Here is a 282,153-nt window from a genome sequence, read left to right as displayed (position 1 = left end):
ACAATCAAATCCCTCTTCCCAGGGAACTCTGGGAAGCCTCTGAGAAGTAGAGGTTGCATACTCTGGTTGAGGAAGATGCATTGCAGTCTTCTCTGGCTGATCCTTTATGCTTTCCTCACCACTATAATCTCCACAGTCTCTCCGGCCTGTAACCAACTCTCACCAGAATCTCCCCTGTCTCTTCCTCAGTCTCCCCTCAGCGTCTGTACGGAAGCTTCTCCGGCCTAAAAGAACTGTGATGTTACAGTAACAATTCTAAACGAGTCAGTGTGGTACTGTACAGTGGTTAAAGCGTTGGACTAGGACCTGGGAAAGACCAAGGTTCAAATTCCGCACTCTGCCATGAAGCTCACAGGGTGACCTTGGGCCAGAGGGTCACTGGGTCTCAGCCTAAACTACCTCACAAGGTTGTCCTAGGGATTTGATGAAGAAGGCAAGAACCATATGTGCCACCTTGAGCGAAAAGCTGAGATATAAATGGAACAAATGCAATAGATAAATAATAAATGGTGGTGGCAATAGTGTATTTCCAATTTCTGGTGGGTGCCTGCCCTAGTGCAGGGAATAAGGAGGCACTGGCGGTCTGATATGTGTGTGGTTAAGCAAAATAAAAACAGAATATGGGTTCAAAATCTCAGGTACCAGCTCTTTTGGCCCCCAGGTTCCTGCTCTTTCCGCCACCATGTCGAAGAAGCCTCTCATTCAGGGCATGCACCAGGACCTCAGCTGCCCCATCTGCCTCAAGCTCTTCCAGTCTCCCGTGACAGCAGAATGCGGCCACACCTTCTGCCAGGATTGCTTGTCCAAGGTGCCCAAGGAAGAAGATGGCAAGACCACAGGGTGCCCCACCTGCCAGGCCATCACCAAGGTGGAACAGCTGTGCATCAACACACAGATGGAGCACCTGGTGGAGAGCTTCCGGCAGGTGCCCCGAGACCACTGCGAGGAGCACCTTGACCCCCTGAGCGTGTACTGCGAGCAGGACCGGCAGGTCATCTGTGGGGTGTGCGCTTCCCTGGGCAAACACAAAGGACACAACATCATCACTGCAGCTGAGGCCCACCAGAGGATGAAGGTAGGTATCAGTTTTTGAAGGCCTTCCTATCTGGCACCAAACTTACGTGGTCTTGTAAATCGCTCCAGTGGACAAACCTCATATATTTACCTCAGACGACTGCCCAGTTTAAACTGAGCAGTATATCATGCACACCCTCCAACATTTCTCTGATGAAAATAGGGATGTGTCCCATTCCATAATGATAATTTTACTATTTATACCCAACACATCTTACTGGGATGCCCCAGCCACTCTGGGCAGCTTCCAACAAATAAAAAACAGAATAAAACATTAAACGTAAAAAAAAAAAAACCTATACAGGATTGCCTTCAGGCGGCTTAGGGGGTCAGATAACTCCAGACCCTCCAACATTTCTTCAATGAAAATAGGGACATCCTAAGGAAAAGTGGGATATTCCAGGATCAAATCAGAAACTAGGATGGCTTCTCTAAATCAGGGACACACCTGGAAACTAGGGACAATTGGAGAGTCTGTATCATGTGGCAAAACTCTCCTATGCTCTGCAGATGTTGGACTACAACACCCATCATCCTTGTACATTAGTTAAGCTGTCTGAGGATTATGGGAGTTGTAGACCAACACCTGAAGGCCCAGGGCTGAAACCCCCTGATCTAACCAACATGGTGCCCTCCAGATGTTGTCACATCAGACTCAGCCTGCATGTTCAGGGATGATGGGAGTTGTAGTTCAGCACCATCTAGAGCAGGCATCCCCAATCTGTGGCGCTCCAGATGTTTTGGCCTACAACTCCCATGATCCCTAGCTAACAGGACCAGTGGTCGGGGAAGATGGGAATTGTAGTCCAAAACATCTGGAGGGCCGAAGTTTGGGGATGCCTGATCTAGAGAGCACCATATTTGCTACCCAACTGGACAGAAATCTTTCCCAGCCCTATTGGAGATGCCAGGGATTTGAGCTAGATATGCAAAGCATATTTTCTGTACCTGAACTAAGACCTGTATTTTTGTGTTTTGAATGGGAATTTTATCCCAAATGTGGGGTTTGCATCTCATGCTAGTCCTGCTCAGAGCAGACCCAGTGAAATGAATAAATTGCAACCACACCCATTAACATCAAAGGGTCTGAGTCAATCTAGCATTGGCTACAACCTGTGAGGTTTACTCACCTGATCCACCCTGAGTTCTCAGGTTTGTAACCAGGGTGGGAGAAAGAAATCCAGCTAAATAACTATTTGTTTTAAATGATAGATATAGTAGTGGTTTCCTCTCTGGATTAGACCCACATGCCTTATTCCCCTCTTTTCTTTTCTTGGTGTAATTTTAGAAGCAGCTTCCTCAGCAACAAGTCCAGTTGCAAGAGGCCCAAGTCCGCAAGGAGAAGACAATTGCCCTCCTGAATCGGCAAATAGCAGAAGTGGAGGTGAGTGACGTTATCTGCAAGGACACATTTAATCTACAAACATACCGCAGGGGGGTTGTTCTTTACAGGGTTAACTAACATAGCTTCCCCACAAAGAATCTTGAGATTTGTATTTCCGTAGAAGTCCCAATAATTTTCTGTGGCTGGGGCCGGCCGCATCATTGGGCAGAGTGAGGCAAGTGCCTGAGGCAGCAGGTGCTTAGATTGAGATATGTGTACCTCATGGCATGTTCTACAGCCACTAACTCGCCTGCTGCCCTCAGTTGCTCTGGAAGGTGTTCTCCCATTGTTAGGGTTGGCGTAATATTCAGCTGACAGACCAGTTATCGTCTGTATGTGGAAGGGATGGCCACCATATTGTCCTTTGCCGCAGGCAGCAAGATGCCTTGTGCCGGCCTTGTCTGTGGGAGATCCCCATCTCCTCCTCACAGAGAGGGCCAATCAGAGGAGAAGAGCAGGAGCGTCATTTGACCTGAGCTCCAAACTCAAAGGAGGCCTCTAACTTAGACACTTGCCGGGGGGGGGGGGAGGCATTTGATAAGGTTCAGAACTTGCTTTTTTTGCACATCAGACCAAAATGTGACATACACTTTCAGCTAGAAGCTAGAAAAGTGATTGTTACTGTCAGGGGGACTCCCTACAGGGAGCCTCCCCCCGTCATCCTGACCAGCACTTTGCCCAGCAATAGCCCGAGCAGCGAGTCAGGAGGAGGGAATGAGGAATGGAGCGGAATGGAGGGAGGGCTCAGTGAGGCTTCCGAGCCCTGGCTACGCTCTGGGGAACAGAGCGGGCAGGAAGGGCTCAGAGACGCATCAGAGCCTTGGCACCGCTCTGGTAGAGGGACAGCGGATGAGGCGCTGCCCCAGCCAGCAAGAGAGGAGACCTCTCCTTCCGGCACCCGAATTGAGGCGCACGGCCACAAGTAGGGCTAAGGGGCGTCGTTTCGGGGTGCCCAGGCTTTTATGCTGGCCCCGAAGCAGACGGAAGCCATTGCCAGATTGCTGTCAGGGGGTTGTTGCGGCTACTCTTGAGTAAAGACGCTCCAGTCTGTGCTGTCTTTTATTGTGCATACTATTTACAGTGCAGAGATAGCAGAAAACATGAGCACCTAGTGACTTTCAGAATCCGGCAATGGCTTCCATCTGCTTCGGGGCCAGCATAAAAGCTTCCGGGTCATGTGGCCAGCATGACTAAGCTGCATCTGGAGAACCAGAGCAGTGCACAGAAACGCTGTTTACCTTCCCGCTTGGAGCGGTACCTATTCATCTACTTGCACTTTGACGTGCTTTCGAACTGCTAGGTTGGCTAGGTTGTACACAGCCTTAAATATATTTATTAATTAAGACATTTAAGTCTTCACAGCTCATTCTCCTCCTGAGTAAACTACCACCTCAACAGCTAACCTAAACACCAAGGCATTTGCAAGGGAGGCTGGGTGGGGTTTCATTTCATGCCGAAGAGGATGCTGGGAAAGAATGACACAAATGCTGAGGCTGAGCGAGAACCCAAGATAAAACGGAGGTTGCTATCTGGTGGGAAGAGAATGCCAAAGACTAGGGCACAAAGCGCAGAAGTGATCCTAGGAGCCCGCTCTCTCCTTTCCCAGGAGACGGTGTCTCGCTTCAAGCATCAAGTGTCCGAACAGCTGGGGGTGATGCGAGCCTTCCTGGGGGCGCTGGAGACCTCTCTGGGCCGGGAGGCAGAGCGGGTGCAGCAGCAGGCCACAGACGCCTTGCAAAACGAGAGCAAGACCATGAATCGCTACCTGGACCAGCTCAGGCAGATGGAGGTCGTGCTGAGAGAGGTGCAAGAAGAACCACAGACGGAGTTTCTCAGGGTGAGGCTCTTCATGGCTACAAGGTCCTCATCCCTGTCTTTTTTCTAATTTTTGGTCATAGTGCTAATGAGTCACTACATACCGTATTAGCCTGAATATAAGCCTCACTTTTTTTTCCAAATTTCGACCCTGAAAAGTTAAAGTGAAGCTTAAATTCACGACCTTACAAAAATTGGCTTTTACGATATCACTGTAGGATTTTCTTCTACATTTGCGAAATTTTAAGGGAGCAGCTTATATTCGAGTATTGTCTTTCCCCCCCCCCTTTGAGTTTTAAAGGTGTGGCTTATTTGCGGGTGTGGCTTATATTCGGGCCAATACGGTATATGCAGTTCCTACACTGCTTATGCAATTGGCTGTTCTTTTCCTTGTCCACTTTTATTTGATCCAATACTCCGGATCATCAAGACTGCTCTCGAACATCACATTGTGACCCCTTTGTAGCATTTGCAGAATCCTCCCTTACGCTCCCCAGTTTTATATGACCTCCAGTTTAGAGGAACGAAACCGCTCCCCATTTCAACCCAAGACTACAATTAAAAATGTTGGAATAGCAACCAAGCAGCATCTCATTCTGCCACTTCCCACAAGTCATCCAGAGTCTCTATCTGAAATCCTAGCCGGTATCATGTTTAGAACAGGAAACTTGAACCATTGGGGCTTGTGGGAAAGGCATAAAGGTTTTGTGGGTTACATAATTCATAGTTCCAAAACACAGAACTCCCCACCCCCATCCTAGAACCCTCAGTTACCCATTTTATCTTTCCCCCCCCTATGACTTCTCCCTGAAATACACCCATCCTCACATGATTGAGGATTTTAATGTTTTGTTTTACATGGTATATAAAAATTGTATTAAATAAATAAAAAGAAATTAAAACATTGCTGATTTTTCATTGTGCTTTTATTGCTGCTTTCTTTTCTTATATTTTATTTCCTTAATATAATGTAATGTAATGTAATATAATATAATGTAATATAATGTAAGAAATGAAGCAGCAATAGAAAAATACAATTAAAAACCATACAGTGCCTAGCACAGCACATTGTGATTGCTACAGAAGGCAGAAAAAAAATCATTTAATGCTCTGCCAAGACTTTTCAAGCAATTTTCAAGTGGTCCATGGGGGAAAGAAAGTTGAGACCTACTGGTATAGGGCATAGCAGTTGCTTCCTATTATTCTAATCTAAGCTCTTTCTTTTCCCTGCCTATTCTCTGCAGAAATACTGTATGGTGGCCAGCAGGTGAGCAGCTGTCCCTTTCTAAACCCTGAGCTCTGCCTAACCTTGACCTGACCCTGCCCTGCCCTCACCCACCTCCTCATGAGCAGCACAAGACCTCCACCTCACCTATGTAACCTTCTTCTAGACCTCCTTGGACCTCTGTTCCTATGTTAAGATCAAAAGCCATTCAGAAATATTCCATCCCTGAAATGCCAATGACTGCTCTTGTGCAGATAAGTCGCAGTGTTCATTAAGTGGCTTATAAATCTTTGTTAAGAAATGGTAGATAAATAAAGGCAGGGAACAGAGAGAGCGCCAAGCTTTGTATTAAGTCAGTCACCTTTCGCCATGCCGCTCTTTACAACAGCAACAAGAACTCACCCTTTTTCTTCTAGAAAAAGAGGTGCTGGAACTCACCACGAACACTTCCCTTGTTCTCTCAGAATGGCAATGGTGCCCACCTGAGAGGTGCTGCAGGAAAAAAAAAAAGCCCTGCTTTTTCTTGATGTAAGCACATTCAGGCGCTTTCCAATAATTGGAACATCATTCTAGTTCAATTTGATCCTCAATATGACGGGGTTTCTTTTGCATCACACTTGTTTTACTTTCATACTATGTTGGAACCTGCATTATAATGGAATGCAGTGTGGAATGTGCTTGATCAGGATGCCAGCCAACCCCCCAGCTCTGCTATCTTCAAAAATGTTTCATTTCCCTTACCCTCAGTTTAAAACACATGAGAGAGAGAGAGAGAGAGAGAGAGAGAGAGAGAGAGAGAGAGAGAGAGAGAGAGAGACTGCCAGCATTCTGTGCCCAGTGAGAATGCTCAGTCCTCATTTGGTTGTTTTGGGGGGGGGGCCTTTCCTTTCTTGGCTATTTCTTTACTTATATTTATTTGTACTTCTGCAAACCTTTGTCTGTCCTTGTCTGCATGGGTGGGGCTGTTTTGGCTACATAAGGACCAGCCTTTAGGGATGCTCTTTCCACTGCCAAAAATCTTCAGAATTTGGAACTGTGCAGAGCAGAGCAGGATTGCCAAACTGTGATCCATGGACCATCAGTGGTCCACAAGCTTCATTCAGGTGGTCCTCAGTACTGTATGTGTGTGAAGTACACTTACAATTTGAATTCTGTGGAATTCAAATTGCAATACAATACGTGAAATAAAAGAAGCAATTAAGATACAATTAAAAATCATACAGCACTGAGCACAGCACATTACAGTTGCTACAGCAAGCAGACGAATCACTTAGTCATCTGCCAAGACTCTCAGCAAGTTTCAAGTGGTCCATGGCGGGGAGGGATTTGGGAACCACTGGTACAGAGCTTTAAAATAGCAGTGTGAAAGTTTAGAGGAGAAACGATGCCCTTGAATTTCTGGAGGTGGGGGTGGCAGCAATTTGGATTTCTGTCCCCCCCCCCCACTGCACACCTACTTTTCCTTTCTGTAGATTGCAGAGGATTCTTGGAGAGTCCCCTCCAATTGCTCGCATGGACATCCAACTCCCCATCATTTCAGATGAGTTCAAGTTCCAAGTCTGGAGGAAGATGTTCCGTGCACTCATGCCAGGTAGAGATCCAAGGAGGGAGGAGCTATTGGACAAGGCTATGTGTTCTTTTCTGAACAAGGTTTTTTTAAAAATTGCATCCAGGTAACCCATATTCCACGGGACACTGGTGGAGCCTAGGGCTTGCCGATCAGAAGGTCGGCAGTTCGAATCCCCACGACGGGTTGAGCTCCCGTTGCTCGGTCCCTGCTCCTGCTAACCTAGCAGTTCGAAAGCACGTCAAAGTGCAAGTAGATAAATAGGTACCACTCTGGCGGGAAGGTAAACGGCGTTTCTGTGCACTGCTCTGGTTCACCAGAAGCAGCTTAGTCATGCTGGCCACATGACCCGGAAGCTGTACGCCGGCTCCCAGTAAAGCAAGATGAGTGCCGCAACCCCAGAGTCGTCCAGGACTGGACCTAACGGTCAGGGGTCCCTTTACCTGTACCTAACCCATATTCCACACCTGGGGAAGCTGATACCTGCAGCTCTGATAAATTATGCAAATGCAGTAAATCTGCATACATTCATTGGTTTCTACATTAGCCAATCAGTGAAAGGAGAAAGGGACTCAGCAGGACACTATAGCTTTACCCTTGAAGCACCAGAAATCTTAGGAGTGAATCAAGAGTGCCATGACTGGACACCCTTTGACTTTTTAATACTAAAAGCAGCTAAGGGAGGCTGAAGTTCTGCCTACAGCAGTGGTGTCCCATTCCCTGCTGTTCCCTATCCTACATTGCCTCCCCTCCTTGATGCTACTAGGAGGAGGGGGGACAGGTATTTATTGTGCTCATCTCCCCCCCCTCCATCAAAGTGCACTAATAGCAACTTTGAGAGGGGTGACTTTGATCAGGAAAACTATGCAAAGGAAATGATATATCTTGCAGCATCTGTAAGACCAAATTCCCCTCACAACCGAAAAACCAACATCACTGTGTGGTTGCATTGTGCAAATTAGCACATTAAAATGAGCAAAATGATTTCCAACCATCTCCCGGTATTTTTGTTCCAAAAATAAAGAATGGAAATCCTATCCTTGCCTTAAGAAAAGAAAAAAGAAGGGAAGGGTCATGGCTCAGTGGTAGCACATCTGCTTGGCATGTAGAAGGTCCAGGTTCAATCTCTGGTAGCATCTCCCAGAGAGCCGCTGCTAGTCAGCTTTGGATGTCCATAGTCACACCTGTCCTCTGACCTCACCTTCTTCCTCCTCCCCAGCCTTGGAGAACCTCACCTTTGACCCAGACACGGCCCAAGCTAACCTGGTGGTTCACGAGAATGGCAAGCAAGTGGAGTGCGTGGAGCACAAGCAAGCCGTCAGCAGCGACGACCCGCAGCGCTTCGATAAGTCCAACTGCCTGGTGTCGCACCAGAGCTTCTTGGAGGGCGAGCATTACTGGGAGGTGATTGTGAGTGACAAGCCCCGCTGGGCTCTGGGCCTCATCTCGGCCGAGGCAGGGCGCAAGGGCCGGCTCCACGCCACCCCCTCCAATGGCTTTTGGCTGGTGGGCTGCAAGGAAGGCAAGACGTACGAGGCCCATGTGGAACACAAGGAGCCACAGTCGCTGAAGCTGGAGGGGAAGCCCAGCCGCATTGGCGTCTACCTGAGCTTTGATGACGGCATCCTCGCCTTCTACAACGCCAGCGACGAAGACAACCTGGTCCCCATCTTTGCCTTCCACGAGCGCTTCACGGGGACTGTCTACCCCTTCTTTGACGTCTGCTGGCACGATAAGGGCAGGAACAGCCAACCCTTGGTCATCTACACTCCAGAGCCAGAAGGGCCATAGTCAACCATGGGAAGAAGTTATCGGCACCACCAAATCTAGTCAGCTTTATAGACGCACCAAGCCATGGCCTCTCTTTCAATGTCCCCTAAGTGTGTGAGCCACATCCCTAGCCCATTCTAAAAGACACCCACATTGCCTCCGGCTATAAGCTTGCTGGAACGGAAGTGTCATAACTTCAGCATAAACACGGGATCTGGCACCAAGTCTGGAATCCTAGTCGCCTCATTGGTTTCCAAACGCAACTTCTCTGCCCCAAGTAAAACTGGGGGAAATGTGGGCAGCGTCTGCATGCTCAGAAATGAATGAGAGCCTGGGCACACCTCCCAGTGGCTGGGGGATGGGGGTCTGGTGGCCCTAGAGAGCTCTATACCCCAGTCCAGTACCTGCTGTGCCCCTTCCTCTCTCCCAACACCAGCCATCTTAAGTCAAGCTCCATGTCCTCTGTTCCATCCACCCATTTATATCTGCCATCACAATAAAAAAGAGTCCCTTCTTTTCTTTTCTCTTTTTGAAAGCCTGAGTCTTGGAGGAACAATAAATTGGTGTAAAGAAATAAGTAGGCCTGTGCCAATTTACCTTACATGCTGCTGCTTCTTTTTCTACTTCTTCTGAGCGCTCAATGTCATTTTTAATGGTCTCAAGCTCATAGCTGCCAAGTTTTCGCTTTTCTCGCGAGGAAGCCTATTCAGCATAAGGGAAAATCCCTGTAAAAAGGGGATAACTTGGCAGCTATGCTCAAGCTTGTACCTTGATTGATACACTCAAGAACGTAAGAGGAGCTCTGCTGGATCAGGCCAAGGCATTCAGAAACACACAGCCTCCCACAGTAGAGTAATCTAGTAGCCATGAGTTGCTTTCTCTTCTAATCCTCCTCTAAAGCCATCCAACAATATAGCTTGTAGGAGCAAGTTCTGTAATTTCACTACACGCTGTGTTAAGAAACACTTCCCTTGGCCTGTCCTGAATCTTCCAAACATTCTGCTTCATTGGACGTCCACAAGTTCTAGTGTTATGAGAGAGGGAGAAGAGCTTTTCTCTACCCATTTCCTCCATTATTTTATACACTTCTACCAGGTCAGGTCATCTCTTACTTCCGTAACTAAGGTGCTTTGAGAGAAGAATCGCTTTGCATTTCTATAAGCATCCACACAAACACACGTGAGTTAAACACACATTCCTTTTATCCCACTGTCACCTCTGTTCATAAAAGCTTGAAAGATTCCAAAAACACTGTGAAAAACCCAGCTTACCAAACATGAACATGGGTGACAGCCTTCAAGGGTCTTTAAAAACAACTATCTTGTCTTTGGAAGGTGAAGGGGCATTTCTTTTAAAAGAGAGGAACTTCTCACAGAATGAGTAGATAGTGATCTGTCTACTTGTTTCAAAACAACTTTACTATGTTCCTAATATGTACAAACAGGAACTCCAAAATGTTTGCAGGATGAAGTCACCCACAATACCCTTTCTCTCTCTACTCAGCAGATACACATTGCAAAATGATGTTGTTCTGTATACCCCATTAACTGCTATGGCTTCCCACAAAGTTTCCTTTGGAGTCGTAGTTTGAATAATGAGCATGCAGTTAAAAATCCCTAGCAATTACAATTTCAGTGGGAGGGCGAAGTGGTTTCCTCACAGTGGCTGACCAGATATCTATGGGAAGCCCACAAGTGGGACTTGAGCACAAGAGCAACTCTCCCCACTTGTGAGCCCCAGAAACAGGTGTTCAAAGGCACACTGCCTCCAACAGTGGAGGGAGAACATAGCCATCATGCTTCATAGGCACTGACCCAGGGGGACTTATTTCCAAATAGACAGACATAGGATTGCAAGCCACAGTACATGGGATTGCAAATTGCTCAGAATTGGAATCCTGGGCCTCATTAAAACTCACCAGCATTTCTGTGCAAATTTCTCTGAAGATACAGATTTTTGCATAGCATTTCCCACTAATAAACATGTATTTTTTGCGTGTTCTTTTCACTGCTATATGCATTAATATTCACATTTTACCCAGGTTATATGCATTTTTGTACACATTGCGTGACGAGAACTGATCTGCAAACTTCAAAGAAACACAAATTTCAAAAGATGGCTGTGTTTTCATTTATGGCTTTGGAAATTAGGTGATTTCACCTTTAAGTGTGAACTGAATCAATTTTCTCCCACACTCCATCCCTAATTTACATACATGTAAATTTCACATGCTGCATTTCTCTCTCTCACACACACACACACACACCAACTGATACACAGTGACTGGGTAAGGTCCAGTTTGGATAACAAATGACCAGCTTATCTCCCTTGATGGCCCACAGCCAAGCTACTTTGATCCCAACTTTTGCTTGGGAAAATTGCAGGCAAATATCCCCAAATGACTAGGAAACTGCTGGAGAGTCATCTGGAGTGTTCTGAATGAAGAATGATGGTAAGAGTTGTTCAACAGTGGGAGGGACTCCCTCAGAAGGTGGTGGACTCGCCTTCATTGGAGGTTTTTAAACAGAAATTGGCTGGCCACCTATCAGGAATTCTTACCTGTGATTCCCACATTGCAGGGGGTTGGACTAGAAAACCTTTGGGTTCCCTTCCAACTGTCCAATTCTGTGATTCTAAATAAGGCATCAGTTTGTGATCATGACTAGAGGTTGGATGTTGTAAGGTGTGTTTTGAGATGTAACTATCCTATAGTACCTTTGAATTATTTACTTAAGGAGATTGGGTGACCATCTGTCATGGATGCCTTATTTGAGATTCCTGCATTGCAGGCGGTGGGATTAGATGACCCCCGGGGTCCCTTCCAACTCTATGATTCCATGAATTGTAGCTCTGTGAAGGATTAACCTACAGTTCCCAAGATTCTTGGAGAGGAGCTTTAAATGCTGTGTACGCAGCAGCCATAATACCAAATCCATTGCAAGATTCAATATTCTTAAGCTTTTAACTTAATACTGTATAACAATCTTAAACTGCTATAATCCATCCACTGCTGCTGTGGACATCAGCGCAAGATAAGCTGCTGCAAATGAAACGCCTTCTGCAGCTCACCAGAGAGCCAGACTAGCACCAAGAGATCCCGGATACAAAGCTTGCTCAGCATAGGGAGAGGGGAAGTGGGCGAGGTGTAATAACTTATCTTCCTGATCTGCCTCTTGCAACACTCTAGCTCTTCCTCTGTCTTTGAGACCCTCTCCTGCTTGTTGCTTGTTGAGCAAGAAGTTGCAAAACAAAAAGGCAGAGTCTGTTTTTTTAACATTAGGCATCAGGCCACCTCTCAAAATATTTCATCTTGAATCAAAAGTCAGAAGGACCGAATTGGTTGAGCCCATAGCTGCCAAGTTCTCCCTTTTTTAAAGGGATTTTCCCTTATGCTGAATAGGCTTCCTCGCGAGAAAAGGGAAAACTTGGTAGCTATGGTTGAGCCCATGTTATTCACATCCTCACCATACTGTATTGGCCCGAATATAAGCCGCACCTTTAAAATTCAGGGGGGGGGGGGGAAGGAGACAATATCTGAATAAGCCGCTCCCTTAAAATTCTGCAGGGACTCACACCCCTAAATGGCAAATGTAAAAGAAAATCTTATGCGTACTAGAGTAGAGAGGACCCACAAATGGGTTAAACACCTGTTCGTAGCACCGTAAATGCAAATAAAACATAGCTGCCAAGTTTTCCCCTTTCTCGCGAGGAAGCCTATTCAGCATAATGGAAAATCCCTTTAAAAAAGGGATAACTTGGCAGCTATGAAATAAAAAAATCAATACAGCACTGTAAAATACAGGGAAAGTGATGAATGTCATTAGAATTAATTGCACAACAGTCTCAAGCTCGCAAATGTTTTTATGTTCCATTTTACCATATGTCTGCTTCAGCAGCGATATCGTAGAAGCCAATTTTTGTAAGAATGAAATAAAAGGAGCCAGTTGTTCTTGGGCATAGGTGGAGTGCCAGTGGAACCAAGCACCACCTTCACAATATGAAAAGGTCCTTTCAATTAACAAATATCAAACAAATACAATTACTTTACAATTAACAATTTCTTAACAATTAACAATTTCTTAATAATTAACAATTTCTTAACAATTAACAAATAGCTACATCTGCTGATAAAGTTGGTTTACAACAGAAGAGAGGATAGAGCAGACATCCCCAAACTGCAGCCCTCCAGATGCTTTGGCCTACAACTCCCATGAGCCCTAGCTAACAGGACCAGCGGTCAGGGATGATGGGGATTGTAGTACAAAACATCTGGAGGGCCAAAGTTTGGGGGTGCCTGGGATAGAGTGCTAGACAAATCCCGGGGACAGCAAAAAGCACATTTGATTGCAGACTTTGAATCCACCCCTTTTCTTTTGCATAACTGCTATAATTTCCTCATTCTCTTCAAATCCTTCCTCAGGAGCTACCTTTCATCCCCTACTGAAACAAAGCTAAAATAGGTGTCACTGAATTGGATCCCTTTATTCTACACTTCCTCACTTGTCTCTGCTGCACCATAATTTTAACTTCATACTGTCAAATGCCATATACACTGATGTAGTGGTAACAGTGGTAGTAATAGTACGGGAAGAATTTAAAAACATTCCTGTTTGCCCAGGGATTTGGTGACTGAAAGATATTGTTATCAGTTCACAGCTGTGGATTAACAAGGTGTGAGGGTTTGGGCCCCTAGTTACAAATCTGTTGAATGGTCCCATTGTCCAGAGTGAAAGGCATTTGCCGTAAGTCAACATACTGAAGGTCATTCTTGTTTTGGCTCCAGCAGATTTCTCCTTATGCTGACTGCAGGACATTTTGGCCAGAATAAAAATACTTTTCTCTCAGCACACAGGTCTGCCAGGCAGGTGTATCTAATATGTCAGTGAGATGCCTCCTGTTTAACTCCAGTAACTTATATGGATAAAGAATTGCTGCCATAACTATCAAAATCATCTCACAACGTGAATGGACAAATGGAGAATATAATAGAAGAGGAAATGTTTCCTTTTTCTGTGTAACTTGTGTTGATAGAGTACTATATTTGGCCACTTTTGTGGCTGAAACCTCACATCCCACATGCTTTCATCTACCCCTGCTCTTGACACAGCTTCCCCTTCGACTCCTTGTTCCACATCCCTCTGTTTTGCAAAGGACACTGAAGTTTGCTTCATCCGACTGCTTTTTTCATACAGGGTCATAACTTTAACACCCACTTCTGGAGGGTGTGGTGATGCCTGTCTTCCTAATCACCACCCAGCCTCCCCAAGGCTTCTGCACAGCCAACACTTAGCCAAGGATGGACTCTCTGCCACTGCTCATCTATTTCTGTGCCACAGGTAAGTGCCTCCTTATAGTTATTTGGGAAAGTGGAGTCTCTGAGCTAGAACATAAGTACAAGACCAGTTGATATTCTTGTAAATAGAAACCCACTAGGGCAGAGCAAAGCAGAAGTGTATGAGAGAGGGCAAATCACTCACCCTTGAAAAAGAACAGAATGCATTGCGGTGGACACTTTTTTAAAACTACAGAATTGGATCTGCTAGCTTCAGCCAGCAGATTAATCAGCTAAAGCTGGGTTGTTTAATCATTGGGGATATTTGCTACTACGGTTACTGTTGTTACCAGGGCCGTCTTAAGGGTATCCGGCGCCGTGATGCAAAAATCCCTCCAGCGCCCCCCCATGTTTCCCTCTCAGCAGGCAGGCTGGAGGGTGGCTCCTCCGATGGGAAGGAGGCTCCGGGCGCAGCTCGGCATGGCAGAGGGCAGCAAGGGCAGCAAGCTTTTGCCGGGAGGCGCCGTGTCCAGCCTTGCCTCTTCCTTGGTGCTCTCCAGAACTTGGCGCACAGCGCCCCACACCACTAGCCCCTATGGGCAAGACGCCCCTGGTTGTTACTGCTGTAGGAAATAACAAAGGTTGTATAAAAGGGGCTTTCCTTCTACTTCCAGCATTGTGGTAGCTTTTATTTATTAAATTGTAAGTGTTCTCACCTTTCCTCCAGTATCTGAAAAGACCCAATGAAGTTTGGTAACATTCAAGTACTGAAATTCAAGCAGTTCTCTAAAATGCAGATAATTAATCAATTTTTTAAAAGCAATAGCTCAACACCCCTACTTTTCTTGTACAAGACCTTACTAGAGATATATTAACTGGGTTCTCACAAACACATCTGTTACTGTTAATCTGTGAAGAGGAAAACAGGCTGGTCCCATCCACTAGGACATGTATGCAGGTAAACTTCATTTGTGTGGCTGGGAAAGGAACCCTCCAGAATTCAGGGGCTCTTATTATGTGCTGATACCCTAGAAATGCGAGGGGGAATTCTGTTTAGTTCATATTTAAAAAGTGGACTTGCCTAATTCACACTTCCCCAAATAATTTGCAAACTGAAACACAGTTGGGGAAATGACTTGCAAAAATGTGTATATTAGGCAAAAACTGCGTACAAAAATATTTATATTGAGACAAATCCACTTTAAAATGGATTGTAGGGAATATACCTACAATATGTGTATTTTTAGATTCAGAAAAAGCGTTTGACAGGCTAGAGTTTGACAGACTAGAAAGACCCTTTCTGGGTTTTATTCTTTTATAATAGAATACAATAAAACAATAAAACAAAAACAGAAACATCACCAACAATAAACACACCTATACAACACACATACAAAAACTATACCTTTCTCGAATCTTAAACTTTTCTTTACGTTTTAGGGTGACTTCCTCGAGTCCCCCCCATCTGCGGTTCATTTTCAATCATCTTTAGCAATTTCTATATCATATCTTTAACTCACAATGTATATATTCTTAAACATACTTTCTCTAGCTACATCTTCTATATCACTTTACTTTACCTTTCCTTAAATAAATTTTTAAACTATCTTCTAACTCTACAGCTTATAACCACTTCCAAATCAATTCATACTAACAAATTTTACTATATTTCTTTAAATAAACTTTAAACTTCTTCCAATCTTCTTCCACTGTCTCTTCTCTCTGGTCCTGGAGTCTCCTGGTCAGATCAGCCAGTTCCATATAGTCCATCATTTTCATTTGCCATTCTCCCACGGTTGGTACCTCTTGTGTTTTCCATTTCTTAGCTATCAATATTCTTGCTGCTGTTGTGGCATACAAAAAAAAGGTACGGTAACATCTTCTTTGGGAATTTCTTTTCCGACTATGCCCAATAAGAAGGCTTCTAGTTTTTTTTTCATAAATGTGTTTTTCAACACTTTCTTTAACTCATTATAAATCTTTTCCCAGAAGTCTTTTACTATGGGGCAAGTCCACCACATATGGTAAAAGGTTCCTTCCACCGCTTTACATTTCCAGCATTTATTATCATGTGTATGATAATTTTTTGCTATTTTAACTGGTGTTAAATACCACCTATACATCATTTTCATCATATTTTCTTTCAATACATTACATGCTGTAAACTTAATAATCTTTTCCTACAACCTCTCCCAATCCTGCAACATAATATTGTGCCCCACATCCTTCGCCCTATCAATCATCACAGATTTCACTTGTTCATCTTTTGTTTGCCACTCCAACAGTAACTTATACATCTTGGAAAGATTCTTTGTTTTTGACTCTAACAATTCCGTTTCCAACTTGGATTTTTCTGATTGAAAACCAATTTTCCGGTCCATTTTAAACACTTCGTTAATCTGATAATATTGAAACCAATCATCAACCTTATCTTTCAACTGTTCATATGACTTTATCTTTAATTGGTCTCCTTCTTCCAACAAAATATCTCTATATTTCAACCACCTATTTTCCATATTCAATCTTTTATGGGCCTTAGCCTCCAATGGTGAAATCCATTTGGGTGTTTTTCTTTCTAACAAATCCTTATATCCAGGGCTGTCTCTAGGCCTGGGCTGGGTGACGCAATGCGCCAGGGCGCCTGGCCACCAGGGGCGCTGCTGCACCCGCCAGACAGCTGTTGTCTGAGCCCTATGGCTCCGCCTCCGCCTCCTCTCCTTCGGCCCGCGGGAATCCCCTCAGCCGCTGCCCGCTGCTGCCTGCGGGAGTGGTGGTGGCGGAAGCAGCTCCCGAGGGGCCTCCTCCACATCTGGTGCCTGCCACCCCACCATCACCACTCCCAGGGCACAGGTGGCGGCGTGGCAACCGCCTCCTGCTCCTCGGGCCGCTGGGAGTGCAGCAAGAGAGTGCAGGCGGAGGCAGCGGTGGACTGGTCAGCCAGCCGGGGAACAAGCGGTGTACTGTGGGACCCGGAATTCACCGCTCACGCTTCTTTCCTCCGGTACGGATGGCGGCCGCTGGGCCACACGGCCTCCGGGCTGGGGAGGTGGCGGGAGCTGGGGAGCTGCCCGCGCCCTGGCTGGGGCAGAGAGGGATCGGCGGGGTGACCTGGGCTGGCAGCAGGACACCGCATAGCAGGTGAGGGGCAGCGGGTAGCCTGGGCTGGTGGCGCGGGGACCCTGAGCTAGGGCGAGAGAGAGCAGCTTGGGGAAAGGGACCTTTGCTGGAGGGACCTTCGCGCCATGGCGCTGGATTTGCTTAAGACGGCCCTGCTTATATCTACTCCAAACATTAAACAATGATTTCCTAATTATATGAGTCTTAAAGCCTTTGTGGACCTTAATTTTGTCATACCATAGATATGCATGCCATCCAAATACATTATCAAAACCTTCCAAATCTAACACATCTGTGTCCTCCAACACGGACTCTTTCTGAAAGAATGTATGATCAAATATGATTTTGAATCTGAATTATGTAAATGGATATAAATTATAAATTATCTATAATGCTCCAATATCAAAACTAATGAGTCAAAGCTCCTCATTATAACAGATGTGCTGTTTATATGACTTTAGAAATGTTAGCCGGGGATATCAGGCAAAAACAAAAAGGATACATGACAGGGCACACCAAATATAAAATAAGTTTATACACAGTTAGGGTTGCCGTATTTCAAGAAGTAAAAATCCAGACACAAAGGTTTTTTGGGGAAAGTTGTTGTGCTTTTGGATGATATCCAAAAATTCTGGACGCTACTTCAGCATCTTCAGCTTTTTGATGATATCCAAAAATTCTGGATGCTACTTCAGCTACTTCAGGTATGGCAACCCTATACACAGGTAATGTGGTAATATTTCAGACAAATAGAGAAGAATTCTTGCAATGAAATTAAATAACATTTCAGGTATAAAGTTAATTTAGTCAAAAGTGAATTATTCTCCTTAAATGTTGATATTGGGTTGGTCAAAGAAGATAAATGGATCAACAGTTGAAACATCTGTGAAAGTGTGAGATACCTAGGATTAAATCTCGCTTCAAAATGGCAAGATCTTTATGAGATGAATCACCATCCTCTGCAGAAACAAGAACAAAAAGATCTAATGAACTGGGATGAGGCAAGCCATTCCTCATTGGTAAGGATATAATAAAAATGAATATATTTCCAAGAATTCTACTCTAGCTACAAAACAAGAAACCAAGAGTATCTAGGAAAGTTGCTAATGTGAATAAGAACTAAGGTAAGCTGGGAATTCCTGAGATAAGTTTTTATTATGACTCTGCAGGATTGTCACGGTTAATTATATGTATGTATGTATGTATGTATGTATAATTAAATTTCTATGCCACCCTTCATCTGAGTATCACAGAGCAGTTTATAATATATAAAAAAAAACCACAGCATAGTAGCAAACAGAAGCAATATACTCTCTCACACACAGTTTAAAAGGCCTGGGAGAAGAGGACTGTTTATGCCTGGTGTCTAAAGATATGTAAAGAAGGTGACAGGTGAGCTTCCTTGAGGAGAGCATTCCATAAATGAGGTGCGATGGTATAGCTCGCAGGAAAGATGTAACAGGCCAATGGAAGAATAGTCAACAAAATCTAATATCAGAAATATGTTACGGACAAGCTGGAAGGATAGAAAAATAGTGTATGATAGAGGGTGTATTTTACTGTACAGTATATTCAATACTTAGTCAAAGTATGTATGTAGGGCTGGCATATGTCTGGAATTTCTGCTACCCCACAAAGAAGCTCAACAACCTTTGTGTCTGGATTTTCACTTTTTGAAATATGGTAACCCTAAGGTACAGTGCGTTATTATTTGTAATGTGTGTTTTGGATTATGCAAGTAATGGTTGTCAACAACAACAACTGCTGCAGAAATTTGGAGGACTGAATTTGAAAGTGGAAAAGTTAGCAGCTGAGAGAACCAAACTTCGCAGATTGGTCCATCCCTAACAGGAGCTTGGCGCAATAAACTAAAATATTATACAAGTGCATTTGACCTGCTCAGAGCTGGCCTGCCTGAGCCAGGCTGAGGCAGTTGCCTCAAGGCAGCATGGCTTCCCCCAAAGAATCCTGGGAACTGTAGCTTATATACACAGTGGTACCTCTACTTACGAATTTAATGCGTTCCGAACACACATTTGTAAGCTGAAAAAAATTGTAAATCGAATTCCATAGGAATGCATTGAGAGAAAAAATTCGTAAGTAGAAGCAACCCTATCTAAAAATTCGTAAGTAGAAAAAAATCTATCTATCTAAACCACATCCAAGATGGCGGACGGAGCTCCATTCGTAAGTAGAAACATTCGTAAGTAGAGTTATTCGTAAGCAGAGGTACCACTGTGTGTGTGTGTATATATGCATATATATGTATGTATATAGATAGATAGATGATAGATAGATAGATAGATAGATAGATAGATAGATAGATAGATAGATAGATATATCTATATATATATAGATAGATATATATATAGATATCCCTTGGTCATCAGACTCTTCTTCAGCCAGAACCATGCAACTTAGTCATTTAATCCCTCAACTCCCCCAACTTCCTGTCACCAAGGATCTCTCTTCTCTATTTGTTTCACAGGAGGGCCTATGTCCGAGGACATAGTATGAGGAAAACATGTTGCAAGTACTAGCTGCGTGGGTTTGCAGTGTGACCCAGCATAAACAAATTCAAAAGTCACAAAGTCCAGTTAGTCTGGCAGAGATAACCAGATGGCTACTTCCTGAACTACATTCTGAATAATTATGCTTTCAGCATCCTAATTTTTTTTTTTACAACAGCCATTCATTGTTGTCTCATGCCCTCCTTCACATACACCCAATCTGCAAAAATTGTTATGTAAACCTCATGGGCCATCACCCTTTTTTGATTAGAGTCTCTGTGATTCAGACAGTATAATAATGGGCAGAGGTTCAACAGGCCTAGCTTTTCCATTCTCATCACTGTAACTCCATTGTGCTGAGGTAAAGGAACACCTGTTGGATTTACCTGCCATGCAGTGTTAAAGGCATAGTATCTTCCTCAATATCAGGATCCACTATCTGAGGAAAAAGTGGGGATGTTATGCCTGGGATGAGCAAATACATCAATGTTGCTCTCTCTCCATTTCTCATTTTTCCAATCTTACGCTTACCCCCTCTTGCCTGACAACATGCCTTGCCTGCTGCTCTAGGCACTGACCCAAAGACCTAGAGTGAGCAAAAAATTAAATATGAAAGGAAAGTGGGCCACATATAGAGATTTAGTGATGGATGTAGATAATAGAGTGAGCAAGTGGTTTCTCCTTACAACTGCTCCTAACAAAATCCCAATTCAGGGGAGACCTTCAGATGCCATTTGCCATCTAGCAGCAGCAGATCATGGCCAGCCCACTAGAATTCAAGACACCTCCTTACAGGTGTCTCTTGATCACCCTCAACTATGGGGTGCCAGACCCAAAGTTTGATAATCATCTAGGGGGTAGGGGTAGCCAATGTGGTGCCCTCCAGATGTTGAACTACCACTCCCATCACATCTGACTATTGGTTGGGGGGCTGATGAGGTTAGGAGTCCAACAACACCTGGAGAGCAATATGTTGGCTACTCCTGCTCTAAGATTTAGCTGGTTGATTTAGCCCAGCAGTTGCCAAACTATTTTGGCCTTATAAATGCTCAGAATGTGGGCAGAACTTCAATTACAGCACTAGCCTTCAAGCAAACCAGGGGAGAGGCTCAGACTGTGATAGGAGGTATCCTTCTTTGCTAGTTCTTATCACACACCAGAGAACCTATGAAGTGGAGAGGAGATAAAAATGCTCAGGGTGCCACAAGGGCTTTACTTCTCCATTCTATCATATTAAACATAAAAGAATGCACATTGAAGAGAGACTTTACAAATGCTCAGAATGTGACGCTAGGCCTTCGGGTGATTAAAATTTGATGTCCTTTTAAATGGGTTTGTGGGATGTCCTTTTAAACTGGATTCATTCTGCCTTCATTTTTATTGCACATTTTTATTGTTTTTCTTTTGTATTTTAATGTTGTAAACTGCCCTGGGATCTTCAGATGAAGGGCAGTATACCAGTTTAATAAATAAATAAAACAAATAAATTCCCTCTTGCTGCATTAAAAAAAAAAGCTTGAGGAAGTTCTTTGATCATCCCCTGCAGTGCTGACGCCATGCCATGGATTCAGTTTGGATACCGAACAGCCAACCGTCTTCCAGGAAGCAGCACTGGGCTTTGGGCAGACTGTAGCGCAGTTCGGAAGTGGAAGAAATGGAGGGTATGCAACTGCTGGTTCTCTGGGTCCTTGGAGAGCTTTCTGTCTCATCATTCAGTCCCCAGGAGTGGCAGAAGAGACAGCCCTGAATTGTCTCCATGTGTTTTTGCTCCCACAGGCTGTTGGTTGGTGCCCCACTCCAGAAGGGGGAAGTAAATGAAACGGGTAAACTCTACAAATGCCAGCCGGGGCGAAGTAAATCAGGCATTTGCCAGGAGGTCCTTGTGCAAAGTAAGTATGTCACTGGGTGGAGTCTGTGTTCCTGTGGAGTTGCAACAGAAGAAAAGAATTGGGAGCCAAGACTTGTGGCTTAAGTCTGGAGCAAACGCCCAATGCTGCATGCCTCTCTCCTGTGATTCAGCAACCGCACTGCCCATTGAGCAAGAACAAAAATTGGCTCTGAGAATTCTGTTGAATCCATAAGGGCCAAACTTAAACAATGCATTCAGTGTGTGATCACATTTCTGTATCTTTCACAATTTTTGTTAATAAAACAGCAGCCAGAGAGTGCCTGACCTAGATCTTGACCATAGTGCATGGGTGGTCAATCCTTTCCTTCTGTACTTCCCACCCCAGAACAAAAATCTCCAACTGCACCCCCCACAAGCTGCTATTTGTCCCTGATATAAGAGCAAATGATTGATGCCATCAGGGGAGGAATATGGAGCAGAATCCCACTCTGGGGAATAAGCAGGAGGGAGAACCTTGAAACATTGCAAGGCTAGCTTACCATAAGGTTACCAGACGTCCCCGTTTCCTTGGGACAGTCCCCGGTTTTTCAAATCAGTCCCCAAACAAAACCCATTGAAGTTGAAAAGTGTCCCCAGATTCATTGAAAAAAAATCTGGTAAATTTGGAAGTAATTCTGGGGCCTTTCCAACAAGACTACAAAGTCCAGAGTCTAAGGCTGCGTACACTCCACAGGCTGTGAGGCAAGTTAGAGTTTGTGAGGCACTACGGTGCAAGAAACAGACTGATGAAAATTTGGTGTAAAGCTTTGCATTCAGACAATGGCATTGAAAGAGGAGGTTAAAACCTCCCTTTACATTGCAGTCTGTATCTGGTTTGAGGTCCCCCACGGCCGCTATTTTTAAAAGCAATTTTAAAAAAGGAATGGAAATGTTTTCAGGCATTAGTGTATTGTCTAATTTGACCACTGTTTAAAGTCAGGATGTCTGGAGAAGTCAGAATTCCTAAGATGCATACTTTTCAACATCCCCAGTTGTCCAGGAACTTAGGTTTTGTACCTCTCCATAGTGTGTCAGAGAGATGCTGAGGTATGCTTTTAGAGATGCACTAATGTGCAAGTGGGATTGTGAAAGTTCAAGAACACATTCCGGACAGGCAAAACCACTCAGGCAAGGCCCTGAGCAAGACAGATGAGGGGTGCGGCCTGGGAACAGTCCCAAAGCTGAGATAGAGAGACTTATAGGGCTGCATTCATCAGCCTCAGGGCCTGAGGTTCCCCATGCCTGCCTTTGCCCTGTGAGAGTTGGCATATGGAGCTACATTTGATTGACAGGAGCATTCCAAGGCAGTTAAAATCCGTTAAGTGTCAGTTAGAATTTGAATAGGGGCGGGGCGATTAGAGGCTCTGAGGCTAGTTAAGAGTTTGTGAGGGAAGAGAAGCCAGAGCAGAGGAAGAAAGAAAATAAAGATTTAGAAACTCAGGGATTAACAGTTGGCTATAACTACTTCATAGGGATTGCTGGCTAATGAAATAACATCTGTTGGTGCGTTCATTTTCTTAGAAAAAGCTATTGTTAGGTTTCTTAGACAACAATTGTCATGCCTTCTCCATGAATCTGAAATATATTCTACTTAACACTCTTGCATTGTGGCATAAAGATTATTGAAATACGTTTGCCAAGCCCTTTGGAAAGAAAACAAGCCAAGCCTATGCATATTTATTTACAGTACTCAAAGCGGTTTACAGTACTCCCAGGTAGTCAGTCAAACATTTATTTGTTTAAAACTAAAACAATGCAAGGAAAAAATTGCAGAGAGTTTCAGCCTATGGTGTAATATAAATGTTATATTAATAACCAACAAGTGTTCTTGCACTGATAATGGTAATATTCTGTTAGCCTTATCACCTTAGTACACATTTCTCCTTCTTTCAGGACCCACTGATGCTGTGAACATGTCTCTCGGTATGTCTGTCTCTGTCCAAGACTCCCAGTTGCTGGTAAGCAGCAAAGTCCACGTCAGGGATACAGGTTCCCCCAGAAATACCTGTATAAACACAAATTTAGGTATCTGTGCTTCTTTAATTTTCCTTTCAATAGCCTCCTAGTACCGGGATGGTAATCTTAAGCACCAGAGACAGGATGATCTTTTAACAAAACAGGGAACTCCCTGTTCAGGGAAGCTTTTAATGTTTAATAGATTACTGTGTTTTATTTTTCTGTTGGAAGCCGCCCAGAGTGGCTGGGGAAACCCAGCCAGATGGGCGGGGTATAAATAAATAAATTATTATTATTATTATTATTATTATTATTATTATTATTATTAAGTATTATTGGTTTATTAAAGGGATACTATATGCATAAAGTAATAGTAACACATTAGGGACTTAAAGGTGCTTGTCGACATTTCCTGAAGACTCTTTTACCTCGTCAAATTCCAAAAAACACCACAGACAAAGACTTCCACAACCCAGTGCAGCTACTGGGGACAATCTGTACCCCAAAGCTCCTCTGGTTGTACTCCGGGCTGTTTGGACAGTTTAGCCAACTTTTTAAAAACCCACTTTTGTCACCTTCCTCTGATAAGACTTTTATGCAGGGCAGCTTCTTAGGCCAACTCAGTCATCACCTCCCTTCCCCTCATCTCCCCCAGAAAAGTATTGATAATACACTTGGGTGGACACCTCCAGGCCTCAGTATTCCCCTCAGCTTTTCTCTGGTCTGTCTTCCCTTCAACTCCCCAACTGACTAAACTCTCAGATATGCCACTAAGCAATAATAATAATAATAATAATAATAATAATAATAATAATAATAATAATACTGTCAAAAAGCTACTGCGGCTAATAAAAGGCCTGCAACTTCATAACACTACAAGGTGTTAATATTTGCCTCAGAATATGCTCTTTCTTTCTTTCTTTCTTTCTTTCTTTCTTTCTCTTTTTATATCTTTCTTTCTGAAACACTGCTTCTTAATTCTGCACCACCCTACTTGTAGGTATATCATGGACTCATAATATGAATATCAGTTGCTGGATATCACAAGTGGGGAGCACTACTGTTTCATTCATGTGCTTCTTTTAGGCTTCCCACAGGCATCTAGTTGATCACTGTGAGAACAAAATGCTGGACTAGATGGGCCATTGGCCTGATCCAGAAAGGCTCTTCTTTTATTTTTTAAGTGAGCGAAGGAACCCTCTCAGTTATTTCACAGCCCTACACCCAACCTTAAGTTCCCTAAATAATTCTTTAATTTCCTTAGGAAGTTGCAAAAAAACCAAAATCACTTTAGACCTACTGTAGTTATGGCAACCTGATGACCTGTGGAAAGGAAGGTAGCAGCAGGCTGAAAAACCTTTGACTATAGTGACAGTGAAATGCTGCTGTGAGGAACATGCTCAACAGATCACTACATCAGGATAACTGGGTTTGGAATTTTCTTTCAAAGGTCTGCCTTGTCTGCCCCAAGGCAAACATACTTGGTACACTCTGACCATTAAAACATTGCTGATGAAGAATTGTCAAAACAGGGCCTTATCCTGGGATTTTTTCACTGGGATTTATTTTTATTTGCCTATTATACTGGAATTGATTCCTATTTGAATTCATCATTACATAAATAAAACCTTTTGAAGATTTACTTGAAATTCATCTTCCTCCTGGCCCGAGTTCTTGCAATTTACTGTTTCTCTCACTATGCCAGGGCTTGTGTTCAGCTCCCCCCTCAGAACCTCATCTAATGTCAGGGTTTAATTTAAGAAGGGATTGCCTCTGAGCATGTCTAGAATGCCCTTTTATCCTAGCTGAGTTAACCAGTTGCCAGCTTAGTCTCCACACATCTGAGCACAACTGTACAAGATTTTCAAGTCTAGTAGGTGTATAGTATCTGCACAGGTTTGAACTCCATCTCTAGAAACAAACAAACTTATCCTAACCATCTCCTCACCATTACTGACCACTCTCTTGGTTCTGCAGGTGTGTGGTCCCACAGTCCATCAGACTTGTGGGGAAAACATATACCTCAAGGGCTATTGCTTTCACCTGGATGAAAATTTGAGGGAGATACAACACTTTCCTAAGAACCAACCAGGTGAGATTGAGATGCAAGGAAGTAATGAGCAAATATCAAAGTTAGAAACCACAGTGATACCGAGGTTAAACAACTCACTGGCCTGAATGTCTAGAGGTTGGGGGAGGAAACAGAGATGGGGAACAGGATATATGGAGGTCCCAGGTATCAGTTGTAGTAGTTATGTGCGTGGGTGAATGTTGATCACAGGTTTTCTTAGGGTTGCCAGACTCAATAGTGGACAGGACTTCTGTGCCTTTAATTGCCCTGCTCTCTTTGGAGTCTGGAAACCTTAAAGAAAAACCAGCAGACCCTTTGTTTAATTTCCAAGCAAAGAGTCTGCTGGTTTCTCTTTAAGGTTTCCAGACTCCAAAGAGAGCAGGGCAATTAAAGGGCCAGAAGTCCTGTCCACTATTGAGTCTGGCAACCCTAGTTTTTCTGGCAGTGGTTTTCTACTTTTAACATGTAGAAACTCAGCTAGATATGCTTTTCCAAGCATGGGAGTGCAGTGATGGGGGACATTTGCCTGTTAAATTACTGCTTATCACCGCACAGGACCACCTCTTTGGTAAAAAAGGTGGCAACCCTTTGGTCAGACTTTGGATGGTATTCAAATAAACCCTGAACTTAATTAATCTAAGTTAGTCATGCCCATTAACTTCAATTGGTCTACTCTGAGTAGAACTAGCATTAAATGCCACCTTTAAAAAAAGATTGGGTCAGCTGAACAGGTTAACTAGCTTGGAAATATCAGCTTGGAAATATCAGTGAGGTCCCCCCACCTAAAAAACAACAACTGTGATTGTATAGCATGATGACACAAGTGTTATGTGAGTTTCTTGATTATGTGCCCCTCTTTTACATGCCTCAATCTCGCCTCCCTGCCATTTAACTGGTGTTTCTTCTCCTAGAATGTCCAAAACAGCTCTCTGACATAGTTCTTCTGATAGATGGTTCAGGAAGCATCAAGCGCCACGAGTTTCAACAAATGAAGACATTTATATCGGAGGTCATAAAGCGTTTTGAAAATACTGGCACCCAGGTAACATTGGGATGTGGGGTAGTTTTCTTTTCAGTTTCTGGCATGGATTTTGTCTTTTTCACATCTTCTTCACATGGAGTCAACATTTTCATTGAGCTATCTACTACAACCTCAAGGTATCATTCCTGGTCAGTCAGTGCCAGTTCAAACCCCATGAGTGCATATGCAAAATTAAGATGTTTTTACCCAAATAGGCATAACTGTACACTTGTTTACATTGAATTGCTTTTGCCATTTAACTGCCCTTTCACTCACAACTACATTTCCCCTATGTCATTGGTGCCAATGTGCACCATGACCACTGACTCTTCCCTATCTACCAGGCTATCTAGGTAAAGGACAACCCCTCTCTTTTGTGCCAGGCAGGCCATTCACCTTGTTGTGCTATCCCCATCACACACTCAATTATCTATGTTTCTAATAATTTAATCACCCACTACGGGATCCTTCCACCCCCAGAGAAATATCTTAGGATGAGAGGATAGCTGTTTGTCCCTCAAGGAATGGGTCCCTTCTAAGGGAATAGAATAGAATAGAATAGAACAGAACAGAACAGAACAGAACAGAACAGAACAGAACAGAACAGAATAATAATTTATTGGCCAAGTACCAACATACTTGGAATTTTGCTTCGGGTACATTGCAATGTAAACGTACCTTATAGAATGTTAGCCTCTTCCTCAAAATGACTCTCTCCTTTCCCCAAGACCCTCATTCTCCCAGACAGCAGGGGAACTATCATCAAGGGAGTGGAGCACAGCTACTGTATAACTCCCCTGAAGGTTTCATGCCTCTTTTAGCTTTTCCAGGTCTGCTACCTTGGCCTCAACAGAAAAAAAATGTGTTTCTGGAATCATATGTCTGCTTAACTTGCCTTAGTGCTTTGTCAGCTGGAATTGAAACACTTCATCAGCAGGGGCTCCCTTTAGGTCATTTTAAAATATTGTTCATCCATCTGTTCAGTCTCATATTCCAATTTCTATCCTGCCAACATCACACAATCAATCATGGCAACATTCAAAAAAATGCCAATTATGTCAGAGTGGACACTATGAATGATGTATTTTTAAAACTAGTTTAATTCTCAACTCCCCCCCACAACTGAGCAATAATAGGACAGAACTACTGGTTATTCTTAAGGAAATCAGCCCTGAGTGCTCCCTGGAAGGTCAGATTGTGAAGCTGAGGCTCCAATACTTTGGCCACCTCATGAGAAGAGAAGAATCCTTGGAAAAGACCCTGATGTTGGGAAAGATTGAGGGCACTAGGAGAAGGGGACGACAGAGGACAAGATGGTTGGACAGTGTTCTCGAAGCTATGAATATGAGTTTGACCAAACTGCGGGAGGCAGTGGAAGACAGGAGTGCCTGGCGTGCTATGGTCCATGGGGTCACGAAGAGTCGGACACGACTAAACGACTAAACAACAACAACTGGTTATTATTGGATAAGGTTTAATCTAGCTCTGCCCATCACTTGAATGCATATCATTAACACAGAAAATCATGCCATATCAGTGTATGTCAGTTCAAAGGTCCACTGTGAGTTGGGCAAATTATCATATCCAGAGATCCATTACCAGGGTGTATTCCATGATTCAGCAATTCTGCCAAAGAAGCACATACATAGTATACATATCCTGGGAATTTCAGAGTTCTGTTTTCCTTTCTCTCTTCTATTTATTTAAAGCTGGTTTCTATCCATTATGACTGCACTTAAAAATAGGTGGGAAAGTCATGTTGAAATCTGAGAAGTCAAACAGAGTCTTAGGCAATGTTCACATAAGTGGCTGAAAAGGTAAAGGTAAAGGGACCCCTGACCATTAGGTCCAGTCGTGACCGACTGTGGTTGCGGTGCTCATCTTGCGTTATTGGCAGAGGGAGCTGGCGTACAGCATGACAAAGCTGCTTCTGGCGAACCAGAGCAGCACACGGAAACACCGTTTACCTTCCCGCTGTAGCGGTACCTATTTATCTACTTGCACTTTGACGTGCTTTCGAACTGCTAGGTTGGCAGGAGCTGGGACCGAGCAATGGGAGCTCACCCCGTCGCAGGGATTCGAACCGCCAACCTTCTGATCGGCAAGCCCTAGGCTCTGTGGTTTAACCCACAGTGCCACCTGTGGCTGAAAATGTAGCAAAGTCATTTTCCCCAACTGCATTTCAAACCACAGTTTTGCTCATATCAGAGAAGGGGGCAAGTATGTCTTAACCCAACACACATGGCCTTTCTAATTTCTCCACCCTTCCCCCCCACCTCATATTCACAAATCTTTCATCTGTGCGTATGCGCTCCTCTGCGCATCCGTGAAAGGTGTCCCAAATATTCACACTACTGCTTACTCCGCACCCCATTTTCTAGTCAAATTGAAGCTGGTTTGAGGGAAGACATGCATCAAACTGCTGTATTTGACAGGAAACTACAGGATCACCATGGATTGTGGCTAATATATTGTGAATGTGGCTTAGAAAACTTGCAGTGTGAGTGCACTGGATGCAGTGTAAGCAGTAACAGGGCCATATTCTTGTTAGGGTTTCTAGTGGCCCACTGACTGAGCAGATTTTTTTGTGACTTGAACAACTTTTTAAAGCCTTCCCAGGTTTACTAGAAACTCAGTTTAATATTGCAAATGGAGGCAACTTTGCTTAATGTACAGAATTTATACAGGAGATGCAGGCTTCAGATTTTCTTCCCACAACAATTTGGATTCCGCTTCAAATTGGATACTGTGTCAGATGAGAGTTTGGTTGTAGCTCTCTGATCATTCCTCAAAGCAGAGCCAAGTAGATACAGTTCATGTACATGATTTCCCTCAACCATGTATCCAAATCCTTTCCTCAGTTTCCACCCAGCTGCTGTATCTAACATCTTTCACTCCCATTTTAGTTTGCCTTGGCCCAGTATTCAGACAAATATCAAGAACACTTCAACTTTCTTCAGTTCAAGAACACTCAAGATCCCAATACACTTCTTAGACCAGTTAGACAGCTGCACGGGGCTACTCACACAGCTACATTTATACAGAAAGTGGTGTAAGTATCTCCTTTATGTCCATCTGTTTCTGCATGAGATACTGTGGGCTTCCATTCAGTCTGGAATTATCATCTGTCAAGGTTCAGGGAATCCATTCCCTCCCCCGGTGGTGGCAAAAATAAATAAAAAAGGTAACAAGAAGAGAGCTTACCACGTAATTTATTCTTACCACGTATTTTATTCAGGATTTACAGAGAGAGAGAAAGGAATGCACTCCCTAATTAATAAATAGCGTAGCTCTGAGTTATCTCCTCCCCCCTTTTACTCTACGCCATCGGCAGCGTCACCCCTTCTATGGTGGCTGTGTGAGGCCCTTTGTCTGTTTGCTTTCTGCTCCTCTACTTACACAGCCCTCCTGGTTCTAGGAGAAGTGGGGTTGGAAATGCTTTCTAATAATAACGTGTCAGCCAGCTGTTCTGGATCTGCTGCTTCCCCCTCCTCCCCTTCCATTATTTCCCAGCTCTGTCCTGTCTCAGAGTCATGACTTTCTGCAAACCACAGTTGTAAATCTATATGTCCTCCTCTTCTTGGGAAGGTTGGGGGGGGGGGGGCTTCACCATTCCTCTTCAGTCCAGTCCCTTACATCATCTTTCATTCAGTCACTTTTTAAGAAGAATCCGCATCATGTAATTTCTGAAACACTGTATTCCAGGGTTTTGTCCTGTGTAATTCTCCAATCTTTTTTTAAGACCTGATTGGTGTTCATTCTGGGCTGCATCAATAGGAGTATAGCATCTAGATCAAGGGAAGTAATAGTACCACTGTATTCTGCTCTGGTCAGACCTCACCTGGAGTACTGTGTCCAGTTCTGGGCACCACAGTTCAAAAGGGATATTGAAAAGCTGGAACGTGTCCAGAGGAGGGCAACCAAAATGGTCAAAGACCTGGAAACAATGCCTTATGAGGAACAGCTTAGGGAGCTGGGTATGTTTAGCCTGGAGAAGAGAAGGTTAAGGGGTGATATGATAGCCATGTTCAAATACTGTATATAAAAGGATGTCATATAGAGGAGGGAGAAAGGTTGTTTTCTGCTGCTCCAGAGAAGCGGACACGGAACAATGGATTCAAACTACAAGAAAGAAGATTCCACCTAAGCATTAGGATGAACTTCCTGACAGTAAGAGACAGTAAGAGCTGTTCGGCAGTGGAATTTGCTGCCAAGGAGTGTGGTGAAGTCTCCTTCTTTGGAGGTCTTTAAGCGGAGGCTGGATGGCCATATGTCAGGAATGCTTTGATGGTGTTTCCTGCTTGCCAGGGAGTTGGACTGGATGGCCCTTGTGGTCTCTGCCAACTCTATGATTCTATGATTCTATTCTATGATTCACACACACACACACACACACACACACACACACACACACACACACACTTTTAAAATCTTTAAGTTTTAAGCACTTATTTTGTTTGCTACTTATTTGTATTTATTTGATTTGCTACTTATTTATAACATTTCACCTTTTTCTTACCCAGCTTTGATTTGTATGTCATGTTTTTAGAACTCAATGTAGTATTTGAGAAAGAGTTTTGTTTATTGTTTCGCCTTCATACTCCTTCCCCACCACCAGGCGTGAGCTCTTTGTCCCAGCAAAAGGATCCCGCAATGGTGCCTCTAAGATTCTCATTGTGATAACAGATGGAGAGAAAAGCGGAGACAACCTGGAGTATAGTGACGTGATACCAGAGGCTAACCATGCCGGCATCATCCGTTTTGCCATTGGGGTAAGAAAACTAAGAAGCAAATCCACAAGACATTACAAGGAAGTCAGGTTAGAAGATTGGAATAAGTAAAACCAACTCCCTCTCCTTGCCTCTTGTACCTGTTATGCCAGCATGGTGTACAGTTGGTAGAGCATGAGACACTTAATCTCATGGGTTCAAGCCCCATATTGGGCAAGAGATCCCTGCATTGCAGGGTTTGGACTAAATGATCCTTGTGGTCCCTTTCAACTCTACATTTCTATGGATTCCTGTTTTGTCCCAGATGGTGAAATGGGATGGGCCATCCCTGGCTGTGATGCCACCATAATGAAAATAAAAAGCAGTATAGAAAATAAATAAATAAATGGGTTTCTCCCAGCCATCAACAAGAGGCTCAAGGAAAACAGAGGTGGAGGAGGGAGTTGCAGAAGGATAAAGGCAAGAGAGAGACCTCCCTCTCCATAGGGGCCAGCCATATATTTGAGAGTAGAAGCTGAGAGTTCTTCTTAGCTCGGATTGCAATCGACTGTAGAGAAGAACCATGGAAGAAACAGACACAGTTCAAAGTTGAGTTATGTATTGCTATATGCCAGATTTGTATTCTAAGCAAGGCAGTTACAAAGTTTGGTGGCATCACTACATTCAGTTCATTTCATTCTCTACTTTGCCCCCTCACCCTCCTCCCTGGCATGCTGTTAAAGGTTGGAGCAGCTTTTTCTCGAGGCACACCAAGGCAAGAGCTCAACACTATTGCCTCTTACCCGCCCTCGGACCATGTTTTCTCTGTGAACAACTTTGATGCTCTCAAGGACATCCAGAACAAGCTTAAGGATAAAATTTTTGCCATTGAAGGTACCAAATGCAGCAGATGGTTCTAGGGATCTAGAGATAATGCTAAGATCTGTGGCTTTTAACTTGTGGTTGGGAGACTCTAACTCAGTCCAAATCTGGACATGAATCTAGTCCATATTTTATTGACCATTGCCCTGCCTAAATGAAATGGAGACAGCTCACATTCACGTGAAGACAAATAGGCTTGTTATGAGGTATATGTCTAGTTCTTTCTTACAAGAGGTGATAATTAAACTTGGTTGGTAACACAAGATTAGTGTGCTGATCTTTATATTAAATATTAGGAGGTGAGGATATTTACTTGTAGCTTCCAGATCATGTTCAAGATAAGAACTAGTAACAGGGTTAAAATAGGTCCCAATGGGGTTTTCTTTTTACATTAAGCTATGCCAACTCACTGATGCCATGATCTGCAGGAATAAAGCATGATAACAGTTCAGATTAGCATACACTGTTACAGGCTCTGGATCCCAGCACTTCAACTACCTTTTATATCCCACCTTTTTCTCCAAAGGGCTCAAAGTTCCTCCTCAATTAACCCTCACAAGAACCCTGTGAGGTAGCAAAAGGCTGTGACTAACCCAAGGTCATCCAGTGAGCTTCATGGCTGAGTGGAGATTCGAACCTTGGTCTTTAGGTCCTAGTCTGACACTAACCACTACATAAAGCTGGCTATCTAGGGACCACTCTTTGAATACCATTTCACATAGTATCATTGCATTGTCTACTCCAGCCTTCACCAACATGGTGCCTTTCAGATGTTTTGGTGCAACTGGTGGGAATTGTAGACCAAAACGTTTGAAAGACACCAGGCTGGCAATCAGTGATCAAGGTGTATGAGGAGAAGAGGAGACATAAATCTTTCTGCTTGAATCTAATCCGATCTTATTTATGCAGTACCTATCTATTGATTTACATGTCCTGCCATTGCCATAATCTGGATTAATATATAATTATATTGATATTGAAAAATCCAGATCTTCTTACCCAGCCAACTTTTGATAATTGTCTATTAGGAAACTCTAAAGCAGGCATCCCCAAACTGTGGCCCTCCAGATGTTTTGGCCTACAACCCCCATGATCCCTAGCTAACAGGACCGGTGGTTAGGGATGATGGGAATTGTAGTCCAAAACATCTGGAGGGCCAAAGTTTGGGATGCCTGCTCTAAAGGATAACATTAGGAGAAAATTAGGCCCAGCAGGGTCCTAACTTGACCCAAAACAATGCTGTTTTCCCACAAACCACACCCATCTACCTCAATCCCTGATGTCAGGTGGGAGGCAGGAAAAAGTATGACTGCTTTCACTTTTAAGTCAATTGCCAAGCAGTTTGTATCAAAGCAAATGGACTTTGCAGGTGATGTTGTCACCCCACGTAAAGTGACTGGTATGTGCAAACTAGGCTTGCAGGTCTGTGAGAGGATTAGGATTTGGCCTACTGGTTAGTTTCTCACCTGTGTAGTAGAATATCTATGTGAGGGGACAGACATTTTCCTGCTTGGTTTGAGAGGGTTTGACATTCTCTCTGCACCTCCCCTCCCCATTTAGGGTCTTGTTCTGCCACACCAATAGGATGAGGTTTCATCTCTATCTACAAGACTCCATCCTCAGTTAGCTAGATATTACCTCTTAGCTCTCAAGTTCTACCACCCTACACCTCTTTCTTCCCTTCTTTCGTCTACAGGTACACATTCCCAAGGTGGTACATCCCAAAGCTCATTCCAGTATGAGATGTCCCAGGAGGGATTCAGTGCCTTGCTAACCCCGGTGAGTCACTTCAATCCCCTACCTATTCTTCCTTTTTCTCCAAAACAAGCTAAATTTGGGCACATAGAGGGCCAGTCTGATACACTGAAATTTAGATTTAGGTGGTACAGGACTCCAGATTCAAATGCCCACTTGGTTATGAAGATATGGAAATCACTGACAAAATGAACTCCTGCTAACACAAAATGGAATATATACGGTTCCAACTTTTGAGGAGCTAGGTAAAATGGAAGTTTGTGGAGTTAAGTCCTCCTGGAAGCCTGACCTGAGGACCGATTGGGACATGAATTGGTCTGGCCAATCCAGTGTTGGGATGACTCATGGAGACCTGATTTGACCAAGCAAGGTCAAAAGTAAACATATTTTTTAAAAAATAATAATACTAGAGTGTAATAATGAGAGTGCTTGTGTAGTCTACATTTTAGGATTATCCCCTCATGCTGGTTAACACCACCTCTTCTTTGCTGATTTGGTATTATCATCTCTTCCACTCCTTGTGATGAATTAGGTTGGGCCCATTTTGGGAGCAGTAGGAGCTAATGACTGGTCTGGAGGACTTTTCTTATATGGGGACCCTGATAAACCAGCCTTTATTGATGTGCCCAGCTCCACTAAGGATATGAACGGAGCTTATCTTGGTAAGTGTGAAAAACAAATATTAATTCTTTTTTTGTGCTCTAAGGCTCTGCATGAAGTGTTGGATGTGTTTGTCTAGTACCCTGTTTCCCCTTTTTTAATACATAGTCATAAAGTAAGCCATGGCAGGGTTTTTAAGGATTTGAGAAATATAAGACATACCCCGAAAATAAGCCATACTTCCACGCCACGGAAACCAACCCCCACAGGCACCTCCGCTCACAGAGTCACTCCATGCGGCCGGCACTGCAGGAGCGCGATCAGCTGTGAAGCGGCGCTCCAAGAGCGTCCCTACTGCTTCCGTGCTTGCCGCCACCGCTGGGCTCACTGCTTCTTCCTTGCCTGGCCCAGCCAAGGAGCTTGGAGCGCCCTGCAGCAGCGGGCAGAGCGCCTGAGCCAGCGGCCTCCACCTGGCCTGGTCAAGGACGCCTGCCGCCCCGCCACCTGGAACCAGTGGCTGCTGCAGCACCGAGCACTCAAGAGAGCCCAGCGGCGCCCTGAGCCATAAATACCATACCGGCAATAAAAAAATAAGACACCCCACTGAAAGTAAGCCACCCTGTGTTTTTTTGAGGAAAAAAAGTTATAAGACGGTGTCTTAAAAAGGGGGAAACACGGTATTCAGTAGGAAGTTCAGAGAAGTCACCCCTTTATAGTAGAGGTGACTAATCTGTGACCCTACAGATATTGCTGACCATTGGCAATGCTGGCAATCATCCCTGACCATTGGCAATGCTGGCTGGAGCTGATAGGGGTCGGAATCCAACATCATCTGGAGGGCCACAGGTTAGCTATCCCTGTTTATAGAATTGGACTCCTTTGACATTTTAATTTTCTCCTACATACTTTTTAGGTCTGAACTTACACAAGATTTTTCATACTTCAAGCCCTACTTTAGAGTACCACTTTAAGAGGCGTGTGATACACAGTTCTAGTTATAAAGAGGAACATTTGCAATGTTGTGCAGCTGGGAGTGGGGAACCTCTGGCCCTCCACTTGTTCCTGAATAACTACCATCAGCATAGTCAGGGAAGGGAATTGTTGTCCAACATCTGTAGGGCCATAGGTTGCCCACTTCTGCTTTATATGAAAATTAGGAGAAAGTTGCGTGTAATTATTCCAGTCTCAAAAGTTGCAACATGAATTCAGTCCAATATAGCTTCTCCTTTAAGTCAGCCTTCTCCAACCTCATGCCTAATTAATGTTCTAGACAAATGTCATTAAATCCAGTAAGCTGTCAAGGAAAATGAGATGCAGCTCAAAATGTTTTGAGCATACCAATTTAGAGAAGGCTGCTTTAAGATTATTATCTTACCCTTCATGACATTACCACAGGCATATAGTAGTCTCCAGCTGTTTAAGCAAATTAACACTACAGTATAGTAACAAGAATAATGTACATCATTTTATTACAAAATTGTTTATAAAAGTAATACAATGCAAGACAAGGTTTACTACCAATTTTACTATGCTTTTTTTTATAAAAAAAACTGCTCAAAATCAAGTTGTCACTGATTCCAAAGGCCCATTAAATATGCCTGAACTTCTGACAATATCAGCTTTTAAAAAATATATATAACAGTAGTGGCATTTAGTTACTACTTACATAAGAATACAGGTCTCCCTACAATCACATTACCTATACACAATTCTGTACAGTTTTTATACTGAAGCTAACAATGAGCTGCATTCGACTTCATATTCTTAGCAAAATCATTGACTTTTTGAGCACAAAATCTTTACAGCAGCTTTATAACTTCACTCTTCATCTTCTTCCTCCTCACCTTCCTCCTCCTCCTCCTCTTCAGGTTCTACTTCCTTCTTGAAGCCTGCTGGCCTACCTGGACCTTTCTTTCCTGCATCACCCTTCCCCTTGGCTCATCCTTCTCATCCTTCTCCTTTAGTTTTGCTGCCTTCTGCTCCAAGAGCTGTTTGTCTTTTGCTGTGCTCAGACCACATTTCGCCTAGTTTCTTTGCCAATAGACAAACCTGGATGGCCATTGTTTATCTTTGGGTGATGCTCAGAACAAAAGAGGAAGAAAGCAGATGGTGGTCTTTGGGGGGCATTGGTGTCCTCCTCCTCCTCCTCCTCCTCCTCCTCCTCCTCCTCCTCCTCCTCCTCCTCCTCCTCCTCCTCCTCCTCCTCCTCCTCCTCCTTCTTCTTCTTCTTCTTCTTCTTCTTCTTCTTCTTCTTCTTCTTCTTCTTCTTCTTCTCCCCTTTAGAAGGAATATAATTTTTCATCTCCCTATCATACCAAAGTTTGTCATCCTTTGCCATGTCTTCAAACTTGCCTTTATCTTTTGCTGACATTGCCTGCCATCTCTCAGAGCATTTCTTGGAGAAGTCGAAAAAGTTGACCGAAGTGTCCAGGTGCTTCTTCTTATGCTTCTTGTGGCATGTTTGCACGAAATAAGCGTACAAGGACATCTTGCCCTGGAGCTTGTTTGAGTTGCCTTTGCCCATGGCTGGGGCAACGGTCCCTGATCAGTGGGGAAAGATGTCTGTGGTACTTAGCTCCTTGCCTGGCAGAGCTGAGGAAGAGAAACAGTGACCATTAATGATGTCGAGGGGGGGGTCAAGTAAAGTGCACAGATCACCTTCCTTCGCCACAATCGAATCATGTTTTATTGATGTTTTAATGTGCTGTAAACCGCTTTGAGATTTTTCTTAAAAATATAAAGCAGTATAGAAATTAAATAAATGAACAAATAAAGAGGAGATTCTGTCATTGCCAGATGCAGCTATGTTTTCTCCTTGTACCTGTCTCACTGCCTTTGTGTCCCTACCAGGTTATGCAATGCAGATGGTTCAAGTGAATGGCCAGAGCAGCTTTGTGGTAGGAGCCCCTCGCTACCAACATGCCGGAAAAGTGTTTTTATTCAGCCGACGAAATTTGCAGTGGCAGAAGACATCAGAGTTGTCTCCAAAGGAGGTAAGAAGGCTTCGGGATGAACTGTGGGTTGTGTCAGTGCATATCTGAGCATGTTTCTGTTGCCTGTGGCAATTAAAGTTGACCATGCAGCCCACAAAGCAGGATCTCCCATTGAAATGGCTTCCCTTAATTCTGACAAACTGTTTTTAATTCTCACTGTACATTTGAATAACAGAACAGAGCCTCAGTCTTTATATTTTATGGAACCCCAGGCAGGGATCCACACAGGGGCGTACCCAGGATCAAAACTGGGGGGGGGGGCAAGCCATGGTCGTTCAGGTTGTGGCATTTCAGCATGGAAAAGGCAAATGAAACAAAAAATTTAAGAAAATTATATATAATTACCTGTATAGGAGAGGCAACTCTGGCTGACTTTCCTTTTTGGAAAAGAGGTTCAAAGATAAAATAAACCAGCGATCGGAAATAAAGCAACTGGGGAGAATTGGACGTGTACAAGTCAGCGTGTGCGCATGGGCAGCCCAGAAGGAGCGAGGTCTCACCATTGCAGGGAGAGCAGCCTGGATGCCCCCACCATGGTCCAGCTGCCCCGCTGCTCACGTGGTTGGCTGCATCTGCTCCGCGGCGGCTCTTCACACCGTTGTCTCCTCCTGATAGAGGCGAAGCGGGCGTCTCGCACAGCGGGGAAGGAGCACGCCGCCTCGACCATTCGCTCCGTCCCGCTTCTTTCACTCCCTATCCAGCGCTGACATAGATTCCGCTACCAGTCACTAGGTGGCTCTAGATACTTCTCGGTTTTTACACCATTTCAGTGTGGTAAACAACTGATTATTTGCCATCACCCTACCTAATTTTGTTTCATTTCATCATTTTATAACCATTTTTAAAAATGGGTACACCCATGGATCCACATGTGTACCTCCAGACCTCACTATCTGGCCCTCAACTCTCCCCAGGCCTTCCACCCTCATTAGCCTCACCCCTCACCTCATCTGCTTTGGTGCCTCCTTAAGTAATGTTGCATGCCATCCCCAGTCTCTGAGTGGTATGAGATTCCAAGGAGTTCCAGGCACATTTACCCAGGGTTCATATTTCCTTTCAACACTGAGGCACAGTGGAGACTTTGGTGTCTTTATGATATAAGGTTTATTTACACATACAGTGGTACCTCTACTTACGAGCACCTCTGGTTATGTATCCTTCGGGATATGCACACAGCAAACCCGAAAGTATTTTTCTGGGTTTCGTCGCATGCGCAGAACAAGCACCTCCAGTTTTGAAAACCTTGGGATCCGACCAGAGCTCCAGAATGGATCCCGTCCACAACCGGAGGTACCACTGTATACAACCTGACCCTATGATGAAGGGACTTACAGCATCAAAGCCCCATGAGGTTCTTGCTTCTCCCATAGCTGCATCTTTGGATTCAAACACAAGAGCTGTCTGGCACAGAATCCCCTTTCCTTGACATTTTTAAAATGGCCCATCATTTTCCTTTTGTTCTTCTTAGGGACTCTTCTCCCAGACAATTTCCTGAACTTGAGCAGCTGACTGGTTTTATATTTTAATGCTTGCTAAATCTCATGTCTGGCACCCAGGTTAACACCCCAAGCATTGATACCCCAAGCATTGATTAAATTCTAGCACCCTCTGGCCCCATGAATTTTAGGGGAACTCATAAACCCGCAGTATTTTTGCCTGACTTGAATGTGCCATTGAGTTATGATAAAGCTTCTTGCTTTCCTTGATGGAGGCTAGAGAGGAATGTGTGGGTGTGAAGAAACTAGCCTACTGTACAAAAGTAGCAGTCACATTTATTTCTCCACCCACTTTTGCCTCTGGTCCCACCTATTACTGGCAGGTGGCCCCCAGAAAGTTTCTCAGAAAGAAATGTGGCCCTCAGGCTGAAGAAGGTTCCCTGTTCCTGATTTATAAGTTCCACAACAAAAGTAACTTTTGAAGTATCTAGAGACTTGGGCAAGGTGTTCAATCCTGGAAGTGTTGTAGTTGCAAACAATGAACTGGTTGCCATTTCAAACCATTTTAACTATCATTACTCTCATCCAGGGAATTCTGGGTACTGTTAGCATATGAAACCCTTAGCATCATTATAAAACTTTAGTCTCCAGTGTCCTTTGTGGGAAGCCATGACAGCTACATGTCTCAAAACGGTTGAAATGTGCTGCTGCCCCATGTTTGCCTACAGTATAAATCTCCCTCTCTTTTAGTCCCAGGCAATGAATGGATGTATGGGAGAGTCCATTGGATGGGGAAAAGAAGAAAAGAAGGATGTGTAAATGTCTGGGGTCAGGGAGACCAATAAATGGAAAAAGTTTAACAATGGTGATTTTTAGTCCCCCCAGATTGGCTCATACTTTGGTGCTACACTTTGCTCTGTGGACCTTGATAGAGACAAAAACACAGATCTAGTTCTTATTGGTGCCCCCATGTACTATGACGGCATGGCAGGAGGAGTGGTCTACATCTGCGAGAGGCAGGTAGGTGAAGGGGAATGCAGGCTTGCCCTTTGTACTTGGTACTTGTGCTCTGTACAAGAGCAGTTATTTGAGGGCAGGGATGTAAGAAGGCATCCTTTCCCACTCCACCCTGTATTTATCGAATGCAGCACTGATCTGTTCCACTGCAGTTTATCTCCCACCCAAAACAATGCTATTTGTCTCACTGTCCAATGTGGCAAAATTCCACAACTTTCATAGTGTACATACAGTATATAATTAAACACATAAATAGCATAAGTTACATTACCATGAAGTTATTCCAGGCTATGCATTTCATTGCAAAAGAAATGCAATGCAAAGGTGCGGGCGGGGGAGAAGGGAAAATAGTGACGTGTCATTTGTGGACTGAAAGCAACAACCACAGTGAATACTGATTGTATTCACTAGATTTGTTTCCATTCTAGAAATAGGATGAATACATGAACATCAACAATTTCTTCTCCCATTTTTCTTTTCATCAGAAAAGCACAGCTCTTTTTGTAGCAGTGGGACATCAATAGTATTTTCCTTTCCTAGAGCACATTTTGCGTTTTGGTTTCTGTTGCGAAAGCACAAGAGGTTTGAAGGAAGGCTGAGCAGTGCTAATTAAATAGCGGAACAGACCCTTTTATAGGGCATCACATTGTTCTGCATTTCTGTACTCCTGGCAGCTAATGATGTAGAGTGAGGTCAAGGAAGGACACATGGAATGTTGTGATGTCACACAACACAAGTTGCAGCTCTTCCAACTTGCAGGGTGGAGGAAGCAGGGAGATGGTGTTTGAATGACATGTTTTTCAATGACATTCATAGATTTTCTCAGCCCTGATAGCAGGGGAGAGGAGAACTGGGACACCTAGCAATGAACCAGATAGATAGCTGCTTTACTTATAGAAATAAAGAGATGGGAAAAGTAATTGGCGCCCACCAATGGGGACGGCCAGAGCCCAATGTGAGCTGGTCTTTTTTTTCATCAAGGGCTCCAAAGTGTCTTGCCAAATGGAAAAACGGGAAGTGCAGAATGAAAGTCAGAAGGGACTGCTTCTATAAATTACAGGGCATTCACTGTCTTACTAGTTTGATTCCTTTGAGTCTTCCCCCCTTCTGGCGCATGGGGGCGCCACGGAACTAACAGTGCAGGAGATTGAAAATAGAAGGAACAACTTCATCAGAACTGGTTTGGTTTCAACCCCTCAAGTGTCCCCTTTCATCATTTGCCAGGAGGATGGGTTTTTCTGCAGCCAGAAATTGCGGGGGGCAGCCAAACAGCCCTTGGGCCGCTTTGGAGCCAGCATAGCAGAAATAGGCGAAATAACTGGGGACCGATGGACGGATGTGGCCATTGGGGCTCCAATGGAAGATGAGAACCAAGGAGCTGTGTACATATTCCATGGGAGCAGAAGATCCATCAACCCAGCATATAGCCAGGTGAGCCCACAGCCCCTCCACCCCTCCACTCCGTAGCAGGAAGCACAGGCAGCTGTCATTTCACTGCCTGGTGGTCCAAGAAGGCTGAAACTTGAAGCAGTTTATCAATGAAGGAACTCAGACTGGAAGTTTATATAGGAGCTTGAGGTTCCATCCCTTCCTGTCTAATGATCCAGGCAGGTACTTCCATGCATGTTCCCCTCCTCCTGAGTAACCTCATGTGCAGCTAACTGGGCACTTCCAACAACAGCCCTGAAGTTCCTGCCTGGCTCACTGTCACTTTTGCTCCTGTGTCCCTGGGGGAGATTTGAGGTGGTGAGGGTAGTCCAAGAGCCAGCCAGGAACCCAAACATCTGGGATGGGTGACCCCCAGTCTTGGGACAAGGTCATCTAGATCCAAAGACTCTTCTGGGTCACTGGTGGTATGAAGTTCTGCTGGAGGATCTCCTCTAAGGAGACCTCAGGCACCAACCTCTCCTTCTTTCTCCTGCTCCTAGCGCATCCAAGGCTCTCTGCTTCCCAATAGGCTCCATTACTTTGGCCAGGCTATTGGTGCCGGGAGAGATCTGACTGGAGATGGACTCCCAGACATAGCAGTGGGGGCTCAAGGAAGAGTGCTGCTGCTGAGGTGAGGAGCTTCGGGACTCTTGGAGCCAACTTTTTTTTAAAAAAAGTCTGCATGCACACTTCCTTTGTAGTACATTAGAGAGTAATCAGTCTCTCATTAATATTTTTTAAAGGAATTCTAATCAAGTATAATAACACTTTTAAATGGTTGCGCAAGCAGTTGTATCAGTCACAAGCGGGAATGGCAAGAGCTCTCTGGACTGATCCAACGTATTTTGGTGCCTGAGGTGGGAGATGCAAATGGAACTCCTCCCCCAACTAATGGAACATAGCTCACATTGATAACAAAGAAGCCTATGCAGGAGAACTTCAGAGTTGATGGTGCCCTTTGTGTCTTCCATTCTGCTTCCCTTAATGGCAGAGTTGCCATCCATGGTCTAAGCGAGCAGTTGCTGCAAGTAGGGACACCTTTGAAGACCTAATTCAAAGCCACGACTCTTGTACAGCTTAGTCCTGCTCAGTAATCCAGGGTGGTGATGACATTTCCCCTGTCATTTGAATGCTGAGAACATGCAATATCACAGCAACAGAAATATCCCACACAGCACAAGATGATGTGCAGACTGGACATGTGACAATTGTTTGGAATGCACTTCTTTTAAACCCTTTGCAAATATAACCCATGGTTGAAATGTCCGGATGGCACTAGCCCTGTGCTCCCGTCTCCCTCCCACCCAAATTCATACCCATTCTGTCTGCAACAGGGCTCGGCCCGTGGTACGAGTAGTGCCCACTATCACCTTCACCCCGAATGAGATCCCCATCGCTGCCTTTGAATGCCAGGACCAGGAAGTTCTTAACAAGGAAGTCAGTAAGGCAACTGTCTGCCTCACTGTTATGTCGGATCCTCGGTTTACACAAGGTAGGCCCAAAGCACTTTGAGGGAGCAGGCTGGGCTTGGGTGCTAGCGGACAGTGCACATAACATGCTAAGGACAGGAGGACCCCTCACCACAAGAAGTGGGGCAGCAAAGAAGCTGGCTTGCCACACAGTTTGATTACCCATCATTACCATATTCCTGTGGCTTTTCCTCTGGGTCCCTGAGAAACTTATCAGAAGTTCTTCCATGTGGCAATTACTAATGATGGACAGCTTCCCATCAAGATAGCTTGCTTACTGCTACTGACTTACATCTGAAGAGGAATACTGGTACAATTGGACACACTCCGGGTGAACTTTTGCATTGTGTGAGGTAACAGTGAAGTCCCAGAGGCCTACTCCACACCCATGTGCACTGAATGTTTCACCCTGGAGCACAACTCTAATGCCTTGTTTGAAAGCTACTGCCAGATTCTGATGTGAGCCCTTCATTGAGTCCAGTGCCCCTAGAGAGCCCAGAAGAGAGGGTGTTATGAAGGAGGAGGCCCCCAGTTATAAGACCTAATATTGTGAGCTTCCTCTTAACTTGGCAGGCATTTCATTCTTCAATACTGGATGCATAGCTTTAGCTGCGAGCATCAGATGTTCACAAGGATTTTGTGCTAAAGGGCCTTTGCAGAGAATCTGCACAGCACACTGTATCCCTCAGAATCCCATTCTCTGTGTTGTCTTTTCAATTCCTCTCCCTCAGGCAGCAGCCTTTTGAACACCATTACGTACAAGTTGAACTTGGATCCTGGTCGAATGAGGGTTAGGGCCATTTTTAACGGAAATCCAGACTCTTCCTCCATCACCAAGGAGATAAAAATGGGACTGAAGAGACACTGTGAGGAGTATCGCATAAAGTTGCCGGTGAGTTCAGTGATCCAGTGGATGTTTAAAAGCAAAGTCAAATGTTGGCATTCGGGTCCATGCAACAAATGTTGCCACCACTAGGGATAGAAGGATCTGTCAATCTCAGTTTCTTATTTTTTCCAATCTTATATTCATTTAAATTCACTTTGCAGCAATTTCTGCTTTTAAAAAACACATTTTTATATGCATTTCTGACTAACGTACACAATTTTGCAAAAGGTTTTCCCTGATGTAATGTATTTTGTGTGCTATTTTCACCAATGTGATGCACACCTCCCCTAATATATGCATTTTTGTAAACATTGTTTAGTTGGTAAACTGCATAGCAAAATTTGGATAAGTGCAAATTTCGATGGATAGCTGTATTTCTGTTTGCATGTTGTTTTGGAAAGTGCAAATTTGATAGATTCAGCTTCAAATGAGACCTGGATCAAATTTCTTTCCCATCTCTAATAACAAAATAAAGCAGATCCTCACTTATTTTTATTTCTTATCCCTCTCCATTATGCAAGACCTGCGTAGAAGACAGCTTCACACCCATAAACCTCCGGTTGAATTATACTCTCATCGGAGATCCCATTCCTGGTGCTGACAACCTGCAAGCCATCCTAAGCAAAGATAGCTCCCCTATATTTACAGCACCGGTGAGTCCACGCACTCTCTGTTTCCTGTCTGGTTGACTTTCAGTCTGTACATGGAAGTGGCAGAGACGAAGGGCTTAATTTATATAGGGAAATGGTCTCTGATCATTTTCTTTTCTTACCACTTCCCATTTTTCACCGTTTCACCCTGAAATTGTCTTCCCTGAAACTCTCCTTTAGCAGCAAGAAGAACCAATATACAAGGGCTATTGGTTGCACATTCTAGCTAAAAAATATCAGCTGTTCAGTTGACTAAATGTAGGCTTATCCATACTTGCTCTTCTCCCACTGCTTTTCCCTAGAGAAAACTGCTCTTTAGCATTCATTCAGAGCAGGCATCCCCAAACTTGGCCCTCCAGCTGTTTTGGGACTACAACGCCCATCATCCCTCACTAACAGGACCAATGGTCAGGGATTATGGGAATGGTAGTCCCAAAACAGCTGGAGGGCCAAGTTTGGGGATGCCTGATTCAGAGCAAATTCAATCAGAGCAGGGCAAGGGGAAAACTGCTTGAAAAACTTCTAGGTGGAAGTTTGGACGAACCTGAAGTTTCATAGTCTATTATTAAATGCAGCTGGCTGCCACTAGGACTAGGGTGCAGGAAAGACTTGTACTCCTAGGAAGACTTAGGTTCAGATTTCCACTCGGTCATGAAACTCATTGCAACCTGAGGTTTCACAAAATATAAAACTCTTCCCCCCAAATGTGTTTTTATAAGCTGTTCTCTGACCATAATAAATTATTCATTCATTATTCATTGTGACCTTTGGCTGGTCTCTCTCTCAGCCTAACCTACCTTGACAGGGTTGTCACCTAGAGCGCCTTCAAGTGGAGATTCCCAAAGGTTTCCATTGCCCGTTTTCTGCTTCAGAAATTGTTGCTTTAAGAAGTCCCATGCACCTTGAGGCAGCAGCTCCTGTTGCTATCTTCCACCACCCATCTGTTCCCCCATTCTATATGTTAATTGGTGGTGGGGAATTCCTCTTCAGTCCCCTTTTCTCAGTCACCTGAACAGTAGGAGTGGAAACCACAGGGAAGAGAGATAGTACATGAGGTTGTTGGGGTGCTTACGTATGAGAGTGTGTGGGTGGCCCATTTTGGTTTTGGCCCTGCCCACAGCTGGCAGGCAGATTCCAGAAGGTTAGGAAAGCGGGGAATGTGAAAACATTTTCACATTTCAACTCTAGACAACAAAATGTTACTAGCTTCACCCATCCTCAAATGCTGACAATGTTTGTACCCATGGCATAGCCAGGAATTTTGTTGTGAGGGGCAGGACTTTTGTTGGGGGGACAGGACTTTTTTTAGGGGGACAGAACCGATGTGATTGGTCAGTTAAGTTAAGCATTTATATTGTTTTATTTGACCTAGGGGGCAGCTGCCCCCCGCCCTCCCTTGACTATGCCCATGTCTGTACCCCACCCTTCTTCTTTTCACAGCTACACTTTCAAAAGAATTGTGGTGCAGATGGAGTCTGTAAAGACCAGTTAAAAACCTCCTTCAATTTCTCAGGGTAATGTATGTTTTTCTTCTTCATGTCACCCTACTCTGCTGCAATTTACCCAGACTCACTGAACCTGGTGCATTTCAGGTGCTCATGACTTCAGTGTTAGAGCATTGCAGGGTAGAATGCTAGGTCTCATCTCTTAGCCTCCCCCCATAATTTCCTTTCTTCAAGGCTTAATTAGAGCCAAGATGCAGAATACACTTCGATTTCCAAGGCTCATCTCTGAAACACATAATAATAAATGTAGTAACAATAATGTAGCAACAAAGGAGGATGGGCATGTAGAGAATGTTCCCTCCCCACCCCCCTGAGCTTCTGTGGGCTGGGTCAGGGTCTCCACAATGGAGGTAATGACTTCCAGGCAGGATTGAGCCCTAAAACATATTGTCTTAGGATAAGGCTATTAGCAGCTACTACCCTGGAAGGCTATGATCTGCCTCCACTGTCAAAGGTCATATGCTTCTCAATCCCAGTTGCAGAGAATCACAAGTGGGAAGAGTGACAAGTCACTATTGCACTCAGGTCCCGCTTGTGGACTTCCTACAGGTATCTGGTTTGCCACTGTGAAAATTGGATTCTGGTCTGGATGAGCCCTTGGCCTGATATAGCAGGGTCTTCTTACTTTCTTAAGCTTAGAAGAGACTCTCTTCTTTTTTCCCTTCAGCCTGGACACTCTGGTGGTGGGCCTGACCCCTGAGCTCAATGCTACGGTCTCCATCCGGAATGATGGGGAGGATTCCTATGGCACCACTGTGACCTTCTTCTACCCTTCCGCACTGTCCTACCGCAGGCTCTCACTATTGAAGGTATAAGAGGCAAAAGGCGACAGTTTGGCAACAGGGGATTGGGGCTGGCCTAAATGTTTGTTGCTCACTATCTCAACCAATTCCCCAATCTGGTCCCTCCCACTGCAGTCCAACAGGAGAAATGTGGCTATTAAATGTCCTTCTACCCCTTCGGCAGAGGATGACCTCATGAGGAACACCACCTGTAACATCAACCACCCCATCTTCCGGAGTGGGGCTGAGGTAAAGTCCTTCTGTAAGCCAGTGGACCAGGGAACTGTGGTCATCTGGTTAGGATCTCTACTCTAACAGAGTAGACTCCTCCCCTCTCCCCAAATAACACCTGGCTGCCCTCTCACTCATTTATTGTGTCATCATCTGTTGCAGGCTATTTTCATTGCCACCTTTTCCGTCTCCCAGAATGCAGATCTGGGGAGAGAAGTACAGATCAATGCCACAGCTGGCAGGTAAGGTTTGGTGTGCCTGGCTTGCGAGCTGTTCCTATTTGACCAGCTTGAATCAGTTTCACTTCATTTGTCATGATGGCTAGGCCACATTCAAACTGGTTTGTAATGCAATCCCAATAAATTCTAATCAGAAGTAAGTCCCATTGAGTTAAATGAAGCTTACAGTCACATAAGATTTGCAGCATTAAATGTATAATCATGGTGTGTTCTGGCACTCAGAGACTGTTCATTCATAAGTAGTAATAATAATAATAATAAGTAATAATAATTTATTATTTCTACCTCACCCATCTGGCTGGGTTTCTCCAGCCATTCTGGGTGGCTTCCAACAGAAGGTTAAAAATGCATTGAAACATCAGTCATTAAAAACTTCCCTAAACAGGGGGGCTGCCTTCAGATGTCTTCTAAATGTCATATATTTGTTTATTTCTTTGACATCTGATTCTTTTTCATTTCCATGTGATAAAAAACAACAACTATACAGCAACTTGCATTACTTGTACTGTATATGTATAATTTCTGCAAATGCACATATTGTGTGCATTTAGAAATGCATTTTTATATGCCACACTTTTGAGCTAAGAATTGCATTGCAACATTCTGAGAAACATAAAAACTAGAGGATAACTACATTCCAATTTGCATATTAGTCTAGGAAATACAAATCAGGCCATGAGTATCCCTAATACATTCTAACAGGCAGTGGGGAGAAATTTGACCCACATCACATTTGCAAGCAAATCTACCTGATTCACCACCATATTCCCCAAACAGTATGGAAACCAAAACACAGGCACCCTTTAAAATCTGTACTTTTCTGAATTTTGGAATAATAATAATAATAATAATAATAATAATAATAATAATAATAATAATAATAATTTATTATTTATACCCCGCCCATCTGGCTGGGTTTCCCCAGCCATTCTGGGTGGCTTCCAGCAGAAAAATAAAACACAGTAATCTATTAAACATTAAAAGCCTCCCTGAGAAGGGCTGCCTTCAGATGTCTTCTAAAAGTCTGGTAGTTTTTTCCATCTTTGACATCTGTTGCAGTTCTCCAGTCATGGAATGCTGACAAAAATGCATATGCTAAGCTAAAGTGTGCATACAAATAGGTTAGTGAAAATAGCATACAAAAATGTATTAGATTAGGAAAAATATAAATATTAGGCAAAATACACCTTGCAAAAATGTGTATATCATTCAGAATTACATATATAAATGTGAATAATAGGAGTTTGGACCCAGATACTGGTGAATTTTCATGGGGTCTCTTTAAAAAAAACACAGACTGATGTGGAGAGCTGAACTTCAAAATGAAAAAGAGATGAAATGAAAGCAAAATGAACACATTCGCCAAGCCCTAATGTTGTAGAACCACAGTGCATGTAGCAGTGTATGATGGGGCAGTGGCATACATGATAAATGTTCCAGACTTCACTCTGCCTCTCTCTCTCTCTTTTCTAGTGACAACAATGGCCCTGTAACTCCGGACATGATTCACCAAGCGAAGCTGCTTGTCAAATATGCAGTATTTGTCTTTGTTAACGCGTATGTGACTGCAGATATTCTGGGAGCATCCCAGCCCACCACCCAGCTGCCCTTCTCAACTTACTATTGACTGTCAGAAGGCTTGTTTGCACAACCACTGTTTTTCTTAGGGCTGGTGCCTTAGAATAATGATCCTTCTGTACAAACAAGAAATTCCAGCCATATATCCTTTCCTAATTATCATGGGTCTGTGTTTCACAGTGGCTCTATAATTTCAGCCACTAAATGGAACCCACCCCCTTTTTGAATCAGGAGTTGAAAGACCTAGATGAAACAGCATTTGCTGGTTTTCCAGGACTTGACTGGCTTTCAAAAGATTTCAACTTCAGCAGATAACTCATCTCATAAGCCAATAAAGCAGAGATAGGGAACCAATACTATTACTACTACTATTACTCAGTCTGATAGCAGCACTGACCTCATACACGCCTACGCCTTCTGTCTCCCCAAGAAGCTGCACATTTTCTGTACTGGTTTAGATACTTTGGTGAAGGGTAAAATAGTGGTCTTCTTGCAATCCTTTTGTATTAATCCCTAACAAAGTAATTAGGATCCATCTGGTGATATTTCCACATATATTTAGAAATCAATTTCTATTCCAATGCATATTGAATTTTCAGCTTCCTCATTTTCTTCTGTTTAATGAATTATTTCGGATGAATTCAAGTTTAATGAATTTGAATCTTTTGGAATTTGCCACTTCTGATTTATTGGATAACCCCCATTTTGCATATAACTGGCCAATTTTTGTTTGCTGGCTATTGCCTTGCAGTGTGATACTAAGTATGTCTACTTGCAAGTCCCACTGAATTCAACAGGGCTTCCTTTCAGGTAGATGTGCATCATAAAAATAATTTAAATAATTTATTATTTATACCCCACCCATATGGCTGAGTTTCCCCAGCCACTCTGATCAGCTTACAGCATACATTGAAACATGATAAAACATCAAACATTAAAAAACTTCCCGATACAGGGCTGCCTTCAGATGTTTTCTAAAAGTTATGTGGATCTTTATCTCCTTGACATCTGAGCAGAGGGTGTTCCATTACCAAGAAGGCCCTCTGTCTGGTTCCCTGTAACTTCGTTTCTCACAGTGAGGGAACCAGCAGAAGACCCTTGGAGAAGGAACTCAGTGTCCGGGCTGAATGATGGGGGTGGAGTATACTGGGCTGAGACCATTTAGGGCTTTAAAGGTCAGCACCAACATTTTGAATTGTGCTCTGAAACACACTGGGAGACAATGAAAATCATTTAGGACTGGTGTTATATGATCCTGGCAGTCACTCACCAGTCACTAGTCTAGCTGCTGCATTCTGGATTACCAGTTGTAGTTTCCGAGTCACCTTCAAATGTGATATCAGCATAGCTGATATCAATCAATCACTTATTCACTTTTCTTGGTTTAATCAGAATATACTCATTCCAGGGGGACATGCTAAAATGAATGGCATTGGCTGCTAGAAAATATTGACCCCATCTAAATTGCCACAGCAGTGCAATGCTTTTATCTTCCAAAAAGCCATTGGAATGTATTAGTCAAACCCAGACTGATTGCTTTATTACATAGTGATTTTTCTCAGACCCTCACTTCTTTTCTTCCAGTGTTGATGAGTCAACCAAGTATGTCAATTTTTCTGCTGGCCAGGAAGACGGAAATCAGACTGTGGAACATCGCTATGAGGTGAGGGGTTTGTGGAGCATTGTGGAATTAAGAATTTGAAAAAAAGCAAAATTTCTGTGGATCAGGTTTAGGGAATAAATCCAGACCTTCAGCTAAGGGCTTCAGAGCAGCACAACACAATACGTCATACTGGAGCCACTCTGGGGAGTGTGGTTGGCTGCATCCCTCTTGCCGGATATCATCTTGTATTATGTTGCTCTGAAGCTGTTCTGGGAAATGTAGGCAGAAAGAAGAGGCATGGTGGGTGGGTGGGTGCAAGCAGCACAAAACAAGCTCCTTGGTTTAAAAGTTTAAAAAGAGGGAAAGAGCACTCACCCACCTTGTACATCTGCTATCCTGGCCCCAAGGCTGCCACTGCTTGAGCCATATAGTAGGTGAGAAGGGCTTGGCAGTACAGCAATCATTTGTAAGATGGGGATGGGAAAATATGATAGAAAACATTTGGTTTCTATCAGTTTCTCAAAATTCCAGTCTTAAGTTCAGTTCTCTGCATTTCCACATCAATTTGCTTAAAAAATAATAATAAAAGAATTCCTTCCAGCAGCAATAAGTTGGTCTCTAAGGAATTTTTTTATTTTGTTTCGACTACGTCAGACCAACACAGCTACCTATCTGTAATTAAAAAAACATGTTCTCATGAAAATTCACCAGCATTTTAATGCAAATTTCTCCCAATATACATGCCGTATACCATTTTACCTAATTTACACATTTTTGCAAAGCAATCTTCCTGAATAAAATGAATTTTGGTACATTATTCTCTCTCTCTCTCTCTCTCTCTGTGTGTGTGTGTGTGTGTGTGTGCACGCTTTACCCTAGTATTGTACATGCATTTGGCTGAAGAACTGCAACCCAAAATTTGGAGAAGTGTGCATTTCAAAGGATGACTGTGCTTCATTTTGCACATTGTTTCAGAAAGTACAAATGTTTTTTAATGTTTGAGGTTTTACTATGTTTTTATATGTACTGCAAGCTGCCCAGAGTTTCCCCAGCCAGATGGGCAGGGTATAAATAATAAAATTGTTGTTGTTGTTGTTGTTGTTGTTGTTGTTGTTGTTGTTGTTGTTGTTATCTTAGGTAGATTTGACCTTAAATGCATATTGAATTGAATTTCTCTTCCATCCTTATGGGGGAAATATATCTTGGATAGTGACAGCAATGGGCTGATTGCTGGGCTCCTGTCACATTTATACAAGATCTTCTTGTTTAGGTGAAGAACACATATACACGGAAGGTTCCTGTCTCAATCACGTTTCAGTTCCCTGTGCAACTGAATGGGACATGGGTGTGGAATGCATCAGCGGACATCCTTCCTGAGGTATATCCTTCTGAGACCAAATATTATTTATTTTTGGTTAATAGGACTGAATTAAGTACTAGTGTAGCAATAGTATACAACCAGAAATTTTTCAACCTTCAAAATACTAGAACTTGGGTTATCCAATAAAAGTGATTAGCTGGAAATTCAAGGGGGACAAAGAAAATACCCCTACACACACACACACACACACACACACACACACACACACACACACCACATTAACTTATGGCTCTCTTTCGATAGAGGAGTGTATATCCAGAGTGGGCCATCTCCTTATCCCTGTTCTAGAGGCAGGGCTCATTTAGCAAGTTCCTTTTGTATGGATGAAGCCCCTCCCAGTTTCAGTCCTGCCTACTGTATTCAGTTCCTGTGCTAGATTTGAGTGAGATTCAATCTGAGAATCTTTTAAAAGCCATTTTGAGAGCCTCTCCAGGCTATTCTATAAGTAAAGAGAGGCAAATTAGACAAAATTATGGAGGATAGCCCTATCAATGGCTGCTGGTCATGAGTGGAGAATGGATCTTCCAGGTTCAGAGGCAGTGTTGCTGACTAACAGGTGCTGGGACAAACAACAGTGGATGTCTGGTTCCATCAGGGTCTACTTGTGAGTTTCCTAAAAGTACCTGACTGGCCATTGCTGGACCTGTTGTTCCTTTAATCTGATCCATGAGAGCAAGTTTTATGTTCTTCCCTACCTGCTACATGATCCCTACATGATCACAACAAAAGAATTAAAATCTGCCCTCTACCCATAAGCATGAACAGTACCAGACTTCCATTGCTGTTTAGCACCCCTCTTCTCACTGTCATTCTCATTATAGTTGAACCATGCTACCTAACCTGTGTTAAGAGATATTCTGCATGTGCCCTGAGCCTTGAACTAGCATACTTGTTTAGACAAACAATGTGGAAATACATAAATTACAAGTGAAAGGCTCCTGTGATGGCTATACATAGCTCCTTACATATATGAAATTTGCTTTCCCTTTCCCTAGATGAACCACCTAGCTCAGTGTGCCCCTGAAGGAGAGACCCCAGGGTCGAAAGATTTTGTGGCACAACTAAGAAAGAATTCCATTCTGGTGAGTACATCCCCACTGTAAAGTTAGCTTCCTTATTTCAGAAGCAGCTGGACTGGGTGGCTCTGGGGATCCCTTTAGGTCAAGGGGTAGCTATACTCAGCATCAGCACTTTATCTGAGGATATCCTTGCACCTCCTTCTAGGACTGCTCTGTGGCCGCCTGTAAAACAATCCGGTGCAATATTCCATCCCTGGAGCAGAAGCAACCACTGGAGTTCAGCATCAAGGGGAAGATGGGATTCCAATGGGTCTCCCAGGTATGAAGGCCACTGCTGAGGCTTTATTGGTGCAGGGGTGGGAAAGTCATGTAAGATGTTAACTTGCTTCTGTGCGACACACCCAGAACCAGCTGCATCTTTGGGTGCAACCATTCTATGAACCCCAGGAACTCTTCTTCAGTGGCAACCAGACTTCTCAACAGAACCCTCACCGGATGACAGTTCCTAGGATTCTTTGGGAAACCCTATGACAATACGTAGGGACCCAGGTGGCGCTGTGGGTTAAACCACAGAGTCTAAGGCTTGCTGATCAGAAGGTCGGCAGTTCGAATCCCTGCAATGGGGTGAGCTCCCGTTGCTCGGTCCCAGCTCCTGCCCACCTAGCAGTTCGAAAGCACATCAAAGTGCAAGTAGATAAATAGGGACCGCTCCGGTGGGAAGGTAAAAGGAGTTTCTGTGCGCTGCTCTGGTTCGCCAGAAGCAGCTTTGTCATGCTGGCCACATGACCTGGAAGCTGTCTTCGGACAAACGTCAGCTCTCTCGGCCTATAGAGTGAGATGAGCGCCGCAACCCCAGAATCGGACACGACTGGACCTGATGGTCAGGGCCCCCTTTACCTTTACCTTTACCTTTACGACAATACGTTATACAAATAATATAAGTTGCTGTATAGTAGATATGCTCACAGTCAGTTACATCTCTATACCAACAAAGGAACTTTTTTTTTTGTAAAGAGCCAGTTACTCCTTTTGGCTCCCTTATTGGTGAAATCTTTCAGGTGAGTACCTTTCCCACCTCTGAGAGGGTTTGTCTCTGTCTTTCAGACCCAGCAGAAGAAAGTGACCCTGGTGAGCTCAGCAAGGATTTCTTACGATGAGAAAATATATACCCAGAAAGAGGGCCTCCCACAGAGTAAGGTAATAATGGGTCAAAAGGAGACACACTGTCCATAGGCCATAGCTAGGAGCCTGGACATCTCCAGATGTTGTCTAGGATTAGGAGCTGGGAAGGAGTCAGCATTCCAGGCTACCAGTGCATGACGTCACTGGGTTCTCCCTCTCAGTTTTCCCCCTCTTACCCTGTAGGCGAATACTGTGGTGGAATTCCTGGAGCCTTACAACTACCTTCCTATTATTATTGGCAGCAGCGTGGGGGGACTCATTCTTCTTGCCCTGATTGCTGCTGTTCTTTACAAGGTGAGAACTGAAATTTAGAAGCATCCTTATAAGGGAGGGCCTTTGGGAACAACTTTTGCTCACATCAAACAAAGTAGGGAGGTGGCTGGGGCAGAAAGCTGCCACACCTAAGTGGGGGTGCCCAGTGTACAAACGTGGTCGGTCTATACTTGTTTCACTGACGCTTCTGGTGCCATTTACCATTTACCCATTACTCCCAGGATAAGCAAACCCTTCATCTGAATTTTCTCTCTGTGTGTTTGTCGCTCTCTTCTTTCCAGGTTGGCTTCTTCAAACGACAGTACAAACAGATGATAGAGGCAGGAGATGGTGAGGTGGCGGGATCCCCACAAGACAGTGGTGCTGGCCCCAGTTCTGCTGCTACTAAAGGATAGCCAAGCCCACAACCCATGCCTTCTATAGGGTGTCTTATAGTATGCCCACAATAATCAAATGGACTGAACAAGATGAGATAATTGCTCCAGAACAAACCGGTAACTGAGGTCTGCTTCATAGATTGCAGTTTCCTTAAATAGAAAGAACTTTGATGGTAGAAAATGACCGTCACATGTATCACAGTTGCTCACATGCTGAGGTATGTTGGGGGGTATTTATGTGTGCACACAGATAAATATGTACATGTGACATCGTTACAGGTGATAACCTATACAGGGGTCTCCCCACTTACATGGGGCTACATTCCCAGGTACCATGCATATACGTGAAACCATGTGTAGTGGGGAACTACATCTAAAAAGCTGAACTCCACTAAAAAGCCACCAAAATTGCTCCCTCCAAACCTCCTTTCTCAAACTCCAATTCTCCAAGGCCTCAAAGATCAGTGCAAGGGCTTATGGAATTACTAGCCATTTCCCCACTATTTTCGTGCTATTTTTGCAGTTTTTCTGTTCTTTTTGTGCCATTTTTGCCCTGTTCACACATTTTTTGCAGTTTAGATTAACTTATTTAATTCTTTCCCAATGCTTCACATGTTCATGCGCAAGTCAAACATGCATAAGTGGAGAAATGCCTGTACCAGGAATTGGCAACTTGTGGTCCTCTAGCTGTTCCCTCCCATCAGCCAGCATGCTCAATTGACAGGGATGATGGGAGTTGGAGTCTAACGCCAGGTGGAGGACCACAGGTTCCCCACTCCTGACATACACACACTCCTACATAAAAGTGCTTTTTATGCAGGAAAATATGCCTATCATGGCTTTGAAAGCTAGGGATCATGGCTTCTAATCCCTGTGTCTATGGGCTGGTGAAGTTCAGTCATATGTTGCAGAAGTGTGAGAAAGATTGCCTTATTTTTGTAGCACATCCAGCAATACACATGTGGTAAAATGTTATTGTCCTTATAAATGTAGCAGACTGAAAAGAATGTGAGCAGCAGCATCTTAGCTGTTAGAAGGGAGACTGAACCAAATTTATGTGGTCAAGGGGTGAGGCATAAGTGTCTTGCACAGTTCCTTCTCAATCTTCCATAGCAATTATTCACTGGTCCCTGCCCTTGTACTCCAGATATAACTATCTCTATCCCCAATTTCTCCCAGCTTTTGCAAAAAGAAAGTGGAGAGGTTTTGAATAAATGGATCATGGAAGAAAAAAAGGGGGGGGGGCAAATATCTGCAAATGCACTTATAAATCAATCCTGGCCCTGGGTTTTAATATCTCAGGCACAGCATTTAAATTAAATGCTTTTAGGTGAAATGTTGGATTTTTCTGCCTGGGGACCATGTTCCAGCACTGGAGATAATGTATCAGATTGTTCCTTCTGCAGCTTAATCTGCTGTGCAAACAGTTGCTGCCTGAAGAAGTCTCGTGGTTGTTTCTTTAATTCACAGTTATGCTGTATCTTGGACTTGGTATGTGGATATAAATTTATAACTATCAACATTAAAAAAAAAATTACATGATGCAAATTTGAGCAAAATACACATGAAGTCATCCAGGTCTTTAGTAACTGTAAACATAGGAAGCATGGCAATGCAAGTAAGATCAGGTGCAATCCTGACAGATTTTTCACTGTTAATTGGCTATCAGGACTTCTTTGGGCGTGGGGCTGAACATCTCTAGGCTAACCTCAGCAGCCCTGGGTGAAAGCTATCAGCTAATGCACTAGGCATCAATTGTTTCCCAGCTGACCCCTTTTCCCTCCCTGAAAATATGGCAGAAGAACAACACACACACACCACATTCCCCCAAACTGCCTCCAATACAATACAATTTGAAATACCAAGAAAGTGCTTCATCCATCAAAATGTGATTTTATTATCCCTGGAAGCCTGTCTCAAAGCAGTAATAAAGTTATACAGGGGTATATCCCTCCCTGTCCCCCGTAAGAGAGAATGGCAGTGGTTCAGTGGTGGCTGCCTCCTTCATAACCTGTTGGCAGTGGGTTGGTGTGAGGGTTATGAAAGAAGCTGTGATTTCCATCACCCCAGGGGAAAGGCTGAAAAAGAAGGAGAGAGAAAGAAAACTGAGGGCTAGATTGCCAGTACCCCCCTTCCATCTATTTATTTTTTAAATTGCATACCCCTTAATATAATTAAGACAATCATTACAATGATATTTTTAAAGCAGCTAGTATAGTATGATGTAAAATAGCAGACAATTAAAAAATCAAACTCAGCTGACATTTTAAAAGACTAAACAATAATTCACATGGTGTCCTTTGAGTATCAATATCCCAAGCCACATAGCTTGACCTGTTTTGGAAAATGATGCTCCCTAATACATTATCAGAACTCTCTTGCTTAATTCTTACCTTTGTTCGGAGGCGCAGGTGTTGATATGGAATGAACTCAGGTGGTTCATGTGGGTGATTTGCTTGTTGCAGGTAGACATTCAACATGCAGACACCCACTCCAGGAAGTGCCACCACAAAGGACAAGATTTTCCATGTTCGCACTGCATCACAAATAGGAGAGACAGGATAATCCCAAATGCAGAGTATAAACTGCAGCAGGTGGCATTGGTGTGGTGTTGTGGCATCCACTTCCTTGGAGCAACACAGTGCCTCCTTGTGTTATCCTGAGCCACTGGCACATTTTGATTCTCAGGGGCAAGTACCCTCTGCCCAGTACCTACTCTATGATCTGCTGTTGCACAGTGCCCTCTAACAGACAAATAAGGTCATTCTCAAGGTCCATTTCACTGCTGTCCTTATTTTGTGGAAAACAGATCAGATACCAAAACACTGGCATCTTTCCAAGAGCACAAACCCAGAGGGAAACCGTACATTTCAGTTAATTGGCTGGGGGGTGGGGGTGTAGAGAAAGGGGCACTTATAGAACTGGATAGTGGAAGAAGCCGTCACTTTAATATGTACCCTGTTTCTCATATTTTAAGACATACCCATAAAATAAGCCATAGCAGGATTTTTAAGCATTTAAGGAATATAAGCCATACCCCGAAAATAAGACATAGTGATAGGCGCAGCAGCAATGCCGGTCACGGCATGAGGAGGAGGAAAAAAATAAGACATCCCTTGAAAATAAGCCATAGTGTGTTTTTTTGAGGAAAAAATAAATATAAGACGTGTCTTATAATATGAGAAACACGGTACTTAGCTTCCTAGGACAGACACTTCTCCAAACCTCATAGGGACCCCATTCCAAAAGGCATATACTTATACATAATACCTTTCATAGTGTCCCAATAACAGATTATTAAAGGAAGCAAAGGTCTTTTGAAACAAAAAATTGGGCAAGGGACAGGCAAGTGGAAGCAAGGAGCAAATTAAATCTCAGGCATCATTTATGTTCCCCAAGTTAAAATAAAGTTTCTTAAAATTAATTTTTAAAAGCGTACACTTTCCCCTGAACCATTAAGGTAAAGAAAGAATAAATAGGTAGCAATCATGACCTAAGAACAGTGGTGCTGCTCAACATTTTTTTCAGTAATCATTTATGCTATTGGCCTTGTCTCTTACTGAATTCACTTACCACCTGACCCATCACCATGGTGCCCACTAGCAGCTGCTGTGGCAAGATTTCGTCCCTGCGCCACCAGTCGTGTGGCCCTCCACCAGGGAATCATGTGTGAAGCCAAGGATGTCCAAGGTTGTCGACAAGAGAGGTCTCTCCTCGTCGTGCTGGTTGGTGTCTCTTCACTTTCCTGTTTAAGGCCTTCCTGCACACTCCCTACACCACAGCCCTCTCTTCCCCTTTGCCAGACCTGACAGTTATGCCCATCTGACCATGCTTGGCCAATCAATCTGAGAGACAAACATAGCCCAACTTGAATATTATCCAGGAAGGCCGTCAACCAACACATGTTTAAAGACCAAGGTCTCAATACCCTTGGCTTGAGGCCCAGGAACCAACCAACCTCTTCTCCCCACCCTTGGATTCCTGGGGTCTATTTATAGCTATACTCAAAGCAAATACAGAATGCCCAGTCTTCAGAGGGTGTTTAGCACGGAATACTCTAGTTGTATTAATAAGATAAGAATGGAGCTACTAGGACACATTGTAAGTAACATATGACAAAGTATGTGCTGAAAATTAACTTAAGTTTTATATCAAATTGAAATTTGATGTTTGAGATAATATGACATTTTTTGCAGAATTCTGACATGTTTCCCCAAACACTGTTACTTCCATCTAGGCTGATTGAGCATGGGCTCCCTCGCTTTTATGTTTCTGCTCCTTTGACAGATTTGTTTTCCTACCATGCTTTGCTTTTAGTTGACCATCAGAGCCTAGCTCTCCCTTTTTCTAAACCTTTAAGAACCCAGACTTATCCTATTCCTGCCTTCAGATCTCTCTTACTGCCAACTATGTGACTTCTACATCAGTAAAGAGCATCAAGTATTGGCAGTCAGATCCAGTGCATATTACACAGCTATGTGACATCATGAGATGCAAAGGTGCAACATTGCCAGGAGCTGGAGTTCAGAGCAGGTCAGCAGTAAAACACCTGGGATTAGTGAAGGTAACACTTTATTCAAAGAAACCAAAACAGCTCAGACCCAGTGATTACAGCAACTCTTCCCAATGGCCTCCCACCACTCCTCTGCATCTAGCCAGCACATGACAAACATGCAGTGACATCCCTGCATGATGGCAACTCATCCACAACCCACCCAGTTCCAAAGAATGCCCTCCTGCTACCAAGGCACCAGCTCACACACCCCACTGTACTCCACCACCCAAGCTCTGATGATGATAATAATAATAATAATAATAATAATAATAATAATAATTTGTTATTTATTATTTATACCCCGCCCATCTGGCCGGGTTCCCCCAGCCACTCTGGGCGGCTATCCTCACTCTTTAACAAGTGACACTCTTCTGGAAATGGTCACAAGAACACAACTACTGTACTGTAAAACTAGATTCCACCATAAAACCACTGGATAATTCATCTAAATAAATGAACATTTTAAAGTAGCCAACTTTTTGTTTTAAGTGTAACCTTTAAAAAAGGAAGGAAGGAAGGCATTTGAGCTGAAACACATGGAGCCAATAAAAACAAGCATCCTTTCTACCATCTTTGAAAAATATTTCTCTACAACCTTGTAGTATAGTCCCATGGCAATATCCTCAGGTTAGTCTGTTGCAACAGAAACAAGAGTGTGTGGCATCTTGAAGACTAACACATTTATAACATAAACTTCTGTGGGCTAGAGTTTAATAAAACTGGAAATAATGGGGAGGGGGTGCTTTTCCAAGTTTGTTGTTTCTTCAAATCAGTTATTAATTACCTTATTTTAGTATTTTGAGATGCATTTCTCTTTTTCACACTGCTGAATGCTTCCATTTTGTGTAAGGTTGTCTCTAGGGGTTGACAAATCTGTCAATTTTGGTTTTTCTTCAGTTTCTTCTTTTTTACTTATAAAAATAATTTGATACTGCTATTTATAAAAAATAGAGTTGTTTACAACAATTGTACACAAAAACAATAAAATTCAAATTGTTAAATTTGCTACACTTCCATATCACTTTGCAGTATTTTTTTAAAAGACAGTCCTCATGGAAATTCATCAGCATTTTAATCCAAATTTCCCCTACTATACATTTTTGCAAGCAGTTTCCCCATATATTTTACATATTATTTAATTACTATATGCATTTTATACATGCTTTCCTATAATCCACACTTTTTTAGTCAGAAGACTGCATCACAAAGTTCGGGGAAGGGCAAATTTTGAAGGCTACCTGTGCTGTGATTCATGCATGGTTTCAGAAACTGTGAATTAGTTAGGTTCACATGAAACAGGAAACCAAACCAAATTTCTCCCTCAGCTCTAGTTGTCCACACCACTATCTCTTAGTTTTCCCCTCGAAAACCCACAGTACCAGCATAATATTTCTCAGCTTCAGATACAACCACTGCTTTCATTTGTACTGCCTAAATGAAAAAGTGCTACCAAGGACACTGAAGACTCCATTACTTCCCTTCAATAGGTTTTGGACCAAAAATTGTTTGAGAGAATCCTAGTTTGATATCCTCAGTGGCATTTTTGCAGCACAATTGAAGTCGCCTTCCAACTCTACTATCAGCCTACAGAATTAGATGTAAATTCGTGCTAGAAAACGTGGCACATTGTGCTGGGGATAAACTGTAATACTGTGGTCCTTTTTTATATCCGGTCGGCTGAAGGGGTAAAAGGAGAATCTCTCTGGTTAAGGAGAAATGTCACAATACATGATGATGGTCAAGAGCTTAGATGTCTTTTAAAGGAGGGGGAGGATTCACAGAAAATAAGGCTATCAAAGAGCTGCAATGGATGCTCTGAATCCCAGTCACTAGGGAGCAACAATGGGGGAAAATCTATTGCCTCCAAGACCTGTTTGTCTTAGAAGCATCTGGTTGACCACTGTGGGAAACTAGACATTTGGTCAGGTCCTGGAAGGCTCTTCTTATGTCCTTAAAATGGGCTTTTGAGGGTTACCTTCCCCAGATATTGAAAAGGCGCAGAGGAACAGGAGGTTTATTAGTAGACAGTGTCTTTGCTGGGAGGAGAGGTGTCTAGGTCTTGAGGGGTGGGTTGTGAGGTGGGATCTGCGGCTTCGTCACTAGCCCCAGCCTCAGTAAGCATCTGCTTATATTGGCGCTTGAAGAACCCAACCTAGAAAGAAAGAAAGGAGCAGGGAGCAAGTGAAAGAGAAGAATAATGTTACATTTCACTCTTCTAGAAATATAGTGCTTTATTTTTGAGATTGTGGCATGGAAATCACACCCTTTGATTGTAGCAGAAGCCATTTGCCTCCTACCAACCTAGGATTACCCCACTGAAGAGAGGAAAGCACTCTGAACATGCTCAAGAAGCACATCCTTTCTGTTGTCACTTCACAAACAGAAATGCAGGCATCGCCAGCCTTTTGGGACCTTTACAAATGAAAGAAATTGTCATGGGCTGCACACACACACCACAATCTACTCTATTGGCTATACTAAACTGCTGCTTTTAAGCCTAATTTCAGTGGGGGCAGGCATAGCAGACCATGTTGGAAGTAGGGAAGGCTTCTGTAGATGCCTGTGGGTGCCACATTGCTGGTTGCCACATTGTTGATTGTCCCCCAAGCTGCTGAGGCTCACTTGATTCAGTGTTAAATTGAGTAGTGTCATCAGCCCAGCCCTATGGAATGAACTTCCAATAGAAATTTGATAGGCACCTTCTATATTAATCTTTAAAGATTTGCGGAATACTTTTCTTTGCCAGCAGGCTTATGCAGACAATTAAGAAAAACATATTCTGTAAAAGTTAGTTGATGACCTGTGGTTTTCCTTTTTTTCTTTTTAAAAAGTGTGTGTACATACACACACACATTGTAAACAACCTCAATTTTTTAAAATGAAATTACAGTATAAACAAATAAATATGACACATATGTGAACCTGACATCATATGTCAGGTGGGTGTGGCTTGCTGAAAATGGCCTCACAGACCAAATTCAGAAGCCTTACAAATCCTCCCCACATCTGGATCAAGCCCTCCTTCGCTTCTCATTAGACTCCCCCTGCAACTCTGCCTCACCTTGTAGAGGACTGCAGCAATGACAGCGAGAAGGACAAGCCCAGCAATGGCACTGCCAATGATCGCAGGCAGATAGTTGTAGACTTCTATTCGTTCCACCATGGTCTGCACCTGGGTGGGAAGAAAGTGAACAGAGCCAGACTAACCAAGCCATCCTGATGTCATCCTCTAACCCAAGTGCTGGGGGGGGGGGAGTGGGAGGCCAGAGGTCCAGCTGCCAGTTTTCTGCTCTTGCTCCCTCCCTCCCTTAGTCCAAGGGTAGACATCTCTGACAGAAAACCCAGGAGTTTAGACCCCAGCTATAAGCACTGGGTGATGCTGGTGCTCCCCCTGCCCTGAAAGCAGCATCATATCCTTATAGTTCAGAGTCTAAAGGCACATAAAGACTGCCAGTATTTTGCAGGAGGGATTGAAACGCATACCAAAATGTAAGGTTTGCACAACAGAAGTGGATTAAAGGGTTTTGTTGCAACAAATCCACTTCAAAAAAAATACTGGACGTTTTGTGGTTTGGCAAGTGATGGGGAACTGCATTGGAATGTGTTGGGCAAACAACTGATTACTGGGAAGATGCGTAAGCACTCCAAAAGCAAAGCACGATTAATACAGAATGAATACTTGCCATATCACAAATGTTCAGTAAAACCACTGTCTAACTCAGGTATCCCCAAACTTTGGCCCTCCAGATGTTTTGGACTACAATTCCCATCACCCCTGACCACTGGTCCTGTTAGCTAGGGATCATGGGAGTTGTAGGCCAAAACATCTGGAGGGCCGCAGTTTGGGGATGCCTGGTCTAACTCTCAAATGTTCAGTGCCTAACCACTGCATAAGCTTTGTGCAAGCAAATCAGAATGATGAATAAGCAGGTTATCTGAGGGAGTCCTAAAATCAACTAAGTGCACCACTGCCCCTCCCCCCATTACCTGGGCCTGTGCAAAGCCTTCCTTCTGTGTGTATTTTTTCTCATCATAGGAAATCTGTGCCATGCTCACCAAGACAACTTTCTTCTGCTGGATCTGGGGAAGAGAGATCAATTCCTTCTGAGAGAGGGGAATCCCTTGTCAGGTACTGACAAGTTGCTGACTAGCAGAGCAAATTAACATTTTGCAGGTCACAAAAAGTTTTTGTTTTGTTTTTGTTTTTTTAAAAACCCTCAATATAATACCCATCAGTGGCAACCTCTATACCTGAGATGCCCACTGGAAACCGACATCCCCCTTGATCCTGAATTCCAGCGGTTCCCTTGTCTTCAGTGACAAAATGTCACAACGGATTATCTTGCAGGAGGCTACAGAGCAGTCCTGGGGAAGGTGGAAAGATAAGCTGGAGTGAGCAAGGCCAAAGGGAAAACTCACTGCTGAGCAGAGATATCTTCAGTCAGCATGCATCATGGCAATTCAACATCCTGAAAACATCTACTTTCTTTTGATTAAAGAAGTTTCTAGCCACCATAGTTCAGAGCAGGGGTTCCCAACAAAATTTTCTCGAGGACCCCTCATCGAGCCGCTATTGTGACAAGGACCCCCATTAATTCCTAATCCTAAATCTAATTCCTAATTCCTAATCTAATTTTTCCAGTAAGCTTAACACTGATCTTGGAAGGGTTAGGTTCAAGGGACGCCGACGATTTAGGTTCAATGGACACTGACAAGACCGGTTCGAGAGTCACTGACTTACTTGCTTGAACATCAAATGCATTATCCTCCTCTTCATCTGTAGGCCTTTGTCGTTTTAATGAACCACTTTTTAACCAACGGTCCATTTTTAACTACCACGCGAACTGTAGCTTCCGCGAAAAACACCGCTTTGTTTACAAACACTACTGTTTTGCAAAGAGGCAGCGCGCGACAGGGTACCTGCGCAGTAGCGCACAAATGAAGCCGACGCGCGCAAAGTATCTTGGGGAGGTGAGCGTTAGTAGAATGCGCACGCTGCCTCTTTGCAAAACAGTAGTGTTTGTAAAGCGCCACCTAACGGCATACAGCAAAACTACTGCCTCTATCTAATTCTAGTTTTGCGCTAGACTCTGCTCATGCAGGAAGTGGCAAAAACAAAAAAATCTGTTATCATACGAAATAAATTTAAGATATTTTTTATTCTAATAGCATCTTGCGGTCCCCTCTGGCATAGCTCGCGGACCACCTGTTGGGAACCAGTGGTTCAGAGGATGGTCTCTGCTGTTATTATAATATGCTTCTTTAATCCCATTCTTCCTCCAAGGAGTTGACTCCCCACTCCTGTTATCATCCCAACAGTTCTGTGAGGCAGGTTAGACTGAGAGAGAGTAGCTGGCCCAAGATCATTCAGAAAGTTTCATGGCTGAGTGAGGATCTGAACCCAGACTTCCCTAGTCAAACACATCTAAACACAACATCACACTAGCTCTAGATAGCTAGGAGCTTCAGGTCCTGCTTTTGGGCTTTCCACAGGCATTCTACTTTGAGAACAGGATGCTGGATTGAAGGGGCCAGTGATCTGATCTGGCAGGGCTCTTCTTGTGTTCCTTTACATACAGTACAAGGGATGTAGGTGATCCTGGAGAGAGGCTGCAGTATGCTAAACTCACCAGAAGGGGGAGGTCCTTTGTCACTGGGAAATCTTTGGTGCCAGCACTTTCTCTCTCCAAGACACACTTGGCAAACTGAGACTGTGGGAAAAGAGACAGTTTAAATCAGGGTTCAGCAAACGTTTTTGGCAGGGGGCCAGTCCACAGTCCCTCAGACCTTGTGGGAGGCCGGACTATATTTTGAAGAAGAAAAATGAACGAATTCTTATGCCCCACAAATAACCCAGAGAATTATTTTAAATAAAAGGACACATTCTACTCATGTAAAAACACCAGGCAGGCCCCACAAATAACCCTGAGATGCATTTTAAATAAAAGGACACATTCTACTCATGTAAAAACATGCTGATTCACGGACCATCTGCAGGCTGGATTTAGAAGGTGATTGGGCCACATCCCCTGGGCCTTAGTTTGGGGACCCCTGGTTTAATCAACCTTCCTTCTTGGAGGTCCTAGGTTCAAGCCAAACCCACATCTGGCAGGCTGGGAGTAGGATATGGCATGCTTTTAATCTGTGGTTCCTATTTCCCCAACAAGATAAATAGATGAGCAGAGGCACTTTGTTAGAGATTGGGGTTACAGTACACATTGGGGTGGTTAGAGAATGAGCAGAAAATTATACCTGGGAAGAGACAACCTGAGACACATTCCACACCTCGATCCCTTTCAGTTTTACAGGGATCTGAAATGTCACAGAGATGGGGACATTTCGTTGACGGAGATTTTTCACCTGAAAGTGAAATAGACACTGTTCATGGCAGACAGAACACATCATGGGTCCTGGGTATCTTCTTCCACCCCACTCAGTACCATCTGAAACCTGGGCAGTGCCCAGCTCCCCCCAGTTCTCCCTATGGCCCCATCAGGCACAGGCACCTTGGGTCAACCCATGGACCACAACAGATCCAGTCCCAAATTAGTTTGGGAGTGGGGTTAAAGCTTAATTAGGTGTTAGAAAACTAATTAAACATATGGCCAACAGGGGGGAGGGCCCAGTGCCCTTTTCCAAGCAGCTTCTCCAGAGTGAATTCTCAGTACCCCAACCAAAGTCATTTCCAGGTAATCTGTTTATTGAGCATTCATCCTGACTGGTTTGCACAAAGTCTGATTTGGGGATGGAGCAGGTTTGTTGCACAAGAACCCCAAATCAACTTTCATTAAGCAACTTGAATTTTCCAGTATATGACTGAATTTCACTCAAAAAAGGGACAGACCAGAAGCACTTCAAACTACAATGCCCTGGATTCTTATGGCAAGCTAAACAAATATAAAACTAATATAAGTCTACAGAAATCCTGGCTTCAAGTAACCTCACTTTTAAAGCGTTTGTTGAGACCTCATTCTTGCCCATCATTCCTTTATTATCCTCTCCTTGCCTGTACCATTTTCCTCTTCCTGCCAACCACCAGCCACCCTTTGCCATCCCCTTTGCCCTTCACCTCATATCGATGTTCCACATTCTTGCTTGCATCCTCTTGGCCAGCTGTGAAGTTAATGTACTTGGTTGACTCCTCAATGCTGTGAAGATGAAAGAGAAATGAACATCTGTGAGAAAGGGGACCGGGCTAGGATGGTGATGGGAAAGTGAGATCTCAGAGGTAACATCCTTGTGACTAGGAATCAGGGTTAGCTCTGTGAGAGGGCACTCTACAAGCACTGCTTTACCCCTGAAACATCCATAGTTACTTACGCTGTGACAATGATATACACAGCATATTTGACAGGCAACTCCGCTTCGTGAACCATTTCCTTGGTGATGTTTCCACCGTTGTCACTGAGCAAGTGGAAGAGAACAGATATGTTAGTTTTTTGTTTAAGGGCTTTAACATCATGCACTATTCCATCATGCTCTGCTTCATACATTAGTGTTTCCATCATGTACTACATTGAGTACCACTGCTCTGTCACAATGCAGCCAGATCTGTTTCACACTCCTCTCCCTCCCCTCCAAACCCAACACGCCCTTTACATTATAAGAAACATGGGGTCCACATTAGGCCACATAAAGCTGCAAAACTGTGAACATCACCTGTTGGCACTGGCCATGATCCGCAGTGTGTCCCCTAGATCAGCATCTGGGGAGATGTCAAATGTGGCAATGAAGATAACCTGCAATACACCAACATATGGAGACTGATATGATTTCTTATTTCTACATGTGAAGGTTTATATGTATGGAGGGCTTTCCTTAGAGAAGGTAGTCTATACCTGGACTGCCCTTAACACATGAACCTGCAATACTTTGAGTAAGACCACTGACACATCTAGGCTAGTCTTGCCTACTCTGGCTGGCAGCAGCTTCTGAGGGGGGGATTTATTCCCCTATCCTGCTGCCAGCATGGTGTAGTGGTTAGAGTGCTGGACTAGGACCTGACAGACCAGAGGTCAAATCCCCACTCAGCCATAAGGCTGGAAGAGAAGTGATTGCCCAGTGGGCTTCATGGCTGAGTGGGGATTTGACCTCTGGTCTCTCAGGTCCTAGTCCAGCACTCTATCCACTACAGCATGGGGATTTGACCTTTACAGGATTGTTGTGAGGATAAATCAAGAAGGGGAGAAGTGTGCATGGCACCTTGACCTCTTTGGAGATAAAAGGTGGAATATACCGATAACCACCACCACCACCACCATAATAATAATAATAATAATAATAATAATGCTGAAGATTGAACCTATGACTCGGCGTACTACTCATGCTGTTCTATGGCCTTCATTTGCCTCTACTTTTTTGCAAAGCAGCAGTAAGTTTTATTTATTGGATCTGATCTGCAGGTTGGAGGGTTTGTTGGAGGGGTAGCAATATTGTGTTAAATATACTTCTTTTTCCCCTTATTTTTTGGGGGGAGCAATTATTAAAATCATCTTCAATAACATTTCAATCTCTCTTTTAAGAGAATCAGGCCATTCTTTCCACATTGAACACAAAAACAACTCCCTGCACATAGACTAGTGCATCAGATAAAGGTAAAGAACCCCTGGGCGGTTAAGCCCAGTCAAATTTGACTATGAGGTGCGGCGCTCAACTCTGCTTTCAGGCTGAGGGAGTCAGCATTTGTCCGCTGACAGGTGGTTAGGCAACAACCCTTTCCTTTAACATGCTAACTTTCCACAGGCAGTTGAGTTTAGACTTAGAGGGAGCATTTAATCATGCAATGTCCTCTGAAATGCTACAATTCCAGAAGGACACCTGTTTTGTTGTTGTTTCTTTCTCTGAATATGACAGTTAGCCCTAAGGTAGCACTTATGAACACATCTTGTGTCAATGAATTCAAAGAATATAATATACCTTTGCTCTACTGTAGAAAATTGGGTGATTGACATTGCAGGTGGTGTTCCTGCTGACATCTTCTTCAGACGCAGTAACTGAATGGCACTTAATGCTCACGACCCTCCTGCTGGGCTGAGAAAGGGTGGGGAATTCATCGTTTATGAATGGATCAAGACAATAATTCCCAAGCAGCCCCCATCCCTCCACCTGCTCACTGTCCCTGCTCTTCTCCATGCCTGCATCCCTCCTGCTCCACTCACCTGTGGTAAAGTAACCTTGCGGTAGGATAACCCTGCAGGGTAGAAAAAGCCCAGTGTGGTGCTGTAAGAGTCTTCTCCATGATTCTGGATGAAAGCTGTTACATTGAACTCACCAGTCAGACCTACAACTACAATGTCCAGGCTGTGTGTAGAAAAGAGGGGTGTGTGCAGGATTAGAGGTCTCAGACACATAGAGATTTTCAAATATCCAAGAGATTTAGACTCCTCCTAGAGACCCTGAAAACCCAGATGACCTATTGATTCAGCATTCATCCTGCTTTGCTCACACAAAGATGTGATGGTGGTTCCCCTATATCTGATCTCTTTTGCACATTAGTTCCAATCTGTTTGTAGGGAGGTTATACAACAATGGCACTGATTCTGAATTCATCCCTGATTTGTTTGGGGGGCATGCATTAATGTTTGCAAACACCAAATATTTAGCAAACATACTAAATGCTTCATCTCATCCAACTTCATGGGCACTGATTTATTTTCTTAGAATTTCTGAGCAATCCTGGGTACAAGGTCGTCAGTTACAGGAAAGCATTCATAAAGGTGAATCTGATCAGAACAATGTGAAAGTGGGTGTGAAAGTTGGGTTAAAATCAACCTGGTAATGTTAAGGCAGAATATAAATCCAGTGACTGACTAGAGAAATAACCCATTCATCGGTGAGAAATGGCAGATCTGTGTATCCTGGAATTGTTGGGGGGGTATCCCTATCACAATGACAAAACCATGAGACAGAGAATTTCATTTTTTTGGAGCCCTGATGCTCAGATAAACTAGATATGTTGAAGATAATGGAGAGGCAAAACAGAAACAGAGAGAGCAAATATTTTCCTACCCTGAGAAATTAAATGAGGCTTCTAAACAGTCTTCACATTTCCCATCCGTGCCACAGTTTTTCTCAAAGTGGAGCTGTAAAAGTGTGCAGGTCACAACATTTTACTTTTGTAGGCACAGAAATTTTTAGCAGAGAGAAGAATTAAGCTCCAAATACTAATGATGGAACCCAGTTCCTTGATGGATGACCTCTACTCAGGTCCAGCTAAGCCTTTCCCCCTCCTGTGTTTCACCCCCACAATCACCACCTCTTTTACATTGTTCATTTACACATGACAAACCATATGTAGTTGCACAATAGGTCAAGGCCACAAGGTTGTCTAGATGAGGGTGTCAGTGGCACCTAGGAGCAGTAAGCAGGGGGAAGGCGCCACGAGGACCATAATATAGTGGGCTCACTCAACAAGTAGCAGGGATATGCAAATTGGTCTTTCAGATTCTCATTTTTCCAATCAAAAGTTCAGTTCTTCATATTTCCTGTTTGTTTGCCTGTTTGCCTGTTTGTTTTTTAAAGTCCCTTTGTTTGCCTGTTTGTTTTTTAAAGTCCCTGTGAAAAAACTCATCAGCATTTTAGTGTGAATTTTTCCTAATATACAAATTAATGCAAACAATTTCCCCTAATGTAACACAGGCTTATATGTTATTTTCACAAATCAATGGATTTTTATGCTTCCTTTACCCAAGTATTTGCATTTTTTTGAAAAAACAAAACAAAACAAAACATGGCTGGAGAACTACCTGGAAAATCTGGAGAAGTGTGGAATTTTGCAGGATGACTATGTTTCCATTCATGAATTGTTACAGAAAGTGTGAATTAGGCAGATTTGCCTTTCAATGCAAACAGAACTGAATTTCTTCCCCATCCTTAACTACCGGTAGGAATCCTGCTATAATGTTGCTGGCTCTCATTTTGTAATAAAAAGACTTGGGGCTGAATTACTCACCAGTGCTGTGTGGTTCTTTTCTGAGTCTTTGCTCAGGATGGGCTGTAGTTTGCGGGCATTAGCGATGGGCTTCCCTACGAGGCTGAAATTGAGTCGCAACGTGACAGGCGTCAGAGTATCCTCAATGCAGATCTAAAAGATTGGAGCACAGAAAGAGACTTCTTTAGAATGCATACTGAGTGTAGAATGCATACACTCTGCACAAAAATTAAGTTTCCGCATGCTAAAAGTGAGTTTTCTCTTTTCACTGCATGATAATATCAGGGAAGGTCTATTTTACATATTGTTTCTGAACCAAAAAGATGTTTCCGAGATAGTCAAAGGGATGCTACAAATACTTCACTTTCCCCACCAGCCCTTTCCCCCCTGAAAAAGGAACAGAACTGAAAATAACTGATTTCTCAAATCTTTACATTTCTGTGTGGCTTTCCTGCAAGCCAGCAGAACACTGCACCAGCAATACACTTATAAAGTGTGTGCCTCCCCAAAAGAAAATAAACATGCAATTCCAGTACAGCACTGATATGTGGCTATATAGTAATAGATACAAGCCATAAGAGTCTGCCAAGAAATGAGGAATGTAGGATGCTCTTGGCCACATTTACAATCTGTTCCCAATCTAGTGGCAAAACGAATCAGAAGAACTACTGTATCAGGCTCATCTAGTCCAACTTCTCACAGGGGCCAGGGCCCTCTAGGGGTAGGCTGGGTGGTGCACGACGCCAGGGCGCTGGCCTGGCAGGGGGGCGCCCGCCCACCAGCCACAGCAAGAAACGGGGCGGAGCAGGGGCGCTGGAGCGATCTCCGCACCATGGCGCCAGGGCGCCCAACATGCTTGAGACGGCCCTGAAAGGGGCTAATCAAATGACTATGGGAAGCTCAAAAGCAGGAGGACCCATGTACAACAATGCTCTCCCCACTCACAATTCCCATATAGATTGGAGATGAAGGACAGAGCCTCTCAAATTTAAGACACTTTCTCCAGACAATCTGTTTATTGAGCGTTCATCCTCATTGGTTTGCACAAAGTCTGTGGTAAGATTATATGATGTTGGTTGTTTATGGATAATCCATTCCAACTTGTTTGCAGGGAGATTGTATGACGTCACATCAAACAAGTGTTATTCCACACTTTCCATCACATTTCCCCATTACTACCCTTTTTTAAACAAGCGAGTCTGTTGTGCAAGGGTGCCAAATCCACTTTAACTGTGCAACTTGAATTTGCCAGGGTGCACCTAACTCCCACCTGCAAAGTAGCAAAATAGCGGATGGTCTGGACCCCCCCCCCCCCCCGCATATTGCACCTCAGATATCTAAGGGAAGTAATGCTGTGCATAAGGCCAAACTTACAGGCAACTCAATTGGGTGGTTCTGGCATTTATTCTCAAGGCCTATCTGAATGTTTGTAGTCAGGACTGATTTAGAGCTGAAGGTGGCTCGAACCTTTGTTCTCTCATGGTCTAGGGTCAAAGTGTAGTACAGGTCACTAGAGATTTCACCTGAGAAAGAGAAATAAGAGGGGGGTTGTGGTTGGCATGAGAAAAGAAACTAGGAAGAAGTTGGGAGGCCAGACCTGAGGGCAGAATGTGGCCCTCCACGCCTCTCTATCTGGCCCTCGGAATATTGCAAGCTACAACCCCTCACTAGCAGCAGCCACAGGGCCTCCATAGTCTGCCTGCCTCCTCCCACTCAGCCGCCCACTCAAGGTACAGGATACAAGTCTCTTCCCATGTCAAGGAATCTGGGGAAGGGCAGGTTACAGAGAAATGCAGCTTCCCCCCCCCTTTTTGGACAGAGGTTCTGTATATATAAAAAGCAAGTGGAAGTCAGCAGTAAAAATTTCCCCAACACTAAAACTCCATGCTGGGGAAAGCTTCACTTATTGATTTTTGTCTTAAAGGCACAGATTCTGCCCATTGGGAGGAGAGGGCAAGGATTCCCATCCTGCCACTGGCAACTCTAGATCTTCATACAGATAAGGACATCCAGATAAGGATGGACTCAGCACTGACTGACTTGACTGTGAAGGCCAAGGAGCAGCTACCTTGAAAGTGGGGCTGGTGAGGAATACCTAGAGTTGGTGTCAGAGTCAGACTCTTTCTTGAATCTTTCCAGCAAGGGCTGGTGAGACCTAGAATTCTACGCTATGCTGAGACAGAGGAAAGGCACACCTGAGATGGGCATCTCTTAACCTTTTCAATGTGTAGACAGGCATGTGGTACAGTCCTCTGGATGAATGTGGTGGGTTGCTTGAATTCATCTCATGTCAAAAACTCCCATCACACATAAGTACATCAGGGAGAGTACTTTAGCCAAAATGGTTCAGGTTATGCAGAGAGAGCTGTACCACTTCCCAACCCATGTCCCATACAGGCTTATGCCAGAGCAAGCATTGTGGCCTCACCTAGTTTATCCTGAATAGCTTTGGCAACAGTAAAGCACACTTTTGCCATGCTGGCTTCAGCCTTGAGAGATTCCTGTTCCTGACACTGGAAGTTTGAGGTGGGGATTAAAGGAGGGAAGAACTCAATGGAGACCGACACATGTAGAACAGGACGTGTCCTGTCAGTAGGGATAGGAAAAAAATTCAGTTTGGTTAGGATTTTAATACCAACTTATCTAATTCACACCTTCCAAAGCAGTACAGGAAGCAAAGCATAGCTATCCTTCAAAATGCAGCACTTCTCTGAATTTTGAGATGCAGTTCTCCAACCAAATAATGTTGAGGGGAACTGTAATTTTAGGGGATAGCATTAGACATGCCCATTAACCTCAATGGAGTAGCACTGGCAACAACCCTTTGAATTTTGCAGGTATTGAATTTGGTACCCACTGCAATCACAGCATTCATCTAGCTCAGGCATCCCCAAACTTCGGCCCTCCAGATGTTTTGGACTACAATTCCCATCTTTCCCGACAACTGGTCCTGTTAGCTAGGGATCATGGGAGTTGTAGGCCAAAACATCTGGAGGGCCGCAGTTTGGGGATGCCTGATCTAGCTGTATTTAATAATATTTTTAAAATTATTATTCCTACTGCCATTTGCACGGCTTTTGCACTGCCATTTGATAGATTTTGTGTGTACCGTATATTCCTGTGTATAAGATGACTGGGTGTATAAGACGACCCCCCAACTTTTCCAGGTAAATATAGAGTTTGGGTTATACTTGCTGTATAAGAAATACGACCCGGCATATAAGACGACCCCCGACTTTTGAGAATATTTTCCTGGGTTAAAAAGTAGTCTTATACGCAGGAATATATTTAAAACTGTAAGTTGTGCTGATCCTCTTTATTAAGTTAGGGACTAAATTTAAACAATGAAATAAAGGAGAATATGTACTTCTATGTATAACATTTACCTCTCTACTGGGGCATCCATGGAAATGATTTTTCTCCTGTTCAGAGGAAACAGTATAAGAACAGGGAGGGGAGAGCAAGACTTTCCCCACTCCTTATTCTCACCTCATTAACAGGACCCGTCCTTGTTGTCCAACAGCAATATCCTTCAGGCCATCCCCTGTAAGGTCTGTTCCTCCACTGACAGCTTGACCAAAGTACAAAAACCCTCCAGAAAACTTCAGCCCTTCAATGCGCTGCAAAAAAAGAATGAAGGATGCAAAATGGACGGTGGCCTCAAGGCCAGACAGAGAGACTCGCAAAACACGCTTAACAGCAAATGAGGCATCAAAAGATCTGTACATATTCCCAACTGAAAGACACCCCATCAAAATATTATGCTATGCTTTTCTTTTTAAATAAAATCAAAACCTAGCTGCATTCTGGTATGGAATGGTGTGCTTCAAAAACAGACACAAACATTTCAAGTGAGTACAAATCGTCTTGAGAATTTCTCTCTTAGGTTGCTTTCACATTAGAGCCCTTGAGTGATACTGAGGCGTTGTTTTTCCACACTTAGCTGAATGTGTGGAATTGAAGAGGTCCTCCACACAGTACTATATTATTCAGCAATGCCTCCCACCCCCCACCCCGATGAAGAATCTTCTACAGTGTTTACTCTGGAGTAGTTCTCATTCTCTTAAATTCCAAGTCACAATAATAAAAACCTTTTCTTCCAGTTCAGTCCAGTTAATTTATTTCTAATGAAAGCAGGTGGAGGGTTAGTAATGAATAGCCTCTGAATTGCCCCAATGTCTTTTTCCATTCCTGAAAGGGGTGTAGAATTACTAGTTTCTTTCATATTTCTTTTCACAATAAAATTATTTATTGAAAATATTTGCGTACTATCCTCCATACTCAGGATACTTCACAGTAAGAATTTATAATAAAATGCAATTACATAATTAGAAAGACATAAAAACTCAAATATAAATAAGCAGTTACATAAATTAATTAATGCAATGATAGATGATAGATAGATAGATATAGATAGATAGATAGATATACAGTGGAACCTCGGTTTATGAACACCTCGGTTTATGAATTTTCAGTTTATGAACGCCGCGGACCCATCTGGAACGGATTAATTCACTTTCCATTACTTTTAATGGGAAAGTTCGCTTCAGTTTATGAACGCTTCAGTTTATGAACAGACTTCCGGAACCAATTACACCCATGTTTCAGTTTATGAACGCTTCAGTTTAAGTACTTCGCGGACCTGTCTGGAACGGATTAATCCACTTTCCATTACTTTCAATGGAAAAGTTCGCTTCAGTTTATGAACGGTTACTCCGCGGACAGTCTGGAACGGATTAATCCACTTTCCATTACTTTCAATGGGAAAGTTCGCTTCAGTTTATGAACGCTTCAGTTTATGAACAGACTTCCGGAACCAATTGTGTTCATAAACCGAGGTACCACTGTAATAGGCTTGCTCCAGATGCAGTTATTCTAAAAGTAGACCTACTGAAATTAATGAAACTTCATTGGGTCAGTTCTAAGTATCTAGATCTAACCCATAGAGAAATTAAAGCCTACCTCCGGTGGGAACAGAAACTGACCTAGGACCAACCCAAGTTGCTTTCAGATGAAATGTTTATTGAGCATTTATCCTAATTTGTTTGAGGGTAGGTTACACAACATCACAAGGTGGGCTTGCTTTGTAATAATGTCAAATCCACTTTAATTGCACAACCTGAATTTGTCCACATGTGATTGAACCTGACCTGCAAAACAGTTACCATCTGGAAGCACCCTAAGAGAAGCCATTCTAGTGGCAAATTTAAGAGGTTATCCTTTACCTGCAATCAGCACGAAGAAATAAAATAAACAGACCCTCCAAGAAGAAAACTTTAAATTAAAGTCAGAGGAACCATGAAAAGCCTCCATAGCACTTTCCCCACACCAGAAAGATTGGTGCTGCAGAAGTATTCCGCCCACCCACCCAGTGCTAAACACTGGATTGTATCAAATAAACAACACTGACTGGAATCTCTATAAAAACAATTTCAGAAAAAAGGACCAGTTTAGCAACTCTAGATATGCCTCTAAATGCACAAAGAACAGGAGAAATGAGGCAGTTGCATTGAGCAAGGGCCTCTTGGGAGGCAGCATAAGTAATGTAGGTCCTTTGTAGGCTGGAACTGGTATTGAGCTCACCTGGAGGTACTTGGGGTTGATAGATGTTCGTTTCCCCCCAAATATATATAAGGCTCCTACATTCTCGTTCTCCATGGGTGCCCCAATTGCCACATCCATCCATCCATCCCCGGTGATGTCACCTGTTTCTGCCATGCTGGCACCAAAGCGACTGAAAACGTGCCCTGCTTCTCCTTTCAAAGTCGTGGTACAATGAACTGTTCCTTGCTATACAGGGTAGTCAAATAAAACACTTGAGTGGGGAAGAAGAAAGGAAAACATTTCCAAGCAAGCAACCCCACCTCAAGGTCTCAATCTAATGTACTCTCCCCATCTTCTCTCCCTTACCTTAAAATGACAGACATAAACCCTTCCTCCTGTAATAGCATCATAGTACATGGGAGCTCCAACCAGCACCAAGTCCGTATCAGTGTCTTGATCAAGGTCCACAGAGCACAGCGCCGCTCCAAAATAGGAACCAACCTGTGGCATCAGACAAATGTCCCCTTGAGTTTCGCTTCTACTTTCCATTCCCAGACCTGTCTGTCGCTTATGACAACACAGCCAGCACATGGCCCTCAGCTGAGTAATCCAGCCCTTAACAGGAACAAAAAACAGTTCCCTACTTCTGGCTTCTATCTTGGAGCCACTATCATCATATCTCATTGTGGTCTCCATAGCTTCCTCACCTCCCTTCCAGGTTCAGAATCTTTCTGCACAGTCTCTCCATTCCACCACCAGTCTCCTTTGCTCTAGCCCAGCTCGGCCCATACCTGTTCTCCAATAGCCTCTGCCATCAGCTGCCACTTCCCACTCCTGGCCACTTTCTCAAAGAGAACCACTTTGCCCACGTAGTCATAGCGGGGGGCTCCCACTACAAGGCCACTTCTCCTATTGAGCAGGACAGCTTGAGAAGAATAGCCTAGAGCAGGGGTGTGCAAAAGATTGATTGGGATCTCCTGGAACATCTCTGGCTGCTTTGCAAGGGTCTCTCCCTCTCGACTACCCAGTGGCAGATCAAAACAACATTCCTCCACCTAGATAGCAAGTGACCCAAGGTCACTTCATGGCTGACTGGGATTTCAGCCGGGATTTCTGCGGCCCTGGCATGATGGGGTGGGGAGAAGGCCACAGAAGCTGGTCCATTAGGGTGAATGGGGCACTGCCCCACCAACCTCAGTCTACCCTCAGCCAGCCCCCAATCTGCCTCCTTTCTTATTTCCAACCAGTCAGGGGGTGGCTCTGCCTGTCATTGGGTCTGGGCCCCACCTACTGCTGTTCCCTCTCCCTTCTGCCCCAACAGTCCTCCCATGGGCACCAACCACCACGAGGTGGAGAGTTTCATTTTAATACTTACCAAGATAAGCATTCTTCATCTCCTCAGTGGCGCTGGAGGCATTAAGAAAGCTTGGGTCTCTGTTACTGTTCTGATACAGAAAAATGCCTCCAGACCAGTCATATGCTCCCACTGCTCCCAAGACAGAACCATCCTAAATCACGGCAGGCAGCACAGCAGGAAAAGTTGTTCACAAATCAACATCAACAGGAGGGGAAAAGTAAAAAGGAGGATTAGAAAAAAATGAAAATCTGAAAGATGGGGGGGGGGGAACCACCCCAAACCCTACAACTGCAATTGAGCATTACAATAAGTAGCACTACCACTGCTGAGCCAGCCATCTTTTCCCCCTTTTGCCCACAGGATCATGCATCCAGAACCAGCATGGTTGTGTGATCCTAAAGCAGTACTGAAAATTTCAATCATTTTAAACTTGTTGCTAACTGGGGTTGAATTCAGTTACCTGTGAATATTCACTTTCGATTTTATAAGCAAGTTTCTGACATTCAAGGCTGCAAGTAAGAAATATCTCTTGTGGTCATGTCCTCCCTCCATTATTCTTTAAGACAAGAACATCAGGCTATAAGATGAGTGCTCCTGGAACATCCCCATGGCCCATTTAATCCAGCATTCTGTTCTCACAGTAGCCAGCCTATGTAAAGCATGTAAGCAAGACCTGAGCACCAGAGCACTCTCTGAATACCAGCAGCTAGTCTTCAGAAGCATACCATCTCCAACTTTGTATTTCCCTTCACTGAGGAAAATAGGTCCATGCTGATGGAACAACTGAATACAGTGATAAAAACGGGGTGTCAATGCAGTTCATCTATGAATATACTTCATTAACAAAAATCATTCTGCTTGCAGGCATTTAGGACTCTCCTGGATTCTTCAGAATATTGGAGACTAGACTGTTCTGGGAGAAGTGCAGGGAACTTTCTTCCTCCTGAGGTTGCTGTACAACTGCCACCATCCCTGGCCATTGGCCATGCTGACTGGGGCAGATGGGATCTGTAGTTCAGCAAGATCTGGGCAAACAATGATTCCACACACCTACTCTAGGGGCCAGACTCACCCGAGTCAGTAAGGCACTGAATCCTTCCTGGGACATTTCCATCTGGAAGGAACTGCTGCTCTGGAATTGGGTACCTGCAAGGAGGGGTGGGGACAGGACACAGATAAACAGGAAGAGCACATAGGAGAGGTTATAAGAAAACCCTGTATTTGAATTGCCAAATTTCACTCAGGTGGAATCTACACAGATATAATAAATAAAAAACGCTGTGAAAATGCTAAAATTTCTTTTTTGAAAAAATACATTGAATTTGGCATAGATCACTGTCACCATCTAGTGTCACATTTGTATATTGCACTTTGCAACACATTTAAAACACTTTATTTGTAGCTGTATAGTTCAGTCCACAATCTCCAAGCTGTGAGAGGTTTCAGGGGTGCCAATGCTCAACTCAGGTTTGGTTTCCCTAGAATGAAGCTCACTGGAATCATAGAATTGTAGAGTTGGAAGGGACCATGAGAGTCATCTGGTCCAATCCCCTGCAATGCAGGGATCTTTCGTAAATCTGTGCCTATCGAGAGTAATGCTGTAAGCCCCTCTATTGTAGGCTCAGGTTGCATATATGTATAAAGAAACCACATATCATAAAGAAACCACAGACTTCACTATGGAAGTGGTGATGTCTTGGTGACATGGTTTTACTTACACTACAAGCTAAGCATAAGGTAAACAAGCTAATGGCATTAACACTCCAGTGGATCTTGCTCCCCCATTAGATTTTTGGGCAGGGTGGGACCAAGCCATGGCTTTGGATTCAACACAAAGAGCAATTCAAGCCATGGCTTTGGATTCAACACAAAAGAAAAATTCAAGCCTCTGTGGCTCTTTCTCAGCCACTTGAATATGAGATTGCCCCCCAAGGCCTCCTCTATGTGCTAAAGTTCCTGTTATTACCTTCTATGGCAAAGATCTTATCCTGCAGCTGATCCTGGATGCCTTTCAGGGCATCAAAATTGTGCACTGCAAATACATGCTCATTGTCAGGTTCAGAAGCGATGGCATTCAGCTCTTCCCGGGCACGTTCAGTTGAGAAAGCATTGCCAACCTTCATCAGACGGAAGAGAGAAAAGATGTGAGCATTTGGTTCCTATGCAGGTGAACAATCCACTTGGCAGGAGGGCAGGTAACTGAACTAGCACCCTCCATCTCTATGAATTTTATGTTCTAAGGGTATATCTGTACTTCATACTTAGGGTAGATCTAAAACATACATTTAAAGTACATTCAAACATCATGGCTTCCACCAATGAATTTTGGTAAATGTAGTTTGTTATGGGTGCTGGAAGCTGTAGCTCTGTGAGAAGATGACCATAGTTCCCAGGATACTTTGGCAGAGGTCATGAGCATTAAATAGACATTGAATGTGCTGTAAACATATGGTGTAGATCTGCCCTTAGACCAATTTCACGAGGAAGTCCTAGAAGTCTGAACAAGTGGGTGGAGCACTGGTGCCAGTAAGGGAGAGGTGGGGGGCCAGAGCTCCCCCAAAATTTCCATTGAAAGTCTGGACATTGACTTAATTTCCAAAGAAGGGTATCAGTCAGTCATTAAAATGATTTGAGCTTCTTAGCTGCAATTTTGCTATTCTTACTTCAACAGAGGGGTAGGTGGGGTGGGTGAGCAATGTGAACAGGGGCACAGCCCCAACTATAAAGCATAATGAGCTAAATGCTCAGGAAATGTGAAATTCTCTCTCTTCCCATGTTGCTGGGTAGCACTGCCAACAAGAAAGGCTATAAACATCCAAAAAAAACCCCAATTAAGTAAGCAAAAAACAAACAAGCTGATTTTGAGGAAATTCACATACACACAGTGTGTTCAGACCTTTGGTCCATTTACTGTTTAGTAAACCTAGAAGACTCCTTGCAAAATCCTCACCCCAATAGCATAACGGATTATCCCTGCTCGTTCAGCCTCTGGCACCACATTCCAATACTGAAGTTGATCATTTTGTTGACCATCTGTTATCACAACAAGAATCTTGGTAGATCCATTTCTGGAGCCTTTCCTTGGAATAAAAATCTCCTTCCTTGGAAAGAGAAGAGAAGAACTGGATAAGGACTTCATTGTTTGCATTTCCCTAAAGCCTAGAGGAGAAAACAAGAGGGGATAGAGTAAAGATGTAACGCTGGGGAGGAGAACCTGTTTCCCTCCAGATGTTGCTAGCCTACAGCATCACCATTGGCCATGTTGGCTGGGGCTACTGTCCAGGAACATATAGAGGACCACAGAGTGCCCATCTTTGAGGGCAACCTCTTTAAAAACAGGCTTCATGCATTGAACTTAAAGGGGGTCTTACTGTATCAAAAATTGCTTTCTAATACAAAAGTGTAAGCCTAATTGATGATGCTCAAATGTTTCCTCAGTTTTCTCCCCCATGGGCACACTGATCAGGCATTAACTTACAGTGCTTCCCCAGCAGACATATAGTGTGGAATTGCCATTCTTCATCCACTCACTTTTTGTGGTGCATCCACACATTGCCTAATCCAGTCATTGCCATCTAGTATTTTCCCTGAAGTTCTTCCAGTTATTTGTAGACAACAGAAAGTCTGACTTTTCCTAGAAGTAGCTTTCCCAGAAGGGGAAAATAGCAGAATTTCCACAAGTGTAAATGTCTTTACAGTAATGTTATTCTTAAAGGTAAACGTAAAGGACCCTGACAGTTAAGTCCAGTCGTGAACGACTCTGGGGTTGCGGCACTCATCTTGCTTTACACTGGTGCCTCGACTTACGAATTTAATCCATTCCGAAGGCACTTTTGTAGGTCGGAAAATTTGCAAGTCGAAAAGCGCCATTGGAAACGTGATTTCCCATAGGAATGCATTGGAAACGGAAAAATTCGTAAGTCGAAGCAACCCCATCTAAAAATTCGTAAGTCGAAAAAACCCTATCTAATACCGCTGCGGTTTCCGTTCGGATGTCGAGAAATTCGTAAGCGTGCAGCCATTTGCCCCATTCGTAAGTCGAAAAATTCGGTTGTCGAGTCGTTCGTAAGTCGGGTTACCACTGTACTTGCCAAGGGAGCCGACATTTGTCCACAGACAGTTTTTCCAGGTCATGTGGCCAGCATGACTAAGCCGCTTCTGGAGAAACCAGAGCAGCGCACAGAAACAAGTAGATAAATAGTTACCGCTCCGGCGGGAAGGTAAACGGCGTTTCCATGCACTGCTCTGGTTCGTCAGAAGCGGCTTAGTCATGCTGGCCACATGACCTGGAAGCTGTATGCTGGCTCCCTCAGCCAGTAAAATGAGATGAGCGCCGCAACCCCAGAGTCGTCCGCGACTGGACCTAACGGTCAGGGGCCGCTTTACCTTTAAGCTAAATGAACTGAGCTGAGAGCTAATGTTTGGACAGAGATAAAGAGAGGGAGTGGGAGATAGTGTTGAAGCTGAGAGTGAAGAGGATGAGCCCTGAACAGCAAGCTTCTAGTTCTTCTCCCAGCCTATAATATTAATGAGCTGTTGGGACACTTTTGAATTTAATTTTTTTATTTGATATTGGACCACAATGATGTTGGAACACTTTAAAAACTCTTCACAGGTCCCTAACCCAGCAATTCATTCTGATAACAGAACTGAACAATTATTCATGCCTAGTTTGTGCCTAAAAAGGGAAGAGAAGGAGCAAGGTGTTTCTGCAGAGAAATAAGGATCTTGGACATACACAACTTTTCTGATGGCAGTGGCTGTATAGGTCATGCCGCCACTTTGTGTGACACCCAAGACATTATTAGACGGATCTGGAGCATTGAAATCAAAGTGTTCTGTGAAGTCAGTGGAATACTGTGCCAGGGCAAACTAACAAGAGAAAGACAAAAAGGGAGTTAATGAATAGGGTTACATGGTCTCCAGAGGTCCAAGAAGCAATCCTATACCCTCTTACCTGGGAAGAAACCCCACTGAACTCAACAAGACAATTACTTCTGATTAGAACATAGTAGATTGTACTGTAACCCAGTGTTTCTCAACCAGTGTGCCTCCAGATGTTTTGTGACTACAACTCCCATCATCCCTAGCTAGCAAGACCAGTGGTCAGGAATGATGGGAGTTGTAGTCCCAAAACATCTGGAGGCACACTGGTTGAGAAACACTGCTGTAACCCTTAGTGAGTGAAACCTGGGAGCTGGCTGAAGTAGCATGCCAAGCCCCTCAGAATGTGATAGGTTAAGATCTCATCCATACTTCCATTTGTGCCACAGGTTCTAGGCGCAGGTCCATGATTTGTAGGCACAGGTATGAGCAGTTTCCCTCTTTGTTTGTCCCACCAGTTTCCCACAAGAAAACCCGCTGTTTGCCACTGAATCTAAGGAAGTGTTTGGCTTTTAAACATTTGCTCTGATTCAGCAGTAAAACATGGGTTTCCCCAGGGAAAGTGCAGAGGCACACAAAAAAGTGCTTGGACACTGAACTGGAAAGCCTGCACCTGTGCCTAGAACACAGAGCAAAGGTAAGTGTGGATGAGCTCTGAGGCTGACTCTTCAGGGGAGGTGTGGGAAACCTTTGGCACTTCAGATGTTGCTAAACTACAACTCCCAACAGCACCAGCAACATAGCCAATGCCTAGGGATGGTGGAAGTTATAGTTCAGCAACATCTGGAGGACTAAAGGTCCCCACACCTACTCCAGGACCTCAGGCAGCAGTGCTCTGTCACATGATCTTGTAACCAGTCCTTTTAACTGGAGAATAGAAGCTGGAAATTTCTGCATGCAAAGCCTGCTGCCCCCACCACTGACAGAGAGCCTTGCATGTGCCACAAGCAACACTTGCAGGATTGTCAAACTTTACAATTAACATGTGGTATTAGTGCAGTTTCCTGCACAGGGTTCACAGCTGGGTGGGAAACCAGTTACTTTCATCAACAGCAAAAACACCCCTTTCCCTCTTGCATTCACAAGTGACAGAGGGCTGGTTAACAGAGTGTCCTGCTAACTCACATTGTAGCCTGCCCAAAATGTGATTCTCTGTGGTGGCATTGGACCAGGGGTGGAGGAAGGGGGTGCGGTAGGTGCAGGCTGCCCCGAGTGCCACCATTGAGGGGGGTGACAAAATACCGGGCGGCACTCACCATGGGGCCTGCAGTGTGCCCGTGCCACGCTCTCCTGGGAGAGACATGGTGGCTTGGGCGCACACAGGCTCCACACTGTCCAAACGGCCTGCCCACTGCCTCTGCCCCCCCCCAGCTGTGAGTGGCTGAGTAGGAGGAGGCAGGCAGAACCTGGAGGCCCCACGGTGCGCCCCAGGCAGGCACCCAAATGGTTTCCTCCACCGCTGCATTGCACAGAGAAATAGGTAATGTTTGGCTGGTTCTATACTTGGAAGTGGAATGAGGTGGCAAAATGGATTGTACCACTTTCAGGCTACAAATCTGGGGATTCCACTTTTGATTGTGAACACAAACACAGGCACCCAGCAAACAAAATATGAGTGCAGCTGGAAGAAAGACTCTAGCCTAGCCCTTTGAATGCTGTGCTGGTTTTCTATTTGCAGGGAGGGAGTTTAATTTTAAAGTAGGTGTTGTTGGACTCACATGACCATCAGTCCTAGCTAGCATGGGATGATGAAAGTTGCAGTCATGGATTCCTCACTATGGCTTTAAAGGCTCCTTGCAGTTTTGTCCAATAACATGCAGAGGGAGCTAGGTTTAGGGGAAATCCCACCTGTGACTTCTGCTGTATCACAGAGGGTGCTCTTCATGCATGCAAGTTTTTCACAACATCTGTGCAACATGAAGCCCATATCCCCACTGCCATTTAATCAGGATTTACCTTTTCCATAGAAAATAAATTAAATTATAAACAAACTTGCTGCTATCAATCCATTTGCAATATATGAACAATCTGTTTGCAATATTATGTCCCTATCTGGAAGTACCCTAACTTGAATGTGCATGAACTTTGCCAAGGAAACTCTGGGATGTTTTGCCACTGCAGACACATTTCAATGTCACATCGGGAAGCCAGTAATTCTGTATGCTGGTCCCATTCAATCTGTCAAGATGGAAGAAACCCAAACATGAGAATTGTGGGCGTAAAGATGTGGCAGTGACAGATCATCTGGCATGCAGCTCTAGTATGTATCAGCTTTCAATTCACTGATAACATATGACAGCCACATGAACATTAAAAAGAGAGTGCAATGAAATGCTATGCATGCTGCTTAGATCCTTTGATTTTAATGAGCCTACTCTGAGCATGACTAACTGGATCTCACTCAGAGTTCAAAGCACATTTTGAATTCTCTAAACCGCTTTTTAAGTTAGTTAAGTTAAGTTAAGTTAAGTTAAGTTATGCACACAGCAGGCACTTCCCAAACCTAGTTTGTTTTCTGTATAAAATTGGAGACACAGTTTCACTCTAACACCCCAAGAGGACTACATTTAAGTAAGGAAACAAACTGCTCTCAAAAGAGCCCACCACCAATAGTGACTACATGTCACTATTCTGGCTACGTCTCTTCAACCCACTTAAAAACCACAAACTCAAACTAGCAACTCATGCAGATATGCAAGAGACAGCCTTCTCCAAGGAGAGAGAGATTTGCTGTGCCTCTGCACAGGGACTCACTGATGGATGTAACTACAGCCAGCCAATGGTGCAACAGAAAAACCTTTGGAAGGAGGCAAGACAGGAACGAAGACTTATGCAAAGATGCAGCAGACAGCCTTATCTGTGGGTAAGTGCTTTGCACTCACAAAAAAACTCTCATGCTTAAAATAATGCATTTAGTACACTCGCAAAAGCCCTCCTACTAGTTGGTGGACCCAGGAATGCAGATTTTATATGAGGAACTGAAGTGTTGCCAATACCCACACCTAACAGGAGGTGCCTACATAGGGCCAGTGCTGGTCTTCCTCCCCCCAGGAAAGGACTGACCTCCCAAAACACAATAAGATTGCATGATAGTGCCCTCCAGCACCCCCCTCATGTCCATTACCCGTGTGTTCCTGCCAGACAACCTCTTGATGACCTCAGAGACAAACCACTTCATTCTTTCGAAGTCCTGGTTACTAACGCTGCCTGAGCCATCAATCAAGAACACAATATCTGTTGGGTGGGTAGTGCATTCTGGGGGATAGATAAAGTAACATTTCAATCTACCTTATATTCAGTGGTGTGGTGGTAAATTCTGAAAGCTCATCATGACGGCCACACCACCAGAGTTTATGAACTCCCCAAAGGAAAGTCCAAAAATGCAGGCAGCTGAGTTGATCCATTCTTATACACACACATGTGCACTCCAAAGTTTAACAATACATAGCATAATAGCCAATTCACTAGGATCAGCACAACTGCAATCCTATGCCCAGTTTCCTAGGAGTGATTTCTATTAAGCAAACCAATGCATTGTTTCTTGAGGGTAAGAAATGGTGCTTTCTTATTTCTGATTGGGGATCTTTGTTGGATTGTACCTAGTCTCCTGCCTGCATGTCAGACATGAGGCGCCTTAATTTTCACTTCCTGAAAAAATTGCAAAGCAAAACATGCCATCCTTCTAAACTTGCACTTCTCCAAATTTTGCAGTGCAGTTCTCCAATCAAACAATGTGTATACATAAATGTGTATATTAGGGGAAAGTGTGCATAAAAATACATATTATGAATGAAAATAACATGTAAAATGCATTAAATAGGTAAAACTGCTTGCAAAAATGTGTATATTAGGAGAAATCCACGCTAAAATACTGAAAAATTTTCATAAGGACTTTGAAACACACACACACACACAGAGAGAGAGAGAGAGAGAGAGAGAGAGAGAGAGAGAGAGCACTATGGAAATGCGAACTCAACTTGAAATTTGCAAATTGAGAGTCCAAGAGCAATTGACAGATTCGCTCAACCCAAGGTCTCACCTGGTAAGATCTCTGGAAACTGCTGGAACTTTTGGAGCTTTTGATCCAGAAGGAAACAGTAGCCATTCATATACATGTTTGTTCCACAGGCCCGATGTACTGTGGGGCCACACACCTTCCAAGTGAACAAAGAGGGAGTTTTCATGATATGTTCAAATTTGCTGAGTATGCTATTTGACTAGGAGAGGATTTTAATCTGGCCCCATTCAAACTCAATTCTTTCCCTCCAACAATGCCGATTTCTCACCAGAGTGCAAATATATATATGAATTTACCAAGATTTGAGAATCCCTGGCAACCAAGGACAGACCAAGGGACATATTGACAGCATCTATAGGCCCTGAAAGAAATAATAGTAAACATGCTGTGGTTATTAATTGTTAAGAAGGAAGAAGAACAAATATATTAACCCAGTGGCAGAGCATTTGCTTTGCACTCAGAAGGTATCAGGTTCAATCCCCAGCATCTCCAGGTAGGACTAGGAAAGAACCTTCTCTGAAACCCTGTACAGCAGCCACCAGACAGTACTGAGGTAGATTGATAGGTCCTTGCCCTAAGGGGCTTACAATCTAAAAACAGGTGCAGGGAAACAACAGAGGGCATGGAGAAGTGGAAACAGAGATAAACAGGGGGAGACAACCTGGTACCTTCCAGGTGCTGTTGGGCAGCAAGTCCTGTCACCCCTGGCCACTGACCATTCTGATTGGGACTGATGGGCATTGGAGTCCAACAGCATCTGGTGGTCATCAGGTTGGCAAAGGCAGCTTTATAGCAATCTCAGATCTGTAGGGAAATGTCTGGGGGCCTCACTCTGACCTCAGGCTACTATAGCCTTACAATTTGGAAACTAGCCTCACTTCCTCCTCTTTGTCGCTTCCCACAAGATTTCACTTCTCTTGAACTGAACTCAGACATCCTGCCTCTCTCAGACAATCCAGTCCCAAATTCTGTAAAAAACCTCACTCACTCCTACAACAGCGACCACAAGCCCAGGCTACCCTGCCTGACCCCATACCTCCCTCTCTCCTCTCTCTGAGAGAACCTGGACCACCTTTTGGCTTTTCCCAGATAGGACCAGCTTCATTTGAAACTTAGAAGTTACCTACGTTGGATGCTAATCTCCGTACAGGCACTTGAACTGTAGGTGCACCGGTAAAGTTTACCCATTTCGTTCACTCGTCCATGCTGAAGTGGGGCACCGACAAGCACCCTGAGGTGAGGGGGGCAATAGGCAGGTGATTAGTATCTATACAGTGACACTTTATGATGTAACCTGAGCCAGGTGTGGGAAACCTTTGGCCCTTCAGATGTTTCCGCAACTCCCATCACCACTGACCATTGGTCATGTTTGCTGGAGGTTGTTGGGAGTTGTAGTTCAGCAGCATCTGGAGGGCCATGGGCTTCCCAGTCCTGCCCTAAGTAAAGAAAGAAAAGACAGTGCTCTGCCAAAAGGAGTTCATGAGACAACAAAGAGAGAACATAGAGAAGGGAGCAGCCAGCCAAGAAAACAAAGAATGAACTTGAGCCAAACCAGTTACTTCAGCTTTGCTTCAACTGAGAAACAGCAGTAAGGCATCAGGCCAAAAGCTGCTCAGACAAGGTGGGCTTCGGAGGGAGAGGGAAGTATGGGCGGGGTGTGTGTGTCCCTGCACAGGTAGGGATGGGAGAGAAATTACATTCAATTTGCATTTTAATAAGAAATAAAAAATTCACATTTCTTGAACCAATACATGGACTGAAATACAGCTATCCTCCACAATTAACATGTCTCAAAATTTCACAATGCAGTCCTCCATTAAAGTAATGGGTAGAATTCAAAGTAGCACTAAGGAAATAACTCCATCAGTGCAAGCATTTTTGCTTGCCTGATGGAACAATCTCCCCTCTCCTCACTCCACACACTGCTCTGGGGGTTTTCCAACCCCATCTCTGAGCCAATGTTTGTGGGGGGGGTGTATGGAGGAAGAGAGGGGAAAGAACCATCACACTATCAGGACTTGTTGCACTGACTCCCACCAGTGCAACTATTTAGTTGAATCTATCCCAACATGCACAAAAATGCATGGGGGAAGTGTGCATAAAAAGCCACACATTCATGAAAATGCAGTTCAAATGCACTACATGTTTCCTAGCATTAGTCAAAGCTGCATGCAAAAATGTGATAATTAGAATTTTGCACCAAAGTGTTGAGGATTTGCTACAGAATTTAAGATTGGAGAAATGAGAAACAGAAATTGAAATGAACAGATTCATCCATTCCTATAGACAGAATAGCACAAAATAATCTTAACAGTCATTCAGGAGAAAAGGAAAAACTTGAAGCAACTGTGGGTGGTGGAGCTGAAGAAATATAGGTTGCAAGTAAGGGAGGACAGCCTAGGAAGTTAGGGGTCAGGTCAGTCCACTGAAAATGTCACTATGCATACAAAAAGTGTTGCCAATTAAGGGCCTTGGTGTCTTTGTTCCCCAGTGACCATTTGACATTTTTTCATCTTCCTTCTGAGCCCTCCTCCCATCTTCCCAGTAACCCTGTCCCTGACACCAAATCAGCTTCTTCTTACTCATTCCTGGTCTGTGCCACGCTGCTCCCAAAGCTCGGAGTTCTTATCTGAAAGATGGTTGGTGTAGCCACATCCACGCTAAATCCACAACACTGCGACACCAGCACTGCAAGAGTTAAAGGGACTCTCAGTACACTACTTATACACACTCACACCATTCCAGGTTGATTTTTTTAAAAAAAATATTTTGTCTTTTCCAGATACAACAAGAAAAGTGGGGACCGTTCCCCACAAGAGAGTACATCAAAGTTACTACTGTAAGGTGTTTAGATAGGACATCATTACACATACTAGTTGAAGGCTTATTTCCATAGATCTCCATGAGATGTTGGAGGCCTCTATTCATGCTCATTTTGAGATACGTAAGAAATAAAGATAGATCAGGTTGGATAAAGGGCATCTGTAACAAACGAACATTTGTCGATTTGCCCATGAAAATCAAGTCCCAACGTTTTTCCAGCCAAGCCTCAAATCTGTATCCAAGGAATACCAATAGTTGGTTTTAGTATGCTGTGGTGCAACAGTCATGAGACGAATAATAAAGTCCTTATGGAAAAGTCTGAGGCATCTGAATCAACCTCTCCAGGTTAATTAACCCAGAACAATTACTATTGTTGCTCAGCATTGGAATTGAGTCAAGGCTCAGATCCAGACTTCAGTCTAGTCTGAAGACAATGTGTTAAGGCAGGGCAGTTAACAACATGGTGATGGCCCTCCAGATTTTGCTGGACAACACCTCCCATCATCCATGGGATGATGCTACCTGGGACTGATGGGAGTTGGAGCCCAACAACATATGGAGGGTACCACATTAGCTATCCCTGGAGCATGTAATGAAATACTAAAGGCAAAGGCGAGTCCTCATGGAGCTGAAAGCAATTGGTCTGGGGAATGGATGCTGAGGGAAATTATTTACAGTAATTCAAATTTACATTCCTACAAGAATCTCAAAAGGTTGCTACAAGCAGGGCCAATTTTAAAAAAAAACACTTTCCAGTTCTCATCCAAATTGTCCCAACTTTTCTCACATTCTATTCATTTGATTGTACGTACATAGCTTCTCTCTTATGTCAGAGTTGTCCCTGCTCTGTAGCACTGTCATCGCGTGAATTGTGTGTTTGTGGAGCAAGTGAGGCTACAGCAAATTTATTTCAAACAATGAAGCCGTTTCAAGCAGGTGAAAAGAAGTAGCAGGAAGCTTTTTCTTCTTTTTTAAATGCTGCTCCCGTAGAATGCAAGGAGACAATACTAACTTTGACTGTCATACAGAGTTGTTGTTTTGCAATTAGGTTTCACAAGAAATAGATACACTTTGTTTTTTTTTTCTGATCTCAATTTGGACCGAGCTGGTTGCTTTTAAAAAGATTTGGATGAGCACCCACCCACCCGAGTTCATACCCTCAGACTCCCTTGCTGTTATCACTCACCTGTGCCCAGGTAAAAAAGCAGTGCTGGAAGATCCATGCCTAGTATTTTAAATACTAGTATTTAGACTGGGATGAAATGACCAGTGGAGGAAAGAAGAGTAGAAAAGCAGGGAGCCCAACAGGCGATGGGGCTGCTTTGAAGGTAACTGGCAGCTAAAGAGCTGAATACGTAAAGTACAGAAGTGTAACTTTATCTGATACAGAGTCTGAGAAGAAAGCCCAGCCCTCAAGGGGAGGGCGGCGGACTAGAACAGAGTGTGTGAGTCAGACAGTGTGGCTACTAGGAGGAGGTGGGAAAATGAGCGAAACGGAAGGCCAGCAAGATCAGAGGCCAAAGAAGAGAGGGCTCTGAACTGCCATGTTAATAAAAGGAGGCTTTTTAAAATCACGGGCAGCTTATGCTGGGGTGAGAAAAATTAGACCTGCTTGTTAAATTCTCTCTCACACATGCAACTAGTTGTTTTGTTTTATATAGGAAGTGTAACAACAAAACTGAAAGGAAAGAAAAATAAAACATTAAAAGCTCACATTAAAAATATAATGACATCCATCTCAGTTTAAACATATTAAGCCCCATCTGCACTGTACATTTAAAGCAGTAAGGCAAAGGTAAAGGGACCCCTGACCTTTAGGTCCAGTCCCGGATGACTCTGGGGTTGCGGAACTCATCTCACTTTACTGACCGAGGGAGCCAGCGTACAGCTTCCGGGTCATGTGGCTAGCATGACTAAGCCGTTTCTGGCAAACCAGAGCAGCGCACAGAAACACCGTTTACCTTCCCGCTGGAGCAGTACCTATTTATCTACTTGCACTGTGTACTTTCAAACTGCTAGGTTGTCAGGAGCAGGGACCGAGCAATGAGAGCTCACCCCGTCATGGGGATTTGAACCGCAGACCTTCTGATCAGCAAGCCCTAGATAGCATACCACTTTTAATCTTTCCCCAAGGAATCCTGGGAACTGTAGTTTTTTAAGGGTGCTGAGAGTTGTTAGGAGATGCTTGTTCCCCCCCCCAAAAAAGAGTGGTTTAACAATCAACCTCTCTTCCAAGGGAACACTGCACAAGCAGATGGGCAGCTGGAGAACTTGTAAAGAGTTGCAATCAGCAGTGCAGTAGAAAGAGCCATTGATTGTTCGGGGAGCCAGTCAGTGGGGGGGACATGGGAGAGCTGGAGGAGGGGGAAAGTGCCTCAGAGAAGGCTGAACTACAGGCTTGAGGTGAGAGGTGAGAGTTGCTGCTGATAGATTTCTTCACTCCATATGAAGAAAAAGGTCAAGAGGAGAAGTTGGAGGTGTGTGCCTCTGCAAGCAGTCAGTATCTGGACAAGTGGCTGTGTAAGAGAAAGGTCAAGAAGAGAAGTTGGAGGCATGTGCATGTGCAAGAGGTGACTGGGAAGAGGAGTTGCCTTCAAAATCAGCCCTAAATGTCTCTAACCTCTTGGGATTTCCAGCACTAGTAGAATCTCTGTGTTGTCAGTGCATCTTCAGCCGAGGGGGCCACATCCACACCATACTTTTAAAGCACATGGCTTTTCTGCTAAAGAAACCTGAGAACGGTTGTTTGTAAAAGGTGGTGGGAGTCTTTGGGGAAAGCCATTTGCTTTAATTGTGCACTGAATAGGTTTTAATGTGTGGATGTGGCTAAGGTCTCACTGACTCAGAGGCCTCAGCAAAAGTACAGAACCCCTGCCCTGGCCATATGAACCAAATTCTAGAAGCCAAGGTCCCTTTGGCCCCCCAATAAAATACTTGAGAGGGCTGCCCCCAAGAGTTGATGGGCATTGTCATTCAAACGGTCACATGCACTGCATCAAGTGATTGACTATGCATGGGGTGGGTGGGTTACTTGGGCCTTCCAATGCCACTGGAGTCACCCCCAATGCCACTGGAGTCAATAGCTCCTGAAACTGGCTGGGCTCTTTTAAATAGGCTTCACTTACATTCGAAGCTGTCCAGGATATTACCTCCTTTGCTTCTTTTGCCTTCTCTAAATTTGATGTATTCTTTCCCTGAATTTTCTGTGAACTCTGCACTCTGACTCACTGAATAGTCTCACTGGAGATCAGCCTGACCTTGTTCCATTGGACCTCTCTGCTTATTGACTTTGCACTCCTGAAAGTTCTGGAACCTGACCCCCTGTTGGCCCAGCTTTACTTCCTAGACTGAACTTGGACTTCCAGGATATTATTTTGTATACAGTGGTACCTCGGTTTGCGACGGCAATCCGTTCCACAGAGGCGGTCGCTCGCTGAAGCGGCCGCTCGCCAAAGGCACGTTTCTGCACGTGTGTGAAGCACCGATCGCTTCTGCGCATGCGCGAGCAGCGCAGATCACGTCTGTGCAGCCGACGCTGCGGAACCCGAATGTAAACACTTTCAGGTCCGCAGCAGTCGCTCGCCGAGGTAGTCGTAAACCGAGGTTTGACTGTACACACTAACTTTTACACACACACACCACTGGGGCTGGAACTCCTCAGACCATGACCTACCCAGAATGGAACAGCGACCTGTCCTTAGGCCACATTTGCCTCACACATTTAAAATAGTAAAGCACCATTCTACTTTAACAGCTTCCTCCAAAGAATCTGGGGAACTGTCACTTGTTAAAGTGGCTAAGAGTAGCTAGAAGACCCTGTTGTGCCACCAGCCCCCATCTGTGCGATGAGATGCTCTGGCAGTCCCTGCAATCCTCTGCACCACCTTCCCTCTCTTAATAAGATGTACACCTATGAGCTGGCTTTTGGATGGGTAGTTCACGAATCCCCCTTTATTCCTGCTGCCACCACGGATAATAGATATCTGAATACTCCACCCCTAGCCTTGCCAAATGAGAAGGAGGTGGTGTCATGCAATTAATTTCTTAAACATAAATAAGAAACAATACTTATATAATCACTCAATGTACATAAGCATAGGGTTTCAATTCCTCTTTCTCTTTTTCATTGCTTTGTTTCATATGCAACACTGGCTTCTATATTACTGTTCCTGTCAGGGCCAGTGCATCCCGTTTTGCCGCTTGAGGTGAAATGGGAAGTGCCACCCTGCCCTGCCGCTGCGCCACATAGTCTGCCCTGCCACCTCCACCATTGCTTCACCCCACCTCATGGGTGGGCCATGTCTGGTACCTCTGCTACGTAACTAACCAGTCCTGCTTCACACTCACTGCCAACTCTTCTCCCACCTTCATTCTGCTATTAACTGAACTCTCAACTGACTCTCAACTGCCAGCATTCAAATTCCTTTTCAAAACTCCTATCCAATCAGCATGCACCACCAACATTCCAAACTCACTCCCCCCCCCCACCTTCCTTACTTCACCTTAATTCTTCCAACAGGCTTCCCTTTACATTTACCTCAATCACACTACTATTACATACAATATTATATACCAGAACCTCACAGACCTCTGTTGCTCTTGTACAACTGCAATTCCCAGAATGGTTTAACAGTCAATCCCTCTTCCCAGGGAACTTTGGGAATTGTACCTCTGTGAAGGGCAACGTGCTGTCCCAGCAACCTGGCTTTATTCTCCATTGGCTTCTACCAATATACGTGACATCCTGCATACATTTCTTCCCAGGTCAGCCATTTCATATAATGGTTCACGTCAATCAAACAAACCATAGTTGAATTGCATCACTATGTAGCAGGTCTGGGAAACCTATGGCCTTCCAGAGGTTGCTCAACAGCAACTCCCATCATCCCTGGTTATTGGCCATGCAAGCCGGGGCTGGTGGTGGTTGTGGTTCAGCAACAGCTAGAGGACCAAAGGTTCCCCAGACCTGCTATATTGTTTTAAATCACACTTAATCCTTCCTCTCTGAGAGTATGGTCCACAGAGAATGATGCCTTTGATTGTTTCCTATAAAACTGTCCAATATTGAAGCCTGCTGGTTTTATCAAGGCTGTGGAACTGTCGCCGGTATTTCCTGGAAGCAAAATTAAAGTTTTGACAACACAACATTTCTGAGGGTGTGGGTTGCAAATACCCACTCCCCCTTCGTAATAAATAACAAGATGAAAGATATTTTTGAAAATTATTATGATTATCCAAAAAGAACGCACTTGAGAGAATCAAGTCTTTTTACCTTAAGACAGTCTTTAAAAGAATCTTCCCCCCCCAAAAAAAAAAATTGTTGAGAAACATGCTCCCCCTTCCTTCAGCAATATAGCTGGGTTTATTGCTTCATTTTATTGTGGTTATTTTTGACAGGAACTCAGATGGGAGCTGAATGATAGGATCTTTGATTTTGCAGGGAGGCAGTCCTGTCTGATGGTCTCTCCCTGAATAAGAAAGTTGTCAGACCTAAATTTGTGAACTTTTGAATGTACTCTGGGAACTTCATAAAGAGAACTGAGCACCCAGAGGAAACCCATGCAAATGCAAAATGCATATAATTTGTCTATTTGTTATTGTTACCATTTTTGCAATTTGTATTCATTTTGAACACATTTTTATATTTTTCCATTGGGTTAATGTTGTACTTAATCTTCCTGCAATATTCAGAAGCGTTCACTTTTTAAAAATTCTTACTCTACTTAGTCTTATCTCAGTTTGTCCCAGCCAGTACCCCACAATGTCTTTTTCCTTCAAATTAAAAGTTCCCAGTTTAAGTTTTAAATTCACATGAGCAATTGAGTATTTTTGCCCCAAAAGAACACAGATATAGTGAGGGCTTTTATCAAGCTCTTAAAGCTCCGTATCAGCAAAGGTTCACCTACTAAATTTCTGTGGGTCACAGATTGCTGCTGAAAAGCATAGGAGGTGGGCAGTTGATAAGCAATTTATTTTTAAAAAGGTCTGCTATCTATTTTAAACTGCCCACATTTAAAAACCACATGCATTTTTCCCCATTAATATTTTTATTCATTTTCAGTTCCACTGTATCCACCTGCTGCACACACCAACATATAAGAATTACAGCAACATGGAAAGAAATGCCAAATACACAGTATGGTGCTAACTACCCAGGGTGCAGGGCACATGGTCTTAGACTTGCTGATGTCTTCTCTTTCTGTCTTTTGTCAGGTTCATGACTTGGCCATTGTTAGCTTGTTCCCCCTGATGGTTCCAGGTGGTTTCCTGGACGGGGAAAGCTGAGGCCAGCTACTTTAAGTCAAATTTCAGTTTAACCTTCCAAACATTAATTAATTCAAACTTTTATTTGACCCAAGTATTTAAGGGGATCTGGTCCCCCCACAAACTCATAACAGTATGTTTTAAGGTTTTGTAAATTTTGCTGGTTTTATCATTTTAGCTTTTTGAAAACTGATTTGAGGGGTCTTTTTTTCCAATCAAGCGGTATGTAAATTTTTATGAAATAAATAAATGGGTTTTGAATTTTTCAAAGAACATGGAGAGGGGCTATCAGCAGAGACTCTAGACACCCGTTCCCTGCCCCCAGAAACACACACACTGAAATCCTACAAACACACATAAAAGCCTACAGGCATAATATGGAAATGATTGCAGGTGATCCTAAAGCATCAGTCCTAACCTCTCTTATCTGGAAGTAAGCCCCATTGAACTCAATGAAGCTTAGCTCTGAGTAGACATTGCAACATACATATACATGCTCACACAAACATAAACACAGGTCCCATATGCACTAAATTTAAAGCAGTGTTATACCACTTAAACAGTTTTGGCTTCCCTCAAATAACCCTACAATTCCTGGGAACTGTAGCTCTGTGAAGGGGATATGTGTCTTCTTATAACTCTCAGCAACATTAACAAACTTCATTTCCCATTATTCTCTGAGGGAAGCCATGACTGTTTAAAGCGGTAGAATGCTGCTTTGAATGTATAGTGCAGAAAGAACCACACACAGAGGACTCAGCTATACAGCTACAAAAAAACAACAACAAAAAAACAACCCACATGTTTTAAGTGCAATATACAATGTGAGATGAGATGGCGATGGTGAGCCTTATGGAAAATTTGATGTATTTTAAAAAACATTTTTTTAAAAAGCATTTTCAGAACGGTTTTTATATGTTTGTAGATTCCACCACAGTTTCTAGTGGGGTTTACCTTCAAAATGATTAGTTTTTTTAATTGGGCAAATATTTCAAGAGCTCCTCTGAGGATTTCATTATTCATGTTAACTTTTAGTCTTGTTCTTTATAGCAGGTTGTCTTTCAAATTGGAGCTGCTGTGTGATGCAGTGGGGGCACTCATCTTGATCTCTCCATCACCACACCCACCCCCCTGAATATTTCCTAATGTCTGTTCATTGATAAGAGTCACTGGAAGATCAGCTATTATCTCCCTTCCCTCAGATGGGGTGACATTATGCTTAGATTGCTCTACACAGGCTTGCCACTTTCCTCTAGTCGCTAAAGAGGACGATCAGTACCTGTTTCCTCCACACCAAGCTTAGGCCAGTTCGACTGTATACATCCTTAAAATATCTGAACTAAATTATCATTGCAGTCACACGAGATCATTTGCATTTTGTGAAATTAATACTACAGTTTTGTTTTGTTTTTTAAAAGGAAATGTAGATTGTATTAACAAGGTGCCAGGGGAAACTACTGAATCCTCACCCTGATTTCATTAGTGAGTTCTGTGTGTGTGTGTTTGCTAAATTTCCAACCTAAGTGTTATACGAAAGAAGATGAAAAGGTCTATTGTTATTGGTTCCCGAAAGTTCGATTTACCTTGCTATCCACTTTGAACCTTTGAAGAAAGTGGTTTACCTGTCAGCCTCACCCACCTCATAGGGCTGTTGTGTAGATAAAACTGGGGGAACAGAGAAGAACCACATATGATGCCTTCTATTCACTAAAAGAAAGGAACAATATACATAAGGAAATGATGCAACAGATACTTTGGATGTCTAAGTGGCCCAAATTAGTCCTTGGATTCCAGCTGCCCTTTCTATTCTGGTTCCCCACAAAAGTATTAAAGGAACAAACAGGAAGCAGAAGGATTATGTTCCTCTTCTCAATTTGTTGCTAAGGTTTGTAAAATCCTAAGTCTTGATTCTTGCAAATAAAAAATAATATATATATTTAAAAAAAAACCAGAGATCAATCATCCCAAGTCAAGATACCGCTGCTTCTGGCCCAAGGGTACAGCAGCTGATTCAAAACTTTCTATTTTTTCCAGATCAGTAAGCAGCACAGACAACCACCTTAGCTCTAATGAAGGTTAAGTAAAGCTGCAGAAACGGTGGTATTATAAATTTTAGCACTACAAGCTTTACAAGGTTGGTTGGCCTTGCTGTTCACATGGACAGACTGTTCACACCAGATGTGACCAAAAAACCACCAGGATATATGCACACACCAACACTAGAGAAGGGGGAATTCATAGCTGAGAAACAGAACTACACATTTCACCAGGTGGCAGGAAATACTGAAGGCTTCCTGGCTGCTGGTCACCTGATTTTTTATTCACCTTTAAAAATACCATAGGCATAAGCCAATAGGTGTAACTAACCAAAGCAGCTGCACTTAAGGGGTGTCGCAATGGGGGGGAGGGCGGCTTGCCCCAGGTGCCATGTTTGGGGGAGGGTAGGGACCAGGTGGCGCTTAGGGACCCAGGTGGCACTGTGGGTTAAAGCACAGAGTCTAGGGCTTGCTGATCAGAAGGTCGGCGGTTCGAATCCCTGCAACAGGGTGAGCGCCCGTTGTTCGGTCCCAGCTCCTGCCAACCTAGCAGTTTGAAAGCACATCAAAGTGCAAGTAGATAAATAGGGACCGCTCCGGCGGGAAGATAAACGGCGTTTCCGTGCGCTGCTCTGGTTCGCCAGAAGCAGCTTTGTCATGCTGGCCACATGACCCGGAAGCTGTCTGCGGACAAACGCTGGCTCCCTTGGCCTATAGAGCGAGATGAGCGCCGCAACCCCAGAGTCGGACACGACTGGACCTGATGGTCAGGGGCCCCTTTACCTTTACCTTTTTAACAAGAAGGCACCCTGCCACTGCTTGCCCTGCCACCGTGGCGCGAGCAGCCATCGTGCTGCCGCAGCTGCATGTGGAGGATCCTCCGTTCGCGGCTGCAGCCGCGAGCAGAGGATCCCGGCACCGGCTGCAAACCGCTATGTACAGCACATGTGCGGTGTCACACGCATGCACTGTATGTAACAACTCCACACATGCACTGTACATAGCAGTTTGCCGCTGGCGCTGCTCAAGCGCCGTACGGACGGCGGTGGGATCCCTCCATCACCACTACAGCCGCATGTAGAGGACCCTCTGTTTGTGGCTGCAGCAGCGAGCAGAGGATCCTGGCACCGTCCGTATAGTGCTGGAGCGGCGGCGCCAGCAAACCGCTATGTACAGCGCATGTGCGCCGTTGCTACATACGCCGCAGGCGTCCTACGTAGCGACGCCACACATGCGTCCTACATAGCAACGGCCCACCCCAGGTGTCACAACGCCTTCATTCGCCCCTGTGCACTTGAATAAAATATTGGGGGGGTTAAAGCCCCGCTCAGCATAATCAATCGCAAGAAGCAGCACACACAACCATTTTAATGGCAAAGGCCACCAACTTGGGGGTGGGCAGCCCCGTTAAATATTTTATTGAGGGGCTGAAGGGACTCGGTCCCTAGGAGTCAGCTCCTATGGTCGTAGGAACATGGTCCTCCCAGCAAAATATATTGGGGAAATGTAATTTCTTTTAAATGGAAGCAGGATGCCTGCATTAGACCCTTGCAGCAACAGAGTGAGGAGGAGTGAGCATGATAAAATAGTTGCCTCTGCAAAGTTCCCATTAGCTACATAAAAATATTTTTTGCTTCTGAAAGCATTGCTCAATACTGCAGCTCTTTTGCAGCTCTCTCACACGACCCGCTGCTGCGGCTTTGCTCATGATGTTGTCAGGTGGCTGCAGCCCATAAGCGCACATTCTGGCTGATACAAGCCACATCGCAGTGGTTTAGCTGCTTTAAAACCCACTTCCTTGTCTCGTGAACATCTAACTGTTATGCCCCCTTTTCTTTGCCTTTTAGGGAAAGGAGAGAAACATTTGCTCCCTAGGATCTATCCATTAAATGTGCCACACTTTAAGAAGGCATTTTGGTGTCCTTTTCCTACTTAATGTGCAACATACTTTATGGATGGATATCCATAAAATGATTGCAATGGGATTAGGGGCTGGGCTATATGAGTTCTTAGGGTCTTTTTCAGCTTCGTGACACTTTATGGTTTGAACAGGAGACTGCTAAGAGAACCAGGATTACTTTGGTGGCCTGGCAAAGTGGCAAAATAGTTTTCCACATTACTGAGGTTGCTGCCTCTAGCTCTTTCGGAAAAGGAGAGCATTTTGGAAATAGGCCTAAGCTTTGTTCCTCACTCATCTGAGCTCTGAAATGTGCTGACTGAGTCTGTGTGAGCAAAGATAGTATATTGAGAAGCTACAGCAGGGAGAGATTTAGACAAGAGTCAGGCTGCAGGTCATAGTGTAAAATGGAGCTCTTGAAACATCACTGGGATGCAAACCTTCCCACTCACTCCAAAATCTGGTGGAAGTCAGGGTATGTAAAGCATGCCATGAATCTATGCTGAATCTATATGTGAATAAACCATGTATCCCAGAATGCCTTAAGAGCTGCTCCAGATTGGTAAAGGTAAAGGTAAAGGTAAAGGGACCCCTGACCATTAGGTCCAGTCATGAACGACTCTGGGGTTGCGGCGCTCATCTTGCGTTATTGGCCGAGGGAGCCGGCGTACAGCTTCCAGGTCATGTGGCCAGCATGACAAAGCCGCTTCTGGCGAACCAGAGCAGCGCACGGAAACGCCGTTTACCTTCCTGCCAGAGCGGCACCTATTTATCTACTTGCACTTTGACGTGCTTTTCAACTGCTAGGTTGGCAGGGGCTGGGACCGAGCAACGGGAGCTCACCCCGTCACGGGGATTCGAACCGCCAACCTTCTGATCGGCAAGCCCTAGGCTCTGTGGTTTAACCCACAGCGCCACCCTCTCCAGCTTGGTATATTCTGCCAAAGGTTTCTGACAAACACAGTGCATCAGTGGTGGACTTATTCTGCTTTAGTTTGTGTCCTGATGCTTCCACAATGTTACCACATTACTGTATTGTCATCTGGAAAGGAAAAGCATAAACCTGAACGTTGTCAAAAGGGCAGTCCAGGCAGAGAATAAAACAACTCTTGGTCAGCTGTTAAGGCAGACCCACTATTCCTGGTAGACCTTTCAGAATCAGCAGGGATACAGATGCATGATGGAAAGGGTAGTTGGACGGCTCAATTGTCATGTCCCAGTGCCCTTCTAGCAGCCCAACCAGCAGGACTGGGCCAAGACATTTTGGCATCTGAGGTGAACCACAAAATGGCACTCCTCCTCTGTAAGGGAAGAAGGGGTGAGTGAAGATCTACCTCAGGAACACGGGGGGACTAAAGAGCTACTTAGGGAACAAGGTTTAGAACAGGCATCCCCAAACTGCGGCCCTCCAGATGTTTTGGCCTACAACTCCCATGATCCCTAGCTAACAGGACCAGTGGTCAGGGAAGATGGGAATTGTAGTCCAAAACATCTGGAGGGCCGAAGTTTGGGGATGCCTGGTTTAGAACAAGAGTTTACCAGGAGGCTGCTGTAGAGGCAGTGTAGGGAGGGGCTGCTGAGGAAACAATAGATCAGGATTCCAAGGAGTGTGCTGCAGCCATCACTGTCACTGCGGCAGTGGCAGCAAAGTTTTCCCCACCACAGTTGCTATTTTTTAAAAAAACCCTATCACATATATGCACGCCTCCATTTACCTTATAAGAGGACTCTAGAAAGGGAGCTGGCTCCTGAAAAATAATAACTTTAGCAACTCATGCTCACAGAATTTAACAAGACATTGTCAAAAGGCATAAACACACAAATCAGGGACAGTTATTTGCCCGATAAAGGGAGATAGGAACTGTCCCTAATAAACAGTGATAACTGAAGCATTTGTCATATTCCTCCAGGACTTAACTATATAAAGAGATATCTGCCAAGAACACATCATCTAAAATTGGCAGAAGTGACACATCAATGAGAGCTAGAAACTTTATTTTCCTCACCCAGCAAAAGAAATAGATGCAAGCTGATTAGTCTGGCCAAATATAGCCCTGGGGGAGAAGTCTGTCATTCATCTGCTGGTAGTAAACTTCCTTGCTATTTAAAAATACAGATATATGAAAAATTCAACTTCAATCTTTCCAGTGCTTTGGTGACCAGTGGTGAGGTGATGCAGAGAAATAATAGCAGGACAGAAATGACTATATAGGATTATTTATGGCTGAGTCCAGCATTGTGATACCACTTTTGTGCAGTGACGTGAATTCACTGCATTTGCAAGCTGACCTTATGTTTCTCTTGGAAGCAGACGGGAAGAAAGAAATTCAAAATTAAAATGACACTGTCATCACAAATACCTATGGTATCCTGCTTGTTTCCTTTTTTTGATAGATAGACAAATAGATAGATGAGGGAAATGTATTGGTGTCAGACCTGAGGAAGCTTTATATGTAGAGCTGCACTCCATGTTATTGGACTACAACTCCCATCAGTCCAAGCTATTTTGGCTCAAGGCGAAGGATAACAGGAGTTGTCATCCAAAAACATCAGGAGAGTATAACACTGGCTATTCCTGACCTAAATAGCAATATATTTTTATAGGTTTGTTGTGGGTCAAGTCTGATTTATCCATGAAACCCTTAAAGGCTTGTGATTCTGTGTCCGGTTTCTTCGTAAGATAATTAATTGTTTTAGCTGGCCAGCTAAGTAGCATAATTGACATGTCCAAATAAGTTGCCCTGTTGCCTTAAGGAAAAAATTGGAGCAACCCTCTATCCCTCACCTAATTGGAAGTGACTATACCTTGAAAGGTAGAAGAAAAATAGCCAGAGTCTCTCCACTCAGAGATTGGTGAGTGAATTGTGTTCAAGGTCCTTGCATTAATTTACAAAGTTCTTGACAACTTTGGCGAAGGATCCCTCAGGGACCACCTGATCCCTCATTCCAGGGGAGTCACTGGGAGTTGCTCCCCCATGGCTCAGATGCACAGCTTGTACCCACCAGGTGCAAGCATTCAATATTATGGGCCCAGTTTTATGGAACTCCCTTCCAGATGTGGCAAGTCAGCCCCACCCCCCCACCTACTGAATCCTTTTTTTATTCCAGCATGCATTTTAACTGAAGTCTGGTTTTATAATTTTAACTCTTCGTTGCATTGCATCAGATTGTAATTAAGCGGCATATAAATTGTCAAAGGAAATAAAGACTCGATTAATATGTCCAAAGAGCCCTGTTGACTTCTTTTATACCAGCTGCTAGGAATCACAACGGGGTGGGGGAGCGCTCTTGCCAGCTCGCTGGCTTTCCCAAAGGCGTCCCGTGAGAACAGGGGCGCTGGACTAGATGGGGCTCTGGCCTGATCCACCGACAAGACGGCATTCTGCTAACTTGCTGCAAAACATCATGTTTAAGAAAAAAATACCATCAGCAGCAGCAAAGTGGGAGAGCAAAGAGTTAAAACCACAGAGCGTCCGCGGCATTCCCAGCTTTCTGCCAGCCACGCTGGTGGTTCCTGAAGATGTTGGAGACCGCTGCAGGAAAAGAGAAGGGGGCTCTAATAAAGGGAGCACCTTCCTCCGTGGCTGCTCCTCCCTCCGGCTGGGCTTTGCTGGCTGGTGGATGCTTTAAGTAAGCCACCTGGGGAGGCGGCTTGTGCCAGGAGCCATCCAGGGAGGCGGGGATGGTGATGTCAGGGGCACAAATACTCTGAGTTCGGTAAGTTGGCCGGGCGTGGACGAAGGGAGAAAGAGAAAGAGGACGGATGTGTGCTATATATTATGATCATAGCACTGGGAGTTCGTCGATCATCTAGCCCAGCCCCCTCTGCGATGCAGAGATATGCAGCTGTTCCATACGGTGATCGAACCTACAACCTTGGCGTTCTCAGCAACACGCTCCAAGAGAGCGAGAGAGAGCGAGAGAGAGAGAGGAGATGAATCGCGCAGGGAAAGGGCGGTGAAATGCAGTCAGTGGGTGGGAGAGAATATATAATGGGTGTTCTATAGTATAATGCTTAGGAATAAATTGTAACTTTACTTGCGGATATTTAATTATACATTGCATGCCAATATAATAATAATAATAATTAATAATTTATTATTTATACCCCGCCCATCTGGCTGGGTTTCCCAGCCACTCTGGGCGGCTTCCAACAGAATTATTAAAATACTATAATTTATTCAATATTAAAAGCTTCCCTAAACATGCACACGAAAGCTCATACCAATGACAAACTTAGTTGGTCTCTAAGGTGCTACTGGAAGGAATTTTTTTATTTTTGTTTTGACTACGTCAGACCAACACGGCTACCTACCTGTAACTAAAAAAGAAAGGTAAATGAAAGGGAGGACCAAAAGAAGAAAATGCACATCTCACTGCACGATCCAACATAGTAATTCTCCTCCAATAGTTGCAATGGCAAAGTCCGCTAAACATTTATAAAGAAACCCTCATTTATTTACAGCACAATCCTAAGCAGGTCTGGTCAGAATTGAGTCCTAAATTCAAGGTGAGTTACTCCCAGGAAAGTGGGGTTAATATTGCAGCTTTAAGCTACTACAAAGGATTGAACCTTTGATCTTAATTTTATTTACTTATAGCTTCCTTGGTATTATTTTACCAAAGACTGGTTTCCCCAGCCACTCTGGGCGGCTTCCAACAAAATATTAAAATACAATGGTCTGTTAAACATTAAAAGCTTCCCTAAACTCCCTTTTAGGCCTCTAAACTCATTGGGTTTGGCCAAACCTACTTTACCTGTTTGTTTTTCAGCATTTGTAGGCTCTTCTACATCAAAAAGTTCCCAGGGCAGCTGAGTTAACCAAAAAAAGTTAAAAGACAACAATAGTAAAATTAATAGACTACAATGTGAAGCAGAATTTAAATTCCACATTAAGCTCAGAAACAAAAAGGGGAGTGTCAAAAATGAAAACAGCAAGATTTAAAAGCCCTGGGAAATTAAGGTTGGTGCCAAGGAAGCCTTTCTGTGGCAGGCATTCCACAGCTAGTGTGCCACCACTAAAAAGACCCTTCGATTCATTTGCCGTATCTCTCCTGGTAGGAACACCTAAAGAAGATCCTGCAGCTTTGATCTCAGGGTCCAGGTAGGTACATGTTAGGAGAGGTGACCCTTCAGGTACCCAATCCCATGTTATGAAGAGCCGTATAACAGCATTCTGAATCTCGCCCAGAAACAGACTGTGAGCCAATGCAGATGCCAAAATAACATGTATGATGCAATATGTTTTTAACACTCAGTCCCAGTGAGCAATCTTGCTGCCATGTTCCTTATCAGCTGGAGTTTCTGGATAGTTTTCAAAGGCAGTCTCCTCCACCTCACAACGTGTTATAATAACCCAGATGGGAGGTTACCTGGGCGTGGATCACCGGAGCAAGGCTTTCTGTGTCCAGGTAGGGTCATAGCTGTCCCAGCTCCTGCCAACCTAGCAGTTCAAAAGCATACCAGTGCAAGTAGATAAATAGGTATTGCTGCAGCAGGAAGGTAAATGGCGTTTCCGTGCACTCTGGCTTCCGTCATGGTGTTCTGTTGCACCAGAAGTGGTTTAGTCATGCTGGCCGCATGACCCGGAAAGCTGTCAGGACAAACGCCAATTCCCTCGGCCTGAAGCGACATGAGCATCGCACCCCAAAGTTGCCTTTGACTGGACTTAACCGTCCAGGGGTCCTTTACCTTTACCTACGGTATAGCTGGGGTACAAACCTAAGCTGGGAAGAGGCACTCTGAGCTAATGACTATGATTGTTCCACAAGTACCTCTGAATTACAAAATTGGCCCTTGAGGGAGAGTGCAACCTCCTCCAGAACAAGTTGAATACAGAGGAACCACCTATTAACAGTACCTACAACATTTTGTCTGGATTGAGCCTTGTTTATTGGCCCTCTTCCAATCCATTTCCATGTCAAGCCACTGATTTAACAACATACCTCACCTGGGTTTTGATGAACCCAGAGTTACCTGCAAATCCTCCAATGACTTCACACAGTTAAATAGCATGTTTTGAAGATTAAGAGGAGGGAATAACCCAATTTATGGATGTTACCATGACCTTTTAAAAGGGACTGTTTGCTCCTGTATAGACCTGTAAGATCACTTAGATCATCTGAGGAAATTACAGTCATGGTACCACAGAAGGTCATAGGGCAGTGACCCATACCAGCCATTTTCTATTGTTGCCCCTCTTCTATGGAAGTCCCTTCCCTCTGCCATACGTGAAGTGGCAAACTTTAGTTGCTTCAAATATCTTCTAAAGGCACATGTTTTTGCTGAGACCTTTCCTGACCAATAAGATCGGGGCCAATTTTTATCTGTTTGAATTCCTGTTTTTATATCCTTGGATTTGCTTTCACATTCCATTTTGCTGGTTTTATGTTGTCTTTTGTTTTAAAGATATTGTTCTGCTGCTTTTAAATCGTACACTACTTAGAGATTTTTAAAATATTAAGCAGGTTTTCAATATAATGGCAAGGAAATAGAAAAGACTCATAAATGATTCTTGACGGAGCTTGTGCGGTCCATAACCCCATTTGTGTGTGTTTTTCCCCCAGTCTCCAATCCAGGATCTCATGTCCTCCAGGATCCTAGAATGGAGCAGGAAGAGGATCTGATTACCCAAAGTTCAAGGGATCCACCTGAGGCTCCTAGAGGACACATAGCAAGTGGTGGGCCTGGGATGAGGGATCTTGCGGGCGCGCCGGCCCCTTACAAGTGCTCCGTTTGCCGAAAGAGGTTCAACAAGACATCCAACCTGGTTCAGCATGAGAAGATCCACACGGGCGAGAAGCCCTACAGATGCTCGCAGTGCGGGAAAAGGTTTACCCGGAGCAACAACCTGGCTGAGCACGAGAGGATCCACACGGGAGAGAAGCCTTACAAATGTCCCGAGTGCGGGAAGACCTTCAACCGCAGCTCCATTCTGCTCAGGCACCGGAGGATCCATACGGGAGACAAGCCCTACAAGTGCCCCCGGTGCGGGAAGAGTTTTGACGAGAGCGCCAGGCTCCGGGTGCACCAAAGGACTCACCTGACAGAGGTGGCCTACCTCATCGACAGCAACGGGGAGGCCACAGCAATCGACACGAGCGGCGTGGCCCACAGCTGCTCCGACTGCGGCAAGACGTTCAGCCTCTATTCCAACCTGACAAAGCACCAAAGGATTCACACGGGCGAGAAGCCATACCGGTGCGCCCAGTGCGGGGTCAACTTCAGCGAGGCCTCCAACCTGATCCGCCACCAGAGGTATCACGCGCGGGACAAGCCGTTCCAGTGCCCCATGTGCCAGAAGAGCTTCGGACAGAGTTCGCACCTCATCCAGCACCAGCGCATCCACACGGGCGAGCGGCCCCACAAATGCCCCGACTGTGGGAAGAGCTTCATCGAGAACTCGACCCTGAAGAAGCACCAGCGGATCCACACCGGGGAGAAGCCCCACCAGTGCGTGGAGTGCGGCAAGAGCTTCAGCCTCAGCTCCCACCTGGTGACGCACCAGAGGAGCCACACCGGGGAGCGGCCTTACAAATGCGAGGATTGCGGGAAGGGCTTCACCGACACGTCCTCCCTCATCATCCACCGGCGGAGCCACACCGGGGAGAAGCCCTACAAGTGCGATGTGTGCGGCAAGGCCTTTGTGCTGAGCTCTGTCTACCTGAACCACCACCGGACTCACACCGGGGAGAAGCCTTTTGGCTGCCCCGACTGCGGCCGCGCCTTCCGTCAGTGGTCGCAGCTGGTCATTCACCGGAGACTGCACACGGGGGAGCGGCCCTACAAATGCCCCTATTGCAACAAGGGGTTCTGCGACAGCTCCACCCTGACGAAGCACAAAAGGACCCACACAGGAGAGAAGCCAAACAAGTGTGCCGAGTGCGGGATGAGCTTCGGCTCGAAGGTGCAGTTGGAGGAGCATCAGGCGCTGCACGGGGGAGAGGCATCTGCTCTGGCTATCCTGTAGCCCACAGCTGGCCATTGAGAACCTTGCCTTTTATATTCGAGATCCAGATGCCATTGGACTCTTCTTCCCATCATCCCCTGTAGCCGTGGCCAGTGGTGAGGGATGATGGGAGTTGTAGTCCATCAACATCTGGATGGGCCATTCTTGCCTTTATTTTTGAGATGTGTATGGGATAGCTCTACAGGCTGTTTGCTCACCTCTGTATGTCCACATTCATTCTTGACCCTTTGCCTTCCAGTGCCGGTGAGCATGGCAACCTTCGCCCCGTCGCTTAGTGTGAGGTGCGTTGGTTGCTGGGCATGCAATTAGGTATGAGATGAAGGTGGACATCGGAGTGATGGCTGGTAATGTTGCACGGGCATTGATGCCTGACAGAAGCAGGGGAAAGCAGAGGTGTTCCCCTCATTGGTTCCCGCAGATGGGGACATAGGTGGGGGCTCCTTTCACAAAACCTCACTCTTTACCTTCAGATGATGCTCGCATGTGCACCAGCAAAACAGTGGACAGACTCACAAAGTATGGAACAGTGATAGATCCACACTTGAGATAATAAAAAAAGCGGTAGAAAACCTGTCCTCTGTTCTTTCTCTGTGTAGGATTTTGAGAGTATAAGAATAGAGATTTCTCTGTTCTTGGTAAGGGTTCTCTATTCTGTGGTAAGGGTTAGCAATTACCCTAGCTGCTATTTTTTCCTGCATTCCACTTGGCGCTACAAATTTTTTTTTTCTCCTTGCGAAAGGAATATCCCGCCATTCATGGAAGAGGCCCAATGTGCTGCCTCCAACTCTCCACCCCCCCAATCCAGTGTGTGTCCATAAAACTTTTTTTTAATTGTCTTTTTACATTTTTTCAAAATGTCTTTGAAAGGACCCCAAAGCCAATAGCAGTGCTTCTTCAGGTACAAGGAGAAGCATAGGAACTTTTGGCCCTGTTTAAATCACCCAAAGCTTGCTGCGTTGTCACAACGTGGACAAAATATAGTTAAGATTAACTATGGCTTGTTGAAAGAAGCCAACTTCAAACCACAAGAAGCTGATCTATTTTCAACAAGTGGGGCTGTCTCTGTGGCTCTCAGAGGATTGGCCCAGCCTTAGTCCAGCCCTCAGGCTAAAAGGGACCGTTGCCCCACACTAAACCATGGCTTAGCTTTCGTGTGAAATGCACATGTGCAAAAGCAATCCAAACATTTTCCAAAACACTATATTTTTGAGTTTGCCCCCCTTGCATTTGTCAATTCTGTTTTGGTCTGTTCAATCTTCAAATGTTAGTTTCCTCCGAGTGATGAAATTTGAAGTTATGCAAGAGCTGAACGCTTGATTTAATGGAAGCCCCTTCCAGGAGCTGCTCTAACGTTCAAGAAAATTCACAATGCTACATCTTGCAGGGATATTTGGTTTTCTCTTTGGGAGACTGATATTTTGAAAGAGCAGTTGGCCAAAGGGTCCAAAAACAGACTGGACATTTTTTCCAGAATGTTCTGAAAAGAAATATGGCCAATGATTGTCTTCTCTTATAGCCTTAAAATCCTTCCAACAAGGATTGCAATATTTAGTCAATTATTTGATTAAAAGCATTGATAAAGGAGATGCCCCCACAATTAATTGGAAAGATCAAGATGCATTTAATTGACTCAAGTGTCTGATTCCTAACACCAGTATCTGGGTATTAGAAGTGGGGATAATAAAACTAATGGGGGCACTGAATAACTCCCCCTAAGTTTTCATAGAATCATAGAGTTGGAAGAGACCAGAAGGGCCATCCAGTCCAACCCCCTGCCAAGCACACTAGGCCTAGAGAGGGGATCAGCAACCAGAGCCCCCTGGGCCTAATCAGATTTCTCAAAGGATGCGGTCTTTCCCCCAACATAGAAGGCAAAGAGATATAGTAATACTGCCACCTGTGGGATTCTTGTGCTGATGGAGGGGAGGAGCTTGAGGGAGTACCTTGATTTACCCATCAAGAAAACAAGTGTTTTATTTTTGTATATGAGACCATTTAGTGAAGGGCAGGCTTTGGACAGGGGCTTAAGGTCCAGACCAAGATCATCACACTTCATTCCTATTGAAATCGGTGGGAGCAAAGTAATTGTGACTACCTTGTCCCATTGATTCCAGTAGAAGATAAGTGAAACTAGCTTGGATTCAGCTTGTTTGAATTATGGGCGAGGCATGTGGGTGATGATCATAGAATCATAGAGTTGGAAGAGACCACAAGGGGCATCCAGTCCAACCCCCTGCCAAGCAGGAAACACCATCAAAGCATTCCTGGCAGATGGCTGCCAAGCCTCTGCTTAAAGACCTCCAAAGGAGGAGACTCCACCACACTTCTTGGCAGCAAATTCCACTGTCGAACAGCTCTTACTGTCAGGAAGTTCTTCCTAATGTTTAGGTGGAATCTTCTTTCTTGTAGTTTGAATCCATTGCTCCGTGTCCGCTTCTCTGGAGCAGCAGAAAACAACCTTTCACCCTCCTCTATATGACATCCTTTTATATATTTGAACATGGCTATCATATCACCCCTTAACCTTCTCTTTTCCAGGCTAAACATACCCAGCTCCCTAAGCCGTTCCTCATAAGGCATCGTTTCCAGGCCTTTGACCATTTTGGTTGCCCTCCTCTGGACACGTTCCAGCTTGTCAGTATCCTTCTTGAACTGTGGTGCCCAGAACTGGGCACAGTACTCCAGGTGAGGTCTGACCAGAGCAGAATACAGTGGTACTATTACTTCCCTTGATCTAGATGCTATACTCCTATTGATGCAGCCCAGAATTGCATTGGCTTTTTTAGCTGCTGCATCACACTGTTGACTCATGTCAAGTTTGTGGTCTACCAGGACTCCTAGATCCTTTTCACATGTACTGCTCTCAAGCCAGGTGTCTCCCATCCTGTATTTGTGCCTTTCATTTTTTTTTGCCCAAAGGAGACTTTGCCCAAGGAAACTTTACATTTATCCTTGTTAAAATTCATCTTGTTTTGCTTTGGCCCAGTTGTCTAATCTGTTAAGGTCATTCTGAAGTGTGATTCTGTCCTCTGGGGTATTAGCCACCCCTCCCAATTTGGTGTCATCTGCAAACTTGCTCAGGATGCCCTCAAGCCCATGATGAGTTATATGAAACTTTGGAAGGAGAGGTGATGGGGACAAAAACTTTCCTCAGGGCTGATTTTGCGCCTTGGTGTCAAACCACAAAGAGAGGAAGCTGTGCTCTTTGTGTGGGGAGAGGACCAACCAGCGTAGAAGCTCTGAAGATCTTCCCTCCAAAATAAGGTGCCCTTGAGGTCTTCGCCCTATTGCTCTTTTTGTGGTAAAGGCGGTCAGGAATCGCTTGAAAAGGGCATAGAGCTGAAGGAGGAAGTCAAAAGAATGCCACTCTTTGCCCACTTCCTCTGTCAGCACTGTGCTTCTCGAGGCTTAGGTTATTTCTCCTGGATTCGGCTGTTACCCAGCTCCCTCAGAAAAGCAAAAAGTGTGTTGTCAGGGGTGGGGATAGAGAAGTGGCCGGAGGGGATGATGCCCATGGACCTAAACGGACTGATAACCTCTCTCCTAAAGAAAAGCATCCTGATAATATTTTCATGTTATTGGGGAGGAGGACAAGAGTTTATTTTGGAGTGCAAAGTTTTCCAATATCTACCACACTTCCTTGCAAGTCCACTTTTTAGCTGAACCAGTTTCAGCCTTGTTGATTTCAGCTTACTGTATGAACTTGAGACGCAATTAGGAAGCCACTGCTTAAACAAACAAAAAATTTTGATTTACTTGAATATTATTACACCGGACACATGCAAAAGATCCAAATAGACTCTTAGCGCAGGTCTCCACCACACACGACAACTGTCTGGATTCTTCTTTTTTTAATATACGTGAATTTTATTATATAATATACAGCAGTGTGAGGGTAAAAAGTTGGCGGCAGAAGGAAAACCACATGCTCCTTGGACTCCCGACCCAAGTTCTATCATAATAAAAGCCTCAATTTGGGTTTACACCGTAAGATTTTTTTTTTTTAAAAAAATGACCCTGATAAAGTAAAACTGCAAGCTCAGGCACTTTCCTTCTTGATTCTTTAAAACCCAAACCAAGTGTGTTTTAATTATTTGCAATCCAGGACTTTTTTAAAAACTGCAACATGCAAAGGGAGGGGGGTGGGATGCCACTTCTTTTCCTCAACACCAGCCGGTCATTACATTAGGGAGGCTTCACTCTTGCCATACCACTAACCTCCATAGGACTATGGGTCCCTAAGGGAGAGCGGCATCTTCCCAAATCCCACTGACAGCTCACAGATATAACCCTTGGGGTGGTATCAAAGCTGTTTACACGTAAACTCGCCCCAAAATCTCTGCCACCGAAGGATGGGCCACAGAGTTACTGCTGCCTCTCCCCTCTTGTAGTTGAACCGTTTTAGATCATACCTGATCACAATCGTAAGTGCTTTAGGGCAGCCCTGAAGTGAAATAGCCCTTCGCCTTGAACCCAAAGGCAAAAGCGGGAAAAGATACCAAACGACCTGGAAGTAAAGGATTCCCCCCCTCCCCAACCTGAACGGCTTTTATGGCTTGAGAGTGAGGAGATGGGTTTCAGGCGCTTTGTTTCTGACACACTACCGGACAGCATTGCGGGAGCAGACTTCACAGGGAGTGGAGGGGTGTGGCTTCTTTATGGCCCCGCCTTCTACCTGGATGACATCGCCAGCTAGTCTTGTGTGAGTTGCGGCTTAAGGCACTGCCTCCTGTCTGAAGCGCTGGCGCTGTGTTGGTGTGGCTTAAAGTAGCATGTGATGGGGGGGTGAGGGCCAATGATTGGCTGCTCATGGCTGCGATGGGATTGGCTCCTGAGTAGAGTGGGAGAAGCGGACATGTCCAGCTTCTCGCCTTTGGCTAGAGGCGTGGCTTTGGCAATCGTGTGGTGGCTCCGCCGGGGTGGAACCCATAAGGCACAGGCCTCTCCCATGCGTGGCAGTGGGCGTGGCTCGGTCAAAGGCTGGGATTGGTGGGCCTTCCCCTTTCCCATGCTGGTAGCGGGCATGGCGCGGCCGTGGCGCCCTCCTCGTCACCCAAAGAGCTTGATGAAGCAAGGGTGGCAGTAGGGCTTGTCGTTCTGCTCCTTGAAGGTGCCCTTGTTGAGCTGCTTGAGGCAGAAGGCGCAGACAAAATGCTCGGGGTGGAACTTGCGGGCCATGGCCGTGATGCAGCGGCCGGTGATGGGCTTCTCGCAGCCCGAACAGAGCGAGCCGCGCTGCTTGTGGTAGTGGATCTCGCAGAACGGGCGGCCAGCGTGCTCAAAGAAGCTCCCGTTCACAAATGGCGTGTAGCACTCCTGCAGCGGGGAGAAAGGCAGAGGCGTTCCAGCAATTTGAAATGCAGTTTGAAAATATTTTAAAGCAACTTAACAAAAATACGCCAGGGCCTAAAAATACACATCTCGGGAGTCAACAGCCAGGGTAACCAGGTGCATCTTCACCATTTGCCAAAAAATGCACATTGAAGGTGCCACACGCCTTGGTTTCCTACATCTTGTGTGTTTTTTAATTTTTATTTTTGGTGCTCACACTTTCAGCGTGGTCCTCAATTTCCCGTTTTGTTAACTTATGTTTGCTTTGCCAGAATTTGTGCTCCTTTTCATTTCCTCACTTGGGCAAGACCTTCCACTGTTTTAGGAGAAGCTTCATTGCTTGTAAACCACATGCAAATATCTTATTGGACTTCATCGCTTCCTTTCCTACTGTCTGATTAACATTCTAGACGAGCTTCTGTTATTGTGGCTTTATAACCTCCAAATTGGGGGTGGGGGGTGGGCCTGGATAAATGTATCCCTTTTAACTTCTCTTAATTATTTTAAAAATCAATTCCTCTTTTGAAATCCAATGGGATTATGCTGGATTTTCTCAGAAATTTTCAGTTGAGGTGATAGCACGACAGTCAGTGCCACTGGCATCTCACACCAAGTCCTGGACACTATGGGTGGGTTGGATCCAATGTTAATTCTACTCAATGTAGACCCATTGAAACTAATGACCAAGACTAATTTAGGTCCATTGATTTTAACTGGGCTACTCTTGAGTAGAATGAGCATTGGGAAATGAAAGTTATACTCCCCCCCCCACCAAAATCCAGATATCTCAGCTGTCTCCCTCACCAACTGCTGTTCACATCAGCAAGGCTTCCTTAGCATCAGCCCCCTATTCCCCCCCCCACCAACTGAGTTACAATTCCCAGAGTGAAGAGGGATAGATTCTTAAACATCTCTCGAAAGTGTAGCTCTGTGAGGGGAACAAACTACAGCTCCCAGAATTCTGTGGGGGAAGCCATGACTCTTTAAAGTGCATCACAGTGCTTTAAATGTATTGAGTAAACATAGCCCATGTCCAGTTTTTCATTCACTGATCCCCAACACACACACACACACACCAATTTTTGCAGGAAAAGTTTCCTGCGGGACTTTGGGCAGAGCCCTAATTATCCCGACACTTTCTCACTTGGCTGCCTCCCTCATTGGCTCCCCCCCCCCCGCACACACACACACCCAAGCCCTGCCGGCAATAGGGCCCCTGTCCAGACATGCTTACCCTGCAAACAAAGCATTCTGGGTGCCACAAGGCATTCAGGGCCGAGATGTAGTTCTCCAAGATGGCCTGGCTGCACCCCTGGCAGCGGGTGGAGAAGAGCTCATAGAAGTCCTGGCGGCAATACTGCTTCCCATCCTTCTCATGGAAGCCTGCGGGGAACAACAAGGAGTCCTTGAACTGAGCGATTGCTGCTTGTTTCCGTGGATGGAGGATTGGGGTGGGCTGTCCACACTTTTGCCATGTTCACTATTGCAGACCCTCCGAGTGTCCCTATTTTCCTGGGACAGTCCTGGGTTTACAGAAGCCCTCCCGGTTTCTGATCCAAACCCGAATGTCCTGCTTTTACCTTAGGAAGTCCGCTATTTTCAGTGGAGAATTGTCGGAGGGTAGGCAATTGGCATACGGCCCCGGGAAGACTTCCCACAAGGAAAATGTGGCCTCAGGGTGAGAAAGTTTCCCTGTCTCTGCTCTAGCCATGTTGGCTCTCATAAACAATAGTAAGCTTACACGTAAAAGTACAAACGGGCCTATAATTCTTTATCCCCTCTTTCCAAGGAAGGCTAATCATGCCTCTGTGTGTGTGTGAGTGTGTTTTGTCTTTCTTCCCCACCCGCCATTTGAGGGGCCACTCACTAAGGCCCCGCCGACACTCACCTTCCTCCCCAAAGGGCCGCCCACACTTGACGCAGCAGAAGTGCTCTGGGTGCCAGTTCTTATCCAATGCGGTCACCATTTTCTACACGAGTCAGGTAGATGCGGGGCAGGGGGGGAAAGGAGCTCGCGTCAATGAGGAAACAGCAGCTTGGCGGCAAAGCAGCAAACTAGACACGACAGGCCTGCGTTTCCCAGGCTTGGCCCCTTTGATGTCTCCTTGCCACTCCGGCACCCACAAACGGTCTCCGTAAATATCCCCTCCCAAAAAATGACAAAGTGCAAGAGATTGTTTGCACCTCCTGCTCAGTTCCTGTATGGACTGGAACATGCCCACATGTCCATACCACTCTGTGGTCCTATCTCTTCTCCCACTCTTTCACACATGGCAGCCATTTTGTGTTGTGCCATGCTGCCACCGCGGCAGCCATTTTTTGACCGGCGCCCACAGCACTTGCTCAAAAATCCAAACGTGCCAAGAAAAGCAGGCAGGCCCTGTGTACTGTTGTCATATTCAGTAACATTTTCTGGATTACACTGAATTCGGACACACTGCCCATGCCTGGAGTGCCGTTTCAGGTTTCAGCAGGAAGGGAGAGGAAAGGAGTTTTGGTCCAGGGGACAATAGCCAGGTTCAAAGGATTGCTCTTAATATACTCCAACTGTAAATGTGCAAAAGGACCGGGGGGAGGGGGGGGAGTGGTGTACTTTAAGAACATTTGGCACAATTACTTTTTTGCAGCACATAATGACCAGCGATCTAGAAGAAATGGTCTGAATCACCAAAGAAGGCAACAGCAGCCCTCTCCACAAAAGAATAAAACAGAAATGATGCCCCAGGGTGGTCTATCTCACAGCATGAAACTGAAGGAAATTAATGAGGGGTAGCCAATGTAAATGCATCAAAATGTAGTTGGACTACAACTCCCATCATCCTTAACCATTGACTACACCTTCTGTGGCTGATGGGAGCTGGAGTCCAACAAACCCTGGAGGGTACCATGTGCACTGCCCTGAAATAATAGCTCAGTCGTTAGAGCATGAGACTCTTAATCTCAGGGTCATGAGTTCGAGCCCCACATTGAACAAAAGATTCCTGCCTCACAAAGCTCGGTTGCCTCCAACTGTGATGTTATTTCCCTGTATAATTTTTTTGAATATGATTTATTTATTTTTTGGTACAAATCTTTTGTGAGGCACTGAGAGTCTCTCGGGGCTGTACAGTATTCTACAACCACCTGTAAAGAAGTAGGGACCAGCTGAGGGTTATTAGGGCAACTCACGTCCAGGATGGGTTCATTGCAGAGTCCACAGCGGGGCGAAAAGAGCTGGAAGTAGTCCCTCTCGCAGTAAGGGGCGCCATCCTTCTCAAAGAAGTTGCTGCCCCCCATCTCCTTCTGGCAGTGGCTACACACGAAATGCTCGGGGTGCCAGGTACTTCCCAGTGCTGTGACCACCTGGGCAAACGGGAGTGGGGGAGAGGAGGCAGGGAAAGCAAAGATCCATTTGAGTTGAGGTAGCGACAGAGGATTCTGGGCCTTTCAACTTTTGAGAGGGAGCACGTCATGTGTACCACACAGGGTGGCGCACCTCTGTTTCTCATGCTACGTCTAGCCAAGAACTTCCAGGGAAGTTGGGAGTGACAATTGCGGCAAGATTCTGTGGCCCTTGAAATTGGCCGACGGCACGCACAAAAACTACTTGGTTGAGGTAGTCCCTCCCTAATCCCAAATCCATCTTTCTGCAGCCTGATCTTCCCCGTTTCGGCCTTTGGCAATCATCTATCTGCCCCACCTGCTGAGCCCTCCAAGGAGAAGCCCATTCTCCACCACTGGCTGGCACTCACCTGCCCTGCGATGGGTTTCTGGCAGGAGGCGCACAGCCCCTTGGCAGTGGTGGAGATCCCTTGGCGGCTGAGATCCGACTCCAGCATCACAAGCATGCTGTCCAGGTTCCCGCTGGGCTGCGCTGGGGACGTCTGTGGGGGCGCAGCAGTGGGGCTGGGGCAGACGGATGAGACCACCGGCAGCTGCGCTGAGGAGACTCGGGCAGGAGCTGGAGGGGGCGACACAGTGGTGGAGGTGGAGGCTCCTGGGAGCTAGAAGGTCAGAGATGGTTACAGGTAGAGCTGAAATTTCTCTCACACACACAAAAAAAGGACATTTCCAGACAACTTTGAATGTTTCCTCTCTTCCCGCCCCGAACCAATGGAGAATTTCCATCCTCCCATCGAGCATGTTTGGGTGAAATGGCCTCCTCAGTTTCAGCACCCATGAATTTTGGCACACCTGTGTGTCTAGCTTTATTATTGCTCCATCTTACTTCATTATTGTCAAAGGCAGCAAATGCTCCCTGCTCATTCCAGTCCTCTCTTTGCCCATTTCTCCCCTCATCCACCAATATGCACAAGCTGCAAAGTGCCATTAAAAAAAAAAAGTTAGAAAATTTCACGGCCTCCATCAGAATATTTGGTGAAATCTCCCTCCCCTCAATTTTGCTGCTTGCAAATAGCAAGTGGAATATTTGACTGGCAATTGTCACTTGGTTTAAATATCATAAATAGCTTCTGCAACTTTGCTAGGTTTATCTGCCTCACTCTGCAGCCATAATGACTAGGAACTTGCCTTTAAAAAAAATGAAATCTGGGCTTTTCAGGTTCGTAATTCTGCACAATTCTACAATCCCTGTATTTGCAGGTTCCTATCGCCAAATACCCTGGAAGTAACCCCACTCCACCCCTTCTTCAGTCCCAGTGGTACCCGAGCCCCACACTCACATTGCTCTGGACCCGGAAATCTGACAAGGAGGCCATCAGCTTGTCCAGCTCCAAGGTGGCAGACGTAGCCGATGGCTTTGCAGGCGGAGGAGCTGCTGACCTGAGAGTAAGAACGCAGCGTCAAGGGGCATGAACATAATCCAGTTCTCTCAATTGCAGTTTGGCTATGAGATGTTTTACAGATCCTTCATTTTAGTGACACGAGTTCAAAGCCCACTTTGGCAGCCATCTACAGACGCACTGATGGCTTCTGTACTTTAGTATGGGGGAGGGGGGGCTTCTTTTACCCCAGTAGCACTGGGACAGGAAAATTCTCCCTTCCATGAAACTCTGAAAGATACAGAAGCTCTCTCAGGTAGTGGAGCTGGCAACACCAGGTCCTACCTCTCCCATAAGCTCCGTTCTGTAGCCTGTATATGAGAATATAGTAGCAAACCCATCCTCACTGGGATGCTGTGAAAGCAACTCAAAGTGTTTGCATTTGAACCTGCTTAAGATCTTAGGAATGTCTGTGGGGTAGAAGAATGAAGGCAAGCTGTACTAGAGCTGCCATACATCCAGGATTTCTAAAGCGGAAGTGATGTCTGGGGGCAAGTAAACCGAAAATCATGGGGTTTATTTGAGTTTTTGTAAAAGAAGGAGAAGGAGGAGGAGGAGGAGGAGCTCAGCAACTTTGGGGTTTGACTAAAAATGTTTAGGAAAACTATTGGGTTTTGCTAAGAAAAAAGCTCAACAACTATCCTGGTTTTTACTTTTTGAAATATGGCAATCATAGCCGCACAGCAGTGGTCCAGAGGCCTAACAGCTGTCAATCACCTGACACCATTCTGGTCCCGCCCACCTGTCAATGTTGGCCCACAAAGTGGGATGGCAGGAATTCATAATCTGCCCCCCCCACCCCAGATCCAGTTCCCCACCTCTGCTAGGCAAGGCTGGGGAAGCTGTGGCCTCCTGATATATTTTGGAATTCGAATTCCCAACCTCCCTACCAGCTGGTCATGTGAGTTGGAGCTGATAGGAGTTGGGAGTCCAGCAACAGCTGGATAGCCACAGATGTTGCGCCTACATAGATCACTGGGATGAAAATGGGAGCTTGCAACAAACATCTGTTTGCCAAGACCCAAAGCGCAGCTGTTTTGATGCAATGCCTTCGCTTGCCATTGATCGCCCCTACTACCCCATCAACCATCTGCTTACCGGGAAATGGAGCTGCCATCTATAGATTCTTCCGGCCTGTCTTTGCCCTTGTCTCCACCTGGGCTTTTGCTGGTTGGGAACTGAGACATTATTTCATCTGGGATGAGGAGAGAGAGAGAATCTTTTTATCACTTGCCATTTCACATCCTTGCCAGCAGATGGCAGCACTGCTGCACTTCTAACAGCAAGAAGGGCACTCAAGCAGCACTTTGCCCAGAGCCAGGGCTCAGAGCCACAAAAGACTGGAACCACTCCATAACATGGTGGCAATGCCTCTCAGAATTTTCAGAATTTGCAGAGGCAGTGCCTCTGAGAATCTCGCACCGCTTAGCATGTCTTGGTTGAACCTAAAGGCTTTTCATCATCTGAATGTGGGGTGATGCATTCTGCTGCTGTTTCACTGCCTCTGTTCAAGGGATTTTGTACGGTCTTGATCGCAATGTATTTTGCCTCTTGCCTTTTAGAAGACTTTTAGAAGACATCTGAAGGCAGCCCTGTTTAGGAAAGTTTTTTAATGTTTGGTGTTCTATTGTGCTTTCAATTCTGTTGGGAGCTGCCCAGAACGGCTGGGGAAACCCAGCCAGATGGGTGGGGAATAAAAATTCATAAACTGGGTGGATAAATAATGATAACAAAACCAGCCAGGTATCACCAGGAGTTTCCGCTTACACTGTCTTTAAAAAGGTAGAAGATGCAGCCTTTGCAGAACCCCCACCCCACCCCTCTGCCCATTTCCTGCTGTAGCCAAAAGGGGTCTAGTTTTACCTCACAACCTGGACTCATCCTCCCATGAGGCAGAGTGAGGCAGCTGCCTCAGGCGGCAAATTTGGAGCGGCAGAAAGTGGCTAGAAATGTGTGCCGTGTGGTCTGCCCCAGGTTGGGACCTGGCCACCTCATGCAGGAACAAAGGAACAAAGCACATGGCACAGGTGGAACCTGCAATGTTGTGCTCCGTTGCAGGAAATAGCAAGAGCCCCACAGGACCCCACAACTCATGAGGTCAGCCCCTACTGCTCCCAAATTTAGCGTGCAAGAGCTACAGCGTCGTTCAAGCTTTGTTCCCCAGATGTTGTCGGGCTACAAATCCCACCATCCCAGGTCATCTTAGCCAGAGGTCAGGGAATGATGGGAGTTGTAGCCCAACAAAGAATGCTGAGCTAGGGAGCACAGGACACCCAGAGCAAACTGTGGGCTGCTTGTCAAAAACAGGGGGGCTGGTCCAATTGTCCCGACAGGGTTGAAAGGAGAGAGCTTCATTAGGAGAGACGAGATGGAAGGCCTAAGGGGAGCAGAGAACGTCACCCTCAGGGCTTCATCTGAGTCACAACAAATCCAGGCTCAGCATCGAGACCTGAGTCAGTGCCAAATCTTGGGAGTGTGTGACCTCATGGCTAAACGAAAACAATGCAAAGCCTCTGAGCAAGGGCAACCGTTGCCTGCTCTCAAACATTGGAGATTGGAAAGAGACGCTGGCAGACAGGAGAAATCAGCTCCAAGGGATATTTAAGAACACCAGAGGAAATCCTACCGGTCCAGCAATTCATGGCCAGCCTGAGAAACTCACAGACCTCAGACTGCAGCAGTCGCTCCTTGTTACCCATTCCCAGCAAAGGTATGCCGCAACTTATATACAGAGGTTCTGTTTTAAGCTGCCAATGGGGACGGGCTGTAGGAGCTCAGTGCCTTGCGCTCAAAAAAACCCAGGTTCAAACCCCAGGTAGGAATGTCACTTGTCTGAAATTTTGGACAGCTGCTGCCAGCCAGTGTAGGAGGTGCTGAGTTGGTGGGCCATGCCTCTGACTCAGAATAAGGCAGTTTCTTATGTTCCCCGAATCTGCCCCACTGTGGTTTGTGTTTTTAAACCTACACTAGCATCTTCTCGTGGGAGCGAGTGAGAAATACATGCACATACAACAGATAAATAATTCCTTTCGCCGTTCGCTTCTCTCTCCTCTCTGTCTCTCTGGAAATCCATCCCCAAGCACCTTTCCCCACCCCACTTGCCGTACCTGTGATGTTGAACTGGGTCGCGTTGAGTTCCTGCAGGAGCCGGTCCAGTTCGCAAAGTCCCGCTCCCAGCACCCCGCTGGAGGAGGAGAAGGGCGGAGGGGCCCCTTCCTTGGGCTTGGGCGAGCGAGGTTTGCAGACCGTGCTGGAAGAGGCATCCGCACAAGAGAGAAAGAGATATGATACATTAGAGAGAGGTGGGGGTGGGGGAAGGAGAACTCAGGACTCTCTCACACACACACACACACCACACCCCAAGGAGGAAGATTCAGCATCCCTCCGCTCCAGAGAAAGATGGGGAAGGAGGGAGCAGTAAAGGGGAGGCAGAGGGGGGGCAGCTATTTATAGGATCCCTCTGCTTAATGGATGCTCTGGAATGAGGCCAGGGGAGCTGGGCACAGCTCCCAGGGAGGCCAAACTCCTCGTTGTATTTCTTGCTCCTCACAGCTTCCCACACCCTGGCGCTTGTGGCCCTCCAAATCGGGCCAAGGAAAAGGTGTTTCTGATATTGGCCGAAGGAAGGAGAATTTTGGTGCTCGCCACCTCTCCCATCAAAGAGCTGTAGCAATAGGAGGAACGGCACACACCATGTTAAGATTATAAGCAAGATAGTATAAGCCTGCTGGATCTAGGCCAGCATCTTGTTCTTGCAGTGGCCAACCAGATGCCTCTGGGAAGCAGCGCCTGAGATGCAACCGCAGCTCTCCCCACTTGTGATTCCCAGCAACCAGCATTCAGAGGTAGGAGATTCTCTGCACCTAAATTCTCCCTGGTGCAACTATTAATGGGGGAGAGAGTCCCAGTCCCTGATCAGAGGCACATTTGCTCTGGGCCTGGTTATAAATGGTTTCGCCTGGTGCCTAAAGAGATATGTAATGAAGGTGGCAGGTTCTTGGACTACAGCTCCCATCAGCCTCAGCCAGCAAGGCCGATGGCCAGGGATGATGGGAGTTGTAGTCCAACAACATCTGGAAAATGCACCACTGTTGTTGTTGTTGTTGTTGTTGTTGTTGTTCTGCCCATCTGACTGCCACTCTGGGCAGCTTCCAACAAATTAAAACACAATAAGACATCAAACATTAAGAAACTTCCCTGAGGCAGACCCTGTGGTTCATAGGTTTGCCTCCACCATCTTTTCTTCAATAAAAAAGTCACCTTCTTTTTTTCACAGCTTATTTCCCCACATCTTTGTTCTCCTGCTCCTCTCATAACCATAAACCATAACTGTTTCCCTTCCTTGCATTTGAAAGTCATGCTTTCACCTTATTTGGGGAAATGGCTGAGGAAATGGGAGAAATGGTTCCCCTAAACCAGTGATGGCGAACCTTTGACACGCATGTCAGCACTGACACGCATAGCCATTTTCGGTGACACACGGCCCTCCCCTTTTTCCTTTTTTAAAGGGGAAACAATTATACATTTTAAATATCATGAAATTATGGGTTTTTCTCGAAGTGACATACCACCCGAGTTATGCTCGGGGTTTTTTTGGCAAATTTTGACGCACCAAGCTCAAAAGGTTGTCCATCACTGCCCTAAACGCACCCAAGGTAATGTTAGGGACATAAGCCGTCTCTCGTGTGCATGCAGAGAGGCCCCACAAAACAACCCACTGTTTACCTGTACAGGTGTTCTTTGTCACTTCCGCCCTGCATGGTCGATGCTGGGAATGAGTCTACCGGCATGGCTGTGGTCCCAGCCTGAGATTTAAAGGTGGAGATGGATGTTGTAAAACCAGAGGAAAGAGTTCGCATCTTGCTGCACTGGACAGACACAGACTAACTAGAAGAACATTAAGCCTCTGAATAATCCACATGCAAAGACGAACCGTCTAGAGATGGACAGGTTTTTTTCTTTCTTTCTAGAGCATTGGAAGCAGCAAGGAAAAGGGAGCGCTGCTCATCTGGGTTCTTATCCTGTTCCAAAAACTTGCAAAACCTTGATCAGTGGGACAAAGGAAGTATTTGGGGAGTAATTCCTGCCTCAAGTCATACATACAACTGTACATCATTTGGGTGGTCAGCTCACTGCAAAAGTGCACATTTTGTTTAGACATACTGGTCACACATTCTGGTAAACCAGGAGCGAGGAGTCTCGAACCTGTGGACCAAATGCAGCCTTCCTGGCCTCTCCAGGCTCCTCTTTGGCCACACCCCTCTCCCCAGGTCCCACCTACGACCAGCCCTAATGTGTACCCTCCATGAGTGTTTTTGCCTGGCTGGAATGTGTCCTTGAACTTTGATCCTGCTTCTTGCTTTCTTCAATGGATAAGTGCAAAAGGAGCGCTGGTAAAACCTGCCTACTGTACACAGGTAAAAAAAATTGCATTTGTTTCTCTGTCCATTTTTGCCCCTGTCATGCAGCTCCTGAAATGTGGCCCTCAGTCTGAAAAGGGTTCCCCATTCCTGTGGCAAAGCCGTACTTGAGTTCCCTCTGGGAGAGAAGGTGGTGACCTCATTCTCATGTAACAGTAAATAAACCATAGTTAATGGTTTCGTGTGATGGTACACAGAGGAAGCAAACCACGACCCCTAGCTTAGCATTACATCTGAAACAGATATCATGGTGTGTTTGGCTCCAGCTAACTGCAACCGGTAAGCTCAGAATTAAGTGTGACTGCCACACATGGTTTGCTGGGAGAGATATAAACATTGACCCCTGGTAATGCTAAGCCAGAGATCATGGCTTGTTTCCTCCCAGCATGAGCCCAGAAGACAAACAAACTAGTAAGGTGTGATCATGGAAAGCCATTAATGATAGTTTACCGGGTTAAACCACAGAGCCTAGGGCTTGCCGATCAGAAGGTCGGCGGTTCAAATCCCCGCGACGGGGTGAGCTCTCATTGCTTGGTCCCAGCTCCTGCCAACCTAGCAGTTCGAAAGCACGTCAAAGTACAAGTAGATAAATAGGTACTGCTACAGCGGGCAGGTAAACGACATTTCCGTGCGCTGCTCTGGTTCGCCAGAAGCAGCTTTGTCATGCTGGCCACATGACCTGGAAGCTGTACGCCGGCTCCCTCGGCCAATAACGCGAGATGAGCGTCACAACCCCAGAGTCAGTCACGACTGGACCTAATGGTCAGGGGTCCCTTTACCTTTACCTTTACCATGAAGTACAAGCAATGATGGAGCTCAGGTAAAAACTGGAACTAGGTGTTTGAGGCTGTGCACAGTGCTGATTGGCTGGGAATTAATGACATCACTAAGCTCCTCCCTAAAGAAGTTTTTCAGTAGAGTACAGTGGTACCTCTGGATCCGTTCCGGGGTGCCGTCCGCACCCCAAAAAGTACGTATCCAAAGCGGTGCTTCCGTGCACACGCAAAGCACCAATAAAGCGCTTCTGCGCACAAGCGAAGCACGCATGAACACTTCTGCGCATGTGTGCGGGGCGGAACCCGGAAGTAAACACTTCCGGGTCCGCCAAGTACTTAACCCGAAAGTACTCAACCCACAGTGAACACAATGCGAGGTATAACTGTAGTTGAGAGGCTGCACAGGCCACCACCACACCCAGCAGTCAGACTATCAACATCTCACCCCTTACATACCCAATCAATCACTGCGCTCTACAAGTGAGGGCCTCTTGCAGATACCACCTAATCAGGAGTTGAGTTCCTCAGGAAGTAAGAATTCAGTAATCCTTCTTGTAGTACCTTTCCTTTGGAATTCCCTCCCCGTGAATATCAGACAAGCACCATCTCTGTTATCTCTTTGGTGCCTACTGAAGACCTTCCTCTTTCAGCAAAGCCTTTTGAGTTAAGATTTTTCCCAGACTGCATCTGCACCAGAGTTGTTTTAAGAAACTTTTATTTTTTTTAATCATTGGTCATTTGCCACCTTTAGATAAGATCAATCAATTAATGCTTACTTTTATTGTATATTTCCCAGTGAAATGTTCTCAACCTTTTTTGAGCGTTAAAATTTCGTTATATTTTGGAGCTTTAGTGAATTATATCATTTTTCTTTGTGTCACGAGCTGCCTTGAGCAGGGTTTACTATGTCAAGGCAACATTCAAATAAATGATTATTATTTTTATGGACATGCGTTCTGTTCCTTTAAAGAAACAAACAGAGTGTTTATTCCCAAAGCAGCAGCTACATACATAACTCGATGGCAATGCCTGTTGGCTTGTTTCCTTTCCTCCCATAACACCTTTCACCTCCCTTCAAACAAGTTTTGGTTAAGCACTGATGCTAATGAGAGGGAGACACTCCCTGAGCTAAGGTCTATTGCCCCACAGAGCTCCTCTGCCCCCTGCTTAAGCTCCCCAAATGCTTACCTGCTGCTGAGGGTTGTTGTACGGTGGAGGACTTGGCTTGGGGTCTGGGGTCCCGTCTTGGCTCAGCCCGTTGGGGTGGGCTCCTCCAGAGTCGGTAAGCAGGACCGGGCGTTTGGATATATGGGAGGTTGTTGTCTCCAGATCAGCCAGGAGAGCATCTAGTACAGAAAGAGATGAGGCAGGTTGAGAACGGGGGGAATAGCGGGAAAGAGCAGGCAGGAAGTCAGGAAGAGGGCATTCTAGGAATATGGGGAGACCTGGGGAATAAGAATAAGATTATTAATTTTTATTTATACCCCGCCCTCCCCGGTCAAAACCCGGCTCAGGGTGGCTGACACCAGTAAAATTACAATAAGACGTAAAAGAAAGAAAAACAATTAATTAAAATATGGGTTAAAATACAATTTAAATTTAATTTTTTTTAATGCAGCCTCATTTTAAAGTAGCCCAAATCAAAACCATAAGGGAGGAAAGCATAGGGGTCAGACTGAGTCCAGCCCAAAGGCCAGGCGGAACAGCTCCGTCTTGCAGGCCCTGCGGAAAGATGTCAAATCCCGCAGGGCCCTGGTCTCCTGTGAGAGAGCGTTCCACCAAGTCGGGGCCAGTACTGAAAAGGCCCTGGCCCTAGTTGAGACCAATCTAACCACCTTATGGCTCGGGATCTCCAAAACGTTGTTATTTGTGGACCTTAAGGTCCTCTGCGGGGCATACCAGGAGAGGCGGTCCCATAGGTATGAGGGTCCTGGGCTGCATAGGGCTTTAAAGGTCAAAACCAGCACCTTAAATCTGATCCACCGGGAGCCAGTGCAGCCTTTGATGAGAGGCTTTGATGTACAGTGGTACCTCGGTTTATGAACACAATTGGTTCCGGAAGTCTGTTCATAAACTGAAGCGTTCATAAACTGAGGCGAACTTTCTCATTGAAAGTAATGGAAAGTGGATTAATCTGTTCCAGATGGTCCGCATGTGGGATGGAACACTGGGGCAGACAAGTCACAACAGTTCCTAGAGTGTCCACTAACAGGAACTCACCTGGAGGGACACCTGACTACAGGTCAGTTCCTGTTCCTCCAGATATGCTGAAGAGATTAGGTGGGACAAAAGCCCTAGCCTGCAATCACTCGCTCTCTTAGCTACTTCCTCCTTCGATGAGGACACATCTCCAGAGAATCTCTAGTTAGCATGGTTCTCACTCTAGGCCTGCAGCCAAGTGTGAGACCAAATGGAGTCTTACTTTACTAAGTAGTCTCTAGATATATATATACTTGTAACTTTTCTAAGCAAGCCTGCCTTTCTGAGATTATGCTGTAACTCAGGATGAAACTGTAAGTAAACTCTATCTTATTTTATAAACACTGTGTTGTGTATTTCTTTTAAGAGGGACAAAGGGGACTTTTGCCAGGAAGTGTAATATTGAACTATAAAGTGTAATATTGTTATAGAGATTCTAGCGAATCTAACGCACATGCTTTGCTGCGCACAAAAGGGGAATGTCACTCTGCTGATATTGGAAGCTTGCTAACACGAGCTTGGATAGGATCTATCTAATAATATATCCTAATCCACATCCCTAACATTCCCATAAAGGGTTATTACGGCCCAGGACTGCGTATTTTTGTGTATTTTTGAAGGATTGCTTTGGATTGTGATTTTGAACTGAGTAGGATTTTTTCAGTTAGAACTTCCTGGTAAGCACATGGTCTATTGTTATCCAGTGTGCCTAGGGGATTAGCTACCCCTCCCCTCCCTCAGAGTTTACAGCACTGAGAACTCAGAGGCAGTGAAGATTATTTTGCATTTTGAGATATTTTTTAGAGATTTTGATTTTGGAATTTTTGGCAAATTTTTGAATTTTGAGAAATTTTTAGAATTTTGAGATTCCAAGATGGCTTTTGCAGATTTTGATAGTGGAGTTAAGCCAGGATTCATGGCTCTAGATGATGACAATTATGTATTTTGGAAACAACGCCTGATAGCATTTTTAGATGCAAGGAATGTTTTGGATGCCATTGAAAAACCTATGCCTACTGGCACAACAGCAGAGGATTTAGCCAAGATAGCAAATTGGAAACGCATGAACAGCGAGGCCAGATACATAATTTTGAGTGGACTTCGCAACAGGCATCTAACATCAGTTAATAGCAAAGATGATGCAGCTAAAATCTTAAAAGATACTGAGCGCAGGTATGGAGCATCTACTAAGAACTCCTACAGGAATTTGATGAGCAAATTAACTGCGCTGAGGATGAATTCAAGAGAAGAATTCACTGACCATATCAGCAAATTTAGTGAAATTGTTCAGAGGATTGATCTTACTACTAAAGCCCTTGATGAAGAAACAAAGGTTTCATTTTTGATAGCATCTCTAGGACCAAGCTTCAGTTCATTCAAGAGTTGCATGGATCATGAAAAAGACCTGACTTTTGAAGAACTGATTGATCATTTGAGAGAGGAATGCAGAGATTACCTTGATTCTTCAGAAAGGAATACAGGGAGAAGGGACACTAATTATGCTTCCAAGCATTTTCAAAGGTCCAGACAAACGCCAAAGGAAATAATTTGCTTTAACTGCAATTTAAAAGGGCACATGGCGAAGGAATGCCGGGCACCTAGGAATAAATCCCGCCCCTTTCCACCAAAAGGCGAAAAGAAGGGGGGTCATGGGCGTGCAATGATATTGCAAGAAAGAAATGTAGCTTTCCAGAGCTGTGAAGGAAAGCGCAATAAGTGGCTTCTGGACAGTGCAGCAAGCAGCCACTTCTGTTATAAAAGGGAATATTTCAATGAAATAGACAATAATAAACAGTCTGAGATTGAAATTGCTGATGGAAATGTTATAAAGTCAATAGGTGCAGGATCTTTGAACTTGAATTTCAAAGTGAACAATGAGTCTTTTGATACTACAGTGAGTAATGTTAAGTATGCACCAAAGCTGAACTGTAATCTAATAAGTGTGTCTAGCTTGGACAAGAAAGGTTGTGAAATTATATTTAAAAATGGACAATGCAATGTGATAAAAGATGGTGAAGTGTTTATTCAAGCCAAACTAATCAATGATGTGTATGAGATTGATATTTCAGAGAATGAGTCTGCAAGGGTTGCACAACCCAGCGAAAAGGATCAACCAGATCTGGAACTCTGGCACAAAAGGCTTGGACACAGGGACACCAACGTTATCCTGAAAATGCAGAAGGAAAATCTGGTAAAAGGTCTACAGGTAAAGAATTGCAGTACACCAATGCCAAACTGTACAACTTGCATAACTGAAAAGGCAGTCAAGCCTTCCTTCCCACGTTGTACAGAGAAGAGAAGCACAAAAGTCATGGACACTGTTCATACTGACCTATGTGGTCCGCTGAATGTACCTTCCCTAGGAAACAATAAGTACATTCTGATATTTATAGATGACTTCTCAAGATATTGTGTTGGATATTTTCTAGAGGAAAAGAGTCAGACACCGGAATTGTTCAAACTGTACTTAAACATGGTGAAGAACAAATTCCAGAGAGCTCCTTCCACCTTAATTTCGGATAATGGTGGAGAGTTTTGCTCACGGCAGATGAAGGCCATCATGGCACAAGAAGGCATAGCACATGTAACTACAGTTGCTTACACGCCTCAACAGAACTCCATTGCTGAGAGAAAGTTTAGGTCTATTATGGAGATGACAAGGTGCATGTTAAAAGAGGCCAACTTGTCACAGAAGCTATGGGCTGAAGCGGCGAATACGGCGATTTATCTGCAAAACAGATTGCCTACAAAGGGTGCAGAACGCACACCATTTGAACTTTGGCACGGGAGAGTCCCAAGTCTGCAGCACATACGTGTGTTTGGAAGTGTCTGTTATTACCACGTGCCCAAAGAGTGCAGACACAAGCTTGACTCCAGAGCAAAAGCAGGTATCCTGGTTGGATATGCTCCTGGAGGAAAGGGATATAGAGTTCTAGATCCAAAGAGTGGCAGAGCAGACCCATACCATGTGGTTCATTTTGATGAACTAGGAAAGTTTGATACAAAGAACACTGTTATTGACTGTTTTAGAGAGTCACCAGATGAAGAGTTTATAAGTTTTCCTTTAGCACAAGGAACTAATATACCTTCTAGTGTCACAACACCCCCTACAGGCGACACCCCAGAAGACGCAGAGGTCCAGACCCCTGGCGGCACCAGAGACGAAGAGGAGGAGCTGTACGTGGACATGCCAGCGTTGGAGGAGGATGAGGATGCTGATGCGGTTGCACAACCAGAGGTCAGATGCTCATCCAGAACCAACAAGGGCGTTCCGCCACTACGACTGTCCTACTTTGCAGGGTCGGTGTCTCCACCAGAACCTTCCACTTGGGAAGAGGTAGAGCAGATGCCAGCCACCGAAGCTAGTCTCTGGAGGAAAGCCGCGCAGGAGGAGTTTGACGCACTGCACAAGAACAAGACCTGGACACTCACAGAATTACCTGCTGGTAAGAAAGCAATTGGGAGCAAATGGGTGTTCAAGGTTAAAAGGGGTTCAGAAGGGGAGGTGCAACGTTACAAAGCAAGACTAGTGGCACAAGGTTTTTCACAGCAATATGGCCACGACTATGACCAAGTCTTTGCACCGACAGTAAGATACAGTAGCGTAAGATTACTTTTAAGCATCGCAGCATCAAAAAGGGATGGAGGTGAAACACATCGATATAGCTACTGCGTTTTTGCATGGGGAAATTTCTGAAGAAATTTACATGAAGCAGCCTAAAGGTTTTATAAAGCCAAATGAGGCACATTTGGTTTGCAAGCTTCAAAAGGGACTGTATGGTTTAAAACAAGCAGCCAGAGCCTGGAACTTGAAATTGCATGGAATGCTGGTGAAACTTGGGTACAAGCAAGGTGAAGCTGACAAGTGTTTGTACACTAAGCAGAGTAATGGACAATTTTCTTATATTCTTGCTTTCGTTGACGACCTTTTAATCGCAACGTCAAATGACAGGGATTATAAAAATGTAGTCCAGCACCTCAACAAGGAAGTGCAAGTGAAGGAATTAGGACCAGTTGAGTATTACCTCGGGATTCAAGTGGAAAGAGAACAGGATGGTTCATTTCTACTCAATCAGAAGCAAAAGATAATTGAACTGTTGGAGAGTATGCAATTGCAGGATGCAAAACCCGTCGACACCGCGATGGCTACAGACTTCTTAAAGAACCAAGAGGATTCGAAGCTGCTGCCAAACAACACAGAGTATCGTTCAGCAATTGGTAAACTTTTGTATTTAGTTACCACATGCAGACCTGATTTAGCCAATGCAGTAGGGATTCTCAGCAGGAAAGTGAGTAGTCCCACTGAGCATGATTGGGTTGGTGTGAAGAGGGTGGTTCGATATCTTAAGGGTACAATGGATTGTAAATTAAAGTTACCAGCTGTCAGTGACCCTAAACTCATTGGGTACACTGATGCTGACTGGGCGGGTGATAATTCTAATTATAAATCCACAAGCGGGCATGTTTTTATGTATGGGGCGGAGCTATCACATGGGGCAGTTATAAACAGAAATGTATAGCTTTATCGTCTACAGAATCGGAATATGTTGCGGCTACAGAAGCGTGCAGAGAGATTTCCTGGCTGGACCAACTCCTAACAGACTTTGGCGTGGAGAGAAAGGAACCTATAAGCCTGCTGGAGGACAACCAAAGCTGTCTAAAGCTGGCGCAGAATGAGAAGTTCCTAGCACGCTCAAAACACATTGGGGTCAGGTACCACTACGTTCGCCAGATGATACAAGATGGACTTGTCGAACTGTCGTACTGCTGCACTTCAGAGATGACAGCAGACATCCTAACAAAACCCCTGCCAAGACAGAGTTTCCAGAACCTGTGTGTCAAGCTGGGACTCTTGGGTGGTTGAATAAAGTTGCTTATGTTTTGTTTTGTATGTAATGAATGTTGTGAATTGCCTGAGAAGGGGTTTGTGGGATGGAACACTGGGGCAGACAAGTCACAACAGTTCCTAGAGTGTCCACTAACAGGAACTCACCTGGAGGGACACCTGACTACAGGTCAGTTCCTGTTCCTCCAGATATGCTGAAGAGATTAGGTGGGACAAAAGCCCTAGCCTGCAATCACTCGCTCTCTTAGCTACTTCCTCCTTCGATGAGGACACATCTCCAGAGAATCTCTAGTTAGCATGGTTCTCACTCTAGGCCTGCAGCCAAGAGTGAGCCCAAATGGAGTCTTACTTTACTAAGTAGTCTCTAGATATATATATACTTGTAACTTTTCTAAGCAAGCCTGCCTTTCTGAGATTATGCTGTAACTCAGGATGAAACTGGTTACAGGTAGGTAGCCGTGTTGGTCTGGATCGAAGTAAAATAAAAAAATTCCTTCAGTAGCACCTTAAAGACCAACTAAGTTTTTATTTTGGTATGAGCTTTCGTGTGCATGCACACTTCTTCAGATACAGTGAAATGGAAGTTTCCAGGCACTTATGTAGAGAAGGGGTGGGGAGGGGTGGGGATGGGGAGGGGGGATCACTCAGAAGGGTGGTGGAAATGGGTGATTGACTGACTGATAGCTGTTGATGACCGCAAACGACTGCAAATGGTTTTGCATGAAAAAGCAAGGGTTGAGATGGCTGAAGATCGCTTATCATGTATAATGAGATAAGAACCCGATATCTCTGTTCAAACCAGGTCCCTCCATGGTTTTGAGCTTGGTGATAAGTTGCAATTCAGCAACTTCTCTTTCCAGTCTATTTCTGAAATTCTTTTGTAGTAAGACAGCTACTTTGAGATCTTGTATAGAATGTCCTGGGAGATTGAAGTGTTCTCCTACTGGTTTTTCTGTCTTCTGGTTCCTGATGTCAGATTTATGTCCATTTATCCTTTGGCGTAGGGTTTGGCCTGTTTGTCCAATATAGAGAGCTGAAGGGCACTGTTGGCATTTGATGGCATACACAATGTTAGAGGATGAGCAATTAAATAGTCCTGAGATGGTATGTTGGATGTTGTTGGGGCCAGTAATGGTGTTGTCTGGGTGTATGTGGCAGCAAAGTTGGCATCTGGGTTTATTGCAGGCTCTGGTACCAGTGTCCATGTTAAGTCTGGTGGTTGTATTATTGTGGGTGAGGAGTTGTTTAAGATTGGGTGGCTGTCTGTAGGCAATGAAAGGTCTTCCTCCCAGAGCTTGAGAAAGGGAGCGGTCATTGTCCAGGAGAGGCTGTAGATCTCTGATGATGCGTTGTACTGTTTTAGCTTGGGAGCTGTATGTGATGACTAGTGGTGTTCTGTTATTTTCTTTTTTGGGTCTGTCTTGCAGCAGGTTCTCTCTAGGTATCTGTCTGGCTCTGTTGATCTGTTGTTTAACTTCATCAGGTGGATATTTTAGTTCTAAAAAGGTTTGCTGTAGATCTCTTAGGTGAGATTCTCTGTCTGTAGAGTTGGAACAGATGCGGTTGTAACGTAAGGCCTGGCTGTATACGATGGATTGTTTGGTATGTTTGGGATGGTAGCGATACATTGACGATATTTTTATTATCTGGACACATGGACAACAGACCCTGGAAACCTTCCACCAGACATTCAATGACTTTCACCCCACCATCAACCTAACAATGAACCAATCTATGCAAGAAATACATTTTTTGGACACTACTATAAAAATACAGGATGGACGTATAGACACCACCTTATACAGAAAACCAACTGACCGACAAACATATCTACATGCTTCTAGCTACCATCCCAAACATACCAAACAATCCATCGTATACAGCCAGGCCTTACGTTACAACCGCATCTGTTCCAACTCTACAGACAGAGAATCTCACCTAAGAGATCTACAGCAAACCTTTTTAGAACTAAAATATCCACCTGATGAAGTTAAACAACAGATCAACAGAGCCAGACAGATACCTAGAGAGAACCTGCTGCAAGACAGACCCAAAAAAGAAAATAACAGAACACCACTAGTCATCACATACAGCTCCCAAGCTAAAACAGTACAACGCATCATCAGAGATCTACAGCCTCTCCTGGACAATGACCGCTCCCTTTCTCAAGCTCTGGGAGGAAGACCTTTCATTGCCTACAGACAGCCACCCAATCTTAAACAACTCCTCACCCACAATAATACAACCACCAGACTTAACATGGACACTGGTACCAGAGCCTGCAATAAACCCAGATGCCAACTTTGCTGCCACATACACCCAGACAACACCATTACTGGCCCCAACAACATCCAACATACCATCTCAGGACTATTTAATTGCTCATCCTCTAACATTGTGTATGCCATCAAATGCCAACAGTGCCCTTCAGCTCTCTATATTGGACAAACAGGCCAAACCCTACGCCAAAGGATAAATGGACATAAATCTGACATCAGGAACCAGAAGACAGAAAAACCAGTAGGAGAACACTTCAATCTCCCAGGACATTCTATACAAGATCTCAAAGTAGCTGTCTTACTACAAAAGAATTTCAGAAATAGACTGGAAAGAGAAGTTGCTGAATTGCAACTTATCACCAAGCTCAAAACCATGGAGGGACCTGGTTTGAACAGAGATATCGGGTTCTTATCTCATTATACATGATAAGCGATCTTCAGCCATCTCAACCCTTGCTTTTTCATGCAAAACCATTTGCAGTCGTTTGCGGTCATCAACAGCTATCAGTCAGTCAATCACCCATTTCCACCACCCTTCTGAGTGATCCCCCCTCCCCATCCCCACCCCTCCCCACCCCTTCTCTACATAAGTGCCTGGAAACTTCCATTTCACTGTATCTGAAGAAGTGTGCATGCACACGAAAGCTCATACCAAAATAAAAACTTAGTTGGTCTTTAAGGTGCTACTGAAGGAATTTCAGGATGAAACTGTAAGTAAACTCTATCTTATTTTATAAACACTGTGTTGTGTATTTCTTTTAAGAGGGACAAAGGGGACTTTTGCCAGGAAGTGTAATATTGAACTATAAAGTGTAATATTGTTATAGAGATTCTAGCGAATCTAACGCACATGCTTTGCTGCGCACAAAAGGGGAATGTCACTCTGCTGATATTGGAAGCTTGCTAACACGAGCTTGGATAGGATCTATCTAATAATATATCCTAATCCACATCCCTAACATTCCCATACCGCAGAGTACTTAAACTGAAGCGTTCATAAACTGAAGCGAACGTTTCCCATTGAAAGTAATGGAAAGTGAATTAATCCATTCCAGATGGGTCCGCGGTGTTCGTAAACCGAAAATTCGTAAACCGAGGTGTTCATAAACCAAGGTTCCACTGTAAACATGAGGGACAGAGTAGGGGAGAGGAAGGGGCAGAGGGGGGGAGGATCACTATCAATTCCAGCTCTTAAAGCAGAAAAGGCAAGCATCCTCATTCTTAACAATGCCACTGCCCCCCCCCCATATAAGGACTATAGAGGAGCCCTGCTAGATCTCTCCCAAAGGCTCATCTAGTAGGAAGGAGCAAACATAACCATTACAGTTTCTTTCAGTTTCTCAGTTTTCCATTCTTAGGTTAAGTTTCCCACATTTCTTCATCAGTTTGCGGGAATTATTATTTTTTTAATCCTCACAAAAATTCACCAGCATTTAATGCAATTTTCTCCTAGTTTTCGAATGTAATTCTGCCCCAAAAGACACGTTTTTTGGCAGACCAACCCCCCCCAATATATTGTACATGATTTTCACTCATATATTCCTTTTGAAGCACCACCCAAATATATGGAGTTTTGCACCCATGACTTGGCTGGAGAGCTGCATTGCAAAATTTGGAGCAGTGCAAATTTCAAAGAAATGGCTGCGTTTTGATTTGTATACAGTTTTGGGAAGTGTGGATTAGGTAGGTTCATTGCAAACCGAACTGAATTCCTCCCTTGTCCATACTATTTATTCAACCATCTTGTTCTCACAGTGGCCAGCCAGATGTCAATGGGAAATTTGCAAGCAAGACCTGATAGCAATTCTCCCCAATTGCGAATCCACCCAATTGGTGCTCAGATAGCCACAAGTGTCTTCTGGAATGGTAATACTGCTGAGGACTGCAACCAGTCCTTTCGACACAATCGGAACCTTCCCTCCACACAAACACACCAAAGGAAAGTTCCCCCTTGAATGACCCTCATATAGTAAAATCTGGGGAGAGACAGAAGTCTCTGATTTTCTCCTCTTCCAGTATCCAGCAGCTGAATGTGCGGGGCCTGGGAGAATGCTAAAGTTAGGCTGCAAGACCCCAAAATAAGCTGCAAGGCCACCCCCACCCCACCCCAGCCAGGCCTGCTGCCTCAGAAACACAAGCAAGCAAGCCAGTAGCTGGCTTTTCCTTGTGTTTAATACTGAAAAGGAAGCATGGCCTGATTTTACATTATTTAAGCAACCATCTATTGCATCCTTTTTATATATTGGCCCAGATTGTACGTATATCTCCCTATATAATCCCATCTTGACTGGTTCTCCACTTGCCACAGTCCAATGCCCTCTCTGCATATATTGATGGGGAAGGATAGTCTTACAGCAAGAGGATAGACTTGACACTGTTTGCCCTGGGTTTTTCTTTCTTTCTTTTAATCTAGATATCGAGGTGCACTCCTGCACAAGAGAGGAGGAATACTGTTTGTGGGGGACAGGAGGCGGGCAGGTGTGGAGGACTTCCTGGCCCTGAATGGGGTAACTGTGCCCCTGAAGGACCAGGTGCGTAGCCTGGGAGTCATTTTGGACTCACAGCTGTCCATGGAGGCGCAGGTTAATTCTGTGTCCAGGGCAGCTGTCTATCAGCTCCATATAGTACGCAGGCTGAGACCCTACCTGCCCACGGACTGTCTCGCCAGAGTGGTGCATGCTCTGGTTGTCTCCCGCTTGGACTACTGCAATGCGCTCTACGTGGGGCTACCTTTGAAGGTGACCCGGAAACTACAACTAATCCAGAATGCGGCAGCTAGACTGGTGACTGGGAGCGGCCACCGAGACCACATAACACTGGTCTTGAAAGATCTACATTGGCTCCCAGTACGTTTCTGAGCACAGTTCAAAGTGTTGGTGCTGACCTTTAAAGCCCTAAATGGCCTCGGTCCAGTATACCTGAAGGAGCGTCTCCACCCCCATCGTTCTGCCCGGACACTGAGGTCCAGTACCGAGGGCCTTCTGGTGGTTCCCTCGTTGCGAGAAGCCAAGTTGCAGGGAACTAGGCAGAGGGCCTTCTCGGTGGTGGCGCCCGCCCTGTGGAACGCCCTCCCATCAGATGTCAAAGAGAAAAACAGCTACCAGATTTTTAGAAGACATCTGAAGGCAGCCCTGTTTAGGGAGGATTTTAATTTTTAATAGATTATTTTATTTCATTTTTCTGTTGGAAGCCGCCCAAAGTGGCTGGGGAAACCCAGCCAGATGGGTGGGGTATAAATAATAAATTATTATTATTATTATTATTATTATTATTATTATTATTCATAAAGCATTTTATTAAAAGATAATGGCAACCAACCCACAGCAGGTCAACAGGATCCAGCCTAGGCCATGCCTAGTAAGCTTACGCAGAGTCAGACCATTGGTCCATATACCTCAATACTGTCGACACTGACTGACAGCAGCTCTCCAGGGTTTCAGGAAGGAGCCCTAACTAGAGATGCCGGGGATCGAACCACCCAAAGCATGTGCTCTCACACTGAACTTTGTCCCTTTCCCTCTTGCAACCGTATTCCTCACCGGAAGGAATACTGTGCTTTCTCAGGAAGTTTAGCATTCTCCCTGGTACAAATCAGCAGGATTTGCGCACTCAGATAATGTCACATCCCAGCAAACTTCAGAGAAGATACGAGGAGTGGGCTGGATGACAGATCCGAAAGAAATGCCTGTTTGTTTATGAGTCATTGGCTCCACTGAGGTTAGAGTGGCCTATGCAGACTTGCCAGGCAAGCTCCCATATCCAGGCATAGATCAGACCCAGAGCTGCTTTGCTTGAGCAAAGTGGGCACGTCATGCGCCTTCAGAGCCTAGGCGGAATCCAGAGGAATTCTAAGGCCACTTACATGGGAGCAAGCCCCATTGAATCCAGGGGGGTTTACTTCTGAGTAGACATGGTTAAGATTGCAGCCTAAGTCTCGCTAAAATTATTGGAACATACTGGTAATCGAAACGCTTTAATTTCAATGAGATTAAAATGTGGTTGACTTCCCCCACAACCATCCTATGCTCTGAGATCCAATTACAGTGGTACCTCGGGTTACAGATGCTTCAGGTTACAGACGCTTCAGGTTACAGACTCCGCTAACCCAGAAATAGTACCTCGGGTTAAGAACTTTGCTTCAGGATGAGAACAGAAATCGTGCGGTGGCAGCGGGAGGCCCCATTAGCTTAAGTGGTACCTCAGGTTAAGAACAGACCTCCAGAACGAATTAAGTTCTTAACCCGAGGTACCACTGTATTTATTTTTGTGCTTTTTGTGTGTGTAATAAAGCACACAGAGAGGCCTTCTCGTGAAGCAACTCTCTAGTTCTCCAGCTCTCTAGTTCTGATTGACATAAAGGAAATGAACCCAGCTAAGGTTCTGAAACAGCCAGTGCCTATACTGCTAAAGTCGCTAGTCCTCATTCATCCCAAAGAACTCAAAGCATCCTTGTTCAAACCGTTCCCCCTGACAACAACCACTAAAGAACCCAGGGATTATACCAGGCATAGGCAAACTCGGCCCTCCAGATGTTTTGGGACTACAACTCCCATCATCCCTGACCACTGGTCCCGTTAGCTAGGGATGGTGGGAGTTGTAGTCCCAAAACATCTGGAGGGCAGAGTTTGCCTATGCCTGGATTATACTCGATTTAGTATTATTAATCTGCAGGGAGAGAGACTGATGGGCAGTATGAGGGCCCTCACCAAATACAGGAAATTTTTTTGCCCAACATGGGGCTCGAACCCACAACCCTGAGATTAAGAATCACAACAACCTTGTGAGGTAGGCCGAAGTTGATGTATTGTTCAGAGCTAAAGGGATGTAGTTTTCTTGCACATGCTCAGAGCCTTCCTTACTTCCTCACAGGGTCAAAGCCTTAGAATTTAAACCATGTTCTTGGGACGAGCCCAGGAAATTTTGACCTCAGTATTGAATTCTCCCTGCATGGGCTTACAAGTTTGTTGCTTTCCATCAAGCCTCAAGTCTCCTTGCCCACAGAGACTTAAACTTTCCGTTTCAACTGCAGGCAAGGTTGCTCGGCCTTCCCACACAATCACTCTTTTGTACAAAGGACCCCCTCCCCGCAATTTTCCAACCCAGAGTGAGATGTCCACCACAGAGGCCTTTTTGAGTTCCCTAAACCCAACAGACCATCTGCGGCAGATCAGATGTGCATCTGGGACAAGCAGTCTGTTCATCCTCCTGGTCTCAGCCAGCTTGTCCCAAGATGCCAGGAGACAGCGCCTATATAAACAAGATGCCGACATGGTTCTCAAGTGCCCCCAAAGCCAGTCGGCAGTCCTGGAATGATAAAGATATTGACAAGGTGCCCCTCGCCACACGCAACCTGATAGGAGTTGTAGTCTGAAGCCTGTGGAGGGCACCTGGTTGGCGAAGGCTGGTGTAGGCCTCCAGAAGCCCACAAGGCCCTGCTTAACAAAGAGACGTGCACCATTGCCCACCCGGCCATACACCGCTTGTGTTAATACCTCCTAGGTCCTCCACAAGAACCTTTCAAAGTCCCCTCCATCCCATTCGCCCAGTCCATTTGCTTTAACACGTTGGCTCTATCTAAGGCAGGGACTGTACCACTCCAGCCTAGACTCCAGCACACACTGCGGATGCTACAGGATAAATGTTAGCAGCACTTGGGCCGACAACAAGAGCGCAGCAAATGTCATTACAAAACCACCAGGTCAGGACAGTCTGGCCAAATCTTCTTTTTTTCCTTTTAACATTCCTAATTATTGCAATGTTCCCATTTAATTAAATCCCTCGGTTTCATAATTAAATTCACACGTGCAACGCAAATGTATTCCTGGACGCACAACACACACATCTTCCCGCCAGATTCTTTGCCTCAAAGCCCCAAGCAACCGGCTCCCAGGGATCCCTTCTAATCTGACCCTGTGGATTCCTGGTGATCCCTCCCAGCCAGCATGCTGTTTTGACCACACAGGCAATAATTATAATGGATCCCTTCCAAGCCGTGCTCTCCCATTGGAGGGACAGCCATTCAGAAGTCCTCTTAAAACTCAGGCCTTTGTGGTGGGAAATAAACCGCCATAATAATTGATCCCCCTCCAACGGGTATTTTCCCAGATCTGCACTGGATCTCCATCTTTCAACATCCTTTTTCTGTATCCCTAATCATCCATTTTAATGCACATTTGGAGCAGAACACATAGGTCCTTTTGAAGCCAGAAAATCTCCCAAGAGGGTCCAGCAATTCTGCTACGAAGCGCATCGTCTAGTCTAGTGGATCTGAGGCTGCATTCAGTTCCTTCCCCATCCAGACACTCTCCCCGCAGCTGGACGGTCACTTTATTGTTATCATCATCATCAACAACCATTCCCTCCCACCCCTTGCCCCTGACACACAGCCGTCTTGCTCCCTTCACCAACTCTCCAGTAAATTCACCCAGTAAGCTTGCTCAAGCCTGAGTGTGCCTCTTCTTCCAGAGGTCATCTCAGGCCAAAAAGAGGAGGGGGTGTCAGAAGGAGAGGGATTTGGAGAGCATAATTAGAAAGAGTGGATCTTTAACTGCTATTCCAGCTGTTTGCTGGGGTGTGCGAGCATAGAATAAGGGGAAAGGGGGGGTGTCTCTCTCTCTCTTCCTTCTTTCCTTTCTTCCTCTCTCTCTCACTCTCTCAACTTTGCCTCCCGCCCCTCTCTGGCTGATGTCACAGCGCAGAAATGTGTCTAAAGCTGAGAAGCAAACCACAGAGGGAGAGACGCAGGAATGTAACATACAAGAGGGGAGGATAAGAGACATGGGGACTGGGAGCAGGGCAGAGAGGAGAGGGGGAAGAGCCTACACGCAGCCATAACCTCCCTCGGAGCACTGACGCTTCGTCCCAGAGCCAGCAGATGGAATCAAAGAGGACCACCACCTCTCAACGCTAACTACTGGTTAATCCGCAAGAAAGACGTTTCTGTGCTTGAAGCTGAAAAATCTAAACACACACAAACAAGGAGTCTGTCCACTAATGCACGCAGCTGATGTTTATTTCGGTTTCTTTGTTCCATGCATGTTTTATCCTCCCTTCCTCCAAGAAGCTTCAAGCATTTAAATGGCACAACAATCCTGCGAGGTAGGCCAGGCCTAAAAGACTATCATAGGCCCAAGGCCGCCTAGAGAGCTTCCGAGGCTGCCTTAGGAGAACTTCCTGGTGGGCTACGTCCCATTTGAATCAGATCTGCCTCTGCAACAGAAAACCGGCACCCAAAACCGGACACGATCTCCTTGTAATGGGAGGTGTAGAGATTGGGAAATAACTCTTCCCCCTCTTCCTCGCAAGCGTTCCCTGAAAAGCACAGGGCTCTATCGCTTCTTTTAGCAGTCTTTGTACAACACCCCCTTGCACATAAGTCCAAAGTCAACAGTTTAAGCGTGGCCAATCCATGTTATACGATCTTCTTCAACCCACACAAGAGAGCGAAACTGCCCTGGGATGAGCTCTCTCACCCTGGCTTTCCTATCAGTTGGCTGAGCGGCAACTGGAGGATTAATTGCTCCACAAATTTGCACCAACTGGGAGAGGGATTATAAAAGAAGATGGTGGTTGGGTGGCAGCCAGAGCTCCTGGGTTCTACGTAGGAGGTGTGTGTTTTAATACACTAAGGATAAGAGGTGTTCCTTTGCCTGTTCACCATAGATCTGTGGGGAGTTTCTGTTCCCAGCATTGTGAGGAAACTGGAGGCAAGAGCCGGTCCTGCCATTATGCAGAATGAGGCAGCAACTTCAGGCCGCAGTTTCTGGTAAACAGGAAACAACTGCAAAGTGTTAGGCAGAGGTGTGAGTCTTACACCAAAGGCCAGCTGCCTGCTCCCTATGCTACCCTGCAGGCCTCAGGAAAAGTGGAGGGACCTGCCCCACACACCAGTGGAAGATTCAGCTACCAGCCTGGTCACCTACTTTATGTGGAACGCCGCAGGGCAGTGCCAGGGAGCAAAGCATCTTTTGGGTCTTAGGCCAGAGGTTCCCAGACTGTGGTCCACAAGCCACCAGTGGCCCGTTGACCAGATGGTCCACTGTGCGTCTGTCAAGAACAGCAGGAGCAGCATTGGGACCGGCTGGTGCGGTGCCCTGAATATCTCTATTGAATTTTAATTTTTTCTTATTGCTTCTTTTTATGTTGTATGGTAGGCCTGCTATTGTATTTTAGATTGCATTCTGTGAGATTCAAGTTGAGAACAATAAAATACAAAGGGAGAAATAAAAGCAATTAGAAATGCAATTAGTAACCAGGCATCATCCAGCACAGTACATTAAAACTGCAGCAACAGACAGAAATATCATTAAGCGGTCCACCAAGAGCTTCTGCTATTTTCAAGTGGTCTATCGGGCGTGGACAGTCTGGGAATCCCTATCCAATACATCCACACTCACATCCACACATTTAAAGCACTATGGTTCCACTTTAAACAGCCATGGCGTTCTCCAGAGAATCCTGGGAACTGTTGTTTGTTAGGGATGCAGAGAGGAGCTAGGAGACCCCTCTATTCCCCTCACATTACTACAGTTCCCAGAGTTCTCTGGGGGAAAAGGACTGATTGCTGCATCCCTCTGATAGTTGCCACTCTGTGCAGGGAATAAGGGCTCTCCTAACACCCTCAGCACCCTAAACAAACTACAGTTTCAAGGATTCCTCATGGGAGGGAGCAATGACAGTTTCAAGTGTCAAAAACCTGCTTTAGATTATAATGCAGATGTGGCGCTAGTTTCTGATCTAGTTTGAAGTAAAGGGAATGGATGAGGACTTCAGATTTCTGGGTTCTCTGCTGCAACTTTTCTCCCAGGAATGCCGGGGTGCAGAGGAGCGCCCCCCCCCCAATTTCCTGCCTAGCTGAGGCAGCTGCAGGCAATGTCAGCAGGGTGCTGGAGAAGTTAAGAGAGGACTGCAAAGCACCCTTGTTCTCCCCTGGCGTCGAGCCGCTGTTCAGCTATTCCGCAAAGCCACAGGAATACGCTGAGAAATACATTCCTTCTCCGGATGGGAAGGGCTGAGGAAACGCAGCCTCTTCCCCCACCCCACCCCACCCCACCCCACCCTCGACACCCGCCCTGCCAGCTACAAGGATATGGGGAGAGAGACAGGGAGGGGCATTCAGGGAAAAGAGGGAGATAATAGGAGAGGCAATGGATGAAAGGAGCCAGGGAGGAGGAAGACCAGCAGAAGGAGGTGTCAGAGAGAGAAATAGAGGGGAGGGAGGGAGGGAGGGAGGGAGGGAGGGAGGGAGGGAGGGAGGGAGAGAGAGAGAGAGAGAGAGAGAGAGAGAGAGAGAGAGAGAGAAAGCAGGCTCAAGGAATAAAGTGCCAGTTCACACATTACTTTTGCACGCTTGAAAATGTGAAATGAGGGCCACAGGCGTCAGGTGGCAATAGGAATTTGTGTGCTTGCAAACACTTGTATCAGACACAAGTACACACACTCTTCCATCAGGAAAGCCCAGAATGGGCAATCGGTCATTTCAGTGGTTAAACCAGGGTTTGTTCTCACATAATGTGTGAAAGGGCCCACAGAATGGGAGGAATAGCCAATAGGGGATTTCATTTGTAAAGAGTGAAAGAAAGTTATTGCAAAAGCAGCACAGCACAAAGATTGTACAAGAATCCATTGCCGAGAGTGGGGTGGGGGGTGTACAGCATCTGGCACAAAGGGTGTTTCCCACAGTAGCAGGAGTAAGAAAAGAAGTGACGGGAGGACGGAAAATTGGACAAAAGGGGACAGCAAAAAAGTCAGGCAGAAGGAGCGTCGAAAGGAAATATGGCAAGATGAATGAAGGAGGGGATCGCGCACAAAAAAACCCAAAAAAACCACACCAAACCCTCATCGAGAGCAGTAAGTGAAAAGAAGAAAGGGGGGAAGAAAAAGAGGAGGGCAATTCGCCAGACAGACAGACAGACAGACAGACAGACAACATGGGAAGCAAGGAGATCGGTTTGGGTCAAGAACTGCTGCCAGGCTGCATGCAAGAAGGAAAAACTGTCAGAGAGAAAGACAAGAGGGAGCGCGGAAGAAAAGGAAAAAGAGAGGAGGAGGAAAGAAAAGGAACGCGCGAAAGAGCGCGAGGAGGGAGGAGGGAGATGGGGTCTCGGCGGGGTGGGGTGGGGGGGGGGACGGGGCTCCCTCTCTGCTCTCCTTACCCAGATCGTCCATCCCGGGCGGGCGCGGACTGGGTCCCGGACTCCGGGGCCGGTGGCTGGCTGCTGGGCGGCCCCCGCCCCAGTGACGCGCCTTCCCGGAGCGCAGCCCCACTCGACTGCCGCGCCGCCCGCGCCGCTGCTCTGCTGCTGCTGCTGCTGCCGCCGCTGCGGTGACCATTTATGGCAAAGGGGATCCAAGGCTCGGGCAGGAAGGATGGAGACGCGCCCCCCCCCCTCGCCCCACAGCGCTTCGCGCTGCAGGGCCCGGGCACCGCGCTGGAACTTGCCCCCTCCCCAACACTCGCCCCCCATCCCACCCTATAGGGCGCGGGGGGGGGGATTTTACAGGGTAATAAAGCAAGCAGCCCGTAGAAATCGCCTCCTGATCTGCCCAGCTAGGACGCCTGGGTTCCATTTCTGAGGGGTCTTGTCTTTTGAGCAGGGGGGTGGGGGAGCTGGATTCTCTTGCAGGAAAGTTAATAGCGGGCCAGGGTGGGGGCCTGGGGTGGAAGAGAAGAGAATATAGGCACCTTCTGGGAAAGGGAAGTAAGGCCTAGTGAGGGGAGGCAGTTACTTCTGGCACCGGTGTGGAGCATGAGACTGCAAGGCCGCCGATTTTGGACGTGGTAAAGAAGAGGCAGTAACTTATTAAGCTACTTGATTTTATATTTTTACCTGAGCTCCTGTGGTTTTCAACTGGTCTTGGGATACTTTGCATTACCCCCTTGGCTTTTGCTGCTGTGCTGGTGTGTTTGGGGCAAAGGTGTGGGGGGGGGTGGCAGCTGCTCAAAGCTAGGAGAGCTGCTTGGCCATTTGGGAGACTCCTCCTGAAGAGGTCCAGCCTATTGCTCCTGCCGGCTAGCTTCTTTTAGGGAGCGGAATGAGATGAGACTTATGCAGAAGAACCCTGCACGGCATGGATATTATGGAGTAAAACAGTAAGAACAGGAAAAGGTGTGAACTTCGAAGAAAAGTTATCAGTTGGGTTTTGAGCACTGGGAAGAAAGCCTGGCAGCTAAGCATGTATTCTCTCTTTCTCCGCACACACACTGTCTGCACTGTACATTTAAAGCAGTATCATATCACTTTTAATAGTCATGTCTTCCCACAATCATGGAAAGTGTAATCAGGGGCATACCTAAGGTTAGCTAGGTTGCTTCCCACCAAGGGTTTAGGGCGGCCCAGGGGGAACAAAAATCACACCTCTTCTCTCTGGCTCCGAGTGGCTAGGAGCCCACCCACCCATTTGCTCACTCCTCCACCACTCTGAGCCACTGGGCACATGTCCTTGCCAAGGGCACAAGGGAGCCTAGGTATGACTCTGAGCATCGTTTATTAAGGGTGCAAAGAATTTTTTTGAGACCCCACTTCTTCCCAAAGAGCTACAATTCTCAGTTCTCTGGGAAGAGGGATTGGCTGTTAAACCACCCTGAGGGTCTCACAACAACTTTGAGCAACCTTAACAAACTACAGTTCCCAGGTGGAAACTGTGACAGTTTAAAGTGGTATGATCTTGCTTTAAATGTATAGTGCAGATGAGGCCATAGATGTGTGCATAGGAGCCAACTCCTAAGAGCCACGGGGGCTTCAGCCCCTAAAATAAAATATTTGAGGAGGCCCCACAAAGTTGATGGGCACTCCCATTCAAATGGTGTGCACAATGTGTTATGCGATTATGTTGGGCGGGGCTTGCCTGGTCCCCCACAAGCTGGCACTGTGCCTACACATGCACACAGGGTGGTCTGCTAACTTTTCGGTAACATTTTAAGTTCTGATGAGGCCCAGGAATTCACAAGATTCCAGGTGCCAAAACGGGGAAAGAGATGTACAACTTCCAAGTCCAGCTGAGGTCATGAGGTCTATGAACAGAAATGGGTTTTGGCTATGCTGCAGCTGTTATTCATGATGGCGGGAGGACGGAATCTAATACCTTGCCAAATGAGATTATTTAATTCAGAGGATGTTTATAGGACTGAGGAAACACGCGGTGTAAATGGTGCAAGCCAAAAAAAAGTTGCTGAGAGCGAGAGAACTCAGATATGTAATAAACGTACAGTACCTGAATGTTAAATCAGGTCTGGATTGTTAAAAGCTTTGGTGGGGGCAGGCTTTTGACCATAATAATTTTGGGGTGCTCATAAGGCTTGATGGCTTAAGGACTGGGGGAGGGGGTTATTTGGAGCCCTCTGTAACAAGAGGCCAGAGAAAAGGCAAGTTTGGCGCATATGCTAATGAAAGCAAGTGTTCTGATTAGGCATGGGAGCTCAGAGCCAAGAAGTCCCTGGTTTGTATCACCTGTTTTGTCCCCTGATAGGTAAATGGTTAGGATGAAGGGTTACCCCCTTTCCCACAGTCCATGGCTCAGTAGCAGAACATATGCTTTGCTTGTGCCTCCAAGGTCAGAGGCAGCAGGCCTGTGAATATGAGCTGCTGGGAACAGCAGGAAGAGCGGTGCTCTGGTATCCTGTGGACCACTGGGCAAGATGGGATACTGGCCTGATCCTGTGCCAAGCCATTCCTGGTTCTTAGATTATTCAATACACAAGACCTGGTACAGGCAAGCTTCCTAGGCAGTTACGAGTGAATTTGTCAGGCCAAAAGGGCTATTGATTTTTATCTGCCTGTTCCCAGACCTTCTACGTCAAATCTGGTTGCAGCCCTAGGCAAGCCATTTAGGATGAGCCCCGCCCCCAATTGAAACAGGATTTTTAAAATCCTAATCTACAATAGTATTGATGTACTTTGAAAGCACCCTATGAGTTGTAAGCATGTGTGTGTTAAAATGGGCTGTCACAATCCTGCATGATTTTGCCTTGCAATGAAATTTTTGAATCGCAGGCCGTGTAGTATTTTGGGGATCGGGCTGTACTTACAAGGTTTAGGACTTGCTGAATTTTCTAGGGCAGAGGGAACATATTTGAAGTGAACACTTTGTAAGAGACTTTTCCGCAAGGTATGGTCTCGGACCTCCTGAAAGTGGCCTGCTCACAGTGTGGGCTTTTTCAGGTGAATGCTTTTTACGCACAATAAGAAAAACTCTCCACCCAGGTTGAAACACTCACGAGCAAAGCGGGCTTGTGCCAAGTGAAGAGCCAGGCACAGGAGGAATTCAGGAAGGAAAACAAGCCCTGGAACACTCAGCCGGGTTTGCTTCTGCATGTTGAGAATGCATGATGGTTGCGTGATGAACATGGGCTGCCACTAGGGTTGCCAGACTCAATAGAGGACAGGACTTCTGTGCCTTTAATTGCCCTGCTCTCTTTTGAGTCTGGAAACCTGAAAGAGAAACCAGCAGACCCTTTGTTTAATTTCCAAGCAAAGGGTCTGCTGGTTTCTCTTTAAGGATTCCAGACTCAAAAGAGAGCAGGGCAATTAAAGGCACAGAAGTCCTGTCCTCTATTGAGTCTGGCAACCCTAGCTGCCACCGTTAGTGTTATAGCCAGCTCCTCTGCCTTCTACAGCAACCAATCATGCAGAAATTAAGCAGGTGACTGCTTTCTTGGCACAGAGATAAAATTATAGGAAATGCTTCTCACATGCTGAGGAACTGGAGCATGACCAGAAAACAACATAAAAAAATGAAGTCCTTACAAAACTTCAAACCATCCACACACTCTCCTTTCAAAGTATCCCAAGAGGGAAGGAGCAGCATACCTCTGCTGCATCTCCCAGCTGTGATTTTACACCATAACCTCAGCGGCAGGCTTACGTGTGCCAGCAGTCAGCTTCCAGCACCCAATAAATGCCATGGAAAAAACAGATGTCAGCCAGCCCTTCAAAAACAATAATAATACAGGACAAAAAAAATGGGACCCAGAAAGAAGCCATTGGGGAAGGCGCTCCCTCCCACCCGACCCTAGACGAACAGGCTCTATAGTAATCAGGCTCTCAGGAAGTGGTTTCTCCCTCCCCTTCGCCAGTTCTCCAGACCATCTGGATGCAGTTAGAAGCAGGCGTTTCCTGTCCTTGGCGTGGAGAGGAGGTGGGGAGGGGAGGGCTAAGAGGTCTCACAATTCAATTCAGCGAGGCTTGATTGGCATCACAGGGCATGCAAGTGTAAATCCAAAATCCCACCCCTCAAGAGCTTGCTCAGATGGCCAGAGAACTCGAAGTGTGCAAACCAGACACATTTTATCCCTCGTGCCAAGAATCCCCCATTGGATGACACTGAAAAATCCCTCCCACCCATTAAGTGTGAGCGGGGTTAATGGTGAGAGACTCATGGTGGGGTTCTGGAACAACTGGTTCGTTTGCAGAATGCTGGCTCGTAACTGGGTCACAGCCAATTTTGCAGCGACAAGGGTTGGTCACCTCCCATTTGTTCACTCACAGAAATAAGCCGAGGCCAGGTAGACGCTCCGAGTACCTCTTTGATGTCTGTATTTCTCTATGTACAATAGCTTATATGCAATATAGTTCCATCTATACAAATGGGCCAGACTCCTCTCAGTGCTTCCACGTGTCCTAGAGAAGCACCTTGATATCCTGCAAATTCCTTCCACTGCTTGGTGGCATCAATTCTTTTGGTGCCCCCCCCCAATCCACCATCTCTGTGCGACGGCTCGTCTTTCTTCAGTTATACATTCATGCCCTTTAAACATCTCCTCCCAAGACTAGGATCAATTCCAGGAGCAGCTGCCATCAGAATGGCACTCTCAGAAATGTTGTCTTTGTCAATCTGGGGTCCCTTCCTGATACGCTATCAGAAAGGGATCCTGCCCACTTTGAACATGCTGCCATGCCCAAGATCACATTGAGGCTGGTCGTTCTTGGTTTTTTAAGTGCTCTTGACAGAACCCCTCCTCAAAAGGGGCTATTGTTGCATCCAAGCGGAATCTGACACCTGGTTCCTCCACCCTTCATTTTAATCAGGTGTGGAGAAGCTCTGGCACTCCTCATGTCGCTAAACTACAATGCCCACCATCCCTCAGCAAGCGTGGTCAGCGGCCAAGGGTGATGGGAGTTGTCGTTCAGCACCATCTGGAGGGCCAAAGGTCCCCCACATCTGATTTAAATCTTCCCCCATACCTTTTGAGTGGCAGCGATCCCCAGGCCCTCTTCCTCCCTCCATCCATTCTTTTCCACCCTCATGCAGTCACCTCCACCAACCTTACGCACACAACCGCTCTATCAACTGCAACATCACTGCCCCGCACGCTTCCCCACTCCAGAAGCTGACCCTTTGACCGCTGTGAGGCCATTCTTTTGAGTCTCACCCTATTTATTCTCCTAACACTCCTTCTATCAACATACTTGGGTTTCCACTATAAAGCCAATATTTCGGTTATGTGTGTGCATGTGTGCGTGAGAGAGAGAGAGAGAAGGAGGGTGGAATAGGGCAGGAGGAGACAGAGCTGTAAATCCTTCAACCCAGCTGGACCTCAGCACCAGAGCCCCACGGGGACTCCATCACCACCCTGAGCAGCTCCTCAGCCAACCTGCTAGGATTCCCAACAGATTGGAGAAGCTTGGCCAACACCGCAGCTTGGCAGGTGGGCCTTGCCATGTCCTGGAGGGTATAAGCAGCACATTTCCGAAGCAAGCAGGGTCGGTTCTGCCGTTCAGCCAAGCAGTACACCTGGCTTAGAGTCTTGGGGCACAGGAAGTCCCGGGACATGACATCATCAACCAGGGACTGGAGCTCAGGGAGGAGATACTGCTCGGCAACTGTGAGGATTTCTTCAGCTAAAGCGAGGGGGACCGAAACCCCCAGCACCAAGCAGGGTTTCCCGCGGCAGCCATGGAGGAAGTGCACGAGAGCCAGGAAGGGCTCGGGAGACACACCACCCAGCCTCACTGTGGTGTGGCACGACTCTGCAAACCCTGTGCTCAGCATGGCACAGAAGACCTCAGAGGCTTCGATGACGACCTGGCGCACGGCGGGCACCCGGGTGCCAGAATCCAGCTGGAAATACAAGTCGGCCTTGCCTTCGTCCATGAAGCGGCAATAAGAGCAAGGGGGCGGGGAGTTCAGGCGCGGCCTCTTGGAGGCAGGAGGGGATGGTGAGGGAAGACTTGTGGCTTGGGAGCCCAGGAGGAGGGAGAGGGAATCCAAGGCGTAGAAAACAAGGCAGGGTTCGGGGTCCCGCACCAGGGCGCCCAATAGGAGACGCAGGCCAGAGTGGTCCAGCAGAAGTTTCCGGCAAAGGGAATCCTTCCTATGGGAGACAAAGAGAAAACCGCTTTGTACCCTCAGTACCTTTCGTTAGATCCCAACTCTCCCCTTCCATTAGCTGAAAAATGAGAATTGTAAAATATCAGACCCCCAGCATTAACACACACTTTCCTCTTTCCTCAGTCTCCACACTTTTCGCTTCTCTTCCAAAAATAGATCTCTCATACACTCTTTTGAGTGCCTTGTGGTTCATGTGGTGAGGAGTAATATACTTTTTTCTTTTCATAGTTTCACTGTCCACACACACACACACCCCAAACTCTGAATCTGGGGCTAAATAAAACCCTGAGGTCACTCCGTCCCAGCCTGGTGGCTGCCCCTCATTCAAGATGGCCGCCACCATTTTGGTAGCCACCTGAGGAAACTGCAACCACACGAGGAAGTAAATCCTTTTTATCCCCTTCTCTTCATACCCGTTTGACAGAGCAATGTCAGACTTACCTGCAGATAAGCGGAAGGGCAAGTGCACAGGCCACCTGATCGGATTCGGAGCCCGACAGCAGCATATGAGTGAGAACACCCACTCCATAAGGGGACTCCGCTTGCACACAAAGGTTCATCAGCAGCGTCTCTCCTGGTGGGAAGGGGAAGAATGGGTCAGAAATGCATTCAACACACAGCGCCTCCGTTTGACGCGGCATCTGCATCAACTCTGAAGGGAGCCAGCCCACTTTTTAGCATCTGCCCTGCCCCCAGCTGCCCAGTCAGCCTTTTCTGTATGGCAAGAGCTGTAGTCCCCCCACAATTTATTTCATGCTCCATTTTATGTCTGTGAAACATGTGGGAAGCAAAAAGGCTCTCTCTGATCTGAAGCCTCAACCCCAGCCTACGTCAGCTGGGGTGAGGTGGAGGGGACTTCCATTACTCAGTGGTGAAGGGGGAAAGTGGCTTCATCCACTACCAATAAGGGCTCTCCTTAAGGTCGCTTTACACGTTCCAACACTGAAAACCACTTCAGAGGCAAAGGCCTGCAGAGCATCGGCTAACAGCCTGTGGCAAAGACAGACTAGGAACCACAGTATCCCAACAAACCAATTGGCTTTCCAATGAGCCAAAGACCCACTAAAGTGAGACACCACAGCATCTTCAACATAAGAATACCCAGTTCAGAAGCCCTCTTTAATGAGGAACCACTAAAAAAAAAACCACTATGCAGGCTTGAATTCCAATATCCTAGAAGAGGGGTTCTCAAATCATCCTCAGTAGACCACCTTTTTGGTGGTCTCATTTGGGTGCTCCACAGAAAGGTTGTGGAATATCTATACTTCGCCCTCAGCTCCCAATCCCTGGGATAGCTCAGCTGGTAGAGCATGAGACTCTTTATCTCAGGGTTGTGGGTTCGAGCCCCATGTTGAGCAAAAAGATTCCGGCATCACAGGGGTTTGGCTTAGAAGACCCTTGTGGTCCCTTCCAACCCTACAATTATATGGTTTATTTTTCTGATGAGCCAAGCTAGACTACCCTGAACTCTGTTCAAAAGAAAAGCTCCCAACACATCCATTGCATTAGAAAGACATTATCAAATGCCAACTATAATGAGATTTGTGCATGTGGTTTGATTTACAGAACCAAAAAGGGGGGGTTATTAAGTGGCCCTTTAAGATCTCCAGAAATTTTTAATTTATTAGTGGGGGGAAAGTTTAAGAACCACTACGCTGGAATGCAGAGATAACAGAAAATCCACACACCAAGTTCCTTGAACCTTCTGGCGTCGTGCTCCCCGGCATCCAGGCTTCTTGGCTCCGCCTCTTCCCCCTCTTCCTCGGCAGTAACGGCCGCCGCCACCTGCTCAGGCGACACGCCAAGGATCAGCCAGGCATGGATGAGCGAAGCGCCGTAGGAACGCACAAAGGCCTCCAGGCAAGTGGGGTTGCAGGTGAGGCGATGCAGCAGTCGGAGGCAGCGAGAGGAGGGGATGGGGCTTCTCGTGACGTAGCGCAGCAGCCCTTGCAAGGTGGCCGGTGTCACCAAGCTGCGGCTGGGATCCTCAGCCTGGGAAAAGCGGGAAAGGAGCAGCAAGACGGGCGCCTCGGGGGCATGGAGCTCTCTGTCGCCCCCGTGTGAAGAGAGGGAGAGCGGCAGGGCTAGGGAGAGCAGTGGGGATGGAGTCTCGCCAGCAGGACGCGATGCTTGAGGAGGTGGAGCCTGCTCAGACGTCGACCGGAACTTGGCACGCCGTTTCCAGCAGGTTGTAGGTGTCCTGGGCTCATCGGGAGAATTTGAGAAGCTCTGAATGCTCAGCTTTGGGGTGATCAGACAGGCCTCCTCGCTGGCTGGCGATTTGGCAATGGGCCTGGGGGACAGTTGGGTTTGGTCACTCTTGCTCGGAATCAACTCTATTGCAGCCAAGTGCGAGTTGCTGGTCCCAGGCTCATTTTGGTCCGTTGTCAAAGGAACCCGGGTCAACCGTTCCGTATCTTCATCTGGTTTTGATGGATTTGTCAGCACTGAATTTGGGAGTGCCCCTGAAGACAATGAACAGGGCAGCTTCAACATGTCCTGTCCAGGGAGTCCTTTCTTGGGACTGGCTGGATCTTCCTCTTCTGATTTCATCAGCAGCCCCTTCTGCTGCTTACTGGTCTCAACCATTTCCAGCTCCTTGATCTCCTCTGAATCTGGCACCTCCAAACAGAGACTTCCAGGTTTCTTGAACGTAGGTAATGCCACTGGACACAGGCTCTGCTGCGGATAGGCTCCATCTCCCTCTGCTGGGTTTAAGGTCTCGGTAGAACTTGGCTGACATGCAAGCGGCAAATCCAGTAATGGAGAGTTTAAAAAATCAGGGGATTCGGCCCGGGACTGGGTTTTTACTCCAGATACGGCATGGCAGGGCCCATGGGGTTCATCTTGCAGCTCTTGGTTGGGGCTGACACATCCTTGGGCATCCAGTTCAGAAAGGGTGGTGTCGGGGGACCACTGTGGAGAAAGGTCCCCTGGGCTGGCAATGTAGCCTTCAGAAAGAAGCCAGGATCTGCAGAGTGGATAGAAGGAAAGGCACAGAGATAAGAGATGAAGTACAAAAGTGACTGTAGAGTTTGGGGTGGGCAGTGGGGAGGGAATCACATGACCATGTGGCATGCGGTTGGTAGCCATTAGCGGGTGCGAAGTGTTGGAGAAGAGTGCATGTATCAGCTTCTAGCCCACAGCAAGCAGACTACAGGCATCTGTCGTTGTGTGCATGACCCTGCTTTTGGCAGCCGGCTGCAAAATACTGCAAGCATCTGCACGTACAGCTGTGCGGTGGCACGTTTGCCAGAGCCTTGAATCGAACCCTGCAGGCTCCCGCTACTGCTACCACGCGGCCAAACAATGGCATCAATAGGACATGGAGGCAAAATACAAAGAACATCTGGTGGCGACAACCACAGCCACCTTCAGTAGCACAACAATCCTGGGGAACAAAGCAAGCACATGACACAGAACCTCAAGCCCCATTTAGAAGCAAAACTACTGTTTAGTTTTCCAACCTGCGTTTCCAGTGGAGAAAATTTTGAAAACAAGCTAAAAGTGATTCTTCAGAGCTGGCAAGGGTTGGAGTAGTAGGGCAACATCCCTGCCCAGCTCCTTTGACCCCCCAACAGCCCACTTGCCCTTAATCTTGACACCTTTACTTCTTTCCATTTTCCATGGCCTTGCTAAAAATTTAGAAAAGCTACACATTTAGATGTGACTAATTTGCAGAAGACATTCCAAATGGGGTTTGTTTTGTTTTGCTGGTACAGAACTGGCATGTTCTGGGTATATATTTCGCTCGCCATAAAAAGCCCTCTTTTGAAAGGACATCACCTATTTCAACCCTGGCGTAGAACCATCCCCTAGCTCAAGACGTTATTTACCTGAGGCTCTGAAAGCTGGAAGACTCTGCTCCAGGCGTGGCCTGCTCCCCACGACGCCCCTCTGCAGGTAGGTCAAAAGAAGCTGCATCCCTCTCATCTACCAGCTCATCCTCCTCCTCTTCCTCCTCTTCCTTCCGGCCTCTCCATTGGCCCAGCGCTGCCAGCCTCCCAACCAGCAAAGGCACCAGCCCTCCAGCCTGCAGCACCTCCAGGGCCTCCTCATCGTAGAAAAAGGCCACGAAGGCCACCACCACACGATCGTGGGAGGAACTGTGGCCCTGGTCCCGCAGCAGGGACAGCAGCAGCTCCAGCCCCCCGGCTTCTCGGACCCGGCTTCTATTGACTGCCTCTCGGCACAGCAGGCACAAAGCTTTCACCAGAGGATGGAGGGCCATGCCAGGTGCCCCGGCTCTCTGCCGCTGGCGGATCTCCCCCACCAGCACGTCCACTCCACCAGCGTTGCCAACAGCTGGCCTCAGCATGCCCTGCAGACAGAGGTTGGACAGAGCCAGGAGAGCAGTCTCCCGCACCGCCCGCTTCTCGTGGCTAGCCAAGGCCACAAGGGTTGCCACGCCGCCCGCCAAGCTGAGCTGCTGTGCACAGTCGCGGCTGCAACCCTTCGTCAGCTCCAGGAGGGCGCGCACGGCGGCCGCAACAAGGGCGGCATCATCCAAGGAGGAAGCCAAGCGCTCGGCAATGGGGCGCACCACCCCCTGCTGAGCCAGCACAAGGCGATGCGCAGGCGTGTCAGCCAGGTAGCGCACTGCCCTGATCACACTCTGCAAGCACTCTCTGTCCTGGGAGGTGGTGAGGACCTGCACCAGTGGGGGCACTGCTCCTGTAATGATGGGAGATTTTTGGGGGTGGTGGGGTGAGGGAGAGAATGGAAGAAAAAGAAAGCCAAGTTATAGAGTCTCATATATTACAATTTCTCTACAGTTTGCCAGCAAACGTCCAAGCCTCTCAAACTGGCCTGCCAAGTCTCAGCACCGTCTCTCTCCACAACCACCCCCGTCCTTTTCTGCCAATCTCAGCAGCTGCTGCAATGAGGGTGCTGGGAGCAGCAGATGCAGCAGACCTTAAAGGGGTCCTGGCAATTTTATCAAGGAAATTTGTCACACCCTTCCAGGCTACTAGAAAAACACATGGGTGAATTTTTAGCAGAGATGGGTGTCCATCTTATCCCCAGCTCTGCAGAAGAGAGCAAGAAGAAAAGGGTTCTGTGGCCACATCCCTTTCTTTCGAGAGGGCTGCCACAGATTCCAAAGCAATTCCTCCATTTGCATCTAAGTTTTAGAAGTTTATATGAACGTCTGCACTTGAATCCAAACACAAAGTTATGCAGAAATTTCACCCAAATCATGGCAAAATTCCCACCCCCGCCTCTGTTCTCTGTCCTGGATAAATGAGGGTGGGGAGAGAGATACAGGAAACAGAGAGAATTAAAAAGAGTCTCCAACATGAAGTATGTTCCCCCACCAATTTTATCCAGGCTAAAAGAGAAAACTGCTAGCATGTTACCTAATTTAACACACAACCTGTTTGTAGTTTATCCACGTGGCCAAATGCTCCACCCAGATCCCCTATTCACTCTGGAATCCCAGTGCATTCTATCTGGGAATTTTGTAATACATGAAGACTAAATATTTTCAATAACGAGAACAAAACTTCATGTTTATATAGTGCATTCCAAGCGCTCAGAGTACTTCACAGACATAATTTCGGTAATCTTTACAACAGCTCAGTAAGGTAGGCCAGCATGATCCTGGTATTGCAGAGCGGGTGCCAAGAGTGAGAGAACAGAAGTTTGCCTGGGGCCACCAAGTGAGGCTATAACTGGGATAATATTCCAGCTCTGATTCTTAGCGCTCCCCTCCGCTATGCTAGTTTTCACCAGGAAGCTTCCGGTTATTAAGCATATGGAGGCAATGAGTAATATATAAACTCATGTCAGTCTACTGTAACATGGGCAGGAAGTCATAACATACGGACTGGACCCCCACCCAGCCCCACATGAACAAACCTGCCCTCCATCCCTACCCAGTGCACCATCCCACTTCCAACCTGCTTCGTGAATGGCCTGGCAGTTCTCTGTGTCTACAGCCAAGTTGCCGAGGGCTCGTGCTGTCCGATTCTGGATGCTTTCTGCAGCAAGCGATCTCAGGATAGTAACTATAAACACACAGAATGGGGAGGGGAGCAGGAAGGAAGAGAGATTGAGAATAATGTAGTTTCAAGGGATTAGCTGTGGTGGTCTGTTGCAGTGAAAAGCAACAAGAGTCTTGCAGCACTTTAAAGGCTAGCAGATATACCTCTCTTTGCTTAAAAAAAAAAGTTGGGTAAGAACAGCTGTTTAAAGAGGGTAGCATTTTCTGCCTGATTCTACTCCCACCCCATCCATGTAATACAGGCCTTAAGCCCTCAACCAGGAATTATCACATTTCTGCACTCTATATATTGCAGTGCTTACTCTACACTGTAAGATTTATGAAAAGGTGTGGTCTCTCTTGACAACCAGTGTTAACATTGCTTTCCAAATACGTACACAAACGCATGAGGTCTTGCTACTGCTAGGGGGAACCTCAATATAATCCCAAATCCCCAAGATCGTTGCTAGCTTCTCCTAGAGGGAAAAAGCCAACCACTTCTAGTTTGCACATGCTCACTCGTCTTAAAACAGCCCCACAACCAAACAGGGCAGAAGCTCACTCAAAAGAAAAGCACTGAAATTAAACAAATTTGCATTGGTTTAAGACAGCAGTTTTGCATCGTTCTCCATCGATTGAAAGGCTTTGGCATTTACACATTTAACAGCCAGGTGGCGCTGCCAGCTGCATAATGCAAATTACAAGTCCCTGAGCATCCTCAAGCAACTTCCCTTAAAAGGCTTAGGCATCTCCTCCCACTGCAGCATTCAAAGGGTCACAAGTCCAACTTGAGTAGCTCAGGATGCCAAGATGTGTGCACATGTTCCAGGCCAATGCCCTTTATTCTTACTACATTTATATCCCACCTTTCTTCCAAGGAGCTCAAGATGGCATGCATGGCTGTCTCCCCGCCCCATTTTATCCTCACAACAACCCTGTGAGGCAGAGAGTGACAGGCCCTTATGTATGTATTCAGTTTGTATACGCTTCACCCACAGATCTCAGTGAGATCTCACATCCAGTGAGATTCGTGGCTGAGCAGGGATTTGAACCCTGGCATCCCGGGTCCTATTCTGACACCCAACATCAGTCAGGCGTAGAGGTTAACCATGGGCGACAGCTCATAACCCTTAGAGCTGCACGTATGGCTTCAACCTCCCCAGCCCCACAGGGCGAAGCCTAACATTAGCTGTGACTCCTGCGTTGCAGGGACTTGGACTGGGTGGCCCTTGGGGGTCCCTTCCAACAGTTCTGCAACTCCGTGATTTCCACTTGCCAACACTTAATGCCCTTTAAGCACAGGATATATTTTTTTAAAAAAAAAACTACTTGAGGAAATCTGGGCTACATCATCTTATTTAACTAGCTGTGTATCACACATGACAGCCCAAAGTAAAGGTATTGGAGAAGACAGAAAGGCCCGAAAAGTGAGCAGAAGCAGCTATTAATCCACGCAAGGATGCAATAATCCTTACAAACTCTGGGGGCGGGACCCCAACCTTTGACAAGTCAAGGGGACCTTGGCAAGACAGGCGCCCAGGGGGTCAGGCTGCCCCATTTTGGGGGGGGTTGACCTGGGGGTCTTAGGATCCCACCTGGCGCCCCCCCCAAAAAGTTTGCGGAGTCTCCCCCCGAACCAAGACTGCCCCGCCGAGCTCCCCCTTACCCCCGAGGGGGCACCTGGTCCTCCCCATAAGCGGGGCCCCCCCACTTACCGAGGGGCGGGATCCCGCCCAGCTCGCGCACCTGGGTGCGGCTGGGGCCCTCGGTGCAGCAGTTGCCCAGGATGCTGAGGGCGAGGTCCAGGGTGCGTCGCGGCCGAGGGGCGCCGGCCAGGACCCCCAGGAGCGCCGCCAGGCCCCCTCGGCTCCGGAAGCGGGCGATGCCCCCGGCCTCCTTGATGTGCTGCGTCCTGAGGGCCAACAGGGCCCGGCCGAGACCCGGCTCGGCGCCCTTCTGCAGCTGAGCCAGGCAGTAGCCCAGGGAGCCCCCCGGGGAGGTGGCCCCGACCCCGGCGCCCCGGGGATCAGCAGGAGGCGGAGGAGGGGGAGCCGCCATCTTGGGAGAAGCCCCTGCCAAAGCAGGGCGAGGGGGAGGCGGAGACCTTAGAGCGGCCGGACCCCTCGGCTCTGCGGGAACTGTAGTTCGCTCCCCATGAGGACAAAGGTGCGCGGGGGGGGGCGCGAACACTACAGGTCCCGAGATATAGCCCAAGTCCCCCTCCCGGGCCAAGGGAGGCGCGTTGCGTGACGGGAGTTGTAGTCCCCTTTCCCGCCTCCTGGCTATAGACGTTATAGAAAACGTCGGGAGGAAAGACTGCAACTCCCAGAAGGCAACGCGCCACCAAATGGCTGACTCGGGGAGAATGGAGCAAGGCACGACGGGAAAGTATCCCGGTCCGGACTGCGCCGCGAGTCGTTTTTGGCGTTCGCAGCAGTCAGTTTTTCCTGTTTTGCTGGGGAGAAATACGCGAAAGTTGTGTTTTGATTGGTCGTTCCGGGCTTCAGATATAATAAGGTGTTATCTTAAGTGCTTGTATAGGAGCACCGTGGCTTTTGCTCGTTCGGTTCAAGTTTTAAAGTGTGATGAAACATTGCATCAGCTATGTAGTTAATGGCTTACAGACTTAAGACGGAAAGTCAAAGGCGAGGGTTTTTTTTAAATAAAAAAAACCGTCCCGGGAATTGTTTAGTCTAAATTTAGACAGGGAAAGAGAAGACAACAAAGGGAGAGGAGAGTCGCAGAATAAAGTTCCGCTCCGGTCATGGGGCTTTACTTAATGTGATTGCTTCGATATTTATATTCCAAGATTACTTATTATATATTTAAAAAACAATTCGTACAATCATGTTACAATTTTTTTTATTAAATTTATATCCCACCTCCCAAAGGAAAATAAAAAGTTATAACCAGAAAATCCTCACACATATAACAATATGATAGTGACGACAGATTAAAATAGCATCAGCAGAATCAAACGATGCCATGACCCCCCCCCCCCAAAAAAAGCAGCAAATGTTCTCTTCTCTGGTGGTCATTTATCCTCTGGTTACTGATGTGGCTATACAACTTGTCTGTCTCCAGGGATTCCCATACAGTGGGGTTAATGTTGCCAGACTTCATGTCACTCTTGCAGACAACTTTGTAATGCAGAGTTGGTTGGTCAACAGGCCTGATGATGAGGCCACCTCCCTGTAAAGCACATTCTTGGGGACCCTGCCATCTTCCATCCAAGCCAAGGTAGACGTCACTGAGATAGAAGTGTGAACAACCTGGGAATGCGGGCTTGAAAGAACACATCTTTGTTTGTTTGAGACTCTGACTTGCCATGTGATGCCCAAAATGTTCCTGACACAACGCATATGGAAGGCACTGAGGCATCGCTCCTGGCTGCTTTAAGTTGCCCACAACCAACTCAACATGCAAGCTTGGTAGATCTTCATCTTGGTATTGATCATTCTCCCAAACCCTTTTGGAGAGGCGAGCCATTGCCATAACTGCCTTGCCAATTAGCTTGTCCGGCTTGGCGTCAATGGAACGGTTGCTGGTTATGGTGGAGTCCAGGTAGACAAAATCTTCTGTCATCTCAAGCATGTGGTCACCACCACTGATCCATGGAGTGCTGGCGATATCCTGACCTAATATGGTCTGAAAGGCTGGTGGTGAGGCCAAACTCCCCACAGGCTTGGGCAGGAGCCTCTCTAGTGTCCCATCTATTGTGTCCTTGAGTCTAATACCTCCTGAGGGTGGATTCACAAGCATGGCCTCAGAGGTTAATATTAACCTTAGATCCAAATAGATCCAAATAAGTGGGCATAGGATTGCAGTCGGCCATGCTGGTCCATCTACAGTATAGGACAAATGTTTGCCTAAAATGGGAAGCCTCAGAAGATCAACTCCCTACCAATAATTAAACCTCATAGCCCTACTCAGTGTACTGTGAGAGGCAGCTAAATCTGAGAGAAGATGCTTGAAGCCCAAGATAGGCTCTCCTTGGTGGAAGAGGACAAGCCCTTTGAAGGGATCAGCTGTGGTTCACTAGGCTATGTGGTGGAGAACTGGCCTCAGCTGGACTTGGAAGCCTCTTCACCTTCCTGGCAGTAGAGATGGAGGACACTTGGGGGAGCTTGTAAACAGAGTGCTGATGACTGTAAACTTAAACCTATACCGGCAGCCACTAATGTCATTTGGGCTAGAAAGATTATTGGGAGTGGGGTGTGGAGACCGTCCATCCCTAAGAGAAAACAAGCCACACAAAAGAGCACATTTTCAAAACAAAGCAACACGGATCAGATGAGCCTACTGATCTAGTCACATTTATCGACTGGACAATCTGAACAAGTGTTGGCTAAACATCAAAGATGGACAGAGCCAAGGGGCACTATTTTTCAACCTTCAACCCTCCACCTCTGAGGCCTGGTTCAGAGAAATGTACATGGTGAAGGAACATGATCATAGCCACCCCACTCAGCAGGCACAGCTGTCTCTTGCCACATGTTTCAGGGGTGAAATGTCTTTTTAGATCATATCTGCACACAGACCCACGCTTATGTTTTCATTAATGTACATAGAATCTGGGAAAGAATGGTTCAGCCTGAAACTACATTCATTGGAATTTTTTTTTATGAACATCATCCGCCAACAATTATGTCCATGTGTCATGTCTGTAAATAAGTAAGCATGGTCCTGTTTCTTCCCTGTCTGTTCCCTCAGTGTTTATTCAGACAAGGCCTGTACGTCATGAAAAAATGAGCTAGGGGACATACAACATTTTGGTGTTTGTAATGTACTTCAGATGTGGCAACACCTAACGTTGTAGTGGTCTGAGCCTGAGTACATGTTCTATTGACATTAATCATGATGTCAAAAGTAGCCTTACGTAACTCAGACCCCCGTATACAGTACAATATACATTTAAAGCACTATGAAACCATTATAAACAGCATGGCTTCCCCCAAAGAATTATGGGAACTTTAGTTCAATAAGGGTGCCGAGAGTTGTAAGGAAACGCCCCATTCCTCTCAGAGCTACAATTCCCAGAATTCTTTGGGAAGGGGATTGATCGTTAAACCATTCTGGGAACTGTAGGTCTGTGAGGGGATCAGGGGGTCTCCTAACAACTCTCGGCAGCCTTAACAAACTACAGTTCCCAGCAGAAGCCATTTTTCCAGGTGCCTCCTCAGTCTTGGGGCAGGTATTGCAGGAGCTTCAGGCTGTCTTTCTCTATTATTTATCACTCCCCTGATGTGTTAACCCAGGCATCCCCAAACTGCGGCCCTCCAGATGTTTTGGCCCACAACTCCCATGATCCCTAGCTAACAGGACCAGTGGTTGGGGAAGATGGGAATTGTAGTCCAAAACATCTGGAGGGCTGAAGTTTGGGGATGCCTGCTCTACAGCCTGCCCACCAATGCAAATCGCATGCATCGCCGCAGTCACCAATCATCTGCACACTTGCCGCCAAAAGCACACCTGCACACTCACGAAGCCACAGCTGATTGCACGCATGAAAGCCTTGCCGCTGCCCTAAATTGCCCGCCCAATTGCCACAGCTGCAGCCAACCGTCAGCAGGCCTTGCCGTAGCAACCAATCACACACCCTATCGCCACTGCTAATCTCCTGCTGGCTGCTGCCACCAATCGTCCGTCCCCCCTCTTCTATCCGTGTATAAGAAAATCCGCAATTTTTGCCTATTATTTCTAAGGAAAAAATATCATCTTATACACGGAAAAATACGGTATGTGTTCAAGGTGGGTCTCGAACCCATGACCTTGAGATTGATGCTGTGAACACACCATACATTTAAAGAACACCTCCCAAAGATTCCTGGGAACTGTAGTTTGCACCTCAGAGAGCTACAATTCCCAGCACCCTTCACCAACTACAGTTCCCAGGATTCAGTGGGGAGGGACATGCTTTAAACATATTGTGTGCAGGCCATCTAAGAGTCTTATGCTCTACCAACTGAGCTAACTGGATGTGTAGCCCAACCACAATCTAACATTTATTTTATCGAAAGATAACTGGCTTGTCTTCTCAGAAGCTTGAGGCGGTGTAGATGGAGCTATCCCATTTTTATCTTCACAGTTACCCTGTGAGGTAGCTTCCTGGCTGGGAGACAGCTGCCCAAGGCCACAAAGTGACCTTCATGTGTTAAGACAGCATTGCATGGACAGGTGGAGTCCCCCCAAACCCCAGGCGACCCCCGAGCGGAATAATGACTCAAGACAACTTGCTGTGGGATTAAAACTGGCCACAACTTTATTAAGATTCAGATGTAGGCTGATGGCAATGGCACAATTGACTTCCCTGAATTTTTGACAATGATGGCAAGAAAAATGAAGGATACAGACAGCGAGGAGGAAATTAGAGAAGCATTCCGTGTACAGCAGGCATCCCCAAACTGCGGCCCTCCAGATGTTTTGGCCTACAACTCCCATGATCCCTAGCTAGCAGGACCAATGGTCAAGGAAGATGGGAATTGTAGTCCAAAACATCTGGAGGGCCGAAGTTTGGGGATGCCTGGTGTACAGTATTTTATAAGGATGGTAATGGTTATATTAGTGCTGCAGAGCTTCGCCATGTGATGACAAATCTTGGAGAGAAATTAACAGATGAAGAAGCTGATGAGATGATTAGAGAAGCAGATATTGATGGTGATGGTCAAGGTCAAGTAAACTATGAATAGTTTGTACACATGATGACAGCAAAGTCAAGATACTGTACAGAATGTGTTAAATTTCTTGTACAAATTGTTTATTTTGTCTCTGTTTGTAACTTATCTGTAAAAAGTTTCCCCCTACTGTCAAAAGAATATGCATGTACTGTATAGTATCAAACTCATTCCTCCATGTTTTCCCCTTTATCTGTCATCCTGATATTTTGGGGAAATGATCAAAGTAACAAATGTTTGCATGTGGCTTACTCTGGATATTTTAGCCCTTCCACACTTCTAAAGCTAGATGATGTGTTGGTCAAATGAGGGAACATCTAGGTTATGCCTGTTTTAAAATTAGTTCTTTTAGGAAACTTAGCATGTTGTTGAAATGTAACCTTAACTCTTTGTGGACTATGGACAGTCAACAATATGGAACTTAAAAAGTTTGCACTATTGCAAAACGGGTGTATTATCCAGGTATTCATACACTACTTTTTGTACTGCTGGTCCTGTACCAGAAGACCTTTTATTCTATGGTTACTATGCTTTTAAAACTTTTGTTCAGCCACTTATTTATTTTCAAAAGAATCTGCTTATGGCACAACTAGCCTCAAATCCATTCCAAGTTGTATATTTGTTTTCCAATAAAAAAATTACAATTAACACCCCCCCCCCAAAAAAAGATTCAGATGTAGGGAGACCTTGGCTCAGGCATTCAGCATTTATCCTTCCCAGTCACCAGCCAGGGATCTGGGAGACTTCAGGGTTATCCAGAATGTTTGGGGATTGGGCTGGCTCTGGAGAACATATGTTCAAGCAGAGAGACCGCCCCCCCCCCGCCCCCCGTCGCAGGGGAGAGCAATGACAACCTCTCGGCGTATGGCCAATGCCTCCCCTCAAGACCCCTTTAACGGGGAACCCTGGTATCACCGTCACAAAGGGGGCGTGGGGCACCGCTTCACTTCCCCCCCCCACCCCATTTAGGAAGATAGACTAAAGGATTCCGCCCAAGGCATGAAACTGCCAAAGCTGTGACGTTTTGCTACGGGAAAGGCGACCTTGACGTAGCAGCGCCTGCGTACCTGTGGAGAAGAGCTTAACCTGCAAAAGAAGACTTAATTGAGGGAGGGTGGGAGAAGCTCTGAAGCCAACTGAAGCTTCCCAGGTAAGCGTGTGCAGGGTGGTCCCTCCCCTTACCTGCCCAATCCCCTGGCAACGCCTCCCCAGGCAGGATTGGGCGGTTGACTGAGGTAGGCGGAGATCCCAGGTATCCAGCCTGGGGAAGATGAAGCCAGTCCGAAATACCAGGAGCCAGACTGGGATCCAGGGGGCTGCGCATGACTACGCAAAAGTCACCCCCCTCCATTTGATGTGGGGAGCGGTCATTATCTTCCATTCCATCTCTGGTTCACACTTGGCGTCAGTGGCAGCAGGAAAAGGAAGGCAGGGGTTATCCAATATGGTTAGTAGGGTAGGGCTGACTGGTATGAAATCAAGCCTTCACACAACATTCCACCTTTTTGGTTTATTAGGCGTGATGCATCCTCAGAATAGAAGGGAGGACACTCGTTAAAAAAGAAAAACCTGGTTGCTTCGGGGTGAACTCTGGCCACAGCAAGCTCCTTACATCTTGCCCAAATTGTTGCTACCTGTCTTTGTTTCCTCATCAGATGAAACTCCGGCCTGGCAGGCGGAAGGATGATGCAAGAGGTTGCCACCTCCAAGTTGCCGCACGCAAAACAACTCACTCAGCGGCCTCTCTGCCTCAGGGTTCTTGGATTGACTCACAACGATGAGAGGGGAGGAGAGGCTTGGGATATATGGGGGAAACCCTGGGCTCCTCAGTTCCCTGTCAGCATTTCTTCCTGACTTCTCAAAGCCAGACATTCAGGCTCCTCCTTGACCTGCTTCCACGAGATCCCATGGTAGTCACCATCAGTTCAGCTGAGACCAAGCTGGCATGTGGTTCCTGCTCTCCCAGGACTGACTCCCACGTTATAAAATTTGCGTCACTCTAGGGAAGAATTAGGGCCTGAATTTGCTTGTTTTCCTTTCCCCTCCTCATGCCTTTTTCCTTTTGTATCGGAAGGTCAGCAGTTTGAATCCGCCCGATGGGGTGAGCTCTGTCCCAGCTCCTGCCAACCCAGCGGTTTGAAAGCACACCAGTGCAAGTAAATAAATAGGTACCACTGTGACGGGAAGGTAAACGGCATTTCTGTGCGTTCTGGCAATCATCACGGCCCTCCGTGCGTCAGAAGCAGTTTAGTCCTGCTGGCCACTTGTCCCGGAAAGCCGTCTGCGAACAAATGACGTCTCCCTCAGCCTGAAAGCGAGATGAACGCCGCAACCCCATAGTCACCTATGACTGGACTTAGCTGTCCAGGGGCCATTTACCTTTTTACCTATCCTGTCTACTGGATTACAAGCCTATGTTGTATACTAATCTATACAATTATAACAATTGTAATATAAATGTGTGTGTGTGTGTGTGTGTAATATGCACTATAATATTGCCTATAAAACTTTCAGAATTGTGGTGACGGTCATGAATGGACCAGCTAAATGAACCAATAAGGAAACAACCCTACTGGGAAGTTATATAATGTGACTCCAAATGTTCACCTTGTCCTATGCTTAAGGGGGTCAGGTGACTTGTCTTTCATGCACTAGGGTAAAAGAGCAGTGTTGCATTATCTGAAGTCCATTTCCACTCTCTGCTTTCACCATTACTGAGTAATGTCTTGCAGTACTTCCCCTATTCTGAGAAGAACCCTGGAGTCCTGGTGTGCCCATCCCATAACCCACAGCACTTTTGACCTCATGCACCAACCCAGAGCCAGTAATCCAGCTCTCTCCTTCCGAAGAATCTAGAAGTCTTAAAGCCACCCACCCCTGAAAAACCAACCCGATCCTCTCTATTGCTTTGCCCAGTGCAACTCAATCCTCTTCTGGAGGGATCCGGCCACCAACCCCATCCCCGTCTAATCTCAATTTCTCCCCTTCTAGCCTGCAGTGGGAATAGAACTCCACTACCCGCGAGTATCCCTTCTCATCCTCACCTCCTCTATTGCCCCTACAAGGATTAATACCGGGTATTGTTTAGGGTGAGTAGTATAGAGTGGGTCAAAGCTGGTCAGTCCACATACCCCGCCCTGCCCCAACCGGTTCTCTTGAAATTTGCAATGAGAAAGAGGTTTATTGTCATGACAAAACCACGTCCCCCAAACGTACCAAAGAGTGTGCTTTGATGGCTAAGTGCGAGTGCCGTGCCCCTACAGCACTCCGGTCAAACACTTGTCTGATCTTAACATAGAAATCAGTGCCAGATTTCAGGTGCAAAGTCATCGCCACTACCATCATCATTCCACAGAACCACAGAACTGTAGAGTTGGAAGGGACTCCCAAGGATCATCTAGTCCAACCCCCTGCAAGGCAGGAATCACAGCAAAAGCATCCGCGGCAGGTGGCCATGTGGCATCAGAGCCCCCATGGCCATTTAGTCAATCCTGTGAGAATCCCTCCACTCCTGTGAGTTCAATGGCTTAATTAAATCATGCAGATTTGGAGGAACATCAAGCATATGTTTTTCTTTCTGTGCGTGGGGAAGTGGGATTAATAATAAAGGTAAGGAAGATCAGCTGGACAACAGGTGTGTGGCAGCTCTTGTGCCATTGTTCTGCCTGGATTCGACCCGCTGGAAATCGAACAGAAAATGACTTAAGGCTTGGAGAAGCAATGGCTGATCCCTTCCCTCAAACCGATGGCCTCCTTTTGTAAAAAGAACTTCACGGCCTCAAAACAGAATCTCTCGGTGCAAACTCGGTTTGGTTAAGAAGGCAATGCAATATAAAGCACTGTTATCAAAGCAAGAAAAGGGAAAGGTCCAAATTTTCTCTCCTGGAAAGAAGCATTCATGGATATCCATTAAACATGGGCATCAAGGTACAGGGACCAGCTGCTAAAATAAAATAAAACCCACAGAGACACACACGCCCATAAGATGCAGAAAGTCTATAGAGGTATTCATGCATTGCACATAAATATATTTTAGAAGCCAGAAAATGGTTCCCAATAAGATCCGTAAAAAAGCAACTGTACCAAAAGGAATTATTGTGGAAATTATAATTGGGGTGTGTGTGTGTGCAATTTATGTCCTGGCTCAAAGCACCATATTACCAAAGTTTGCCCCTGAAGGAAATAGTTGCTTCGTAGAGACAGGACTCCTGGTTACCCTCCTCAACAGACAATTGTGCCCCTTGTCTCCCCTTCTAGCCTGGCTGGTTTCTTCTTTCTGAACAGCTGCATCACAGGCAGAAATTATACAGAAACATCTACATCTAGTCCTCCCCAGAGCAGACCCGCCGTAGTTAATAAGCATGACTAATTTAGGCCCATTAATTTCAGCGGGTCTACCCTGAGTAGAACCTAATTGGATTTATTTATTTATTTATTTACCCCGCTGTTCAGCTGAAAAAGCTCCCAGACAGCAGCTTACATATCAATCATTATTTTCCAAAAGGCTGTTCCTTCCCACAAGCTTCAGATATTTTCAAAAATGACCGAAAAGGAAAAGGGAATGGGGAGTAGGGCAGAAGAAACCAAACGTCAGGTGCCATCAGTTCCTATTTTTTTAAAAAACCACATAGCTTGAGTTGAAATAGTTCAGATAACCGTTAAAGGCACCCGCAAACTCGGCCCTGCAGATGTTTTTGGGACTACAATTCCCATCATCCCTGACCACTGGTCCTGTTAGCTAGGGATGATGGGAGTTGTAGTCCCCAAACATCTGCAGGGCCGAGTTTGGGGATGCCTGGCTAATAACCTGATGGAATGGCTGAGATGAGGGGAAAGAGCAGCCAGAGCATCTGGTCTGTCAGCACAGCTGATGGAGGAGCCCTGCTTCTCTTCTTCCTCTCCCTCTCCCTCTCCTCTGCAACCTGCCAATGTCTTTGACTGTAGAGATAAAGCTGGCACAGAGATGCAGTGATGGAGGGAAGCTTCGCCTGCTGAATTTCTGCCTGCCTGGCGACTGTTACAAAAACCATAGCCCTGCTCAGGAGGAAAAAGTGGGAACCTTAGCTTTGTGAGAGTGTTTGGGTGGAGGAAAAACTGACACAATCCAGACGTTTTGAACTACAACTCGCATCACCCCTCAACGTGCCAACATACATCTGTTAAATTGCAAAGCCTCCATCTATCCCTGCACCTTAGGCCTCATTCCCCTTAGAATCATGGAATTGTAGAGTAGGAAGGGACCCCTGAGGGTCATCTAGTCTAACCCCCCCTGCAGTGCAGGATGCATTTTGCCCAATGTGGGGCTCAAACCCACAAGCTTGAGATGAAGTCTCCTGCTCTACTTGGCGTCTACAGGTGAAAAGGATCCAGCCTGTAAATCCAAGTGGCTAAGGGAATTTCCACTTGCCTTGTCATGCAGAAAGGGCACAGGAACTTTTACTAGAGGAAAAAGTTGGCAACCCTCCCTGCTGGTGGGAAGAAACCGGTACTTCTGGGTTGCTTGAGAAAGAGAACACTTGGGATCAGGATGGAAAGGTGGAGAGATTTCATTGCCGGGCGAGTCCTTAATCCCCTGAAAGGCAAGTATGCATCTGTGCAGGGGTTAGGGCCCTACTTTGCAGAAGGGAGCGGAATCTAGTGGTTAGATCAGCCCCTGGGTTCTGGAGCAGGGGAGGGGGGGAAGGAAGGGGTTGCTTTTGAGAAATGGGGACGTGAGCTTCCTCATGTTGAAAGGTTGGCTCCTACTTCGAGTCATTTCCTAATTGTGTAATTGACTTGCTCACAGCCTTTGCGTATGAAATCATTGCCCTCCCCAGGAATAGGTGCAGGGGACTAAGCCTACATGGATTTGCCTGAGGCCTGCCCCTTTCCCTGCTGCGTCCCTGCCTGCCTGCCTGCCTGCCTGCCTGCCTGCCTGCTCCTTTTTATCTTCTCTTTTCTCCTTCCTGGTAATCTACCCTCCCCTTCTCTGTAATTCCACCCGCCCCAGAAGCAGACGGGGCGGTGACCTTAATGCACAGATATATATATCCACCTAAACGGAGCCAAGATGCTTTTCCACCATCATCTGTGTCACCTTGCCCAGGAGGCGGACGGAGAGAGGCGCACACTTGACAGGTGAGTTTACCTGGGGCTGGGTGGAGAAATAATGGGGACCGGACCCCCAGATTTGGAAGGAAATCATTTGGCAGAAACTAACTTTACATGCGTTCAGGGGTACAGTTGTGGTGTTTAATAACAATAGAAGTGCTTTGTTGAACCGTTCTGGAGGGTCAGCTTAATCTTGCATTCTGTTTCCAAAAGCGGCTGTTCATGTTGCCTCTGGAAAGCAGGGCAGGAAGATGATAGTCCTTTCCCTGTTATTCATTCCCATCAATTGGTGTTCCGAGATATACTGCTTCTGTTAATGGAGGATCCATTCAGCTGTCATAGCTAGCAGCTCTGGCTAGACCTCCCACCTCCATATATATATATATATATATATATATATATATATATATATACACACACACACACACACACACACACACACACACACACACACACCCTGCAATGCAGGAATCTTTTTGCCCAATGTGGGGCTCAAACCCACAACCTTGAGATGAAGAGTCTCCTGCTCTACTTGGCGTCAAAAGTTCTTTGACAGGTGAAAAGGATCCAGCCTGTAAATCCAAGTGGCTAAGGGAATTTCCACTTGCTTTGTCTTGCAGAAAGGGCACAGGAACTTTTACTGGAGGAAAAAGTTGGCGTATATATATTCTAATCTCTTTTTTAACCCATCCGCACTGGTGACCCTCACCAGTTCTTGTGGCAGTTACATCCAGGAGGAAATTATCTGCACTTTCCAGAATCAGTTTAAGACATTTTTTTTGTTCCCAGCTGGATAAATAGGGTCTTTACTACAACTGTCCGCTTGTTAGGGCTTTAGTCTTGTTTTAAATGCATTTGGTTTTTGTGTTTAAGTGTTTTTAATTGTCTCATACGTAAAATGCCTCGAGACCGTGGTTTGGAAGGCGATTAGTAAATTAATAATGGCGATAATAATAAGATTGGTTTTTCTTCATGTCCTACAGTTTAACCCTGTCATTTTTAGAAAGGTAAACCATTTTATGAGAAGTGAATGAATGGGCATGGCCGTGGCTTGTGGTTTGGCATGTGGGAACGTCTGTGACTGGTTGGCAGAGCTTCTCCCTTGCATGTAGAAGATCTTGGATTCGGCCCCCAGCATCTGTAGGCAGGGCTGGAACAGATTCCTGTCCAGACCATGGAGAGCCGCTGCCAGTCAACACAGATTAATGGTCCCCAATTACCTAAGTATTGCGAACCCCCCGTTTTTAAAAAACCAAGACATGGCCCCCCCCTTACTTTTGAAAATTTCAGTAACCCTATGGTAGTTTTTGTCGTGTGAATGGCCGGTGCCACGGACCCCGTGGTAGATTACATGGACCCCTTGGGTCTATGGACCACCAATTGGGAACCATTAGCATAGACAGTACAGAGCCAGAATGGAGCCCTGTAGCTTCCTATGTGCAAATCATCACAAGTGTGCCTCTCCCATGCACCCGTATCCTGTACACACCGAAAGATTTGCACACAACCACCTACACGAGACGATCTGCCTACAACTTTCATGCATTTCCCCACTTCCAGCGCATTGGGAAAGTTGGGAAATTTCAAGCAATCCTTTGGACACTGGTTTGAACTTGTTTGCAGTGATGCTACCTTCTCGCCCCTCAAAGCCGCAGATGGATCCAAAGGAGAACGGCTTTTAAGCCACCTGTAGACCAATTTCAAAGAGACAGAATGTTACACAGACAAAATGTTACTGGCAGCTGTCCCGAGGCCGTGCGAGAGACTCCCTTGACCTTCAATCCAGTGTGGTGTAGTGGTTAAGAGCAGTAGACTCGTAATCTGGGGAACCGGGTTCGAGACTCCACTCCTCCACATGCAGCTGCTGGGTGACCTTGGGCTAGTCACACTTCTTTGAAGTCTCTCAGCCCCACTCGCCTCACAGAGTGTTTGTTGTGGGGGAGGAAGGGAAAGGAGAATGTTAGCTGCTTTGAGACTCCTTCAGGTATCAAATACAAATCCAAATTCAAAATCCAAGACTTGCTAAAGTTTTCATCCGCTCTGCAAACCTTGCAAGACTCGTTTATCTGGGCTTCTGGTAGCCACATTAAACCTCTGGCCGCAAGGTTTTGAGCATGTTTTCTCTTGTCTAGTTTGAAGACGCTCGTTGCTCGTTACTGCTCTGCTGCCACCCAATTAATCCACATTTATGTGGTGACTCCACCTACCCTGTGGGAGTCCATATAAATTCGAACTGTTTCTATACCTTGTGGTCGCCTGGGGAAATAACGCTTGCCACCTGTAGAGAGCAGAGCAGCTACAAGTATAACGTTGGTTTCTGCATGTCCAAACGGACATTGGTAAATTCTGTATGCTGCTATTGACCCAGACTCTTGTTCAAGAATTGTCTCATTTGTTCAAGGATGGTATCATTTACTCATCTGTTCTCCTGCACTTTTTCTCCAGCATACTATGGCTTCTGTTTGGGTACCAGCAACCTTCACTGTGGTGGTCCTTTTGCTTTCTGGGGGATGCTACGCCAGTTCTTCAGGTAACGCCACGCTGACCCCACCCATATCCTAAGTGTCTCCATTTTGCTCTGGGGAGGGCTTTAATGGATAATTCCTGGGGGTGAAATTGGATCTTCCCCTTTGCATGGATTCGGTCCCATAAACTTATGCCCCCTCTTTTCTTTTCCTGACAGGTTCCTGGTGCTACGACAGCCTACTATGTGGTAAGAAAAATAGCAGCCCCAACTTCTCTTTAGCCCCAGATTCCAAGCAAGGCATACTTTTGAGCCAAGGCCGTCACACCAAACTCAACTTTTATTTCCAGGGCTTTGTTCTGTAATGGACTAAAATGCCTCTGAACATGTGCAAAGTGCATTTTCCTCTCCACTTCCTCATACAGATCTAGGACTAAGTGGGAGGGCTGCCTAACAGAGGATATAGTTTTCAGGAAGTTTAGAATCCTGGTGCTAATTCTTCTTCTCCTTTTTATTTATTCAATTCAGTGCCCCATCTCTAATTACCACTCTGTTTATTCTTGGCTCTTCCTTTCCTTGACCAGGACCTGACACATGGTCATCCCAAGGTCATTGCAACGGCAAGAGGCAATCTCCCATCGATATTGTCACCACCAGTGTCAGGCATAACTCCAAATTGGGTGCAGTGACTCTCACCGGCTACAACGACACCAAAAAACTGCTGGAAATGAAGAACACAGGGAAAACAGGTGAGTGTGCAAGCATTTTGTTTTCAAAACACTATGCTTCTAGTCCTTAAGGTAGCAGGGAAGTATGAAAAAAAAAGACCCAAAACTGCAAGATGGGGAAGCTGCTAAACTCCATCCCTTCCTGTTTGTGCCATTCCTAGTAAAAAGGTGGCTTTCCCCTACCTTTACAGTGATGGCAACATGGAGGAGCCCGGAAGAGTGTGGGAAAATCTCCCAACCTTTCCCCTCAGCTTGGGACAGGTTTGGAAAGGCAGCCTGTTGATTTCTGAAGGGGAGCTTCATTTATTTCCCTTCAGTTTAACAGGCTGTAGGCAGACCAAGAGATTTCACCTGCATTCTGCCCACATCTTGCCAGGGCCCCATGATAGCATGCTTTTTTTGGGGGGGGGTGAGATTCTTCCCCCTTTCAGGTCAGAACAGCTTGGTACTTCTCTCCTTTAGCTGGTGGGTCGCACTGACCACCTGATCTGGCTATTAGAGAGATCGGTACTTTTCAAACTCAGAATCGCCTGCCCTCAGGGCAGCCCACCTGTTCTGTGTGTAGTGTCACTTTCTGATTGGAAGGAGAAAATCCCACCCTCCACCCTGGCAATGATTCACGCAGTGTCATAGCAGAGCAGGCAGTTCTGCATCTCTCTGATGGGGATGTCTGAATGGCCGAATCATCAATGGGAAATGCTCCATCGAGTTCCTTGTCTTTTGCTCTTTGTTCTTGGCCTGCTCTATGTGCTTCGGCAGGATCCAGGCTTCGCCAGCCTGCTGCCCTCCAGATATTTTGCACGTCAACTCCCTTCATCCCCTGCTAGCACAGGAATTGATCAAAAACATATGGAGGGCGCCAGGTTGGCAATAGCCGGAAGAGGGTGCAAGAGAAGGGGGGGTAAGCACCTCCTTCTAGACACGCAGCACTGCACCCCACATTACTGATCCCCTGCTGAAGAAAAGGCACTTTTTACGTACTTTAGTTTCCAGTTGATGATGTAATTAAAATTTAGTAAGGCACCATTGTCAGGCTTCCTGGCAAAAGTTAGCACCCTCAAAAATCAACACAAATAAGTCATACCCCTCCCCACCCTCTGACTATACATAAGGGTCTGGTGACTTCTGTTTCAGTGTATCTGAAGAAGTGTGCATGCACACGAAAGCTCATACCAATGACAAACTTAGTTGGTCTCTAAGGTGCTACTGGAAGGATTTTTTATTTATTTTTTGTTTCGACTATGTCAGACCAACACGGCTACCTACCTGTAACAAATAAGTCACAAATCATTATTATGTTCAATTGACATCCAAAATCATTACTCTGCTTACTCTGTCAAAATCAATAGGATATACTTGAGAGGAGATGCAGTTAGGATGGGACTGTCAGTGTGTGATGGACGCTGATGTTTCTCTTTCAGGATAAAACTCGGCCCCCTCCACCCACCCTAAAAATGCACTTCTGTCGCTATGTGCACACTGTACCTTCAAAGCACATGTAAATTTCCCCTCCTCTCAAAAGAACCCTGGGAACTGTGGTTGACCCTGGTCTCACTTTCCCGATCGTACGAACCAAAATGTCACCAACCCAGCCCAATCCTGCGTGTCATTGATTGAAATGACACCACTACAAAAGCAGTAAGAGAAGCTTTTCGATGGAGAATTCCAGCACTCTTGATGCACTAATAGAGATTGGTCTGGTTTCTCCTTTTGCCTGCAGTTGACATAGAACTGGGCGAAGGTCTCCAACTGAGCGGCCCTGGGCTTCCGGCTACATACACAGCCAAGGCCTTTCACCTCCACTGGGGAGATGGAGTCCACAAACCTGGATCAGAGCACCACATAAACGGCGAACGGTACTCTATGGAGGTGAGGATATCTTTCCTTACCTGGATTCTGGGATTGATAGCATGTTAATGTCAGCTGGCATATTTTTTATTAAATTTATTTTTCTTTCCATTAGCAAATATTTTTTGTTAAAATAATTGTTCCTTTGAGCATGTGCAAGTACAGCAGCATAAACTCCATACATACTGTATTTATCAGGGCATGCAAAGCTTTCAAGGCAGAGGGCTTTTCAGAAATTATGAATGACCGGGTCTAACGGGAGTAGACACAAGGATGGATTTCCAATATGCATCAGGCTTTTGTGTACTGCAGTCTATCTCTTTGCTCATGGGTCAGCAAGGATATGTCCCAACCCAATCTTTTTCTCCCCCCCCCCTGCAGTTACACATCGTGCACACCAAAAACAACACAAGTGTATCAGAAGCCTTGAAGGACCCACAGGGCATTGCTGTGCTAGCATTCTTTGTCCAGGTGAGGGATTGTGGAGGTCAAGGTTTGTGCACGTCTATCCTATCAGCTGGGATATCAATTTTAAAGCATTTTGGTTGTTTTGGCTTCTCCCAAACGATTCTGGGAACTGTGGCAAGTTTTTCTCTTGACCAGTCACTCACTTGACTTATGGCTTAATGTGATGTGCAAACCAGGCCACTGAATGAAGTGCTTTGCCTCGAGTTCGCTGGGAAGGGGGCACGGCTGTTGAAAACACCACTTGGCTATTCCCTAGTGGAAACGGAAGAACTGGGAGAAGCAAATGTTGTTGACAAGCAGTAGATTGTCCTGCTTGATAAATGGGCAGTGTTGCTTCTGAAGAAGCACTTCTTTCAAGGAGATTCAGTGGTACCTCTACTTACGAATAACTCTACTTACGAATGGAGCTCCGTCCGCCATCTTGGATGCAGTTTAGATAGGATTTTTCTACTTACGAATTTTTAGATAGCGTTGCTTCGACTTACGATTTTTTTCTCTCAATGCATTCCTATGGGATTTGACTTACAAATTTTTTCGACTTACAAATGTGTGTTCGGAACGCATTAAATTTGTAAGTAGAGGTACCACTGTAATTGCATTTTCCCAGCACTCAAATGACCATCTTTTCCCGCTGGAACAAAGTTCCAAAAAGTATGCACCTGTTGGATAATGCCAACGACATCATGAGTGATGAGCACCACAATTCCTGCCTTCATCTGCTTCTTAAGGTAGCCCTGGGAAGGGGAGGAAGACGATAAAACAGGAGATGCTGAGTCCTGGGATTCCTAGGTTCCTTCATCACACTTTATTTCTGGGTCTTATTTTACACTACTGTATATGATGTTTCCTCTTTACTGCAGGGCTATGAGAAGGCACAGGGCAAGACAGCTGAAGCATGGGAATTGTTTAAAAAGAAGCTGAAAGACGTTGAGGAAAAGGGTAAGTCCATCAGTGAGCGGAAAGCCAAGGAAAACATCTGGTTCTTCTCTCATCTCAGAGAATCCATCAGGGCTACCACAATGAATTGGAACAAGAAAATTGCCAATTTGAGTGGCAGGGAGGTGTGATTATTTCAGTCGCCTCCCTGATGAATCCTGGGAATGGTGGTTTCGCAAGAGTCCCTTGGAATTCTTCGGAACCTTACATAGAACTGCAGTACAGTGGTACCTCGGTTTAAGTACACAATTGGTTCTGGAAGTCTGTACTTAACCTGAAGCGTACTTAACCTGAAGCAAACTTTCCCATTGAAAGTAATGGAAAGTGGATTAATCCGTTCCAGACAGGTCCTGTCACGGTCCGGTCGGCGGGCGTCAGGACCAGAGGCAAGATGGTGGTGTAGAAGCAGGAACAGGTGCCGGGCTGAGGGTCCAGCCGCAGGCAGTTGCAGGGTCAAGGAGCAAGGCAGAGACGAAGGTCCAAGGAGCAATAAGCAAGGCGAAGGCTCAAGGAACAAGAAGCAAGGCGAAGATCCAAGGGTCGAGGAGCAAGGCGAAGGCAAAGCAAGGGTCCAAGGAGCAAGGAGCAAGGCGAAGGGTCCAGGAACAAGAAGCAAGGCGAAGGTCCACGGGGCAAGAGCAAGGCGAAGGCGAAGCAAGGGTCCAAGGAGCAAGGAGCAAGGCGGAGGATCCAGGAACAAGAAGCAAGGCGGCAGCAAGGCAGGGGTCCAAGGAGCAGGAGGCCAGATGCAACCAGGCAGGGATAGCGTTGCTGTGGCAAAGAGCTGAAGGGAAATACTGAGCTTTTATCCCTCTGAAATATACTCGGAGTCAAGAGTGAATTTCATGCTCTTTATTCAGCTCATAGTCATCAAGGAGGAGAAGAGAAGACGAATGAATCTTTTCCCCAAACCATCTGCTTATATACATTATTTACACAATGGGCCTTGCGTGATTGGCTACTTCAGGGCTACACCTGTGGGCCAATTATATTATGGATTGACTTCTGCCTGCAGCCTGATTGGCTGCTCCTACAGGCCAATCAGGTAGCAGATTCACTTCTGCCAGCCGCCTGATTGGCTGCTCCAGCAGACCAATCAGGTTGCGGATTCACTTCCACCTGGAGTTGGATTGGGTAGCTCCCGCTGATTCTGAATCCTATTGTTCTAGGATTCAGCTCAGTACATAACACCCTCCCAGCTCCTGCCACCAGGTGCAGTGAGATAACAAGTGGCCTCACCTGAGAGACTACTCCTTGCCTCTCCAGCACAAGCTGAGGTCTCCACCTGTGTGGCCACGCCTTGCTTCTCCAGCACAAGCTGAGGCAGGCCCCAGTCCTGCAAAGCACTACAGGCCCCAGAGCCTGACTCCTGTCCATACTCCTGACAGGTCCGCAGAGTACTTAAACTGAAAGTACTCAAACCGAGGCGTACTTAAACTGAGGTATGACTGTATTCCAGAGTCCCTTGTTGGGGAACCATTATTATTATTTGTGAAATCTGTATTATATCCCACGTTTCCTCTAAGGAACTCAAGTCCCCCCCCCAAAAAAAACATTTTATCCTCACAACAACCATGTGATGTAGGTTAGGATGAGAATTAAGTGTGGAGCACAGATGCAACCAACTTACCTCCCCCTGTACAGGTGAAGAGACAAAATTCGATGGCAGCTTCTCTCTCCAGGACTTGCTGGGCCGCCCGGAGCTTGACCGCTATTACCGCTATCCTGGGTCCCTCACCACCCCTGGGTGTGACGAGGTTGTGCTGTGGACCATCTTTGCCGACCCCATTCTGGTGTCGGAAGACGTGGTGAGTGCTGCCATCTTGCGTGTGTCTGTGTGTAGGCAGAATGCTGAGGCACAGAAGTCCTTAGAGAGGTAGGAGGTGCTGTTGTCTAAAACATCTGAGGTACACTAGGTTGGGAGAGGCCAACTGAACAGCACAGGTACATGAGGGAAATTTGGGAGATTGGCTTCTTCTATTTGGGCTCCCCTTGCAATTAGGATCAAGATACTTTTCTTGGCGTTTGAAGTAAAAAAAATGGCTATTATCTACTAGAAATTGGGCTTTTGGGGTGGTGGCCTATGGTTTATTGATTCCTTCTCCCACAGCCACCACGCCAGGAAGGTAGGAACAAATACTTAATTAGACTGTTGGTACATCTAACTCAGGGTTTCCCCAGCTTGGGCCTCCAGCTGTTTTTGGACCACAGCTCCCATCACCCCCAGCTAACAGGATCAGTTGTCAGGGGTGATGGGAATTGTAGTCCAAAAAAAAAAACAGCTGGAGACCCAAGTTGGGGAAATACTGATCTAACTCAATATAGTCTATATTGGTTGTCCTGTGTTTCAGACAAGGGACATCCTTGGAGGTACCAAGGATTGAACCTGCAAAGAAAGAGCTCAGTCCCTGAGCTATGGCCCACTCTAGGGTATCAGGCAGGGGACACTCCCAGCCCTACCTGGAAGTTAAAAGACGAGGCCTGGAGAAATAGAAGCTTAGATTTCTCAGGCAGCTAGATTCTACAGTCAACCCCAAACCCTGACCCTATTTTTCTGTACAAGATGCAGGTGTGATGAGCTGGAGGGCGAGCATTAGATGGGTCAGAGGATGGCCAAATAGCAGGTAGACGAGAGCTGAAGGCACCACTGGGAGGGCAGGAGAGGCTTTGAAAGCGGAGGTGGCCTTGAGAAGGAAGCACTTTGATAACCAGAGAGAACAGAGCCATTTCCCAGTTCCTTATTTGTCTCATTACATTATCCTATTCTGTCAAAAGCAGTGTCACAGGGCTGAACAGAAATGTGTGCCCCACATTCTGTGTGCTATTTGTGGACCATGGAACTGGAGAGTGAGGGGGCAGTTTGCTGAACGTTCTCCAGGGGAGAACCGGAATTCTCCAGCAATTAAAGAGCAGCTGAGAAACCTCAGTTCAGCTCCATGCTGTCGTAACTCTTGCTGTGGAGTTGCCACATCCTGGTCTTCACCGGGTAGATTCCGCTGCCCGACGTAGGAGTTCCTCCTTTGCCATGTGCCACCACCACCTGATGCCTTCCTTCTCCCTTCCAATAGGTGCATGCTTTTCCGAATGAGCTTCATTCAACGGAGTCCTCCACCGGGCCCCATATTGAGAACAACTACCGCCCCCTGCAGAACATTGGGGACCGGAAAGTGGAATCGTCTGCCGCTTTGAAGCACAAATCCGCTGCCTCGATAGCCTCTCCACCAGTAGTGCTCCTCCTCTTCATTTCTGTGGCTACTCTTGCATCCTTCTTACCTGCATAAAGGCTGGGGCCGGGTGGGTGGATGTAGGAACCACATGGAGGGAGAGTCGACATGATCTCCAGAGAGGCCAAAGCTAGGCCACAACTCTTTCTGTCCCCCTCAGGAACTTCAATTCACCTCCATCTACCTCTCAACCAGCTCAACCAGTACCAGAAGCACTGGCAAAGGACTCTAAAAAGGCGGGAGGTGCAGATTTCAGTGAGGAGAGGAGCACAGAGAAGGAGATCAATAGGAGCTAGGATGCCCAGTGCTGGGGGGGAGGAGTGCAGTTCAGTCCACTACAGCTAGAGCTGAAGTGAAACTTTCCATTCAAAATGGGCTCGCTGTTGACATTTCCCTATCTTATATTGTGGCTTTGTTTCTCGATGGTGTTTGAGTTTCCAGATCAACGTTTGGGCTTAAGTGGAATAGAACTACCACCAGCGTTTGAGCAATGACGCACATTTTGATACACTGCATACCAAAACCTCAGGTGTCAACAAAAGCAAAGGGTGGGTGGGTGGCGGGGAATCCCTTGAAATAATATAGATTTCCTTGTGGCCTTTGAGGTTCAGGTCTGTCTGGGCTAAAACTTCCAATGATTAAAAAAAAAATCAACATTGATTTCAGCTCTAATTTTAGCAGGAATTGGCAGAAGCTCTGCTTGTTCCCACAAACGTGACTTTGGATGGCATATTCACACTGCAGAGAAAACCCATAGTACCTAGTGTCAACATCTCAAAGGCTACACCTCTCCAGTGCAGCGTGTTCACACATTCAGCTGCCATTGAGGCACCAAGCGATGTGCGTGCATGTGTGACCCAACTCATTCCCCATCATGCTATGAAACAGCAACTGGGACCAGAGGTTTACATATCAGGATTTTTCTCCTTAGCTGAGAAACTGGGGCAAACAGCCACCCTTTAACTACCTTCCTTGCTCTCTTGAAATGTTTGTTTGTTTCTTGTTGTTATATGACCAGTGCTTTAGGGGGTGCTCAATGGTACTCAGTACCACTACCTCTTTTTGTTGTGGTTAAAAAGTGTGGCACTTACTGTACTGTAACAACTTCGTAGAACGTACTGGCACCTCTCTGTCTTTCTCTCTCTCTCTTTGTTAAAAAGCGTGACACACCCTGTAACAACTTCACGGTGAGTACCAGCACCTATTTTTCTAGGGGGGAAAGCACTGTGTTTGACCAATCTCCAATGGTGGAAAATCACTTATTTATTTTTTTAAAAAAACCACACAATTTTTAAAGTGGAAACTTTCACGAATTGAAATGCATGGGATGCTACTTACTGATCATTCCTTGGGAACTTCTATTGTAAAAATAGTTTTGAGAACTAATGAATAAGCTGTGACTTGAAAGGCAAATGTGTGTGGAAATTAAATTAAGTGGATTGTGTGCTGCAGTGTGTGTGGTTGCACTGACATGAATAGAGGCAAGCGATGTTAATTATTCCTTACTTTATAACTGCCTTGCTGTTCCTAATGTGGTCTCTCAATCTCCTGCCTGTCTAGCTCTAAGGGAGGGGGCACTCGGGTCGCAGCATTCTGAGAGAGGTGGTCCAGGTGAGTGCCAGCGCTATTGCCACTTTGCCAGAGCAGCTAGGAATTTTATTGCAAAAGAGAAAAGCAGCTAAAGATTTAAATGAACTTCAGTAATTCTAGACTTAACTCATTTAAAAAAATCTGTTTTACAATTTTCTAGCTGTCATGGCAAGACGCCAATGATGGCACTCCCCCCCAACTCACCAAGAATGCCTCCCTTTGACCAATTATGGAGTTGGAAGGGACCACAAGGGTCATCTATAATAATAATAATAATAATTTATTTATTTATACCCCGCCCATCTGGCTAGGTTTCCCCAGCCACTCTTGGCGGCTTCCAACAGAAATATTAAAACACACTAATTTCTTAAAGATGAAAAGCTTCCCTAAACAGGGCTGCCTTCAGATGTCTTCTAAACATCTGATAATTATTTTTCTTTTTGACATCTGGTGGGAGGGCGTTCTACAGGGCGGGTGCCACTACCGAGAAAGCCCTCTGCCTGGTTCCCTGTAACTTGGTTTCTCGCAGCGAGGGAACCGCCAGAAGGCGCTCGGCACTGGACCTCAGTGTCCGGGCAGAGCGATGGAGGTGGAGACGCTCCTTCAGATATACTGGACCGAGGCCGTTTAGGGCTTTAAAGGTCAGCACCAACACTTTGAATTGTGCTCGGAAACGTACTGGGTTCCAATGCAAGTCTTTCAAGACCGGTGTTATGTGGTCTCAGCGGCTGCTCCCAGTCACCAGTCTAGCTGCCGCATTCTGGATTAATTGTAGTTTCTGGGTCACCTTCAAAGGTGGCCCCACATAGAGCGCATTGCAGTAGTCCAAGCGAGAGATGGGACCCAGGTGGCGCTGTGGTTAAACCACTGAGCCTAGGGCTTGCTGATCAGAAGGTTGGCGGTTCGAATCCCTGTGACGGGGTGAGCTCCCGTTGCTTGGTCCCAGCTCCTGCCAACCTAGCAGTTCGAAAGCACATCAAAGTGCAAGTAGATAAATAGGAACCGCTACAGCGGGAAGGTAAACGGCGTTTCCATGTGCTGCTCTGGTTTGCCAGGAGTGGCTTTGTCATGCTGGCCACATGACCTGGAAGCTATACGCCGGCTCCCTCGGCCAATAATGCGAGATGAGCGCGCAACCCCAGAGTCGGTCACGACTGGACCTAATGGTCAGGGGTCCCTTTACCTTTACCTTTAAGCGAGAGATAATTAGAGCATGCACCACTCTGGCGAGACAGTCCACAGGCAGGTAGGGTCTCAGCATGTGTACCAGATGGAGCTGATAAACAGCTGCCCTGGACACAGAATTGACCTGCGCCTCTATGGACAGCTGTGAGTCCAGAATGACTCCTAGGCTGCACACCTGGTCTTTCAGGGGCACAGTTACCCCATTCAGGACCAGGGAGTCCTAAACACCTGCCCACCTCCTGTCCCCCAAAACAGAACTTCTGTCTAGTCCAACCCCCTGCAACTCAGGAACCTAGAAGGGACCCGCTGTCCTCAAAGTGTTGCATGAGGATGGGGCAAGCACTTTGGAGAGCCCTGCATAGCCACAAGATCCTTGCGCTGTGGGCTGGGAAGGTGTTAATTCACTGTTTCCTAGACCCAGCACCCGATGCAATTGCTTCGATTTGCCTCAAGTTAGGGCCAGACTTTAATCTGAACTCGTGTCTCCCTGGTCCTATGTCCAACTGTGTACCCACTATGCCTCTAACCATAGGGGCTTAATATATAGGAGGACACCATGCCGCCACCACATTTTCCACACAAGGAGTACAGTCTCTGGGGAGTCCTGTATGGCTATCCCCAAGTTTTTCCTTGACCTGAGGTAATTTTCCTCTCTGTGATGGGCAGAAGTACCCTGAGAACAGTAGACCAGACTGCGAAGCAACCAACCAACCAGGAATTAAACTGAAGGAACTCTTGGTGTGCATGATGTTTTAGCAAAATGTTTCAGCATTTGCATGTTAAAGAAATAAAAGAATAAGCTGCATTCCTCACTACTGGAGGGACATAGGATTAGGAACGCCTCCATTTTGTGTGGGGAAGGGCCAGAGGGACTAATCACAGTCAACTCTCAAAACCTGGGCTCAATTTCTGTTAAAACACCTCAGCATAATTACTCTTCACCTGAAATCTCATGAGTTTCTTCTATCTGCTGAAATAAAAAATTCCTTCAGTAGCTCCTTAAAGACCAACTAAGTTTTTATTTTGGTATGAGCTTTCATGTGCATGCACACTTCTTCAGATACACAGATACACTGAAACAGAAGTAACCAGACCCTATCTACTTCTATCTTCTATATACTGTCTACTGAGTCTATCTACTATCTACTGAGTGTGAGTATAAATCGAGTAAATGTAAGTTTAATAAAATAAAACCAACCATGTGTGTGTGGTGATAGAGGTGTTTTTAATTTTTCTAAGAAATACCTCATATGAGTCATCATCAAAAGTGGACGGGGGGGAGAGAATATGGTCTCCCTTCTGAAACACACCACATTGAGAAATTATTGATACTTGGGTCAGGAGATGGAACTCCCTGCGTAGCTCAGATCTTTCAAGCAGAAGAATTCTGTTGCCATCCGTCTTTGCAATCCACATACTCTTTGGCCCCAAAACTATTGCCAGGGCAACGTTTCGGATCATACTCATTTAGGTTGAAGGCACTGATCCCTCGGTTGTTCAATGGTTGCGTGGGACGGTAATTATTCTGCATACGCCGATTTTCTTCTTTGGTGGTAAAAAAGAGCGAGTTGGTGAATTTCCTCACCTAGGAAGAAAAACAGGAGAAATGGGAGGAGGGGGAAGAGAAAATGAGAGTAGCGCATACAAGCTCAGGAAACCCATGCAGCAAAGAGACCAGTGTCAAATGTCTAAATTCGAACTCGAGTGCCTGGGGATCAAGGTGGCCTTCCGCCATGAAAGCTCTCTAAACGACTGTGAAAGGAGACACTACCTACTGACCTAGAAGTTTCCGTTGCTGTTGCCAAGCCCAGATCCGTAAAGATTCTGTGCGGCCTCCTTGGCAGGGAAACCCTAACTCTAAGGAAAACCTTGCGCAGGAAGGGGCAACCTAGCCTGCTCACTGAAACTTTTCCTGAAGTGTTTGAGGTATGCAAAGGAGCTCCCAGAATCCCTTATAGCACCTCACCAGGGAACTTCCCTGGGGACCACGCTCATTCTATGGAGAATGTGGCTCAGCGAGGTCATAGGTAATCTGGGCTGCTAGTAAACTGAGGTGACATCCACACTGTACACTTAAAGCACATGGCTTCCACCAGAGAATCTTGAGGACTAGTCTATTAAAGGGTGCAGAGAATGGTAGCTCTGCAAGGTGTAAACTACAGCCCCCAGGATTCTTTGGGGGAAGTCGTGTATTTTTGAATGTGTGTCAGATGTGCTTTAAATGTGTGGTGTGGATGTGCCCCAATATTATGTGAGGCACCGGTGGGGCGGGACACGTGAGAGTCTCAAATCAGGACTACAACTGGGCTCCAGCCCAGCACCTCACTATCTGTGCTACCTAGCATCCCATTGTTCCTGCCACAAACCTTGCAGGCTGAGGTGTGTTTCTCAAAGGTACCTCCTAAGGGGATGCCCCACCACTTAACTGACAAGAGCCCTCAGTCAGCTGGTCTCACAGACCAATCAGGTTCCACCAGGCCCAACAAGGGCAAGGTGTGGAACTAGGAGGCCAACTCTGAGCAGGCCCTGACTTACTTGTATGAGGAGGGTCCTGTCAGGCTAAAACACCTGCTCCTTTTCCTCTACATTGTTCCCTCTGGAGTTTGACTCCCTGCCTGTCTATCTTGGGTTACACTCTCAACCTTTGGCTCTTCTGATGCCTGGGTCCTCAACCCTTTCCCACTTTGGACCATGTAATTCACCTTAACCCCTATCAAGATGAGAGTTGACTTCTCAAGGAAACCTGGTTGCTTAGGACTGGAACTCCTTATGGACCCTGAAATATTGTGTCCCTTTTGCAAGGGACTTTGGGATAGTACAATCTGATTTTACATCCTTATGAACTAACTAACGGATCACCTTCCACACCTGTCCCATGATGATCTACGAAATATAATAAAAACAGCAAAAATGGTTAGGAAGCAGCATTAAAAAAACCAACAACCCAGAAATGAGTTTTAAAAAACTATATGAAATGGATAGGCACGGCAGAGACCTATCCACCCAGCTGGGAAAGCTTGTTGAAACAGAAAACAGAAAGTTTGTTGAAACAGAAACAGCCTCATATTTTCCCCCAGAAAGTGCTCCCAGTACGTTTCCGAGCACAATTCAAAGTGTTGGTGCTGACCTTTAAAGCCCTAAACGGCCTCAGTCCTATATACCTGAAGGAGCGTCTCCACCCCCATTGTTCAGCCCGGACACTGAGATCCAGCTCCGAGGGCCTTCTGGCGGTTCCCTCACTGCGAGAAGTGAGGTTACAAGGAACCAGGCAGAGGGCCTTCTCGGTAGTGGCGCCCGCCCTGTGGAACGCCCTTCCATCGGAGGTCAAGGAGATAAACAAACTACCTGACATTTAGAAAACACCTAAAGGCAGCTGTTTAGGGAAGTTTTTAATCTGTGATATTTTAATGTATTTTGGTATTTGTTGGAAGCCGCCTAGAGTGGCAGGGGAAACCCAGCCAGATGGGCGGGGTATAAATAATAATAATAATAATAATAATAATAATAATAATAATAATAAAATGGGCACCTGCTTCATGTCAACAGAGGACTTTGTTCCACAGAGGAGGGGCTGCCACAAATAAAGCCCTGCTCCAAGTTATTGTAGAGCAGGCATCTCATTCCTTTGGGAATTCTCCTGCAGCATGCAGTGACCTATTTGGGGTCGGGGATCTGAACGTGAGGGTGTTGTTTGTGGTGGCGACCTTGTGATCCATGTCTGTTTCCTAAGAACCCACGAATCAAAACGCCTAGGCCTCAGTCTGCTCTGACCCCAGCAGGCTCCATTCAGTGAACCTAAGGACTCAATCCCTCCAGCTGCCACCCCCCCCCACACCCTTCCTCAAAGAATAGATGGCACCCACTCACCACATAGGGGTGCACCTTGATGACATCAGGAAAGACAAACCAGGTCACAGCTTCAGAGCAGTTGGGAGTGGTGAGGGAGCCCTGGTAGCGGTAATACTTGTCCGTAATTTTAACGGTGTCTTTATCTCCTGGTTTCAATAAGTCCGAAAGAGAAAATTCCCCATTCAGTGGCACAGAGTTACCTGGGGAAAGACAAGAAAGGTGAGAGGCCTGGTAGGAAGAAAGATCCATTCATTTTCTAAGAAATGGAGGCAGGGAGGCGGAATGGGGGAGCCTCACCTTTTTCTGGGATTCTTTGCAGCATACTAGCCAGAAAAGCCCATGCACCGTCAAAAGGAGCCTCAAAGGTCTTCTACGGGGACACGAAACGTAATGGCATTTGTTACAGGAAATTATCTCTGTAAGCTTCTTGGCCTCCTCCTTTCCAGAGGGCTGAGCCCTAAGCAGCCCACAACAGCCCCCAGGGGGTTCAGGGGCTCCTGAACCAATCCACCCTTTGACTGCACAAGCATGGGCCACTCTGTGCCGTTCCTCACCTGTATGAAGAATCCCAGGACAACGAATCCCTCCGGGTCCTTCGCCGCTTCTTCGGCACTTATGCCATTTTTAGTGTGAACGATGTGGAGCTGGTGCAAGGGAAGGGGAAAGAAAGGGAAGGGAAAGTGAGAATGGTGTTTCTAAATTACGCCAGAGTGAGAGCGAGAGCGAGATTCTTGGATTTAGTTCAGTGGGTAACAGTGAACTACCTTGCTGGCCACTCTGGATAAGAGGGTGCTAGACTAGACTAGATGTGTCTTTGGTTCAATCCATCAAGGCTCTACTGAGTGCCAAGCAGATTCCCTACAGCTGAGCCACACGCCTTTCACGTAAACTCAGGCATCCCTGGAGTGCTGTTGCTCCTTTTGGAGACGCGAGCTATGATCAGCACAGTTGTGCTGCCTCCTCTAGGAGTCGGTCTGCTCCCAAAGTGCTCTGCTTGCATATTTGGGGTGGGTTTGAAAGCAGCACAAGATACAACCCCATAAATCTCCAGGATGCTTTCTCATCCAAAAGCAACTAAACTCTGCATTGCCCATAGATTTACCACTGCTGTGTATTTTTTAAATCTAGCTGTTATGTTCTGTAAGAGCTCCTTCAGATAATCAGAGCCATAGCTGCCAAGTTATCCCTTTTTTAAAGGGATTTTCCCTTATGCTGAATAGGCTTCCTCGCGAGAAAAGGGAAAACTTGGCAGCTATGATCAGAGCATTCATCCCTATTTGCTTGCACCAGTTAAACTACGTCCGGTCTTTTATTGAGCATGTCTTCTGATTTGTTTGCTGGTTTGATGATAATGAGCATTCATCCTGCAACTCGATTTCCTCGTGAGGTGTTTACATGCCTTCCCCTTAATCATTGGTCCATCCCACACCTTTCAATGCATTCCCTGTCACATCTCAAAGTACAAAACATCTGCTGGAAAGGGATTTGCTGTGTTAAAATGACAGAGTGTTGCTTTAATCCACTTCAACTGTGCAAACCTAAAGTTCTACGATGCACTTGAATCCCTCCTGTACGATACTGACAGCCCAAAGTAAGGTTACCAGATGTCCCCGTTTCCTGGGGACAGTCCCCAGATTTGCAAACCAGTTCCCTGACAAAATCCACTGAATTCGACTGAAGTTGAAAAGTGTCCCCAGATTCATTGGGGAAAAAATCTGGTAACCTTAACCCAAAGGCAACCTTACTCCCCCAACTAGCCTAGGAGCATATGTTTGCAAACACGCTGTCTGCTGAAGAGGAAGGTCTGCCCTGGAATGTTTGCCTTTTTTGCTCAGTGTTTCTCAGAATTGGAGAGGGAGATACAGTATATAAACAAGTGATAGCCCAGAGTTTCCAGGAGCCTTAATTGCAGCCTCAGTGGAATTCTTAAAAAGAAGAGCCGGGGCAGTGAGAAAGTGTGGGTTAACCTTTGCTTGATGCAACATTGCATAATCTCCCAGCAAACTAATCCAAATGAACACTCATCAATAAACAGCCAATATCACCTAACCTCCCCACGAATTTAGAGAAGAAGGAGAAGAGGAGGAGGAGGAGGAGGAGGAGGAGGAGGAGGAGGAGGAGGAGGAGGAGGAGTTTGGATTTGATATCCCGCTTTATCACTACCCGAAGGAGTCTCAAAGCGGCTAACGTTCTCCTTTCCCTTCCTCCCCCACAACAAACACTCTGTGAGGTGAGTGAGGCTGAGAGACTTCAAAGAAGTGTGACTAGCCCAAGGTCACCCAGCAGCTGCATGTGGAGGAGCAGAGACGTGAACCCGGTTCCTCAGATTACGAGTCTACCGCTCTTAACCACTACACCACTCTGGCACACTGTGGAAACAATTTGAGATGAAGTCTCAATAAACAAGCCATCTGGAAGTGGCAGACCTTGGGGTCTCAATTTTCAGTGACACCCTGTGCAACGCCAAAATTCAGCGACCCTTCGCCTCTCGTGCTCCATTCTAAATCATAGCTGCAGCTTCCCCAGCAGCAACTCTGAGGCTCTGTGCCCAAACCAGTCTGCATCTGGAAGTACGGTAGCCAAGATCTTAAGAAAAGAGGACAGCCTGAACACCAGAGAGCGGAAAACGACATTATAGGTCCAGGGCAACAGAACAATAATATTTGGGCTAAAATCCTCAGCTGTTGGGGACTGCAGCTCCCATCAGCCCCAGCCAGCATGGTCAACTGTTGAGGTTGATGGGAGTTGTAGTCCACAAATGTCCACAGGGCACCACCAGGTTGGCTACCCTAGTCTGCCCATTTGTTGCTCACTCTCATTGCTGCTTTTGAATTATGGTGCTGGAGGAGACTCTTGAGAGTCCCATGGACTGCAAGAAGATCAAACCTATCCATTCTGAAGGAAATCAGCCCTGGGTGCTCACTGGAAGGACAGATCGTGAAGCTGAGGCTCCAATACTTTGGCCACCTCATGAGAAGAGAAGACTCACTGGAAAAGACCCTGATGTTGGGAAAGATGGAGGGCACAAGGAGAAGGGGACGACAGAGGACGAGATGGTTGGACAGTGTTCTCGAAGCTACGAACATGAGTTTGACCAAACTGCGGGAGGCAGTGCAAGACAGGAGTGCCTGGTGTGCTATGGTCCATGGGGTCACGACTAAACGACTGAACAACAACAACAACAACAACAACTCATTGCTGCTTCCCCTGTTCTCCCAGATGGCTCACCTCCATTGAGTGGTGCTGGCCATTAATGGCATGTTCTGAGCCTGCATGGTGGTTGGTGCCGAAGTGGAAGTGGAAGGACTTCAGGTGGTACTTGGCCGGGAGGCTGGGGCTGGAAACGGTGGCTCCTTCCTTCATCTCAACCTCAGCTGCAATGGATCCAAGAAACAAAGCAAGTGTTGAGTTGTGATGACTCCTTTATTTTAAAAAAAGAATAATAACGTTTCCAGGATTCCCACCGCCAGCGAGGCAAAATGCTGAAGTGTTAAGAGATGGCTCACATAGTCAGAACTGTGTACTCAGAAAAGATCAAACTAGGTGGCTGTGTGTGTACTATACAGTATACATTTAAAACACATTTCCACTCTCCGAGAATCCTGGAAGCTATAGTTTGCAAAGGATGCTGGGAATTCAAAGAATCAAAGAATTGTAGAGTTGGAAGGAACCCAAAGGGCCTTCTAGTCCAACCCCCTGCAATGCAGTAATAAATTGTAGTTCGGAATTGTAGTTCTGTAAAAGTTAAGCTACAGTTCCCAGGATTCTTCTAGAAGGATCAAATGCACTTTAAATGCACATTAAATGTATTGTGTGTATGCATGTGATGTTTGGGAAGGCAGGTCTTTCAGGGAGTCAATTCATCCAGAAACAGGGAGAAGACTTCAGAACAGTCGTATATAAGTGGGAGTGGCACTCTGAGCATGAGCAGCTTCAGCTGGAAGTGCAGATCAAAGGAGAACTTTCATTTTTGCTTTTTGCAGACGACTGACCAACAAATGCTGTCTGCAAACTGCTATGTCATGACTGCCAATAGATTGTGTCTGCCTAGGTTGTTCCTAAAGAGAAAGAGGGACTGAAACTTAAGTATGCTTTTACAGCTAATGCTATAATGATTGTAAATAGTGCTACCGTGATGCATTTGTGACCAGCCAAGCAATAAATCACTTGACTGAGTTTTACAGTGTCTGCGAGTGTTTCATCTCAAAGTGTAACTTCAATTGCTGACCACTGCTTCCAGAAACTCTGCTAAATGGACGAAAGCTGCTAACGAGGTGCCTACACACGAGTATTCTCACGCAGCAAAAGTATGATGGATTGTGACCTTTAATAAGTTCCCCACTGTATATCTAAAATCAGGGGCAGGGGAACTTTCTAGCCCAGCAATCGAGATCTTTCTATCTCCACCACTCCATCGGCCGATTCTGCCATCATAATGACATCTGGTGATTGACAAGTGGGTGATACCACACACCTGTCAAAGTTTGCCTGCGGGGGTGGGGGAGGGGAGATAGTAACCGTGCAGGATTCAGGTAAGCAAACAAGCAGGATTGAACTCCAAGTGCATCAGCTGATAGGCATGGGGTTCAGTCCTTTCTGTAGGATTTAGGGATGTAAAAGAATTCTCCCCCTCCCCCAAACAGCCAATCCAGTCATATGTCAGTTGTGGGACAGGTAGACATCAGGGGCATGGCAGGTGGGTGTGATTGGGAGAAAACGGCCTTGTGGACCAAATGGGCAGGGAGCTGACAGGCCAAATTTGGCCCCTGGCCAGGTGTTCCCCTGTACTTAATTTTACTGCCTAAAATTAATCTTGGAAGGGTACAATTTAGAGGGAAGAAGTGGTGGGTAGGGTGGGGGACAAGTGAGCTTATCCTTTCCCCCATCCACCACTTTCCTTGCTCAGCTGCTTCTCCCCCCCCCTCCCGGCTTGGTTTTGCTCTATGTTGATAGGACAGTCCAGTTCTGCAATGGCTTAAGTAGCTCTGTGACGTCTTTCGATTTAGGAAACCATCAAAGCTTATTTTTCAAGCCTCCTGAATTTGTAGTTGTGCATTTGCTGATGCAGTGATCCTATGAAGTACTGCAGGGCCAAACTCCTCTTCTTGGCAAATGGTTTTATCTGCATCTTAGACTATGTATAGGCGGTTTAATAACACCAGTTGTTCGCTGCCCTTTAACTGATGGCAGGCTATAAAGAAGAGAGACAGGAACCTCTGTACATCATAGACAGAGTACATGTCAACTTCTCTCTCCCTGGGGCCAGTTTACCTATGAGATTTTCCTTACCCAATATATTCTCGCTCAACCCCTTCAATGTGCAGCACTGGCCATGTTACTAGGAGCTGCATGGCACCCATTCTTCACTTGTGAGGAATCTATATTTTAGTGTGGCAGCCCCCACACTTGCTGTACACATTTTGGAGAATGCTAAAACCTTTTCCCCGTTTAGACAAGTCAACTCAGATATGTTGAATTCTGCCATGCATTTTTAAATCCGTTTTCATCTTATCGTTGCTTTAAAAGACTTGGCGGAGCCCATTTAACCGGTGGCAGCAACCTTCCAATCCACCACCCTCCAGATGTCTGGGATCACAACTCCCATCAGCCCGACAACTTGGCCAATAGTCAGGGATGATGGAAGCTGTCGTCTAGCAACAGGGCACCAGTTTGGGGAAAGTCTGTCCTATAGCGTCGCCCAACCCTGCTGAGCTGGTAGGTACAATGCCGCTATCTGGGTCTCTCCACTGTGTTGAAGCATAGCTGTGAAGCCAGCAGCTTCCATGGAGACACACAGAATAACGCGCCTGCAGTCAGAGTCCCAATTTCAAGACCTCTCCCAATGCCTTCTACATCGCCCACCGTTGATCAAGTCGCCTATACTTACGGTAATCCCCTTTGTTCAAAAGTTCTCGCGGCCTCCAACGGTCCTCATATCCGGACAATGTCAAGGGACCCAGACAGGAATCAGGCTGTGTATACTTGGTGACAATGTTAATGGGAGACTGCTTCTTGCCGTTGCACTGGCCCAGGTGTTTCCATGTAGCGGGGCCTAGGGAGAGGGAGGCAGAAGCAGGTGTGGAGCCAGCGAGGAAGAGGAGGAACCCAAGGCAAAATTGAGTATTGCCTTCCCTTTGGGCAGGACAGCTTATCAAAGCAGAAAGGGTGACTGTCGGCCTTCCAGTACCATATACACACAAGCACTATATTGATTAATCTGGGAGTCACGGCCTGATCCTGAACACCCAGTCGCCCACTGCAACCAGGATCCTCACTCTGACCATAATTGTGGACTGAAGTTGCAAAGGATGGGGAAGAATTCACTTTTCTGGGAATTGGGAATGGGGAAGGGTATCACCCTAAGAAAGGGCTGGGGAACTTGTTTTAACCTCAGGTGTCGCTAAAACAAAAACATTTTCTTCCTTCGTCCTAGCAGGAGTTTCTGGAATCCTGCCAAACTGAGCAGGGTTTGACCCCCCCCCACTTGTCAGCTGACAAGCAAGGGGTCAAATCCTGCTTCTCTGGTTGTGCACACCTCTTCGCTGCTGGAACAGGATTTAACCCCGCCCTCCTGAGAAGGTGTCCTCCCACCCATGCAGGATTTAACCCCGCCCTCCCAAGTGATGTCAGCTGGTGGGCAGTTGGGAAGGTGGCTTTGCGGGTCAAACTGGAGCTTCTGGCCAGGAAGGATTGGCCAATGGGCTGGAAGTTCCCCATTCCTGGCCTAAACACTAATTTGGATTGAACAACTGCTGAAATTCCTACCCGTTTGTCCCACTTCAATATGGAAAACTTGGAACTGCCAATAGGGAACCAGGAACCAATTGGGAACTTCAAACTGGCATGATTGGATTGGTGGCCTAGTTTGTGCTGAGGCCTCTTTCAGGCTGAATACGGCTCAGCCCAGCTTCCTGCCTAGCAGATTAAACAGGCTGCTCTGTGGGCATGAGAGCTTGAAGCGCCATTAGAGAAGCCTGCTACACTTTCTGTGCCTCAGCGATCGAACTGCACTACTGGAGAGAAATAGTCTTTACTTCTTACACTGGGAGGTACTGAGCTTGTGGATGAAACCAAGTAATGCTGTTTTGCTTACCACAGATTGGCTTGTCATAACACCATTTCTCTGCAGGAGAAAGAGAGAAGTGTTAGCAGATGGGAGTCTGTAGAGAAAAGAAACCCGATAACACTTACTGAACAACAACAGAGGTCTTGTCTTTCTCAGATCGGTATAAGCCTTATACTTAGCAGGAAGACATTCAATCAGGTACACAGAGCGGAAAACTCCCTCCGAACTGCACAGCCAATCAGAGCATGTGCTACCTCAGTGAAAATATTGCAACTCTGCTTGGTTACTAAGCAACACCTCCACCCATCACCCTCTTAGCTAGTTGACTTTAACATTAATATAATTGACCCTTAAGCTACAAACTGAATGACCCCTGCACTTCAAACAAGGAGGGCAGAAAGTTTGTTTTATACAGTATTAGAGACTTGAGAATATTGCACACACATCTTTCTGCCTTATTTCCATCCATAAGGCAAGAGAAGACTGGGGCTGTCTATTGATGCCACTGCATGAAGTGAGAGCAGCCCAGCGCCACCCATCTTTCTGGCCCCCATTACAGCCATTTCATACCTCCACTTTTCCTGTTCTACACACAGAGAGAGAGGAGGATGGGGGAGAAATTCGTTTGGTTAGTATTTTAATCTGACACACACACACACACACACACACACACACACACACACACACACCCTTAATTGCATTTTCCATAATAGTGAGCTGAAACACAATTAGCTTTCTACATTCACACCTCTCCGAATTTTGTAATGCAATTCTCCAGCCAAAAAATGTGTGGAAAAATGAGTATGTTGGGGAGAAGGGAGAAAGCATAGGTCTAAATCCATTGGTTTCCTGTCCTTTCTCTGGTTTAACATGAGATGATAAGATTGCATAACCGGTTAATTCCCCAAGGACTGATGCAACACTTTCTTCCACGAAACTAATCCGAAACTCTGGCCTCATGATGAGCCAAAGAAATGAGCCTTGGACTCTGTGAACCCTGAGTCTCCAACCAGAGACCAGTTAACAACACATACGCACCATACATTTAAAGTACAGTGGTACCTCTACTTACGAATTTAATGCGTTCCGAACGCACATTCGTAAGTCAAAAAAAAATTGTAAGTCGAATCCCATAGGAATGCATTGGGAGAAAAAATTCGTAAGTCGAAGCAACCCTATCTAAAAATTCATAAGTAGGAAAAATCCTATCTAAACTGCATCCAAGATGGCGGACGGAGTTCCGTTCGTAAGTAGAAACATTCGTAAGTAGAGTTATTCGTAAGTAGAGGTACCACTGTACTCTGATATCACTTCCCCCAAAGAATTCTGGGAGAATTCAGTAATGGCCTCCCCCAAAGAATTCTGGGAGCTATGGTTGGTTATGCATAATGAGAGTCGCTAGGAGGCTCCTTATTCTGAGCTACAATTCTCAGAGCGGTTTAACCATCAAATCCTTCTTCCCGGGGAATTCTGCGCTCCAGGATTTACCATTGCACTTTGCCGCAGAGGCTTACCTTCACAGCTAACATAGGATCCTCCCAAGAGCAGCAACATCAATAGATGTGTGATTGGTTTCAGCGTGGGAGCCATGATTGCTACCTGTGCAGAGAGGGCATGTTAGGAAAAAGACTTCTCCCACTCAGCCTTGTCCAACCCTCAGCACCAAAGCAGTACATGCTCCAGCCCCGTTCACAGTCATTTTCCTTGGCTATGTGATCAGTGTCACCATTTAGCATGAGAACATAAGAGCAGCCCTACTGGATGAGGCCCAAGGCCCATCTGGTCCAGCATCTTGTTCTCACAATGGCCAACCAGATGCGTCTGGGAAGCCCAGAAATGCACCAGGACCTCTCCCTCCCCATGTGTGATTCCTAGTGGCTGGTAGGCAGAGGCACATCTCCAATAGTGGAGGGGGAGCACTGTCCAGTGGTGGACTTTGGCTTCTCGAATTTCAGCGGCGCCCTGTGTGACACTAAAATTCAGGACCCTCTCCACCCCACCCCACCCACCTCTCATGCTCCGTTCTACATCACTGTTGCAGCACTAGCACCCAGTGCAACTGCAACAGTCGTGCCATCCCAAATCCTCCTCTGCCTTGTCTGCCTCCACTTGAAATTTTCAGAACTCTGGTGCCCAACTATGCAGCAGCAGAACAATGGTCTAAGGCAGAACAATGGTCTTAGATTAACACCAGCCCACGTCGATGCATGAAGTCTCTCATCCATTTACTTATCACCTGGATCTCCTATGTGCTAATTAGCTGAACAGCAATTAACTTCAAATTTCACAACGTCAAATTTTTGAACGCGGAAGGTTAAAGGGAACAAAAGGCATTCACGTAATATTTTCATATGCCCTTATGCAACTTGGAGCAGCCTGAGGGGAAGTTTGGGTAGGATCCTTGTTGAGTGATCAGCCTGGGTGCCCCTGGCTGATCAGGGGATCACAGAGCTGCTATATTATTATTATTATAATTATTACTAGATTACCCCTGCTTTTCAGCCATGGTTGGTTCCCAAAGTGACCTACAGCAATTAAACAACGTATCAGAAGATACCAAGGCTGGATCTATACACATCAAATATGCTTTTCGGTTTAAAGCGTTGTAAATTGAAACAGGGATAAACAGGACTCCACGTTGCCATCTTGGTGGCACAACGTTATATTGCACATACAACATATATAAATAGCTTTAGAGCTGAGTCCCCAGTATAAAATATTGAGAGCACATTGAGTACACAACCATAGGAAGGGACCCTGAGCACAGTATTTCACTCTGTATAGTATTTTACTCTGACATTGTTAATTGATGGCATTATCCAGGTTCCAGGCGCTTCCCTCCAGAAGGAAGGCGGAGGGAGGAGATGCAGAGAGAATCAAGGCTTGGCTGGAGCTGAAGATGGCGTCTCACAAGAGCAACCTCTTCCTTGATCTACACCAGGCATCCCCAAACTGTGGCCTTCCAGACGTTTTGGCCTACAACTCCCATGATCCCTAGTTAACAGAACCAGTGGTCAGGGATGATGGGAATTGTAGTCCAAAACATCTGGAGGGCCGAAGTTTGGGGGTGCCTGATCTACACCAAGAATGGGGAACCTGCAACCCTCCAGAGATGTTGCTGGACTTTAACTGTTGTAATCCACAACCATTAATCACACTTACTGGGGATGGTGGGAGTTGGAGTCGGACGATGGCTGGAGGGACACAGGCGTCCCATCCCTCTTCTACAGTCTTGTATGGCTTCTAGTCAGAGAAAAGCATTTGGAAGGCACCAAAAGGTCCTCCAGTCTGGCCCTACACTTACCCAAGGGCAGCAGCATAATATACCCACCCACAACACACATGCAGCCAGGCTGTGCAAGCTTCTAGACCCCACTGTGCCACAAGCTGAAAGCCGGGGACTGAAAAGAGGCACAGGCCAGGAGATCACATTATGACATACAACAGAGGAGGAGGAATTAGCAACACACACACACATCCTGCAAATCCTAGAGATTCTCCTGCCACTCCAGAAGAATGGCTCCCCATTCTTACCTTCTGTACCAGAGTCGCCCTGCGTTGTTGCCGAATCCTCTGGGAGTTGCTTCTTTCCAGAGATGTACTACTTCAATTATGGGCCCCTCCCCACAGAGGAGGGGAGAAGTGGGTGAGAAAGATGGGTTACCCAAAGGTGGCAATTGGACACACCCTGTAGCACAAGAGATACCTGGTTGAGGACAAGACAGATAGGCACTCAAGAGGAGGTGCCAGGTGTGGTGATGAACAGGTTGACAATGTACTAAATGTGCGCTTTGCATACGACAAGGAAGTCATCATATATAAAATTAGGTGGCTGGTCATCTGATTTTTAATTAAGAAATCTCTCTCTCTCTGACATGTGATATTTGACTTTTTGTTTTTAATTAGTTTGAGACTTCAGAATATACAACATTCCCTATCACGGTCATCTGCTTGGTGCAGGTGCGATCTGTTCCATTATCAGCAAGTGGGAAAGTGCTGGTATTAGGAAGGATGCATTTTAAATAAAAGCACACATGCTACTCATGTCAAAACACACTGATTGCTGGACCATCTGCGGGCCGGATTTAGAATAGTTTGCCTACCCATGCTTTAAACCCAAGGCCAATCCAGCAACAGGAAACCCCGGGCAACGCCACAGCACCAACTGCCTTGGAACGTCAAAGCAACAGGAGGTAAACAAAGAGATCTTTTTTGCTGCTATTCCTGCATCGCAGTGGGGTTGGACTATATGACCGCACTGGGTCCCTTCCAACTCTACGCTGCTATGATTCTAAGGCAGGGAACAGCTCTGAAAGTCAGTATGTGCTACTGAGTGGCCATACATTTAAAGCACCCCCCAAAAAAGAATCCTGGGAACTATAGCTTACAATCTGCAATCCCCAGCACACCCTTAGCAAACTACAGTTCCCTTCTCTCTTTGGGAGAAGCAATTACCTGTTACTGGAAACCACAGGAGTCCCGAGAGCTCTTGCACTTGCGATCTGCTTGGGGGCTTCCCACTGTGAGAACAGGATGCTGGACTAGATGGGCCTCATCCAGGCCATTTTATGTCCTTAAGCTGTCTTCTTAAACTGCCGCTGGGGATGAATTTAAGACAAAGTTTGGACTATAAATTCAAATAATAATAATAATAATCAGCACCGATCTGTTTGGGACTTGGTGGCCCCAATACTGAACTGCATCCTGCATTGGAGAACCTCCCTGTTCCCAGATCTGCATTTGTCTTAAGGGGGTTAATAAATTCCTGATTCACCCCTTCTGATTTGCATGATGTGAGTGATTTTCTGGTGGTCCTGGGCCATTGCATTCAGGCCTACTCTCCACCCCTTCTACCCAAGAACAGAAGAAGAGCCCCGCTGGAGCAAATTGGGAAAGAGATCCTGTTCCCAATGGAACAGCATCCCAATGGCGGACAGCCTTGACACCACTCCCCTTGCCCCATGGAGAGATTGGGGTGGGGGAGAAAAAATTGCTAAGGGAGAAGGCACGGGGTGTGGGTGGGGAGATCTCACCTGTGTCCCTGCTAAAGAAATAACTCGGGAGAGAAAACTGAGCCAAGCGACTGTTCCACAGTGAGGAGGGAGGAAAGGGGAGACACTCCCAAGACGAGGCGAAGGAAGAGGAAGAGGCTCCCTTTCTGTTGGAAACCAAGCTCCCGCTACCTTCCTTTAAACCAACGGAAATGCACTATTGTTGTCTTAAACTCTCTCTCTCTCTCTCTCTCTCTCTCTCTCTCTGTGTGTGTGTGTGTGTGTGTGTGTGACGAGAGAGAGAGAGAGAGAGAGAGAGAGAGAGAGAGAGAGAGAGAGAGAGAGAGAGAAAGAAAGAAAGAAAGAAAGAAAGAAAGAAAGAAAGAAAGAAAGAAAGAAAGAAAGATGAGTGAATGCAGTCCCAGGGTGGGTTACAGCCATTTAAAACTCGGAACTAAACATTTAAATATGTCCTTTCCCTATGCCCTTTGCATCTTTGCCTACTATTCCAGACAATAACAAGCACTGTGGCTTTCTTTCCCTTCCCTGTTTCTCTTTAAAAAACCAGCACTTGACAACAAGAGGAAATTCCAGGGCCACCTGTTTAAAACAAAAGGCAGAACCCCAAAACCACAGGGCACCATCAACCTAAGCCTCCTCATTATGCTTTAATAACCGGGACTTTACGGGAAGCATTGGCGGAGAGAATGCAACCCCAAATATGTCCTCGAGTGCAAACCACCCACACAAACACTCAGTGTTTGCACATGCTGGCAATTCTACAGCAGAGTACCCAAGAAGGAAGGAAGAATCTGCTAAATCTTCCCTGGATGAGGTTGTGTTGTGCCATTTCTGGCAGTTGCAAAGGCTTATTGTCAGGGATTATGAAGGATTAGACCTTGGAACCTGCTTCCTATGCTAAGGGCGCCAACGTGAAATACAAGAATTTGAGCGTGTGATGTCTCTTTCCCATATCAGACCTATACATCCCATGCCAAAGTGAGGACCCACCTCGGGTCAAGCTGAGACCCAGTGGTGGGTCCCAACACACCCACTGAAGCCCGGTGATCTGGAGGAAAACAAAGATCCCTGGGTACGACTTTCCCATACACATGAACCCCACTATTTTCAGTTTTCTTCCATTTCTATTTCCTAGTCTTAAATTCAGTTCTTCACATTTCCACATCAGCTTGCGAATGCATTTTTAAAAGTCTTCATGAAAATTCGACAGTATGTTTTGTATGCAATGTTTCCTAATACACACAATTTTGACAAATACAACAGTGCATTATTTTCACCATGACAGCCACACTTTCCACTAGCATATGCATTTTGTACACATTACTTGGTTGGAGAATTGTACTGCAAAACTTGGAAAAGTGAAAATTTCAAAGGGTGAGTGTGTTCCAGTTTGCATGTCGTTTCAGAAAGTGTGAGTTAGGGAAATTTGCAGTTAAATATGAACTGTATCAAATTGCACCCCACTCCCCACTGTTGGATCAGTATCCTTTTTATTTTAGCAGAGTTCCTGTGCCTTGTACAGAAGGATATGACAAAAGTTCAACAGGATCAGTTTTTTCCACCATAGAGATGCAATTACAGTGTAAGTGCAGTTGGAGATGAAGGGGAAACTTGACCTGTTGCATTTCTGCCTGTTTTTCAGTTGCCTAAAGGCACAAGAGCCAAGCAAGGGGGCGGAAGCTGGCAACCTTACATGCGTACCAGTTTAATTAGCATTGGCTCAGCACATCCTGTAGTCAAATCACAAACCTACCACATTAACCTTAATTCATTTGTTTCAGTCACAAGCCATAACAAATTGCATATGGGTTCAAAATGTGATGTTAAAACAAAATGTACAGAACAACCCTGGGAAAACTTTTCATAACTTTTCATAAGGTTCATACAAAAGTAAATCTCTTGTGACAAAAATTGTGAAAGCACATGGCACAGAGTACGTGTTGATCCAAATGGCAGTAGAAAACATGTCTACATATTTTGTCCCATTTTTAGCTGGTGGGAATACAAAGATGGCCACTTTTTGAGTAACCTCTTCATTATCTGAAAGCAAACAAACCTAGTGGGGTGTTTTGTTTTTACAAGTCTGACCATTTCAAACTTGTCATTTTAACAGCCCAGGGAGCAAAGCATTCTAAACATGTTCAGTTATAATACAATTAAGCAGAAACTGCAGAGTGTCCTTCCCCACAAATACAATGCCTCAAATTATTTTTATTCTGATATCCATCCTCTAACACAATAGGTATTTGTTGCAGTCTGAGAGGATGAGAGCATTTCTTAAGGAAAACTTCTTCAAACTATGCTTGAACAACCAGGGGGCTGCCATAGTATTACTCCAGAGAGATCATCGTTGTCATCTATTTCTTATACCCAGAACATCTGACTGGGTTGTCCCAGCCACGCTGGGCAGCTTCCAACAAAAATACAGGAAAAACAACAACAACAACCACTTAGAGCTTCCTGAAACAGAGCTGCCTTCAGATGTTAACTTTATGACATCTACTGGGAGGGCATTCCACAGGACGCGTGCAATTACTGAAAAGGCCTTCTGTCTGATTCCAGATCAAGGGCCTGGAAACCAAGCCTTACAAGGAACGGTTGAAGGAACTGGGTTGTTTAGCCTGGAAAAGAGGAAACTGAGAGGAGATACGATAGCCGTCTTCAAATATCTTGTTTTCTCCTGCTCTGGAGGGTAGGGGACGAACAAATGGCTTCAAGTTATAAGAAAGGAGATTCTGATTAAACATCAGGAAGAACTTTCTGACAGGAAGAGCTGTTCGACAATGGAGCTGTCTTCCTCGGGAGGTTGTGGGCTCTCCTTCCTTGAAGCTGGACCTCTCTGACGCCTTCGTACTGCTCCCTGATGCCACCCCCACCCCCACCATCCGCTGCCTGAAGCAACCACTGCACTTTCCCTAATGGTAGGGCTGGCCCTGTAGTCCAGATCTGGATTAACTATGGTGCTACAAAGCATCATGCATTCTCTGGGACCATCCTTCCACCTTTGTGGTCTGGGCTGCTGAAGATTTCTCAGGAAGGAAGGTGAGCAAAGTGCTGAGTTCTAGCCAGGAGGAACGGCTGCCATTCCAATTGCCCATGAGTCCAGGTGGAAGGCGAGAGATGGCCCGACAGCTGCCCTAATTCTCCCTCACCAGCCTGCAGCCCACCCATCTTAACCAACAGGTCGTTCTGTCCACAACTGCCTATGGGAGCCTCTCCAAAGGCACCCAAAATAGCAAGAAATGAAGCTGGAAGCAGCAACACTGAAGGAAGAGCCACACTTAAGTTTTAAAAGACATATTGAGACCATATAGAGTTACAGAACATTCACTTAAAGCAGATGTTTTATTGCTGCTATATTTATTGCAGGTGCTTTGGAATCCCTTGTGAGAAAACGAGGGTCAAAATATCATTCACTCAAATCAATGCACCACCAAAGGTCATGGGATCCAGGAAGATTCGAGGCCAAAACTGCATGAAATGCTGTGCCAACTTCACCTTCATGTTTATACTGTACATTATTATCGCTTCAGGCCTTCTGGCGCTAAAGACTGGTACAAGAACCAGGGATGGGGCCTGCCCAGCAGGTCCTGGTTCCAATCAATGGGTAGTGCCAAATTTAGAAGTGCAGGGTCAGAAGTGCCATGCCCCATCTAAGATTATACAATCTTATAATTATATTATAGCAACAATAATTAGGGGTGTATTGCAACGATCAGATCTTCATGTGTTGCCTTTCAGCTAGCTGTGCAGCTACAGAAAACTGGAGTGCTCCAAAATCATCTTCTGGATTGTCCTAAATTGTGTTTTCCACAAAGTTCCATTGTGTGGAAAAGAACTTGCACGCCGCTCTCTTAAAACTGAAGCACCTTGTGTTTCCAGTGTTCCCAAACACTTCATTTTGGAGCTTACAGTTGCTCCCCTTTCATGTTGATTGGGCAACTCTAGGAGACAGGGACCATGCTGCAGAAATAGTAATGGGTCTCTGACACCGGACCGCTATACCACTGGAACCATTTAATCACATTTAATTTAATCCATTTAATTGAGGCCCTCAGAGGGTTAGAACAATGGAGACGCAGAGTTTATGTGTTTTCAAGGAGAGAAAGAAGTTCTTCTGGTAACAATAGAGAATGCTGTTCATGGTCACGACTGCTGGCATTCATCAGCAGATCAGGAAGAGAAGTGCAGCAAAGCAAATTTGCACAGAGGTATGGATGGGGAAAAAATTCAGTTCGGATTTGGTGAAAATTCACACTTTCTGAAACAACAGGATCACCAACACTTCCATTTGTCCCATGCTTTCTAGGTAAAAGTTTGAGATACAGGTAGGTAGCTGTGTTGGTCTGGCGTAGTCGAAACAAAATAAAAAAAAATCCTACCAGTAGCACCTTAGAGACCAACTGAGTTTGTCATTGGTATGAGCTTTCGTGTGCATGCACACTTCTTCAGATACACGGAAACAGAAGTCACCAGACCCTTATATATAATGAGAGGGTGGGGAGGGGTATTACTCAGAAGGGTGGTGGGAATCGGTGATTGGCTGATAGGTGTGCAAACCCGACTGCTTACGGCTGCAGTTGGTCTTACAGGAAAAATTTACAACTGTTTACGACTCCAATTGGTCTACAGGAAAAAGCAAGCTAATTTTTTTTTCTTCCAGTAGCACCTTAGAGACTAAAGCAAGGGGTGTGATGGCTAAAGATAGCTTTATCACGTATAATGAGTTAAGAATCCAATGTCTTTATTCAGACCAGGTTTCTCCATGGTTTTAAGTTTGGTGATAAGATGCAGTTCAGCAACTTCTCTTTCCAGTCTATTTCTGAAATTCTTTTGTAATAAGACAGCTACTTTGAGATTTTGTATAGAATTGTATAGAATGAGATGTTTTTCTTTTGTCCTGCCTCATTCCCCTGGAAAACCCACTGTCTACTGCTGAATCGGAACAAATGTCCATTGGGATCGGCATTTCTTCCGATTCGAAAGTAATGAATGAGTTTACCCGGGGAAAGTGGCAGGATGAAAGAAAAACCTCTCAAACCGGTGCCTAGAAAGTACAAGACAAACAAGTGGGGATGAGCCTCATATGCGAGCTGAAACAGGTGTCCTTTGCACTCTGCACCTTGAAATCTTGTGATGCAATTCTCCAGCCAAATAATGTGTGCGAATTTGTGTGTGATATGGGAAAGGATGCATTAAAATTCATAGATCTGAAAAAAATAACACATATAAATCCATCCTGCTATGGGAAATTGGTTGCCAAAATGTGAATATCTGTCAGGCTTCGGGGAATTGGCTTCCTCCCCTGTGGCCATAAATGAGCAGATCAAACAAAAGGGAATTATTACCAGTTAGTTTCTTCAATAAACACAGCAAAGGACAAAAGAAAGCATCTTCCCAGAATGGCGGTTTGGTCTGACAATATCAGACCAAACAGGATATAGAATGTGTGTATTAGGACAAATTTGCATTCATATTTTTCTCAACCAGAGAAAAGCAATGACAAACCTAGACAGCATCTTAAAAAGCAGAGACATCACCTTGCCTACAAAGGTCCGTATAGTTAAAGCTATGGTTTTCCCAGTAGTGATGTATGGAAGTGAGAGCTGGACCATAAAGAAGGCAATTGATGCTTTTGAATTATGGTGCTGGAGGAGACTCTTGAGAGTCCCATGGACTGCAAGAAGATCAAAGCTATCCATTCTGAAGGAAATCAGCCCTGGGTGCTCACTGGAAGGACAGGTCATGAAGCTGAGGCTCCAATACTTTGGCCACCTCATGAGAAGAGAAGAATCCTTGGAAAAGACCCTGATGTTGGGAAAGATTGAGGGCACTAGGAGAAGGGGATGACAGAGGACGAGATGGTTGGACAGTGTTCTCGAAGCTATGAACATGAGTTTGACCAAACTGCGGGAGGCAGTGGAAGACAGGAGTGCCTGGTGTGCTATGGTCCATGGGGTCACGAAGAGTCGGACACAACTAAACGACTAAACAACAACAACAACAATTTGCTCATGAGGACTTCACCACAAACTGATGCAGAAATGCAGGGCATTTTTTAAGACTGGAGGGGGGGGGGGAATAAGCAACAGAGAAAACAAAATTGACAGATCTGTCCATCCCTACACAAACGAAAACAAAAGCTCAGGGAGACCACCACTTGTGTGGGGCAAAGGGATCTAGTGGCTCTCAGCAGATTGGATAGGAGCATGAGCTGGCTCCTCAGACATCCTTGTCCTGTTTGCTTCCAGAGAGTAGGTCACTCACCCACCCCCTTTTTCGAGAGCTCACACCCTGAACTTTTGGAGAGCAATTACAGCTGCTGCACACGTTGCAATCAAGAGTTGCTATATCAAGAGCTTTTAATTCCCCTTCTGAGGGAGTGCCAGCAGGAAGGCAGATTCTTGATGAGATGCCATGAAGCCTGGCCGGGCAAATGCCAGACAAAATTGCCAGTATGTTCCATAATTTTGCAATTTTGAACTGGACCACCTTGCCAACTGCAAAGGTATACCAAGGAGAGCAAAAGCCACGTCAGTCTTCCAAAGCATCTTATATTTGCCCCTACAAAGTCAGCAAAGTTGGGGGTGCCGGGGGAATAGGTTCAGGCTTGGCTCTGGCAAAAAACCCACCTCCAATCCTCATATAATAATCTTGTCTCTACTCGCATGCTCAGAGAGAGAACAGGGAGTGACAGCAAGGATGGGGGTGGTGCTGTGGTCTAAACCACTGAGCCTCTTGGACTTGCCGATAAGAGGGTCGGCTGTTCGAATCCCCGCGACGGAGTGAGCTCCCATTGTTCCGTCCCAGCTCCTGCCAACCTAGCAGTTCGAAAGCATGTCAGTGCAAGTAGATAACTAGGCACCGCTGCAGCGTGAAGGTAAACAGTGTTTCCGTGCGCTCTGGCTTCCGTTGGGCCAGAAGCTGTTTAGTCACGCTGGCCAAAAAGCTGTCTGCAGACAAACGCCGACTCTCTTGGCTTGAAAGTGAGATGAGCACCACACCCCATAGTCGCCTTTGACTGGACTTAACCGTCCAGGGGACATTTACCTTTTTACCTTTCTGGGGGTCAACAGTGGTATGGGCCTCAGCAACTGCCCAAAGATGCCTACCTCTGGTGCCAATCCTGCCAGTCCTCCCTTCCTGCTAGGCTTCTTCCTCCCACCACTCAAAGGATTTCATTCAAAAATAAATTTCAAAACAAAGGATTGTAATAGACAAGGGCACATGATGTAGCCTCTGCTGATTTTCTGTATTGCGAATCCAGAATGACGTGTTCCCATGCTTCCTTCAGAATTTGTAAAGCATACTTTCACTAAGGTGGGCTGGGTGTAGCCTCAGATCCACGTGGTGCATTAGTAATAACTAACTTAAGTTATACTGAATTCAATGGAACTGAAGAACAACTAACTTCCTCTGGATACAATTCAGTTTGCTGAAGCATATACTGTACACTTCTGAGTCTTAAAGCCAAAATAGATATGGTTGTGGGGTGGGGTGTTGTTGTTGTTTGGAGCATAGCTGCCAAGTTATCCCTTTTTTACAGGGATTTTCCCTTATGCTGAATAGGCTTCCTCGCGAGAAAAGGGAAAACTTGGCAGCTATGGTTTGGAGGGGATTAGGACGTATGCCTGAGACCCTTCTAATTCCTGGATCCAGCAAGGGCTAAAATCTAAACAGAGGATTCAGTTGCTGGGATAGCCAGGCCAACGTCTTGGTGAGTTTATCCCCTAAGTGTGGGTCAGTATGGTAACAAAGGAAGCATAGGTGCCAACTCCCTGGGGCCCTGGGGGCCCGAGCACACAGAAAATTTCCCATGAAGGGTCCGGGCACCCACAGATTTCAGTGCCAGGGCCATGCACGCTGCATGGCACCCACAGTTGCAGGGCCAAGTTGGCACTCCAGAGAGGAAGTGGCTTTGAGACAGGGGGCAAGGGGGTGGGGTCTCTCCCTCACTCAGTTGGTAGCGAGAAGGGCAAGAAGCAAAAATTATGTGTGCAAGAGCTGGGCTAGAAGCAAGCAGATGCCTGAGAGTGAGAGCTGTGCCTGATTTCTGCTGGAATCCAAGGCTGTGACTATGGGAAAATAAATACCTTCTGGGGTGTTAATGCTGTGAGCCCCTCCATCATAGGTTCAGGTTGTATATAGGTGTAAATAAACCATATATCTTAAAGACACCACTGTCTCCGTTGTGCCTCATTCCAAAGAAAGCAAATACTGGGCAATCGCCTGGAATCCTGCACCACTCGGGAGACTGGGGTAGTGTGAAACACTATGATATTTGACACATACGTTACCCTTGTATTGTTCAAAACAAAATAAAAAAATCCTTCCAGTAGCACCTTAGAGACCAACTAAGTTTGTCATAGGTATGAGCTTTCGTGTGCATGCACACTTGTATTGTTGTCACTTTCAAAGGAAGCTACCTTATCCTGAGTCAGACCATCTAGGTCAGTATTGTCTACACTGACTGGCAGCAGCTCTCCCGGTTTCAGGCATGAAACCTCACCCAAGCCTACCTGGAGATGCCAGGAATTGAACCTGGGACCTTCTGGTTACTAAGCAGATGCCCTGCCGCTGAGCTATAGCCCTTCTTCTAAATAAATAGCTAGAGGGGGAGGGGAATAAGATGGGGGTGGGGAGCTTTAATAATTTGCCCCCACCTTCTGCCTACTATTTGCAGTACAAGGAAAGCTCCCATTGGTGAATAGCTGGCATGGAGGTTTGAATTCCAGCTGGGACCACGGTGAGGGCAAGGCATTAGAGACCAACCCCTGCTATGTTACAGCCCCGATCCAGCTTCTCCCCACCCCAACCGTTTAAAAGCACATTAATATTCCATTTTTAGCTCATGTTTCAAATTCTTGTTATTCTTAATGCAATAATCAAATTTACTCACTGATAAAATATATACATATCCAAATAAAGCCAGCGGAGGTTATTATAATAACCTATCATTTTTAAAGTTGCACTGAGAGACATATTTATTTGAGAGGTGAAAGTTCTCGATGTGATCTCAAAAAAGTTTATAATCTGCTGTGCCTGCCCTGTAGGGTTTATTTAGTTTGGAAATTGTGAGTAATTAACCTTAGGGCACAGCCAACCGTATTTTAATTAAATGTGCCCTTTCTTGCTTGGGAGGGAAGGAGGGAAAGAAGTGTATGAACTTGCCAGCGCAGAGAGCAGATTCGTAGAAGTATGGAGGTGAAAGGGGTCGTCAGCTGGAGGAAGCCAGGTTGCAACCCTGGTTAGTAACCAACCTGTACCTAACACAATCCAGACTGCAGCATGCCAAGGGGAAAAGGCAGAGGTGCTGGCTCCTTCCAGACAACCTGGCTATTGAGCATTCATCTGCTTTCTTTGCAAGGAGGTTAGACATTGGCCATTTTGGGGGGGCACTCTGCTCAGGGGCATCTACATGACGGTACCAGTGCAACCATTAGGCAAAGTGAGGTCTCTGCCTCAGGCGGTAGATGCTGTGGGGTTGGCAGGCACTGTTCCTCCTGTGCCTTCTAACATGCATAGGATCGCAAAGCAGAAACAATTAAACATGGATAAATGCACCCAGAAGAAGAAAAAGAAACTGTGGGGACCAACATGTGAATAAACCCCTTAAGTACCTACCACTTCTTTGGGTTTCAGGGGCTGATGGGAGTTGTAGTCCAGCAACAGCGGGAGGGCCAAAAGTTTCCCATGCATACTTTAAAGCCAACTCTGAGCATGTTCAGGAGTGCCTTTATGGGCACCACTTACTGCTCTGCTGTAAAATGTATCGGGCTGGCCCTGCCGACCATCTGAAAATTTATTATACTTTCTCCCTATGTTCCAATTTGTCATATTTGTATGCAAATTGATGAAGCAGTGGATCAGCTAGCACTCAGTTAATACACTTAAATGTCTTTAATCAGGCTGGGCTGGTAAAACCTGTATGAGCTCCATAGAAGGATGGGGTGGTTTAAACAAAAAAACAAACAAACAAAACACATTGACAGCAGAAAACCAGAATAAATTGACAGTGTGTTGTTCTCCGAAAGGCCAATTTAAAATCTTGTTCTGAGAATAAGCATTAGGAGGGAGGTGCCTTTCTGGTAAAGGTAAAGGTAAAGGGACCCCTGACCATTAGGTCCAGTCGCGGACGACTCTGGGGTTGCGGTGCTCATCTCGCTTTACTGGCCGAGGGAGCCGGCGTACAGCTTCCGGGTCATGTGGCCAGCATGACTAAGCTGCTTCTGGTGAACAAGAGCAGCTCACAGAAACGCTGTGTACCTTCCCGCTGTAGCGGTACCTATTTATCTACCGTACTTGCTTTTGAACTGCTAGGTTGGCAGGAGCAGGGACTGAACAATGGGAGCTCACCCCGTCGCGGGGATTCAAACCGCCGACCTTCTGATCAGCAAGCCCTAGGCTCTGTGGTTTAACCCACAGCGCCACCCACGTCCTTTCCGATAGCATCTCTCAATTCTGGAGCTACCATAAGAAAAGTGGAGGGAACACATATGACCACTTTCAGAGCCACCCTCCCTGTGGGCCAACTCCTTCCTGCTCCCTTGTGCCTCCTTGCCTCGGTCTCCCTTTTCATCTCCAGTCTCAGCCAAAGCTACCTGACGCCAGGCTAGTCGGGAGTGTGATGCAGAACCTGGTCTCCCTGACACAAGGCCAACAGGGTTCCTGCATTATTCATTGGCGTGGTGTGTCGAACTCTTCATAATTCATCAGTGTGTTAGTTACATTCAGGAGAAAGACACGTCTAAGAGGGCACAGAAAGGAGAAGCCTGGCAAACACGACAGCGGCAGGAAAGTTTTTCTGCACTGTTGCCAAAAGGCTCTCTCCTCTCACACGGAAAAGGACTTTCTGAGACCAAAGTTGGAAAGGCAAGTTACAGGCAGGGAGTGGGAACGAGACATTTCGCTACCTCAAGCATTCACACTGGCATATAACCCATCTCTTGTAAAAGAAGAGAATGCGGCCCTTGGGCTGAACGTGGCCCTCAGGTTCCTTGCCAGTGTGGTGTAGTGGTTAAGAGCGGTAGACTCATAATCTGGGGAACTGGGTTCGCGTCTCCGCTCCTCCACATGCAGCTGCTGGGTGACCTTGGGCTAGTCACACTTCTCTGAAGTCTCTCAGCCTCACTCACCTCACAGAGTGTTTGTTGTGGGGGAGGAAGGGAAAGGAGATTGTTAGCCGCTTTGAGACTCCTTCGGGTAGTGATAAAGTGGGATATCAAATCCAAACACTTCTTCTTCTTCTTTTAAACACTAGGATGCTGGTTCTGGGTTCCTTTACTTGTTATAGTTATTACATTTATACAGTGCTATTTTTCTATAAAAACTCTCCATGAACGCCTGCCTTGTTCTCTTATAATGGCAATGGTGCCCACCTGAGAGGTGCCAGAACTGAGTACCAGTGAGTTCTGGCTGAGAAAAAGCCCTGCATTTATACCCTACCTTTCTTCTGAGGAGCTCAAGGTGGCACACAGAGTTCTCCATTTCATCCTCACATCAGCCCTGTGAGGTGGGCTAGGCTGAGAGAGAGTGGCTGGCCCAAGGTCACCCAGTGAGCTTCATGGCAGAGTGGAGATTTGAAGCCTGGTCTCCCAGATCAAACCACTACACCCCCTGTCTCTCCTGGTCCTTAATTAGTCCAGAAATGCAAGGCATTTGTACCTCTGAGCGGAACATTGCTGCACCCTAAAACAGAAACCAACACCTGCCTTCTCCTAGCACGCATCATGGATGTCCTCTTTAGAGAAGTGGTCCAGAACTTATTTGGGGAGCATAGATCTGTTCAAATTGACAGAGTTCTGGCATCTAGCTGTTACGTATTCAAGACTTGTAGGCGTAACAGCTTCTGTCTTTATGTGTGCACTGTGGAGAGGATGAGAATCTGGGATAATCTGCCCACACCAGCCCCCAGAAGGTTTCTCACTAGGTGACATGCTCCTTGAAATGAGTATGGTTCCCCCACCCGCCTGGAGGAGGAGGAGGAGAAACTAGTTGGGCTCATTGTGGCACGGAGGAGAGAGGTTGCCAAAAGACCTAGCATTTCCCTCTTCAGACCTTCGTCCAAATGCACAAACTTTTCTAGGCACACAATGTCCCCATTTATTTATCATATTTAACAGGGTTTCCACATGGCTAAATTAACCAATCCTCCAGGCAATCTAATATAAAATCTACCTTAAAATTACCAACAACAAAAAAGCAGATATCAGGAACAAGGGGTGATGGGCAGCTCACTTTTGCTCTGAGTAAACCCATTGAAATGAATGGGACTAAGTTAGTCATGGTCAGTCACTTCAACTCTGAGTAAAGGTTAGTGGAATGCAACCTCTGTTGGGCTAAAGGTTTTCATAAGAAAATTGGCAGGCTTAAAAATTACCTATTAAAATATGTGTCAAATTTGCATGTCTGGGAAGGCTTGTCTAAACAAAAATGGTTTTTATAGAAGGTGCCAAAAACCACGGAGCAAAGGCACTTGCCTAATATCAATGGGCAGGGAGTTCCAGGGAAGAGATGTTGTCACACTGAAGAATCAATTCCTTTTATGTGCAGTCTGCACATAATTTCCAAGCAAAGGGTCTGCTGGTTTCCCTTTAAGGTTTCCAGACTCAAAAGAGAACAGGGCAATTAAAGGCACAGAAGTCCTGTCCACTATTGAGTCTGGCAACCCTATGTGCAGAATGAACATTATGTGTACCTTGCAAAACTGCCAGTTCCCTTTAATTTGATTAACTTGATGTGCAAACAGGGCTTAAGAGAAGAGTGTATCTGGGGTTTTTAAATAAATAAATAGGCCACATATGAGAAAGGTCATTGTGAGGGACTGTGACAGTCATCAATACCCAAACTCACCCCCACACACACACCTCACCCAATTTGAGCTGTAATCTTGATTATTTAAATTATCCAGATCTTAGCTGCTTTGCTGTTAATCAGGAAGTTCCCTGTTCAAAAAAGACACATCCTCTCAAGATAATCATCACCCCCTCAGCCGTGTGGAATTTATTAATGGGTCCCCAGTTGTGCAGATTTGTTTCAATAAGCATTAGTACCGATAAGATTATAGTTTTTTACACACAAGACATTTCTGTTGAGTGTGTGTATTTAAGGACTTCCGGGTTCAGAGTCTCAAGAATGATTAAAGGAGTTTCCAGCCTAGAAGCAAATTGTATTGGAGACTTTACTCCTTTTTCTGAAAACACGGATCAAAATTATGTTTTTCCTTACACTAATCATATATGATTTATTTAGCATGGTGTAATAAAATGTGAAAAAAGTAGTAACAAACATTTCCTGCAGTACTTTGTCACTGAATCTCTTTGAATGTTCACAACACAATTGAAAGTCATCATAGCCAAAAAAAGTGGCAAATGATCTGCTATAAAATAATTCATAAAATAATTATTTCCATGGGTACATCATGGCCAAATCACCTTTTCCAGACATCCAGAAATACAGACAGATACTCCTTGACCTGGATTCACACATTAGCAGCTAGGTCATGGCTATTAATTGTCCAAATGCTAACCATGGTTTAGGAGAGCCTAAGTAAACTCAGGTTTGCACATTCCTGACTCCAGCACTCCCACCTGATATGCCAGTGGAACAGATCATCTGTTTATGTTTATATTTAATTGATTTACTGAAACTTATCAGTTGATTCTACCTTAAGTCACCCCGAGGCTGTGGCACAGGTGATTAAGGACTCCTCCAGATGACCTGTTTACTGAGCAGCCACCCTAATTTGCTTGCACAGAGGTTACATTATAACTGGTCTGTACTGAACATTTGTATGACTCCATTTGCAATAAGGTTACATAGGACAATGAGTATTCATCTTGTGTTCATCCTGATTTGCTTGTGGGGTGTTTGAGCATCTTCCTATTAGTCATTCGCTCCTCCTACCCCTTTCCAGGGGATTTCCCTGTCACTTTCCTAACTGCAAATGTGCTCATTCCTATTTTTAAGTGGATTAGTTGTGCTGTGGTGACAGAACGCTTTAATGCACTTTAATGGCACAAGCCTAAATTTCCCAGTTATGAGCTTGAATTCCTCCTGCAATGTAGGAAACTCAAGAAATCAAATGAAGAAACAAATAATAAAACGGGGTGCAGTTGTGGGTGGAACAAGGAAGCACAGGCTTAGGAGCACTCTCACGCCCCTGCCCACAGTGGAATTTTGGAGCTGTCACCATGAATCTCCTCAGTGACTACTCTGTCACTGTGACTACTCAACAGCCACCTCAGTCCCATTGCCACAGCACCCAATCACATGGCACACCACCTCCAGCATAGAAGAAACCCCATAAGTCAGATGATGAGACACATGCTATGGGACTCCACCTCTCTGGCTTAAGGTTGCGCACATTGAAATGGAATTGTGTGGCTTTGTGGGCTGGCCTGTCTCCCACATCACTTACAGTGCTGGAAAACTGCAACAGGGTCAGGCTGTTGTTGTTTTTGTTTCAACAGCTTTCCCTATGGAGTAGTAATGCTGTACTGTTTTAATAATTCTGTACTGTTTTAATATTTGGTTGGAAGCCGCCCAAAGTGGCTGGGGAAACCCAGCCAGATGGGCGTATAAATAATAAATTATTATTATTATTATTAGCCTGGGGAAATCACAGTTTAGGAAATTATCTTTTTCAGAAACCTTTCACAGTTCTTGTTGAGTCTAAGGTCTTCTGCTGGTTTTAAATTAGCTGTCTTTCGGAGACTTTAACACAAGATTGAAGAATCTGTGACCTTCCATCTGGAAGAGGGGTGGGAACCAGAGATTGCTGGACGCCAAACTCTCACCAGCCGCAGCCACATGCCCAATGGTCAGGGGTGCCGGGAGGCCCACAGGCTGTCTATCCCTGTTTTAACAGCGTGACGTGGTTTAAATGTTTGAGGGCTTGTTTGCTCTTTCGTCGCCACTTCCATGTCACTTAGGCTTACAGCAGGAAAAAACATTTTTAAATGTTGTTCATCGGTATTTTTTTATAAGTGAATGGTTGCATTGTTGTGCCAAATGAGTATAGACCGCCCCCTGGCGGTGGTGCCTGTGTGTGTAGTGTAGGATAGATATCAGATGTGTGAAAACCAAATGAAGGATGCATCAGCGTCACGGCTGATCTGAAATGCCGGATTGGGGCTCAAACAGTTGGGTGGGGGTATAGCCCCAATTTTTACCTGTGTGTGTGTGTGTGTTATGCCCACTTTGCCTCAGTACGTGCATTTTAGTACACATAACTTGGTTGGCGAACAGAATTGCAAAATTCAGAGTTGTACGAATTTAAAGGATGGCTGTTTTGGTACTGAAAGCATGAATTAGGTACAAGGGCGTAGCCAGGATCAAAACTAGGGGGGGGGCAAGCCATGATCATTCAGGGGCGGGGCCACAAAGTGGGAACGTGGGCGGGGCTACAGGGCCAGCTGGCCTGACGACATCGTGGTGGCGGCAGCGGCCACCTTGTGCTTCTGGGGCTGGCAACGGCGGCGGCTACCCTGCTTGGCTGGAGAGGACGGGAGGGTCGGGCAGGCAAGAGGGGGTGACAGGGTGGGCGAGGGCAAGGCAAGGCACGGCCGCAGTCACGACGGCTCCGAGGCGTTGCTGCATATCAGCATAATATTTCAACCATGTTGTGGGTTCAAGCCCCACCTTAGGAAAAAATTCCTGCATTGCAGGGGGTTGGACTAGATGACCCTTGTGGTCCCTTCCGACTACAATTCTATGATTCTATTGATATATTGCCATAGCATATGCATCATTCTGCTTTCTTGAATTGTCCTACTCCTAGGCATAGCAGCCAACTCCTAGAGGCCTAGGTGCCTCCCCCCCCCAAATACTAGTAAATACCGTATGTGAAAGAGTCATCCCCCCCATGTTGATGGGCTTTCTATGTGGGGCTTATCTGCCCCCCCCATATTTTATTAAGAATGGAAGAGGGAGGGAAGGAAGGAAGAAATAGAGAGAGGGATAACTCATATTTGTGGGTGCCTGTGGGTGACGCTGTGATGCTGGAACTCTGCAGCAAGAGGATGGGAGGGTCGGGCAGGGGAGAGGGGGTGGCAGGGCAGGCGAGGGCGAGGCAAGACAGGGCCGCAGTCTCGATGGCTCCGAGGCGTTGCTGCATATCAGCATAATATTTCAACCATGTTGTGGGTTCAAGCCCCACATTGGGGAAAAATTCCTGCATTGCAGGGGGTTGGACTAGATGACCCTTGTGGTCCCTTCCGACTACAATTCCATGATTCTATTGATATATTACCATAGCATATGCATGATTCTGCTTTCTTGAATTGTCCTAGGCATAGCAGCCAACTCCTAGAGGCCTAGGTGCCTCCCCCCCCAAAAGAAATTACTGGTAAATACTGTATTTTAAAGAGTCCTCCCCCCCCCCATGTTGATGGGCTTTCTATGTGGGGCTTATCTGCCCCCCCCCCCCGTATTTTATTGAGGATGGAAGAGGGAGGAAAGGAAGGAAGAAATAGAGAGAGGGATAACTCACATTTGTGGGTGCCTCTGGGTGACGCTGTGATGCTAGAACTCTGCAGCAAGAGGAAGATACCGGTACACCTGTACAGGAGCCTTGTAAGCAGCTTTCTCTCTGCTTGATTTACAGCAGGCACGTCCAACAGGTAGATTGTGATCTACCAGTAGACCATTGGATGTCTGTGGTAGATCACTGCTAGATCACTGGCACCCCTAAAAAAAGCTCACCCAAATTTTTCCTCCTCCCTAAAAAAAGCTGAACTATGACCTGAAGCCCTAAACAAAAATGGGCCTCCCTCCCTCCTAAAAGAAGCTCAACAAGTTTGACCTAAACCCCCCAAAACAGGGCTTCCCTTCCTTAAAAAAACTCAACAGCTTTGACCTGAACCCCCCAAAAGGGGGTAGATCACTCCCAGTTTTTAACTCTGTGAGTAGATCAGAGTCTCTTGGGAGGTGGCCACCCCTGATTTACAGTATACAGATGCAGGAGGAGGGGCAGACTGGAACACCAATGCTTTTTATAAACATCACTGTGTCTATCAAAGCTACAGCCCCCCCCCCTTCTTATTCACTTCCTTTTAGCCTTGCAGGGCCACCTTAGTCAAATTGAATCCTCTGCACCCTCATTAAATCGCCAATAGAACTGTTAATGCGATCCCTGAATGCCCATTAACAACTCCCACTGAATAACAATAGGGTGAATAGGGTGGACCTTGCCTGAAGGGATATTCTGCTCCATTGTCTTAACTGCTTAAGTACTGGTAGCCACTTTGCTTTATTTATTTGATGTGTTTTTGTTACAGCTGTGTTCCCGCCCCCAGCAAGTGGAGAGCTGCTCTTGCTAAAGCAAAGCCCTTTCCACTTCAGTTTTTGGAGGGGCAAAGTATTGGTTATGGTCTGTAAAATACAAAAAAATTTTGCTTCTAGGGGGGGCAGCTGCCCCCTCCTGCCCCCCCTGTCTACACCCATGTTAGGTAGGTTCACCTTTAAATGCAAACAATTGGAGTTCTCTCTCCAGCTCAGGCAAGGAGAGGGGAGCGCTTGGCTGGGGGCCTGAGAACAGAGCTTGATGAATCCAACTCAACCAGAACAACCTTTGTGCTTCTGTTCCTGTATTTTAGATTTTAGTCTTTCCTCTTGGGAGACCTTGAAAAAGAGACTAAACCTGGCAGGAGCTTTGAGTTTTGAGTGTAGCTGAGCTTTGTTCCATGTTTAGATCAGAAGGCCTGGCAAATCTCCTAAGGCCTTTTAGGAAAGAATGGGGCGAGCTAGAATTCATCACAGTACATACAGTATTGAAAGCTTGTTTTCAGGGCTAAAACATGAAGGTAGAAACCTTTCCGGTGCCCACAAGTATGTAAGAACCAACCGGCAGAGATGTCAGAGAATTCCATCAGAAGCACAAATGGGTGTCGAAATTGTCACAATTCTGATTTTCACCCAAGGTCAGGGACAGATCTCCTGCAAATGAATATGAGCAGTAATCACTGTGGCTGTGGGGTTTTTTGGGTCCATGAAAATTTCATAAATACCCAGTAATTAAGGTTGTTTTCTGCATTGTTTTTGATATTTCCCTTCCACTGATATGCACCGAAGTGAATTACGTAATTAACTATGTTAGCTTCGGCCATAGTGGATAGCAAGACAAACAAAATAGGTTTTAGCTAGCATGTCAAACATGCGGCCCTCCAGATGTTTTGGACTACAATTCCCATCTTCTCCAACCACTGGTCCTGCTAGCTAGGGATCATGGGAGTTGTAGGCCAAAACATGTGGAGGGCCGCATGTTTGACATGCCTGACTAGAATATGTTATGAAAATGATGTATAGGTGGTATTTAACACCAGTTAAACTGGCCAAAATGTATAGAACAAAAAAATGAATTTTGGAAATGTAAGGAAAAGAAAGCTACTTTTTACCATATGTGGTAGACATGTAAAGAGGTAAAAGCTTTCTGGGAAATGATATATCATAAGTTAAAGGAAATGTTTAAAAACACCTTTGTTAAAAAACCAGACGCTTTTATGTTGGGTATAGTGGGTAGAGAGATACTGAGACAAGATTTTAAAAATTGTTCTTATATGCAACAAGTGCAGCAAGAATTTTGTTAGCCCAAAGATGGAAACAATAGGAGTTACCAACAAAAGAAGAGTGGCAGGTGAAGCTGATGGACTTTGCAGAACTGGCGAAATTGAAAGAATCCGGAACCAGCAAGACCAAGCATTCCAAAAGGACTGGAACAAATTTATATTATATTTGAAAGACAACGGTAAGCAATTAACATCACTAGCAGGCCTATATGAAGATTTGTAAGATGAAATTCTACCTATTAAGGTTGAGTAATATAATATTTTACGTCAGGCATCCCCAAACTGCGGCCCTCCAGATGTTTTGGCCTACAACTCCCGTGATCACTAGCTAACAGGACCAGTGGTCAGGGATGATGGGAATTGTAGTCCAAAACATCTGGAGGACCGAAGTTTGGGGATGCCTGGTTTAGGTAATGATATAACAAGAATAAGAAATGAAGTGAAATGTAAAGATGTAAAGTTTGATTTTGTAAGCCATCAGACAGGAGGGAGGGAAGTCATTAGGCTCAGTTGAGCCAAAGAGATAAAAATAAGAGGGTACAATGTTACGTAATGTGATTATATGTAAAACCAATAAAAATCATTTACAGTATAAAAACAAAATAGGTTTTAGCAGGAGCCAAACCTATAGCGGAGCTGATTGTGGTGAACACAGGGAAGAATGGAAATTGCCACCCCTTGGCATCCCTACTGCCAACAGGTGAAGCTTATCCAAGAAGGGAGATCCAGGAATCCGAAACGATCTGTCAATTGCTGTCTGTGGAGACACACAACTTTTGTCCGTAAAAGAAAAACTAACAACTTGAGCCAGGGTTACTGGAAGTTGCCCTCTCCCCACATCACCCTCCTTCCCATCTACCACGTAGTCCAAGTTAATCGCACATCCAACCCATGACTGAGCTTTTTATTAACCACTCCTAGAGGAGCTGCCCCAGAGAGTTCCTTGACTTTGCCTACTTGACTGTGGGAGATCCAGAGCTTGAGGCACCATGGAGGAGGAATCGCCAGTCCTCGAGCCAGAGAGGGCGGCCATCAACAATCCAGCAGACATTTCCGTCATCTGCTTCTACTTCCTTGCGGTCATTGGAGTCGGTCTGTGGGTATGTATGTAGGGAGCGGGGTGGGGTTGCTCCTCTCATGTAAACACGCTTCCCTCATCTAGGGGTTTTTTTTCCCCCCAGACTGTCTTTATTTCCAGGTGGGATTCTATCCCATCCTGGAAAATTCGGGTTGTGCAATTAGTTGATTGGGAGCTCCTGTGTATCATCAGACTTGTTTCTTCTCCCCTGAAACCAGACTTTTTGCAAAAAGTCATGGGAAAATGCACCGGAAAATGAGTCTGTTTGATATACATCATCTAATCTCCCTGCAGATAGATCCCAATGAATGCTCGATAAACAGGCAGTCTGGTAGTGACCTAGGAAAGAAAGGACTCAGTTCCTCACTTACAAAACAAGGGCACTACCTTGCTGTGGGAAAGGAATTGGAACCAGCATTTGAGGGCAAAACATGGGGCTGTTCAGAGCCAAGCCAGGCCAAACAGCATACCATCACCACCTATTTTTCTATTACTCAGCTCATTTCCTTGTATAGCTCAAAAGATTCCTGCATTGTAAGGGGTTGGACTAGACCAGGCATCCCCAAACTCGGCCCTCCAGATATTTTGGGACTACAACTCCCATCATCCCTGACCACTGGACCTGTTAGCCAGGGGTGGTGGGAATTGTAGTTCCAAAACATCTGGAGGGCCGAGTCTGGGGATGCCTGGACTAGACGGACTCCCTTCCAACTCTGCAATTCTAAGATTCTATTATTCTAGCCTGAACACAATTCATCCACCCACCATCGTCTCTCCATTTGAGCCCTTCATGTCTTCTCTCGGAGTATTTCAGGTTCGTCTATTAATTTACAAGGCAACTTGGGTCCAGGATCTCTTAAGGACAGCCTGATTCCTTATATCCCTGCCTGACCACTGAGATATTTGGGGGAGTCTCTGTTAATGGGCCCTAGTGCCTCTGTTGCACACTTTGTATCCACCAGAAGCCACACATTCAATTCTGTGAATCCAATCGTATAGAATGCCCTCCCAGCTGAAATCAGACAGAACCCCCACCCCACCCCACCCCGTTGAATGTCAAGCGCTTGACAAAGACATTTCCGTTCCAGCAGGCATTTTAAGTTCCCTGTTTTGATAATAAATTTTCATTTATTTTAGCCACTGTGTGTTGGGGGGGGGGATTGATTCTAATTGGTTTTATCCATCGTCTACTTTTTTAGAATTTTTTATGTAGACTGCTTAGAATTCCTGGAGATTAAGTGTCCCGTATAAATAGCAGAAATAAAACAAATTTACCAAAAGGAGAATGAAAAGCAGCTGAAGTGCTAGACTCAAATCCCCTTCGCTCAAGGGATTACTCAGTTACAAAATGTCATTAGGAACTATAAGCATGAAAAACGCAGAATAAATTTGAGTGGGTGTTGGTCCATTAGGGCTGCTCCTCCAACCTTGGTTGGCCCCCGCCAGACCACCTTCTTACTTGCAACCAGGCCGGGGGGGGGGCGGCATTGCCCATCAGCTTCCTCCTCCTCCTTGGTCTTAGTGTTTCCCTTCTAGATGCCTTCAGGGAGAAGGTTGGGGAGCAAAACTAGAATTAATTGTCTCCACCTTTCATTGGCTCTCGGTCCTCCTGCTGTGGTCCTCCCAGCCTTCCACCCTTCTAGTCCCAATGGGCAGAAGACGCCAACTGATAAATTTGCCCGAAGATTGGAACAGATGTTTTCAGAAACACACCACACCCTGTTCAGTTTTGTTAAAGCAGCTGCACTGGCTGCCCAACTGCTTCCGAGCTGGAAACAAGATTCTTGTATTAATTTACAAAGCCATGAACAACTTCGGTCCAGGGTAGCTCAGAAACCACTTAAACCTTTCTTTCCCAGCTCAGTCCTGAGATCATTCGCAGGAGCATCGGTGGTCATTCACCGATTTTTCAAGGCTCATTTGCTGTTGAAACCTGAATGTCACCCCTGATTGACAGGTTGGTGTGTCAACGCATGGAATGGGACCAAGTCTCAAACCCATGAAAGGCCATTGTGAGCCTATATTCAACTAGAACTTCTTTAAAAAAAAAAAAAGCCTGATCAATATATCAAACTTCTCCCAAGGCACTGCAGATAAATACAAAGATTTAAACTAATCTGTGTATACCTAAACTGCAAGATACTTGGATGTTATTAACTAAGCTATTAAAAAAGATGTGTTCAATTTAACCGGAGTCAGCCTGTTCCATTATGCCATCTGAGGCAGCTACTTCAGTCTGCCTCATGGCTGGCCTGGCCCTGTAAATGCAGTTGAGGAACCTAGAACCCAAACCCTGCCTCAAGACTCTCCTTTGCTGTTCTCCTCTCCTAGAGGGTTCCTCTGCCCCATATTCAAGCAGGGAGGCCTGTCACACTAGGCTTGTTTTCTGCTTTTCTCCCCATTCTTATCTCTTTTCTTTGATCCTAGGCCTGGTCATTCCAGATGGGTTAATGATTGCAAAAAGCTACACCAGTCAGGAATGTACTAGCAAACTGGTAATGAGGTGTAAAATTGAACAGATTAGCAATTGAACAATCTGTTCTCTAAATGGTGGGCTCCATTCCCTCTGTACTTGTCTCCCTTTGATGCAGCCAGGGCAACAAATACGCTCCATATTATAACACACACACACACACACACACACACACACACACACACACACACACCCACACACCAAAATGGCTGAGCCCTTCTACAACGTCTACTCACACCACCTTTCCTCTCTTTCTTGGCTCACAGTCGATGTGCCGGACCAACAGGGGTACCGTCAGGGGATATTTCTTGGCTGGTAGGAACATGGTGTGGTGGCCGGTGAGTAACAGAAAATGGACAGGGACAAAGGAAGCGATGGGACTTGGGAACAGGGGTGGGGGAGGCCCCAAATGGGAAAGCTTTTTCAGCCTGAGGACCACATTCCCCTTTAGGCAACCTTGTGGGGGCCGCAGGTCAAGTGCACAGGCAAAAATGGGCAGAGCCATGGTTGTACAGTTTACCTTTGTACAGTAGGCTAGTTTCCAGACAGGGTCACGCACCCCTTCCCTCCCCACCATTCAGGGAAGCAAAAGGCATTACTAGAATTGAAGGACACATTGCACCCCTGCAAAAAAATACCCAATAAAGGCGTGAAGCAAGGGTTGTGACCCAGAAAGAGTCTCAAGGGCCAGAGAGCTATATTTGACCCCCAGTCCTGAGGCTCGAAACACCTGCCCCAAATACTTCAGGTTGGGGAGAGGGATGGATAGGAGGAATGAAATAAGATGATGAGAATGGGAGGGTGGGAAGATAGATCAGAAGACTGGGAAGATCAGGAGCGAAGAGGGAAAATACGGAGAAGCAAAAAGAAAGTGAGAAATAAATTAAGATTATGAACAGGCGTGGCAGGGAGAGAATTAAAATATTTAGGACATTGGATGAAATTGGAGACAGGGGGGGGGAGAGAGAGAAGCAGCACGAAGGTCAAGATGGTGGGCGGGCTTTGGTATTTTGGTTGGTGGTGTGCATGGGGAACGTCAAGAACCTGCACTATCCCTTCTTTGGCGGTTGGTGTGCCCACAGATCGGCGCCTCTCTCTTTGCCAGCAACATCGGCAGCGGTCATTTTGTGGGCTTGGCAGGCACTGGGGCAGCGACCGGCCTGGCAGTGGCAGGATTCGAGTGGAACGTAAGCAATGGGCCGCAGGCTCCATCTTTCTTTTGGGGAAAACACAGCGTGCGGGTGGGGAGGCAAGATTCTTTCATTCAGCGAACGGAAACTGCAAGCAGGACTGATCACATACACACTTGGATCGGTGCCTGCTGTCACCTGGGCAGCTTTCCGAGGGCCACCTGCCGCCTGTGGGTGGGCCATAGTGGAAAGTGGGAGGGGCAACACATGCAAATTCTACCTTTGTACAGTAGGCTCGTTTCTATGCATACGCACACTCCATCCTTCACCCAGGCCATCCAGAGGCAAGATCAGAGTACAAGGGAACATTCCAGCCAGGCACAAGCACTCAAGGAGGGTGTGAAGCAGGGGCCAGTGAGTGGTTTGGCCTGGGAAGATTTCCGAGGGCCAGGCAGAGAGGTCTTGAGGGCCACATCTGGCCCCTGAGCCTGAAGTACATCACATTCAACTGGTGTTGATTTCCCCAACGTGAAAAGGCAGCGATAGAGGAAACTTCACCCATTACATTTCTGCCTCTGACGTACATGTTAATGACATAGTAGCCCTACCAAAAAAACCCCAATATTTCTTTTAAGTGAGAACTTGAACCACCCTAACCCACTTCTCTCTTTCCTCCCAGGCTCTCTTCCTTGTCCTCCTCCTAGGATGGCTCTTCGTCCCGGTCTACCTCACAGCTGGGGTACTAAGAATGCATGTTGCTTGCTTCTTTGTGGCATTTTAAATCTCTTCAAGGAACCCAGGGTAGCCCCATAGTTCTCCCTGACTCCAGTTTTATCCTCACAGCTGTACTGGGTGAGGAGGTGGGTTGGGCTGAGAGATGGGGACACATCTGCAGTCACCCAGCAAGCATCATGGCTGTGCAGAAGTTTGAACTCAGGTCTCCCATGTCTAAATCCAGCATTCTTAACTCCTTGGCTATGTCAAACAATGACTGGTGTGTGAAAACAGAGGGCATGAGAAGATGAAGATGCTGAGTGGGAGTGGGTGGCAAGAGAAAAGAGGATGGAAAACTAGGATGCCTGTCCTCGGGTCTAGGAGGGGGCTAGTAGGTTGGGAATAGAAGAGCAAAGCCAAAATAATGGATTCATCCCGGGGAGCATGATAAGAAGCTAACCCTTGGAACAAGAAGTTCCCCTTTTTCCATACACAGCTGTGTGCCATTAATTGGACCAGGTGTGGGGAACCTTGGACCTTCCAGATGTTGCTGAACTACAAGCCATTCAGCCCTGGCAAGCATGGCCATTGGCCAGGGATCATGGGAGTTGTAGTTCAGCAACAATCTGGAGCGCCAGAGGTTCCCCGCGCCTCTACTACACCAATAAGCTGCAGATTTAAGCAGAGTAGGTATTCATTTTAAATGTGCAATTTTTAAAAACCAAATGTTAACAACAAGTTGACTTTAAATTTATCATCCTAATGTAAGCTTTGGAAAAAATCAACAGTCACACACACAAATTACATGTCTTAGAAAGGCTTGCCAAAGAAGAATAGCATTTTTAGCATTCATCTAAAACAGTAGTGCAAAGTTGCCTGTCTAATGTCAATGGGCAGGGAGTTCCAGAGTTTAGGCGTTGCCCCTCTGAAAGATTAACTCCTTGCTAGTGCAGAGAGAACATTATGTGGCTCTTGCTTTAACGCTATGAAAGACAAACAGTGACATCTCCCCTGCTGCTTCCTCCCCCTGCAGGTCATCACGATGCCACAGTACCTGAAGAAGCGCTTTGGAGGCCAACGTATCCGACTCTACCTCTCCGTCCTCTCCCTTTTCATGTATATCTTCACCAAGATCTCAGTAGGTCATTTCTCTAGGCATGAAGAACTGAGAGGGTGGGCAAGTGGGTAGGTGGGTGGATGCACCATTTCCAACAAGGGTTCTGCTGGTCCACTTCCACCTGAGGAGAGAAGGCCACTTTAATGGTTCACGAAAGCTGCCAGGCAAAGCCTGTCCCCTCAGCCAGCCTCCTGGCGAGGCCACCTCTTGGAGACGGAAGAACCCCTTTCCCCATAGCTGCCAAGTTATCCCTTTTTTTAAGGGATTTTCCCTTATGCTGAATGGGCTTCCTCGCGAGAAAAGGGAAAACTTGGCAGCTATGCCTTTCCCATTCTGATTTCTTTGGGGACCATCTATGGACTTGGGCTTTCTCCTTCTCACCCGGCAGGTGGACATGTTCTCTGGAGCTGTCTTCATCCAGCAAGCTTTGGGCTGGAATATTTATGTGGCCGTCATAGCCCTCCTGATCATAACCACCATTTACACAGTGACAGGTAATTGGAATGTTGAAACGGTTATCGGAACAAGCTGGTGGCAGGGAACACAATAGAGAAGCAGGTTGCCAACCGGCCATGAGAGAGAGGCAGTCTGACCTGTTCATGCCCCTTTAACCAAAGCAGAAACCAGCTTTTCAGACCATCAACCTATTAATTGCTGCAAGTCAACGTGTTTGACAGGAACAGGGGCAAATGACACCTGGGGTCAGGCTGTATTATACTACCGTAATAACTTTCTTCTTCTTCTTCTTCTTCTTCTTCTTCTTCTTCTTCTTCTTCTTCTTCTTCTTCCTCCTCCTCCTCCTCCTCCTCCTCCTCCTCTTCCTCTTCCTCTTCCTTTTCTTTGGCAATCACTTGTAGCCAAGTAAGATTGTCTTCCATGAATACCGTTTTAACAGTGAGTCCGTAAGTGACTGTGGAGGCCAATTCTGGATCCACACGTCCTTCCACAATGGGGGCATAGTTTTCTGGGCAGGAGTTGGTAATGGTAAGGGTTTGCCAAATATGCCTTTTCTCCTCACATTTCTCCTTTTTGTCCTGAGTTCGAGCGTCTTCAAAGCCCATGATACCGGTACTAATAGTACCCAGGGCTTGTCAAGAGTTTGTTTGTTTGCTTGCTTGCTTGCTTGCTTGCACCTGAGGCAGAAAATCCCACATGCACCTTTTCCCATCCCAGGCAGCAAAGAGGCAATAAGAATGAATTAAATAATAAAATATTTGATGCCATTTTGTGAAACTGCTGGCCTAACGAAAGGACAGGCAGTCATTTCTAGTTCATAAAATGGAAACCTCAGAGAGGTAGATAGGCAGGTCTTTGTGCATATGTGGAAGAGAGAGAGAATGGGAGAGGGAGAAAAGGGAGCTGTGTGTGTGTGTGTGAGAGAGAGAGAGAGAGAGAGAGAGAGAGGAGAGTGTGTGTTATACAGTGAGTGACAATATATAAAAAATTCCTTGACAATGTGAGAGTGAGAGAGATTGAGAGGCAAGCACTCTCTCTCTCTCTCTCTCTCTCTCTCTCTCTCTCTCTCGTGTGTGTGTGTGTGTGTGTGTGTGTGTGTGTGTGTGTGTTACAGAGCGAGACAGAGAATAAATGTTGTGCCAAGCATGGCCGTTACTCCTTGCATTAGCCAAGTTAACGGCATACGATTTCCCAACAAAACATATGCTAAGGGACCACCCACCAACCCACCCCCTGCTTAGAAATGGACTTTGCGCTCTTTGTGCGTTTGAATCACAAATGAGGGAGCCTCCTCTCGCTGCATTATCTCCCCTCCCCCCTCCATCCCGGCATGTAGGCAATCTTACCCCTGGGAACATTACGCACATTTTCTGCCCTCAGATCTTCAAGCGCAGCCTTTTCTGAGTAAACTCCGGTTCCCCACCCCCAGCTTCTATTTGCCCCAAGAAGAAGAAATAAGCTCTATTTGGCTCCAAAAACTGCTTCCTGGGCTAATAGGAGCAGCTGAGGAAAGGATTCGACCCCCTTTCCTCAAACTAGGGGACGCCACTTCTATGAGTCACTTTTAAAAAATAAGACAGGCAGCAAATGACATGTTTAGCATATGGCATCCAGTTTGGTCCCCAGGAGAGATCAAAAGGATGAAGTTAGCTAAGCTAAGTCAAGTCTAAAGCATGGCCTGGGGCTAAGGGCCTAACTCTGACTGAAAATATGCAAAGAAATGCACCTCAGGCCATGGGCAGAATGCCTCAGTAATGCATAACCACTGCTTACACCCCCCTCTGAGCTCTGGGGCTCTGGGCATTCAGGTGTTCGTTTCCTTGAAGAGTTGAGGCATTCCCTATTTTTCAGAAAATTAATAACAAACAGGCTAGGCTACCTGAAAATGGCACATATAATAAAGCTACTGCTGATCCACAGATTAGACACCCGTTTTTCAAAGCACTGTCATTCCATGACGCTGCCACCTCATGGATGAAGTTGCTGGTGTTTCTAGTTTTCTGCCCTGAAATCATTGGCTGAGATTGTTTTTAGAACGTGTATTGTCATCTATACGTTAACCACTCCTTTGGGAGGGGGACAGGATATAAACTGAATGAATGTACAACTGGAGGGAAAGGCTCCTGTGCCTTTAAATACCTATGCAGCAGGCAGAGCTTCAACTGGCAAAGCTTTGCCTCACCCTGAAGGAAGAGTTTACATGTTGAATTTCTGACTGACATTAAGGATCCCTGCCAGAAAAAAAAAAAGATAAGCAGCCTGACTAGTGATGAGCAGGAAGAACAGGTCCGGTTATTCCTTTAATGCCCTTGAGAAACCATGAGCTGTTGCTGGTCTGTGTTATAGTAGCAGGATTTCAACAGAGCCTCTTGTGCACATAGTGCTTTACAGAGTTTAAGAGGACAGGTCTTTGCCCTGAGGAGCTTACAGTCTAAAGTGCAGCTGGTGCCAAGTGAGATGGATCAACCAAATGACAAGATGATCCCCAGGATCCCTGTTCCAACTCTGCAGTTCTGTGATTCTATGATTTAGTGCAGTACAGTGGTACCTCCCTCGGTTTAAGTACACAATTGGTTCCGGAAGTCCATACTTAACCTGAAGCGTACTTAACCTGAAGCAAACTTTCCCATTGAAAGTAATGGAAAGTGGATTAATCCGTTCCAGGCGGGTACGCGGAGTACTTAAACTGCAAGTACTCAAACCGAAGTGTACTTAAACCGAGGTATGACTGTAATACGTTTCCTTATAACCTGCGCATGGCCTTCTCCTGTCTTTCCTCCAGGTGGGTTGGCGGCGCTGATGTTCACAGACACAATCCAGTCGTTCGTCATGATCAGTGGATCCTGTGTCCTTATGGGGTTTGGTGAGTAGGCCACTTCCCGTGGCAGACATGACACCGAGGCATGGGCACCATATTGGTAACAGTGGCAGTGGGGTGCAATGGTTAGAGTTTTGGACGAGGACCTGGAAGACCAGGGTCCAAGTCCTCATTGGGTGACCTCGGACCAGTCACTGTCTCTAGGCCGAACCTACCTCACAGGATTGTTGTGAAGATAAAATAGGAGGAGGTGGAATCCACCCCGTCTGCCACCTTGAGGTCCTTGGAGGAAAGGTGGGACATTAAACAAATCAACAAACAAGCTTTTAATCAGTGCTAAAATGCTTTCCTCACTCTTTTTCAAAGAAATATATTAAATGTTAATGAAATATTTTCTGAGCTTTGAAACATTAGAAAAAGTGATGCTTAAATTAAAGTGACAAAGAGAGCTATAAAGCAAAAATGCTTAAAAAATAAAATAAAATTCTGGTCATCACCATTTTAGCAATTTCCTCCACGTTTCCAATCTACATTTCTGATCCAAAACACTTCTTCTTTTTTTACCACCACCACTCCACAAAAAACCCATATCCTGAGTTGCACTGGTGCTAAATAAATATTTTTACTTATTTTTTTAACTAGGATTATTATTATTTTATGAGATAACTAAGCTGTGCATCTTTCATATTTCATCTCTGTATCCCTTGTACGACTCTGGTTTGAAAGTCTTGTTCTAAAAACAATCTTTATTTGTGATTTATTTGTGGTGGAGAAAGCCTAGGTTCTTTTGGGGTTGGAAGGAAAAATCTGGGCAACCGTAGCAGATGTTTGGGGTGAAATTATGAGTGGGTGTGCCATTTCCTGTCTTTAAATTGCCCGCCTCTATTCCGCTGCAGCCTTTAACGCAGTGGGAGGTTACCAGGCCATGTTCGACAAGTACATGAAGGCACTTCCCAGGCAGACTCTTTCCCCGAACCCCGCCCTCTACAACATCTCAGCCTCCTGCTACCTGCCCCGCGAAGACTCCTATCAGATGATGAGAGATGCCATCGTCAGCGACATGCCCTGGCCGGCTGTTATCCTTGGCCTGTCCATCAATTCTCTCTGGTACTGGTGCACTGACCAGGTATGGCAGGGCAAGGGCGAGAGTAACTCTCTGTGTGTGGCTGTATCGCAATCTCCTAATGCACAAGATCATACTCTTTTCCTCTGGATTTTAACACCCAGTTTCTGACTCGCCTTCTTTCCAATCTAAAAAGCCTCAAACGCTGTAACTTTTCTGCAGCCACTTGATCGTTCTGGTTGCAGTTTCCTGCACCTTTTCCAGCTTTGGACTCTTTGAGTTGCAATGGTCAGAACTGTATATACAGCAGTTAGGTAGCCATGTTGGTCTGACGTAGTCGAAACAAAATAAAAAATTCCTTCCAGTAGCACCTTAGAGACCAACTAAGTTTGTCATTGGTATGAAAGCTCATACCAATGACAAACTTAGTTGGTCTCTAAGGTGCTACTGGAAGGAATTTTTTATTTTGTATATATAGCAGTGGTTCCCAACTGGGGGTCTGCGTGACCCACCCAGGGGGGTCCCCATTCACATAACAAAAACTACTGGTACCATAGAGATATCACAACTTTCAAAAGTAGGGGGTCCATGGCTTGGCGTTTGAAAAACAGGGGTCTGCAGTACTTAGCCAATTGGAAAACACTGGTATTCAGTTTTTCCAAGTGCAGTTGCACCATAGATTTGCGCAAAGTGGGCTGGGGAACCTCCTGCTAGCCAATTTTTTTAAAAAAGAAAAGGCCACTTGTCAATTAGCTGACATCATCCTGATGGGCAGCGGGTGTCAAATGACGGGCTGCGGGGTTTGAGTTTGGTTGTGTGGCACTGTTCCTGCCCATCAGTTCCTAAGTGGGGATGTGGAGGTGTTAAATCCTGCAAGGACTTATTGTTCATAGTCAATCCTTGCAGAAAGCAGAATTTATGAGCAGCGATTTGCATCCTGCCCCACCCCTGTCCGCCAGCTTTGATAGATGAGAGGGGTATAAACATTATTATTATTATTATTACTGTGGTTTTTGCTATTGAAAGGTGGGTGGTCTCACCCGTCTGCAAGGCCCCTGACATCATGATGACATTTCCATAGCTGCCAAGTTCTCCCTTTTTTTAAGGGAAATTCCCTTATGCTGAATAGGCTTCCTCGTGAGAAAAGGCAAAACTTGGCAGCTATGCATTTGTTGAATGACAGGTGAGGGATTCTCAGGGTAAAAGCCCCACCCCCACCCCCACCCCCACCCCCGGTGTAAAGGCATTAGCTAAATCATGGGAAAGATGACTGGCAGCCCAAGTTCCTGTTTTCATCCCGCACAGGTGATCGTGCAGAGGTGCCTGGCTGGGAAGAACCTCACCCATGTCAAAGCCGGCTGCATCCTTTGTGGCTACCTCAAACTGCTGCCCATGTTTCTTATGGTTATGCCCGGCATGATCAGCCGGATCCTGTATCCAGGTAAACACCTGGGGAGAGCTGGGGAGGAAGGTCGGAACTGGGGGACGGAGGCCACGTCCTGGTATTCCATGAAGGCGGAAAAAGTTTGGAGTGCTTTCCCGATCTCAGTGCATGCCACTGGTGCTTGACCACGGACGTACAACGCAACCACAACCTTCAGTCCTGTCACCAGTGGCCTGAATAGAGCTGACGGGCTTTTATTCTCAATATATCTATTGCCCTCACTAACCACTGCTGTTGCGACTGGGCAGCTGTGCTCATTCTGCATGCCTTTAAGATTTAATCGGAAAAATTTTAGGCCGTGGTACATTTGTTAGCCTGCAACCGCCACAAAAGCTCTCTCCTGCTTTTGCTGAAAAACAGGTAACGCAGTTGCCCTCCTGGAAGCTGAAGAGTGAGTTTGGTTCCTCTCAGCAGGTAGAAACTTCCAGCTCTCCAGCTTTTCCCTCCACTTTCGCTGTGGCCTTGGAGACCTCGAGAGATTGCCGGCGGTTTAAGAATTTAGGTTGCATACACACCATACATTTAAAACACATTTTCCTGCCAAAGATTCCTGGGAACTATAGTCTAAGGGTGCAGGGGATTGTGGCTCTGTGGGGGGTAAACTAAAGTTCCCATGATTCTTTGAGGGTGGGATGCGTGGTTATACACAGTCAGAGTATTATAATCATAGCACTATTTCAACTGCAAGCACCTATTTAGACATTGGCAAAAGCCAACACCTCTGGCCCAGCGCCCAGTAAGTCAGGCATCCCCAAACTCTGGCCCTCCAGATGTTTTGGACTACATTTCCCATCATCCCTGACCACTGGTCCTGTTAGCTAGGGATCATGGGAGTTGTAGGCCAAAACATCTGGAGGGCCGCAGTTTGGGGATGCCTGCAGTAAGTGGTGCGTGCACAAAACATTAGTCCAGAACTGATGGCACCCTTGCAGTCTTCCCATGACCCCTGCAGCTTCCCCCACAACACACTGGCCCTTGGGCATAAGGTGGCTGTCTTTCCCTTCCTTGAAAAATACGGAGAGCTGAAACAAGGAAGTTGGAAGAGTGCCACTCCTTCCTCTTTCAGCTCTACGGGCTTTTCCAGGCTCAGAATAAGTCTGCGGAATCAGACTTTCATCCAAATCCTTTGGAAAAGAGGAGTGGGTATGCACACATTTTCTCACTTCCTGTCTCTCTGCAGGGGGGGGGAGGAGTGGCCCCCACGACCCCCATTCAGAGATCCAAATGTACTGACAGGCAGGAGACCCTTGCAGTTATTTTAATCTGGGAGTTATATTGCGTCCCCTTTGCTTTCTCAGACGAAGTGGCTTGCGTCATCCCAGAGGAATGCAAGCGGATCTGTGGCACGGAAGTTGGGTGTTCCAACATTGCGTACCCCAAACTGGTGGTGTCTCTCATGCCGAGTGGTAAGGAGCAGTGGTGTTAAGGGGAGGGCGGATTTTGCCTGACTTTATTGCCCTTGAAATCCTGAGTCCTTCGGAACCCACTGCGCTCGCCTTATTATGAATTCTGACCAGCTCCATCTGTGTCACCTGAGAGATGCTGAGCTCCAAGGAAGACGGACGTGCTTCCCTTCCCACTTCATTGTGTCTCCCTTCTGCAGGCCTCCGGGGTCTCATGCTGGCTGTGATGCTGGCGGCATTAATGAGCTCGCTGGCTTCCATCTTCAACAGCAGCGGTACCCTCTTCACCATGGACATCTACAACCGTCTGAGGCCGCAAGCCAGCGACAAGGAGCTCTTGATTGTGGGCAGGTGAGAAAGAGCCCTGGATTGCCCCATGCCCATTCAGTACCACATCATTCGTTAAGATACCAATGGAGCCCTGTAGCAGAAATGGGGAGCTCAGGACAGGTCCTGTTTGCCCCCACTCTGCTGTAAATAAACAAACAAACAAACAAACAAACAAATAAATAAATAATTTATTATTTATACCCCGCCCATCTGGCTGGGTTTCCCCAGCCACTCTGGGCGGCTTCCAACAAAACAGTAAAATACAATAATCTATTAAACATTAAAAGCTTCTCTAAACGGGGCTGCCTTCAGGTGTCTCCTAAAAGTCTGGTATTTGTTGTTCTCTTTGACATCTGGTGGGAGGCGTTCCACAGGGCAGGTGCCACTACCGAAAAGGCCCTCTGCCTGGTTCCCTGTAACTTGGCTTCTCACAGCAAGGGAACCGCCAGAAGGCCCTCGGTGCTGGACCTCAGAACGATGGGGGTGGAGACGCTCCTTCAGGTATACTGGGCCGAGGCCGTTTAGGGCTTTAAAGGTCAGCACCAACACTTTGAATTGTGCTCAGAAATGTACTGGGAGCCAATGTAGGTCTTTCAATACCGGTGTTATGTGGTCTCGGCGGCCGCTCCCAGTCACCAGTCTAGCTGCCGCATTCTGTATTAGTTGTAGTCTCCAGGTCACCTTCCAAGGTAGCCCCACATAAAGCGCATTGCAGTGATCGAAGCAAGAGATAACTAGAGCATGCACCACTCCGGCGAGACAGTTCACAGGCAGGTAGGGTCTCAGCCTGCATACCAGGTGGAGCTGATAAACAGCTGCACTGGACACAGAATTGACCTGTGCCTCCATGGACAGCTGTGAGTCCAAAATGACTTCCAGGCTGCGCACCTGGTCCTTCAGGGGCACAGTTACCCCATTCAGGACCAGGGAGTCCTCCACACCTGCCCACCTCCTGTCCCCCACAAACAGTACTTCTGTCTTGTCAGGATTCAATCTCAATCTGTTAGCCATCATCCATCCTCCAACCGCCTCCAGACACTCATACAGGACCTTCACCGCCTTCACTGGTTCTGATTTGAAAGAGAGGTAGAGCTGGGTATCATCCGCATACTGATGAACACCCAGCCCAAACCCCCTGATGATCTCTCTCAGAGGCTGCATATGGATGTTAAAAACATGAGGGAGAGGACAGAACCCTGAGGCACCCCACAAGTGGGAGCCCAGGGGTCTGAACACTCATCCCCCACCACCACTTTCTGAACACAGCCCAGGAGGAAGGAGCGGAACCACTGTATGACAGTGCCCCCAGCTCCCAACCCCTCTAGACGGTCCAGAAGGATGTTATGGTCAATGGTGTCAAAAGCCGCTGAGAGATCCAGCAGAACTAGGAAACAGCTCTCACCTTTGTCCCTAGCCCGCCAGAGATCATCAACTGTAGGGACATATTCGAAAATCTAAGAAACTGTCATGGAAAAAATACATTTTTTACATTAGAAAAACTAGCAACAACCGCAGGCCAGATATGTCGACTGCCAAAATGGCTTTTGTAAAAATCCTTTTGGAAAACCAAGCCAGGTGATGCCACAGCACAAGGCAAGGACCTGCAGAAATCCCTCCCCAACTGCAACCAAGCACCGCTCGCTAAATGCCTTTGGTGGTGCCTCCATTGTCCTGCTCTCCCCGAGGGGGTGCTGTGTTCTCACCTTGCTGTTGCTCCCCGCAGAGTGTGGATCCTGCTCCTTGTGGGGGTGAGCATTGCGTGGATCCCAGTGGTGCAGGCGGCCCAGGGGGGCCAGCTCTTCGACTACATCCAGTCCGTCAGCAGCTACTTGGCCCCGCCGATCGCGGCCATCTTTCTCCTTGGGCTCTTTGTCAAAAGAGTTAACGAGCAGGTGAGTGACATTCCGGAAGGGGCCAGCATGGGAAAGGGACACTCAGCCGGTGGAGAGGAAAACCAGGTGCCTAAGATAAAGGGAATTTAAGTGATAGGCAGTAGGCATTTTGGGATATGGAACCCAGGTGTTCAGGGGATGGGGAGACACTGGAATAGAAGATACAGGTTCTGCGGCGGACTCTCAATTTTGGGGTGCAGCACAGGAGACCAAAAAGAACAGGGCAAGCAAAAATTTGGGTTAGAAAGGATTCAAAGCAGCCAGACCTAGCTCTGTTGTTGTAAATCCCCCTCTTTCACCCTGTTTCTCTCTCTTTAGGGTGCATTCTGGGGGCTGGTGGGGGGGCTAGCCATAGGCATGGCCCGGATGATCCCGGAATTTTTTTACGGGACAGGAAGTTGCCTCTTCCCCAGCACCTGCCCCCGCCTGATCTGTGGCGTCCACTATCTCTACTTTGCTTTCATCCTCTTCTGCCTCACGGCCACCATTGCGGTGGGTGTCTCTCTCTGCACCTCACCTATCCCTGAGAAACACGTAAGTATAAAGGCCGGGGGGTGGGGGGTGGGCAGAGGAATCCACATGAACCTGGCACACGAACCTAAACTGGGCACTATAGGGTGACAGCACTTCACTGCCAAGACAACGGAAGGCTGCCACCTCCAAGTGTGCAGCCTCGAAAAGCCCAACTCTAGTTTACAGTCTTTAAATGCATGGTGGGTGTGTAGCTCATTTTGGGGAAGGCTGGTCTAGTGGTATGAAATACAAGCCACAGAAAAGTATATTTAAAGCACACACAAGAATCTTGGGAAGTGTTGTTTTCCCCATCACAAAACTATAGTTCTCATCGCATTTAACAAACTACGGCTTAACTACCAGCCAGTTGACAGAGTGGGAAGCCCCCATTTTTCTCTGGCACAGAGCCACTTCCTTTGGTCCCTTAATGGCCCATTACCCAGGCTATCGCCTCACTAGGAAGCTAGCCTGGCTATTCCAAGACTTAGAAGGGGGCCCAGGCATGCAACCTATCCTTCTGCCAACTCATAACAATACTATATCTGCCCATCCATTGTCAAGGGAAAGGGAGGAGGGCTAAAGGGTAGCAGGTGAGCAACACAACCATGCACCTTGCGTCTCACCAAACCACCCGTCTTGCCCCCCTAGCTGCATCGCCTGGTGTTCAGCCTCAGACACAGTAAAGAGGAGCGAGTTGATCTGGACACGGAGGAAGAGGAGGAAGCCAAACAAAGGGAGGCTGCCCGGCAGCGGCGCCGGGAACATGCAGAGATGGAAGCTGCCAAGAACGGGAGGCTGGAGCAGGCGCTGGAGCTGGAGGGTGAGGCAGAGAGGGAGGCTTTGATTCGCAAGGGTGGGAAGCCTTTCGCACCCTGATGGCCATATTCCCTCCTGGACAGGTTTCCAAGAGCCACATGCAGGGTCAGGTGCAAAAGTGGGAAGAGGAGCAGCAAATGCAAATTTTACTTTTGTAAAGTAGGGCAAATTCACACACCTGTCCCAATCCTCCATTCAGAGACATGAGTTTGAGGATACATTCCAGCCAGGCAAAAACAACTGAGTTTTGAGGCAAAGCCCTGGGGAATGTTCCAAGGGCCAGTGAGAGGGGCTCAAGGGGCCACATTCAGCCCTGAACCGGTATCAGGAGATGAGAGGCAGGCCATCCCACTTTTCCTCTCTGAACTATCCCTGCAGCAGGCCCCAATCCACTTATTACTTGGTGGCGTCATTTTCCTTGAGGTGGCCTCAGTCACGCAGCCTGACCATCCTCTGTTTCTTCCCTTCTCCGCGCAGATTCCAAAGCAGCGGCCTCCTCTGGCAGGCTGCGCCGGTGCCTCGGCTGGTTCTGTGGGGTGGCGGCAGACGGCCAGGAGCAGCCGGAGCAGAGCCCAGAAGAGAAAGCTGAGGAGCTACGGCGCCTGACAGACATCACCGAGCATCCAACGTGGAGGCGCGTCGTCAACATCAACGCCGTCGTCATGATGGCCCTAGCAATATTTTTGTGGGGCTACTATGCCTGAGCGCCACCCAAGATGGCAGCTCTCCGTAAACCTCTTGACACCCTCTTATCCACCAACCCTATCTGGGCATAACTTCAGCCTCTGAGGGACAGTGGCATCAACAAGTTGTCAGGGACCGAGCAGTCATCAACCCGCCGGCCAGTATCACCCAAACCCACCAGAGACCAACCCTTGTAATCCAAGTCAAAGGGGGCATCATAACACGACACAGGGAAGGAGAAGCTGTGACCTTTCAGGTGTTGTTGGACTCCAGTTCCCATCAGTCTCAACCAGCATGGCCAGGGACGATGTGCTTTGTAGTCTAACATCAGGGACAGGTACTGGCTCCCCGTCCGTGTTGTAGCAAGATGCCCCATTTTGAAGGCCCTTCTTAGTTCCTCTGTGCAATACCACATATACTGCCTCTCTCCCACAGCCCTCACCTCAAAGGTATGAAGCCAATGTTAGTGGTGTTGCAAATTAATAATAATAATAATAATAATAATAATAATAATAATAATAATAATAATAATGGCATGTTCTTCTTGGGGGCCCCACCGATTTTGCACCTGGGGTCCTCACCCATTCAAGTCCCTAGAGCAAGACATTCTAGCTTCTTGTCCATGCTTTTCTTAGGTCTGGTCATCCAAACCACACACGTTCTCTCAATGCTTTTCACCTTCATCAAATGTGTGCGGCCCCTGGAATCCAAGTAACCCTCATGCCGTCATCACCATTTTCACGAAGGTCAATGTAGCAGGGGTTGTTCAGTTCCTCCAGAGCAGGCATCCCCAAACTGCGGCCCTCCAGATGTTTTGGCCTACAACTCCCATGATCCCTAGCTAACAGGACCAGTGGTTGGGGAAGATGGGAATTGTAGTCCAAAACATCTGGAGGGCCGAAGTTTGGGGATGCCTGCTCCAGAGCCACATGGAGGTCATGAGAGTCAGGCACAAGGGTACCTCCCTTATTACTTGGTTTGAGGTAGACAATGCTGGCCTGCCCATCCCCCCCCAGAAAGCTACACATCTGACAGCACCAGCAGCATCCAGACCCAGTGGAAAACAGAGAGGCCAAAGAATGGGGGAATAAATGTGACTGTGAAAATGGCCAATGTGCTTTTGTATGTTCTAAGCCGGAGGCAAATGGGGAATCTGAAGGAGGGTAAGTTCCCACTGCAACTTATTCTGCCAGGAATGGAGATGTGTCTGCGTGAATGTTCAATTTGACAAATACAGGCCTCAAAAGTGCACAAGGAAGTTATCGGTACTGCAAAACTACTACTTCAACATACATAAAATTTTCACACACAAAATGCAAAAGAAGAAACACTTTTAAACTTCACGTTTATATATATTTAAAAAAGGTTTATTTTTGTGTTTCCCGCTCACCCTCAAAAAATCAGGGAGGGAGCAGGTACCCTGGGCTCTCCTCCATTTTGGCATTAAAAACTCTGACCACCCCACGTGAGGCAGAGACAGCCCTTCTGGCACCACTGTGGCAACTGAGATCCACTCCTCCCAAGGCTTTAGCAAGTCGTCAGGTTAAACGTCTCTTGGAGTTAAAGGGTTTTCTTTTCGGGGATGGTCCAATCCATGCGCCACTCGTCAGGGCCCAGAAGGTTCCGGTCTGTTACCCATCCTGCTGCTGTCAATCCTTGGAAGCGACGGGTGGGTCCAAAGTGAAAGGAAGGGAGTCTTGTTGAGCTACAGCTATACATTCAATTCATTCTCAACCTACACTTCCCTGCTCCTACCGCTCTTGATACAGGACAGTGCAGAAGGGTGAAATATAAACAGGACTGAATGGGGTTTTTTTGGGGGGGGGGAGTGAGGATTCTTGCAAGCAGAAACAGCATGAGAAATCATAAAAACTTCTGCAGTCTTTTTAAAGGAAAGCAAGTTTCTACCCCCTAGGATTAAGTTGAAAATCTGTGATGGGAAAAGCCTGATATCAAAGTTCTGAAATTAGAGAGGATCTGAGCAGGGGTTCTAACAGGGGTGATTCCCTTTCCCCAGATCTAATTAGTATACTATTATACTAATCTTATTATTATGTACAGCTAAACAAGCAGCTAGATGCAAATCTATTGAATTTTCATAACTTACCTAATTTTCATAACTTACACAGGTCATGGAAATGTAGCTTTGCTCGGCGCTCTCATTCAGAATATTTTTTTATTTTTTTAAGTAAAGGTCAGCATCTATATCACGACCCCCACCATACCTGCCAGGAATTTGGGAAATACTTTGTCCAACAGCTGATGTGTTTCAGAAATCGCAGTGCTGTCCTTATTCTCGGGTTCTGAATGATCCAAAAAAGAAGAAAAAAGGAAGGAAATCACAGCATCTTCCCTGACAGAGCTATACCAAGAAAAGAGCAGAGCATATTAAAATGGGTAGATTGTTCCCACTTGAGCTCTAAGTATACGGTGAACACTGAAATAATGGGCTAATGCTGCCAATTTCTTCAAAAGTCCAATACAATACAAGCAGCACGCAAGGGCACAAGATTCAATCAAGTTTCAATCAAGTATTATTAGTACAAAAAGAAAACAATAAGAGAACCATGTACAAGTGCTGACACAGAAGCCAAAACCAAACGTCAAGCAGATAGCACAGGGGTCCCCAGACTTACCGCGCAGCGGGCCGGAGGGCAGGGGAGTGCGCGCGCAGCGGGCCGGAGGGCGGGGGAGTGCGCGCCCGTGCGCATGCGCGCACGCACACGGTCGGGAAAAAATCGCCGAAAATTGCTTGTGCGCATGCGTATGGGCCTCCCCCGACCCGGAAGTGCATCGGAAATGACCTCTTCTGGGTCGGGAGAGGCCCATACGCATGTGCACAAAGGATTTTCGGCGATTTTTTGCCGATTTTTAAGATCGTCGCCGCGCCACGCGCCGTAAGAGCGGGCGGTGGCAGCGGGCGGCAGGGGTCGTCGCGGGCCGGATTGGGAGGCCGATTGGGCCGCATCCGGCCCGGGGGCCGTAGTTTGGGGACCCCTGAGATAGCATATACAAATAAATACCGAAAGGCAAACCAGTCTTTATGGTCTTTGAGGCTATATAGCGGTCCTGTTAGCTAGGGATCATGGGAGTTGTAGGCCAAAACATCTGGAGGGCCGCAGTTTGGGGATGCCTTTTGGTATTTATTTGTATATGCTATCTGCTTGACGTTTGGTTTTGGCTTCTGTGTCAGCACTTGTACATGGTTCTCTTATTGTTTTCTTTTTGTACTAATAATACTTGATTGAAACTTGATTGAATCTTGTGCCCTAGCATGCTGCTTGTATTGTATTGGACTAAGTATACGGTGGGCTATAAATGCAAATAAAATAAACTATCAAGGATCAGCGCAATAGGAAGGGGAAAATCTCTCTCTAAAAAACAAAAACACACGACGGAAAATAAGGACGGAAGCAGCTGTCTTTATGCTGCCTGACAACCCAGCATCATCCATTTTGACTGGCGGTACAATGTCAGAAAAAAGAGCACATTCCCAACCCTTTAAGTCATATCCTTTAAGCCTCCGATGGACAGCTGTTTTAATTTCGTTTTATTAATACATTTCTATGTCCCCCCCCCTTTCTTCCAAGAAGTATGTGGCTGTGTACAAGGTTCTCCTCCTCCTCATTTCATCCTCATCCACAACCCTCCAAGAGAAGAACTGACTCAAAGTAGCCCAGTCAGCTTCCTTGCTGAGTGGGGACTTGAACCCTGCTCCCCCAAGCCCAGCACTCTCACCACTACACTACACCACCACGTGCCCCTCTGCCTGATTTCACACAGTCCTCAACCTGATTTCATGCAGGTGGCCCAAAGGGCAGAAATGGGGGTGGGGTGGGGTGGGAAAAGAGACACAAGAAGGGTGTCCCGCCCACTTTTGGCTCTGGGCCCAGCTGCCACTCTCCACAGGAGCGGAGGGTAAGATTCTTCACCCGTCTTATAAGTGGAGATGCCAGAAATAGAAGGGGAAAGGTGTGTGCCCCACCCCCCACTGAGCTGTAGTTGCTCCCCACTCCCCTTCCCTCCTGGTTCATCACCTTCACGAAGACGACGCTGCAGATTCAAGAGAGATTCTTCCTCCAAGGCAGACATTGCCACGTCTTGGTACAGCAGGGCTTCCAGGAAGAAGGCATGAGTGCAGGCTTTAATTACATCCACGCTGCCTGCCAGTCGGTGTAGGAGAACGGAGACAGTCCCTGGGGATGGAGGGAGAGAGATGGGGCAAGGCCATCGCCATCCTTTTATTTGTATGCCGCCTTTCCATAGTTAAAACCAGTGCTTTTTTTTTTTCCTGGAGGGGACTCGGGGGTATGCATACCCCTAAGCATTTTGTGAATCTTTGTACTTTTGTCCATTTACTGTATTTATTTTTCCTTATTTGAACTATAAAATGGTGATTTTCTTGAGTCAAAAATGAGAGTGCCCCTAAACATTTTTTAAGGGGGAAAAAAAAGCACCAGTTAAAACTGTGCTCAAGGTGGCTTAATGTGCTCAATGGTGACGAGATTTGCACCATTGCAAACCTAACAAAAGTAATAAACAATAAATGAAACACATAAAAAGTACACAACCAAATTGAAACAATTTCCACTTAAATAATAAGATCTAAAAATAAAGATACAGAAATCAATACCATTAACTTACTACAAAAAAACCCCAACTTAAACAATACCACAGCCTAAGAGTATGTTCAGCGGTTTTTGTAGCTGGAGTCAGTCCTGTAAGGCCTGTAAGGCAGGCAGCAGGTTTTCCAGGACTCACAGCCAAGATGGTGCTCAGTATCTCACATGTTGACACACCTTTCTACTAGGACCCCAGATCTGCCGCCAGAGGTTGCATCCAGACCAGCCTTTACTCTGGCAGAGAGTGAAGCCGTGAACTGGGATTGGGAATTCAGGATCAATTTTTAAAACAGGTAACTTTAGTTCATGGTCCAAACCTCACTGCCCCTTGAAATATCCATCTCTATTGTTATTGCTATTGTTACTGGAAGACAGGAGTGCCTGGTGTCCTATGGTCCATGGGGTCACAAAGAGTCGGACACGACTAAACGACTAAACAACAACAACAATTGTTATTGCTTCTGCTACGCCAGTTTATACCCTACCTTTCTATATTAATATATGCTCTGAGGCTGACAGTAATCAAAATACAACAATCTAATAATTGGGGGGGGGGAAATACAGAACAAAAAATGTGGTGAAAAAAGGATATACAGTATGTATGAGATTTTTTTTAAAAACCAAACTCATTTACAACCTCTCTCTTTTTCATGCCACATTGCTAGGAAACTTCACACATGCCTCAGGCTGCAATCCTAACCCCGTTTACGTGGGAATAGGCCCCACTGAATTCAATAGAGTAGACAAAATTAGTATTGCACTCTTAATAGCCAGACACTTCATAGATGCAACTTTCTCACCAACCCACCTGCTGCTCGGTTGAAGAAGATTAAGTAATTTGTGGAATTCCCTTCAAGGGCTTTCTGGAAATCTGCAACTCTGGTTGGAGTTGGAAGAGAAATTCATGAATGGGAAATTCAATCTGAAAGACAAACGTCTGGGACTCCTCTGCACCCAGGAAGAATAGTTTAGGCCCTGGGACTAAAGGCTGCATCTAGAAGCCTGCCTTTCAGTAGAATAAATGCATGGGGTTTTCCAGGTTATATTTACACACTGTCACATGGCAACAATGCGGAAGTGATCGCCCCCCACCCTCTGGAATGCCTTCCCCTCAAGGAATTTGTGACACATTCGAAAACCACTTTCAAAAGTCCGCTTATCCAAGCTTGTCCTGGACTCTTGCACGTTTAATTCTCTGTCCTGTGCACTGCTCAGTTTTGTGATATGTACTTTTTTGTTTTTAAAGCAGATTCCTAGGAAATCTTATTCGATTGTTATTGCTATTGTTTTCATCATTTTTATGTCATGCACTTGGACATTTTTAGTTATAATAAGTGGGTTGAAAAACTTCACGAAGAAACGGCAAGCTTAGGAACAAATTATCCTCCAGAGAATGGAGGGTTAAAGGGGCACCTGATAGTTCTTACTCACCTGGAGGCCACAGTGCGGAGTGGTGTCCCAAGGTTCATCCTGAGCTCCTGCTGAAACCCTAGGCAAGATACGGGGGAGGAAACCTCTGGGTTTTTAAGGATGCGACCCTGAGGGCCTTTTGCTGAAGTCCCACCATGTTGGCGAAACCAAGGTATGTCACCGCCGTGACAGACATGCTGGCAAAACCTTCCCTGACCTTGTACCCTTCAAATGTTTTAGGCCAGGCACCCCCAAACTTCGGCCCTCCAAATGTTTTGGACTACAATTCCCATCTTCCCCAACCACTGGTCCTGTTAGCTAGGGATCATGGGAGTTGTGGGCCAAAACATCTGGAGGGCCGCCGTTTTGGGGTGCCTGTTTTAGACTATGGCTCTCATCTACAACTGGAGATGTCACTGAGGAGAGCTGAGCGACCCATACAGAGACCTGGAGGGCTGCATTTGGCCTAGGGCATCTCTGACCTAGGGTGTAATGTGACTGTCAGTTCTATGGTCTCCCTCTACCGCCAAAGGATGGGGGGGAGGGAGGAGAAGAGGAGATGGAGGCATGAGCACGGACAAAGCTCTCAGGCGGCACCACTCCTCCTTCCCCCTACAAACAAGCCCTTCGTTACCTGGCACGAGAGGCTCCTGAGGGTTGGCGAGAGCAGGGCCCAGCACTTTCCCCCGCTGCAAAAAATGCCGCAAGACCAGGCGGAGCCGGGCACGGTTGAGGGTTTCCATGCAGACGGACCGTACCGCCCTATAATTGGCGTAGAGATGCAAGGCAGTGAAGAGGCCGTAGAGGGAATAAGTGAGGCTGAAGAGAAAGAAAGCAGACAAATCAGAGAAAAGTCTCACCTAAGAAAGGACTTTCCTCTGTCCCTTCAGTGGCCCCTGCCAAACACTTCCATTCCTTTTATCCTTGTAAAACCTGACTTTTCCACACTCCCTACCACGCGACACAGAGAGAGGTAGGATCATCATCGCCATCATTTTATTTGTATGCCGCCTTTCCATAGTTAAAACCATGCTCAAGGCGGCTTACAACATGACAAGATTTACATAACTACAAACGTAACAAAAGTCGTAAACAATAAATAAAACACATCAAAAAGTACACAGCCAAATGGAAACGATTTCCACGTAAATCATAAGATCTAAAACTAAAGATACAACAACAATATCAATAACAGCAACAACCTCTCCCAACCCCCCCAAAACAATACTCCAGCCCAAGAATCTGTTCAACAGCCTCAGCTTCTGTAGTTGGAGTCAGTCCGCACTCCACTCTCCCAGGACAGATGGGAAAAGGCCAGCAAGGCAGGGATCCTTCCACTCACCGGAGATTGTCTGCTACAAGAGGAATGAGGAGAAGACTGAAGAAGAGGCCAGCTAGGTTCACCAGGGTCTCCTGGGTAAACAAGAGTGGACGTCACCAGAGGGCAAATGGTAGGCCTCAGGCCTTTCGCAGTCCCTGCACAGTCCTAACAAGAGTTGGCAAATGCATGCCTCATTCTCTCCACACCCCCTAGAGTTCTCACCTGGCTTCCATCTTTGGCCGAAACATCGGCCATGTTGTCCCGCCGGGCCTGGTGCATGGTGAGGGCTGCCCGAGTGGCCCCTCCAGCAACTCCCACAATGCACTGAAGCAGAGAGGAGAGAAAAAAGGAGATGGAAGGAGAACAGAAAGCTTTGTGGGTCACACACAGACACAACTACATAATCCTCCAAACAAACGGCAGAACATGACACCATTACCTCCTCAGCCCCCCGGGGTATCCACAACCCATCAGGAAAATTAAGATGAAAATGGACACCAAGTTTTGTCCCAATACTGGCTCACAGAAGCCTTAGGCCATATTTGCACATTTAAAGCACGGCGATACCATGTCAAACCCAAAGAATTCTGGGAACTGTAGCTTGTTAAGGGTGTGGAGAGTTCTTAAAAGACCCCTAATTTTCCTCCCAGAGTAGAATACCCAGGGTGGTTTAACAGCCAATCCCCAGTGAACTCTGGAAATTGTAGTTCTGTGAGGGTAAACTTCAGGTCCTAGAATTCTTTGGAGGAAGCCACGACTGTTTAAAGTGGCACCATAGTCCTTTTAACATACTGTGTGAAAGTGGTCTTACAATAAATGTCTCACCCAGTTATACCCGCCAAGTTCCACTCCAGTTGCACATCTCAATTATCCCAACATCTCACCAAGCCAACTCCCATCCCTCCTCATTTGTTTATTTTTACCTTGAAGAAGCCACTGATGCACACAATGAGAGTGAAGCATGCTGGGAATGCTGGGGCCAGGATCTCCATTAAGATGGCCATGTCATTCAGGACATCAGCAAAAAGCCTAAGGGGGTATTTTTTTGGGGGGGGGAATTAAATGTCAATCAAAGAGTGACCCATTAAGTGTCTAAGCACAACACCCACGAGAATGCAATTGTCAGTAATCTGGAACCTAAATATCCAAACAATACAAGTTGAAATAATGTGGAACTGGTGTTATAAAATCATTTTATATCACAAGTATAAACAATTACAAACATGACCTAAAATCACTCAACTCAGTAAAATAAACCCAAACACATTTTGCCCTTATTGTATTCCCCAGTAGTCAATAATATTAATACATATATATGTACACACACACACACACACACACACACACACACAGGCATGTATTTCAAAAAAAATTGGAGCCATCAGTGAAATTAATAAGTAAACACACACCAAATAAGGCTACTATTGGTCTTGCTTCTTATCATACCACGGATGGCCACATATGTGTGCCTGTAAACCAAAACTAGCACTCAAGCAAAGCCATAAACCGTCCTTCCAACTGGAACATATGTCTAAAAGTGTCCTACAGAAAGTACAGTTGGTGATAAAGTACTGGATTTGTACCTAATTTTAGACATGCAGCTAGAGAGGAGGAAGTCAAAACACCCCCTCTTTACCTCCATTGCTTTGCATCGCAGTCCAGTTTGCTCCTGGAAGATAAAAAGGAAATGGGATAATGTGGGAAGGAGAAGAAGGACAGGGCCCCTTAGAGATCAAACTCGGAAAACAGTCGGTGGTCAGAATGTCATAGAATCATAGAATTAGAGAGTTGGAAGAGACCACAAGGGCCATCCAGTCCAACCCCCTGCCAAGCAGGAAACACCATCAAAGCATTCCTGACAGATGGCTGTCAAGCCTCCGCTTAAAGACCTCCAAAGATTAGGACTGGGCAGAAGACCAAGGTTCAGACCCCCACTCAGCCACGAAGCCCCTCCTTGCAGCCTAGCCTACCTCATACGATTGCTGTAGGGATAAAATTGGGGCAGGGGGCGTAAAAACATGTATGCCACCTGAAGGAAAGGTGGGATAGCAACGGCTTCTAGCCATGAGAGCTATGTTCCACACCCGCTGCCGGAGGCCTCATGGGAGGTAGAAAATCTCAAGTGGGGAGAAAACCCTTTGTAGCCCTCAGGTCCTCCTTTTGGGCTCCCCATAGGCATCTGGGGCTAGATGGGGCTTATGGCCTGATCCAGCAATGCGCTTCTTAAGCTCTTATAACAAGGGAATAAATAAAATATGAACAGTCCCACCCTAGCACGTTTCCTTCCCCCCCCCCCCACCAGCACCAACAACATAGGACAGAAGCAGGACTCACCCCTTACTCCAGGCAAAGAGAATTCGGCCCAGCATCCCAGTCCCATCTGAGGAAGAAGGGATAGAGAGCACACATCAATGGCTGCCACAAAGGGGCAACTGGTCCACATGAGAATGGAGGATACAGGAAGCTGGCTCGCAACACAGTTTGAATCTGCAAGTTACAAGAGCTTCTTTTTGGAGTGGGGTAGAGACTATATTGCCGGCAAGATAAGGAATGCACTGGAAAAGGGAGAACAGTGATGAGGGGGTCACCTTAACCTGAGTGGTTCTGGGTTCAAATCAAGATGAACAGATTTGGGGAAAGGCTCCGAGGGAGCAGTTTTACATGGCACTTTTCTTTCCCCCTGCTTGCTGAAACCGAGGCCACATTCAGCCATGGGCTCTATTGCATTAGTTTTACTCTTTATACTGCTAGCCCTTCCGTTTCTGGTGTTCCTAAATGTCGTGGGGCAGTAAAGTGGGTTTGATTTTGTGGGCACCAGTAATTTAAGTGTTGTTTAAACGCTTACTAAGCATTTATTTAAAGCTCCAAGCAAGCACCTCGAGCTACCTTTAACTGTGGGAAAGGATCAGAAGAGGGAAAGTCGCAGAGGATTAACAGAAGGGCAAATCCCACCTTTCAGGATCCATGTGACAGTAGCAGCTGTGACGGTTGAAGCCTCATCCCCGACTCCCACCCCTTTCAGCACAGCCTGGGTGGCCAGAGTCCCTGTGATGCTACTGGCAAAGGCCTGGGTTGGGGCGGGGGAAAGAGAGGGGGAGCAGTTAAGGCAGAACAGAGGAGGGGTTTTGCCCCACTTAACCACCCGTTTGAGACCTTCCCTTGAGCCTTCGCTATCCTATCCCGCCTCAAACCACACACAGTTCCATCCAAGCCAAAAGACTTCCTTTAAAAAATACCCTCCACAGAACTGATGCCCTCACTTTTTCCAGCCTCTGATAATGAAGAGGACGAGCAGGATGTTGGAAACCAAACATCCCACTGAAAAGCAGGCCACCACCACCCCTGACCCACCAGGATGGAGAATAGAGCCCTCACCTGCACTGTGTCCCAAATCTGGTAGGCCAGGTAGTCTGAACTCACACTTTCAGGATAACCCTGGGGTAGGAAGACCAACTACAGGAAAGAGAATAGAGGTTGTTGTTGTTACATTCACAACGCACTGAGACATATCCGTTTTTACTGTCGGAGTACTTCAGACTTCTTGCCACATGTTTCCCCTCTCATCCCCATCCCAAGTTGGTTGTGGGCTCAGCAGCCCCTCTTTGATTTTTTTAAGAGCATTGTTTTTGCATCCCAGGGATACGTTGCCTTTTATGCCCACACTTAAGGCCACATCCACACGATATGTTTCAAGCGGTATGATACCCCTTTAACTGTCATGGCTTCCCCCAAGAATCCTATTCTGGGAACTGTAGTTTATTAGTGGTGCTGAGAGCTGCTACAAGACCCCCTATTCCCCTCCCAGAGCTACAATAACCAGAGTTCGCTGGGAAGAGGGGTTGCTTGCTGAGCATTTTGAAAACATCTTTTAAGAGTCAGGGATCCTTTTCCTCTTCATTCACCCTCCTTCTTGCCAAGGCACAACCTGGCATAATATGCAGCACTGGCTCCCATTGACAGATAACACATCACACCCAAATTCTGTCCTCCTACATCTGTTCCCAACCAATTTCCCTTCTTCAAAAACACAAATCATGCAGCATCCATGATGCATATGGTATCACTTATCCCTTTCTGCTCCCACACCTGACACACACCAAGGCATCCTCAGGGCAGTCTCGAGCAGGTCGTGCGCCCTGGTGCTGAGGGGTGGAGATCCCTCCGGCGCCCCCGCCCTCACAGGGTGCAGCATAGTTTCCGCGCGGTTTCGCGGCGCCCAGCCTACCGGCCCGGCGCCCTAACACACTGCACCACCGGGGGTCTACCTAGAGCCGGCCCTGGGCATCCTTCATCCCATCACTCCAGTATCTTCTTCCTAAACCACTATCATCAAACAGACCTTCTATTCACTCTGCTAAATCTGTACTGCAAAAGCACAAAGGGACAATGGACGTCTGTGTGTGTGTCCATATACAACCACAACCACAACCACACACACACATATACACACACAGAGATAAATTTAATAAATAATAATAATTTGTATATACAACATTCAGGAGCCTTTTGGAAACACAAACAAACAGAAACCGTTTTCTCACCATGAAGATCTCCCGTACTGAACGGAATCCTTGATTTTGAGGTCCGTCCGGAATGCAGTCTAGCCTCCCATCAGGCAAGGCCCGGTAGTGCTGAGCACTGCGGGAGCCATAACTTTCCATACAAAGCGGCTGAACCCCCAAATTGGTCATATCTCAAGCAGCTCCTAAGCTGTTAAGGACACACAGTATTATTAATTGATTGTTTACTTTGCGTTTGAGAAACAGAATATGTGAATAGGAATGCATAGGTTGGGACAGGAGAACCTCAAGTCCAAGGAATAGGTGTGGCCCTCCAAGCCTTTCTACCTGGCCCTTGGGATTCTCCTCAGGGCAGCCATGCCTTCTCCTGACTGGGATGTGTCCTTAAACTCTGATAAGGGCTCCCCCCCCCCGCACTGTACATTTAAAGTAGTAGCATACCACGTGAAACAGTCATGGCTTCCCCAAAGGAATCCTAGTACTGTAACTGTAGTTTGCTAAGCATCCTGAGAGTAAAAAAATTCCTTCAGTAGCACCTTAAAGACCAACTAAGTTTTTATTTTGGTATGAGCTTTCGTGTGTATGCACACTTCTTCTTCTTCTGCATTCTTCTTCTGAAGAAGTGTGCATGCACACGAAAGCTCATACCACAATAAAAACTTAGTTGGTCTTTAAGGTGCTACTGAAGGAATTTTTTTATTTTGTTTCGACTCAGACCAACACGGCTACCTATCTGCAACATCCTGAGAGTAGTTAGGAGAACACTTTTCCCCCCAGAGAGTTGCACTTCCCAACATTTCCTGGAAATTCCCAGTATTCTCTTTTGGCCTCTGTTAAAACATTTTTGTTTAGCCAAGCCTACCAGACAACATGTAGATGTTGATGTGCTCTAATCTTTTACTGTTGATTTTAATTATATTATAAATGTTACAGTTACTTGTTTTCTTACTGGCCTTATTGATAATGTTAATATTTCTTGTGAACCGCTTAAGGGTCGTATCACAATCAAGCGGCATATAAATTTTGCTAAATAAAACCAATAAATTACACCACTTGCACAAAGTACTCAAGACAGCTTGCCACTTTACCGATCTATCCCAAAAGCCCCAGCTAAGTCGTTTTCAGATGCTGGCTGCTTTAGAAAAAAAACAATTTCCACATTTAAAGCCGTGTGCATCGTCTACATTATAAACAGAGGAAATCCCCAAGCATTCAGCACAGGCAACCCAACCCCCTTTTGCACCTAGCTCCTGGGCATACATACTGACATTGTCATTTAAACTCTAAGAATGTACGGGGGACGCATCCGAAAGGCAGCTTTTCCCAGCAGTGAAAGTTGACTGGCAGCTCTCACAGAAGCGCGCACGCCAATGCCTGCTGGCTCCCGGATCTCTCTCCGGGGGTTGGCATCGCACCGCCACCCTGAGCCCAGCCTAACCTTTGCAAGCCGCCGTCCAGGCGCCACCAGCTCAGCGCCCAGATCTATTACGCCAAGTGGCAGGTCTCGGTTGCTCCATTCCGGGGAGGTTAGGGCTGCAGAGGATGCTGGGGGATAGTTGCAAGGGACTATGGGGGCTGTAGTTTTGGGTGGCATTGAGTGCCTCTTCCTCTCCCCTAACCATTGCCCTCCTTCGTTATTAAGATACAGTACAGTATTTGCTTCTTAGGGAAGAAAAAGAAAATCCGGAGGGGTGGCCATATTCATCTGTTGCAGCAGCAACAGCGGCGCAGGATCTTGCAGGTTGTGGAAACTCTTTTAACAAATGTCTTACGGCGTAAGATTTTGTGACTAGAGACTTACGATGCCAGCTGGCAAATTATATAGATTAAAAGTTATACCGTGATAAATGCGCTCGGTAGCACAAGACTACTCTTAAATAAATAATAAAAGCCTTTTTTGGGGGGGTGGAAAATGCACATTTACACGCACCCCGAATACCCCATCTCCAGGTTCGTAAGTGAAGTCTTATCCGCGAAGGTATCGCTGCTTAAAACGCTTGCAGAAGTACACAGATTTGGCAGCAGTTTTTCCCAGCGTGGACTTGGGAATTGTTGCCTGGCATGCAGGTGGAATTGTTGCCTGGCATGCAGCCGCCGAAGGCACAGGGGCTTTATAGGGGGAGAGAGAAAGGGGGCGCCTTCCGTTCTGTTGCGGGGCTGGAGCTGGTTCGTTCCCAGCTGACGCAGCAGTCCTTTACTGCGCGGGATTTAGCGAAGAGAAACGGGGCGCAAAGGGGTGGAAACTCCAAGCGAAAGGGAACAGTTTCCCCTTTAACGAAACAGGCAGCCACGTCCTCCGGGAAGCATCTCCAGCAATCCGGAAACGCCGAGGATCCAGCAGGAACGACGGGAGGAGTTGCAACCCCGGTTCCAAGGAGCTCTGGGAAATGTGATCCTCTATCGTTGCAGTTGCTTCTCTCAGAGTTTATTGAATCCCTTTAAAAGCCACCTAAGTCCACAGCCATCGCCACTCCATGCCGTGGCAATAAATCCCACAATGATTTATTTTTTAAAAAAGAAGTGGAGAACGTTTATGCATACAATCTGCTGATCTCCATCTGAATTAGCAAGGTGCAATGGGGGACAACAGACGAGATGGTTGGACAGTGTTCTTGAAGCTACTAACATGAGTTTGACCAAATTGCGGGAGGCAGTGGAAGACAGGAGTGCCTGGCCTGCTCTGGTCCATGGGGTCACAGAGAGTCAGGCACGACTAAACAATGAGCTACTTGATTTGTACCTGCCTTGCACATCACATCAAGTAGTCTTTCTTACCAAAATGCAGCCAGAGAATAATATTGAGAGAGCTTTATTTTCAATAGATGCAACTTGCTCTTGTCACTGAAGGTTGTATTATCTCTGGCAAGCAGGGTTGGGATAGGTAAAGGCACAGGGGAAACCAATATCCTAAAGTGATCCAGCTCTACACTTGAATCCCAGAAAAGTGACGGTTGGGAGCAACTTTCATTTTTGTATTATCCGAGTTTGACTTTGCTTACCACACACATGGAAAATTTAAGATTTGTATATATAAGTTGTTTTTGTGGATGGGATCTTAGAAACAGGATTTTCCAGGGACCAGAAAGTTGAGGTATCTAAAAAGCAACAACACAGCTCTGAGCTGCTTTGTTTTTGGCTAACATGTAACTTCAGCAGAAACTGCTGGCTATCATCAGGGACCCAGCACTCGACTTTGTTTTAACCTCTTCTTGTTATATGAGGGGGCTGTGTGAGTTATACAAAAAAAGCAGCATAGAAATGCTATAAAATAAATACATACAAAGAATTCCTAAAGCCCTTCCATATTTGTACAATACATGTAGCTACATACAGAATTTGAGATGGATGCAAGCTTTCACTTTAAAAAGTTACTCTTCTGGCTGGCTTTTTCCAGTCTGCTAGTAAAAGCAACTGGTCCTTTTATCCTGCAGCTGAACTGGCCAAGTGAATTGCTAGGGAACAACCCATTGTTTCCCTGCACTGCTGATTCCTCTAGCCACTTGCCCTGTGCTTTCCGTCTTTGGTGACAATTCACCTTACCAGCTCTGAAATGTGTGCCATTTGCTCCTGAGCCATGTCTGCCCAGTCCTGGTTAGACCCAGATCCTATTTATTTCCCCCCTAATCTTCACAACACTTTCCACTCAGCTCTCCTTCCTTGAGTGTGAGTCTGTTACTGCACTGGTCTTCAAACTGCTGCATAAGGACCAGCTACTGGGTTGCAGCTTCATCTAAAGTGGGTCACAACAGCAGCACAACCACCATACAAATATTATTACTCCTCAGATGAAGGTTTGTGTTAAAAGTGAGTCTGAATATGGAAAGGTTAAAGTCTGCTGTGACCACGTTAACGTGCACAACCAGTCCACGGCATTCATGCATGATTCCTTGTGTATCTCTCTCCTCAAACCCTCCTCACCCCACAAAGCTAAGCTTTGCTCTGGTGGGGCTCAACACAACCTACAGGAATTCCCCATAGCAAAAGCCTTCCCCCACCCCCCACCCCCACCCCCAATCCTGCCCAGAACTCATTCCCAGAAGGCGGAACACAAGGTTCTAAGAACACAGGGATCTCGCAGGAGCAGATCATCTCCAACTTTTACTTCCAAAACACGGAAAACAATTATTAAAATAACTGAAGTGTAAGAATCCACCTCTCCAACAGAAAGCATTTGATCTGCATGACTGCTGCCTGCAGACAGTGGTTGTCATAAAAGTTTTCAAAATGGTAGAAGAAAAAGATCCAAAGGCAGTTTGGAGGGAGACCATTTGGGAAATGCCGAGAAGAGCAGCAGCAGCAGCAGCACAGAGGATTCCTCAGATCTAGGGAGGGGATCCAGTGATACAGACCCAGGAAGTATACAGGCAAGGGGAGAGAAGAGAAAGTAAACCACTGAAAAGGAAACTCTGCAAAATATTTTAAATGCTTGGGAAGGGGTCCATGGACCAGAGCCAGAAAACTGGTGTGGGGGAGGAATGAGTCTTATGCGGACCCGAGGCAGGTTTTTGCTAGGTAAGCCACAGGATCCAGGCACCGTCTGTGAAAGGGATCCCCTTGGGCGGGAAATTGGACCCAGGTGTTCAGCTGATATAGATGCGGTGGAAGTCATTGGCGCCAAAGGCCGCGTTGCACTTGGGGCACTTCCGCTGGCGGGTGTCGTAGCGTGTCTTGACACAGTCAAAACAGAAGACGTGGAAGCATTTGGTGAGGACAGCATCCTTCTTGCGGGTATTGCAGCAGGGGCAGGTCAGCTTGGCCTGGAGATACGGGACAGATAATTCGTGTAAGATCCTTGACTTAGCTCTCCCCGACAAGGCTTGCCCTGGGTTGCCAACCAAGCAACCTGCTCCTTTCTCCTCACCTTGTATTCCTTGATCTCCTCCTGCAAAATCTCATCTGCATCTGCGTACACCTCCACTTTGCGCTGTTTCTCTAGCTTGCGCCGCAAACGTGATATGTCCTCCTGAGGAAGTGATGCAAGTCAATGAATCCCAAAGGTGGTTAGCAAGATGGAAGGTAACACTGGCATACTGAGAAATATTTATCAGCAGCCTTGAGGGATAGTAACTTGCTTTTTAAAAATAATCTAACATTTTCAACCGAGAAGAGCAGTAGAGCAGCTGACACACTTGCAGAGTAGAACAAGTTACTCTTTTCTCCTAGTACCTGAGCTCTTTTGAGGTTGAAAGATTCCTTCTCCTTGGCTGCTCGGTTCTCGGCCATACAGGTCTGGATCTCCTTCAGCTTACACTGCACGTGCTCCAGCTGCACCTTCAAGTCCTCCGCCAGCTGGGCAGCCTCCACTGCCTGCCAGAAGAAAAGCAGCAAAAGCCACCACCTCAGAATCTCCCAACTTAAGGACCATCAGCCGCAAGCAGACCCAGCAAAGGCACCCCATTCCTGGGGCTGTGAAAACATAGCGCAATTGCACTGTGTGCACCCAAAAACTAGCAATGGGAAGAGACAACAGTAGCTTGGGAATCTCTGCTTCTAGTTTCTAGCCCCCTAAGGCCATGGAGACCAACTGAGAGGGGATGGGCTATGCCTGGGGAAACTTCATAAGCAGAGGGGCTGGGGAGAGAGACGGAACAGGATTTCCAGGTCTTGGGCATGAAATTGCCCCCAACCCCGATTACTGACAAGACCAGAATATGTAATCTAAAATATAGGCAGAATGTACCAAAGTTTCAAGACTGAAGAACCGAGCTTGTAAAAAGACTCACTGACCTAGAAAAGAATTTTGCTTTTGGGAGCACAAGTACCCACGGCCCTGACTGTCTCCCAATTCAGCCCATGGCTCCTCCCGGTTCCCTCTCCTCACCTTCCTCTTGTTGAGTTCCAGGGCCTGGCTGCGCAAAGTGAGCTCCTTCTCCACTGTGCCCAGATTCCCCTGCAGAACACGCTCCTTCTCCTCCAGCTTCTGCACCACCAACAGCTGGGTGTCCACCTAAGCACGGAAACCAAAGCCGCAGCCTTCAGCACATGGGGCAGGAGCCTCCCCTTGCCTCAGGCTCCACAACCCTGTGAGGAGGAAGGGGAACGGGCTCTGCCTTACCTGGGACTTGAGGGCCAGCACCTGCTCAGCCAACTCGTCCTTCTCCTCCCGCAGCAGCTTGTGGATCTGATTGGACTTGATGCGCTCCGACATCAGCTTGAAGTTGGCATCATCCTTCTCGCGCAGTTGCTGGTTCAGCCGCATGTTCTGCTCTTGCATGTCCTCAAAAGCCTGGCCCGTCACGTCCATTTCGGACAGGAGAGCCTCCTCCTCCTGCCCCAGCAGAGCAGACATAAGGAAGGGAACGAGATTGCTCAAGTTTTCCCTCCTTGCCCTTGCAGCTTCCCTTATTACTACACACACACACAAACACGGCTGGTAATTTTTTTTGGGGGGGGGCTGTCAATCCCCTGGTGGCATCAGGACATCAGGCGGTGGGTGGTCCCGCCCACCTGCCAAAGTTGCACTGCAGCTGTGTGGGGAAGTGGTGGCCAAGGAGCCTTGAATCCTTCACCCATCAGCAAGGAGAACTCAGGCACATACTGCTGCTCCCTGCAGAATGCAGGAATGAACCCCCTGCTAATCAGCTGACATGGCTGACAGGTGAAGGTGATTTTAAGGGAAAATGGCCTCACAGGCCAAACCCTGGTGAGCCAGTAAGCCAGAATCAACCCAACCCTGGTCTACAGATGGCTATAGATAGACTGAAACCACCATCAGGCCTATGGGAAGGCTTCCACCCTGCAGCACAACGTACACCTACACAGGATCCTCCCACAGCCAAATACCTGCTTGGTTGCAGCCAGCTTCTTCTGCAGGTGCTCAATTTGCTCCTCGGCCAATTTGATCTTGCGCAAGGCATCCTCGTCTGCCATTTTCTTGTTCTCTTTCTTCTCTTTCTCCTCCAACTCGCGGATCCTCACCCGCAGCTCCTCCACCTGCCAAGGGGACCGAATAAAAGGGAACAGGGGTGACTCCTTATCCCTAGTCCCTCAACACGGTGCTGCCAAATCCATCACGCAGCACTAAGGCAGGACAAGCCAAATTGCAAGCATCACAACGTTATTTGCCCTCATTTTAAAAGCACAACCAACCAACCAACCCCAAGCCCCATTTTGGGGAACTATGATAGCTACTGTCCAGACACATCATTCACATCAACTTGCCCAGAATTAGCATGCCAATATGCTATACCGTCACTCAGATGTCCACTATTGGGGGGCTTCTGGGTTATGTATTTTGTGTTTTGATACAGTGATCGTCAGATGAAGGACGGCATATAAAGTGAATAATAAAAACCCTAGAGAAGACTTTGACTCACTCATACTTAAGTGTGAACTTGCAGAAAGGGCCAATGGGACCTGCACCAAAGCTTGACAGTGCCTAATGCTCATGTTCAGAGTGCCAGCCAGCCATGCCCTTTCCCAGGGCACAACTTTCCAAAGCACCCAGCATTCTGCTCCTACCCAGCATGCCCTGTCCTTGCCGGGCTGTTTGGGGACAGAGGGACTACGTACTTTCCGAGAAACTTTGGGGTTCCCCCCTCGCCCAGCTTGCTGATATCTCCCAGCTCTGCATGGATAGCACCTCTTTAACTACAGAAAGATCCACACTTGAGAGAATTGAGATTGTGAGTAGCGCATTTGACCGAAGCAAAGAAGAGCTGGAATAAAAGAGGGGCAGAAGAAGTGCAATGTTCAGAAGGCAGCAGGCATCCGTGTGCAGATAAGCCTCTCACCTCTGCCTTGGTCTTCTTCTCAGCGGCCATGAGCTGCACTTTGTCCCGCTGCTCCTTGGGTGCCGACTTATACATGTCCAAGAGCAGCTTCATCTCCTTCTGACTCTCCTGAGCCTTCCTGGGGAACGAAACAGGATCATCGTGAGCAGGGGGAGGTAGAACCTTGCACCCCAGAGGTGCCAAGGTTTTCCCCAAACATCAACCATGGGGTGGCAAGCTTCTAAGACAGGGGTTATTGCTTTGAGACCTATGAGAAATTATGGGGTGTGCGAGGGGACGGTTCAAACTGTCTTACAATGAACCTCTCAGTTGGAGGGTAGCTATTTCAGCAAAATTATAGCATACAGGGATCTTTCTAACCTCCCCATGAGCCCAAACACCAGAGTGAGGGGGCCTACCACCAAGGCCTGCCTCCTGAAAACCTAAAATCTTGGCAAAGTGTTTTCTGGGTCTCCAGCTCTTCAGCTGCAATGTAGCCCTCCTGAGCCCGATCTCCCTCTCTGCTGGATGCAGAGGTTCAAGTTGCTTCCAGGAGCCAAAGCACAGGCAGAGATCCTCCAGGTCCACGGCCTTTTCTGAGGCCGTCGTGCCCTCCCCTACCCAGTGCCACACACACACACACACACACACACTCTGAAAACTCCTTTGCATTTGTCTAGCCTTCTCTCTGCGTGTGATTCCTCTACCCACTTCCCCACCCCCATTTTGAAATGGTGCCATCTTCCACCTCCCTCACTTGAGTTCAGTCCGCAGCTGCTTGAGCAGATCGGAATCCTTTTTCTTGGTGTCCTCAGAGCCTCCGCCACCCTTCTGCTTCTCCCGATCCCGTGAGGAAGAGGACGAGGAGGAAGACGAGGAGGAGGAGGCCTCTTTGTCCCGGTCCCGGGATCTCTCGCGATCCCCGCTCCGTTCCCCGCCACTGCGCCCCTTGGACCGCTCTGGCTCCTTGGCGCGGGGGGGCGGGGGTGGCTGTGGGGCGAGGGGGTGTGGGGCAGGCAGCTCCTCTTCCTCCTTTTTCACCCCCTCATGGATCCCGAGGGGCTGGGGGGCAGCAGCCTCCTCCTTGGGCTCCTTCTTCACTTGCACCTCCTTTGGCTCCTTCTTCACCTCAGTAAGCGCTGCTCCCTCTTCCTCTTTCATGGCGGCGGCCCCCGAGGGCCCCAGCAGCCCTGCGGGGTCCTCGGCCCCTGGCGTTGGGGGCGCTGCCATGGAGCTGGAGGTAAAGCCGCTTTGTTGCAGCCGAACCTGAGCAAAGAACAAATGGACATGAGCTGCAGGGGAAGGTGGCCATCACAGCACCTGGAATGACGGTGCTCTAAGAGGGGGCGACAAAAGGCCACTTGCAGTCCCCAGCATATGGGTCAGATGGGTAGCAAGGAGGAGGAGAAATACAAAGAGAGGGGGGCAGAGAGAAGGGCCTTCGCTAACTGGTAGAGCATCTATTTTGCACACAGGAACCCCCAGGTTCAATCCCCAGCATCTCCAGGTAGGGCTGGAAATGTTTCCTTTCTGAAAACAGGAAGGACAATACTGAGCAGGATGGATCAATGGATTGGGCTCAGGGTAAGGCAGGCATAGGCAAACTTGGCCCTTAAGATGTTTTGGGACTACAACTCCCATCATCCCTAGCTAACAGGACCAGTGGTCAGGGATGATGGGAACTGTAGTCTCAAAACATCTGGAGGGCCGAGTTTGCCTATGCCTGGGGTAAGGCATCGTCCTCCATTCCTACGAGAGAAGGAGTGCCCTGGCCACTTGGGGCTCTGGCACCATCTACTGCCAGCATGTAGCCCCCAAGAGATTCCTTGGAGGGTCATTCCCTGAAACCTCCCCCTCCTGCAGCCCCACCTTGTTGATCTCTGCCTGCACTTCCCGGAGCTTCCGCTTGTACCGCTGCACGTCACCCTTCAGCTGGTGGTTATGGTTCTGAAGGCTGCTGATGAGGTGGCGCATCTCTCGGTTAATGGGACCTCGGGTTCAAACGGAGGGAGGGGGGAAGAGAAGAGTGAGAATGAACCATTAGGTAGGTAGATGACTGCAAGAGGAGATAGACCTCTGCACAAGGCAGACCTTAGAGCAGGGTTTCCCAAACTGTTTTTGGACTAAAATTTCCATCATCCCTGACCACGGGCCCTACTAGTTAGGGATGATGTTCTTGTAGTCCAAGAGCAGCTGGATACCCAAGTTTTGAAAAACCTGCCTTAAGAGTACTGAAGGGAGAAAAATATTCATTTGGGGCCAAACCACGAATGCTCAATGGGAAGGAATGCAGCCTCACCTGCTTGCTCGTTGGCGGCCAGGTTCTGCTCAAATTCAATGCGCAGCATCTCGTATTCTTTGCGCACCTGGGCCAGGGTGTCCTCCAGCTGGATCACCTCCGTCCGCAACTTCTTCTGCAGGTTCAGCTCATCGCTCTGTTGCCAAGGAAGATGAGGAGGGGCAAATAATATCATCTGGGGGGGGGGAGAACAGGGTGCAAGACCACTCTTCCTCCTTGGTAGCTTACGCAGTCTGACAAACAGTGGGGTCATAAGCTCTACCCACTGAAATGAGCCTAAATCAAGGGTGGCCACTGATTTCAATGGCTAATTTTGGATGCCACCCAGGGCTTCGTGAGGTTATGCTATCAGGGCCTGAAAGGAAGGCCACCAGCGGCCACTTGCCATGATGGCTATGTCTTCCTCCGCTGTCGGATGCCTCCGAGTGCCAGTTTCTTGGCATCGTGGGGAGAGAAGGGCTCTTGCATTCAGGTTCTGCTTGTGAGTTTCCCACAGGCATCTATCTGGTTGATCCAGCAGGGCCCTTGTGCTCTTCTATGAAACTGCACAACTGCTTTCCTTACCATTCTATCTAATGCTACAAAGCAAAGAGGTACAGGAAAGCACGCCCGTTGACTACCCTTTCAGGGGCAATCAGCCAATCATGCGCACACACATCACAGGCTCCCTCACCTCCATGTGCTCGATGTGGCGCAGGTGGCTGTTCTTGGTGGTGAGCAGAAGGGCCCGGGCCTCGTCCAGCTGTGTTTTCACCTGCAGGCTCTCGTTGTACAGCAGCGAGAACTGAGACTGCAGCACTTTGTACTCCAGCGTCTCTTTCACTGCCTCCTCGGGCAGGCTCCGCAGCGCCACCTGCAGGGGGAGGGCAGAGAACAGGTGCCTGGGTGAGGAGAGCCACAGGAGCTCTCCACATCAACTGGTCTTGATGGTTCTTTTAAAAGAAACATGACCCATCCTGCATGTTAAGTTTCATAGCAAGTGTACAAAATAACCAGCAGCAGCAGCAAATGGGTCAAAGCCTCAAGATACTCAGCCTGAGGTTTGTGCCTTTCTGCCTGATTGCTGAAATGCTTGGGATGCTGCATGCATGAGTGTAGGTAAAGGAGGCATCTGAAGTTGTTTGCACTGGTTTAGTTCTATTGCTAAATGTTGGGGGAGGGGGAGTCATGAGAACATAGGAATCTGTCAGAGCATTGGTTGATTTAGGGTTGGCACTTTTGATTGACAACGAACATTTCCAGCCTTAGCTGGAGATGCCAGGGATTGAACATGCAACCTTCTGAGCTATGGGCCTTCCCCAAAGTCAATCTGAAATTCTTTTGCCAGGAAGCAAAGAACACACAGGTCCTGCTTTCTGAACACAATGCATTCTCAGAAAATCATTCATTAGGCGAAGGTGCATATAACAAGTTGATGATTTTCATTCTTTCCTATGGGAACATTTCTAATTCATGCTTTCTCACTCCATGCTTTCTGCCTGAAACTGCTGCAGCCAAACAGCAAAAGCCAAACAAAGGAAAAATAGATTTGTCCAATCTCTCTTGCTCCCCGATTTGTCCAATTGCTCTCATTTCCTGCCATGGTTTCAGCCTGAAACGGCAGCTGCTGACCAGCAAAACACAAACAAGTAAAGAACTGGACAAACTCCAGCTGTTCCAAAATCTGAGTCAGCCGTTTGTGAATAATTCTTTGTGTTCAGATAAGTGAGATTTCGGATAACAAGTGTTCTGATAGCAGGACCTGCGTGTAATGGACTGAGGTGCCAAGAAGAATATGAAACACTGAAGTACTACAGCTACACAGATGGAGAGGGCCTGGAAATGCACAGAACCAGAGCTCTTCAGAGACACCGCCTCCCCGCATCACAAGGACTAGAAATGTAAATAATATCCCTCTCCACCCCACACCTGCAAAAGTGGCTCTAAAGAAGATTCTCCAGAACCATCATTCCTGGTCATACAGTACTAGCATATTTTCTGCCGACCACTAGAGGGCATTCTGCTTCCCTTCCCCAAATTCCACAGGAGGCTCTTCCTTACCTTGAGCTTCTCATTGGTCCTCACAGCCTGCTGCATTTCGTGTTGCAGTTTCTCCAGCTCTGCCATGCGGCTGTTGGCAAGCTCTTGGTGCTCCTCCAGCTCTGCGTTCAGCATCTCAAACTGCAAAAGCCCAGGCACAAAACTGAAGCAGGAAGATTCCGCAAAGGGAAGCACTTGGACCTGCAAGACTCGCATCCCAGCGCCACCCCCTTCCCCCGGTTGTTTTTCTCCTGCTTACCTTCTGCATGCTAAGTGTGATCTGCCCACCCTGGAACCCGCCGGAACTGCCTGATGCATAGTAGCCCGAGTTCAGCTGCCAAAGGAGTTAGAGAACAAAGTTCAGTGCCTTGTACGCTACAATGAACAATATTGGCCCATGGGCTTGGGAGGGGGAATAGGGGGCCCCGGAAGGTCTTTGCTTGCCTGTTCCAGGGCCTCAGCCAGGTGCTTGTTCAGCTTCTGCTCCCGCTTGCGCAGCTTCTCGATATCCCACTGCAGGTCCTCGATGGTCGTCTCCATCTCCAGCACTTTGGTCTCGGAGGAGGTCACCTTGTCTTGCAGTTCCGTGTACTAAGCGAGCCAGAGGAGGAAAAGATGCAGACATGCCAGGCTTCAGAACGATTCTCTCCCACAAAGCGGCGTTGGCTATGGGAAGCCCGCCCCCTGCCTGCCCGCCTGCCCCCGCCCTTTGCTGGCACCTGGCAAGGAACCTACCTCCAATGAGATCTTATGGTGCTTCTCTTGCAGCTGGGTGGTCAGGTCCTGTAAGTGCCGGTTCTCCCTCATCAGGTCCTTGTTGAGAGACTTCACTGCTTCTTCCAGTTGGTCAAACTCCACTGGGGAAAACAAGAGGCCTCTTGAGAACCCAGGGCGCCAAATGCTAGGCCCCCTCAGCAATTTCATCAGCTGGCTGCTACAGGCTATTTGCAAATTTGTGTTAAAACTTCTTACAATTCCTTCAATGCGCAGCCATGACAAGAACACAAAACACTGTGCTACTTCCAACACCTCCAATTCTCTCTCCTTGAGGGCATCAGAATTCTGGATCTCAACAATCTCCCTTTTCCATTAGTTTGAAAACTTATCTGGGTTCTCCATAAGTCGTATTTACCGCATGCAACATTCACACCTCCATTTCTAACAAACTTTTTCTATTATCTATTCCACATGAATTCCAAGTCGCATTAGGGCTTTTCGGAAATGCCCCCCTGCCCCCAACGTAAACTGAACGAAATCAAACAATACCAAATAGAACATTTATTGGTTTGCTTTGCCCTTAAAGCAAGAGAACTGTTTAGGTCAGCATCTCGGACACAGCTAGGAACCAAACCTTTTAATACCAGGCTTTTACCATGTCAACAGGTAATAATAATAATAATAATAATAATAATAATAATAATAATAATACCCTTGAAAATCAATAAAGCACAATTAATAATAATAATAATAGAAGCATTCATATCGGCATCAACAAAAGATCCCATGAGGTGACCCAACTGAACTCCAAAAGGACCTTTCCCCAAAAACACTGCCAAAGTAGACAGCTTTATCCATAACTGTTGCTTTTGCTTTGTTGCTTTTGCTAGCTCATTTCTATGGATTCTTTTTTATGTATTTTTGAAATTTTAATTAAAAATGTCATTTTAAAAAACAAACCTCCCTTTTCTAACTGATGCTTGGAGACAAAAGTTATGTAAATGATCCTGGGAATGCTGTCAAAATCTACCTCATAGGATTGTTGTGGGGATTAAATGATATAGGGCAGAACCGTGTAGAACACGTGGAGCTCCTTGGAGAAAAATGTGGGAAATAAATGTGATAATAATAATAATGCTTCGAAAGGTGCCTGCTCAGCCCAGCTCTGACATGGGGCCTGGCCTCACCCCGGGCGTGGATCTTCTGGCAGAGTTCCTCGGTGCGCCGGTGGATCTTGTCAGAGAACTCCACGATGCGGGAGACGGCGGCTTTGGAGAACTCCATGCTCTCCTGGAGCTGCAGCTCAATCTCTTCGCTGCTGCTGCTGGCCAAGGTAGCCAAGAAGGAGAGGGCTGACTCGTTCAGCACAAGCCCCGCTCCAGCTTTCCACGGGGCGGGGGGAGTAACGGGGGACAGGACTGCCTCTGTGGGGACCAGAAGAACAGCAATGGTTACTGGCTCTGAGGACGGGAGCTGCATCTCCTCCCAGCATCCTGTATCGGAGAGAGCTGGGCTCACCTCTCCTCTCCAGCCCCTCCTGCCCCAGGAGAGCGGCATCCAACTCGGCTCCCGTCATCTCCAACTTGGGCTCCTCGAGAGCCTGGCCGCATTCTCCGTCACATCGCCTCAGCAGCACTTGCACGGTCTCATCTAGCTGTAGAAATTGGGGGGGGGAGAGACGGCTTGAGAAGGACACAGGGAGAGATAGGGGATGCCACAGGCAGGGCTGAGTCAATACCAAAACTATCCAGCCAGTTATCTCCATTTGGCTTGTGCTTGTCACAAGGAAGGTGACACAGGAGCAACATGACAAAATATCGCTCCCCAACCACTTAGAAACCCTGCTTAATACCCTGCTGGTTTCCTAACGCTTCCACCAGCTGCTGAACTGATCATCAACCTCATCTTGTCAACCTTAAGGACTATAAACTTAAGAAAAGGAAACGATTGGACAGGAAGGCGCCCTGACCTGCTTCCAGTAGCGGTTGACAATCAGGAGAGTGGCATCGTCGGTGGCCTGCCTCTTCTCCAGCTTTTCTATGCGCTCACGCAGCTCGTCCTCAAAGGCCTGCCGCTGCTCCAGGCGTTCGGCTAATTTCTTGTTCTTGAACTGGAGCACCTTGAGGTCCATCTCCTCCTGAAATAAAACAGCACATCAGAATGTAAATCACAGCATGATCCTCGGCCGTTTCCATCAACAACTCCAAGTTCTGATGGTATTTCTACTATATTAGATAGATACACACACATCAACAGCATCCTAAAAAAAATATGGTCCATCATCATTTACCCTAGTGTGGCACAGAACTACAACTAGAATGAATTCCGTCCCCCTCTCTTTTTTAAATTGACCAATAATTCCTTAAAGGGTGCAGATCAGTGGCAGAACACATGCTTTGTTTGCAAAAGTCTCAGATTTGAACCCCAACATCTCCATGGAGGGTGGCGAAGGACTCCTGGCTGAAAGCTGGTGCCAGACACTGCCAACAATACCAATCAACAAACAGTCTGAGTCAGTATAAGGTAGTTTTCTATTCTTTTAGTTAAAAGTAGATAAATGTATTGATGTATATACTCTACACCAGGCATCCCCAAACTTCGGCCCTCCAGATGTTTTGGACTACAATTCCCATCATCCCTGACCACTGGTCCTGTTAGCTAGGGATCATGGGAATTGTAGGCCAAAACATCTGGAGGGCCGCAGTTTGGGGATGCCTGCTCTACACTGACAGCAAATAGACAGTAAAAGTAAGTGTGAAGAGGATGTGGAAAGATGTTATAAAAGAGTCAATATGCCTATTAAAGAGTGAGAAGGAATTTGCTGGCACTGATAGGTAAACTTATGGCCTCGCTTTCTCAAGCCCCTGCCTATGATGTTACTTTTGCTCTCCCAATAAGGTTATTGCTTAGTTGGCCGACTGCAATTCTCCTTGATATGGTACTTAATTGCTACTCATGTGCAAAGCTAAGGTGAGGGAAGGCCCCTATATAAGCCTGAGTCATTTATAGGCCACAGCTCTACTTTGGGGAGTTCCCAGCAGGTGCTGCTGTTCTGATCAAGTAAACACTGCCTTTAAAATCACAACTGGTGTGGTTAAAAGACGGAAATCTACCACAGGGGCCCGTGCCCCTGTTGAAAAGGTTCCTGTCAGGAAATTAACCTGGAAGGTGCTGCTTAATATTTTCCTCTAAAAGTGATAGGGGAAGGTATTTCTAACTCCTAAATCTTAGCAACTAATTTTATGCCACCAGTCCTGCAGAGATATTTCAGATACCCAGCTACCAACATCCAGTTTCTAGGCAAAATTTTGGGCATAATTTTTTTCCTGGTCCCAACCTATATATTCTTTTTTGCAGAGTTGCCTATTTAAAAAGCCTGATCTGGAGCATACTTGCGCCCCAAACTCCCAATATTTATTTCCAGAAGGGTTTTTTATTTTATTTTTAAAAAATCAAAACAATTAATTGCCATATAGAAAGAGTTCTCTTCTCACAGTGTGCAACCAGATGCTCATAGGAAGCCAACAAGCAGGACCTGAGGGAAACACAACTGTCAAGCTCAGGTTCCCCAGCAGCTGGTATTCAGTGCAAGCTGCCTCTGACAGTTGAGGCAGAACACAGTCATAACTAGTGGCTGCTGACAGCCTTATCCTTCATGAATCTGTCCAACCCCCTTTCAAAGCTATCCAATTTGGCAGCCATCACGACACCTTTCAGAAGCGAATTTCAGACTTTGACCACCACCACCACCTGAGTACTTCTCCACCCTGCACTCAATCCCCTGGTCCTCACCGTGGAAGAGATGCCCCCCAGGCGGATGGGCTCAATCAGGGTAGTGGTAGTCTTCTCCTCCCTGTTGGATTTCTTCTCAGGGGGTCCAGAGCCCCCATCCCCAGCTGCCCGCTTGCTCGCAAGTCCCGACATGGTGACTCTGAGCAGCAGGTGAGAGCAGAGGAATCAGGCAGTCAGCCAAGGGGGCAGCGCTTCAGCTATAAAGGGAAAGGAAAAGAGAGAGGGTGAGTTGCAGTTGCCCGTAAGTAGACTAATGTGACATTAATCTTCCTATAGTCAAGACCAGGTACTGCTTCCCATATCTGGTCAGAGATGCAGAAAGAAGCAAAACACAGAGGGCAAAAGAGGTGTGTGGTAGGTAAGGAAATGCAGTGACATTATCAAGGGAATCATGGAATTTTTTATAAGAGGGCACAAAGGGGAATAAAAGTTGCAGATATGGCTGCTAACTCCCCCCCCCAGTGTGCACTTTAAAAGTTATACACCAGGCCAAAAACCAACAGGTGTCCCCTGGCACAGAGACAGTTAACGCGCAAGAGGCACCTGCTGAACCACTGATGTCTATCTTGGTGCTGTACCAAGAGCCCAATCTCTGCTGGGCGGAGAGGTGTTGACAAGCAGATAAAAAGAAAGCATAGGCTTGGAGAAGAGGTAAGACTTAGCCAAAGAGAGAGAGAGGATGCCAACTACACTATGGAAAAATATTCTTAAATTGAGAGTTAACAAACCAAAATAAAGAGTGAAATAAGGAGGGGGAGCTGCGGGGGGGGGGAGTAAAAATGGGAAGGAGGCAAACACTTCACGCTCTATTTTTAAAGACGCACTGAAGCCTCCCCCCCTTTCGCCCCAGCTTTGCTACTTCCCTCTGACATGTTTTTCAGGTGCGAGGGTGGGGGTCCCGTTTTCCTCAACCAGACGCTGCGGGACTCCGACTCCCCTCAGACCCTCAGTCTTGGGGAGACACTGGGGGTCGCAGTTCCAGAGTCCCAAGAGCCTCTGCAGAGCCAGAGGTTCCCCACCCGACCCCCGACCCCGCCAGGACCCCCTCACAGCAATTCAAGGGAAGGATGAGGCCACCTTTAAAAGGGCAGCATCGGAATACCCGGCAAGGCGGGCGAGACTTGCTCCGGGGAAAGTTCAGTTAGGAACAATCCACACAGGCAAGGGGGGGACCTCAATAAGGCCGGGGGGCGGGGAGAGCGGGGCGGGGGGGGCACGTGCAGGGAGCGTGCTGCAAGGGGGGGTCTGGTGTCGAGGGGGGTCTCCTCTCACTCACCTGCCTGAGCGCCCCTCTCCCCCCCGGCTGCGGCTGCCTCGTCCTTCTCCCCCCGCCCCCCATGCGTTACTCCGGCCGAGAAACGCCAGCGCGCCTACTGCGCATGCTCTCGCGCAACCATTCTCAAGGCCCAACCTTCGCCCACGACGGAAGCCAGAACCTCTTTGCCGAGTGCGCATGCGCAAATCCAACCTCAAGCTATTGGGCAAAGCGCGAACCAGGGCTGCGTTGCTTAACCTCCTCGAGACGCCTTAACGGAAGCGCGATCTGTGATTGGCTCTTTCTTTATCGTAGACTTCCCAAAATTAGAGTGATTCAAGACCCTTGAATTGGAGATTTCGATCCTACACGTAAACTAAAAATACAAATTTTAACCCAGTAAGATTCTACTTGGCGCCCAACACTGAGGTCCATAGAGGAATAAAAGCGCTTTTCTATCTCTACGAACAAAATTCACATATATCTGATGAAGTGTGCATGCACACGAAAGCTCATACCAAAATAAAAACTTAGTTGGTCTTTAAGGTGATACTGAAGGAATGTTTTTATTTTGTTTCGACTCAGACCAACAGGGCTACCTACCTGTAACTAAAATTCACATATGTTAATGTTGTTGTTGTTTAGTCGTTTAGTCTTGTCCGACTCTTCGTGACCCCATGGACCAGAGCACGCCAGGCACTCCTGTCTTCCACTGCCTCCCGCAGTTTGGTCAAACTCATGTTGGTAGCTTGACCAAACTGCAGTGGAAGACAGGAGTGCCTGGCGTGCTCTGGTCCATGAGTTCACGAAGAGTCGGGGATCACTATGTTAATATGTCGCTCTATTTATTCTATCTCTACTGGTACTTCCCCCCCCCCAATCGCCGGAACACTTCAAAGAGAACCTCTACAATTGGCGAAGCGCATCGCTCTCAAGTATTCCTCGTTCTTATTGGACGAATTTCGAGGGAATTCCAATTGGCTGAAGCAGGGATTGCTATGGCAACGCGTGATTCCCCCAACCTTCTACGGTACACTCCGACAACCAGAGATGGGGTTGGAGGGCTTCCAGCAGGTGAAAGGGGAGGGGGAAATTCAATAATATTCACGTGCAGCTCAATATCTTCCACTTTTACTTCGGACATATTGCTGGGGAAAGGATGGGGGCGCACGGCGCTGCCAGCAGCAACACGAGGCAGAAACTCAACTGGGACAGCTTTTGGCGCAGTAGAAATGGTGATAGGAAACGCTTCACCTGCCAAGTGCCTGTCTGTCGTGCAGCTGTTGAAATCACAGGGGTGTTTGTCAGGATTGGGAAGCAATCCTAATACCAAAAATTGTCAACGTTTCATAGTAAATAATAGTTATCTAGCAGTGGTAAGAATGATAATCCATGCGGAAGTATAAATTGTGAAGATAAAATTAATAAAAAATAATGGTATTAGAATAAAGTGCTGGGCCTAGGAGACTGGGTTCAAAGTAACTAAGCAGGTAACCTTATGCAAGGCTCTCCTCGCAGAGTAGTTGTGAGGGTAAAATGAGCGTAAAACCCCATGCAATACCTACCCCAAGCATTGTAGAAGGTGGGTGGAATGCATGCACGTGTGAAAAACTGCAACTAAAATACATAATTCAGCTGAAATGCAGAGGCACAGAACTGCACGGTGTGGGTTTCTTAGGAGGAGTCCGTTTTCTCCTATCAGTCAGAGAAACTTGGACTATCTGCCATCTGTCTTCACATTTTGCATAAACCACCAACATAAATGAAAATCAATTACAGTAAATAAAAACATTCTGTTTGAAGAAAAAAAAATATTATTTGAAATTGCAGCAATGTGGCTTTCAGCTTTAAATTGTGTAACAAACACTAATTCAAAGCACGCTCCAGCTAATTAGAATTTCTTCCCATTGTGGCAAGATAATCTGCCACCAAATCTCATTGAAATAACTAGTAGTGATAGCAGTAGTAGCAATAAAACATGTCTCTCCTGTATCAGTCACTACAGCCACAGCAGGCACTGTAACTCTCCAATGACTTGACTTTACCTCCAAATGCACATTCTTCTATTGTCTCTTGAAACAGGCAGATGCCAACAATAGTAGTATACAATGTGGTCATATAACTCTGTATGAAAAAATATTTGTAAATTGATCCCTAACACTCCTACTCAAAAATTATTTCTGTCTTTCAGCCTCGGCCTCATAAGGCAAAGATATGCATGTGGTGAGTAACTGTTCCTGTGTATTAATTTAGAAGAAGCATTAATTGCCACATCCCACCCCAGAATCAGCTGCATTTTGGTGCATGGCCTGAAGATCCTTGAATTTTGGCATTGCTGCATGTTTGATGCACATTATTCCTAAGGCTGCTTGTGTACATTAAGAACATGTAGCTGTTTTTCAGGTTACTTGCTTTCCCTTGTTCTTCCTGTTCCAGGAAATATCTAGATGTTCACTCCATGGATCTCATCAACAAGGCTGCAACCACTGATGAACTGAAGAGGTGATGAGACTTTAAGACTAAGAAACATCTCCCAATTAGCCATGTCAGTCTCTTACCAAAACAAACATCTAAGTAAGAATTACTGCTGAACAAACACATAGAGAATCGGGCTGCATTCAGGATGTTCCAGATAAAGGAACACATCCTAAATGCAGAGTGACAGAGGGTAAAGTCCTCTAAATTTTAAACAACCAGCATTGGCTACTATAAGTACATATTTAAACAGACACTGTTTAAAGAGGTTACCAAGAATAGGTGGCTGGATATATCCAAGTCTGAAGAATCAAACTGGCAGTGAAATTTAAAAAAACCTGATCTACTCCTCCACTGTTCTCAGGTGCAGAATCATCTTATTGCGGTTAGCTGTGCAAAATAAAGGCAGACTCCTACCAGTTAAAGGAAATAGTGATGATGGAAGAATTTTGTCATTCTCCCATCAAACAGGATGTCTATAATCCTACCTCCCTATTTCCCTTCTTCTCTGCAGCCTCCTCTCCAGACTCTTGGATTTGCAAGATTTCGAATCAAACCCACGCTCCACTATCTTATTGGATCTGTACTTCTACACCATCCAGTTCTGCCGGGAGCAGGGCTTCAACCGGGAACAGACCTCAGCCTTCTTCTCAATTGTGAAGGATGTACACGAGGCCTGTGTAGGTAAGCAAATGGATGTCAGATGAGAGGAGGGAGTTGTGTGAATGGAAAAGAAGAATGAGGAGAAAGTGGGGAAAGGACCGCAGAAGCCTCATTGGGAGCAGCTTGCCATTATAAAGGGTAGGATACTGCCTTAAGTACACAGTAGGTTATTGTGGATGCCTGCTAGTGCTATAGTGATACTGCCTTATCATAATGCAAAGAGGGGAGAGTAACACCCAGAGCCAGTCCTGTTGGCTGCTGTTGGGGAACTGGACTGTAGAAAAAAGGCCTGAGAAGAAGAACATGATGCTTCTACCTTCTTCTCCTGTAGAAACACCACTGCCCAATGTGGAGGAATGCTACAGCTACTTCTCTGAACTTGTTTTTTGCCACTCCATTCGGGTGAGTGTGTCCAGACAGGGCAAAAATGATAACATAACCCAGGTGTCATCCCTCCCCAATATTCCTCTTGGAATATTGCGTATGTGGAAGAGAATGGCACCCACCCACCCACTCACACACACAATCTTACCTATTTTTTCCACACTTCTTTAGAGACCCCCCTTCAGCATTGATCTCTTCAATCAGAACCAGCTGGTGCGCCTAACAGACTACATGATCAACACCTACTTCCGCCACTACAAACTTTACAAATATGTTTTCACTCCACAGGTAAAAAATAGTCTCTCTCTTTATGCCAGGTTTTGGGTGGATGGGAAGGAGCTCTCATGTCACCTTCCCATGTCATGGGAGGAAAGGGTTTGCAGGATCCTGGATGATTTATGTGTAGCACGAGGGATTAAACATGGACTCTGATGCTCCCGTGGATTTCGGGGTGGGATCCAACATTGCCACTCAGCTTCCATCAGTGGAACAGGAGAGGAAGCTATTCCAAAGGAGCAGCACAAGAGCTTCTGCCCTGGAGGATCCCCCAACCCTCTGGAGAAGGTATAGTGGGAGAAAATTGCTGAAGTTTGCTTCCTTCCTATTCCACTGACAGAAGTCTTACCATCAAGCTGAGCAACACTGCTGGATACAGCCCTTTGTTTTTAAGAGCAAGGTACTTGCCTTTGTGGATGCAATGAAAAGCATCAAAATGTGACCAGAAACAAGCCAGCCAGTGAAATTAGTGGATCACTCATCAGCAGCCACATGCTCACACATACCGGTCCCAAATCCTCTCTCTTCCCTAGGTGCGATTGGACATATCATTCACTTACATTGGGATGCCTGAACCAGAGTTCAAATTTGAAGGTAAGTGTGGGCAGGCCCAGATCCCCCTCCCTCTGAGCACAACAGTGTAAGCCAGCTGTCATTCACCTATCTTGACAAGGATGTTAAAGGGGTGAAAAATAAATTGACCAGTCCTTCTAAATGAGGACATCTCCCAGAATAGAACAAGGGGAAGACAGAAGCTACGTATAAATCTGTGGCAGAAGGTGGCTTTAAAGCAAGCATAGGCAAACTTGGCCCTCCAGATGCTTTGGGACTACAGTTCCCATCATCCCTGACCACTGGTCCTGTTAGCTAGGGATCATGGGAGTTGTAGTCCCAAAACATCTGGAGGGCCAAGTTTGCCTATGCCTGCTTTAAAGTAACACACAGACCTAGTTATATAGGAAGCCATCTAAAAAATATGTGTTTGTTATAGGAAGGCATATTCTGCCAGATTAAATTGTCAGTTATTCTGACTGGGGATCTCAGGCAAAGCTACATCTTGCCCAGCTCTATGATCTTGAGAGCCTTTTAACTGGAAATTACAAAGGATGGAACCTGGATTATGTTCTGTGTGAATAGCACATGTTTCACCCCTGAGAGATGAGTCTTCCCTCTTTGGGGCCATGGTGCTCTTGCTTTGAATCAGTACTTGGTCCTCAAATGCTAAAATGTCACAATAGCTATCACCACCCCGTGTCTTGCATCAGGTTGAAGTTTTTACAACTACCAAGAGGGTCCTGAAGGCCCAAGAGAGTCTGTAGGAAAGGATACAATATCAAGAGTTGTTGCCCCCAATCCTACCCTTTCCCCCAAAGCGTCTTTAACATCTCTTTCTTCTACAGAAGTAGCAGCTGAGGAATCAGAGGCAGCTTTGTCACCTCTGCAGGAGGATGTGGACGAGACAGCTATTGCTGAAGAAAGTAAGAGGGGGTGGCTCAGTGGCTGGGGCTAGTGTGTAGTGTCCAGGGTGAGCTAAAAAGTCCCCCATCTTAGTCATGAGGTCTTGGGTGAACCTCCCTCACTCCCTCTCTCTCTGCCCTTGGCTCCTCGTCTGCAATCTGCGGGTAGTAATATTGCCCTACCTTACAGGCTTCTTGTAAAAATCTACTGAGATTATGACCTTGCCTATGCATTGCACTAAGCCAAACCGTGGTGTAGAGTAAACACGCGGTTCACAGGGAGGAGCTTGCAGCCAGTTTGCTCCTCCCCTGCCATGTTTTTGTTGCCACACCACACTGAACTAAGCCAGTTTGGAGTGGCATGGCATCCAAAACCAGGCTTGTGGTTGAGCTCTTGTCAGGCTATCCACAAGCTTTAACCCCGAACAAACTCATGGTTTGTCTGAAAAGAGCTTAACCAGAAACCTGGGTTTAGACAGCATGCTAAGCCAGACATTGGGTTTAGCTCAGCACAGTATTGAAAGAGGCTGAGGCAGAGCAATGCAGGCCAGGCCAGTATGCTGTAAGTGCTTCAAATGCTGCAAAAGTGCTATTTAAACGGTAAGTAGTGTATTCTTTTTTGGCCGGGGGGGGGGGGCACTCCTGAACCTTAGCCTAGAGGCGAGTGCTCTCTCTCATTTATTCTGCCTCCCACTCCTCCTAGGTCCCACCGCTGTGCTGCGAGAGTACATTGCAAACCAGCTCACCCAGGAGCTGACCATGCTGCGCCTTTCAGTAGATCAGCGCTTGAAGGCAACGGAGGACCAGTTTAATGCCAAGCTGCTCCAGCTGGAGAAGGGCCCAGGCAAGGGGGGTGCCAAGGGCAAGAAAAAATAAGCAGGTTGGGAGGCGAGAGAAATAACTTTATAGATTAGAATGTTGAGAGGTTATCAGGGCCCACCCATAAAGTATCTCATGCCTCAGAAATTGTGGAAATAATAGTTAAAAGAGGGGTGGTAGACAGACCACACTTTTAAATGCCTTTTAGAAACCTGTTTTTCAGAAACTTTCTACAGTATACTGCTTAGGAACTGGAAGGTTCCATGTGGCTGTGATGTTAAGACATTAAAGAGCTTTCCTAATAATCAGTACCACTGTTGCACATCTTCTGTGTGTAGGATCCAGGCAGTCTCTCCTCCTCTTTCTCAGCCTGCTGCATTCCCCATCAGAAGCACTCCAACCATTGTATAGAGTAGGTCTCCTCACACCCTACTAGCAGAGCTGCTACACTTTGGGGGCGCTGTCTGAATTGTGGATGTACAAGTATTGCAGGCATCATGCATCCATGCTATCTCCCTCACTAAACCAGCTACTGGAGTGAAACTGATGCACTGCCTTTCTTCAGATTTTCTCTTGAGTCCCTTAGATTCCCACTCTGTGCAAATCCTGTCTTCTCAAGCTGAACTCTTTTCCCGTGGGTGCACACCCTTCCAGCAGCAACAGCATACCCCCACCCCCACCCCCCGAAACATTGAACACCCCTTGGATATTTCCCAGGAGAAATTCAACTTTGTGCCCTCTCCCAACTGAAAGGATATGGCCGCTTCTTGGGAAGCAAAGAAAGCCAAAGTCCGGCGTCAGTTTTGGTCACATTCCATTTTTATTCTATTTGTGACATCACGGATGTGGAAAGATGGCACATCCAGGTGGAAAATAAAATACAGTATAATCTACAGAGAAGGGTCGAGCCCAGTTCCTGCTAGTAGGGAAAGGGAACTCTGCAATTTCCAATCCCAATCCACCCCCTTCCTCCCTAGACCACCCATACTGGCTGTATGCAAGGATTGATCCCTCAGCAATGGTCAAATTGGCTGCTTTGAGGGGCAAGAGGTAGCAGGAGCAGGTCTCCTTACTGTGGGAAGAGATGCAAAGACAAAAAGTCCTTCTTCTGGCAACACACAGATAAGCCTCCCTAATCCATACACTTCTAACAATTCAGATGCTCTGTATTCTTGCCCTACACAGATCTCAAGGCCCTTCCCAGGTATGTTAGGGGACCCTTAGTTTCCGACAGCCACAAACTCGGGAATTCTTTCCAGAAGGCAAAGAAGTCCTTGTTCCCCAGGAAATTGGACCCCCTTCGCATGCAAGGATGAGGATACCTCCCCCCCCCACAGGAGGTACTTGCTGTATCCCCAAAGAAGAGATGGAAGGTGGTGGGACAGTTCTTGAAGTGGCTTCTGCCTCCTTTCTTCGCTCAGGGACCCAGTGATTCCACAGTTCCACAGGGAGCAGCAACTAGGTGTTTAGTTGGGAGGGTCGTCCACCACAAACGCAGGGGCTTCCTCCCCCTCTGTGCTGAGCAACACAAGCTGGATGGCCTTGGGGACATTTTCAAAGAGGGCAGCCCGGTTCTGCTGCTCACCTTTCTTGACCCAGTGCCCATAGATGCGGAAGGCGCACGCGTCAATCAACTTGCGCACCCCCTTGAGCGCATAGGGGTCGCACATGAGCATCTCCTTGGTGACCGGCCGCACCCGCCGGTAGTTGGAGACGATGCGGATAGAGGCCCGCACAGTCCATGCAAGAACCTATCGCGGGAAAGAGATGGGAATAGTGTCAATATGGGAAGCGAGACCTAGACCAACACGGCTACCTACCTGTAACGAGACCTAGAAGGTTAGCAGGAGAGAACATCAGCACTTGCTGTGCCAGACTAAGACCCACCTGGTCCAGCATTCTTATTTATCAATTCATTAATTTAAATGATTGTAATCCACGCTTTCATAAAGTATATCAAGGTAGCTTACAACGGATAAAGTATAATAAAACCAGTGTATAAGTATCAATAAAACAACAGTAGATACTGGTTGGTTTTTTTTAAAAAAAGTTCCTATTGTGAAGAGCGGTCTAAACAGTAGTTTTCAGCAGACTGAAATAAGGCATTTTCCTGCCAAACCTCTTCTGAATATGGAGTTCAGCAGGGCAGGGTCTAAAGGCACAGCCTCTAGTGAAGGCCAAATGAAACTCAAGGGCCTGGGCAACCTCCAGATGAGAGCAGATCTTTTCTAAACTGTGTGCCGTGAGTCACGACACATTGGTTTATCAGCTGCTGTGTGTAGGTGTGTCACGCAAACACTCTCCACACTTGTCCTGGGGCTGGAAAGGGGTTTTTTTAACAACTGGTTTGCTAGTAAAACTGAATTACTGTCACAACATGATGCACGCCTTAAAAGTGTGTCGCCAACATGAAACGTTTGGAAAACTGCGTTAAAGAGGATCTCTGTGATCAAGGGGGAGTATAATGCATGAGACCATCCTGAACGTACTTTGCACCCAAGTTGTTTAGGGCTTTGTGAATTAACCTGGCCTGGTAGCAAATAAACAACCACTTCTCCAGTGTGGCTTCCCGGGTGCTTCTGGGAAGTCAACAAATGGGACATAAATGCAACAGCCCTCTCTCCTCCTCCTGCTCCTCAGCAAGTGGTATTGAGAGGCATGCTGCTACCTCTGATCCCATATCATAAAGCAATCATGACCACTACCTATTGATAGACATCCTCCATGCATCAGTGACAACGGACTAGGGAAGAAACAAGTGGAAAGACCCACAAAGTTTCAGGCATATTACCAGAAAGCTATAAAGCACCAGCAGTGAAAGGAGACGATCAAATTGGGAAGGGGGATGCACACAAACTGACTAAGAAGCCCTAATTGATCAGTCATGCTGGTTTTGGTCAATTCACTGATTACATCTGCGTTTTTTAAAAAAATGGTATGAAGGAAAAAGGCGAACACATTGTTTTTAGAAAACGCCTGCACATGTTGCAGCAGGGACCACCTTAGCATAAATGTTTCCTCCTGTGCGGGAAACATTTGCATGGCAGGAGGAAGGATCAAGAGACTTGCCCTGAATGCGTGGTGCGGATTGAAGAGCTGGCGTTTGCGGCCGCCGTACTGCTGGAAGAAGGGGTGCTGCAGGGCCTGCTGAGCTGTCAACCGTTCTTCTGGATCCACCTGCAGCAGTCGTGAGATCTGCCAAACACACACAGACAGTTGGGCAAGAGACATTTGGGGGAGAGGGGCATTTATTTGGCGCCCAATGTAGAAGGCTGAGAGTGGCTGGGGAGACTCAGCCAGATGGGCGGGGTACAAATAATAAATTATTATTATAAATTATTATATTCAGGGGCAAATAATAATAATCTGTTTCATCCCACCCTTCCTGCAAGAAGCTCAATACAGCATGGGCGGTTCTCACTCTGCAAGCTAAGTTAGGCTGGGAGATAGGGTTAAAGTCTTCCAATGAGTTCTGTGGCTAAATGGATATTTGAACCAGGATCTCCTCCGGTCCTACTCTGATACTCTCTGACCAATACACGTTGACTTTATCGCTTAGTTGTGAGTTTTTCCACAGACTCTCACTTCTTCAACTCCCTCTGTCAATCTACTTTGCCAAACACTTCATGTCACTAGCTGCCAATCAGGGCCTTTTTTCTGCAATGGAATCTTGTTTTTTAAACCTGCCAATTAGGGCAGAGGTGAAAGTACTGGAAGCCTCAGGAATCAAGTTCACCACAAAGCGATCATCTATTAACATGGGCAACAATTGCTGGGATCTCTTCTACCCCACTGTTGACACATTTCAAGAGATGAATCTTAAAGCTGAGTAAATCAGAAAAATAATAATCCTGAGAATGTTGGTTCTCTTTCTAAAGGGAAAAACAAGTTTTTAGTTCTCAAGGCCTAGAAGATACACTTTGAAAATATAGAGGCTGCTGAAATATGTGACGCTTGAATTGGGAAACAAATACCGTAGGATTTTAGGAGGTAAAGGGCAGGGATCCCTGTGTTACTCTTTGCTCCTCCCCATAACCAAAACCAGAATACTATAAAATATACAAACAGTTTTGAATTGTGTAAAGATACTGGATTTTTTTAAAGCAGAGATTAAATGTAAGAAGGTTGTTACAATAGCAGTATTTGATTTAAAAAATGGTTAATTGTGTGAAGAAGCAGGGAAACCCAGCATTTTGCTTCTGGCTGAAGTCAGAAAATATATAATGTATGTGGGTTCAGCTGGCAGTCTTGCCAGGGCTAGTTTCAAAATACCAGATTTGGCTCCATACTTGCTAGGTTTACAGTTAATGGCAGTTAGCTGTGGACTCTACCTTTTATTAGGGTCAAGTGAATTGAAAAAGTCAAATAGTGATAGGTCCTTTCGTGGGCATTCCGTTCGAATGATTGGTCCAATGAGGACTCGGAACTCCAGAAAGAACCCAATGATTGGCCAGAGGGAGTAAATATAAGGGCAGACACAGCATTCTTTGGGAGCAGTTGGTCAGGAGATGAGAAAGAGTCGGAAGATGAGCTTAGAACCACAGGAGACAGGGACTAAGGGAGGCCAGCCAGGAGAGGTAGTTTTCCAGGATGGTGTCTGACCAGAGCGGCCAGCAGCTGACAGTGGGCCTCACGAAGGAAAAAGACTTCAGAGGCAGCACCATGATGGCTGAGTCTTCAAGTGCCAGACCAGAAAAGAGATTTCTGAAGAAAACTGAATCAGGCCGATCAGGGGGTGAGCAGAAGTCTCAAGAGATGGGAGTTCAGTCTGACTAACAATTGAGACACGCTTAGCTACCTTGTGCTCTTTCAGTAATACCCTGACCAGAGCAGTGGATAAATGGAGATCTGGCTATCAGGTCGGCATAGGGATGAGAAATAGGACAATGATGTAGCAACCTTTTTTGAGCCAACACCAGATTTAAAGTAATGGTAACATATTTTGGCAATCATCAAACTATGTAGGTGATGATGATGGGACGCGGGTGTCGCTGTTGGCGGTTCGAATCGCCGCGATGGGGTGAGCTCCCATTGCTGGGTCCCAGCTCCTGCCAACCTAGCAGTTCGAAAGCACGTCAAAGTGCAAGTAGATAAATAGGTACCACTCTGGCGGGAAGATAAACGGCGTTTCCATGTGCTGCTCTGGTTCGCCAGAAGCGGCTTAGTCATGCTGGCCACATGACCTGGAAGCTGTACGCCGGCTCCAGCTCCATTTGTTCCATGCCTCTAATCTGCTACTCCATGTAGTAACATATTTTGGCAATCATCAAACTATGTTGTTAAATAAATACCTGCATTAAAGCCATGATTTTATATTAAATAAGCTTTAATGCATATTTGTTTAGGGAAGCTTTTAATGTTTAATAGATTATTGTATTTTAATATTCTGTTGGAAGCCACCCAGAGTGGCTGGGGAAACCCAGCCAGATGGGCAGGGTATAAATAATAAATTATTGTTGTTGTTGTTGTTACTACTATTATTACTATTATTACTATTAATATTACAAGCCTCCAGCTCCATTTGTTCCATGCCTCTAATCTGCTACTCCATGTAGTAAAAGGTTAAAGCAACCAGCTGGAATTAAATAGTGGCAGCTATAAATTAAAAAGTAGGAACACTGTATATAAACTGTTTTAGACAGGGATCCTGTAGGATTTAATAAGAAACTGGTGGGAAGACAAATCCCAGTTGGGCCCAGCTGGTAAGATCCTTCACAATACCACATTGCAGAAGTCTTTTTTTCTGGGCACAGCTGTTTCCTAAAAGGAGATGTTGAATGTACATGTAGCTCGAGTTGTGTTACAAAAGATGGGATTGTCACCATCTTACCAGATCTTTGACTGTGTCGGACCGGTCATCCCACTCAGGGGAGCCAAACTGGTATCGCCCTTCCATGATCATCCGAAGCATCAGCATCTGCTTACGGTGCCAAAAAGGAGGAGAGCCAGCCAAGAGGGTGAAAAAGATGACTCCACAGGCCCAACTTCAGGGAAAGGAGGAGAGAGCTTTATTTCCTGCACCCTTTTCCCAAAACACCAAAATTGGAGAACAGCAAAGCAGAAAGACTAAGGAATATTGGCCGAGGAAGCACCCTATACAATTTGTGCAGCTTTTTGGAATCTTGAAAATATTATTTTATCATTTATTTATTTGTTTTAAATTACTATGCTTCATCCATGGGAAACGGTCAAAATATTGTTCCCCTTCAAAACAACAACAACACAAAACCCAATCCATATTTTGCTTCCAGACTCAAGTACGTAAGAGCATGCGGAATCTTGTCAATGGGTGTAGCTGTTCTGCCAACTATAGAGTAAGATGGTAGAGTTCCAAGCTATTTTCAAATAGTGACTGTGTGGTGAGCAACAAGGGGACAGAGGGACAGAACATGGTGAGAGAACAACTGATTCCCCCCTCCCATTCCCTCGGGCAAAAGAACAGGGAGCAGACACCTCTCTCTCAGAACAGGTATAAAGACCCAGCTGAGCTTTGGCTCTTGTCATGGGACATCCTTCACCCCTCCTTCCCAAAAAACTATCCCTCCGCCAAGGGGGACAGGTGTTAGCTAGATGTCACTTACAGGTCCACTTCCTTTCCATAGCCAAGGTGGGTCTCATCCATGGAGCATTTCAGGATTTCTGGGGCCAGGTAGCCAGGGGTTCCACACAGCTCTAAGAGGAAGTAGTTGGAAATTACAGAGATGCATAAGGTTTGGTGCCCAAGAATCTCAAATCAGGAGTCACTGCTAGCAGGAGCTGTGTAAGTCAAAACAGCTCATAGCAGAATCACAGAATCTGTAATGTTGGAAGGGTCCACAAGAGTCATCTAGTCCAACCCCTGCAATGCAGGAATATTTTGCCCAACATGGGGCTTGAACCCATGACCTAGAGATTAAGAATCTCATGCTCTACTGACTGAGCTACCAATGAGCTGGTCTGCCCTATAGAGACGTGTACTCAGACTGGCCCATCCCCACCTCGCAGCTTCTCCCCTGGCTTCAAGTGGCAGGAAAAGCCAAAATCCGAGAGTTTGATGTTCAGCTGGTCATCCATGAGGATATTCTCGGGCTTGAGATCTCGATGGATGATATTATTGGTGTGAAGGTAGCTCACGGCGTCCAAGAGGGCTCGCATGATACACCTGGAAGAAGAGAGACACAAGTTGCAGGAGCCTCCACTTCTCAGATCATCGCAGAAAAACAGCTGGAGCCGGGCAAAGAGAGCTTCTGCCTCTCCAGCTCCAGCAGAGGGTACGGCACATTACCTGGTCTCCTTCTCGCTGAGGGTCACCTTCTCCGTAAGGTAGTCAAAAAGCTCCCCGCGTCTCATCCTGTCGGGGGAATGTGAGATGGAGTAAATCTACATGCAATGGAGGTGGAGAGCCCCATCTCCTCTTCCTACTCATTTACAATGTCTTACTAAAATACCTCTACAGTGGTACCTCAGGTTACAAACACCTCGGGTTACAGACTCTGCTAACCCGGAAGTAGTACCTCAGGTTAGGAACTTTGCCCCAGGATGAGAACAGAAATGGTGCCGGTGCCGCGTGGTGGCCACAGGAGGCCCCATTAGCTAAAGTGGGACCTCAGGTTAAGAACAGACCTCCGGAATGAATTAAGTTCGTAACTAGAGGTACCACTACTTATCTACACCGAAGAGGATTTTCAGAGGCACAGCAGCAAGCACACGGGCATTGTGAGTTTGAAAGCAGCACCACTTCAGCCCGCAAAGGTCGAGAAGTCTAGCAGCAGAAATCCACTGCCTCTGCCAACTTCCCTTTTCAACAGCTATTATGGCTCTTCCACCCATTACTTCTCAAAACCAGACTGATCGCCATCTTGGAAGGAGAGGGCCTGTAATATGCAATGGGAAAGTACGTCTCTTTATTTTTCCTTTTAATCCCTCTTGGGAGGGTCAAGACCCACAACAGCTACAAGGGCGTTTCCCATCTTGGTGAGAACAGGGTGGATCAGCAGCTCCTCTTTTCAATAGCTTGTTACTTACAAGTCAAACACCAGGAACATGAAGGCAGATGACTCATAGGAATCTATCAGAGTAACTAGAGAGGGAGAGAGAGAGAGAAGGAGGGGAAAGAGGGGGATTGGGTTATACAGTTCAAGCGCTGATTGCTTCACTGACGTAAGATGGCAGGAAACAGCTCCAGCTCAGTGCCTGGAGACAGGCAGCTACAATGAAAGAGAGCATGGCCACAGTCTTATTGTGCTAACAGCGCTGCGTAGCTTTAGGGATGGGGGAATCTACCGCCCTCCTGCATGGCCAATGGTAACAAATTATGAGAGCTAGAGTCCCACAGCTTATGGGAGGCGGTCACAGGTTAGACACTGCTGAAGTAGGCAGTGGAGGGTGTGTTCATCCCTTTCAGCAGTAGGGTAGGAGAGCTGGGGGGGGAATCACATTTGACAACCAATGCACCCCTTTGGTTTCAGATGGTACATGGCTAGGTGAGTCTAAATTTTTTCATGGCCTTCTATCAGGGGGCTCATTTACCAGAAGTAATGCATTTACTGTTAACTCTGGAATGTGTATACTCTATATTCTGACCAAACTAAGACTCCTGATGTAAATTTTGCTCTTGCTCTTCTGTCAATTGACCAAATTGCCACTCCCCAACAGACCTCCCTTGCTCCTTTCAACTCCCCCCCTTCCCACTTTGCTACATTCCACACTCCCAGCAATCTCCTGCTCCCCACCCCAATGCAAACCCTAAACATGGTTTCCTCCATTCCGACAACAATTAAGAGCAGGGGCTCCAATTCTCATTACCAGCCTGCATAGCCAGCGGTCAAGGATGATGGAAGTGGCAGCCCAGCAACATCCAGAGGGTCACCGGTTCCCCATCCCCGATTTAGGAGTGTGCAGGACGAGGTCACACAATGATGATTAAGGAAGTAGAGTTGGGCACAGATGTCAACATGGCGGTGTTGCTGTGAATGTTGAGATCATCAACATGGTGGAAGGCCTAGATGCTGGGGGGGGCAGGGTTCATTGGGGGGCAACTATACAATATAAAATTACATTTGAGAAAAGACTAGGGTTTCAGAAGGAGGCCCAAATATCGGGATGCACATTTGGGTTACAGAGATGCTGGGCTGGGTGGGTAGCCACTCACTGATGTAAGGGTGTCCGGAGACCTGGCGCAGGATTTCAATCTCTTTGCCTGTCGATAAACGCACTTCCTCCAGCTGCTGTGCGGTCATGCGTTCCGGAGTGACCTCAATAATCTTCACCGCATACTCCTGGCCTGTCTGCTTGTGTATGCAGCGCCGGACCACGCTGCTGACACCCCTGCAAAGGAGCAGAGGTGAACAAACAGCAAGAGAAACGTCAAGTTTCTAAGAAATATTGGCTCCACGGTGGGAAAGAAATGTAGGACAGAGGTTGGAAAGCCATAACTCCTCCAGATGTTCTGGACTACAATTCCCATCATCCCTTATTACTGGCAATGCAGGCTGCTGGGAGCTGAAGTCCAACAATATCTGGAGGGAAACAGTTTATCCACTTGTGATGTAATGGGTCCCCACCTCAGCACATCATTCAATCCATGATTACCCACCTCCCCATCCTGACCCACGCCTCACCTGCCTATTACATCCTTAGGGTCATATTTCTGGTAGAACTCTTTGGCTCCAGCCCAGTCTGGAAGCTCATCTTCTAGACCCACGTCCCGAGTCATCCTATTGTAGATGTGGAATGCTCTGGATCAAGAGCTGAAAAGCAAAGGGTGATGGCAGCAGTGATATTTAGACAGCTGAATACTTCAAGCAACAGCTACACAATAAAAGACTTTTTGAAAGGTCAACATGGAAGGTGGAATGCAAGGAATGCAACACAGCAGATGGAGAGTTAAGAAGGGCAGTAAACATAAGAGGCAAAGGGTGTCTGATGTCAGGGGAGGCAGGTAGAGACATGCCAATTACCATGCCACTTTCAGGGGAGTTGTGGAAGTGAGAAAGGAGAATGACCTAGTCTTGGTCATCACTGGGAAGTAACCATTGGTAGGGCATAGTTGACAATTTCATCAGACACATTTCAGCCATCAAGTTATCAAGGCCTCCAACAAAAATCACAGGTCATGAAGCCTCCTCCCTTTAGACAATCAGACTAGTCAAAATCAACAAGTTGGAGGACTGCAATATGGCTGCATCAGATTTCCCCAAATAGGGAGGGAAAAGGTCAAAAAGCCTGAATCAGCTCTCTGGCACAACCACAATGACGATATAAGCACAGCAAGACTGCAGGCGGGAGTAGATTGCAGAACTGATCTTAGGGAGATTGCTCTTCAAATGTCAGGCGTGAATGGTGCAGCTTATATCCTTTGTTTTCCATCCTCATACTGCAGCAATTCTGATATTTCTTCAAGCAACTTGGACCAACATTTCAACTGCCTTATAACCCTATGAGGTTAATCTGTGCTAAACCCCGCAGAGATTATGAACTCAGATCTCTGCAATGCAGCTACCATCCAAAACATTCTGACTGCCACTGTGGAGCTTCATCTATATATATAAAAATGTTAAAAACGTGAAAGTGTGTGTTCCACTTTTCTCCGTAACCGCTTGACCGATCGTCCTGAAATTTTGACACAACAATCCAGGCCACTCCCCGACCGTTGTTAGAAAAAAAAATCCCTCAAATTTCACACCTGGGCAGGTATAAACCTGCTTTTCCACAAAGTAAAACAGCGCCCTCAAGTGGAATTCCTCCCACAGTACACGCCCTCCCTTCCTGTGAAATCTACACCACACCCACAAACCAAATAATGACATCATCAACCAAGCAACTGAAACCACCAAGGTGGCCATTATCAGACCCCTAGGCCCCTGCCAGGCTGCTAGGCCCCCACAAGGCCCGGGGGGGGGGGAGAGGACGAGCGCCCGGATCGCAGGTCGCAGCACGGCCTTTGTTTTATGTAGGCCCCTGCCAGGCCGCCAGGCCCCCACTAGGCCCGGGGGGGTGGAAGGGTGACTGCCCGGGTCGCAGGCCGCAGCACGGCCTTTGTTTTATGTAGGCCCCTGTAAAACAGGGGGACTCTGAGGCTCAGGGAGATCTGAAGGGGGCCTATTATCCTCCATTTGACAGACTAACACACAGCAACGCGTGCAGGGCCAGCCAGTCTGAAATAAATATGCATAAGATTGCACTGTGTGTTAAATAGCCATCTACTACATCCCCATGGGGACGCAGGTGGTGCTGTGGGTTAAACCACAGAACCTAGGGCTTGCCGATCAGAAGGTCAGCGGTTCGAATCCCTGCTACGGGGTAAGCTCTCGTTTCTCGGCCCCAGCTCCTGCCAACCTAGCAGTTTGAAAGCGCATCAAAATGCAAGTAGATAAATAGGTACCGCTACAGCAGGAAGGTAAACTGCGTTTCCGTGCACTGCTCTGGTTTGCCAGAAGCAGCTTTGTCATGCTGGCCACATGATCTGGAAGCTGTACGCCGGCTCCCGCGGCCAATAACACAAGATGAGCGCCGCAACCCCAGAGTCGTTCATGACTGGACCTAATGGTCAGGGGTCCCTTTACCTTTACATCCCCATGACTCTGAGATTTCTTTAGTCTTTCAAAATAGACCCTTACAACCATGAGTTTGAAACAATACACTGTAATTACATCTCCTGGGTATCAATACAAATTAGGAAAATAAAAAGAGCCTGCTGGGTTGGACCAATAATCTGGCCATTATCCTGTTCTCATAGTGGCCAGCCACATGCCTATGAGAAGCCCGCAAGCAGGACCTGAGCACATCCTGTGGTTTATAGCAGCTGGTATTCAAGATCACACTGCTTCTGATCATGGAGGCAGAGCATAGCCAAATAAGAACAGTTGTAGGGAACCTTTTTTCAACCACATTCCCTTCTAGACAAGTTTCTGGGGGCTACATGCCCCATGCAGCATGCAGGGCTGGACAGGCCCAAACGCAAAAGTAGGAGGGGCAACAAGTGTCAATATAACCTTTGAACATTAGGCTACTTCCTACAAACACACACACACACATCTCTACCCTCCATTCAGGGAAGCAAAGATGCATCATGAGAGTTCTAGGACACATTCCAGCCAGGCAAAACCATTCAAAGCAGGGCCCATAAGGGGTCTAGCTGGGGAGAGTCCTGAGGGCCAGATAGAGAGGTTGGGAGGGCTATAAGACCATATTCGGGCCCTGAGCATGAGGTTTCCCACCCCTGAATCAGAATAAACATGCACTGACAACAGGCTTGGCAGGATAGATTTTATGATCCAGATTGTGCACAGGAGCATAGCATATCACAATCCCTATTAAACAATTACATCCCTACTAAGCAATCCCTATTACATTATCTGGAGTGTATAACCCCTTCTACAAGATCTCCAAACCCATAATACCCTTCATTCTTTCCCCATCCCAGGACTTCCCCTTCTAAAAACATCTGCAATACTGGACTACCTTGAAGGACTGGTGTAAGGATTACTAAAACAGCCCTTTGTTCATTATATACATAACGACCGTTTAAAGTATAATACTATAATTTATGCAGCGGCTGAGACAAGATACCCATCCTGTTTATCCTGGAAGTCCCCTTCCCAAGGCTCAATTCAGAGCCACGCAGAGGTGGAAAATTCACTCTGTTTATACTCAGAGGCACTCTGTCCGTAGATTTCAGAACCGTGGCCTAGCACTGTCAACAGGTTCCGGGGCTCATGAGAGCCCCAGGGTGAAATGAAGCCTTGCCTATCGGTCCAGCCCTTCCGAGTTACCTCCTCCTCCTCTCTCCAGAGGGATTCCTCACACCGCCCAGCCCCGCCCACGCACGCGGAGGGACTCCCCGAGATCCTCACCCGGCAGCGCCGTTGCTGGGTGCGAGTGAATGACCCCCACCTGCAGCCGGCGACTCCCAGGCTCCGCCTCCTCTTCTTTCTGATTGGTCCGTCGCGTTCCAGAGGCGCGGCCGGGCCGTAGCACCAATCGGCGAAAGGAGAAAACAGGGTGTGTCGAGACGGCCGAAGGCCAGCATCCAGTGAGTGGACGGATGAAGAAGTAGCGCTGTCAGCGGCAGTAGCCAATCAGCGCTAAGGTGAAGAAATATGGGGCGGGGATTAAAAGAGGAAGCGACTGTTTCCGAACGGCAGCCGGGGAGGGGAGAATGCTCAGCCAATGAGCGAAGCCACGGATGGGCGGGCGAAGGAAGCGCGTTATTGACATGCGAGTTGACCCATCGGCTGCTCGTATTGAGGAACAGCGCTGAGGGGAGGAGCTCAGAATCTGAAGTCTGGGGAAAACAGCGGCCAATCGCGATCGGAAGTGGGCGGGAGCAGAACATTGGGGTTATTCAGGGTTTCACAATCGCGATACTAAAGGTCAGAATGAGGTCATAGCTACTACTTCCCTACTTCCCCAAAACGAAAAAAAACGAAAAATACACCACGGTCTCTCTACGGAGCAGGAGGGAGTTTGTGCATTTTATTTCTGTTTCCTGGGTGGTCCTGTCGTGTCTTTAAGTTTGGGGCAAATCAGGAGTTTGGTTGTGAACAAAATGAGATGATAATGATGATGAGTCCATCTTTCCTGCAAGGAGCTCGAGGCAGCACATATTTTCTTCCTACCTCCTCTTCCAATCTTCACAAGTCTTGTGACGTGAGTTCTGGCTGACAGAGAATGACCCGCCCAAGGTCACTCATCGCTCATCATGGATGAATAAGCATTTGAACCTGTGTCTCCCTGACCCATCATTTTAACCTCAATTTCACAGTTGGTCTTCGGGTTTCCTGCACCAAATAAATTGCTCCATCCCATGACATCCATAGGGAAAGAAAACCCCTCCAGCAGAACACCCACTCACCCAGAGGCAGCTACACAAAGTGTAAAAGAATTCCTTGGGCCAAAAGGCTTTCCCTCTCCTTCTGCATATGCAAATCAAACT

The 282,153-nt window shown here is 46.3% G+C and overlaps 14 protein-coding genes and 2 pseudogenes across 32 annotated transcripts in view; 7 read left to right on the top strand and 9 right to left on the bottom strand.

Moving 5' to 3' along the window:
• The window catches only part of TRIM72 (tripartite motif containing 72), a 16,788-nt gene extending 7,376 nt beyond the window's left edge, over positions 1-9,412 (top strand). For both annotated transcript variants that reach the window (XM_035134697.3, XM_035134698.3), the window contains exons 2-7: positions 662-1,075; positions 2,363-2,458; positions 4,065-4,295; positions 5,518-5,540; positions 6,971-7,089; positions 8,285-9,412. In XM_035134697.3, the coding sequence (XP_034990588.3) occupies positions 662-1,075; positions 2,363-2,458; positions 4,065-4,295; positions 5,518-5,540; positions 6,971-7,089; positions 8,285-8,856 (1,455 nt within the window). In that variant the 3' untranslated portion in view covers positions 8,857-9,412. The remainder of the gene's footprint in view (positions 1-661; positions 1,076-2,362; positions 2,459-4,064; positions 4,296-5,517; positions 5,541-6,970; positions 7,090-8,284) is intronic.
• Positions 9,413-10,991: 1,579 nt separating this feature from the next.
• On the top strand, positions 10,992-60,230 carry LOC118094366 (integrin alpha-X-like). Of its 3 annotated transcripts, XM_035134686.3 has the most exons (31): positions 10,992-11,287; positions 14,028-14,171; positions 21,281-21,395; positions 21,511-21,623; positions 23,516-23,580; positions 25,556-25,670; positions 26,561-26,691; positions 29,577-29,722; positions 31,289-31,442; positions 32,123-32,273; positions 33,958-34,040; positions 34,549-34,678; positions 37,467-37,609; positions 39,922-40,065; positions 41,287-41,493; positions 41,991-42,121; positions 42,825-42,982; positions 43,691-43,851; positions 44,367-44,498; positions 45,936-46,009; positions 46,668-46,809; positions 46,918-47,031; positions 47,176-47,255; positions 48,726-48,809; positions 50,415-50,493; positions 51,704-51,811; positions 52,810-52,896; positions 53,039-53,152; positions 53,938-54,030; positions 54,199-54,309; positions 54,570-60,230. In XM_035134686.3, the coding sequence occupies exons 2-31, from the start codon at positions 14,132-14,134 to the stop codon at positions 54,681-54,683; spliced, it is 3,519 nt and encodes a 1,172-aa protein (XP_034990577.3). In that variant the 5' UTR covers positions 10,992-11,287; positions 14,028-14,131; the 3' UTR covers positions 54,684-60,230. The 3 variants fall into 3 exon arrangements, with proteins under 3 accessions (XP_034990577.3, XP_088511552.1, XP_088511553.1); XM_088655426.1 differs by lacking the exon at positions 10,992-11,287 and having other exon boundaries at positions 13,894-14,171; XM_088655427.1 differs by lacking the exons at positions 10,992-11,287; positions 14,028-14,171 and adding an exon at positions 18,330-18,348.
• Positions 36,292-37,140, bottom strand: LOC118094372 (high mobility group protein B2-like; annotated as a pseudogene).
• Positions 56,536-58,654, bottom strand: COX6A2 (cytochrome c oxidase subunit 6A2). Its single transcript, XM_035134700.3, has 3 exons — positions 58,239-58,654; positions 57,059-57,201; positions 56,536-56,743 (listed from the first exon to the last, which is right to left on the bottom strand). Exons 1-3 carry the CDS (start codon positions 58,567-58,569, stop codon positions 56,651-56,653), a joined length of 567 nt encoding a protein of 188 aa, XP_034990591.3. The 5' UTR covers positions 58,570-58,654; the 3' UTR covers positions 56,536-56,650.
• Positions 59,221-90,135, bottom strand: LOC118094367 (integrin alpha-X-like). Of its 6 annotated transcripts, XM_088655429.1 has the most exons (31): positions 89,963-90,135; positions 88,536-88,641; positions 87,081-87,184; positions 86,250-86,314; positions 85,975-86,089; positions 85,060-85,190; positions 81,790-81,923; positions 80,002-80,152; positions 79,018-79,168; positions 78,124-78,197; positions 77,070-77,202; positions 76,486-76,634; positions 76,061-76,195; positions 75,734-75,940; positions 73,640-73,770; positions 72,579-72,736; positions 71,525-71,673; positions 70,172-70,303; positions 69,229-69,302; positions 68,379-68,520; positions 68,137-68,250; positions 66,880-66,959; positions 66,541-66,624; positions 66,290-66,368; positions 65,473-65,580; positions 64,851-64,931; positions 63,472-63,585; positions 63,208-63,300; positions 62,282-62,392; positions 61,196-61,372; positions 59,221-60,077 (listed from the first exon to the last, which is right to left on the bottom strand). In XM_088655429.1, exons 1-30 carry the CDS (start codon positions 89,997-89,999, stop codon positions 61,238-61,240), a joined length of 3,477 nt encoding a protein of 1,158 aa, XP_088511555.1. In that variant the 5' UTR covers positions 90,000-90,135; the 3' UTR covers positions 59,221-60,077; positions 61,196-61,237. The 6 variants fall into 6 exon arrangements, with proteins under 6 accessions (XP_088511555.1, XP_088511554.1, XP_088511556.1 ...); XM_088655428.1 differs by having other exon boundaries at positions 59,221-61,372; XM_088655430.1 differs by lacking the exon at positions 88,536-88,641 and having other exon boundaries at positions 59,221-61,372; positions 89,963-90,104.
• A 12,341-nt stretch (positions 90,136-102,476) lies between these two features.
• LOC118094670 (uncharacterized) lies at positions 102,477-107,512 on the top strand. The gene is made up of 2 exons (XM_035135257.3): positions 102,477-102,690; positions 105,541-107,512. The coding sequence occupies exon 2, from the start codon at positions 105,579-105,581 to the stop codon at positions 106,941-106,943; it is 1,365 nt and encodes a 454-aa protein (XP_034991148.3). The 5' UTR covers positions 102,477-102,690; positions 105,541-105,578; the 3' UTR covers positions 106,944-107,512.
• Positions 107,513-110,789: 3,277 nt separating this feature from the next.
• On the bottom strand, positions 110,790-142,826 carry TGFB1I1 (transforming growth factor beta 1 induced transcript 1). Its single transcript, XM_035135256.3, has 11 exons — positions 142,709-142,826; positions 124,419-124,576; positions 121,760-121,839; positions 120,142-120,284; positions 118,133-118,229; positions 116,936-117,035; positions 116,006-116,257; positions 115,443-115,616; positions 114,163-114,244; positions 113,509-113,657; positions 110,790-112,259 (listed from the first exon to the last, which is right to left on the bottom strand). Exons 1-11 carry the CDS (start codon positions 142,719-142,721, stop codon positions 111,993-111,995), a joined length of 1,515 nt encoding a protein of 504 aa, XP_034991147.3. The 5' UTR covers positions 142,722-142,826; the 3' UTR covers positions 110,790-111,992.
• A 4,245-nt stretch (positions 142,827-147,071) lies between these two features.
• On the bottom strand, positions 147,072-157,857 carry ARMC5 (armadillo repeat containing 5). Its single transcript, XM_035135242.3, has 6 exons — positions 156,582-157,857; positions 154,784-154,891; positions 152,720-153,557; positions 150,572-151,854; positions 149,325-149,457; positions 147,072-148,866 (listed from the first exon to the last, which is right to left on the bottom strand). The coding sequence occupies exons 1-6, from the start codon at positions 156,922-156,924 to the stop codon at positions 148,074-148,076; spliced, it is 3,498 nt and encodes a 1,165-aa protein (XP_034991133.3). The 5' UTR covers positions 156,925-157,857; the 3' UTR covers positions 147,072-148,073.
• Positions 157,858-161,142: 3,285 nt separating this feature from the next.
• LOC148683994 (neo-calmodulin pseudogene) lies at positions 161,143-161,701 on the top strand (annotated as a pseudogene). Its single transcript, XR_015946504.1, has 2 exons — positions 161,143-161,248; positions 161,401-161,701. The product of XR_015946504.1 is annotated as a neo-calmodulin pseudogene (transcript).
• A 5,817-nt stretch (positions 161,702-167,518) lies between these two features.
• LOC118094677 (carbonic anhydrase 4) lies at positions 167,519-177,500 on the top strand. Its single transcript, XM_060281700.2, has 9 exons — positions 167,519-167,657; positions 170,076-170,160; positions 170,314-170,343; positions 170,679-170,843; positions 172,543-172,691; positions 173,052-173,141; positions 173,999-174,077; positions 175,719-175,882; positions 177,143-177,500. Exons 2-9 carry the CDS (start codon positions 170,082-170,084, stop codon positions 177,353-177,355), a joined length of 969 nt encoding a protein of 322 aa, XP_060137683.2. The 5' UTR covers positions 167,519-167,657; positions 170,076-170,081; the 3' UTR covers positions 177,356-177,500.
• Positions 177,501-181,279: 3,779 nt separating this feature from the next.
• On the bottom strand, positions 181,280-221,158 carry LOC118094676 (carbonic anhydrase 4). 4 transcript variants are annotated; one of them, XM_060281697.2, is made up of 11 exons: positions 221,016-221,158; positions 195,444-195,586; positions 194,523-194,694; positions 192,503-192,587; positions 191,016-191,045; positions 189,810-189,974; positions 187,151-187,296; positions 184,477-184,566; positions 184,220-184,292; positions 183,941-184,122; positions 181,280-181,658 (listed from the first exon to the last, which is right to left on the bottom strand). In XM_060281697.2, exons 4-11 carry the CDS (start codon positions 192,576-192,578, stop codon positions 181,446-181,448), a joined length of 975 nt encoding a protein of 324 aa, XP_060137680.2. In that variant the 5' UTR covers positions 192,579-192,587; positions 194,523-194,694; positions 195,444-195,586; positions 221,016-221,158; the 3' UTR covers positions 181,280-181,445. The 4 variants fall into 4 exon arrangements, with proteins under 4 accessions (XP_060137680.2, XP_060137681.2, XP_088511540.1 ...); XM_060281698.2 differs by having other exon boundaries at positions 194,523-194,676; XM_088655414.1 differs by lacking the exons at positions 194,523-194,694; positions 195,444-195,586 and having other exon boundaries at positions 221,016-221,125.
• SLC5A2 (solute carrier family 5 member 2) lies at positions 215,423-233,011 on the top strand. Its single transcript, XM_035135251.3, has 15 exons — positions 215,423-215,666; positions 218,384-218,455; positions 219,200-219,304; positions 219,927-219,986; positions 220,995-221,099; positions 221,467-221,572; positions 224,317-224,397; positions 225,249-225,478; positions 226,721-226,856; positions 228,158-228,265; positions 228,463-228,613; positions 230,316-230,484; positions 230,803-231,018; positions 231,646-231,817; positions 232,291-233,011. Exons 1-15 carry the CDS (start codon positions 215,556-215,558, stop codon positions 232,515-232,517), a joined length of 2,049 nt encoding a protein of 682 aa, XP_034991142.3. The 5' UTR covers positions 215,423-215,555; the 3' UTR covers positions 232,518-233,011.
• Positions 233,012-233,842: 831 nt separating this feature from the next.
• RUSF1 (RUS family member 1) lies at positions 233,843-245,979 on the bottom strand. 3 transcript variants are annotated; one of them, XM_035135259.3, is made up of 15 exons: positions 245,809-245,936; positions 244,392-244,560; positions 243,226-243,303; positions 242,803-242,917; positions 242,185-242,230; positions 241,487-241,519; positions 240,774-240,879; positions 240,073-240,174; positions 239,872-239,942; positions 239,164-239,348; positions 238,551-238,608; positions 237,928-237,998; positions 236,535-236,693; positions 234,723-234,800; positions 233,843-234,152 (listed from the first exon to the last, which is right to left on the bottom strand). In XM_035135259.3, exons 2-15 carry the CDS (start codon positions 244,539-244,541, stop codon positions 234,058-234,060), a joined length of 1,347 nt encoding a protein of 448 aa, XP_034991150.2. In that variant the 5' UTR covers positions 244,542-244,560; positions 245,809-245,936; the 3' UTR covers positions 233,843-234,057. The 3 variants fall into 3 exon arrangements, with proteins under 3 accessions (XP_034991150.2, XP_088511533.1, XP_088511535.1); XM_088655407.1 differs by having other exon boundaries at positions 245,635-245,814; XM_088655409.1 differs by lacking the exon at positions 244,392-244,560 and having other exon boundaries at positions 245,809-245,979.
• A 2,461-nt stretch (positions 245,980-248,440) lies between these two features.
• On the bottom strand, positions 248,441-262,366 carry RNF40 (ring finger protein 40). Its single transcript, XM_035135244.3, has 20 exons — positions 262,186-262,366; positions 260,910-261,106; positions 259,087-259,254; positions 258,636-258,771; positions 258,305-258,541; positions 257,136-257,257; positions 256,845-256,991; positions 256,660-256,734; positions 256,422-256,541; positions 255,055-255,234; positions 254,382-254,517; positions 253,952-254,073; positions 252,840-253,348; positions 252,104-252,221; positions 251,154-251,303; positions 250,426-250,638; positions 250,192-250,317; positions 249,537-249,677; positions 249,232-249,333; positions 248,441-249,127 (listed from the first exon to the last, which is right to left on the bottom strand). The coding sequence occupies exons 2-20, from the start codon at positions 261,039-261,041 to the stop codon at positions 248,951-248,953; spliced, it is 3,111 nt and encodes a 1,036-aa protein (XP_034991135.2). The 5' UTR covers positions 261,042-261,106; positions 262,186-262,366; the 3' UTR covers positions 248,441-248,950.
• A 702-nt stretch (positions 262,367-263,068) lies between these two features.
• Positions 263,069-268,549, top strand: CFAP119 (cilia and flagella associated protein 119). 2 transcript variants are annotated; one of them, XM_060281691.2, is made up of 9 exons: positions 263,069-263,194; positions 264,356-264,387; positions 264,601-264,666; positions 265,154-265,323; positions 265,634-265,704; positions 265,858-265,974; positions 266,496-266,556; positions 267,363-267,440; positions 268,123-268,549. In XM_060281691.2, the coding sequence occupies exons 2-9, from the start codon at positions 264,383-264,385 to the stop codon at positions 268,293-268,295; spliced, it is 741 nt and encodes a 246-aa protein (XP_060137674.1). In that variant the 5' UTR covers positions 263,069-263,194; positions 264,356-264,382; the 3' UTR covers positions 268,296-268,549. The 2 variants fall into 2 exon arrangements, with proteins under 2 accessions (XP_060137674.1, XP_034991166.1); XM_035135275.3 differs by having other exon boundaries at positions 263,127-263,238.
• Positions 268,550-269,035: 486 nt separating this feature from the next.
• On the bottom strand, positions 269,036-281,304 carry PHKG2 (phosphorylase kinase catalytic subunit gamma 2). Of its 4 annotated transcripts, none has more exons than XM_035135268.3 (10): positions 281,072-281,304; positions 277,838-277,966; positions 277,369-277,544; positions 276,243-276,297; positions 275,503-275,568; positions 275,216-275,379; positions 274,820-274,910; positions 274,069-274,222; positions 271,308-271,433; positions 269,036-269,989 (listed from the first exon to the last, which is right to left on the bottom strand). In XM_035135268.3, the coding sequence occupies exons 2-10, from the start codon at positions 277,930-277,932 to the stop codon at positions 269,705-269,707; spliced, it is 1,212 nt and encodes a 403-aa protein (XP_034991159.1). In that variant the 5' UTR covers positions 277,933-277,966; positions 281,072-281,304; the 3' UTR covers positions 269,036-269,704. The 4 variants fall into 4 exon arrangements, with proteins under 4 accessions (XP_034991159.1, XP_034991160.1, XP_034991162.1 ...); XM_035135269.3 differs by having other exon boundaries at positions 281,112-281,298; XM_035135271.3 differs by having other exon boundaries at positions 280,991-281,131.
• Between the last annotated feature and the right edge of the window lie 849 nt (positions 281,305-282,153).

The sequence above is a fragment of the Zootoca vivipara genome, chromosome 12 (assembly GCF_965207765.1).
Source record: "Zootoca vivipara chromosome 12, rZooViv2.hap1.1, whole genome shotgun sequence".
Lineage (NCBI taxonomy): Eukaryota > Metazoa > Chordata > Lepidosauria > Squamata > Lacertidae > Zootoca > Zootoca vivipara.
This window is presented reverse-complemented; position numbering and strand designations above follow the sequence as displayed.

Bases quoted from the DNA above. Each gene is read 5' to 3' on its own strand.
- LOC118094366 (XM_035134686.3), top strand. From the start codon at position 14,132: ATGGACTCTCTGCCACTGCTCATCTATTTCTGTGCCACAG. The intron at 32,274-33,957 runs GTACCAAATGCA...TTTCGTCTACAG, and splicing joins TAAAATTTTTGCCATTGAAG to GTACACATTCCCAAGGTGGT. The intron at 41,494-41,990 runs GTGAGCCCACAG...TCCTGCTCCTAG, and splicing joins TCAACCCAGCATATAGCCAG to CGCATCCAAGGCTCTCTGCT.
- COX6A2 (XM_035134700.3), bottom strand. From the start codon at position 58,569: ATGTGTTGGTTGACGGCCTTCCTGGATAATATTCAAGTTGGGCTATGT. The intron at 57,202-58,238 runs GTAAGTGAATTC...TTTGTGATGCAG, and splicing joins CCATGGTGATGGGTCAGGTG to TGCGAACATGGAAAATCTTG. The intron at 56,744-57,058 runs GTAAGAATTAAG...CTTCTTTTTCAG, and splicing joins ACCTGCGCCTCCGAACAAAG to CCTTTCCCCTGGGGTGATGG.
- LOC118094367 (XM_088655428.1), bottom strand. From the start codon at position 89,999: ATGGATCTTCCAGCACTGCTTTTTTACCTGGGCACAG. The intron at 76,635-77,069 runs GTAAGTATTAAA...CCCCTGCTCTAG, and splicing joins GATGAAGAATGCTTATCTTG to GCTATTCTTCTCAAGCTGTC. The intron at 76,196-76,485 runs GTATGGGCCGAG...CTGATGCCACAG, and splicing joins CAGAGGCTATTGGAGAACAG to GTTGGTTCCTATTTTGGAGC.
- LOC118094670 (XM_035135257.3), top strand. From the start codon at position 105,579: ATGGAGCAGGAAGAGGATCTGATTACCCAAAGTTCAAGGGATCCACCT.
- TGFB1I1 (XM_035135256.3), bottom strand. The intron at 121,840-124,418 runs GTAAGCATTTGG...TTTAAATCTCAG, and splicing joins ACAACAACCCTCAGCAGCAG to GCTGGGACCACAGCCATGCC. The intron at 115,617-116,005 runs GTGAGTGCCAGC...CCGTTTGCCCAG, and splicing joins AGAAACCCATCGCAGGGCAG to GTGGTCACAGCACTGGGAAG.
- ARMC5 (XM_035135242.3), bottom strand. From the start codon at position 156,924: ATGGCGGCTCCCCCTCCTCCGCCTCCTGCTGATCCCCGGGGCGCCGGG. The intron at 151,855-152,719 runs GTAAATAACGTC...TCCACTCTGCAG, and splicing joins TCCAGCTTTCAGAGCCTCAG to ATCCTGGCTTCTTTCTGAAG. The intron at 148,867-149,324 runs GTAAGTCTGACA...TGTCTCCCATAG, and splicing joins GCCCTTCCGCTTATCTGCAG to GAAGGATTCCCTTTGCCGGA.
- LOC118094677 (XM_060281700.2), top strand. From the start codon at position 170,082: ATGGCTTCTGTTTGGGTACCAGCAACCTTCACTGTGGTGGTCCTTTTG. The intron at 172,692-173,051 runs GTGAGGATATCT...CCCCCCCTGCAG, and splicing joins GCGAACGGTACTCTATGGAG to TTACACATCGTGCACACCAA. The intron at 175,883-177,142 runs GTGAGTGCTGCC...CCCTTCCAATAG, and splicing joins TTCTGGTGTCGGAAGACGTG to GTGCATGCTTTTCCGAATGA.
- LOC118094676 (XM_060281697.2), bottom strand. From the start codon at position 192,578: ATGGCTCCCACGCTGAAACCAATCACACATCTATTGATGTTGCTGCTC. The intron at 191,046-192,502 runs GTAAGCCTCTGC...TTTCTCCTGCAG, and splicing joins ATCCTATGTTAGCTGTGAAG to AGAAATGGTGTTATGACAAG. The intron at 184,293-184,476 runs GTGAGGAACGGC...GTGTCCCCGTAG, and splicing joins TCCTGGGATTCTTCATACAG to AAGACCTTTGAGGCTCCTTT.
- SLC5A2 (XM_035135251.3), top strand. From the start codon at position 215,556: ATGGAGGAGGAATCGCCAGTCCTCGAGCCAGAGAGGGCGGCCATCAAC. The intron at 218,456-219,199 runs GTGAGTAACAGA...GTGTGCCCACAG, and splicing joins GGAACATGGTGTGGTGGCCG to ATCGGCGCCTCTCTCTTTGC. The intron at 226,857-228,157 runs GTAAACACCTGG...TTGCTTTCTCAG, and splicing joins CAGCCGGATCCTGTATCCAG to ACGAAGTGGCTTGCGTCATC.
- RUSF1 (XM_088655409.1), bottom strand. From the start codon at position 245,964: ATGCCACCCAAAACTACAGCCCCCATAGTCCCTTGCAACTATCCCCCA. The intron at 237,999-238,550 runs GTGAGTAAGAAC...AACTCCAACCAG, and splicing joins CTCCGCACTGTGGCCTCCAG to AGTTGCAGATTTCCAGAAAG. The intron at 234,801-236,534 runs GTGATGAACCAG...TGGATCATTCAG, and splicing joins GCAGCGTCGTCTTCGTGAAG to AACCCGAGAATAAGGACAGC.
- RNF40 (XM_035135244.3), bottom strand. From the start codon at position 261,041: ATGTCGGGACTTGCGAGCAAGCGGGCAGCTGGGGATGGGGGCTCTGGA. The intron at 259,255-260,909 runs GTGAGGACCAGG...GTTTTATTTCAG, and splicing joins TGGGGGGCATCTCTTCCACG to GAGGAGATGGACCTCAAGGT. The intron at 253,349-253,951 runs GTGGGGCTGCAG...TTCTTTGCTCAG, and splicing joins TGCAGGCAGAGATCAACAAG to GTTCGGCTGCAACAAAGCGG.
- CFAP119 (XM_035135275.3), top strand. From the start codon at position 263,215: ATGGGGTTGGAGGGCTTCCAGCAG. The intron at 265,324-265,633 runs GTAAGCAAATGG...CTTCTCCTGTAG, and splicing joins TGTACACGAGGCCTGTGTAG to AAACACCACTGCCCAATGTG. The intron at 265,975-266,495 runs GTAAAAAATAGT...TCTCTTCCCTAG, and splicing joins AATATGTTTTCACTCCACAG to GTGCGATTGGACATATCATT.
- PHKG2 (XM_035135268.3), bottom strand. From the start codon at position 277,932: ATGACTCGGGACGTGGGTCTAGAAGATGAGCTTCCAGACTGGGCTGGA. The intron at 275,380-275,502 runs GTAATGTGCCGT...CTCTTCTTCCAG, and splicing joins CTCAGCGAGAAGGAGACCAG to GTGTATCATGCGAGCCCTCT. The intron at 269,990-271,307 runs GCAAGTCTCTTG...TTCCCGCGATAG, and splicing joins ATCCGCACCACGCATTCAGG to GTTCTTGCATGGACTGTGCG.